At 36.7% G+C, this 255,415-nt stretch overlaps 3 protein-coding genes across 12 annotated transcripts; all 3 read right to left on the reverse strand.

Annotated features, from left to right (window-relative positions):
- Window positions 1-9,280: 9,280 nt before the first annotated feature.
- Window positions 9,281-194,957, reverse strand: LOC113110191 (cAMP-specific 3',5'-cyclic phosphodiesterase 4D-like). Of its 10 annotated transcripts, XM_026274236.1 has the most exons (17): window positions 194,872-194,957; window positions 169,474-169,706; window positions 36,475-36,666; window positions 35,185-35,247; window positions 30,642-30,678; window positions 30,097-30,173; window positions 29,906-29,955; window positions 23,913-24,025; window positions 16,238-16,331; window positions 15,960-16,135; window positions 15,503-15,601; window positions 15,086-15,250; window positions 14,555-14,654; window positions 13,005-13,159; window positions 12,798-12,920; window positions 11,815-11,997; window positions 9,281-10,571 (listed from the first exon to the last, which is right to left on the reverse strand). In XM_026274236.1, exons 1-17 carry the CDS (start codon window positions 194,911-194,913, stop codon window positions 10,110-10,112), a joined length of 2,364 nt encoding a protein of 787 aa, XP_026130021.1. In that variant the 5' UTR covers window positions 194,914-194,957; the 3' UTR covers window positions 9,281-10,109. The 10 variants fall into 10 exon arrangements, with proteins under 10 accessions (XP_026130021.1, XP_026130022.1, XP_026130024.1 ...); XM_026274237.1 differs by lacking the exon at window positions 35,185-35,247; XM_026274239.1 differs by lacking the exons at window positions 169,474-169,706; window positions 194,872-194,957 and adding an exon at window positions 162,308-162,473 and having other exon boundaries at window positions 9,284-10,571.
- Window positions 194,958-217,931: 22,974 nt separating this feature from the next.
- LOC113110193 (DEP domain-containing protein 1B) lies at window positions 217,932-226,180 on the reverse strand. Its single transcript, XM_026274246.1, has 11 exons — window positions 226,009-226,180; window positions 224,336-224,601; window positions 224,011-224,146; window positions 223,233-223,360; window positions 223,031-223,161; window positions 222,897-222,944; window positions 222,510-222,650; window positions 222,138-222,298; window positions 221,814-221,990; window positions 220,451-220,642; window positions 217,932-219,426 (listed from the first exon to the last, which is right to left on the reverse strand). Exons 1-11 carry the CDS (start codon window positions 226,063-226,065, stop codon window positions 219,262-219,264), a joined length of 1,602 nt encoding a protein of 533 aa, XP_026130031.1. The 5' UTR covers window positions 226,066-226,180; the 3' UTR covers window positions 217,932-219,261.
- Window positions 226,181-226,769: 589 nt separating this feature from the next.
- On the reverse strand, window positions 226,770-229,506 carry LOC113110194 (elongation of very long chain fatty acids protein 7-like). The gene is made up of 8 exons (XM_026274247.1): window positions 229,419-229,506; window positions 228,864-228,956; window positions 228,583-228,773; window positions 228,415-228,495; window positions 228,266-228,322; window positions 228,044-228,149; window positions 227,434-227,570; window positions 226,770-227,325 (listed from the first exon to the last, which is right to left on the reverse strand). Exons 2-8 carry the CDS (start codon window positions 228,928-228,930, stop codon window positions 227,113-227,115), a joined length of 852 nt encoding a protein of 283 aa, XP_026130032.1. The 5' UTR covers window positions 228,931-228,956; window positions 229,419-229,506; the 3' UTR covers window positions 226,770-227,112.
- Between the last annotated feature and the right edge of the window lie 25,909 nt (window positions 229,507-255,415).

Here is a 255,415-nt window from a genome sequence, read left to right on the forward strand (position 1 = left end):
GAGAAAGTATGGCACCATCGATCCAAAATCTCTGTTCAGCACGACTGTTACAACGATGAAGCAATAATGCGATTTATGGAAGAGGGAAGGGGCCTTCGAGGTTTGTCTCCCCAGAAAGCCAGTGGTCTGGCCTTATCATCCAAACCGGCCAAGTTTCAGATCCTCTGTGAAAGTAAATCAGTCTGATTATCTGTGTCCCCGCCCTGCCGCAACAGGCGTTGGATCTATAGCAGCAGACAAAAAACGGGTTTGTGAAACCAAAATCATTGAACACAGCAGCGAAGCATCAGAGGGTGCCGCAACACTAGTGTTATGTTATAATAATGTGAATGTGGATCCCCTATGAGAGTCACGGGCTCACACAACTAGCGGTATAGCTACATCCTGGGCGCTATTTAATGGCATTTCTAATCAGGAATTCTGTGCTGTGGCTAGTGGCCAGCTATAGATCCAACGCCCGTAGAGCAACTGGGGGGTCAGTGCCTTGATCAAGGGCTCTTCAGCCATGGGTACTGAGGGAGGAAGAGAGCACTGTTCATTCACACCTCTCCACCCACCGGCGGCGCCAGGGGGGATCTTGGGGGGTCTCAAGACCCTGCAAAAAAACGCTTTGACCCCCCATCCTCTTCCTGATTAAAAAATATATATATCCGGGATAAAAATTAAAAAAAGTTTCTCTTCAAACTACACAAAACAATAATAAATAATTATTATTTCGACATTTATTCGTATACTGAACCGAGAACCGTTTCTGTCAGACGCGTCAAATTCGAGAACCGAGGAGCTGATGATAACTGCGCATGCGTTATTCAGCGTGAAGCAGACCAACACACAGCGCGTCTGAACCGAACTGATTATTTTGGTGATTGATTCTGAACTGATTCTGTGCTAATGTTATAAGCGCGGGTAAACCAAAGGCTTGAATGAAGGGCAATCATCGCCAATGACATTACATCAAGCACAAAAGAACCGGTGAACCATTTTTTTTCCAACTGGTTTATTTGATCGAATTGTCCGAAAGAACCGGTTCACTTGAGCACCTACTCCTTTGCCCCTTAAGTGCCCTTTTGTCAAAGCAAAATTTCCTCGAATTTTTTTTTAAATAACATACACTTTTGTGAATGCCTGCCCACACCCAATCATAATATTAGTACAATTTATTAATTATAATTTAACTGTAAATAAAATGACCAACATGATGACCTTTCACCTGACGACGACCTCATCTGATGAGGACAATTCCTCATGCCCCATGCGCATTTTAATTGTTAAGCCTACTACACGACATTCGGACACAATTGAAATCAGGTGACCCCCAAAATAAAAACAGTAGGTTTTATGGGGCTAATCAACATAATGGTTAAATAATTATTAAATGATTATTTCTGCCATAAGGATTATAAACCACCATTTTACAGAAATAGTGTTTAAAGGATAATGTTAATGTTAACAAAATATTGGTAATTCTGACCTCGCACCCATAGTTTTGATTAGAATACATCACATCCGGTCGGGCATTCACATACGGTCTAGTCGCAGAAATTCAAATATTTGAACGTATCCGAGGCTCCACGCCACTCCCGCATTACCTTCCGTTGGAAATGAATGACTTCCGGTCTGTCGCTTGTCGTTCGCCGGAGAAAGTGGAAAGGCGGCTTTTAGAGGATATTTTCAACACGTGGCAGCTGGTAAGTGGTGTTTTATTCTCAGCGAAGTGATTTTGATGTTTATTTACTTATTATTATTATTTTACAAGAACGATGTGATGTGAGAACATGCAGATATGTTGTTTATACTGCTGTGTGTAGCCTGTAGTGTAGAAGTAACGCTAGCCAGTCCCTCCAGAAAAATGCGGATTTTTTTTGTGATTGTTGCGGGCAAAAATCCTTGATTATGCGGCCGGTTTTCTTAAAAAATGCGATGGAATATGCGGGATATTTTTGCAATCTTATGCGATGAAATTGCGGGAACTTGCAGAAACTGCGGTTTGATGAAAAAGAGAAAAAAAGGTGACCCCCCCCCCCCCCTCCCCAACACCCTGTTCTCACTAGGCTACTACCTTACTGTAATGAGTAATTTCTTAAGACTTCCTATGATAAGCAAGCATACTAAATCACATAATATTTAACTTCTCATTTTGTTTTATTTCAGACCTTAATTAACACATGGCTCAAACTTACAAAACATTGAGTCAAACAAGTTCTCTAGCTTTACAAAAGGAATATTCAACAACTACAAATGAATACAAATAAAATATACACACAAATACACAAATGCTGTTTTACAGGAATTGCAAAGTTGAATCTCTTATTGCAACGTAAATTATTTTACATTCTACTAATATGCTTACAACTGTAAGGTTTTGGTACTATTCTGTAACAAAAAAAGTACAATCTTACAACTGTAGAGGTGCATCCACTTCTGAATGAAACTACAACAGTCCACTGTGAAAATGAAAGCTAACTGTGTAGCCTTTAACACTGGCCTATCATTCGCACATCCTCATCCCTCTCTCAAAATAATTTGCCCCACTGAGAATGATTTGCGTCCTTCACCCTGGTTTCACCGCGGGCTTCACAGATGATGTTCACGTCGCGCAATTACGTCACTTCATAAGGTTCCCATTGGGAAATAATGGCGATTTACTTGTGTGAAGTAAACGCAACTTTTTCAACTTTCTGCTAAGATATATGTGACATTTTTTGCAACGAAAATTTATTATTATTATGAAATCCTGCTACCTCCGCATATTTTTCTTCCTGAAATTGGGATTTTATGCGGCGAAAAAATGCGACCCCCGCATAAATATGCGGCCCTTGGCTGATTATGCATTAAATCACGCGATCGCATAATCGCGTTTTTCTGGAGGGACTGGCTAGGGTGCTGTTTGAGGTCCAAAAAGTTCCACAGGCATCGAGAGATCTGGTATTTTTTATGTTATTTGACTAAACTTTTATTATATTACAGTACTTATTTTTTAACACACAGAGTGCCTTAAAAATAATTATCACAACACTGGTAATAGGTATTCATATTTTCTCATTCTCTGAATTATCGTTATAAAAATAAAAACAAGTCAGAAATGAATTCAAATGTAATTATATTTTAAATGTGACGCAAATATATATATATATATATATATATATATATATATATATATATATATATATATATATATATATATATATATAAATATATAAATAATTTTTTTTTCTTTTTTTTTTTTTTTTACAATAGCGACAGTGTTTACAACAGCAAGACCACTTTAGCCTGTAAACTCAATAATATCTCTCTGGAATTAAATGTAAAAATATCAATGTCAATATAAAATGCATAATATACCTGACATCAAAGTGTAGTGTGAAGGATATGAATAACAAATGTAGCCTGTCATTTGTTTACATTGCAATGGTGTTCAATTTTAGACAAAAACTACAACAGTAATAATAATATTAATCACTATATTCCAGTGTATCGTTTTTTTATTTTTTTATTAATATTTAAGGTGGACTTATTAATTAGGTGCAAGAGTAGTAGTGATGGATGAATGATTTGTACGTGAACCGGATACCACTAAACTGCAGTGTTTTGAAATTTTACAACAGACACGAAAGAGAAAACAATGCTGAATAAAGTCGTAGTTTTTGCTATTTTTGGACCAAAATTTATTTTCGATGCTTCAAAAAATTCTAACTGACCCTCTGATGTCAGTCACATGGGCTACTTTGATGATGTTTTTATGACCTTTCTGGACATGGACAGTAGGGCCATCACTTTTTATTCGATATTGGAATATGCGTTCGAACATGATGTGAAATATCCATAATCGAACTATAAATAAAATTTCCGGTTTTTAAAATGCCAGGTGTAGCGCATTTTTTTACAGTCTATGATTAGACCTTTTTTTTTTTTTATTATTCTTTGCCACTTATCCAGTAGAGGGCACTCTAGACGTATTGTAGCGTAGACTCATGACCAATTCAAGCGAATAATAACTAGTAGCACGGCACGTCTGTGCTCAGAACTAGAGACCTGCGCGGGAGGGATTTTTCCGTCCTGCTCCCGCAAAAATATGTTATTTTCTCCCGCTCCCGCCCGCAAACAATCAAGTTTCGTCCCGCTCCCGCCTGCAAAATCCCGCTGGTAAACGTATAGTAGTTTTTTTTTTTTTTTTTTAATACATTACATATTCTGCCTGCTACTCTGTTATTTTTTTCACCTGCTGAATATAATATAATAAAGAAACGGAAAATAAATGTTTCGTTTTATTTGCGTTTAATTAAATGGATGAACATAAACAAGGAACTTAGAACATAGAAATAAAGTAAAAAAGTAAGAAATGTAAATTAAAAAATATACTGTTGAGAGCTTCAGTTTGATCTGTCTCTACTCCAGTATGCGACCGCAAAATACTGAAAGCCCTCTCCGATGGTGCACTGGCTGGAATGCAAAGTACATGGCGTGTTACTTTGCTTAATCTCGGAAATTCGTCTTTTCCACCACTGGAGGACATCATCCGGTCTGTGTGCTTCTAATCCATCCAATTTGACTTTTAAATATCTCAGATAGATAACAAGGCGTATTGTTGGATGGAAGCAGTGAGACAAAATACTATCCCATTATTTTCAGTGACTGTCTGCTTCGCGGCGCATATTAAAACATATTAAAATGATTTTTAACACTTGCTTTGTTGCTTCCATTGAAGAAGGAATTTAGCTGTTGCTGCGTGGTGCAGTTAACATCTAACACATTACACTATCAGCGCAGCGGGAGACATTCAACAAATATCACATAATTTACGTCTCTATGATTGATTGATGTACCAGAAGAGAGGCTAGTCTCCCCTGCGAAGTTTCATTTCTCAACACTCCTCAGCGCTGAAAGTAAACACTCGATGCTGATTGGCTGATTGTGCTTGAGTAGGTACACGTGCGTCGCTAGGCCATTTTTGACTACTCAGCCCCCCTAAATTTTTTCGATTAGCTCCATAAACTGTACACGAATTCGTGAACGCCTCTTCGTTCGTTTCTTCCCTGTCTTCCAGCATGTTCTTCAATCAGGAGACTGAGAAACAAAGGATGAGTACATTTAACGATAGATTGTTATAATATCTGCATCTGTGCAGTTCTTTATCATGAATACAGTTGAAAATGAACACACATAAACACACTTTATAAATTGATCATGCCATTTTTATTTTAAAAATACTTTAAATATAAAACATATCACAATGCATGTGGCAAAGAGGTTTGTATAGGCTACTTGAGCTAAAGAAAGAGGGTTGTACTAGAAATGTGAACAAAAAGTAAAATTTCGTGTTTGTACAGTAAACAGGTGTTTTAGGTTTGTATTTGGCTTACTCAGTACTCAAATGTTATACCTATCTATGCAATACAGTGGAATAATGCAATAAATTTAGTATAAACCCTACTTTATTAGTCAAACATTTTGTATTTTATTTATATATTTATTGTTATTTTTCTATTATTATTATACCCTCACTGGGCCTGAGTCCCCCTAAAATGAAAATCTTAGAATCGCCCCTGAGTAGGTATCTTGATAATTATATACAATACAACGTTAAAATACGTGTCTTTATATTCCCTTAGAGGTAATCTTAAATTGGTATGTTTGTGTTTTATTGCACACAATACGTCACGACGATCATTCTGGACGAGTCTAACTTAGACCTACGTTTTTAAAAGCATACTGTATTAAAGTTACAGTAAGCAACAAATGGTCTATTCACTTCAAATTAACACTTTTATCGCAGAAGATGAAGGAATATTTGATTCTTCATAATGATTTCTCCACTTTAATGGTGTTGTTTTGGCTTCACTGCCACCTACCGGAAGTAAAGGGTAAAGACAAGCATGACAAAGCACATTCATTTCTAAAGAGATGCTCCCCTTTGATTTCTATCAGTTTGGTAAAGCTCGTTTTGAGTCGATACATTCCGTTGAGAAGCAAACACACAAACAAAACCGAAACACTTTTTTTTTATTTAGCTCAATCCGACTGTTGCATCCTTATTCTACATATAAAAAAAAGATTCTCACGTTTTCAGTGCTTCAGCAGCATTATTTCAGGATGTAGTCAGCAGTGAAATAAATCAATCGTAATGTGGCTTCATTTTCGAAGGCAATCGTTGTTTTGAGCTAATACAGATTTTAAAGAGATTTATGAGTGGATCTTATAATCTATATTACAAAATGTTTGATCGGTGAATAACTCCGCATACATTTTTATATTCGCTTTTATATCAGTGGTTTACACTGAACTTGTTTTTTCAAACGCATTATTTTATCATACCAGCATATTTTCGACAATAGCGGAGTCTGATTTTAAGGTTTATTTCTTTGTAGCAGTGTCTATAGGGAGTTTAGGCAGAACCACGATTACCATGGTAAATGTTTATAAGGTAAGCCCCCCCCCCCCATTTTACCATTCAAAGATGAACGATAGCATACAGTGGTTTTATACCCACGTGATGTCCGTGCATACATTGTAAGAGTACTAAACACGCCAATATTATTGCCACAGTATTACCTTTATCACAGAGAAGACACGATGTAATTTATTTATTGATATGAATATAAAACCACGCATATATATTTATAGATAATCTCTTATTATTATTATAAGCGCATATCAACGAACTGATTAATTTTAGATGGGGACATAAATTGAAACTTAAATTTATGAAACATTATAAATCTCTCTCTATAAATCTTTACTATTACTTTTTATCAGTCGCTTGGAAACGAAGTAGTTACTCTGTGTGGCCACAAGGTGGAGGCAGATCTACAGTTTTACTTTATATTCAACTGAAGGCGCTGATGTTCTTTTTCAGATAATTTTGCATTATAAAGGATATAATATTGACTATTTAGTTAGATTATAGTTCCGTTAAAATTGTCCAGTTTATATTACTAAAAATACATTCGCGTGACTGATTTCACACGTTAATTTCAGCTCGGTTCCTACGGTCCGTGTTTGATGCAGAATATTTAATATATTTATTTATCATTTTTATTCATTTATATTATATTGTAAAAATAAAATGTTCAGTATATAAAATAGTACCAGTGTATTTACCTCTTCTGAACGAAAACTAGAGCAAACCTCGATAGTGTCGCATGTTGTTCGCTGCGCGTCCACTAGATGGCGCAGAAACCTCGAAGACTTCACAAGACTTTCGCTTTGGCTCATCAGGATATTGAGCAACCAAAGCAAATCATGTTCTTCAGCTTACCAAGACATCTCAAGCTTAACATCTGCGACAGATACAAACACACAACACACGTGTGGAATCAACCCATGCTTTTATTTCATTTGTTGCATATAAAATGTTTTTTTCTGTCTTTTTTCTTGTTTATGGACTTGAAACTGATGGGAGACGGATCTACAGTACCAGCAAAAGACTGTAAGAGACTGAAAGAAGTGTTTCAGTTTTTAATCAGCAGAGCTTATCAAATGTTATCCTTTTAATGAAACTGAAAAAAATAGCAGTAATTAATAATAATAGCCACGATTGGCTTTGGTCCAGGGCTGCTAAAATCAGTATGCGTGTCAAAGTATGCTCATCTAACATCTGAAACTCTAGGACTCGTTCAGTTTAGTGCACAAGCACATCTACAAGGCTGGATGAGATGAAGGTAGCAGATGGTACCTGAACGAAGTTAAAGAACAGCATGAAAGTAAAAGATCACAAGCAGCCAAGCACCTCTAGGGCAAACCGATCCGTCCTGGGACTATTGCAGCCGCGGTGCCACTTTTTTTGGACCTACAAATGAAAAGAAGTAACCCAAGGCATCCTAAGCTTTAGCTTTAAATGCGGCGCATAAGATGCCCTGATACCCTGGCAGCAGACATCGTTCTCTGAAACACGTAAAGAGACCAAACAGACACAAACAAAGAGTTTTTAAGTTAAGGCACAGCCCTGGGGCCAAACGCCAGCGTGACTCGTCTCTAATGGTTTGGCTTTCCCCAGATCTCCAGAAACACGTTTGAAGGTGACCTTCTCGTTTTTATACAGAATATTATCATCATCGTCGTCATTTTTTTGTTTTTACATTGGATATTATTTATAATAATAAACATTCTCTCAACAAGAGTTTACCAAATACAGCAACTCCATCCGGGATGAAGTTTAGAATCTGTCATCATTTACAACAAACATTACAATATATACAGCAAATAAATACATTGTTGTAAACAGCGGGGAAAAAAACACAAACAAACAAAAAATATAGATATATATAACAAAAAAAATAATCAGGTAAGGTCATCTGGTGAGGAAAGAATATCATGGCACAAACTTAAATAACAGAATCAGTTCAACTCGAGCCAGGTTTCAAGTTTCTGTGAGCGTATTATATTAACTACAGACTTTAAAAAGTTTGTTCTATGTACACGACCAAAAACAGGAGGCCAGTAACTTACAAGTCCACACGCTCGATGCTACAGGTGATGGTCTACAGTACTGCTTTCAAACAGAAGCCAAACAATAAATTAAAACCATATACAGATATAAATAAGTCCTTATTAAAAGCCACGTGTCACATAGTGCGTGTCCGGAGCGCGAGGGAAGTTTGGGCATGAAATGGAAATGTGGATTTTGACGCTAAACTGCATCTAGCCCTAAGAGGAGATCTCTGATCTAATGAATGATGACGGATGGGGAAACGGGGGATTTTGAAAGGCATTGCATGACAAACACTCTCCGACTGTAGAATACGCATGCACAGGATGGATGTGGTTTCTGGGAGTTTTAGTTTCAGGCGCTCAGCGTGTGAGATCCAGCAGGAAAGAAAATCAGTCTCGCGCTATAAAAAAAATCTTTATAATGGAAGTGCTGCAGATAAATGGCTGAATGTTTTTTTTGTCAGTCTGAGCAGTTAAACAAACATCAATAATAAAGTTCTTAAAAGCCCTATGTTTGGTAACACATTACTTGATGCCTGTAATGTATATGAATATTTTAATAATTCATATTATTTGCATTAATATGTGTCATTATATATATATATATGTATATATATATATATATATGTATATATATATATATATATATATATGTATATATATATATATATATGTATATATATATATGTATATATACATATATATATATATGTACATATATATATATATATATATGTATATATATATATGTATATATATATATATATATATATATATGTATATATATATGTATATATATATGTATATGAGACTTAGTGTATTAATATTAATTAGGTGCTTGTAATGTTAATACTTTAAAGTTATATTTTACATATTTTATACATATATATATATTTTTTTTTTACAGGCTTCAAGTGCAGTGTTGCTGAAATAACTGCTCCAAAACAAGGCAGAAATAAATCAGATATGAATTGAACGCACATAAATCATCTGTAGGTGTATTAAGAGGCTCGTTGGAGGTTAAGTGTTTGACGAAGTAAAAGAGACAATAAAGATGTAAGGACCGCTTCAGAAAGGACGGTGTGGGACAGCAGTGATGTGAATACAGTGGCGAACGCACAACCCATGTCACGTACTCGCAAGTTACTCTTCACGCGGAGTTTCCTCAAAAACGCACAGCTGCTGTTTTGTTATTTAAAAAGTAATTATGTAAAAAATCTGTGTATACCGTACAAAATCATCGAAGAGGCCATGACAGCTCTGGGCTGTTTTTGTCTTTTGTGAAATTTTTCTCGGTCAAAAGTTTAGGAAGACTTCAAACGTAGAAAAGAAGGTCTCTTTGAATCCCCGCTGGCGTCTCCTCTGATTGCTTTGTGCGGAGAATTTCCTCTCTGTCACTGTCCACAGAGAACCACCGAGGACGAGGAGGAGGAGGTAAACAAACCAAGCTTGAAAAAACAGAGGACTAAATATTATTCCTGAGTGCAAATAAAACGACAACCTACTGAAGTCTTAGTGTCCTCTCGTCTCCAGGCAGCTCGTAGAGAGACGGAAAAGAGAAAGAGAGCGAGAGAGGAGCGGCCGAGGTCTCGGAGTGCAACGTGCGCTTTGGAACTCAATTTCATTGTCTATTATTAAATATTTGTGTCGCGGCAGCTAGTTTGGGCTGTCCAGACGTGCTGCTACGTGTCTGCTGACTGCTCCTCCTCGTCTTCCTCATCGTCCTCCTCCTCCTCCACCATGCTGGGTTCTGTGGAAACCTCCTCCGATATTCCCTCCTCCGCTTCTGGAATCTCAGTGGATTCCGAGTCCTGTGTGATGAGAGTTTTGGAATCACTACAGCTGTTGTCGTCCTCTTCTTCTTCATCATCCTCCTCCTCTTCCTCGGCCTGGCTGCCGCTGTCTTTCTCCGTGTCTGATTCTCCGTCCTCCTCCAGCGTCAGTTCAAACTGGAACTTGTCTGCTCCGGCGCAGCGGCTGCCGTCCTCGGATTGGTCGGGAGCGGGAGACGGGCTCTGTGGGATGGTGCTCTGGTACCACTCTCTGTTGTCCTCTAACGTGTCCAGGATGTCCTGGGCGTCCGGGTGGACGAGGTCGGCCCACGTCTCCCACAGCGGGTGCACGATGTAGTCAATGAAGCCCACCTGGAGACAGAGACGGCCGTGAGAATTACACTTACACTGATTCCATTTGATTCATATTTCTATAGCATTAATTGCCATTTAAAGTTTACATTTTTAATTTCATTATATATATATATATATATATATATATATATAGTGTATATATATATAGTGTATATATGTGTGTGTGTGTGATGTGATCTGGGAAAACTTGTCGGATGTCTTTCTGGGACATTTTCAGGAGATTTGAAAAAGGAATGTCAATTTTTGGTCAAACTTAAGTTTTCATTCAATTATTACTCTTTAACATCGTGTCTATTATCTCTGAATATGCAGTTGTTTAGTCTCTCTCTCTCTCGTGTTAAGAATGTGCTTCAGAGGTGTGCACAAAAACAGTTCACCTACAGTATCAAAATAAACCACCTAACATTTATAATAAAAGGTGTTGCAAAGGTGATTAGTTTTTATTGTAAATATGGTGAGATGGAACAACAGTCTGAAGTAGCTGCTCACTTAATCTTGCTCATCTCAGTCTGCTCAATCGTGGTGATGTCAGTGCTCTAAAGGAGGTTATAATGGACTATTTCACACCAAGAGATAAAGGATCTGATGAAGTCACCAAAGAGAAGGAGTCCAATGACTACACTATTCGTGCTGTCTAGACATTCAAGGGTTGATCAGATAAACGAGGGAGAACGGTTCTCTTCAGGGTAACGTTAGTCTGTTTGTGAACTGATGTAGTATAGCGCTCCTGACAGATGGCTCATTAAACCAGTGAAGTGAAAGTCAAACCAGTCTCACTTTAAACCTGTTTTCCTCAAAATTACATTCCTGAAAATCATAGCAATCAGTCAACTTCAAATAGCCTTAACTTGTGTTACGTTCAAGCTATGGACAAATAATGGCAGCTTTGGAAAGGGTTTACACATGGCATCAAACCTAAAAATGTGAAAATTTCATCATGTTTTGGGTTTTCCTAGATTGCATCATTTATACACACACACACACACACATATATATATATATATATATATATATATATTCAACAAAAAATAAAGTCTAAAGTATAGAACAACATTTCTAAAACTTTAACTACAAATTAAAAATAATTTATAATATTTAACAATTTCATAGAAAAAAAATTGTCCCCGTTTTTTCTTTGCAATGCTTTCTTTTCTTTTTCACTTTGTTACAATTAATCATTTTTTTTGGACTCATAGTAGGGTAGAAGGAAGAAACACAGATCCAGAAGTGATGAAGCTACCTGAGACTTCTCTACAGAGGCGTTGTGTTTGTCACACATGGGGCTGATCTCCATCCCTCGCTCTCGCTCTCGGTCGCCCTGACTGAAGAACTCCTCCATGATGCGGTCCGTCCACTGTTTGTACAGCTGCAGGGGTTTGGTGGGGTTACTGAGGTCCGCACAGTGCACCATGTTCTGAAGCACCTGAGGAACATCAAGAAATACTGTATAATGTGTCCGATGAAGCTGAGAAAAATATGTCCTATAACTAAAACAAATTCATAAGCTATTAAAATGTAAATCTACTTTTAAAATGTTAAACTTACCATTAGATAGTTATGGAAATTCTATGAATTAACAAGTTATAATTTCAGCTGAATGTATAATTTAAATATTGTAATATATGTCAGCTATAGCAGAGTAAATTACTATATTTACAAATAAGTCTCATAATAATAAAAAAAAATGATTGTCTCATTAGATAGTTATTGAAGTACTATGAATTTCCAATTTACATATTGTAAAATGAGTCAGATGCAGCTGAAAAAAACATCTTATATTTACAACAAATCAGAATCATAACAAAAAATAAAATAATAAAAAAGACCCATTAGATAGTTATTGAAGTTCCAAGAATTTATAGTTTCTGCTTAAGTTAAATAATAAATATCTCATTAGATTCAAGTTTATGAATTTAATTGATTCTTAATTGACGATTTAATGAATGTTAAGTTTCAAATAGCTTTTTACATTTACAAACAATTACAACAATTGTTTAAAAAAAAATAAGTCGAGTTGAAATTATTTCTGATAAATATGACAAAATCCCACTATGCAGTTTTGGAAGTTTGACTGTGAATGTACCCCACTGGTCAACCAATCACAAAGTCCTGCTCTCAATTCATGCCATTGGCTGAGCCAGAAGTGGCTATGTTGAGCCGCTTGAACAAACTCAGCAGTGTTTTGATAGAGCCAGAGTTTACAGGAAGTCAAAAAAGACTCACTTGTATCCTGTCTGAGTAGTTATCCAAGAGCAAGACTCCAGAACTGGTGACCTTCTTGGTCTCGACCATGGTCTTCAGATCGGCCAGCAGGTTCATGTGTTTGGACATATCAGTCGCCAAGACCTGGGAGAAACGTGCGAGAAAAACCTTGAGCAATAATTCAGATGGAGCATCATCAAAGCTAAACGTCATTTGAGCGGGACGTACGATGTCGATGACCATCTTGCGCAGCGATTGTCTCTGTTTCTTGTTCAGGTTCTGGAAGATGTCACAGTTCTCCTCCTGCAGCAGTTTGAAGCCCACCGCCAGATGATGGTTTTCCAGCACCGACGAGTCATTGTACATGAGGGCCAACTCCGAGTCTGCAGACATGAAGAAAACATGGCAAACTCTGTGACCTTGTGCTAATCTGTAGACGAGCGTGACAAACAGCTGTGTCAACACTGTCTGTGTGAGATTACAGCCTGACGCAGGAGAGACGGACACACACAATCCCATGAGGCCTGAGCAGCGTTTATCTGTCCTAACGGCGCATCAGTGCTGCTTATGTCAAAATAAAGTTATGTAACAGACAGATGTGTGCTGATGGGATTGAGTGATCTGCTCCCAACCGTTCGGTCCATTACCATGCAAACCTCATGAGATGCCATTCAGGGCATTATTACATATACTTATTCATCAAATGGACAGTACTTGTTCTCAATGCTGATTGGTCAAATTGGTAGAGCACTGCGTTAGCAGCGCAGAAGGTCGTGGGTTCAAATCCCAGGGAACACACATACTGTTAAAAAAAATTTGTATCCTGAATGCACTGTAAGTCGCTTTGGATAAAAGTGTCTGCTAAATGACTAAATGTTAATGTAAAATATAATGTCATTATTCTAAGTAACGATTAACCAGCCTTAGCTTTTAGGGGAACTTTTAGAGGAAGAATAACTTGTGCTCTTATGCGTCTATATTTTAAATGATTATTTAGGTAATAAATAAAACATACCTTATGGCTTAATTACAAGTAGTCACTATAAACTTTATACCTAATAAAACTTTTTTGTTTTTTGTTTTGTGGACCAAATTGAAATTTACAAAATTACATTATTATAGTTATACATTTAAGTAATTGGATTATTATATTGAGAAATGGAAGTAATCAGACTTTATTTAGAAATGTACATAATTACATAATTATTTTTAGACTTTTAAGGTAAAGAGTTTATTAGATTTATACATTTAAATAGTTAGGTTATTATATTTACAGATTTAAATAGATTACAGAAATGTAAATAGATTATTATATTTAGACATAAAATGAGATTATTGTATTTATTCTTTTAAATAATTAGATAATCTTTTTATATCTATTTCTAGAATTATTAAAATGTACAAATATAATTATTATTTTTAGAAATTTAAAACTGAGATTATTGTATTTATACATTTAAATAATGATTTATATTTGCAAAATTATTTATTTAGGTTACAGAAATGTAATAAGATGATTATATTTTTACACTTATGTATGAATTTAAATAATGATATTATAATATTTACCAAATTAAAATAGATAATTAAACCTTTAAAATGCACACTAAACGCATGGCTGCAGACATTTTTTTAATCTGCTTAAAAACTTTATTATTGTTGTTGTTGTTATTATTTTTAATAATCCATATAATCCAATAAGAAGCAATCAAACACATCAAATGCTCACTTGTTTGGATCTGGTTCGAATAAACCATATATTCATACAGCACACTTACTGGTGTTAATAAGGAACTGGTTGGAGACACCCGGGTGGTCCACATCATGAATAGCACTGGCGAAAATGGCAGCGAGGATTTCAAGGTCTGTGAAAACCGCCTGAAAGATAACAACATGTGGATGTACGGTGAATGAGAGCAGACATTATCTTCACCACATAACCTTTTTAGAAATCCAGCAAGTAGCACACAAGGTCAAATCAAATCTGAACGTAAGGGCTCACGTACAACACTTTTCACCTTTAATCAGCTTATAATGTTAGTCGAGGCCAGTTGCACCCAAAAAAAGAAAAAAATCATTATTTAGTTGTTGCTTGTCCATTTTCTGCCCTCTATACAGTATATAAACACCCTCTGTTATGGTCGAACCTTAACGCATGTGAAATGACCAACAAACACCCAGTTGTTGAATGATGAATAGGTCGATGTGGGCAGCAGACATTCTCAGCTGAGATGTTTTCCAAAGGACCCCGAGTTTCTATAAATGTTCTCATCTCTTTTGAAAACAGCAAGGAAAGCCTCATCCCTCACCTCCAGAGCAGGCGTGGAGAGCAGCACGTGTGTGGACTGGGTGACGTCAGCAGCGTGAATGTTATTGTGATACGCAACATCGGCATGATAATGGTCTTCTAAGGTCATCAGGTACGTTATGAAAGTGTCCAAGGGAATTTTAAATGTTTTGAGTAAATCCCTTTCCTGTGGGAGAGAAAAACAGAGAGATGAATAAAGTGTCAATTTCTGATAACAAGCAACACATTTAACATCATGACACAGGTTTTGACGGGGTCCTATAAAGTAGGCTGTGGTATTACTGGTTAATGCAATTATTCCCAGTCCATGTGACTGGTTACATCAGAGGTGAAGAAAGTTATGAAAACAAACACTAATGAATTGTGCACCGCACGACATTTATTAGCAAAGTAAATAAAGGTGAATGTTTAGTCTCACCTGAAATATAGTGTACATCATCACCGTTAAAGGCCTGTTGCCTGAAAACTCTGTGACTTTAAAAACATTAAGGCCCCATTTGTTTATGTCCTCCAGTTCCTGAAACAGAGCAGGGAATCATTAGACAGTGTTGTGTGTGATGCCGCTGAATTAAATGACTAGTGATGCAATCAGCCATTTTTGGCCGAAATGGCAATTGAACCAAAGTGTTAAAAACCAATCTGGTGGACTGGCTTCCTGGTGAACAGCATGGAAACACATGCTGCTCCAAGCTGCTCTTTTCAGCAGGGTATGTAATCTTTCCAATCACACGTCATCTACCTACGTCATTGCACAAAAAGCACCTTTCATCAAGGTCTACAAGAGTCTCCCATCAGGTCCAATCAGTATTCAGTAGAGATGATCTGGTTCAGTGTTTGAAGCAGCTCTCCAGCTCAAACAGGGTCACGCCGCTCACCTTGGATAAGGAGTCTTCTGTATCCGTCTTGACCCCGAAGCGAGGGATGTTGGAATTGGTCAGGCTGGTGCTGTGCATGAGTTTTTTCACTCCGCTGATCTGACACATGGGCTTTTTCTTCTTGTCTTTCTCCTTCTGAGTCTGTGGGGAGGGCATTTCCACATCGTGCTGTTTGTCTGGAGAAACAATGGAAAAGTGTGAAGGTGAGAGCCAGAGCTCCAAACCTCACCCTTACACTCACAAGTCAAAAGCATTGTGTTTTGTGACTGATGGTTTACCTAAAAATGTGTTGGAGATGAACTCTGAGACCTGGTTACCAGATCTGCTCATCTCAGACAGGTGCGTTAACTCCCTGTTCAACATCCGCTTGAACTGCACAGAGAGAGAGAGAGAGAGATCTATCAATCAACTGAACTTTAAAAACAATCAGCTGTAACCTTCGATTTCTAATCAGTGTGACAAACAGACGCCCTCGAACCATTCAAATAAAAACAGAGCAGATCTAAAAATAGCAACTTCTAGAAATCAGGCACATTTTCAAGTCCACATTTTCATTAAGTCTCATCATGAATAATTAAGATTTAAAACAGATAATAATTATAATTTAAGGATAAACATGCATAAAGTTGTATGTATGAAAATTATTATTATACATGAAAATGGCCTTAATTTAGAATTATTTTTTTCAGATTTACATAAAGGAGGGCAAACCTTTAAGTCACATTAATTTGCCAGCCCTAAAAATATTTTCTTGTCTTGCATAAGAAAATGCACTGATTTACAACAACACACCATTAACACTGAAAATATCTGTGTATGGCAGAAACACTTCAAAACTGACCAAATAAAACACACTGCACAGAAACTGTCCTGTTTGGTTTGTTGCATAAAATATTAATCTCGGCTAACTTGCATATAATTTACATGTGGTGTACCACACATTATTTGAATACATCAATTCATGACGACACAAAGCCCTCAATAACTGAAGATAAGTAAATATATAGAGGTCAAAACTGATTGTTTGCATGTTGATACCTCACAGCCTCTATTTGTCCTAAATAAGGATCCCTGTTCACCCAAGACTAGAGATAGAGAAATCAGCTTCATGATCCATACCTTTATATATCCCCATGAGACAGAGCGTAAATAATTAGCTTCAGGCATCTTCGTAAATGCTCCAAAACACACAAAGGAAGAAACAAACCACTTCCAAATTACTTCAGACAATGCCACATGAATGCTTCTGTGGTCTTGGTCTAAAAAGCGTGGAGGTGCGGAGGCTGGCAGTCATGGCTTCTGAGCTGCGAGAAAGATGCTGGGCTGCTCAACACCTTCCGAATATGGGACTGCTCGTGCCCCTCCCCACAGCCAATCACGGCTCATTCCGGAGAGGGAGAGCTGGGATGATGGAGGATGCAGGCCTTGGTTTTCACAGCTCACCTTGTACCTGCTATAATCATACGGCAGAGATGACTCATGAGCGGCTCCTGGTGGGGTCTATCTGTTGACATTATCTCATCAAGTATTGATAGAACAATATAATTCAGATGATACTTTGGCAATGACTGATCAGAAGCAGGAGCTTCCTCTCGCGTCATTTCTAACATCAATATCCACAATGTCGAGGGATAAATAAACAATTTCTGTTTTCAAACCTTGCACCCTGAGTCATAATTGTATAGTGGTGTTTCAATAACAATTTATATATATATATATATATATATATATATTATATATTTTTTTTTGATTATATATTTATAATTATTTCATGATACTTCTTTCAAATATTGCAATACAATAAACTAAATAAAATTAAAATTGCGAAAAAAATGATAATGTATACAGTATAATAAATGTACACAATAAAATATATAACATTTAATATAAAATAAAAACATTTCTGGGTTAAATTTCTAGAAAAAAAATGTATATATTTATATATATATGTATATATATATATATATATATATATATATATATATATATATATATATATATATATATATATATATATATATATATATATATAATTAAAAGTAAACAAACTAAACAAAAAATAAAATGGATTAAACTGGATTTTATACATAATATAATATACATAAAATATATTTTAAAAATCTGGATATAATTTCTATAAAATAAAATAAAATGTTATTATCTCAAATAATACTTAATGCTCAATGATTTATTTGATATAAAATAATATTTAATGCTCAATGATTTATTTGATAAGGCTACAGGCCTCTTTTCTCATCGACATTGGCCACTGAAAAAAATGCCACTGTAGACTGTCATAAAGAGGTTTAAAATTCATTTCAAAACCATAGAGAGTCAAAAAGAGGAAGTAGTTAAACGTCTCAGACTGAAAAACAAACTCCTGTTAGAGTGTAAATATTGACCTAGGTGAATCCACTTCCATTCTCGAATCAAAGGCTAATCAGAAATAAAACCAACATGTCTGGAACAATACGCCAGCATTCATATGGAGATATCGACCCCCATGCAAGCATAACACGAGGCTTTCATGTGGCCAGTGATGTTTCTCATTTGAAAAACAAATGATAGATCAGGGGCTCTTTTATGAAAGCAATAGACATTGGCTGGATTTGTTTGTGGTTGATTTGAATATGAACCTGAAGCCTTTACCACACAACAATGATACTACATTATAAGGAGAAGTATGAAGCCTCTGCGGTGGGGTTTCACGTCAAAGCATTTCTTTAATGCAAAGCAACACATTATGTGGTTCATCATAAACAAGGAAATTAAGCTTGAGAGAATCGCCGTGTATGTCAATTTATCAAGAACTTCTACTGACCTACTATTACCTACTGAACCATGCTCAAAATAAGAACAAAACACAGCCTTTATAATCATTATGTCCTCTCTCATCTGATAAAAAAAAAAAAAAAACATTTTAGAGACATTTTGCTGCATAAATGCATGTCTGATGCTGCATATAAAATCTGGAGAATAAAAAAAAAAAAAAATCCATATTTCAGTTTTTTTTTTTCGTTTTGTTTTTTACAATGATGTGTAATTGGTAAACAATGAAGAGACTGTCAAAAATTAAAAAAGTTATTGGTATTTTTTTAAATCTTAGCTCACAAGTTATTTTGGTTTGCTTTATGTTTATTTGTTTGTATTCTGATTAGTTGTGTTGTTATTGTGATCGTTGTGATTTACTATGTGAGTGTGAGAAGCCGTTTCCTAATTTGTTTTTGCACTGATGTTAGACGTTTTATTTTGAAAAAAAAAAAACAAGTAAATACAAAATAATGAAAATAAATAAATAATAATAATAATCTTTATTAATAAATAATCTAATATCTTCACCAAAAAATATTCATTAAATAATAATAAGTCAATAAAAAAATTATCAAAAGAAATAATTATGTAACTTCACATAGAAAACATTTTTGGATTGTTTTCAGAAAAATTACTTTTTTTAATATATATACTGCAATATCATACTGGTCTAATAACCCACCACTAGTCTTGCTGAAGAGTGAGCTGTAATAAACGTACATGAAACAAGATCCTACACTACAGTGGATTATGATTAATTATAGACTAGCGCTAACTACAGGCAGTGTGGTCGCGCCATAGGAAGAATCTGGTACAGGTTGAGGCCGGTTTCATGCTGATGGAAGCAAGGGGGAAAACCTCCGACCACACCCCAAAATCTCATGCTCGTCATCAGAAAGGCAAAGCTATTTCTGGAGATCTAATTATCGCCACGTCAAGTTTTATTGGGAATATGCACACACTCATATTAACACATAATTCCAAACACATCTGACAGATACTAAATGCATCCTGGAACTGGATGAACCAAGAGTTTAAGTGCACAAAAGATGCAGGAATTAAAAATTCGTGGCACATTATGTGTCTGTGTTGCTCATATGAAGGCCGTTTGTTCTCTCTGGCGAGGGGAACAGAGCTCTGTGGTTTTCTGTGAAGTAGTCTGGTGAATTCTGGCTGGATCTGAGGCCTCGTGTGGCTTTGATTAAAGCCGTCGGCGGACTCTTTGAGTATCGTTCAATGTTTCGTGCTTTGCGGCTGCTGCTTCAGAGAGGACCAATGGGACGCCAAAGGCTTCACCACAGCGCGCGTGCAGGATCCAAATCATTCAAGAAAACCACTGGCCACAGATACCCCTCATCCCATTCGCCGGACCCCCTCCATAACCCACAGGTCTCATTTTCCTTCTGTCTTTCTTCCCTTGGGCTCTGGCAGGGCTCTGTGGGGTGCTGTTTCAGGAGTTTCATGGAGGGGAAGTGGGATACTCTGGTAAATCCAGATCTGTTGTAATGGGAAGTCTTTAACTTGGTACCATATAGAAAGAGAAACAGCTAAGATAACAGCTTTCTAGATAAGCTTGAGATAAAGAACTAAAATTACAAAAAAATGTAATCTAAAAAAGATACTTTTATTTCTGAAACAAAAATGTGTATCTCATTAATAGAGCATTACAGTGTAATCTACACAATACTGCTTAAAAGCGTCATAACTTCATTAATACAATTATTTACATACATTATATATTATCAATATATTTAGTATAATATATATATACATAAATGTGAGTGAGTGTTATCAGATCACCCCTTTCTCCTTAGTAGTTTTAACACAAAATATACATGAGCGAACATCTCACCCCTCATGTAATCGTTGAATCACTCTTTTGATCATGGAAAGATGTCATTAAAACATCTTGTAAACAAAATGTCACGTAGCATTTCATTCACCTCAGGTAAGTCATCAGTGTCCACAGCGCGGTATTTGCTTGAGAAATGAAGTCTAGAGAAGAGCATTTCGCTAAATATTAGACTATACTTCATTCTTTTTACTTTACCTGTTAGTGATGTCTTATTTATTTAATGTATGTGTTTAAATAAATATTTAATGAAAGAAGTTATGACTTGAAGAGTTATAATCCAGGTAATTTTTGATTTCCCATCTGTGTGGCTCTTTAAATTAGTCATCAAACAGTCATCAGCAACCATTAGTTCAGTAAAATTGAGCATCAGAATGGACAAATTTGGAAGCTAAGATTATTCAGTTCTAAAGTGCTATCCATATGTGGATCAACATAGGCTACATTTATCAATGCACATGTTTCACAGTGTCGCATGTCAAGTCATTGAAGTTGTGATTGTAAGTTACAGACTGCAACTAACAATCACAACTTACTTGTGCTGTTACTCTTTTCAAGCCGAATTTCACAAAATTGGTCAGCTCCCGACAGCATCAGGTGTTTTATTAATGGTGTGTAGAATCATTTATTTATTACAATTAATGTTATCGATTAGATATTATAATATTTAGGCTATAATACTATAAATCTGGTTGGTTTGTATTGGTGACGCAATATGTAAATGATATGCGTGCGGCCCGCGGGACTTGCACTTGGACCATAGTGCGGCCCAGTGAAAAAAAAGGTTGAGAACCACTGGTTTAAATCCATAAAATACTCAAAATCTGAACCTTTAGTTGACGGCTTATAGGATAATTTAGTTGCTGATGATTGATTTATTGTTTTCATACTCATAGGGGATGAGTCTGAATCTTTATGTCTCTAAATAAATACTGATAGCAGTAAAAGAGTCTGTCAAAAGGTACATTCTACAATTATTCTATGTTAAAGACCCAGTGTATGTTATGCAATAAAGCAGCCAGAGATCAGAGAACACAATCATTTGCATTTGTTACAGAACGCAGAGCAACGTCTTCATTTGCATCTTTTCGCATTGTATTATGATGATCAGGTGTGTGAGGTGTTTCACACTGAATCACCGGACCAATCAGAAGCCAGCCCTCCTTCACGGCCCCTCAGTCTCTCCTGCCTGTTTTATGGTTTGTTTTTGAATGTACTGAGCATGCTCCTGAATCACCGGCATAGGCCTGCCACGCTGCATACTGATGAACAGAATACCTACAGTACACACACACAGCAACAACATGCCCTCCCCGTCACAGCGCAGACAAACAGGCTTGTGCAGGATCATGCTTGCAGTCGCCATGGCGACGCAGACAAATTGAGCCCTGCAGTGGGCTGAGAGACAGCGCAGACGATGCACACGCACTACACTGGGCACAAAGGCATCCAGCCGAAAGGTTAATGAGGTCCGCTAGCAAACATTACAGCATCATAGCAGCTCTCTTCCTAAACACCTGAAATGGTTAGGCACATTGTGATAGATATGAGGACACTGATGCAGTTATGTCATTAGCATGACTCTGTTAAAACCCTCCCATATGCTGTCGGGACGCTGTGATGTCATACCTGGGCTAGTTTAGACACGCAGCATCTCATTCTATATCAGCAGTGAGACACTATATACAAGCATGTTCACTTCTGCACGTATGATTGAGGAGAGTGTGTCGTTACTTTACTAATTGATCAGATGCAGAATTTTCACCTGTTGGAGATTAAAAATGTCCACAGATGAACAATGAATGAGGGAACTTGTATTTACAGAGGAAACTTGAAGGTGGACTGTTCTGTCAGAAACACAACTGAAGTCAACAGCCAGTTTCTGACCTAAAACCAGTTCTACAAAGACTGTTTCCTGCCTATTCAGCAATAAAGTCTGATGATATGGTGAGGTTACGCAATCAGCATCACTGTAAACAGTTTGCATAATCCCCGCAGATTGTAAGAAATTATAATAGTTAGCAGGAAAAATGTGGATATTTCTATTTAAACATGGTCTAATATGGGATGTTGCAACAAACATGTTTACATTTCATAGTTTGATAGTGTTGGTTTTAACAAAATACATATACAAAAAATATATATATTTGTAAAAATATACACTTGTATGAATGTATTTTGACAAGGACCATTAATAATGTCCATACTTGCACATCCTTGACTCTTGATATGTCATACACTTTACATTATATTATACTTGGGGTTAGTTTTGTATTAAACTTTATTTGTGCTATAGCCATGAATGCAACCTCAAATGTGACCCTGGAGCACAAAACCAGTCTTAAGTCGCTGGGGTATATTTTAGCAATAGCCAAAAATCATTAGGATATTAAATAAAGATCATGTTCCATGAATATATTTTGTCCATTTCCTACCGTAAATACATCAAAACGTAATTTTTGATTAGTAATATTAGCACATCCAAACACACCTCATGTTTTCGTTTTAAAACATTTTAAGATCCAGTTTGTGGAACAACTATTCAAACTACCAAAATCCGACAGAAGACATTCAAGGTTACATGACAGCGAATATTATATCACCTAGTTCCAATGTGAAATATGATTCATGACCTTGACCACTCCTCTCGGACCCGCACCAAACGCATAAACCAAAACAAGACCTCTATCCCATATATCCCTAACCCCCCTCCACAAAAAAGAAAAAAGGACAGGGAAGCATTGCTGGAGCCTGCAGTCCTGGGCACAGTGGCATGCTACATTAAAAGATGCCTGTGTAGTCATCAGCAATGCTAAACATGATCCCCAGCAATCTGACCTCCCTCCCACAGACCCACGATTCCAACAACAACGATGCTTCAGTCTGACTAAAGGTCTTCCAGCATGGGCTAGACAAGCACACATGCATGCATAAACATCAGCTGTTCTACTCACACAGTGGGGCAACAAGCATTTGGTGTTTCGTCGGTTATGCTGAAGCAGGATGTGTGATGGACAACCCTGACTCACAATCCCGCACGTACATGACTCGTGTGTGTATCTCCCTGCAAGTGCACCCCCCTGGGGCAGCCATCTTGGCTCTATCGCTACCTGATAACGTCTCCCGTCTGTGAGCCAACAGCCCTGCCAAATCACACCAATTACCTGAGCTCCCCCGGGCAGCGGCGGTAATGACATTAAGTCAAGGGGAAGCCCTTCGTTCTTAGGTGCGATGTGAGCTCCTGAGTGGAAAATAGCATGTGTTAGGTGGGAAGTTAAACGGTGACTCACCTTGTTGGAGGCCATCTCGCTGACGGAGTGTCGGGTCTGCAGGGTCTCCAGCTGGTCCAGGCACCAGTCCAGCTCCTCCAGGGTCTCGGTGGCCAGTTTCTGGTAGGCCTCCTCTGGAGGGAGACAGGGAAGGGGATGGTCAGTTTTGAGGCGTTTGACCGGGCTAGCCGAGGCTTCCCGGACATCGTCCACGTCGAACACAGCCATGCTGGGATGCCCAGGGTGGACACATGGGTGACTCTTCATGCTGTGCTGAAAAGATCAGGGCTAAAGGATCAAGTACGAGCTGTTCGTCGTCCTCTGAAAACTCCAGAGTCAGTTAATGCAATAAAACAGAGTCACACCGCTGTCAGTACAGCCGTGCAGGGCTCCTGGTGAAGAGCGCACCAGAGCCCCATGCTCCTAGAAAAAAAAAAAACAGACACACACATTCGACAGAGATTCTCTTTTAAATCCGCTTCTACTGATTCCCAGCGGGTTGCTTTAACAATCCCATGTCCGTACGCTGGTTTAGAATCAGTCTCCTCCACAGGTCCATGAACTTCTGAGGATGTCTTATAGCTGACGCTCTGTCTCACAACAAAAGAGAGAAAACGCACAGGGTCTCCTCAGCACCTCCTACTGGCTTTAACCCCCCCCACCCCCCCAGACAGAGACTCCTGTATGAAGCGGGCTCTTGCCCAGTGTTCCTGGAGAGCTCGGGCAGCACCGATATCCAGAGTCGTAAAAAAGAGCTTGCACAAGCAACACAGTGAGAGAGCAGTGCGCCTCCTCAGCTACACAGACATGACATAGAAGGCATTGCTTTACACAAACACGAGCGGCTTCCTGTGAAACCACAAACCTACAGAGCTGGAGAGCACGACACAGCGAGAGACGCAAGATCTGGACCGGAGCGCTGGAGCAGGAGCCCGGCTTCCCTGGAGACTCACTGCTGTCAGCAAAATGGGGCAGGATCTCTGTTACAAATGTGTATTAAAAATGCATGCTGCAGTTCTTTCTTATGTGTGACACGGCTCGGGACTAGTTTCACAACATCTGAAAGGAAGATCAAATTTACCACAACATGGGTTAGCTTATTGTACATAAAATTTATAATAATGCCTAATTAATTTAAATGTATGTTGTAAATTGTATTTATTTACATGTATATTAAGAATTATGATAGCTTTAATTATTGATATACATTTTTAAAATGTTTAGATAATATATAATAATTAATAATAAAAAAATATTAAAATATTAATGTTTTTATATATAAAATATAAATTAGCCAACTATTGCCAAATATAAAATAAATAAATATATACTTGATTAATCATGATTAATCACATCCTAAAGTTTAATCACATATATCCATAATATATGTGTGTGTGCTGTGTATATTTATATCTATATTTAAATACACACAAACACACACACATATGTATGTATATAGAAATATATGTTATATATCATTATATATAAATCAGATATAAATGAAAATATATATACACATGTAAATATTTCTTATATATATATATATATTAGTGCGGTCAATTGGTTAAAAAATTAATTTAAAAAAGTATCACTTTTTTTCTGAATTTAATCATGATTAATCCCACTTAACATTAAAGATTATAAAAAATAATTCCACATTGCATTTAAATTCAAACTTCAATTGAATGTTGAAACAACAAAGCCAGTATATATTTAATATTTGTATAATGACATCTATTTTTATGACAGAAGGCCAGTATCACTCTGATGTCTCTATTTATTATTATAATTTTTAATTAGACTTTTTAAACTAACTTCTAATTTAAGTGAACTTCAGATAATCTTCACATAAACCTATTATAATAAATAACATACCTGTGCCCTTCAGCAAGTAGGATATATAAAGAAATTGAATGAATTTATCAAACACTAAATTCTAAATTAAATATAGATGAATCCTTAAAGCCTTTTTTTCTTTGGATCTTTGATTATCAGACATCACAGCAGCTGGTTATTAGGTTTTTTGTCTGGTGTTTGGAAAACCACTGCATTTGACGTTCTTAATGTGTTCAAAACATGTTCACTACATGACTCATATAACACATACATACATAGGCCTACATGCACAGATTTAAAGCAGTTTTAATTGCCTTCATGACTTAACTGATGACATAACTAATTTCACGATTTGATATGAAACGATACAGTCTACAGAGCGCGCTGACATATTTGTGTGTGCAATTGAGGAGCAGGCGCTATGTTTGGTGCTGAGGTAAAGTTGGAGCGCACGTCTGAAACGGCTCCAGTTTGATGTGGTCATGAAGATGTTCAGTGTTAAATAAACAATGGTTCATGTCACGAAAAAAAAAACAGCTGTCGTGGGTGGGGTGGCCAACCGTAGCCCTGGCGCTACATTAACAGCATTAAATATTTTTGAGAGAGGTGGCTTTACTCATGACAGACAGATTGCTTGAGATAGCTACTGCTCTTTCATGTCCCAGAATGCTCCTGGGAGGCTGTTTACTTCAGCTGTATGCCATTTCAATGCAGATTTATTCACTGCGATGCTGGAAGATTACGTGACAGTCAATCTACGCAGATTACCACTGAAAATAATCCTCGTTATGGGACAAATGAGGTCCGTTCAGGGCCAGTTTTTTTTTTTTTCATAATCCTATCTTATGTCAGGGCTGTGCAGTTAACATTTAACATTAGTGCATTTAAAACCCTAACCTACGTCACAGGATGTTCATACGTTCATACCGCACAGACGATGAACAATAAGTCAAACTGTTGCAATTCTACCCGTGTGTATTGAGTTACACAGAGGAGAGCTACAGTTACAAGAAAAGCATTCATCAAAACAAGCGTGACACAATCACAACACGCACTTCAGAGGTCACAGGATCTTAGTGCTTTTGTTACAGGGCAACCTTTAGAGGACTATACTGAGAAAATCTGACATGCAGCTCTGCGCACACTCAGGGCAACAGCAGCTTGGTCTATCATAATTCAAGAGTCAGGGGAGAAAAACAGCTTGGTGACACACTAGCCCCACAAAAAAAGAGAAAATGCACAGATCAAAGGTTTAAAAGGGAAAAGGATAGGAAAATGGGGGAAAGTGTGGCATTCTCTCCGCCCCAACCCCCCATTTCTTTAGCGCTCTCCTCAAACAGCTGTCCAATCACTCTGAGGAGAATTCAAGAGCAGGGGTCCACTGTCCTTGCTGACAACATCTCCTCTGACGTCAATGGCATTCTTCTTGTGTTTGGTGCGACACCAGGGCCGGCCCCTCAGAAGCTGCTGTGACTGAGAGCAGGACAGGACTGCAGTCAAACTCTGGAGTGGAGTCCACAAGAGAGGAACGCCAGACAAAGCGTTTTAAAATAAAGCAATTCAGAGATGCACCAAAAAGACCAAGCATCCCTTGGTCAAGAATTATCCAGTGCATTTTACAATATTATAGTGCATAAAAGCCTATTTGAAAATGATCAAAACGGTTCAAATTTGATCAGAATCCTACCTTAAGGTGTCTATGTATCCATTTATACTTTTATTCAGCAAAGATGCATTAAATTGATCAAAAATGACATTTATAATTTCATATAAAAGTATAATTTCATTTATAATTTTATAATTTCTATTTTAAATACATTTCCATTTAAATCTACTTCTGCTCTTTCCAATTATCCTGAAAATAATGCATAATGATTTTCGCAAAAAATCATTAAGCATCACAACTGTTTTCAATTAAATGATAATAATCAGAAATGTTTCTTGATCAGCAAATCCGCATATTAGAATAATTTCTGAAGAATCATGTAACACTGAATACTGGAGGAATGATTTGCTGAAAATTCAGCTTTGATCACAGGAATAAACTACATTTGAAATTATATTTTAAAATATATAAAATACATTTATCACAATTACATTTTTAACAATAAGATAAAAAGCTGAAGTATTTTAATAGATTTAGAATTATTATGTAGTATTTTAATTTTAATTCAAATATTGTTTAAATTTAAGGCACAAATAAATACAAATTCAAAATGCTTGCCATTATGACCACAAAATTGCCTCCAATAAAACGGTGTGCTTTTGTAGTGAAATATGACTTTTAGAGTGTAATATATTAGACTTATTTTTCCTCTTTCTGAATATATGTTACAAAAAACACCTGGCAACCCCACATTTACTATATCCAGAATATCCAAACCTGACGGTTCACCTATGCTAAATTCAAATGAATAAAAAGGGCTTCTCAGTGGTGGCCTTTCTGAAGTAAACGACTGACCCATATACTGTAGCTCATCAAACATCACACAAGCAGGTCAGAGCTGTGACAGACTTCAGATAAATCACTCCCAGCCACCACCTGGCCCCGCTAGATGCCAAACGGTTTCTGAGAAAACCTTAATGTCACCCCTCAGTGGGTCAGCAGTCTTGAAATACACAAGACCTCTTCAGTAATAGCGAGAAAGCAGCCGTGGGAAACAGAAGCCTCAGGCTGACGCAAACACCTCCAGAAAACCAGCCCGAGATCACCCAGATGCCACTTTCGAAGAGGCACCTGTGTGAAAAACCAGGTCATTCTCGTGAGAATCCTTCTTTTTGAGATGCTTATACCATCTGCCATCAGGTTGCCAGGCAACCGCTGTCGAATCATAACAAAGCAAGGGCGGGACCTCTATGTTTTAAGCAGCTGCTATACAGTATATATGTTTAGATGGAGCCGATAATGGTCCGAATCATTCCATATTGGCAGGTGCCACAGAGGAAAGTGCAACTTTGATTTAGGGCCTCATATTTTTTTAATATGGCCTGGATTCCCAGTTAGCATGTGCACTAAAGTGAGGAAGTGTTGATGTGAGTTGTGTGTGTTTCTATATCAGACATCTGTGTGAAGGACAAGTGATGAGGAGCATCTTGATTGACAGACTCATCTTGCAAGTCTCAGCAAGACGCAAACACGTGCTTTCCCGAACTGGAAGCCGAGCTCTGGCCGAGCGTGAAAGCGAGATGCCATGCGTTTGCGAGTATCATGTCAGATTGGAGGGCTGCCAGCTGCGCCACATCTATTAATAACAGCTTTGCACAATTCAAATGGGGTGAAAGATTCACGAATGTCAAAGCAGGTTATGCTTACTTCTTTTGGAAGACGTGTTCCTCATGCATCTATATACAATATATGGACACAAGCATGCATATGCCCAAAGACCAGTCCTGTTATAAGCATCTAATGTGAAAATCATTGGTATTTAATGTGGTGTTGATCTGCTTCTTCGATGTTTCTCTTGAGAAAAACACCATGCACTATCTCATGCATCTTCTCTAGAGTTTCAGATCTCAAACTGCGCTCTGATTTGTCAAAGCCAGATATCAGTATTATTACACATCAACTGAAAGGGAAATCGCATGCAAAGAAGGTGGAAAATTACTAATACAGACCAATATAAATTCAGTTTAGAGGTTTAAAAATCTAAATGATATCAAAACCAATGGGAAACCATACAAAGCATGTAATTTCAAAATTACTGGTCTTTAATATTTCCACAAACTTTTTGGCCACGCAGTGCATCTCATTTCTACAATAATGCAGAGAAGTGTATTAAGTTAAATGCTATCACTGCAAAATTGAGCAGCCTTGCTGAAAAAAAAGAGGTGTTTTGTCGCTCTCTAGAGGTTTACAGCTGCTATGACAGGTTTGATCAAGAGAACAACAGCAAAAGAACAAACACCAATAATATCTTGATTAAATAGCGAGCAAAATAAAACATCAGCTTCTCAGATTTTCTCATCCTAGTAACTTCAAATGTGTTTCTGAAGAGATCTCAAACTGTATTTAGATAAAGTCTGCCATCAAAAATGCTAAATATTAACATTTTAGATAGAATGCATGGGAAACAACATGTAAAGCAAGAGAGAACAGTACAATGGAACGAAGCACACAGTTTAAAGTTTTGAAATCAAGTTAATAACTTCTGCATTTCTGCAAAGGTATAAAATCTCACCTGTGAAAGAGGCCTTTGAGAGAGGAGGCTGATTACACATGGGGGATCGCCTGTGAAAATTCAGCATAACAAAAGCAGAAAGAATTATAGATAACACATTTGATTTTTGAGTTTCCTCTTCTGCTCTTTTTGCACGTCAACAACGGTCCATGATGACTGCAAAGCTGAATTTTTTACGTAACTGCACTCACTTGTTGGATGTTCGATCTTGCTGGAGGTTGGTTAACGCTGCAAAGTTATTCCGTACCGTCCTTAAACTAGCCAGCACCTTGAAGAGCAAAGTAAAACACAAGAGGTCACTGAAGTTTAGTTTTATCCATCATGTTTAACCTTCAACTAAATATTCTAGTCATTTCAATTCCCAAGCTTAAATCACACATGCAGCTGAAGTGTTATTTTAAAAACTACAAAAAAATTGTTTGTATTATTAATTATGGTGACATACATTTCATGTATTTTTGTGCATTTTTCACATATGCATTTTATTCCAAAACCAAATTTTTCAAAAAGAAATAAATAAAACAACTTTGATTTTTTGACATAACCAGGCACTTTTCACTATGCCATCAGCTCTTGATGAATAAAATTCCTTCCCTACAATGTTTTTTGCCTAATATCATGTGTGATATGTAATATTATGGATGCTAAATGGGTTGCAAAAGAGTTTCATGTTGACTTTAGCAGTGCAGAAGGGCCTGAATGAGATTCACCCTGAACTGCTTCCTGTGTCACTGACCTGTGCAAACGGCGTGACGATGAGGTCATCTCCATGACTGCAAGAGAACGGAGAGAGTCAGAAAATCAGCAGTGTGACATCCACACCTCAGGTACACAACCAAAGAAAATGATGACTCTCTTATACGCATGTTTATAATGTTGCATGCATTTGTCATGACAAACGAACCATATCTTTAATAAAAGGGCAGATTTTCCCAAAAGATCAGATTGCATGATAGTCTTTCATTTGGTCCTTCAGGAGGAGTGAGATATGGTTTGTTTGTGTGACAAGAGACAACAAGGCAGGGACACGCTTGCATTAATGCTTTCAATGCTAGTGGATGTTCACTACAGTGTGTGGACCACCTCCGTTCATTCAGATCTCACACATTCAGTTAGCATCGCACATGCTGTTCATGTCTAATCGGGTCAAAAGTGTCAATTCCAAGTTTTGAAAATACAGGAGACTTTCATTATGCAATAATAGTGCTGATAAAGATGCACAAAGAAGTCAAGAACAAAAAGATTTAAACATCATAAATGACCAAACATCAACATTTCCATCAAGCACTAGATTCACTTTAGCAAGTGAGCTGCTTGTCTAGCTGATTTCTGGGCTTCAAAAGTTGTGTCTACAATGGCCAACAATGATGCTGACTGGGTTCTTAAAAAGCCGGATTTTGAGTGTTCACTAGGTAGGCAGCAGTCTGAACCCGTCAACACTGTTTTGATTTGATGGGGAAATGTGAAATATGGTGTAAACAACCTTCAATTTTATTCAGGATCCTTAAAACGAATAAATAACTATTTAATGTGGAGTATAACTACAAAACTGGAGTCACAAATAAATATATTTTTTTAATTTCCAATTCCCAGATAATTCCAAGTTTTCCCTGACCGTAAGCACAGAAACTTGAGTAGTAAATCTGTGTCAGTGTGAAGACCCCTTTAATGGGATGACCTGACCGGTCACCGTTCTGCCTTCCCATCATTCAGGCTCAGAAATGCAGTTAGTGAGCGTCTAGTGGCGAGAGCGACAGCAGGACAGCAGCGCATGTGAGTGCAGTTATTCACTGCGGTGGGGAGGCAGCAAGTATGCAGTCGTGAGCAGTTAGTGAGAAGCATGCCAGTATGTTGGGAGAAGTTGGAGGTCACGTCTGGATATCTGAGCAAAGAACGAGACCTCCAGAACAGCCCTTAACACCACGTACCATCTCGGTCAATCATCCGGCTGGCTGAAGAAGCGTCTAATTTCACGCGTGGCCCGACTCAGTTTCAGTACGTGTGTGTCGCTGACGCTCCTGCGGTTTAGCATGATGCTGTGTGTCTGTACGTCCATGTGTGTGCATGTATGCATGACGGCGTCCCTCAGCGCTACATGTCCACACGCTGTCCGGGAGGAAAAGGTCACTGGCAAGCGTGTGTAGCATATCACTCGCTCCCCATTCTGCTGCAGTATGTCTGCACGCTTAACATAGCACAAGGCCACGGCTTCGACGTGTGCAACAACCTGCTGCCATTTCACAACCAACAACCTGCTCATTTAAAGACTTTTCAGTGCAGCTTTAACTGGAGTGGGAATGTGAACGCTATCCTGCACGCTACTCTGTCCAGATCATGCGTGTGAACTCCAGATGAACCCCACATCTGTGTGTGTTTCTGATGCTGACAGCGTTGCATGGTTTATCAGCGCTCTGCTCAGTACCTTTCAGAAGAGCTATTATGGAGAGGTAGCAAACCGTAATTTCAGCGGAAAATACAGACGGCACCGGCTCATCTTAATGTGAGCTCTTTGAAAATATAATTAAAAAAAGAGACACTTTGCATTGTACAATACTTACTTTGTTTTCTGTCAAAGACTATCTTCAAAAAAGGTAATTCAGAAATAAAAAATGAAAGTGAAATAAATTAGGTAATAAAATACTTAATTGTTCAAATAAATAACATGCATACACAATTACAAAATGATGAACATTTTTACTTAAAAATACATTTTTTTTAAATAAAAACTAATTAGACATGTTAATTCTAACATTAATTAAAACTAGTATAATAGTATTAATATAGTATTAATAATAGCATAATTATCGTATAAACAATCATAATTAGTAATAGTATTTTAATGGTACTTATAATACGAAATTCAATTAAAAAATGTTTTATAGTAATTGCATGTTTTTAAATGCTGAGCATAACTACACAAATTTTATTGACTAAAGAAATGGCCATGATTTTATACGATTTTATTACTTTCCATGACTTTCCAGGCCTGATTCCCTTATAATTACAAGTTTTAATGACTATAGGAACCATAAACTTAATAAATAAAATAAAAACATTTAAAAATGCATATATGTTTTAGGTGACATAGTATACTAACACACTCTTTTTGAGTTGACAATTAATGTGGCAGTAATGACGCTCAAGGGGGCAATCATTTTCTTCACATTATCAATTTCAAAGTTTTCTTGAAATATGCCACTACATCCTGATATTATTCAGTCAAACAGTTCAACTAGCTTCAGCAGTTTTCTTCTTAAGAACAACTGCAAACCGTTGAGCTAATAGAGAAAACAGACCACAGATAGTTCTTGTTGATGCTCACTTCAGCACCCCTTGTGGCAGCACAGAGAATGCAAAGTGTATTTGAGTTGCGTTATGAGTTGTTTTCTGACATTCTGGAAAGATATGACACGTGAAATCAAGCTTGCATACCTAGAAAACATGTAGACGAGAATATTTCAGGCCTCAAACTGAAAATGAATTATTCTTTTGAAAAACCCAAATGTGAAAAGTGAGATTTGTGTGGTGTCTTGGAACCTGTTCATTGAAATCTAAACAAAGTGATTGGCGAAAAATGAATCAGACTTCCCAGCAGTACATTACGTGCAATAATGCCAATGAACTACTAAAACTCCAAGAGCAGTTGTGACGGTAGAGGGTAATATCAGGAATCGACATGATATTTCCTGTGTGCTCGCCATCCCTGGGGACTCTATATAATCCATGAGCTGGTGCAGGGTTACATAGAGAAACACTCTGAGCTTGCAAAAATCAGGCCAGAGAGAGGAAGTGCACTGATCTGACAATTTCCTGTGATATCATCCATCACCATTCCATTTGCTTTAGCTATGTGATCTGGGTTCTCCGATCGTTCTGCTGTTCATGTGCTTGTTTTATCATGCAACTGAAGTGATATAATTCAATAATTACAGCTCTATTCTGTTGTATTCTCACATTCTGTTCCAAATAAATCTACTTAATCTACTAGGGAGCAATTTAAGTGTGCTTCAAATGCAAAGATTATCCCAAAAGTAGCAAGCAAAAACTTGTAAGGTGTTTAATTTTGGACAAATAAAAATATGCATTGCCAAAGTTTCATTAAAAGTGTTTCTAATAATACATTTATATTATATACTTTTCATCTATAAAAGAACCAAGATGAATGCTGATTATAAAAATACAAATTCATTTATTTTACAAATGTTAGATATATAAATGTACAAATAAAAATTCATTCTGATGACTACTGAAAAATATTCAATAAAATGTTCATAATTTATAATAATTATTATTAAATAAAGATATAAATGTTATGGTCTATACATTTTATACATCATAAAAAAGAAAGGAATTTTTATTATAAATATATTCTTCATATATATATATGTGCTATTTTACATTTATTTCATGTTTCCAATTAAAATAAACAACACTAAACCATATTGCTTATTAGAGCATAGAATTGCTAGCTTAATAAAATGCTTTTGTAATCAATTGTGAAGTCAAATGTGAAAGGTCAGTCCCCATGAGTGTTTTTTTGGATGCTATCTTAGAAGTAAACTCACTAGATTGTGGTGCAACTAAAGACCTGTGCAGTATTTCACAAAAGCGGATCATTTTGGAGTACTGTTGGCTCTCCCTGTTGTTCGAATGTGACGAATGCAGCCCGAAATCTAATTAATCAGTTTAAACATTTGACGTAAGAGTTCACAAAGCATCCACCTCTCTTAAATGTCAAGCATTTTATTACTTATATAAATCCACTAAGGAAAATTGAATAATGCAACACATTAGAGTGAATGTTTTCAAGCTGACTGGAGGAAATAATAATAATAATAATAATAATAATAATAATAATAATAATAAGTCACATGTGCACCTCACATGCAATGCAGGATCATGGCAAAAATGGAGATTGACAAACACACACTCACACACACGTCCAAGTCACAAGCAGCATGTCATTCGAACTCTGTCTTCTCCATGCGATTTCTCTCATGACGTTCCCCTACGCTCTTACAACACACAGAGGTTTTAATGCCCAGAATCTTCACCCAATCAAATCAACCTGAAAATTATGATTTTGTTGTCCCATCGCAGGTTGATTTGATGGTCATTCTGTGCATTAAATGGTGAGGGTTCTCAATGCATGTGAGACCGTGATGCTGGCATCTACAGGTGAAGCAAGGTGATGCAGATTAGACAAGCAAGAGCATTCCTCGAGGAAGAGCAAGGCCAGGAGCTGCCGTAAGGACAGGCGAGCCAGAACCAGAACTTACTTTCCACTAATAACCGGCTCAGATCTCCGAGAGACCAGACCCGGTCTCGGCAGGTGGTTATTCCTATCGATAAGGACACAGGTTTGTCAGACAGACACACACACACACACAGAGCGCATCACACACGTCTGGTTCCTCTGCCTTTGTGGTTTGAGAAGTGGCTGTTATGAACGGCCGTGTTTCTAAAGAGGTCAGCGAACCACTAAAGAGACATTTGAGTCTCTCAGATTCTTCAGTGACTTACTTTTGCTTTTTTCATGTCGTATTAAAGGAATAATTCACTCAGTGATCATCTACCCACCCTTCATGTCAATCCAAACTTGTTTATTAATGTGTATTTTGGCTATCAAGCTCCCCAAAGAAATAAAACACTTTGAAACTGTGGCTATATATGTTTTCTGAAGCCATATACATTAGTTTTGAGCAAGAAACTGACGGGAATCTTAGCATTTGCTGGAAATCTTTACCGTAGCTCCAAAATCATGTGCACGTCTAATTTCCAGCATCTTAAATCCTAGACTGTTTAGTTGTATTGACCACATTTATGGTGCTTTTATGGCATGTTTTGTCTTTTTTTGGAGCTTGGCAGTCCTCAGCAATTATAGTTTTACTAAGAAGAAAGAAAGTCATGCTTTTGGAATAATATGAGGGTGAGTTTTCACCTGAATACTCCTTTAATGCCATACTTACACTACCGTTAAATAGTCTGGGGTCAGTAAGTGTCACAAGATCCTTCAGAAATCATTCTAATATGCTGATTTGTTGATTAAAAAACATTTTGTATTTTTGTAATATTACAAATGTCTTTACGGTCACTTTTGATCAATATAAGTCATCATTAATAAATAAAAGTATACATTTCTTTTAAATAATGTACCTATGTAATAAAGGTATATAAAGACGGAGAAAGAAAACGATGTAGACAGAGAGAGAGAGACTGACGTTAGAGTCATGTGACCCGCGGGCAAACGACATGCCACTGATGACCACACACATTTACATGGACTACATATAAACACACACATACACACACACACACACACACAGTCTCTCAAACAACAGGAAACCAATGGATGAAACAGCTGTACATATATGTACCTATCTAACTATGCATGGACAAATTAAATTATGCTGATTCACAATACAAGCATGACGTCTCAGTTTTAATGTGCATTTTCCCAGTGAAACAAAAGGACCAAAAAAAAAATAGATATTAAATTCGACTGACCCAAAATAAAGTAAAGGGTTATGGGAGAATTGCACATGGCTTTAAAGGGTTCCAGTACTCACATGTCACTGGCGATGGAGGAGTTTCGGGACATGGTCTTTGGCGACAGGTCATAGTCACTGTCGGAGCGGTACAGGAAGGATTCCCTCCGCTGGCTGTGCACAAAGTTGGCCTGAAGGATCAGGCCCGAACTCGGACTCATCATGGGATCCAGAGGACTCCGTCCTGACGACGTGCCATTGTCCACGTCAAAGCTACAGAGGAAGAGAGAAACTGGCATTGTGACATATAAAACATCCAAAACAGTATAATATATATATATATATATAACTTAATGTGGAACTTTTAATTACAAACAAGCCCAAACAGAACTCTTATTTTGAAATGTTTATGCTTTAATATTAAATTCACAAAGAAGACAACCATCTACCTCATATTACAATAAAAACACCAAACAGTAAACAATGTCATAATTTATCAACAGTAAATCATAAGCAATCATTTGGAATAAATGCATAATATCAATATTCATTGATTACGTTCTGAGTCTGTAGAATGTGCAACAGCGGTGCATTTCTATTTTGAAACATGCTGTGCTCATATTTATCATAAGAGAAATCATAGCGATTTGACATTTTAAAAATCACATTAGGCTGTAGAGAGAATCCAGCTTTTTCCATCCGCGAATGTAAGATTTCTTAAAATGATTGTTAATATGTTTTTTAAGCCTTTTAATCGCACATATGCTCCGACATTAATACATTTTACAGTTAGTACATATCGCAAATGCGAGCGGAATATTGTAAACGGCCTGCAGGAGGCGCCACTCATCACCTTTGACAGCCCTGAGCAGAAATGAAGGTGTACCAGAGAGAGCATGTTGGTGAACACATGGGGACAGCCTTACCTAAAGCTGCTTATCCTAATGACCTACGCTAGCAGTGACGGAAACACAGGGATTTCCCTCCCAGTGACGTCTAGCACACAGGTGGACACAGGCATTAGCTGCAGAATCCCTTGCTTTGCGTTAAGAGAGGTTCTTTGCCCGCTAATCGTCGGGGTGAGGTACTCGCCACGTCACTAGCAGTGATTCATCAGATGATCGAGTTTCCCCGCAAGCGTCCCCATTTGAAACCACAACAAATCCCCAGTGACTCACTCCACACGTCTCTCCGGCCGTTTTAAAGATAAGCAGCAGTTTCCTAGAAAGCCTGAATAGGTGAAACAGCAACAACACGTGGATCTGGAACACTGTGTGAGGAAGAGACTCTCTCAAATTACAGGAAGTCGAACAAAAGAGCAGGTCTGTTTGTATCACAGAGACAGACGTGTATTCGTGCACATACACCACCGATTTCAAATCCCAAGAAGCACAAGGCCTTTCCAGCGGAAAATGACGAGCAGAGGAAGAGATACAGTGATAAATGACTATCTGTAATCGTGGGGAACAAGCTTAAATTCCTCTCCTAAAAAGGATGAGAGCCGCCAGCTCAGTGAAGATCTAAACGCACCTACAGTGTTGCTCGCCAACACAATCCAGAACGCTGCACATGTAGCACAACACAAGTGCACACTGTCACATCATCTTGTCTGAGAAGCTCCAGATTCCATTAACAGGTTTACTGAAGCACATATCTATGGTGGCGTCCTCACTAAAGAGCGAGTTACTTGATCTCAGCTCAGTGCGCCGTGACTTGCTTTGAGGTCTGTGAGCAAGAAACATCTTTTCCTTCCTGTTTTACACTTTAGCCACTTTTGCATCGCTGTTCTCAAGACTTGACAGCTTGTGCAAAATTCACAAGCCTGACCCAATAACTAAATACAACAAAATCTATCTATAATCATATTCATCCATCCATCTATAATAATAACTCATCCAACCGTCCAACTATCTATGTATCTATGTACCATTCATTCATTCATTCATTCATTCATTCACCCATCCATGGAATCGTATTCTTCCATTTATTTATCCATCTGTCTATATATTGCATTGTATCCATCCATCCCCATTGTATCCATTCACCCATCCATCTATAGCATCATATCCATCAATCCCTCACTCTGTTTATCTATCCATCCAAACTTTCTTCAAAATGCCTTTTTAGGTTTTAAAAAGTCAAGATTCAAAGTTTGTCTTGACAAACAAATGTTTTTCTTTTACAACAAATGATGTTTAATTTTGCTTCCTGAAAATAATGTTGCAATGCTGCAGCCGGATTCAAATCTGATTCAAATTCAAGAATTCAGTTGTAATTAAAAGGCATTCTCCATTGATTTCTGAACGTTGCACAAGCCCGACTCGAGAGGCATGACTCAGTGAGGTCACTTAACATCCATGAGTGTAAACGCTTGGACTGACTGACCTTGAAGAGCTGGTGATAGAAGATAGATGCAGAAATCAATGACCCCTTGTTCTACAGCCAGATTCAGAAGTCCTGAATGTCCCTGCTATAAAATTACCCATTAGACACTTTCCCCTTACATCACGCTACCGTAGGGTAAGATTCCTAGTGACTTCTGTCGGCTGACCTTCTCTCTGCTGTGCTGCCAAACATTTATTAATACCAAATATTTGCTCATTTAATAAGACAAAAATAAGAGGTCAGGGACTCTCAAATGCACCAGCATGGTGAACATCACCAAGCAAAGCCCTTGATGTCTAGTGACGCACAGCAAATGAGACACTGGGGAGACTGGAAAACCGCTCGCTTTTAGGGTCTCCGTGGGATGTTTCTCCCGCAGAGGGACTTGTCCTGTCCTTTTGTGGGATTTAGTATGTTTTGACCTCAGATTCATGACGAAAGCCACAGTATTACATCAGTTTCATTAGCACGCTATCATCCTGATGCACTTCTGCATTAGTGCAAGACCCCACAATTCGTTAAGATACCTGAGCCTTAGCCGATACTGTTGGAGTAGTGTTTTGTGATACGTCCTCCAGAGGAGAGCTGGAGGGACAGATAGGATATACCGTATTACTTCACTGCCTACTCTGATAATCAAACTGCAACGCTGTGAGAATACAACCAAACCAGTCTGAAGGCTACTAACCTGGATGGTCACCATTGGAATGTGCATTAAACGTCAAAGCTCACTGTGATGGTAAACTATTGTGTGGATTTTCATACTGTTAATGAAGATTTGCTTAGGCACATTAACCACAAACATGCGTGGACTGGTGCATTTACTTGAAGAGTAATCCTCAACACATTTAGTTTCAGTAAATTGATGGTTTTCCCAGTGATACTGAATGTTCAGCAGGAAATAACTTGATTTTATCCTTTAGATCTGATTGGAATGTAAAAAGTAAAAGCTGTGATATTATTGGCTGATGTTATTTTTCCCAACCTCAGGCATTTGGATACATCAGTGGAAAAGTTGTTATATTTTAATCAAAGATTCCAGAGACTTTTTTTTAGGGTGACATGATTAATGGGTTCCCAACCTTTTTCAACTCGCGGCCCACACAACCAAACACATATGTTTGCGTGGCCCACTGCAAAAAAATTAACTGACCCAGCTATTGTTGGGTTAATAACTTAGTACTCAGAAGCTAGATTGTTAACTGTATCTACTGAGTGAACTAGGGCTGTGCGATATAAAAAAAAAAACGTAAAAACAAAACTATCGCGATTTATTTGATCAATTTTCCTATTTCGATTTTAATCGCAATTTTTACCCACACAGATATGCTTTACAGTCATAAATGATCTCAGGATGAACTTGAAACATATTTCCGAAAGAAAACAAATTAGAGCTTTATCAAAAATTTCTAACGTCTCTAGAACAGACATAAGTCAAAATAATCACTATGTAAAGGTGTAAAAAAAAAATTATAAACTTATGGAGAAAATATAAATAAATAAATCCTGTGTGCAGGGAATTTTTTTTCTTTTTTGCCATGCATTGTTCATAGAGCTCATTAATTGTAGCGGTGCCTCAGGTGTTAAAATAGAATTGTTGTACATTATACAGGTTCACATGTACTCCGTTTGCAGTGTGTATACAGTATGTGTACGCGCTGCAGAAGCAGCTGCGAGAGCGCATTATTGTAACATGAAAGCACATTAAAATAATGCACCAGCGCAAATCCCTCTGTTCGCACGCAGATTTCCTTTGCTCTGTCACAAAACCAGACATGCTTGCTCAGATACACGCTGCTCTCATCCGGAGAGTGTGTGCGCACTTAAAACGTGTATCCTCCTTGTTTTTATTTCTAGCTTTTTACCGCGTGCAGTGTGATCGCTCTGATCCTTTATATCCTTGGATTGGATAGCATACTGCGGGATGTCAGGGCCGCGGAAAATCGTGCACTCTCAAATCGTGATTTAATGACGATTTCTATTAATCGCACAGCCCTAGAATGAACTGGCAATGAACAGAAAATAACTCGGGCTGGCACCGCTCATCAAAATGGGAAAACCAGATCCAGGCAGAGCTCTGCAGTGAGTAGACAGTCAGCAGAGCAAGCAGTCAGGAGGGAACATATTGACAGCCATTTATGCATGTTTGAATTTGTTGTTCTGGAGAATATGCAGCAAAATATTAATATTATTATTAATATTAATTGGTGGTTTATTCTTAAACCAATCAGCGAGCTCGAATAGTGGAAGCAAAGTTACAGTTTAACATTTATTTTTTGTTATTTAATTATATAAATGAAATAATGTTATTATGCTATGACTCACCTGCAATACCACCACAACCCACAGGTTGAAAACCACTGATGTAATGAATTTATTTATTAAGTAAACCAAGTGAATTCTGATTTTGTGTCATCTTTAAAGGCACGTAAAAGCAAATATCCTTCTATGAAAATGTTTATGAACGAAATACAGCTGAATCACTTTGCAACTTTTCTTAAAGGCACTGTGCACCTGTGACATTTTTTTTTTTGTAAAACACCAAAGAAGATATTTTGTAGAATACTGACAAAAGCACGTAAAGTGACTAAATGTTCATCTAAAATTAAACATTAATAAAACTGTAATACTGTATAAGCGATAAAATAACTCAAAATGCTATTTTATTCCTTTCTTGCTCAAAAAAGCAGTTGACCCAGTGCAACTTATAGTCAGGTGCTTATTTTCTGGAAAATACTGTAAAATGATGACAATTTAAAATTTTGCGCTGAACTAATAAAGAAAGAATAATCCTTTATGTCTCACACACACAGCAGCAGCAGCACACACTCTTGAGAGCTCCTTCATCCAGCAGGCCGACCTGACACATCCGATCTGCTTCATCAGACGTCATGCCGAAGGCTTAACATCACACGCGGCCCACATCAAAGATTGCGCAGCATTACAGAGCAGCTGCACCTCTTCTCTTTTAAGGCACAGTGGGTTGGCTAAGTTTAGGGTGCGCTGGCAGGTATCTGTCCACTGGGGCCCCATCTCTGAGAGGCTGACGCACGACAGGGGCCTGGGGTTCCTATAGGGCCTTTTCTAATTGGCCTGACCGTCAACTGCAGGCACATAGACGACAATGAGTTTATTTATAAAAAGTGCAGAAGACGCACAGGAAGAGAGAAAGATAGATGCCCTTGGCCTATTTTGGCAGAGGTCGTCCCCTGATAAATCGCAGGCAGGAGACGGGTCCAGAGAGACAAACGCAGGCGCACAAGGAGGACAGAAGGCGTTTTGGTGACGTGCCATGAGGCGACATGATGCACTTGCATCTTTGTGAGCGCGTGCAATGCGGCCCGCCACACGTTTTCAGGTCAGAGGGGAGAAGAGAAAGAGATGTGCACTGGAGCATGCTGGGACATCTGTTCTTTAATATGGTCCTGCAACAACACAGCTCATACTAGAGAAGTCACTAAACACAACGTGAAAAATTGTGCTTTTTATAGAGCAGCTGAAAGTATGTAGCATTCATGCAGGATAAAAAATGTTGAGATGTTTATTTTGGCGTTGGAATGCATGAGCTATTGTGGTCTCTTGTGTTGTGAACAGTCTCTAGTGGCACATTTGGAATTTGACTCAAGCTCTCGACTGACGGGATTATGAAAGGCCAAAAGACCAGGGACCAAGGCTGAGAAAAGAGCCATGTCTTTCTATGGGCAAATATATTTTTACACCGCACTAATGCCACAGTTATGTCAGCCAACAAGAAACACACTAGACTTACTCACATACACAATAATTAGCAGTGGTCATCTAGAATTACAGAAACCCATTTCTGTACTCAACAAAATTGACTATTTACTTTTCTTGTTCCTGGTATTATTGTGAATGATTCATTAGTGCAAGTTATTCCAAATAAAAACTAAACCTGTGACTCGCTTTGGCTAAACAACTTTCCTTTTAGTCTGACGTCACCAAACCTTTGTTTTTCAACATCAACTTCAACCACCTGACTCTATTCTGTTATGTAACACCCACTTTTTACAATCCAGTCAATTCCAGTTAGATAAAATGGGTCCCGTTCTTCATTATTTCTTATTTCAGGTTGACTAAACATTTAAATTAGTGATGTAAATGATTAATCGATGATTAAGTAATTTAGACAGAACTTGTTAATTTGTGGCAACTGTTCATGTTTTACTAATTTTGTTCCTTAACCCATGATTTAACTGAATCGAGGGAACAAATTAACAAATCAAATGAATTCTTAATTAATGAAAAAATACATAATAGGCCTAAAATAAAAGTTTCCATAAAAAAAAAAAGTGAAGTATATCTGACTTAAGATAACGGATTTAAAACAGAACTTTCACGACGCTCCATAAACAAGTTCACGGAAAGATCAGGATGAAAACGCGTATTCTATTTGTTTGCTTTAGATTACAAGAGCACAAAATCTTTGGTTTTAATTGTGTGTGTGCACAAATAAGAGTAAACATTTTTGCGGAATATATCTTACTCCAAAAAGATTTATTTTATTTATTGTTTTATGTTTTTATGTCTCAGCTGTTCGATCACACTGAGAGTGATTCTAGCAATTCAAACTTACATCGAAGTTTGTTCATTATCAGAATAAAATACAGTTAACCAAACATATTAAAGGTTACACTAGTCAGTTTAAATAGACCTCAGTAAACCGACTCACTCTACTGTTATGCCAAGGACGTTTTTGCTCCGTGAAGAGGATGATCTTTTCCGCCTATATGTGAATGCGTGTAAAGTACAAGTCTAGTAGTTTACATTAGAAATAATAGCTTAACATTCAAATACATTGTGAATATGGAAAGGTTTGGATTTGTGGCGAATGAGACATAAGCAACAAAACCAGAAAACAGTCAACAAAGTAAAATTATCTCACACGTACAGCGCGCTCTTCATTTTATCAAATTATCATAATCACATGTATTAATTTTATAATCCTGCTACTAGCATTTTCATTCAAACATACTAGCATTTTATTTTATTCTTATATATACTAAATATATACTAAATTGTGTATATATATATATATATATATATATATATATATATATATATATATATATATATATATATATATATATATAAACTTGAAATCAAATATTATTTAAAATGTATTATATTTATTATATAGTGCAGAAAAATTTGTGAACTGTTCAATAATAATAATACAATAACGTTTTTGTTTGATTTAACTTGATTTAAAAATGGCTTCTAGTCTAAAGCTAAAACAGCTTTCAATATGCATACATATATAAACACGCACACATATATATTTATAATCTTCAGAACTAAGAAAATCTTTGGCAGATATCTAAATTTGAGATTATAGTTTTCACATTAAACTGTAAGCAGGTCTCAAATGTATGATGCATGCCATAGCTGAAAGCGAGAATGAGTAAAACTTTACCAGATTCCCTCTGTGTTCCTGAGAGAGCTGGTGGAACGTGAACGCGGTTTCATAACGATACTCATGGCCAAATGTGTCCTGTCGTCCCTCAGTTTTCTCTAGACCTCATCAAAGTCCGTCCTGCTCCATGATGGACATGCTCTCTGAGGTAATCCAGCTCTGTGCTCAAACTATGCGGCTGCAGTGAGAGTCTGTGTCTCTCTCGGTGTCTGCAGGGTAAGTAAGCCAGAATGAATATCACGTTTCTAGTCCTGCTCTCCTCCTCTACTTTCTTTTCCCTGGGTTGCAGTGGCCTAGCAGTGGAAGTGTGTGTTTATGTGTGTGTGCGTGTTGGGGGGGTGGGGTGTTTAAACCCTCAGGGTCCTGCGTGTGTGTTTGTGCCGTATCTCAGTGAGGGAACCAGAGTGGACGCTTCAGGGAGCGGAGGGGGTGGAAATGCAGCTGGTGACGGTGTCAGAGCCCACTTCAGGACACACACACGCTAACCATGACAAGACAAGAACAACATGACCCATGGGAAAGAAAACCCCCAACGAGATCTCTTTAGCGTCTCAATTCATTCTCCAAGACAGCATTAAGATGTATGGGGAGTAAACTGAGACTTAATTAAGCCTCCTGCTTCTCAGATGTTTCAAACTGTACTCAAATGTACCAAAAACAAAACTAAATAAATAATAATAACAGTATATATATATATATATATATATTATTTATTTAGTTTTGTTTTTTGGTACATTTGAGTACAGTTTGAAAACAGTGTTGTTATTGTTTACTAAAACTTTTACAAATATTTTTTGGTAATTGAAATTAATCAGAAATAAAATAAGTGAAGTGTTATGACAAAAATTCATACTAAAATTAAATTAAGTTAAATATATATATATTAAAAACTAAATAAAATGATAAAAGCACATAAAATAACTAAACATTAAACTAAAATACTCAAACTAAATTCAAAATATGAATAAATACTAGTGGTCGACCAATATTGATTATCAATATTTTTGATAACTTGGAAAGAATGGGGGCTGATGGTCGATATAAAAGTGCTTAATTTAATTATTATTTAAGAAATATGAAATAATTTGAAAATGGATTAAAAAATTTATAAATTATTTAACAAAAATATAATCAAAAAGGAAGTAAACTGTAACCAACTAGTAGTATGGGAAGTTTGTGTGCACTGGGAATAATCTTTTTTCTTATACAGCCAAGGTAACACTCATTTTACATACTGCACACAATGAAAATAACATGAAAATAGCAGTGGGCAAATGGCAGTATTTTGATCGGGTGTCTCCAGTGAAGCTGAACTCATGAACTCAAACATTTCCCATACTAAATGATCTAATCTCCGCTCTGATTTCTAGACTTTTAGGAGAAACATCCGAGTCTCTGAAGAAAATTCCCATGATGCAGGGGTGTTCGGGGTGGTTGCTAAGGGGTTTTATGTGGTTGGCCCACGTGAGGAGGAGAGAAGACACAGTATAAAAAAAGAACGTGTGAGAGAGAACGACTCTATCCATGGGAAAGTGACAGAGTGTGAATGACAGTCCTGACAGGAGTCAGGAGATACAGAGGTGTTTCTGAAAGCTTCGATGGACTCCAAAGAGCTGTTGTGTTTCAACCACACTCTAATTATTGTCTTAATACATGCTCCAATTCTTAATATGCATGCTAATATCAACCAATAGTCAATTTCAGCTTTTAAGGAATATGTCCATATTTGGTATGTAACACCCATATTCCACCAAAAAACAACATCATTTCTCTTTTTCTGCAGCCTTTACTTTTAAGAACGTGCATGTGTGTGATCTGAATGAAGCGCTTTACTGCACACTTCGAGTTCCTCAACGCTGAACTCCAGATGCACTTCCTGGCACTCTTAGATATGGGAATGCAATTGAATTTCCTTACATGCGAGTGTGTGTGAGTGATATTGCTCAGCCAACCGTATCTGATCTAATAAAAAGACTTACTGATCCATGAAGTAGCACACAACATCAGAGGATCGAGGCTGCGACATCCACCTCTCAACTCTTCAACCCTAAACACACATTCGCACGAACCCCTCCTGACTTTAAACATGCAGACCAACATCCAGCCGTCATTACAGGCAACTTGGATTCCCAGCAGACAGGCGCTCTAATTACAGTAATTAGTAGAGCAGATATGTGACGACGATCATAACAGGCCTGGGAACCACAGAATACACAACCTTTTTTTCTTTTTTTTACTGGAGAAAGCAATGTTATGGATTTTGGACTCGTATTTTAATCATTCATTATTTTCTTACAAACTCTTCACTTCATTGAAACCAAATACCCAGAAATGTTCAATGAATGACTCCTGCCATCTTCATTATAGAATCCACATATTCAATGAAAGGGGGAAAAAATAGACAGCCAGTCAAATTAAAAGTACATTTTGGTTAATGATAACCAAATTCTTGATCGAATCTTGCCAATGCTGTTTAGCATCAGTGCAACTAGAACAATATTACGTTTCCTGGAATCCAGCAGTTGTGGTATGGAGCACATGTACAAAAACCCTGTTCAGCTGTTTTTCGAATAAGTAAACTCAATTGAGCTCTGATGGCAGATGGAAAATTGTGCGCACAGTATTAGTAAAGTCTCATGAGATTCTGACGACACGTCAGTTGAGTGGCATGTGGGTTGTTTTGCGGCTTGATTTGATATGCATCATTGACAGAAAGACCATGCAAAACATCACTGCACTACATTTTCGCGTAAAAACGATCAATTGCAATAAGGTTGACAAAGTACATGCACAATGATATTCATACATGCTGCACATACAGCAATGGCACCATGCTTTTCTGATCATGCCGCAATCATTTTAAACATATACATCTAACTCATTCTGAAGCACATGCACGCATTTACTCAGACTAATGAAGTAGGAGAAAGCATATATGCTAGAGAGCACCAGAAGAACTGAACAAACAACGAGCTGCAGAAAAACGGAAGGAGGCCCTCTGGTGGAAAACAGAAATTACAAAACTGCACTGTTTCATTAGTGGTGGGAATCTTTTGAAAAGCATGTATTGTAATAATAGCAAAATTTGAAAAAAGCATAGTCAAAAACATTAAAACACACTTTATCCCATAAACTGACATTCCACTAGAATATTTAGGAGAACTTGCTATGTAGCAAAAGCATGAGAAGTAGCTGTTGTTAAATGTGAGGTGTCTGTAAGTTCAAAGCAACACTGTTGCATCAATAACTTCTTTGGTGTAACACTTGAGGTTTTCTTGAAAAGGAAACTTAAAAAAAAAAAAATGCATCAGGGTAATTTATCAACGTACTGGGCCAAAACCAGTTTCCTCTTTCAAAATGAATATCGCACATTTCCTACATCCTAAACTGATCTGCTGTGGAATTGAAAAATATATGAAATGATAGCACAAAATGTACTGTATGACATTCAAATGACTCAAGTGTCACCCGAAATGCACACTTTTGTTCAAAACTTTGCTGTGACTAAGATTTTTTTTTATAGAAATAATGCTTTTATTCAGCAATGATGCATTAAATTTATCAAAAATCACTTTCAATTTCACTTTCAATCAATTTCTGATTACAACATGGATAATGAGAAGAAATGTTTCTTGAGCAGCAAATCAGCATATTAGAATGATTTCTGAAGATCATGTGACACTGAAGACTGGAATAATGATGCTGAAAATTCAGCTTTGATCACAGGAATAAAATACTTTAAAAAATATATTCAAATAGAAATCAGTTCTTTTAAATTATAATAATATTTCACATTTATGTTTTTACTGTATTTTTGATCAAATAAATGCAGCCTTGGTGAGAGACTTTTAAAAACAACCTTGCTGACCCCAAACGTTTAAACTATATTACACATTTACAATTAAATATATTTTTAATTATAACTGCAAGAGGTCAAACATGCTAATTAAAAAACTCCTTTACACATCATCTACTTTTTAAAATAAAATAGAAACAGGTCGGAATCAGCACATATTCATGCAAACAATCTTTTACTTTATTTACATATGCAATGTAGTATATAACGTTTCATTACCGAGATGAGGAAAATACTGTATGTCTAGTAGTCCAATCCGATACTGTAAGCAATGTCCAGAATTTGAGAAAGATACAGAGCAAGTCTTCTTTAACTTGAGCTGCCACTGCAAACTACAAGCGTCACAGCAAACCACCCTCAACGTCTGTCAGCTTACCACAGAAAAACAGACTTGAGCAAACCAGCATCAGCTTATCACACTCTGTCAGGCAGCAGATCAAGACACCTCCAGTATGCAGTCATGAGCGTTTCTGAGCGCGTACGCTACCTGTAGGACTTGAGCAGGCGCTTTCGTTTCATGCCTCTGGTTGTGGCTTCGCTGGGGGCGATGAAGTCGCCCGTATGGTCCTTCTGCAAGTCCATGGGGTTGTGTCTGAGCTAGAGCCTCGTCTTGTGATGCCAAGTGTTTCCTGGACTGTCTGGGTTGTATAAACTCCTCCCCTTTAACACTAAGTGACACACGTATGCATGTGGCCTCCTTTACCCCTAGCTCCGCCCCTCCGGGTAATCTGATTAGCACTTAGGGACACCGAGTCCAAGCGAGGGCTACTCTTACCTCCAGCTTTCCCTCGAAGTACTGCGCTAGTTTCTCATCCACACACCAGAAACCCTGCATTTGTTGACTCACCACTTTTTTAAAGGCACAGTTTGCCTCAAAATAACAATTCTGTCATCATACACTCATTCCAAACCGTAAGATCTCGGTTAATCTTTGAAACACAAATTAAGGTATCTTTAATACACTGACAGTCCAGGTCCATTTCTCAGAAAGGGATTGCAAAATTAATCCAGACGAATTGAGTGGTTTAATAAAGCCTTATGAAGAAATGCAATCCATTTATAGGATGATTTTATAGATTTAATTTGGGCTTCTAAACAATGATTGACACACATACAGGGGGTGGCAAGCTTGGGTCTTACAGCTGAAGGTAGGCTACATTTTGGTAAATTTTTTACCCCTAAATGACACGTACAGTATTAGTACTTTAATATTGCATATTAGCACCTAAAGTGTAAATATTGGTACCTTTTGAAAGTATACCGACCTAGTGACAGCTTTGTACCTTTATTTATTTTACCGTACATGCACTTATTTACAGTGTACTTACCTAGGACAGTACTGGGTAATATAAGGTGACTGAATGGGTTAAGGAAAGGTTCAGAGGTACTGTAGGTTCAGGGTTAGTAGCTAAATATTACCCAGTTAGTGAATTACTATAATTAGTGCATAAGTATGTACATGGAGGAACAGGACTGTTAAATAAAGTGCTACCTCTTTTATTGGACAGTATATATGCTTTTTCTGAACAGAAAAGCATAGTACACTTTCAGAAAAAAGGTACAAAACTGTCACTGTGCCATTACCCTTACTGTGCGTTCACACCGCCGGCGTCGAGAGCGTCAAAAATCACTCTCAAAAATCACTCACGACGCTGCAGAAAGCTTTGTTAGCGCTCTGGTGTAGATCGAATGCTTATTTTGTATTTAAAAGGCAGCAAAGCAAACAAGCTTGTTGATCTCGTGCAGACTAACCACAAGGAAGGTACCGTTATAAGTTAACCTCATTAAATATTGTTGTGGACAAAGTATTAAGATCCTTTACCTAATATTGAATAAAGCACTGTAAAAATACTCTGATGCAAGTAAAAGTCTTGCATTGAAAATGCTATTTAAGTAAATATATCAAGTATAAACATTACTTAATGTAAGTATAATCAGGGAAATTTGTTTAAAAGTAAACTGGGACTACAGTACTATTATTTATTATATCATTAGATTATTATCCATATAACGTTACTGCACATCAGCAACTCACCAGGAAAATGAACATCTCAGACACCTTGGTCCACGTATCACTTTTAATTAATTTTTTATGTCCCTGTACGCAAACAGGGAAACAGCAATAATCAACATGTCCTATATTGTGCTTGGGAACAAATGTGGTCGGAGCTGCGTTCTCTGGAATCCTCTCAAGCGGTGGACTTCTACGTTCCGATTGGTTGCGGCCCAACCGTGTCATAGCTCATTACCATAAAGTTGCATTGTTTTCAACTCTCCTCGACGCTCTCAATGGCCAAGTCGCACCGCGCCGCTCCTCGACGCCGGCTTACATTGAAAATGAATGACTTCCGGCATTTTGACGCTCTCGACGCCGGCGGTGTGAATGCACAGTTAGGAACAAAGTAAATCTTTGTATCTTATTTATGGTAGATATTAGTACCTTATAAACACTTTAAAAGTACATGTTAGTACTTTTTGACAGGATACAGCCACAGTGACAGTTTTGTACCTTTTTTTGAAGAGTGTACATGTAACAAATTAATGTGCATGTGTGAAGTGCGACAACCAATGAGGTTTGTTCAAGCCAGTAACGCACATATGAGCTTGGTGTGTTTAAAAATGTGATCTGCTCTAGAGGTGTTTGTGTTTATATGTGAATACAAGCATAAATTAATTCTGCTCATCATGTAAAGCAATCATAACTCTTCACAAGACCTTTTAAACTACTAGAATCATAAGCTTTCATCTTCGGCTTCCTATATGGCCTTTTTGGATCTTTGGAGCCAGTTTTGGTAACCTAGACCAAACCTCTGAAGTTTCATGAAAAATATCAAAGCCTTATGGGATTGGAAACAATGTAAGAGTGAGTTTTTATTTTTGACAGAACTATTCCTTTAAAGTGACCGCACCACATTTGGAGGCCTACAACCCAAAAACCTCACAGAGCAAAACACCGTCACAGACGAGGCGGTGAAAGGTTTGTGGGTGATATCCTCTTTCCGCTTCACCTTTACACATAACCACGCTCCCGTTTGGCCACAGGCTGTGTGTAACTGAAGTTTCCTGCTCCCTCTGCAGTTGAGCGGTGGGTTTCTGCACCTCATGTTCATGTAAGATCTTAAGAAGCGCGCTGGGGGAGGAAGTGCATTGGTATAATTCCTCCTGATGGGCTTGTGTGGATCTGAAACTGAACCGTGTTGAGGCCAGAGAAGAATGAGCCTAAGCTCTTTGTGTTTATTCTCTCTAAACCCATCAAGTCATCAGCAGGTTCAGTGCCTGTGTTAACTGGCCATCATCTGCGCAAACGGAGTCACTCAATAAATCAGAAACGGGTGTCTAGATGGCACTCTGTTCCAGTCTCGAGGGAACACTTTCACCATCTCAGCTGGTCTGTGATAAAACGCTGATGGGGCAAATTCTCACACTTTAAGCTGCTTTGCTCCTCACATAACAGAGCAATCAGATTACGGCTGACATTTACAAAGTTTAGTGCAAACAGTTGGCAGGCGTAAATTTCATTTCTCCAGGCTTCAGGTGAGCAAACATCTGTAGTGCGTTTCTTATTTGATTTTAGGGAGGAAACTGAATGGTTAACAAACATAAAAATTACCTTATTATCCGTGATGCCATGAAACAACAAGTTAAGCTACAGTAGGATGTCTCAGTGTGGTTACTACTGTCACTGAGAAAAATAACAAAGCCCCTCTCCTTAATAAACCACACGAATGTTTCATTTACAATATTGGACTGACCCCAGCTTAAAGAACAAGCAACAGTAATTGATAACACTTTCCAGTAAGGTGTCATTTGTTAAACCTAGTTAATGCATTAGGTATCATGAACTAAAAAGAAAATATTCACCATTTACCAGTCTACATTACTGTTATTAAAAAAATTAAAAGTCATGAAAAAAGCTCATAAAAAAATAAATAAAATACAGCTAGACAGACACAAAATATTTAATTTCATTGCACAATTACAATAAGCAGAACTGAACTGAAATAAACCAGAGGTTAAGCCATTTGAACTGATTTAACACTGACGTTATTATCTGGCAAAAAAGTTTTTATTCATTTTCATTCATGATTCATTTTTTAATGTTAATTTAGTAAAAATGTTGATAATCAAAAAGAAGTTTTAACGCTATCATGAACTAACAATAAAAACATTTTGGTAGCACTTTATTTTACAGTCCTGTTCCTCATGTACATACTATGTACTTATTATAGTAATTACAATTACTATGTAATAACTAGGTACTAACCCTGAACCTACCCCTAAACCTAACCCTACCCTATGTAGTTACCTTGTATTACCAGAACCTTCTTAGATAAATACACTGTAAGTACATGTTAGTACACGTACTGTAAAATAAAGTGCAACCAACATTTTTATAGCATCTATTTGTCAGTATTACTCTTAATTAAATGTTAATCAATAAAATATTTACATTTAAACAGAAAATATTACATTAAATTGCACAACAGAAGTTAAATAAACTGAACCGAATTGTAGTCATTATGAACGACAAAAAGGTGCTAGTTAATAAAAATGAAGTAAATTTAATAAATGCTAAGATTGTTGTTCACATTGTTATTTTGTGACACCCAATGCATTAAAAGTAACAAATGAAACCACACTCAGCCGATAAACAGCAGCACCCATCACTTACTCTGAGGTCCATCAGCACCAGGTACATCAGCTGACTACCAAAACTAATAGATACACTCCATGTTGGATATACCACTAACAATAGCATGATTCTCGGTAGGTTTTTCTAGAGCGGGTGAGTGTCTCTTTAAGGCCAATGTGGTTCAGTGATGATATAAACACATTACTAGCCTGAGCTCTGCTTCTCCACAAGACTCACTTAAAGAAGAAACAAATACATACACTAGCATAACACACAGCCATAGAAGCTAAAGCAGCCCAGCATAGACAAACAGCTAAAAATATAAACCAGTTAAAAACAACTGTTACCATCTTCTCCGGGCTTTAATGTCGATTGGTTTGTTGGTGGCAAACGGGGAGCCGCTGGTGGACATGCAGCGAAGTTTGGCAAGCAGCTCGAGGGACAGGAGGTCGGTGCGAGCGGGTAAACTCATCTTTGACATCAGCTCATCTCTTTCCCTGTCCTCGCTTTATGAACACAACACAGGGCAATGTGACACCTCTGCTGCAGAGACACTGAGCATTCATAGTCATATTCAGAACCCCGCTCAACCTCTATCCAAACATCATCTGTGGGGAACAGAGACCTGCCAGTCTACAGATATATGACGAAACTGACTTTGACTTGAAGTTTATTGACTGGATCTTGAAAACCCAAAGTAAACCTGTCTGTTTGACACACTTATATATGGAGCAGGACGATGGACAGGATCATATCTGGTCATTTTGGAAATATTTATATAGACTGGCCATTTTAAGGCTGGTGAATCTGCACACAAGGTTTTTGTGATTATTTTTATGATTATTGTAATTAATTTTATGTAAAATACTTTGAATTAGCATTGTGTACGAAATGTGCTATATAAATAAACTTGCTTGCCTTACAAGAAAAGGCATCTTAATGTGCATAGACAGGCAAACTGTCTACATCAGCTAATTTTAGATGCTAATTAAAGCACAAAAGTATAGTAATTACATTTGAAAAGTTATTTCTAAATATCATATCAATAAAGGCATTCATTCTGATTATATTTTATGCAAATATTTAGCATTATAATACTATATGTATGTGTGTGTGTGTATATATATATATATATATATATATATATATATATATTACACGTACATACATACATACATACATACACACACACACATACAAACACACACATTTAAAATAAAATGTGTTTTAAATTCATTTTATTTAACTGCCCTTACTAATCAACCAGTTGGTTATGTTTCTGTTTTGAAGAAATTGTAATAAAATTTTATGCAAATATTTAGCAAAATACATTTTTGTATATTATCATAATATCTTATTACATATTATCAATTGTACTCGGATGTTCATTGGTCACTTTGCTTTCGAGATACTAGCACACACAGTTTAATGGAAAAACCAATAACACTAGTTACAAACACTACTGTATGCTGGTGCATCGTGCTCCATGCTGAAGGGAAGCGCGAGCGTACACAGACGGGTGAATTGATTGTGTTGATTTATGAGCGTGTGTTCAGCGCTGGTGATGAAAACAGCAGAGCAGCAGATGTTTGTGGGAATCATAAAGCCTCTTCCCCTGACTATTCATTTATCTACAAAACAGAAAACTCTGACTAATTCAGAGAAGAAGATATGGCTTCATTGATCCCATCTGCTCTAAAAGGATTCGGAGGTTGAAACTGATGATTCATTTAGTGACGGGCTGCTATTGGGTCGTTCCTGGTCAGGTAACCGGGCAGAAAATATGACCACCAAATAGACAGCAGAGTTAAATATGAATTCAACATTAAAACTGTATTATATTCACGGGGACGTAAACCATTCCATAAAGGTTCACCTTGTAAAAACTGAAGAAATTTTTTTTATTGATGAATATTGTGATGTGATAGGCCCCCCTAGTGGTTGGCTGAACCAATCACATCACAGGAGTGGAGCTATATACCACACAAAGAGAAATTATCCTGTTATTAAACGCAAAAACATTTTAATGAAGTGTTAATAGGCTAAACCTACCAGAGTGCAGTCTGTGGTGCTGTGTTTCCTTTGAACGCCACTAGAGGGCGACACTCTCATATCTGATCTCTGCAAAGCCAGACTCGGATCTAAACAACACAATACAAGGACTACACAGTTCACAACTGCACTGCTTTAGGACCACTCAGTTTGTAGCCAGATATGGTTCAAGATGGGTGACTAGTTGATTTGTTTGTTGGGGAAAAGCTTCAGCTGGAGGTGGCTTCTGGGACATAGATGCTGACCTGGAGACAACAGAGCATTTCTGGAAAAATAAAAGGAGGGAAAACAAACGAGGGCTGGAGGAGCAACGGGCCCCCGTGTGAGACCTTCTCCCGCCAAGCGAATCTATTGATTGATCTAATTCAATGTGTGCAATGGAGGCCCAGAGACCCCACAATCACATCTCCTGCCAGCCCTCATATAGCCACCGCTTTACACGGATCCACTCTGCCAGCTGTGTCCCAGCGCCCTGCACTCCTCACCACTGAAAATACATTTACATGAAAAATGACTGGAGCTTTAAAAACATGAAAATAAGAAGGTACAACAAAAATGGACTTCATTTTAGGCTCTTGTTGGCACCAGGTATTTAGGTCCGTCTCAGGTAATCACAAGCCTTCAGCTGAGACACGAGACTGTTCACAACTGACAGCAGTTTGCATGATGGGAACGCAAAATATTTTCAACTGAATTTAAGACCCATTTTTCATTAATTTGAACCAAGACCACGAGCAAAAACTACAAAAACTAATTTCCAAATGACAAACCAGAATATCTTCAATGAATAGGCCTTTGAATGTTTAGAAAAAAAATTGATTTAAAACAACAGATAAAATGACAGGATGAACGGTTGAACAATAGAACGATAGTTTAATGGAATTATGGAAAGATGGATCAATAGAAAGATATGATAGATGGTCAATACAACAGCTTCCTGACCGATAACAGACTCCGAGTAACTGAGGAGTGGCGTCTGTGAAACCGAGACTTGTGAACAATATAGCTCACTTAACCGGGTTTGTCCTGTTGATAGTGAAACCGTGATTTATGACTGGCTGACATCACTGAACACTACACCAGTAAGCTGACTGATGAATGACCAGTTCTACTGAACTACACAGGCTGTTACAAACCCCAGGAACAGAAGACACCAAACCTAAGTAAATCCAGATGTCTTTGAGAACTGGACATCAGATCAGTGTGTCCTCTGAAAGCAGCAAAAGCTTAGGACTGTTGGCCCAGGGTTTCTTGGGAAGCACCGCTGGAATGTTTTTCTTAGATCAAGTTAACTAGCCTCTATTTCAGCTCAGATCCACAGACTGGATGGCCTAATAAGAAGGTGGTGCCCTCATTTATATGGGCTTTTCATTTCAACACCACATGCTGGTTTGGTCAAGCAGGTACAGTTACAGCCACCGGCAGATACTGTAGCAAAACGACCATCCACTGACATCACAAGTCACATGACACCTGGGTGAAATGCCCATCCCTGCAGTATACATGGGTCAAACTTATTTAAAAAGGTGCAAGGGTGAAAGACGAGGCATATAGCCAGGGCTGCTATCCTAAAGCTCTTCAGTGGATCAAGGCAGGTTCAGTTTGACGGATGTGACTATGAATGCTGTGAAACAGGTTTAAATATCTAGATGAAACTGAGCTATAAATATCAACAGAGTTCTGACTGCACTTTTGAAAAGTTTTAACACTCTAAAGCCAGACAAATGAAAATGTAATTTTTTTTTTTTTTTTTTTTTTTTTTAAGTTGATTGCTGAGTATCATATTAATTGACATATTGTATCAGGGTTTCTGCAGGATTTTTAAGCTTAAATGTAAGACCTTCTTAAGACCTGCACAAATAAAATTAATACCACATGAGCGGGGTTGGGTAATACCTATAGTAGCATATTAAACTGTAAAATTACTATAAAAAACAATTCACAGTTCTCACAAAAACAAAACATAAAAAAAATACTAAACTTTACATTTCAGCTTTTAAACCATTTTTAAGAGTCAAAAGTATTACAAAATTAATAATTAATAAAATCATTTAAAATTTAATTTTTCTGGGATTTTACCGATAACAGTAATTAAAAATATTTAGCTATAGACTGTGTTCTCGTGCCGATATCTTTTCTCTAATTGTGCTAACTGCTTGCTCCTGAATTTTTTTTTTTTGTGGTTGTGATAATTTGACATGCATTTTTTCTTGCAGTGAAAGAACGCACTATAAATGTGCACGCATGCGCACTAGTCTAACCTGCTACTTCATCATGTAATCCATGCGTGCACTCTGTAGGTGTTTTGTTTGCTTTTCGCGATATACTGGGTAGTATCAAATCACACATAGTTAAAACAACAATTGCAATATTATTGCAGGATCAGCAGACTACATTGCACATCCCTATACTTTTTAGATTTTGATAATATATTGTCTTCTAATCGATCCACCAGTTCACATTTAAAGCTCTGCGTGTTTGCAAGTTAAAAACATTGGTTGATTTTCGCATTGGTCTGAACTCTGAACAAAACAACAGTTTTATTGAAAATGCTCATTCATTCTGCCAGCAGGTGGAGCATTTCCCCGGTAACAGCAGATAACAAAGCAGCACAGCACCAGTTTGTCTTTCCATTTACCCAAGATGCTCTTCTCATTAGAGCAATGTGGTGAAGACAGACGCCACTCATCCTGGAAGCCTGTCGGTGGCCCCCTGTATTAAAAGGGACGGCAGGTTTAATTAGTGACTGCCATGTGGCCGATCACCTGGGATGAGAGAGTTACTGTCGGTGCGTTCTGCCAGCTTCAGCGTCTGGGCTTCTGTCGCACTGCTTTAATAATCCTCTCCACAGGAGACGCTGCTTTTACTCCCTCTGTGCTGTGGCATCTGCAGGACCGCTTGGAAAGCGTGCCACCGGCAGTCTTCTCATTGAAGATGCCGTGTAGCACATTTTTGTCACAGACAACACAGAGTCTGTCAGGTCAGGTAGAGTTTAGCATCACAGCCCCTCTGCGATGGCGATCGTAGCAGGTTATTAATAGCCCTGTATCTTTAATAAGTTTTCCTTGTTTGCATTACCAACAAGTTCACATTCTTTAAAATAAAGTCTCCAAAAGGGGACCATAGAGCCTTCTCAGTGAACAGGTCTTAAAATAGCCAATATTTTTCTTAGTGTGAATACCAAGAACCTTTTCCAGTATAAAGAACCTATTATGGAATGGAAAGTTTCAATGGATGTTAACAGAACAGTTCATCCAAAATGTTTAATTTGATGAAAATTGTTCTCACCCTCAGGCCATCCGAGGTGTACTGTACATGAGGTTGTTTTTTTGTTCTTTTTCCAAGAACAGTTTTGGAAAATGTATAAAAATGTATCACTTACTCACTAATGGATGCTCTGCATTGAATGGGTGCTAGGGCTGGGCGATATATCGAATATTAGTGATAATATCAGAATAATTTTGACAACGATGTAAAATTTGAAAGTATTGTGAATATCGATTATTTAAAATACAAGCATACTTTCCCGAAAGAACACGCCAAATGTCAAAAAAATGGAACATGTTATTGCAGACTGCTCTATACTCCTCTACTACACAAACTCTCATGAGTATGGTTGCCAGATATCAAGAGTTCAAATCCCCTAATCAAAGCTTTGCTATTACATAGATACTTTTTCTTCCGGGTGTTTTGCTTATTTTAAGCAATCTGGCAACCATGCATATGCAAACGCTCACTCCTCATTACGGAAGTGCTGCAGCAGATGATCTGAAAAACAAACAAGCTGGAGTTTGGCATCTTAATGAAAGCATCATTCATCCGGTCTGTGTTCTGTCATGAGATCTTATATATTTATATTTTATATTTATGCCACAGAGCTTCTTTTAAACCAGAGACAGAATATATAAAAAATAAAAAAATCCTTATCCCAGTTACATTATTTCCCCCAGTTTTTTTTTATTATTTACATGCAAACATAAAGATATATATCGAATATCGTAAAAAAAAAAAAAGGACAATATCGAGATTTTTTTTCATATATCGATATATACCAGCCCTAATTGGTGCCGTCAGAATGAGAGTCCAAACAGCTTATAAGAACATCCCAATAATCCATACCACTCCAGTCCATCGGTTACTGTCTTGTGAAGCCAAAAGCTGAGTGTTTGAAAGAAACAAATCCATGATTAAGACGTTCTAACCATTGCCTCTAGCCAAAATACCATCAATTATGAGTCCATAATACATAATAAGGCTTCCTCCAGTGTAAAAGTCAAAATCTACTGAACATATTTGTTTAAAACGGTTCTAGACTGTTTTCACTTGTAAATGGTGCTTGAACAGTTATTTCTGCATATTTCTCGACAACTCCTCTGGAGAAAACAATGTTATGTGTATCTAAATATTTTACTATGATGGATTCGTTTCGCACAAACACACTGCTCTTCCCTTTATAAGACATTCAGTTATGGACTGGAGTCATGTGGATTATTTGTGGATTATTGTGATGTTTTTCTTCTGCTGTTTGGACTCTCATTCTGACGGCACCCATTCACTGCAGAGCATCCACTGGTGAGCAAGTGATGCAATGTTACATTTCTCCAAACTTGTTCCCATGAAGAACCAAACTCTGGCGAGTACATTTTCATTACATTTCCATCTTTTAAATGTTCCTCATAGAACTCTAGATGCCAATAAAGAGCCTTTGTTTTTAAGAGTGTATTTTCAAATCGTTTCCATATACAGACAATGAGAAACCGAGCTTAATGTCAGACACCAGCTATTTTGGGTACAAAATAAATAACATGAAACAGAGACGGAGGGTATTTTAAGGAAAAACATTCTTTGAAATCCAAATGAGATTAGGCCTCGGGAAAAGAGGTCATATTCTGCAGAGAAGACCACCTGTGCCCGCACGGAGGACTAAACGAGAACAAAAGAAGGTTAAGCCACCTCATCCCCTTAAATACCCTCAAGTGCGTCACAGATAACAGTGCAGTAAACACGTTTCTAATACACACAGTCATGCAGAACTCTTGCTGATCAAAATTTACATAAATACATATGCATTCAAGAATTCAAGTCGGTGTTAAGAAATGCTGCATGATAAATCATACCTCCACGTGAAATGTTCTCTACTATCAACATTTCCTGTGATCTGTTTACATCTGGAAACATGTTTCTAAAAACAACATTGCCAGCTGAAAACTACTGCAAAGTTCCCTGAGGGCCTGAAATCTTGTGCATGAATGTCCGCAACCTCAGTACCAATTAAGAATTAAGATCCTCCAAGCTAAAGGGAAATACAAGCAATTATGGGCCAAAAAAACCTCAGTGAAAATGTGAACAGACACAGGGTTTAATTGAGAGCAAAAGAGTCTTTGTAAAGGTACGCCACATTATTCAGGTCATCAAGCACCCTGTCATACCTTTATGTGCACTTCTAAAATTGTTCAAAAGTTGTTCATTAGAAAAAGTGAATCGCCTCCCTATATTTTTTTCAAATGACTTTTCTTCCTTTTTTACAACTTATATAACTTGACTAATTCTTTACCCATATTGCACCAGTGATTCTTTGGGAAAGGATGTACATTTAGTCATTAACAACATGAATAAACAGAGTTGACAGTTTTCTAGATACAGGATATTTTTTCACCACAGCTCATCATTGCAAAATGACAGAATGCCAACACGTCTTTCAGAGTTATAAAAACAAACGTACAGCGCAAATCATGAGCAAATGACTTTAATGAAAAAATCTGTCATTCACTGGAAGGGTTGTGTAAAAAGGGTTGTGTAAAATTAGGGATGCACCGATCAGGATTTTTCATGGCCGATTCCGATAGCAATTTTTTACAAGCAAACTGGCCAGTTCCGATACCGATTTCCGATTTTTAAAAAATCTTTTAAGCAACAAACAAGAAAGAAGGAAAGTGTGCATAAACAAGATATTTGGTATTTAATAGGCCAAACTTTCTTTTGGCTATTGAAAACAATAACTGTAACCATCCGAAATTAACAGTAGTAACTGCACAGTAAGTAGACTACATTTAATACATACATAGATCCTACAGACATCAGCATTTAGCTTTTGTTTTTGAATTGGGTTGAAACTACAGAGAACTGGCCTTAAATAAAAGATTAACTAAGATTAACCATGTGAAATTAAAGGCAACAACTGCATAGTTCTACAGTCCAAACAACACAATCAATACACATTCAATAAGAGGTTTCTTAATCAGCATTCAGTATTTTAGTTTTTAAGGTAACACTTTAGAATAAGGTTCCATTAGTTAATGTTAGTTAATGTATTAATTAACATGAACAAACAGTGAATAATACATTTATTACTGTATTTATTAATCTTCGTTAATGTTAGTTAATGAAAATACAGTTATTGATTGTTAGTTCATGGTAATTCACAGTGCATTAACTAATGTTAACAAGCACAACTTTTGATTTAAATAATGCATTAGTAAATGTTGAAATTAGCATGAACTAAGACTTATAAATGCTGTAGGATGATTGTTCTTGCTTAGTTCATGTTAACAAAGTAGTTAACTAACATTAACTAATGGAACCTTATTCTAAAGTGTTACCGTTTTTAAATTTGGTTTAATAAACAAACAAAAAAAACTGGTCTTTACCAGTGAGACTAAAAGTATGCTATATAAATACATTTTCCAAAATGTTAAAATCAAATAATGTTGGTGCGAATAAAACAAAGATTCAAAGTGTTTTATTCATCCAATAAAAAAAAAAATTAGGGTAATGATTCACATCTGTATTTTTTTACTTGAGCCAATGAAAAATAAATAACTTATTGTCTCAAGTAAAAAAATATAGCTGTGAATCCTAAAATGTTTTAATTGGATGAATTAAACACTTTTTTTCAGTGTGCTACAGCAGGTGATTTTTAAATCAAATTAAGTCTATGTAATTTCAAGGTAAAATAAAAATAATCATCCTAATACAGAACTGACATTTATCTCTGGCTTTTCAAACGTGTATGCAAGTTCTACTTTAAAAAAAAAAAAAGAAAAAAGTCACAGTTTAGTCCGTTTCATTTCTCATCCAACATGTGAGAAGTTGATCTTAACATCTCTTCACGGTCTACTCATGTTCAGGGTGCGGACCGGTACAGTATAGGCTTCTATACTGTACAGCTTCTGTGCGCAGGAAAGGGGCTCTTATTTGTGCGCCAGTACACCAATGGCTTTTCGCTTCCTGCTAACTGTGCCTCAGACATCAAACTCTGCATTTCCAGTACTAATTGGCTGCCTGTGTCCTGCACACAGATTTCTAAATACTCTTCCACACAAATGACATAGCGAACGATTACAATGAAGTCTGTTCACGCGAGCGCACTTCCGGAAAAATCGGCCGAGAAAAAACCAAAATCCGTCCGATTACCGATCGCGTATTTTAAGCAAAAGCCGTCTGGTTCCGATTTATGGCCGGTCAACCATGCGTCCCTATGTAAAATAATGTAAAAAGTCTCATAAATAATACTATATTATACTATATGCATATATAATTACCTTTAATTTAATGTACTTATAAGTAATGGTCGACTGATATATCACCAAAGCCGATATATCGGCTAATATTTGGCACTTTCAAAATAATGGCATCTGCCGATAAGTTTTCCTGTTTTGCAGATGCATTTGAGGCAGTATTTTTATTTTGATGGCTCTGACAGACACCACTTGTGTGCTGTATGTAAAATGAATGTTACCTTGGCTTTATTTGGAAAAAAAATATGATTCCCAATGCAACAGTGCCCTGTTGATTATAGTGTTTACTTCCTTTATTATTATATTTTTTTTGTTAACTATTTATTTATTTGTGAAAAATACTTTGTAATCTAAAGTATGTTTAACACATTTTTTTAATCCATTTTCAAATTAAGATGTCTTAAATATTAATTAAAATAAAAACAATTATATCATATTATATCAGCCATCCTGCTTTCCAAGATATCCGCATCGGCTGGGGGATTCCTGGAGCCTCTAGTCTCCTTTATTTGCAATTTCAGTATCAACAGTTCTGACACTACATGTCTGTAGGGTCTTTCGGTCTAATCCTTTCATTTTCCACAGTGCAGCGGATATGAAAACAGCTAGCATATATGTCTGTAGTATTAGCACATGGCTGAGGTAATGGGTTTTACCATTGGAAGTGCATTACAGTAATGCTAATCCCAACAAACTCTACCTTTGTGATGTCACTGACCTTCCCTTAGCCATTGGTATGCATACACATGGGACGTTCCAGGGATGCCCTGTCTCAGGGGTAAGCCTAGGAAGATCTCCAGACGTCACAAGCAACGCTGCCAAGTCTTTTTATAGCACTGAAGATTGCATCGTGTCTGCTGTACGATTACTACGTCTCATCCTCAGGGTCTAGCGTCACTTGGTTATGTAATATGAGATGTTTTGGATCAATATTATATATAAAAATTTTGATGCACACACACACACAGCCAAACGTCAAATGTTATTTGCTTTGAAAATACAAGTAAATCCCAAAGCCTTGCTAAAATAAGCATTTAGTTGCCAATGTGCTGTCTGCAGAAATGCATTGAGATCTAGTGCATGCAGACGAGGAGAGGAGCTGCTAAGATCTGCTGATTCAGCTTACGTCTGCACTGTGAGCGATATTAAATAATGGCCTCTGCTTCTTCAGTCTGACCTCAGGGTGCTGCTGCTGTATCGCTGGGAAAGAGGAGGCAATGCAGTGATGTGTCACCTTGCTTCAAATTCCACAGTTAATCTACAATGACACATCTTTCCCAGTTAATGTAATGTTCATGAATATCTGTGTCATTCAGGCTCTTTTTAAAAGGTATAAAAAAGGACAAATGTAAAATATATATAACAGGTTTATTTGACTTTCTTAAGGCAAGACTAACACATTTTATTATAATTCCCACGAGCTGATTAATCACAGTACATTAAAAGTTTTCCGAAATGTTATATGTAAATATTCAAAACAAATATGATCTAATTAATAATTAAACTAATTTGCATGCCTTTCCAGCACATAAATCTAAGCACTGGAAAAAGTCAGGATAAAAATTCTTGTTTCATTTTCATGAAGTCAAACAGTTCAAAACTGTTAATAGCCAGAAGAAGAAGAGAAAAAACAACTTTGTAAATTAAGTCTTCAGATGCAAATAGATTAAAAATTTTTATTCTGGATGTTTATGTTCTATAAATCTGAAAGGAGATGTTATGGATGCAATGGTTTTGCTTTAAGCATTTATGGAAACTCTAAATGCATATGAATTCATCATATATATGATGGGAGAACACCATTAGCATGATTTAATCTCTGTTTTCTAGCATGCACTAAAGTTTAAACGCACACAGAGAGAGAGAGACAGAGGCGGTCTCTGGTGTGCAGCATCTGTGTGTGTGTGGGTTATTTATTATCTAGCGTGGCACACACTCCAGGGAAGGTGCTCAGGGAGCTTTGGCAGACAGCATGCAGGAAATATCACAATGTGAAATGAACCGTTATAAAACTACTACAGAAGAGCAGAGGAAACTAATGGGTGGCATGTCGCTCTATGAGCGATTCCTAAACAGATGAATGGAGTAAATTTACAGTTACACAGTACGTACAGAATGAGTCACGAAGCATTCAAGGTTATAGCGGCACTGCATATTAATAAAGCACAGCGTATTAATAAAACAACACATTTCTGAACCAGAAAGCTAATCAGCGTACTGCTGTCTTGAGTACAGCCACCACAACAGTAACAGAAGAATGCATGCTACATACATGCAACCAGACACATGATTTAATGTACTGGCCGATATGTATTTGCGTACTTGCATAAAATATGTTATGTAGGTGTCATAAACTGTGAGATTAAAAAAAAAAACACTGTAAACTCACCACTGGTCAATGCTTCATTATTTTGCTATACTGCTTTTTGCAGTAATTGATTTTCCCAATTAGCGATAGCAACAAAGGTGCAAAGGTCATTCAAACAAGCTTACATGCATGAAGACAAAGAATAGATGAGTACAATCAAGTGAAACCAAACTGAATAAGGTGATGCATGCTAACAAGCTCCGTCCTTTTTAAGCTATTCAGTAAGTTAATTCCACTGATTTAACAATGTAGCATCCATAATTCATCTGAGGGCATGTAACCTCCTCAATATTTCCTGAAAAGTATTCAGAAGCAAACAAAAAATTAGCTTTCTTCATGCACAAACAAACATAGTAGAGGAGCAAGCATTCAGTTCAATAAGAGTCAATGCAAACAAACTCATAACTCATTGGATAAACTCAATTTAATTGAGGGTAGGATTTCCATCCAATAAATATTCGTAGCCCCAACTTATTAAAAAGTAACTCGTGCAGTGAAATATAATTGAGTTAGGCCAACTCAAATGGATCATATATAGTTTAAATGAAACTGATACATCGATAAAGGGATTTTTTTATGCTTGTTGAACTCAAACTAAAACATTTAACTAGATATTTAATATTATTATAATTTTTTTCAATAAATTGAACAGTGTTGGAGAATCATTTATTTGAGTGAATGAAATGTGTGTATTTGGCTGCGAGTGTGTGTGTGTTTCCAAAAAAGACTGGGATTATGTGATTTTGGGCTTAATCACACAGTAATGGTAAAATGCTTAGAATTCCTACATTGTCCACAGACGTTCGCTGTTCTCTCAAGTATTCCATTCCATTTAATTCCATATAAATTCTGCCCTCACAAAACAAAATTCATTTCAGACTTGATGCATATGATATTTCATATTATTATGATAATTTGAAGTCCAGAAAATAAAATAAACTATTAAACAACATATAATATAATTTAATATAATATCAGTTTGTTTGTTTTTCTCATTCATGCAATGGAAGTCATTGGTTACCAAAAAATATTCCCAAAACCTTGCTTAAACAATTTTAATTCTTAAACATTTAGCTGCCAATGTGCTGTCCGCAGAAATGCATTGAGATCTAGTGCAAGCAGGCGAGGAGAGGAGCTGCTAAGATCTGCTGATTCAGCTCACGTCTGCACTGTGAGGGATATTAAATAATGGCCTCTGCTTCTTCAGTTTGACCCCAGGATGCTAACATTCAGGTTTGAGTAAATTATCACATAATTTAAAAATTTTGGGTGAACTATCCCCCAGTTTTTACCTTTTTTTAAATGAAATAATACTTTAATTAAGAAATGAAATCTGCCAGCAGGTGGTGGTAAATGTCTTTGAGTCATTAATTTGATTCGTTCAAACGGCTGATTAATTCACTAAACTGCATTTAGGGAGCTTTTATCCTGCTTCATATTTGTCAACAGACACCAGTATGAAATGTAAGATTATGTACAGGTATGGGGTAGGGCTGCACGATGTGCCGTTAAAGCATCGATATCGCAATGTACGAATCCACGATAGTCACATCGCAGGATGTGCGATGTAGGCTGTCGTAGTTGATCCGTTATTCATTAACTGTACGGGCCAGCTGCTCCCCGGCCCTTAACGAATGTGATTCGCGGATTAATTGCACAGCTTAATCATCATAGAGAGAAAGTTTATCATTGACAGGAGTGAAAACCACATGCAAGTTTAACAGGGCATAGAGAGCACGCGCGCGCGCGCGAGAGAGAGAGAGAGAGAGAGAGAGAGAGAGAGAGAGAGAGAGAGAGAGAGAGAGAGAGAGAGAGAGAGAGAGAGAGAGAGAGAGAGAGAGAGAGAGAGAGAGAGAGAGAGAGAGAGAGAGAGAGAGAGAGAGAGAGAGAGAGAGAGAGAGAGAGAGAGAGAGAGAGAGAGAGAGAGAGAGCACGCGCGCGAGAGAGAGAGAGAGACAGAGAGAGCACGCGCGCGCGAGAGAGAGAGAGACAGAGAGAGCACGCGCGCGAGAGAGAGAGAGACAGAGAGAGCACGCGCGCGAGAGAGAGAGACAGAGAGAGAGAGCGCGCGAGAGAGAGACAGAGAGAGCGAGCGTGCGAGAGAGAGACAGAAAGAGAGCGAGCCGTCTTCAAACAACACGAGCACTGTCTTGCTCTCTTTCCCTAGCGCATTTTAATCAATTGACACGATGGTGTCGATGTTTAAATAATTTTAAATGAAAATGTATGTGTGCTCACCCCATTTTTGTTTGTAAGAAAAAACATTGCGATATTTTATTTTTCTGCTATATATATTGCAATGTAATTTTTTCCCAATATCGTGCAGCCCTAGTATGGGGGCAGGTCCACTGCGTTAATGGAGTTAAAATTAGGGATGCACCGGTTGACCGGCAATAAAATATGAAAAAATATGTGATCGGCAATCGGCCGTTTTTTTGTCTTTTTTCGGCCGATTGTTTTCTGGAAGTGCTCCCGCGTCTACATTTTTTTATTTTTTTTTGAAAAGTATAACTTGCATATGCGTTTGAAAAACCAGAATTAAACGTCAGTTCTGTATAGGATGATTATTTTAATTTTACCTTAACATTACATTTACTAAAAATCACCTGCTGAAGCACACTGAAAAAAAGTGTTTCATTCATCCAATTAAAAAAATTTTAGGGTAATGATCCACATCTATATTTTTTACTTGAGCCAATGAAAAATAAATAACTATTGTCTCAAGTAAAAAAATATATATGTGAATCATTACCCTACAATTTTTTTAATTGGATGAATGAAACACTTTGCATCTGTTTTATTCGCACCAACATAATTTGATTTTAACATTGTGGAATAATGTTTTTTTTATAGCATACTTATTTAGTTTTACTGGTGAAGACCTTTTTTTTTTTTTAAACCAAATTTAAAAACTAAAATACTGAATGCTGATTAAGGAACATCTTATTGAACGTGTGTTGATTGTGTTGTTTGGACTGTAGAACTTTGCAGTTATTTCACATGGTTACAGTTAATATTTTAACACAAGGCCAGTTGTATATAGTTTCAACACAATTCAAAACAAAAGCTAAATGCTGATGTCTGTGGCATCTATGTTTGTATTGAATGTAGTCTACTTACTGTGCAGATACTGCCAATAATTCCAGATGGTTATGGTTATTGTTTTCAATAGCCAAAAGCCAGTTTGGCTTATTAAATAGCAAATAAAAATTTCCTTCTTTCTTGTTTGTTGCTTAACCCCTTACTAGTAACCCCCCTTTTTTGGCATGGAGACAGAAATTACATACCCAAAATAAAAAGGTTTCTGCTCATGATTCTTTAGATTAAAAAAAAAAGAAAAAAATCGGAAATCGGTATCGGAACCGGCCAGTTTGCTTGTAACAATTCGGTATCGGAATCGGCCATGAAAAATAATCCCTAGTTCAAATATTTTAATTTCAATTTTTTTTTTCAGAACTAATTAATAATATAAGAGTTGACATTGCTGAGAAAGTCACGTGTTTACCTTTCTTTCTTTGAAAGCACACCCTCTCTTCTATTGGTGATTCAAAGAAAACGTGTCTAAGCTGACTTGTCTGTTTTGCAAACAGAAGCAAATGAACCTTGTCTTTGTTCGGTTTCTGTAACTGGGACGAATGCTTGCATAAACTTGCCATGTTCTGCTTGTGATATACGTTAATGTTTACTTCTCATTGCAAAAAAACATCATAATTAGTCTATTTGTACAATTTAAAAATCAAGCAAACATGTATGCTTGTAAATGCAAAAGGCTGAAGTTGGTTGAAATAAGAAGACTGTGTTCCTCTTACCAGCGGGGAAATAAGCTTTGACATGTCTTGACCTGAAAAATGCAGCTGATGTATTACTAATCTGCTGAAAATACTGCACTGCACAGAAATGTTTGGTTTTCACATTGAACGTCAATGGAGTTCTGCGCTGCCTTAGGGAAGACAACTGAGACAAGAGCTCTGTCTTAAGGCTATAACACACAACCTTAAAGGCAGCAGGTTCCTGATCTAAACTCAACCCTGTAGTTTCTGAATCCTGAAGAGTGCAGAAACACCAGCTGAACGGTTTACCACCCATCACACAATGATCTCTTCTGAAATAATAGGCATGTGTAGGTGGAAGTGAAAAAATAGGTGAAAGTTTGCAAACGTACACACACACATACACAAGCATCGGTTGCATACTTTCAGTTCTCACAGAACAATACCATCTTACTGTAGGGTGGGAAAGAAATCATATGGTGCTTTCACAACTCGCAAGAAAAATGCTAATTACATATCTGTTTTCCTTCCAAATATTTAGGAAGCACTGTTGGTACATGAACTAAACCAACACCAAAGGTCTGTTTAATGTCATTTGTCATGTGCTAGTCAATGCAGTGCTTCTTTTATGACGCCTTTGTTCAAGTTGACTTAAGGAAAATAAAGTGTGACACTCCTTCATGAAACTAGAAACACGGACCTCCTTGGACCGAATCCCTGTTCATGTGCCACACTAATGTTCCTGTTAGCTCATTTATCACCATAGTAAAGCAGCATGTCAGAACGATGCCATTATAGATGCCGCAGAGCCCTAGAGAGAAACAAAGCATGAAACCCAAAGCACGCCGCTGTCACGTCTGATTCATTGTGGCACTCTTTTGTTTTTTGGGTTTTCCACAACAGGGTGATGACACCATAACCTGCTGTTCGTATTTGGGTGTTGACAGCCTCAAAAGCTGTTTGGAGAACCCATAAGGCCCATAGTCCTTAAAAATGTCTTTGGCCACACGTCACATGACGGCATCGCAGCAAAGGCCTAATAGTATTCTGTACTGTATAACAATAACTATATGAGTATCCACAGCAAAGCACAATAACAATCTGTTTATAACAAGCAAGAGCTGCAGAGAGTTTTATCTGCCACTTTAAATGCTCAAGCTCAAGTCGAAAAAGGATTGTGATTGGCTGTCAATATTTGTATTGTTAATCAACTGGAGGAAAAACATCATCAAAGTGACTCCAACAAACTTGATCCTCTGTTTAATTGTCATTTTTTTCTCTGTATTTTGTCGTTTTCCACTCCATTCTTAAATCAAGATACATTTATTTGAGAAGCAATATGACAAGTTGTCTTGTTTATAAGAAATTGACTTGAAGGGTTTATGATTAAAACAACTTCAAAAACAGATATGTTAATTGGGTATTAAAACACATTTCGCTTTGAATTAAGTATACATTTTTGTTCAATTTATCAGAAAACAAGATTTTATATCTTTAATTTGGATCTTAAGTAAATGTATCTCGATTTAAGGATTGTTAGATATTTGGAAACACAGCAGAATTTTTTTTCCAGCATATTCAACATTTAATGCCATGACATTATGACTTTCTGCTTTGATATAAGGTCTTAATTTATTAAATTTGCAAATTGTTAACTGTTATGGTTCTTGGTGTGAATAAGCCTTCACAGGCAAGAATACTTTTGATTCCCTATGCTTCTCAAGCATGGCTTACCATCAGCTCCTTTCCTCTTACTACGCTGACGCACTGATACTTACCTCAAGATTAAGACAAACCTACAAACAAATATGTGGGAACCTCAATGCTTTGGTGTGTAAACAGTCGTGGCCTACCAACCCTAGTTCCATGGAATGCAACAACACACTAGACCCATTTATTGTGTGAATCCATTCAATTGCAATCCATTTGTCACTACTCACCATATCCAGGAATGCCTTCGGAACGGGAAATTGTTGACGTGCATCATTTTTTTCTCCCTTCCTGTGTAATTTCGGCCGGTCTTCATTTAAGCAAAGGTGTGGTTCGGGTTGGCTCCTCTCTTCTCAAAAATAAATAACTCTTATGCCGGCCTCGTGATAGCCATTATACACCCTACTTACATGCCTCCACTTAAACCTGCTCCAAGCATCTCTGAAACAAGAAGTCCACTTGGAGCAACGAAGAGTACATCATCTTGGTATGCTATTCCACAAAAGAGTCTCGAGAAGACACTTCACCCATTTATAAATGTACACAGTGTGTAAATCAAATTTTAAGGCAAGAAAATGGCATGTTGGAGAAAAACTCAAGGGTTAAGGGGTTGTTCCATAGTAGTAAAGCAAAAATAACAAACACAGAGCAGAACGAGGGTCCTTCCGCTGCCTTTTGTGTGGGATTTGAAACTCACTGTGGTACATCCACATCGTGAAGTCTCGGCATTAATAACCGTTTTGGGAAAGCACTTCATTTGTACGTCTGAGATGCACAGCGGTGCCCCAAGGAAACCCAAAGGTGCATGCCATCCCTTTCTGGTGCATACTGCCCAGATGCCATGTAGAGACTGGTCCGATCAGTAAGTCCTGGAAATTTCCCTCCCAAACAAAAGAGTAAGTACTCCGCTCCTGTCAAGCACCACGTAAGCGATTGATCCTCTTAGTGCGGACGGCTCTGATTAATTCAGCGGTGTTTGCTGAAGGAATGGGTGGAGTAGCCGTAGGGATGATATGCAAGAGCAAGGCAAGCTGGAGAACAGAAAACAAACCAAGTGTCACCACAGGGTTAACGGCGTTCCTGCGTCTTCCCATCTGATCCCGGCCGACATCACATGAAGGCAGAGTTGGCAGGCGGTGACAGCGGTCAAGGTGCTGTAAGAATCCAATTAATGCAGTGAAAGCAGCACATGCTAAACCTCTTGACAATCCCTTATCTTCCTTGCCCAAGGGTTTCTCTTTCTCTCTCACTCTCTTCACTCTCAGGCCGATATAGCAGTTCCCAGTTCTTTTCCCGAGACCGTTTGCTCTCTCTCGCTCTGCTGCAGCGCCTGCTCTGGGCTGTACAGGGTGTGTGTGTATGTGTGTGCGCACTTGGGAGAGACTGTGTGAGTCGCTGTCTGTGTGTGAGCGTCAAGGGGCCCCACAAGGGAAACTCTGACTGGCCGACAAAACACAGAGCTAAATAAAGCACACGCCTGACAGCTGGAAGAGCCTGTTTCTGCAGCGAGGTATTAAAGCTGATGATATCTCAAAAGGTCAGAAGCAATGACAATGATATGACAACAAAGGAAAGAGTTAAGAAGATATACTGTGAGACAATACTGTCCTACAAGCATGCTCAAACATAGCCTGGGCTGCCTAGGGTATAAGGTACCAGAACAAAACACCATGTTAACGTTAGAAACGCCCCATGGGAAAGAAAAATTATAGAGGAAATCTCTTATAAATTTCGGATTTGCCACTTCAAAGTCAGAAATCACAAAGAAAACTATCAGAAAAACCCCATGGAATAGAGAATAATAAAGGTTGTCTCTATTTTATCTCTAGAGTTTTCTCATGGATGGCATTTAGAGAGAAAATAAAACGTCTCCTGCTTGAAAATTGTCTCCTTTTTTCTCCTAAAAAGTTTCAGGAAGAGATCTTGATAACTGTCAAACTGTGCTCAGATTTGTCATATCAAAGTCCGAAATCTCAGTGTGATCACAAATATTTCTCATCAGTTTCTGCTAGGGATGCACCGATAAGTAAATTTTGTCCAATACGATAACCCATAATTCCTTAAATAAGAAAGCAGATAACCGATATGTTGGCAGATAAATCTAAATCCACATTTTTACATAAGCCTGATTACCAAACATAAAGCAGCCTTACAAATAAACAAAATAATGCTTAAATAATGGAAACAAGTTACTGGACAACATTACTTATGTGTAAAAAAAATATATGGCGTTAAGACAATGGAGTTTGTTGAAAGAGGACAATCATGTAAGGACTATAGCCAGATATATAGTCAAAATTATGAAATATTGTCATTATTAAGAGTATTTGGCATTTCCAAATTCATGTAGACCAGTTATTTTCTGGCTATTATTATTAGGTTTCTTTTATTTATTAATATTACAAATAATTTGCTTCGCAACAATTTGATAGCACAATACCGCATAACAGACACGTAGTGACTCACAGCCTTTCAGGCAAATAAAAAATTAGGCTTTTAACAAAAGTGCAGCTTTATTTTATGCACCGAATTTCAAAAACAACCTGTTCAACACAAATAATGTTTCTTCTCATTGTTTTCACTATGTTTCGGGCCACAAGAGAAACATTAAAGAAATAAATTAAAACAGACATACCACATATTAAGAGATTAATCTCTCGTCGTCTCTGAGAGAATACTAGGGATGGGCGTTTTCCGCAAATATCACATTCGAATATTTGAGCTCACAAAAAAACAAATATTCGAATATTTATTTAATTTAAGTTTAATGAAACAGACGTTATTTTTCAGCAACATTTATTGTTTCCGTCATTTTGAACAAGCTTAAACACAATAAGCTTGAACATTACACATTGTGTTTTGTAGCTGAAAACCTTTAACAATGCGTGCAAACAAACAAAAGTACAGATTAAAAGAAAAAAAAAAGTGAACAAAGAAAAAACGTAAAGCAGCTTGCAGCAATTAGGCTATTGTAGAACGTAGCCTACACTTAACTTTTAAACTTTTAAACTGTCAGCAAATCTTTTTTGCTTTTTTCTATTTATTTACATGTTCTTGTTAAGAAATACGGGCATGTAAACAGGATCTGGGGAAAGTCGGCTCCTTAGTCTGTTAACAATAAGGCCGGCCGCAGAGAAAACGTGCTCTGACGGCACAGACGTTGGCGTGACTCACAAATAACGGTGTGCTAAGCGAATAAGTTGTGCGAAGCGCTTCGTGTTTTCGTTTCACCACTGAATGGGATCCTCATCTGGTGGAATACATGGCTCCAGCAAGAACTGTTCCCACTCGTCTCGGCTGGACTCTCTGTAATGATCGCTGACGAACTGGCTCAGCAGCACAAGCCCCACCCCCGATTAATCGATTAATCGTTTTTGAAACCCATCGATGATCGAAATGAGAAATTTGTAAGCTGCTGTTTGAGCTGCGTGAGCTGAGCTAAAGATGATCACCAGCAAACTGAAGCGCTCTATTAACCCTCTATAGGCTATAGCTTAACCAAACACATTTTATATGAGAAAAATCTAATTTGTGTATAAAATAAACACAATATTACAATGTACAATTACACAAAAGAATGTAAATGCACAAGCGAACTTAACTGTGCTAGTTGTGTGGATCCGTTGTGGGTGCGCTTTTTGCCTTAACAACGCGCTAATACACAGACAAACAAAGATTCAGTCACATTATTTTACAGTAGCTAATAATCTCACTATAAGATTACAGACTTGCCCTGCACATGTTGCAGTTCACTGTATTTTTGAAGTGTTTCCAATGATATTTCAAGCAATTAAAAACCATGGTGAACAGTGCAGATCTGAAGTGTCTCTGCAGGAAATAATGCATTATTTATCAGCTATAAGATATCCTCTAAATTCTCATATCAGTTCGATAAAGATAACTGAAAAAATTTTATTTATCGGCCGATACCGATATGGTGGCAGATATATCGTGCATCCCTAGTTTCTGCCAAGATCAAATTAAATGAGCTGATATTGACATTTTCATTGAAACTACATGTGAACAGTTGATTTATTTGCATCTGAGGAGAAACATCTGAGACCAAGTTAATACTTCAATGAATCATTTGAAAACTCTCAGCATTAACACTAAGCACAAACTCGTGACTGTGTCATTACCATTATTACACACTCAAAATATATTTAATTTTTAAAACTGCCTGTATTAAATAATTACAAATGTTGCCCTACTAAATACCTTCAATACTTTTTTTCCTGTTTAACTGGGAAAAAAAGTCCACTGACATATAATTTCCTGTGACATAATTCAATTTCACCTCTAAATCGTTTTTATGCAGGGCCTAACACAGCGTAATGCCTGGTCATAAATAAAAAATATAATTCTGACATAATATACATAATAGCTGCTGAGAGAATGCTTCAGATGCCACGTGTGACTGATGTCTTATTTGGTTCATTCAGCTGTTTGAACACACATGCACATCTGAACCAGCCACAAAACTGGACACTAAGTGCACATTTCATGATTCTCTGTGCTCTCTTTATACTGTACCTATCAATAAAAGATGCAAAAATTATTTTGAGTTAATAGCATAAATGTAGGATGCAAGTGTAAAGAAAAAAGAAAAAAAAGGGAGAAAAGGATAAAAAAAAGCTGAAACTTCAGTAATAATTTGGGATGCAATATAAAACATTACATTTTAACACAAAAAGCTGAGTCTTGGTGTCAAAATAATTATATTGTGGCGGCATACATAACTACATTTTCATTTCCTTTTAAATGCCATTTAGGTTATTCTGGGTATTCTAGAGAACTGAACTAGCAAACATACAGAATTTCCAATTCCAATTTGAATGTATGGAAGTAAAACTTAAATAAAAAAATGTAGAAAGACAACTAGAAAAGCAAAGTTTGGATGGATGAAAATGAGAATTTTTTGGTTATCTGCATCTCTAACAAGATTTTTTCAAGATGTAGTCCTCAACATCTCTTTCATGAACGTTTACTTCAGCTGAGATTTGTTACATAAGCTCTGTGGCCTTATATTACACGCAGCAGACGCTCAGGAATTACTTATTAAAACCTCAGTCTGGCTCAGCGCTGGGCATAAATGTCACTTTGTGTTTTCTGCAGTCAAGCGAGAGCCTGATGCCCACAGTCACTTCAGATCAATGTGAACACACAATCCGCACAGAAGCGCCGGAGATCTCCAGTGACCCCAACCGCTCTGCTGCACCACACAGCCAGCATCTTACCAACACACAGCACAGCTTTCTTTCATCTCTCATGCAAACTCATCTTCAAAACAGATCTGCGGGGCTCGTACCTGCTTATGGTGAGCAACTTTGAAATTGTCAGTCATTAAACTAAAGTCATGATAGCTATAAGGAAAACATTTTAATTACATTATTATATTAGATAATATTACATTACATAAGAGTGCATTACATAATTCTTTTATTATTATTCCCAGTAAAAATATTTGCATCCATATATTATATTTATGTGACTGAGAGGCGTGGGAATGGAGAAAGGCCGGTGGAGTTAATGAGAATGCGCGACACCTGAGCCACTCAACGGTCGAGTCCCACGGAGGAGCTCTGGAAGGATAAAAGGAGCAGTGTTGACAGTGTTGGACGAGAGAGGACCAGGCCTGGACTTTATTTTGTGTTTTGGTTCAGTTTGTGCGCGATAGTCATCCGCTAGGGGCTGTCATGCTAATTTGTGTTTATTTTATTATTAAAGTTTTGTTTAAATGCTGGTTCTCGCCTCCTCCTTCCCGAACTACTACGTTTTTTACAATTATATTATATTATATTATACATCTTGAACTTAAAAAGAAACATAAAATGCAACTTTTGGGAAGACCATTGGTAATTCGAACGAATCTGTTAATTGAAGTAAGTGGTCTGAACACAACAATCAGCTGAAATAAATCCAGTTTCTATTTCAGTGCAAGCCTAATTTGGCTAAATATTTGTCTAAGTGCACAGGAAATACTTCACAAATTACTAAAATGTTAATTTTTTGGGAACCGTTTATGACCTCGGGTGAAGTTCGTAATAGACACTATCCACCTCTCCTGTTCTTCCTCAGGGCCCAGAGAACAGTCCCTGGGTGGAAGATAGAGAGGTACATATTTCCTGCTGAAGGCCCTCATGGCTCTATCTGCTGCTTTAGTGTGTCTACAATCTACAGCCCTCAGTAGAGCCTCTGACTATCTGCCATCCTCTGCCTGCAGGAACATGGCCTGATAACACAACTACACACCAGCACACACACCAATCAGCTAACCTACTCACATTTCTGGGAGGGACTTCAGCTTTCATAAAAATGCTCAAACTTCTAGGGTCAGTAAAACAAATAAAGGGTACAACTAAAATATCCAAAAACCACTAGGCTAGTGTTATATATTTTGTCCAGCTGATTACTAACAATATCTCTAATGTTTTCAACTACTTGTAAATCATGAGAAAATGCCCATTTTAAACAGTGACACGGGGCAGTGCAGTCGCCCATCAATGACGTTAGTTACCCTTTGTTACCGCCTTTACTGACGTAGAAACCACATGACAACAGTGTCGTGGACAAATGCGGAAGTAGTGTCTAGCGTCCAGCAAACCACCAGCTTGCTTCAAGCAGTTACTTATTTACTTCTTCTTGCACGTTTTATGGTGGATTGTGTTGCTTATTTATGGAACATAATTATTGTTTACCATCTGCCGTCTGTCGACAAGGACAGCTCCCGTAAACGTAAGCGTACAGGCCAACCAAACGACCCAAGAAGAGTTTGGGACAAGAGGAGAGAGAGAGCGAGGATCAATATCAGTGTTGCAGTTTCTAGATGGAGAGAGATTCGCAAAAATCTCGCTTGTGTTTTACTCGACAGGCGAGTAGTTTTGATTCGTATCTTTACACAAAACGTATGCTATTATAACGATCAACAAGATTAGTATTGAGGTAGCATACACACCAAATGCGGGGCATCGCGTCTCTAGACCCACGCAAGGATGCGTCTGATCCATAGTCGGATCGCGTCTTTGCATTGACTTTGTATGTAATCTACTCGCGAAAATCGTTGAACTCACGTTTTCTATTTATGCCCAATTATTGTTTTTGTATATATTGTGTATATATTTGTTGAACAGTGATAATCGTTTTCATATCATCTGACTAAACAGTAATCAATTATTTAGATAATTTAATGTCAAACTATATTTGCTGTATTGTATTGCAATGATGCAATATGTAATGGTGGCTGTAACGATATGAACTTCCTAATCATCGGGAAGAAGGAGGCGGGAACCGGCGCACAATCAAAAATCACTTTAATATTCAAAAATAAACAAAACAGCGCGTCAGCCCCTCACGGCGACTGATGCGCACAAATAAAAGCCAAAACATAAAATAATGTCCCAGGCCTGGTCCTCTCTCGTCCTTCACGGTCGTCGCTCCAGTTTTATATCCTTCCATCTCCTACGTGGGACTCGATACTGGCGGTGGGGCGCAGGTGTAGCTCATCTCCAATCACTACACCCGGCCTCACTCCTCGTTCCCACGCCTCTCGGCCCCGCCCCACTCACCACAGTGGCATGTGAAAATTGTCTTTTTCAGACACTTACAAAATCAAGTATTGGATAGGTTTTGTTAGGTACTGTAGCAGCTACAGTGTAGCTATCATAATTTTACATCATAACCTCACAATAAGAATTGTGCTGTCAATACATATGATGTGAAAAATCATTGTAGATCCATGATTTATCTTTCCGTCTGATTGATTGCTGTCAGCGGTTGGGTAGAAGACAACAAATCGCATCATTCCACACTCCTCCTTAGCGTCATCAAACCACGCGATTGTTGTTTTGGTAGTGTGCCCTCTAGTGGCAGGTCCTACAACCTGTACCTTTAATCAAAAATACAGTAATATTGTGAAATATTAATACAATTTAAAATAAATGTTTCCCATTTGAATACATTGTAAAATTTAATTTATTCCAGGTGACCAGATCTGAATTTTTATCATCATCACTCCATTCTTCAGTGTCACGTGATCCATCAGAAATCATTCTGATTTGCTGCTCAAGAAAATATTATTACTACTGAAAACAGATGTTTACCATCTAAGCTCTTAAAAGAGGTGCTTCCAGAAGTCATAGGTCCTCTTCTGACTATTATTAATTCCTCATTGTTATTAGGACATGTCCCCAAAACCTTCAAACTGGCTGTTATTAAGCCTCTCATAAAAAAGCCACAACTTGACCCCAGAGAACTAGTTAATTATAGACCAATCTCGAATCTCCCTTTTCTGTCCAAGATACTAGAAAAGGTGGTATCCTCACAATTATATTCCTTCTTAGAGAAAAATGGTATATGTGAGGATTTCCAGTCAGGATTTAGACCGTATCATAGTACTGAAACTGCTCTCCTTAGAGTTACAAATGATCTGCTCTTATCATCTGATCGTGGGTGTATCTCTCTATTAGTTTTATTGGATCTTAGTGCTGCGTTTGACACAATTGACCACAACATTCTTTTGCATAGACTTGAACACTTTGTTGGCATCAGTGGAAGTGCATTAGCATGGTTTAAATCGTACTTATATGACCGCCATCAGTTCGTAGCAGTGAATGAAGATGTATCATATCGATCACAAGTGCAGTATGGAGTACCTCAAGGCTCAGTTCTAGGGCCGCTACTCTTCACGCTTTATATGTTACCCTTGGGAGATATCATCAGGAAACATGGTGTTAGCTTTCACTGTTATGCTGATGATACGCAGCTCTATATTTCCTCGCAGCCCGGTGAAACACACCAATTTGAAAAACTAATGGAATGCATAGTCGATATAAAAAATTGGATGACGAGTAATTTCTTACTGCTAAATTCAGAAAAAACAGAGGTGTTAATCATAGGGCCTAAAAACTCTACTTGTAATAACCTAGAACACTGTCTAAGACTTGATGGTTGCTCTGTCAATTCTTCGTCATCAGTTAGGAACCTAGGTGTGCTACTTGATCGCAATCTTTCCTTAGAAAGCCACGTTTCTAGCATTTGTAAAACTGCATTTTTCCATCTCAAAAATATATCTAAATTACGGCCTATGCTCTCAATGTCAAATGCAGAAATGTTAATCCATGCATTTATGACTTCAAGGTTAGACTACTGTAATGCTTTATTGGGTGGTTGTTCTGCACGCTTGGTAAACAAACTACAGCTAGTCCAAAATTGAATGAGCTCCTTTTACATTATACTCCTCTACGTCCGCTACGTTCTCAAAACTCAGGCAATTTGATAATACCTAGAATATCAAAATCAACTGCGGGCGGCAGATCCTTTTCCTATTTGGCGCCTAAACTCTGGAATAACCTACCTAACATTGTTCGGGAGGCAGACACACTCTTGCAGTTTAAATCTAGATTAAAGACCCATCTCTTTAACCTGGCATACACATAACATACTAATATGCTTTTAATATCCAAATCCGTTAAAGGATTTTTAGGCTGCATTAATTAGGTAAACTGGAACCGGAACACTTCACATAACACCGTACTTTCTACATCATTAGAAGAATGGCATCTACGCTAATATTTGTCTGTTTCTCTCTTGTTCCGAGGTCACCGTGGCCACCAGATCCAGTCTGTGTCCAGATCAGAGGGTCACTGCAGTCACCCGGATCCAGTACGTATCCAGACCAGATGGTGGATCAGCACCTAGAAAGGACCTCTACTGCCCTGAAAGACAGCGGAGACCAGGACAACTAGAGCCCCAGATACAGATCCCCTGTAAAGACCTTGTCTCAGAGGAGCACCAGGACAAGACCACAGGAAACAGATGATTCTTCTGTACAATCTGACTTTGCTGCAGCCTGGAATTGAACTACTGGTTTCGTCTGGTCAGAGGAGAACTGGCCCCCCAACTGAGCCTGGTTTCTCCCAAGGTTTTTTTCTCCATTCTGTCACCGATGGAGTTTCGGTTCCTTGCCGCTGTCGCCTCTGGCTTGCTTAGTTGGGGTCACTTCATCTACAGCGATATCGTTGACTTGATTGCAAATTAAAACAGACACTATTTCAACTGAACAGAAATGACATCACTGAATTCAATGATGAACTGCCTTTAACTATCATTTTGCATTATTGAGACACTGTTTTCCAAATGAATGTTGTTCAGTGCTTTGTCGCAATGTATTTTGTTTAAAGCACTATATAAATAAAGGTGATTGATTGATCAGTTTTTAATGACTCAAATTCAAATTGATTCAGACCAATTAATAATTTATTAAACTCAGACTGAAGTTAAAGTCAGATAAACTCAAAGAATCAGTATTTCTTTTTAGTCTAAGAAATTACTTGCTGAATACATATTATTTATTTACCTAATATTTATATGACAATGTGCTGTAAAATGTTAAAACAATCTTCTTGTTTATCAGCAACCTTGCAGCAAGAACATAATTCTGAAAATGATATAACTGCATATACTGTAGCTTATTTTCACTTCATATCTCCCAGTTGACAAAATATCAGATGCTTGATTTTGTATGTATTAAAAAATAGCAGTGTTCGGGAGTTATGTAAGTCGGACAGGGTGGAAAGGCCAACAGAGAGAGTGTGTGTGTTTGTTTGCATCTGTGGCTGTCACTGGCTGTTCTGGGATGCCCAACTGGTTAAACCGGGAAATGTCAAGTGTATCCGGGGCAGGTATATGCAAGACTTTGCGTGACATAAAAGGATGACAAAACCATGCATATTATATATACAAAGTGTATAATGAGTTTCCAAATGCATATTAAACTCAAAGCACTTTCATAGATGGAGCATGCGGCACAAGATGGTCTGAAAACATACTTTTAGGAGTTGCACGTGTGTAAATGAACACAGTGCCGCCCTTCACTATGTAAATGGTGTAAAATTTACTTTGAAACATTTCCATTAAGAAAATGAAATTTCTAAATTTCACTAAGAAAAATTGTTAAAATAGAAATATTAAAATGTAATTAAAAAAAGTAATTTAAATCGATAATAGAAATTTGATAAGACATAACAGTACTTAATATATTTCATACCCCCTTTTCTTTTACATAGTATTTTTTTCTTAAGTTTTCATCAACCCCATTCAACTCCGAACCCCATTTGGGAAACCCTGATATATAGTATTTACAGTGCTTTTGGAATAACGGGAATAAGGAATGTGGGAGGAAAGGTTTTCTGCACCAGGAGGAAATGAATGATCCGTAGAGATGAATGGTTTTATTATCCGGCCTCACAACAGATGGAGCAATTACAGATACATTGCGAATTACTTCAAGCAGAGTCCAACACCATCTGTCAAAAGAGAAATCAGAAAGCATGTCCAACTGGACGGGATGTTCTTCAAGAGTTCCTGGTGAATTGAAGTGCTAGGCATGTCTGTGAATAAAGCGTGTTCCTCTGACTGAAATACATGATTCATCTGGATTCAAACAGACAGAATCTAGATTTGAAAGAGAAATCTGGGACTGACAGTGATTTGCTACAACAAAAGGACTGTAAGTCATTTCTTATCAATGAATGTTTTGATGCAAGACTGAAAAAGTTATACTAGTTAAACTTTATAAATGTGAAGTGACATAATGAAGCATTTTCAGAGGACACTAGGAGCAAAACACAATTTAGTACTCATTTAGTACTGAAAGACAATTGCAAATAAATTTCATAATTACAAAGAAACAAACAAAATTTCAAGCAGAAACATTTTTACTTATGGATATAAAATAGATTTTGATGAAAGAAAATATATTTATGGTAGTTAATTTCATATGATTATTATTAAATAGAAGGGGAAAACATTTCCAAACATATATAAACAAATTGTATGTATATAAATATTTAATTATATAATTATGTTGTTAAATTAAATTTGTATTTAATTCGAATTTTATACATATACACATATATATACACATATATATACACATATATATACACATATACACATATACACATATACACACATATACATATATATACATATATACATATACATATACATATACATATACATATACATATACATATACATATACATATACATATACATATACATATATATATATATATATATAGGCCAGGACTCGATTAAAAAAATTAATCTAATTAATTAGAGACTTTGTAATTAATTAATCAAAATTAATCGCATTTTAATCGCATATAAATATTAGACCTGAGAACAGTGAGAAGTATTTCACATTTAAGTGTAGCAATAGCATATTTAGGTTGGGTGTGGGTACTCGGGGTCGGGCTAACGTCCACGCTAGCTGCTATATGTTTTGCGTTGAGGTGATACTTGAGGCTCGATGTGCCGCGGTGATATGAGAATTCCTTGTTGCATAGCTTGCACACAACCATATATTACAGTATATATTTTTCATTTAATTTAAATGAAATTTGTGAAATTTAATACAATATCAACATAATAACAAGTACCTGAGTAAATTATTTTAATGTCAAGGTTTCAGGACAGACTATATGAATCTCAGATTGCACATCCTAAAACGGCCTGGAATTTTAGCAGCTGTAAAATCATTATGTAATTTTAACAATAAGCACTATGCAAAACTGCAGTTAAGACCTTGCACAGCGTTCATGCTGTAGTACAGTGTAAGTTGTTGTACATGGAACATATTTCCTCAAATTTCATGACATCGGATCACATCTTCTTTTGCACTCCGTCACAAAAGCAATCGTGGTCTCCTGCATACAGTTACAGTCCATGACAGGCATGTCTAATGTGTGTGGAGAACTCCAAGCAGCACAGGAACACGTGCTGCACCGTTTGACGTCAACAGTGCAGGTATGCGTGCCAGCGCTGCGGGTGACATTTACGCACTCCGATCACTTCACCGTGACTCATTAGCATGCGAACAGCCCACTTCTGCTGGCACCTAGTGCTGGCAGTTTGGAGCCGTGAACTTTGGAGAGACCTTCCAGCAATTAAGAAGTCAAATAACGCTGCCCTCCACCTCCAGAATCGCTCGGCTGCTGCTCATAAACCCGTCATGCTTGAAGCTGTGAACTATGGTGGCCTTTCAGAAAGAGAGCGTCTATGCAAATCTCACTCGCTCAACCTGCAACATGCAATTGGCAGGCGGCTGATCTCAAGTCGAGGCTGTCAGAGGGTTTTACCTCATGATTAGGGCCTGGATAGGAATGTACATAAAAAGCAGAACAGATTTCTACTGTATTCCAACAGCCATAATTACAAAATTTCCCCACAGCCTGCATGCCTTCCTTCAAGTTACTCTTATTGTTCATAATTTATGTTGCAGTACAGAAATGTTACATTAGGGAATTAAAGTAAGCATAATAAATTACATAGCATATAATAAAGTTGGCAAAATAAAAATAAATTATCTCTAACTAGATCTAATTATTAAGTGAAATAGTATAAATAAAAATATTACATGAAAAATCGAATACAAATTAGCAAATTAAAATAAAAAATGAAAAAATAGGGTTTAGTTAGGAATTTAGTTAAACTATTAAAAATAATTTTATAACTAAAATCAATAAAAATTTTATAAAACAAAACAAATTAGATGAAAAACTAAATAAATTATTTAAAAACCTTTTTGATAACTGATATAAAGCTGAAATAAAAATATTAAGTGGACATTTGTAAAATTAGAAGTGAAAATTACCTGAAATAATATATAGTTGAAATAATAATTCACTTTTACAATACATTTAGTCTCAAAGCAGCTTTACAGAAAAAATATATATAGTTGAAGCACTAAAAATAATGAAATAAAATGTATTAAAGAAAATTATATCAAAAACATAAATAACTAAAACTTGTAACAAACTTGAAAAACCTGAAAAATCTAAAAATAAAAGCCAATTCAAAATATCAATAAAAATACAATATTGCATTAATTATACTCAACACTGTGCTAATATAATTTAATATGGATTATATTGTCAAATTAATTCATTCTTTAAAACTACAAAAAAGTGTTCATAGCTCTGTTTAGCACATTTAAGCCCATTTACAGCCATTCTGCAAAATTCCTCCAAAACCTATGTAGGAAATATAAAATGTAAATGTGCATATTCTGTGTGGGCCTACTCATGATCAGAGTTGTCTTTGCAAAACCAAAAAAAAAAAAGCCTTTGGGCATTTGAACACAGATGATGAAACCAGCATGGGAAAAATCCCACTCTTGCATAAAGATCTTAAACAAGAACACACGTTTGAGCGTTTGAAGACAAAATCACTAAATAATACAAACAGATAAATGTGGGTTATTTTAGCAAAATGGTAGTGTGCTTTCAGTGCCACGTGTCAAGAGCCTCGAGTCTATTATCTTGAGTAACAAAAAGAGACTTCCTCTCAGGCTGAGAGCCGTTTAATGACACATCTGGTTCAGCGGTGCTCAGCTGCATGAGAAAGAGCTCTGACTCACCATTTACACACCGACCTGCAGGCCAACACCTGCGCAAAAACAGATACTGGAGGAAACTTTCCAAGACTATGACACACAAACATTCCAGTGCAATCAGTTTGGACGTACTGTAGCACAGTGCTCATTCAATAAATACACAGCTAAACATACATGATTTGAGTCGAGATTTAGATCGGCTAATGTTTTAGCACATCTGATCGTAATGGCTAAAAGCGGACTCCCCTTGTTTTGTGTGAACCCTTGGTATTTACAACTGACTCGATCCTGACTTTTGTTCAAATGTTTGAGATCAGTAAGATTTATATATTTATTTAATTTACAGAAATCAATACCTTTATACAGCAAGGATGCATTTAATAAATCAAAAGTGACCGTAAAGACCTTTATAATGTCACAGAAGAATATTATCAAAGAATCCTTAAAAAGTTTCCAGAACAAAATAAAGCAGCACAACTGTTTTCAACATTGATAATAATCCGAAATGTTTTTGAGCAGTAAATCAGCATAATAAAATGATTTCTGAAGATCATGTGACACTGAAGACTGGAGGAATGGTGATGAAAATTAAGCTTTACATTACAGGAATAAATAGAAAATGGTCATTTTAAAATATTTCAAAAATCTTAATTGACTCCAAACTTTTCAACAGTAGCATTTACAGTAAAAATTTTAATAACATGTCTTGCTCTGTTCTGGTAAGAAGCAGACACTTTTCTCATTAAAACCTTCTATTTGCAAACGCATTACTTCTGTGAAGTAAAACTGGTTGCAAGTGACAATTCACTGACAAACTTTTGGCAAATATTAAAATGATGGTCACCTACGTGAGATGAAGAAAAAGCGACTCACTTTATCTCTGGAACACATTTATAATCAGATAGCAAACAAATAAATTAGTCTTATATGCCAAAGCCGAGCTGATTGGTATCAGTACTATCGATTTAAGATGATGGTGCATTGCTGGGAGGACAGCATAACTCATGATTTCTGCATCCAGTGAGACTCTGCCCTGACCAGCAACCCACAATGCACTGCCATTGAAGAGGTTGAACAACAGGTGGAGTGGAGAAACCCTGCAGTTTCACAGGCACTAAAGAGCACTTTGTCATCATCAAACATTCATGCTGATCTCAGAACTGCATCATTTACTGGAAAGGAAACAGAAAAGCATCTACCTATGCATTTACAAACTACTACTGTGCACTTAACAAGAAAATACCTGCCAATGCTGTAGATCCCCACCCCTGCAAATGACTAGTGTGATAAACACAAGACCACCACAAGCCCGTTTAACATGCCATATACTGTACACTTTCAAGGAAGTTCTATCAGAAAAAAAATATGGGAAGCAGAATGTTCAACATCTGTATTTATTTTATTGTTTTACAATTGTTTTGCTTTCATTAGGAATCCTTCAAGAACTTTGTTTTTCATTGATATTAAGCATTATTTAATTTTATGTAATGTTTTGTTCAGATTAAAATGTTATGACATTGTCACAATTTTAAACTTAAACTGTGAATCTTTAAAGCCGGGTCTAAAAATATGTATAGTCCTTTTATAAAATACATTTTATACATATACATTTAACTAGGGGAACAAGGGGAAGAGAGTTAGAGATGGTTAGAGAGTCTGACTCCTAACCCTAAGGTTGTGGGTTCGAGTCTTGGGCCGGCAATACCACAACTGAGGTGTCCTTGAGCAAGGCACTGAACCCCCAACTGTTCACTGGCCACCGCAGCATAAATGACTGCCCACTGCTCTGGGTGTGTGTGTTCACTGCTGTCTGTGTGTGCTTTGGATGGGTTAAATGCAGAGCACAAATTCTGAGTATGGGTCACCATACTTGGCTGAATGTGACATCACAGTCACTGTCAACTAAAGAATCCCGCAAGCAATTGCATTTTCCCCCTTTACTCGTACTGCACAAAAAGTGTTTCAATAACGTTGAATGTTACAGGGACTGATTATTGCAAATCCAGATCTCAGTATGTTTTAGTTAAACAATTTGTATGTATTTATTAATTGCTAATAGTGTTGCACGGTGCACCGATACTTCAAAAGTATCGCGATTCTCGGAAATTAAAAACGTCAGGATACCTAAATTTATTAGTATCGATACTTCAAAGAATGACTGCGTTCCAGATTTGTAAGAGACGTATTTCATGTTGGTGTGTGCAACGCACGCTTCCAGTGCCTCCCTATGGACGTGTGTATTTTTTCTCCACTCGCAAGTGTAACGGTGGTTGATTTGTCCCCCACAATATAACCATAAAAAAAAATAAAATAAAAAAAAAAATATTTTTAGTGGGAACCGAACTCGGGTCCCCCAGGTGGCGACGCAATGTCGTAACCGCTAGGCCACACGTAAACTGTGACGTCAGCAGCACTCACATTGAACTGATTCTCAAGCCGAAAGCCTCGAAGAAAGAAAAAAAAAAAAAAAAAAAAAAAACACAAAAAAATAAATAATCAGTTATTGTTCGGGCGCCAGACAGGTATATACTATATGCCTGTCACACTTTAATTTAGTTCATTCCGGATAGCACACCAGACTGACAAAACCATCCGTATACAAAAGAAAGATAACAGAAATTATATGCAATTTAGATTTACTTTAATTTGATGACATCATTAATATGGACACTTTTCAAATAATTAAGCAACGCACTTTTCAATAACAAATAGAAACTAAATCGAACAAACAAGAAAAGAAAGAAAAAACACTTTTTAACGATTTGAAAATGAAATAGGTGTGTGTATGGGTATGTGTGTGTGTGTGTGTGGTTCTGTGGTTAGTGAGAGCAACTGACCAAATAAACAGCACGGGAGTGAGTGACCTCGGAACCTCGGCGGCGGCAGCCCATTTTAGCTCCTTCTCCACTCCAGCTCCAAATCAAAGATTTCGGGAGGTGCAAAATTCCAGATTGTTTTTAAAACTGTGAGAATTCGCCAGCCATGCGAATTGCCTGTTAGCAACAGACCCACCAGGTAGCGTAGCACCAACCCCTCTTCGCGAGCTTCCGGAAACACCCTCCGAGATCCAGCATTCACCCGTCAAAGACTGCCTCCACGGAGCAATTGGTCAGTAAGAAAACTCCCCTTTTTAGTCTTTGAACGTGCCCCCTATATACACACTCCTCGTAATTAGTACTGTCCTCCAATCCTAAGATTTTTTAGTTGGAAGGAGGAGTCAAATGAACAAAGGGGCAGTACAAATATGTGTAATGCCACACAAGCAGCAAAAAAGAACTACAGCGAGATGCCTGCATTAATGGCTTTACAAAACTGATTTGACTTTACTGAAATGTGTGCATAATCGCATTAGTTTAAATAAGTTGTTCAGATGAACAAAGCAATTCTTGACTAGGTATCGGCATCGAAACAATAATATTGGTATCGTGACAACACTAATTGCTAAGGTTTGCAAATGGTTGTGTGTTCTTAATGACAGCTTTCCTTAAAATATATCCTATTTCTAAAATAAGAAATAATCCCAATATATCGACTTGCTTACAGTATATCACAATATATCGTATTGCAACCCATATATCGTGATACGTACCGTTTTGCCAGATTCTTGCCAATACACAACCCTAATTTATTAACCTGAAAGGCACAGAATGGCACCAAAATGAAAACAAATGCCCCATAAATTCGAGGTGATGGGCCAAAAATGCCCATGCACAAACTAAATCCATTACGGCTGTTGTGATTAATGGTAAATATGAAAATGTATAAGAAGTGTCAATTTTCTGCATTATATTTACTGTAGATCTGCTTACATTGTATCAAATATTTTAATCAAAACATGAAAAAAAGCAGATACATTATATTAATGAACATTAATACCATAATGATAATTACAGTATAAATACAACTTTTGTCATAATATTGCAGCACCACCCTGTAATGAGCTCCTTGTTTTAATCATATCGTTCATATAGTTTAATTAAATGCGACTTATGTACATGCCTGCCACCTTAGCGTGTAAATAAACAAATACCATGTCAGATGATGTTTCTGTTCCACTTTTCCATTGTATAAAAATGGATTTTGTTGATGTTGGTAAAATTGTATTGGTAGCATTCTATAGTATTCTAATTGTTTGAATTCAATTGCAGTAAAATCACAGTGACTTCTCTGATTGGTACAGTAGATCTTCCTTCAGGATTATGGGTAGCATTGCGTTATATCAAGCTAATGAGATGTCTGTTTTTTTTTTGGTAAGGACATTTTGCATGCCATTTTACTGACGTTTCTTCAGCTCATTCTAGATCTGAGGTTGAAGATGCTGAACACAGTCATTCTTTCATGGGTGTTCCACTTGTGTTTATTTATGAACATCTTCACCACTTAGTGTGGGTGGAGCTGCTATGTTTGGTCAGAATCATGGGAAAACACAGCCTGCCATTTTCTTCAAAAATGCCTCTTTCCCACACACACAGACCCATGAAATCCTGCAGGCCCAATAATGATGAGAACAATTCTCAAAAAAGACAGAAGTGTTAAGTTATGTTTTATATTCTGCGCATGTGCGAAGAGCACCATTTTGGGGGTTAGCGCGGGTTTTTTGGAGTGCGGTTCAGTCTTGTATACGGAGCTGATGGAGTTGAATGTGTTTGAGCAGTAAAGAGTGTTATTGCTAAATACAGTTGTGGTTATTGAGTCAACATTGGTAGCAGAGGATGGCTGCTGCTGGAAATTACAAAAATCCCCCGCCGTTTGACGAGAAGACGGCGTACGAAAGTTGGAAAAATGAGGTTGAAATTTGGAGACGTGTCACCGACTTGGACAAAAGAAACAAGCTTTGGCAGTTACCCTGTCACTAACGGGCAGAGCAAGGGAGAGTGCACTGGAAATTTCCGCTGAGGATTTAAATGCAGACACTGGAATGCAAACACTTATAACGAAATTGGACTCTGTGTTTTTAAAAGAAGAAAAAGATCGACAATATGAGGCGTACACGGAGTTCGACCGGATCACAAGAGAAAGCGGCGTTTCTATGGTGGAATACATCGTCGAGTTCGAACATCGATACAACAGGCTACGTAAGTTCAAAATGGAGCTCCCAGATGCCGTACTAGCCTTCAAGCTACTAGATACTGCCGGACTTACCGTTAAAGATAAACAGTTAGCGCTTACAGCTTGCCCCAGCGTTTCTTTCGTTGATATGAAATCAGCCTTGAAAAGAATTTTTGGAGATAACGTTGCTTCACCACTAGAGGGCGACAGTGCACTGCAGAGCGCAGATAGTGACACTGCCTATTACACGAGATACTCAGGTAAACGGGGAAATAAGTCAAACACCACACAACAACCCCAAACCGTGGCTCAAGGCACAAACCCCATTGATAAATATGGGAGAAGAACAAAATGTGCAATTTGCCAAAGCACTTATCACTGGGCAAAGGACTGTCCAAACAAAAAAGAACATGTAAGATTGACAAAAGATGAAGGACTTAAAGATAATGTTGAAGAATGCAACATCACTTTGTTTTCAAATGAATCCTTGTCTAACACAGAAATCTTCATGGTGGAGGCTTTAGGATCAGCTGTGATTGACACAGCTTGTACAAGAACAGTGTGTGGAGAAAAATGGCTTGATGATTATACAAGTGGGCTGCCACAGAGTGAGTTACTGAAAATAGATGACAAACAAAGTTCAAGACCTTTCAGATTTGGTGATGGCAAAGTTATTCACTCCACAAGGAAAGTCACCATTCCAGTTAAAATAGGACATACCAAGTGCAAAATAGAGACAGAAGTTGTTCCTGCAGATATACCAAAGCTCTTAAGCAAGGCTTCATTGAAAAGAGCAAGTGCAGTTCTTGACATTGCAAATGACAAAGCAACCATGTTTAAACAACCTGTTAAGCTTGAACTGACATCTTCAGGACATTATTGTGTGAACTTAAGAGATGACAGTCATCTGGGTGAAAAGGAGACAAGTGAGAGCAAAACACAAAATGAAAATGAAATTCTTGCTGTGACAGAAAACATGACAACAAAAGAAAAGGAGAGAGTACTGTTGAAACTACACAGACAATTTGGACATGCTTCAGCTGATAGACTGCAAAAGTTACTGGCCTGCTCAGGTAATCATGATGATGAAAGCAACACAATCCTCAAGAACATTGTTAAAAACTGTGATACATGTATCAGATACAGCAAGCCAAAACATAAGCCTGTAGTGGGTTTGCCTATGGCATCAGCCTATAATGAGACTGTGGCTGTGGACTTACATGAGCTTGAGCCAGGAGTATGGTATTTGCACGCTATTGACCACTTCACACGCTTCAGTACAGGGAGTATTGTCACCACAAAGAATCCAAAAGAGATAGTGAAGCACTTTATTCACTGCTGGATAAGTGTTCATGGTCCTCCATGCAGACTGTTTAGTGATAACGGAGGTGAATTTAACAATGATGAAATGAAGGACATGGCTGAAAAGTTTAACATTGAAGTTAAAACAACTGCAGCATACAGTCCATGGAGCAATGGCCTATTAGAAAGGCACAATCAGACCCTCACTGAAATTTTGCTGAAAGTGAAGAGGGACAACAACTGTGACTGGAAGACAGCTCTAGATTGGGCATTAATGGCAAAAAACTCTCTGCACAATGTCCATGGTTATAGTCCCTACCAGTTGGTGTTTGGGCAGAACCCAAATCTACCCTCAGTCCTCACTGATAAGCCCCCTGCTATGGAAACAAGTAAGAGTACTTGGATAGCTAAACAAATCACAACACTACATGCAATGAGAAAAGCATTCACAGAAGCTGAATGCTCAGAGAGAATCAGAAGAGCGCTTCGTAAGCAACTGCGGCCCATTCATGACAAATATGAAACGGGGGACAAAGTGTATTATAAGCGAGTAGATTGTAATGAGTGGAAAGGTCCAGGTGTGGTAATAGGCCAAGATGGTGTGGTGGTATTTGTCAGGCACGGCGGAACCTATGTTAGGGTGCATCAGTCTAGACTAAGAAAGGTGGATGATCCGCAAACAAAACTGGAGAAGACAGAAAGAGAACAAATGAAAACATATGAAAATCCTACAGTAACGCCAGCAGCAGATCTCAGTGACACTGAAAGTGAAAATGAGGAAGTGACACCAGAAAATGATGGACCTACTAATGCTGAAGATAACAGTGAACCTCATACATCAATGCTGCCAGGAGGAGATAATCTGGATCAATCCCAGATAACACAAACACACTCATCCATGAGCTGTGAAGGCCTAAGACTAAAAATTGGCCAAACGGTGAAATACATCGACAATCAAAGTGGACAAACCCACACTGGGAAAATCCTCAGCCGAGCAGGAAAGGCTACTGGAAAGCACAAGAACTGGTATAATTTGCAGTACAGTGAGCCTGAGGAAATTGCTGGGACAACTGGATCAGTTGATCTTGGACAGATGGACAGTGTTCAGGCGATTCCATTTGAACATTCTAAGCTGAGCACTGACTACAATGAGGATGATATAATGATAGTACATGATGATCTCTTCATTGCTGCAAAAAATACAGAACTCAACACCTGGAAGAGAAATGACGTCTTTGAAGAAGTGAAAGATGAAAGGCAGAAGTGCATCTCCACGAGATGGGTGTGCACACTAAAAGAAACAACTGCTGGAGTTCTGCCTAAAGCTAGACTTGTTGCGAGAGGCTTTGAAGAAACAAACACTCAAGACCTTCCCAAAGACTCACCTACTTGTAGTTCAGAGTCTCTAAAAATGATCATGGCAGTCATATGTCAGAAAAAATGGCATCTAAACTCCATGGACATTAAAGCAGCCTTTTTACAAGGTAAAGAGTTAACCAGGGATATTTACATTCGGCCACCAAAAGAAGCGCAGAGCAAAGAAATTATATGGAAGTTAAAAAAATGTGTTTATGGCTTAACAGATGCTTCTTTATTCTGGTATAATAGGGTGAAAGACACAATGCAACAACTGGGTGCTACAGTGTCAAAGGTAGATCCAGCTGTATTTTACTGGCTGGATGATTCCTGCAAAGTGATGGGAATTCTTGCATCTCACGTGGATGACTTTATTTGGGGTGGTACAGATGCATTCTCCACAGATATCATTCCTCAGTTGAAAGATGCCTTTCAAGTTGGACGGGAAGAGCATGACAGTTTCAACTATATTGGAATAGAAGTACACTCTCTGGAGAATGAAATACATGTACAACAAGGAACGTACATAAAAAATCTGCAACCCATTCCATTGGACTCTACCAGAGCAACACAACGTGAAGCTTCACTGACAGACATTGAGATGGACATGCTGAAATCAAAGATTGGACAAATATTGTGGGTTGCCAGGCAAAGCAGACCGGACATAATGTGACATATCCATTTTGGCATCTAACACAAAACATGCTACTGTTCAGACCCTGCATTGTGCAAATAAACTCATCAGAAAACTAAAATCAGAAGAGGTCACCTTGAGGTTCCAGTACCTAGGGAAAGACAGTTCTATTAAGTTAGTGGTGTACAGTGATTCCTCGATGGGAAACCTTTCAGATGGCGGGACACAGGGTGGACATTTCATCATTCTTATGGGAGAAAATGGAAAATTTTCACCTATATCTTGGCAGTCAAAACGCATCAGGAGGGTTGTACGGAGTACCTTAGCAGGAGAGACTTTGGCACTTGCAGATGGGATTGACAGTGCTGTTTTCCTTGCTACACTCTACTCAGAGATTACCACTGGTGACTGCTCATGCAAAAACTTACCCATTGTGTGTATAACAGACAATCATTCCCTTCTCGATGCTCTCAAATCTACAAAATCTGTCACCGAAAAGAGACTGCGCCTAGAAATCAGCAGTATGAAGGAGCTCATACACTCTGGAACTGTTCAGCAGATCTTGTGGTCAGCCACCAAAGAGCAGCTAGCTAACTGCTTAACAAAAAAAGGAGCATCTGCACTTGGCCTTTTGAAAGCTCTGAGCACAGGCGTTTGCCAACTTAAAGACTAAAATCATCTAACAATGATTTTCTTATGTTTTTTCAATGTTTAGTCATTCAAACTAAATCTCTGTTAACTAGTTTTGCATAAAAGAAAAAAAAGGGGAGATTGTTAAGTTATGTTTTATATTCTGCGCATGTGCGAAGAGCACCATTTTGGGGGTTAGCGCGGGTTTTTTGGAGTGCGGTTCAGTCTTGTATACGGAGCTGATGGAGTTGAATGTGTTTGAGCAGTAAAGAGTGTTATTGCTAAATACAGTTGTGGTTATTGAGTCAACAAGAAGAAACAGGGACTGTTTTAGAAAAAAGAACAGACAGCCAGAGAAAATGGGAACAAGTGGTTACATGACGGATACGTTCATTAATAATAAAAGGTTCTGATAAAATTAGGCCACAGTACTCAAGAAATTACTCATTCTCATGACATCACATTAACAAAATACTACTAAAGCAGAAAAGTGCAAATGAGTTCTAGGGAAACTGAAGAAAAAACTTTTTTAGCAATCTACTTAAGTGCAGTCACTCCAAAACAAACAAAAAGCCTCTGAAAGAATATTATATATAATAATAAAATGTATACAAAAAAAAAACCGAAATGAAAAAAACCCACGGGATTTGACTTCTGACTACAGTAATGGTACGATAATATTGAATGGAATCAAAGCCGTATTTTTTGTTATGGTCAAATTAATTATGGCATCTTCTATGAATAAGGTCTATTCCTCCCTTCTTCTGAAATGGCAGCCTCAGGCTTTATGTTTAAAGATCAATAATCATAAGTCTTGCAGGAATGCTGAAAAAAAAAACGTTTTATGCTGAGAGGTTGAAAATGTCCAATAAATGTCTCATTTTAGCAGCAACCTTAAGGTAACGTTTTCAAAAACGTTGAAAACCATTATCGTTTCTGTGTAAACGCCCAATACAGGAATCTTTGAAAACGGTGACATCTTGCGCAGTACATGTTATGTAGGTATGTAGACATGCAGTATGTGTCAATTTTAAAGGCAAGCGGGGAAAAAAAAACACACACAACAATGGCGGAGTATATGGTACTATTGTTGCTGCTCAAGATTTGGCTAACGCTTCAACAAAGTGTGGATTTACTTCACCAATATTACAACCAACAGTGGAGATGCATCATTTACAACATAACCATCACTTCCCAACAGGTACTGTTTACTAACAAGGTGACAGCGCCAACTACTGGCCAGGCCTACATAATACAGCGTTTTTGAACCATTTTCGCGGATGTGTGTAAACGCAAATTGTTTTAAAAACGTCATGTATACATAAAAATTTCAGTTTTTGACTACATCGTTGATGTAGCCTTAGAAAAAAAGTGGGGGGGATTGCTAACTGTTCAACAGCATAAAAACCTTCCAAATAATTAAAAAAAATGTATATGTAATTTAAATATCTAAACTAATATTATATTTTACTAAACTAATGCTGAAAATAGATTTGCAACAATAACAACAGTAAAAACTGTGTATAAAGCATCAACAAAATAAAAGGAAATGTTCAAAACTACAATAACACTGTTCTGACCAAACACACAATCCTTCCATTTACAAGCAGAAACATTCAGTATCAAATGCTCAGCACTCACGATGTCAGTGGTTTCTAGTGTAAAACAGGCCGAAACAGAAGAAGCAGGAGTGTTTTACCATCAGCAGTGACAGCGTGTGTCTTCACCAGTGTTACTTACCTAAAACAGAAAGAGAGAGAAGAAATGTGTGTTAAAGATGAGGATTAAAACGTCTGAATATTCAACTCTCACACACACACAGCAGTGCTGAATACTGAGAGATGACCCAATAATGTGTGACAAAACATACACTATCGGTCTTCTCTCTCCAATTAGCCGTTTCTGTATGTCTGTCTCTCTGTCCAGAGCCCTTCACACAGCTCTATTAATAGTGTTACTCGCAGTCTTTGCACGTAATTAGTTACACACACACACACACACACACACACACACACACACACACACACAGCATCAGCATTAGTGTCTGGGGTTGGATCACTTCATTTTCACATCTCTCACTATGTAAAGCGAGTACACTCATATGAATCAATTACAGAAACACTGAAAGATCCGTTAAAAACTCATACAAAGTAACTGACAATTGTTACATCCCGCATATGTCTAGGTGTAAATGTGGACGTAACAAAAGTTAAAATATTTAAAAAGAGTGTTAATCTGAGTCCTGCCACAGCACCACAAGTTGTCCAGAATTTTTTTTTTATTTCACAGCTCATGGAACAAATACAAAAAAATATATATATATGAAATATACTGAAGTGATGCTAATATATATATATATATATATATATATATATATATATATATATATATATATATATATAATAATACCCTAACTCCCTTCCTGGACCAAAAACAGGAGAAAACGGTGTAAAACAAAAATGGCATCCACCTCCCTCAGCTTCCAAATAAAAACTAATAATAAAAACGCAAATAGGCAAACATATAAGTAGCTGCTAAGAGGGATATTAATAGTAGCAGCTGTAAACCAAACAACATAAACAAAAAGGTGAAGGATAGTATAAATCTCTTTAAAATGACAAAAGTGTTGGAGAATATCACAATAAACAAATAAATGAAAATAATACAATACCCATGTAGAATGCTAAGCAGCTCAACAACCACCAAATGTACTGTAGCAACAGACTGGGCAGGACAAATACATTACTTTACATTGCATACAATCATATGCTTTTATCCAAAGCGAAGACAATGCTCTGGAGAAAGCTCTTGGGGGAACGTTTTTCTCCCAGTCTGGTAGCTGGAGCTCTTAATTGGTAAGCAGTTACATCTGGGAGCAATCAACTACCTGCCAGGCAGATTGAGAAGGAGGAGCCAAGAACAAGGAAAGAAGAAAAAAACACAACACACATTAAAGAAAATATAAATCAATAAAGATTTAGTCTCTGGACGTAACACAATGCAAGTGTAAATTTTTATATAAATATATAATTTCCAATAGCATTACACAACAAGCAAACACACTTTCAAAGTCCAGCATCTATGTCAAGCATGCATCCCTGAAAAGCAGCTAAACTGTTTTCAACTTTAATAATTATAAGGAATGTTTCTTGAGCTGCAAATCAGCATATTATTGCCATGTGACATTAGAGACTGGAGTAATGGTGCTGAAAATTCAGCTTCGCATCATAGGAATAAATTACATTTTCAAATATAATCAAATAAAAAATAGTTTTTTAACTATAATAATATTAGAATAATATAATATTAGAACTGTTTTTACTGCATCTTTGATCAAATTAATGCAGTCATAGCAAGCATTAGAGGTCCCGGTTCCTGTTATATCAGACGTGGACTTACACTTGATATTCTACATTTGCCTTCACAGTCTGATCTTACCTATTAAAGAGAGACCTGTGCACCCGGCTGTGGATTTTTCAGCGTGTTTGCGCTGTCTACATCATGTGCTAAAATAAAACAGACAGTACACAAATGACGCTATCAGTTCCCCCTCTGTTGTCCTTTTAGGACTGTCTGTCCAATTCCTCTCGAGCAGAACATTGTGAGGAAGCACTACAGACGCATCTCTTAAATAATGTATGGAAGCTCTAAAAGGTCTTTTATTGAGGGATGAAATCTCTTGAACTCAAAAACACCCTCCATTTCAGCTTCTGCTTCAGAACAACAAGCCACAGGTTATAAAGTAGATCCACTGTAAAAAAAAGTTTTTTTTTTTTTTTTTTGATTGGAGTATGTTTAATAAGAAATACAATATTCAGTCTTTCTACTTCAATATTTCACATTTAAGTCAAGGTGCTACTATGTAATTATTTGTGCAATTTACTAGCAATTTCTAAGTGAAAACACCCAACTGTTTTCAGTGTGTATGCACATATAAATCATAAATATTAAATATAAGAGACAGTGTTTGAAGGAATCCAGCTTCCCAGGTGAAACTAGGGGCCGGTCCTGCATAAATCCCCCAAAATTAATGCTTGAAATGAAAAGCCTCTTTGTCTTTCAACTTAACGTTTCTTATGTAAGCTTCATTTGTGATTCGTGTTACATAACGCAAGGTAAACGCCTGCATCTTTTGTTTGAGTTACATCCGTATATAGATAAAAATCTAATTAAACATCCACGGGGATCTCCGATTTCCACAGCTTTCCAAGAATGACTTGTGAGTTTCTGTGAATCTTTGATTTGTTTTAGAAATAATAATAATATTCTAATAAGAGTCTATTTCATTGTTCAGAGTTCACGTTTGGTTCACTTATCATGAGATGAAACCAACTTCTGTCTAATCTGCAATTATTAAAACGCAAAGCATAGAAAAGCATGTCAAAACAAGTTATGCTCTCTCTAAAGAAAAAAACATTGGATGCCATGAGACCCAGACTCGCGCTGTGCTGACGTCAATAGTCTGGATTGTGCTCATATTCCCTAACCCATTCCACATCATTACCGAACCTAATATTCTTAACGCTAAATTAATCTGCTCCGCACACAGTTCACTTCGCGTATCGCTCTCGCTTTCAACCCAATAACTGATTTGAGCGTAATGAGTATGTGAGGCTAAGAATAAAAACGGATCAAAAGTGCTACACAAACAGTTCCAAATCTGCTGCGAAGAGAAAAAAACCTGTGCATTCAGTCTGTGATAAAGACCGAGGGATCAGCACTGAGTTGTAGTTGTGTTATAAACTCTTCTTCTCACACCGTTTGCGTTCCTGTGACAGACAATGATGTAAGTAATGGTTTACAGTGCAGTGGAGGGTTGGCGCCGCTGGCATGATCAGCGAACAAAAGGGACGTGGGTGCGTCATGCATGTCCTCTCAATTAAACACAAATGGCACCATCAGCGTCAAGCCTGTGGATTCACCTCGTCTTTAATTAATGTCTCGCTCATCAGTCCTGCACCAGCATGCATGAAGACACCACTGCTTCCCTGTATTTTGGAAAAAAAACTAAACTCAATGACAAAAGCTAAACAACTTCTGTTTAAAAACACACACAAAAAAACACTACTGTTTAAAAGTTTGAGGTCCATAAGATTTCTTAAAATGTTTTTTTATATGTTTGTAATTTTATTTGGTAAAAAATACAGTAAAAACAGCAAAAACAACTGGCTTCTGTGTTCATATATTGTAAAATGTAATTTATTCCTGTGATTAAAGTAGATTTTTCAGCTTCATTCCTCCAGTCTTCAGTGTCCCATGATCCTTCAGAAATCATTCTAATTTTCAGATTTGCTGCACAAGAACCATTTCTGATTGTTATCAGTGTTGGAAAAAGTTCTGCTGCCTAATATTTTTGTAGAAACTTTTTCAGAATCCTTTGAATAGAAAGAAGAGCATTTATTTAAAATGGAAATATTATGTAACATAAATATCAGTAACGTATTCAATTTAATGTGTCCTTGCTGATTAAAATGATTTTTCTCCTTTTTAAAAAAAACGTTACATGTTTTTTCATTCCCAACATTAGCTCTTTGAACAAACCCCTAAACATAAACATTAAACTTTGGTCCATAACCTTTCAAGCTGCATAATATAATCAGATGAACTGATCAGACACATCAGCACATTAGCAGTTAACCAGAGCATCCCAGCAAGCACATACTAATCCACTAACAACCATATCAACGGTCTGGACAGTAACAGATCTTGTGCTTATTCATAAGCGTTTTAGCAACAGTGTGACTGAGTGCTGCTCCTGAAGGTGAGGACGTGAGTGCATCTCTAACATCTGCTCTCTGTGTGTGTGTGTGTGTGTGTGTGTGTGTGTGTGTGTGTGTGTGTGTGTGTGTGTGCGCGCATGCTTGCATACGTCAGTGTTTGTCACACCCCAACAGTAAATCCAACAGCATTTCCTTGAGCATACATCACTTGTCAATTTATACAAACACACATTCACACTTCAAGGAATTCCTTCCAGTTCAAACACGAAGTCTTGCAACATACAACCAAAACACAAAAATGACAGTCCCTAATCCATCCCAAATGAAGTTATGCACTCAGAGTTAAGGGTTTGATTAAATCACTCACCCTGCGTATTAAAGAGCAGCTGATGTGTCACTGTTCCTTCATGAAAAGCACATCTGGAATTTCACTTATTTTTTAATGTGCATTTTTTTTTAAATCACATTATCCAATACATCTCATTTTCACAGTGCAGTATTGGGTTAAATATGGAAATAAATTTGCTTTATTTAATTATTTTGTTACATGTCAAATAAAAAAATAATGTGCACAGAGTTGTAATTGTAACATGCACACACATATTATATATATATATATATATATATATATATATATATATATATATATATATATAGACAGACACACACACACCAATAATATACAGTATATTTGTACATTTATTATTATTATTATACACTTGTTTACAATTTATTTACAATATGTTTTTAGAATAAATAAATAAACATGGACTTGAAAATGCTATAAATAAAATAAAAATCATTACAAATTAAGCACTTCTAGCAGCACTATACTGACAAATATGGTTGTCATCTGTGTCACTTTAGGCCAAAAGCTCATGGTGTCAACTAAAGCTCTCAATCCACACCCTTAAGATGTGTGTGTGGGTGAATGAAAGACAAACACTGCATCTGACAAAGTGCTGAGTGATGACGTCTGAATTCCAGCAGATAGAAAAACATCTCCTAATGAACACTGTGGCGTTCGCGAGTAGGGGGAATTAAAAATGCTGATGTAAAAGTAGAAGCAGATGCTTCTGCTGGTGGAGCGCAGCGGCAGCTTTGGAGCACAGAAGCCCGAGTCTCTCACTCCCCACGTCATCAGCTGTCCTGCCTGCGTCAGTCTGAGTCCAGGCATTCTGGCTGCTCCCAATAATTCCCTCACACGTTCCCTCTCTCTCTGTCTGCAGCCTGCTCTGCATGGCCTTCTTCTGAGAGGAAGGGTGGACTAATCCATCCCAAAACAAAGAGCTGTGTTGAGCGCTCGGACTGAAATTACTTTCCATATTATTATATTATTTTATATTTCATAACCGTTCATAACATTCAGATATGATGAAAGTGCCAATACTCTCTACAGGGTATTATTAGGGCTGTCACTTTTGTGAAAAAATCATTTTCGATTTTTAAGACATAAGTGTTCATTGAATCGATTGTAAAATCGATTTTCCATGTCTAAAAAAAGACGTTTCCTTTTTCAACGTCAAATAACGGACGAAAGTAAAGAGCGCTGGAAACGCACAAGTCAACAATATTTCTTATTTATTGGCATGAAGTTTCGTGCAGAATAACAAAAAGCAACAGGAGTGCAACATTCTCGAAAAAATATATATGCAGATTGGACGGCTGCCATTACAAATTTATTGGACAGGAAAACAAAGTCGATCAACATTTTCGGGGTCCAGAACAGAGCATTTTTTTCTTCACTATATGTCCAGCTGTTGAGAAGACGCACTCCGACCGCACTGATGTCCCGGGACACTCAGGTACAGCTGCGCAAGGTGGGGGTATTAATGCCAATTTTCCACCACAAAACCCGGTTGCTTTCAGCTGCAATGGTCCTTTTCATAACTCAGAATCTCCTGTAACTAGATGCGCGAATGAAGCGAATTCGCATCTACCGCACCGCGAGACCTCAATACGCGTGTAAACGCGTCTTTACATTGACTTAACATTGAAATCATTTGCGCCAGACGCTCTATTCGCGTTTCGTGTGAACGCAGCATAAGAGGATGCTTTCGACGTCACTGGGTCTTATAGGTGTGTAAAATTGCTGGTATTTTCTCAACGCATACTGCACTCTCGGAATTCTTTATCTTCTTTTTCTGCTTGGTTGTGAGTTTTGTTACATCTATATTTTTTAATTGTTTGATTATTTTAAAATTAATAGTGTACATATTTGGTTCAAATCGATTCCCTATTTTCATTTTTGAAACTTTTTTTGGGGTTGGTCCGATCGATTGTGCAATCAATTTTCGAACTAAAAGTGACAGCCCTGGGTATTATATTACATAGTTCAGAATATGACATCATCCACCAAAAGAACATTTTTGAGAATTAAATATGTAAATAAAGCATTCTGGTGCACTCCGACAACAAATGCTATACTTTTAAATATGAAACCAAACCCTGAGTAGATGACGATAAATGTCTGTTCTAATAAGTGAGTCGTTAATCATTCATTCAAGCAGCTGATTAATTCAAAAATGAGGCTGTCTTTATGAATGGTTTACTGAATCATTGATTTGATTGGTTCAAAAACAGAGATTCATGTAGCATCAAAACGCAGCTGTGTTGCTCAGAGACACAAAACAGCTCTGCTTGTGGCTTTGATTAAAATTTAGTCAGTGAACTTGAGCAAAAACAGTCAATATTCTATGACAAATTGTGAACTTTGTGTCTGTTTAACTCACAATGAAGAACTACCACGCCAACGACATGTTTACATGTGGATGTGAGGGTAAATTTGCCGTAAAAACGGGCCAACTGTGAGACGAGCTGTGTTTGATTTGAAGCAGCAGCACCCAGACTGATCGGACATCAAAGTACCGCGAGAGCATTTCGAGAGCACGCAGAGCCATCTGCTCTCTGTAGCTCTCGCGGTGCTTTGATGTCATACAGCGATCGTCTGAGCATTGCTGCTTCAAGTCAAACCAAGAAAGGGACTTTGGTTGAACACACTCCTGTGACTGTCTACAAGTTTGCAAACACTCTCTCTCTCTCTCGCTCGCTCTCTTCCCCTGCCCAGACTCACATTAAAGAATATGGAAACACATTGTGAAATAAATGATTTTCTCCAATGCATGTTGGTTACCATTATTGGCACCCCTAGAAATTCTAATGAGTAAAATATCTCTGAAGTATATCTAGGGCTGTGATGATAGCAGCATGTGCATAACGGTCCTCAGAACAGGCTAACCGGTGGTAAATATACAGCCCTCAGACATAACAGGCAGGTTGTCCATGAGTGACAGAGCAGAATAAGGATGGCAAAGCAAAGTGTGGATGTGCAGTCCTTGAAGGACGTTCAACTTGGAGTGGAAAGTGGTCAGTTTACTGCTAAGAAACCCTCGTCAGGCAAGTCTGACTCCAGACATTCTTCTCAGGGATGTTAAATTGTTTTCAAGGGTGCCAATATTAGTGGGCAGCATTGTATATATACTGTATATACTCTCAGCAAGCTCTTAAATCACCAAACACAGTTTGGGCATCTCTTCATTTCACGATCCTTTTCTAAGGTGTATCATAAAGCATTATGAGCCCACAGCTAACTGCAAACATATTTTTAATGCTTAACACTGCATCCTTTCATATTCACCAGGCCCAGCCTGACTATTATTTAAAGCTTTGTAATAAGGTTTGGTGTATGTTGGTCTCTGCTTGCATCAGAAAACAGACTGTTAAGTATATAAAACAACTTTACAGAGCAAAGCAGTGTTAGACGGGTCGGGCCAGATGTCACGCTCAGCTCGGATCAAAGCTAAGCTGCAGAATATGAAATCCATTTTAGCATGCTAGCCACACAGTGACCGTAAACCTTGCACCCATTTCTCATAAATGAAGCTATAAATCTTTTAATGCTTGATTTTGGTTAGAGTGCGTTTAAAACAACCAAATCTGGTCCTGTGGCATTCGTTACGAGAGCTGTAACTCGATGGATGCAAATTAGTTTTCAAACATAACCAGAGTTCAAAGATGCTGGTAAAGTTTGACTGAGGCGGCGATGTCAATGTCACATGCTTTAACACTTTTCCGTTTGTAGACAGACTGTGCCATGTGTGCACAAGTATTTTCTTGTCGAGAGGATCTTACGATCTTATGATATTTACATTAAAACAGGCATATCCATGCGCTACGTCAATCAAACTGTAAACAAAACACCGTCTCTTGGCAATGTTCAATATTAAAATGCCTCATCGGTGCCAAATATGTGATTACAAACACTCAGTCACATGGTTCACTCCATAGTAACAGAGTAAATATTGAACACCACTCTACTGTGAAACTTTTGTGTTTTTTTTTTATGAATAAAATAAAAACAACTACTGGCAATGGACATAGCCCAAATGACAGTGATGAACAAATACAAATACAGGCTAAATCAAGTAAATATGGAAAATGTGCACATAATCATCATAATTCTGCTTTCTATATAGCAGGGGGAAAAATGTAGCATGTCAAATAAAACTATGATTTAATGCAAATTAATGCATTTTTTTTATTATTTTGTTAATATAATAATGAAAAAACGACTGGCAGTGGATGTATCCTGATTAATAATAATGGAAAAATATAAATACAGGATGAATACAAAATTAATATTAATATTTTAATATTATAGTTTTAAAATGTGTATAAATAACCATAATTCAGTTTTCTATATGGTTGAAAACTCAGGGTATCATGTCACACACAACTAGCATTTAATGCAATTTAAATGCAATTTAATTATTTGATAAAAATGGCTTTTTAATTGCATTCAATGACAGTTATAGGCACGGACTGCATAAATGCAACGGTAAGTTAATGCAATTTATCATTAAGTCAAAAATATAAATAAAGCCTAAAAATAAGATGAAATGAGGGTTGATGTTTTTTTTTTTACATGGGTTGAAAAACATCCAGTACATCTAGACAAACAACATTTTGTGCACACCACAGGGTCACTGGCTTTATGTATTTGCGCAACGTTACAGTTCATGGTAAATGTTTGCTTTTGCATTCTGAGCTAACATGCAATTAGTCGTAAAAGAGCACAAACAATCCGTGATGGAGAAACACAGAAAGACTGACCTGTACTGTAAAACACTTGAAGATACTGAAGCTTAGTGTCACCTGACTGACAGTCTCACTATGACAAGCATGGTATAAGCTTTATTTACATTAGTGGCTGAAAAAAAATCTTCAGTCGATCCTTGTGTCCCATTTATTTTTGGCTCCTTTTTTAATTAGGGGCTCCAATCTGCTTTTAACTGAGCACTTTAGCCTGACAGACAGCCTACGCACGACTTCACCTCTGCTGATGCATACAAATTCACTTTCATGTCCTAATAATTCTGCTCTCTGGAGGTACAGAACGAGCAGGAGAAATTAGGGAACACATTTAGCACATGTCATGTTGTCATTTCAGGACAGGCTACTCGAAACAGCATTTTGAGGTTAAAGACAGCAGCTTTACATAGAAAACAGGGTTTTATTTGAAATCACAGGCCAAAGTGAGGATTTGAGCTCAATCCTATTCAGTAAACAGTCATAACCCGGTAACATACAACACCGTGTCCACTGCATCCCCCTAGTGGTCACACACACAACTACCACAACAAAGAGACTAAAGACAAAGAGACTATCATATAACTCAATAAAAACCATACAAATAGAGAGAGAGAAAAAAAACATCCGAGGCATTCGATTCCCATTTTCAAAACAGATTCAGGTCTCTCAATATAAAGCAATCAAGTACAGTTTGACTCGAAAAAGATGAATTATACACCAACGCATTATAAAAATCATTTATTAAATTGCTTAACTAAGTATGAGCTCTATATTAATATTGATGCTTGACCTTGCTAGCTTCTCATGGTTTTAAATGACAGCAGGTTTTAACAGCTCTGATTAAGTAACTAGCCCTCGCAGATAAACACATGCTGTGGATATTTTTCCACTATTAAAGCCAATTACTTCTGAGTGAAAGCCGTTTATCATGTGTGCTGGAAAATTGTTTCCCGTCACGGTGTTTGGCTTAGCATAAATAAAGCCGAGCTATTCTGCTGCATGTTTATACGACACAAACATGCAATTACTGCATGTGTGCTCTTCAGGACTAAGACTGACCACTGACCACGGATTTAATGTTTTTATGATTGATTGATTTATTTGCTGCTTATGTTTGAATTATATATTTATTTTTTAATACAAACATAAAGGAACACATTACATAATTAAATTATTACATACAACCACTTTTTTTATATATTTTCTTACTGTCACATCACAACTAATAAGGAATGTTATTTTATTTAATAACTTTTTTTTTTATAGGTACATAGTGTCTGCTTTAGTTTTGAGTTTGGGTTGATTTAATTAATAGTTGACTGATTCTGTGAATTCAGGGTCCATTCATGAAGGATCTATCATACTGATTCAGTAATTTTGGAGTCATACTGAATTCTATCATACTGATTCAGAGTATTTTTGAAGGATTAATAAAAAAAAACAAAAAAAACACCTTCACTCTACAAGAGATTTGTCAAGTTAATTCTGATTCACAAACAAATGACTTCTGAACTGTCAGGGTTGTTTTTCAACTATGATCTGATTAAATATATGCTTATCACAATGTGATGCTAACGTTACATTTACAAAATGAAATTTGTTGTAATGAATAGTATTTAAGTTAAGGGGAAAATGCAGATTTAATCTCTTTACTTCTGTTTTTGAACGATTCATAGTAATTTGTTTCAGCAAGGTCAAGTCTAATTTACAAACAAATGACTCTTATAAGCCGATTCTTTTAATGAATCATAACTCAGAGTGGTCAGATTGGTTAGTTAAGTAATGTAAGAAGCACAAACTGACTCAGTGTTTGTGTTGTTAATGATAAAAATACGCAAATAGAAATGTTATTGTGAAAAATATTTCAACTAAGGAAAACATTCAAATGTACTATAATTTTTTTTAGATATATTTAATACCAATTACGTTCTGTGTTTGCAGCTTTTCTGTTGGTTAAACAGAACTCTAGGAAACACTGGTGGATCTCAAGGCAACAAAAAACAGAAACCTTTCTATTATGACTCGGCACTGCCCCACACATTATTAGCAGACAGTAAATACTGGCAGCGGGGGAGTTTTCCCTCATGGCTCCAGTTCTGTGTTTTTGTGGAGAGTGCGCTGATGACATCACCACGGGCTGATCGATTCCTGAACACATTTACAGCCCCTCTTCCAGTGGGCAGGCCATTAAAGTGCGCGGAGCGTGCCATGCTATTAGGACCTCGGGCTAAAGAGCACAAGCTCGAGGAGTTCACGGAAAATGTCGTTGCTGGGGAAATAAATGCCAAGTATGTGATCCACAGGCCAAAAATAAATATATAAATAAAACCCACAGAATAATAACAGTGGAGACGTATCTCAAGACGCACATTGGAGCTCACGTAATAGCAAATAAAGGCTGCGTGTTGTGCGCTCGGTGCTGATGTGAGGAATGCTAATGAGGCGGACTATCAAGCGAGAAGACATGAATGATGGGATGAGTTCTGAAGGGGCAGGATCCATTCAGTCCACCGCTGCAGTGGGAGCTGGGATACGGCGCTGGATGCAGCGGTCCACTTTCATATTGAAATGAAGCAGGTTCGAGTGTGAGCACTCAAAGGAGACCATCACGCTCTCTCCTGGCCATGTGAAAGAGATAAGATTGCATTCTTTCTTTACATCTCGCTCCCCGAGCACCTTTGCAGCAGCTTAACTCGGGCTAAATGAACTGAACCCTTGCCCATTACAGATCCGCGTCTTTTTAATGTTGCTCTCACTCAAAGGAGACGAGCACAGACTAGTCATCTGTCATCTGAAAGTGAGCTCTGAAATCTTTTTGTTTCAGGAAATTATCTGCTACTGTTTCAGAGAAGGGAGTTGATATATATATATATATATATATATATATATATATATATATATATATATATATATATATATATATATATATATATATATATATATATATATATATATAGTAGTAAACAACTATTTTTAAATTGTAATGATAACAATATTATAATGTGTGTATATAACACATATAAAAATATTCCAATAGAAAAGAGTAATTTTAGTAATAATAATAATGAAAATTCAGCTTTGCCATCATTAGAGCAAATTATATTTCAAAATACATTCAAATAGAAAAATTATTTTAAATTGTATTTATAATAACATAATAAATGAAAATTCATCTTTGCCATTATAGGAATAAATAGGGCTGAGAATTGAAAATCAATTCCAATTCCAGTATCAGATACTTAAAGTCAGGAATCGGATACTTGTTGCTAAATTAAATGTCAAATTCACCTATCAATTCCTGTGTCTACATCTTTTATTTTTAGGTGGTGAAAAAGAGCTGTTAAAAATGCATTTGTCTTTGAATCATTAATTCAAAAAAAATTATTCAAAAACACTGATTCATCCAATAATGAAACAAGTACCGAGTCATTGTATCATTCCATTCATAAATTCTATAAGATTTTTAGGGCTGGTCTGAATACAATTTTTTGAGCTTCGAAGCTTCGGTAGTAATCAACTCTGAATATTCGAAGCTTCGGAAGGAGGGACTGAACATTCTTCTCTCTAATAAAAGACAGGAATCTCTGTGTGTCTGTCTGTCTGCAATTATATTATGTCAAAAACCATTCATCCAATCGACTTTCTGCGGACCTAAGGGAGTGCAGTGTCCTATTTAGGTGCAATATGGACACACGACACATTCAGAATTTATCTACTTCAGTGTTTACCACAGAATTAGATTCTATTTGCGGTGGTGTGGTGTTTGGGGACCGGGGACCAGGGGAGGGGGGGGCTAAGTTAAATATATTATATTTAAGTTATATATATATTTAATTTTATATATATAATTAATAATAATTGATAATTTCACGCGTGGAAATATATATTAAATATGTGATTTAATTATATATATATAATTAATAATAATTGATAATTTGGTTATATTTGGAGATATTTGGAAGAATGACAGAATCAAACAGATCTCGGTCCCCATTGACTTCCATAGTAGGAAAGAATATATAACATGGTAGTCAATGGGGACCGAGATCTGTTTGGTTACAAACATTCTTCCAAATATCTTCCTTTGTGTTCAGCAGAACAAAGAAACTTATACAGGTTTGAAACCACCTGAGGCAGAATTTTCATTTTTGGGGGAACTATCCCTTTAAAAGACATTGCTATTGCTACATTGCTATGCCATTGATACACTTTCTATGCTATGACTGCTCCACAGACTTCTTGCTGCAAATTTTGCTCACACACACACAAACCTGGCCCTGAAGATGGACACACATACACACACTCAAACTCACAAACTTACTGACACACTCAAACACAGGCTCACACACTCAAACATTCAAAAAGACTCACTCACACACAGACTCAGACACACACAGGCTCACACACACACAAAACTGGACCTGGAGGTGGACACACACACACACAAACCTGAACCTGGAGATAATATATTGTCTAGCCTGGTTGCTTTGATACCCGTTGCCATGATTTATGGAATGACTGATCGCGAGAGGAAAAAAAACATTGGTTAATGAAAACGGCGTAATTTCGTTTTGTTTATCGATATTTAGAAAAAAAAACACAAAAGTTTTGCGCGAATCTGTAATGGAAACGCAACAGCGCTTAACATAAACTAACAGCATAAATGGCTGCCCACTGCTCCGGGTGTGTGTTCACAGTGTGTGTGTGTGTGTGTGTGTGTGTGTGTGTGTGTGTGTGTTCACTGCTCTGTGTGTGTGCACTTCGGATGGGTTAAATGCAGAGCACAAATTCTGAGTATGGGCCACCATACTTGGCTGAATGTCACGTAACTTTTTTCACTTTCAATAAGAAATGTTAATGTTAGCTAATGTATTAACTAACATGAGCACACAATTAACAATACATTTATTACAGTATTTATTCATCTTTGTTAATGTTAGTTAATGAAAATACAGTCATTCACTGGTTGTTTGTTAACAGTGTATTAACTAATGTTAACAAACACAACTTTTAATTTTAATAATGCATTGGTAAATTTTGAGATTAACATAATTACTAATATTAATTAATTAATCTTACTGTGAAGTTTTACCATTTATATAAATGTATTTGTACAGCGAACATAAAAGCCACAACACCAACTTCCAATAGTTTACGGCTGACAGCAAAAATTATTTTAGCCTATGTCACAGTATGAGATAAATCCGGCCCAGTACATGATACTGATTGTTGTTGCCAAATTAGTTTGGAACAGTTGTTGAATAAACAATTAAACTAAACTATTATGCCTGTTTATCTGTTGGACTGACAGTTTTATTGATCACTGAGAGAGCACTGACTTGGTATGATGTTGGCTCAACATAAAAATGAAAAATAGCTTAGATGTAGTAAACTACTTTTGCCATGTTGCAACTAGCCAGAACATGTCTCACACTAGAAGAGCATCAACGCCGGGCACATGCTGTGATGTGGGACTTGCATGATGTTGACTAGCACTAATTAAATATCTGTACAATGAGTCACACAGAACAGACAAACAAAAGTCGCACTAATTATTCTAGTCTCTAACAATGCCAATTCATTTATTCAACTAGATTTGTGTCAATATTTGGCTTTCTACAATTAAATGCAGGTGATTCGTGATGCCGAATGTGTCAGGAGCCAGATGTCTCGTGCAATGACTACACGCCATGTGTGGCATCTTCTCAAGTCAGGCTTGAGTCATCCTGGAGATGCCAACCAAATGTCCTTCATGTGGTCCTCACTGGCAAAGTGCTGTAATTCGACTAAAAACACACAGCGTAATACCACGGTGATGCCTATCAGCGAGAAAACGTGAGCTTTGGAGAGAGCTGCTTTGTGTTGCGGTCAGCGCTTCAGGATTTTATGAGCTATCATGGATGAGATAATATAAGTCGGTGGTTGTAAAATAATGGGAGTGCAGCCCAGTCTGTTTGTGTACAGCGTGTGTGGGTAATTGTTCCTGTTCGCAAAGTCACCTGTGAACACAACCAATGGTAACTTCCGCTTTCTGATATCAGCTAATGTTAAAGTCATCAAATGTGGCAGAAAAGACCATGTTAAAAAATATTTCTATTACAAATATGTTCTATTCTCTTGAACTGTCTATTCATCAAAGGATCCCATTTCCACTAAATTAAACTCTTTTCAACATTGATAATGATAATAAATGTTTCTTGAATTCATGATTTATGAAGGATCATGTGGCACTGAAGACTTGATAAATGATGCAGAAAATTCAGCTTTGCATCAAAGGAATAATAGAAAATAATAATATAATTATTTCCAAATAGAAAAGTGTCATTTTAATTTGAATCAATGTTATAATATATTAATATTTTTAAATGCATATTGCTGGCATGGTGACTAATCGTACTGACCCCAAACTTTTGAATGGTAGTGTATGTGAATTTGCTTTGCATTCAATCTCAAAAGCTGAGCTTGCATTTTTCAAACTAAGCCTTCTGACATTAAATGTCAAGTAAATTGAAAGTAAATTGAGATCAGATGTGTAGCAGAGGGAAGCTGCACCAGGAACAAAAATGTTCTGAGAGATAAAGGGGTAATAAACTTCAGCAGTGCAAATAGAACCTCCAAATTACAGCCAAGGGGAAACCAGCGCTTCTCTCAGGAGACGCACTCCTTTAAAGGCCGAGTTAAACATCAAACACTGTCTTACGCAGTTTTAGAAGATGCATGACAGTTTCAAAGGGCTGCAACAGTATGAGTGATTCTGTGATCTGGCGTTCAACCGCATCACATGCAAACAGATGTAGAGTAGGTTTTCATTCTATACAATTAGGAAGTTCAAAGCTCATTTTTAAAAGGAATAGTTCACCCAAAAATGAACTTTTTTTGTTATATTTGCTGACAATGTAATCACTCACACTCAGGCCATCCAAGATGAAGATTAGTATGTTTGTTCAAGGGAACAGATTTGGAGAAATTTAGCATTACATCATTAGCTCACCAATGGATCCTCTGCGGTGAATGGGTGCCGTCTGAATGAGTCCAAGCAGCTGATTAAAAACAATCACAATAATCCACAAGTAATCCACAGTCCATCAACTAATGTATTGTGAAGCGAAAAGCAGCGTATTTATTCTAAACATCAGATGTTTTTAACAACAAACCGCTGCTTTCGGCTGAAATACTAATCCTCTATCCATAATAATAAACAAAAAGACATTAAATAAATAATCTCACCTGAATCAGGAGAGAAATATGCACAGATCAAGCACCATTTTCAAGTGAAAACAAAAACAGTACAAAACAGTTCTAAACAAATATGTGGCTAGATTTTGATGTGAGAGAACAACAGGGTAAAGGACATCACTGAATGAAGTTTTATATTGGATTATGGACTCGCATTATGGCCAAAAGTGACAGTTTCAAATTAAAATGCCTTAATGATGAACTTGCTTTTTTAGAAAGATGCAGCTTTTTAAGTTCACAATAACTGATGGACTGGAGTGGTGTGGATTATTATGATTTTTATCAGCTGTTTGGACTTTCTGAAGGCACCCATTCATCTATTCGTCTTCTCGTGAGCAAGTGATGTTATGCTAGACCTCTTCAATTTTTTTTCAATGAATAAAACTAAATCAAAAGAACTAAGGCTGAATAAATGCTTATCAAATTTTCTTTTAATGAGGGCTTTCCATGATGTACTGCTGAACGTACAGTATATGAAGGAGAGGCAAAGAAAATACCACAACAATCTCCCATTGCACTGCATTGTCGTTGGTTTGCTGATTGCATTATTTGCATTAAACACCACCTCATTGACTCAATGAGCGGGTGAAGTATGGAATGCCTCTCCAGGTAGCACATCTCTAAACAAAACAAAGCAGTCTCTTATGCAAGTAAAGCTGGGGACACAGAAATTATGCCAAACGGCATCGACTGAGAATTAACACGTTTGAAACCAAAGCAAGCTGAATGCATATGAATCAGAACGGCTTGAACTGAAGCTGCCGTTGGTCTCTTACGTAATAAAGGCACGTTTTTTCACCAATGGATGGTGATTAATACAGGAACAGCAGGTCCCATGACACCACAACAACAGAATCAACACTGACAGTACAGTACGATCTCTTCCTGCTCTCTGAGATGCAGGTACATTGATGCTGATTTAACAAGGCGTGCAGTTGAATCAACTTTGTTACTCAGATGACCAGATTAAGGTTAAACGTTTGATCAAACACAGTGAGATAGATATAAAAGTTAATGCCATAAAGAGACTAATAGGATCAAAAAGGTGTGACAAAAAGCCCCAAGGCTAACACCTGTTCACACCAAGGATAATAACTATGAAGATAACAATAAAGATACAGGTAGCAGAGTCCACACCACAGCTATAACGGTAAAGCCACAGAGAAATTATATAGTTGAAATCAGAATGATTTTTTTTTTCCAAGCTCAAACCGAATCAATCCTGCTATAATGAGTCTGAGAATTTAAATCGGCAGATGAACAAGCACTTAGAATAAACAGACGATATTGTCCGCTGGTGTGGACACTAATATAGTGATCTTAATAGATATCTTTATTTGGGCTGCCCTCGACTAAAGATTTTTCTGGTCGACTTCATAGTCATTCATTTTAAGCATTAGTCGACTAATCGCACATTTATTAATCATTAATCACTATTAAACCACTGTAATGAGCCTTTAACTGCCTTTAATAGCATATAAGCGATCACGCATACGAAAAAAAAAAAAGCTTTCCATAAACTTGCACCGGAAGATATAGTAATTCCAAATGTGTCAGGGAAAAACAGCAAGGAGACTGCATTAACATTTTTAACAATTCAATGATAAGCTAGTGCTTTCTTTGAGATTAAGTTGGCAACACCTACTCATCATCTGCGCAGTATTGATGCACCTGTATGCATGTTTTTTACGGATTACATAATCTGAGAATATTTGTTTTTCCATTTGAACTGGTTCATTTGACATTTTGCTCTCTATAGATATATTTTCATATCTGCAAGGCAAATATAAACAGAGTTCCGAAGTTTCGCACTCAAGTTCACAGAGACCAAGATGCAAGAAAGCACATCCTGTTTACTTATTATTTATTATTATACAAAAGTGCAATGTTTAGTTGTTATTGTGAGTGCACACAAATAAATGTAGTCTTTACTGATTCGAGAGATGAATTCATATTTTTTATTTATTATGACTGTAAATGACAGTATTTTAAGAGCATGTGAGCGCACCAGTGCCTCCATCTGTCCCGCAGTAAGAGCTGCTGTTCAGATTCCACACTCTGCACAGACATTTCAATAGCGCACATTTCTCTAATTTAACATTAGATTGAGCTTCAAAAGTTGGCAAATTTAAAGTTGCTAATACTTACATTTTACAGATGATATGACATTTTGGATGATGCCATATTTGAGGTTGATGAATGATAGGCGAGCGTTTGGATATCCTGCCCGATGTACTGTATTACCACAAAATAAGACGTTAACAATCTCTCCTTCACTGTGTGACTTCACTTTTTTTCTGTGATCAAGTGACTAATATAATTTGGTCAACCAAGCCTCTTTTTGTCAACTAATGGTTAGTCAACTATTAGGGGGCAGCCCTAATCTTTATAGTTATCATTTTTGTTGTGAACAGGCCTTAATCTTCTAGAATGAGATTAAGGGGGGCTACAACTACCTCACCATATGATAAACAACAACATTCACTAATACAGTGATTTAATGCATTGCAAATAATGACTACATCATAATTGAATGATGATTGAATCAAGAAACATGTGAGAGAGATTCAGATCATCAGAGAGAGAATGTTCAGTATCCTTCTTTTCACATAAAAAGAACACTGTTTATGCTTACTTAGACAATCTGCTTCTTCGTTAACTGAACTGTCGATAACAAATAACAAGAACCTATTAAATGTTGATTTATAAGATTTATATGAATAAAATTCCACCTGAACACAGAGAAGGAGAAAACCAAATAAACATAAACAAGTAACCAAACACATGGCTCACTGGAAATTTAAATTCCCAGTTTACAAAAAATATTTTTGTAAAAATGCACCTATGGCCAATATTCTACATTTAATACCGTCAATCAATATTCAGTTATTGAAAATTAATCATACATACTAATCTTCTTATAATCTCAAAGAAAGCACAGCATCTGGACCCTTACCAGGTGTGTGCCACAGTGAAGCGCCGCTGCTTGTGGATGTTGTTATTAAGCAGCATGCGACGGAGCAGCCTGGGAGAGTTGCGCGGGGACAGGGTAGTCGGAGACAACCTGGGGGATATTGAAGATGGGGTTCTCCGGCTCCTGGGTTGGCGGGGACGCTCCTGCTGCAGCAAGTTCTCTCTCAGAATGCGCACCAGGTCCTCATTCAAACCCACGTGGTCCCCGTGGTGGAGCTGCTTCGGCGGGACCACCAACGTGTCCTGGCTGCCTCCCGTCTGAGCCATTTCCTGGGAGAGTGAAGTGTCACTTTCTTGCTGTTTGTATCCGTTAAAAAGAAAGTTGAAAAACTTGGAAGTTGACAACAGAACACAAGCGTCTCTTAAGTCATTCCTGCACTGAAGTCAAGGCATTCGTTCTTATGGCAAATCCAGCCAGCACTCCGGCGCGGTTAGAGAGACTGCGTGTTCTCCGTACGTTTGCAGGGGGTGAGAGCACACGAGGGAGGGAGAGAGGGAGGGAGTATGCTGTATTCACATGGAAAGGAGGAGATTCACCCGTCTGTGTACCAACACACACTGAGAACACATTATGCTGGTTACTGAATAAACCAGCCTCTCCCAGCAGCAGGCAAGGGTCAGCTATTGTAAATACATCAGAGAAGGTGTACCACAGACAGAGCAACAGGGGCAATTTCATCTGCACGTCTCATTTATCTATCTCTCCTGCTGTCTGTGGGCTAGCAAATGAATAGAATAATGTGTCTTTATATGATGGATGCTTTGTGTAATCGTGCACCTCAAAGTAAAAGACATCACAGATAATTGCATGAGCATCAGTGTTAGGATGTTTATAAATGAAAGAATGAAGACTAACAGTAAGATCCAATGATTGGCATCATCAGTTCAAATGTAAAATATGTTTGCATTAAAGCTCTGCAATTGTATACAATGGGTGACGTTGAAACATGAAATATTTTATTTGGAGAAAAAACTGTTTATTGTAATAAGCATTGTTATTAATAAGTCTAATTATTTACTTAACACTAAACTGCTTCTAAAATTGAACTCAATTCACTATAAAAAAAAATTTAAAAAATAAAAAACCTGCTTGGAGCAATGTCATATATTGTTTGATATATCCTCTTCACTGAGCAAAAACGTCCTTGGCATAACAGTAGAATGAGTCGTTATACTGAGGTCTATTTAAACTGACTAGTGTAACCTTTAATATGTTTGGTTAACTGTATTTTATTCTGATAATGAACAAACTTCGATGTTAGTTTGAATTGCTAGAATATTTGTGGTGGGGGGGGTGCGCGCGAGGCACCAGCGCGATCAAACAGCTTTAAGCAAACAACAAACAGACATAAAAAATAAAAAAGATATAACCCGCAAAAGTATTACCTTTCATTTGTGCACTCAATAAAAAAAACAGAAGATTTGTTAAATTTTGTAAAATAAAGCAACCCAACAGAATGCGCATTGTCATCCTTTCCTTTCCGTTAACTTTTTTTTGTTTTTTTTATGAAAACAAACCGTTTTTATTTTAGGCCTATTACTTACATAGGCTATGCATTTTCTTTAAAGCATCTATACAGTGTCAAATTTTTTCATGAATTAAGAATTCATTCGATTTATTAATTTGTTCCCTCGATTCAGTTAAATCATGGGTTAAGGAACAAAATTAATGTAACATGAACAGTTGCCACAAATTAATAAGTTGTAGGAACGAATTAACAATTTGTAGGAATGAATACCCTGTCACTGTGTCCCGCAGCCCTGCAAAGTGTACGATATGAAATCATTATCTGTGGAAATGACTTAATTACTACATTTTACTTTCCATGTTGAAGAACTTTGTGTTGTTTTTAATTTAATGTACCTTTGAAGTTTAAATCACATTAAACGCCTAATTTGTACATTATGAATGAATGATGATGCATTTATATTCGGTCACCGTCACTCGCAGCCGCTCGCACGTGTTTTGCGCATGAGCCGCACACAGTCCAACATTAAATAGGTTAACTGACCATCGATAGCTTTAATCCATTGCATCTCTTATCGAAAATGAATCGATCATCGATGAATCGTTGACATCCCTAACATACGTATATATAGGCTTACTAAGACTTCAATCAAATCATTGCTTTGGTGAAATTATGTATTGTGTACTATTTTTTTTTATGTATATTGGCATTGTGTATGTGTTTGTGTTTATATGTGTATACATGTGTGTGTGTGTGTGTGTGTGTGTGTGTGTATATATATATATATATATATATATATATATATATATATATATATATATATGTGTGTGTGTGTGTGTGTGTGTGTGTGTGTGTGTGTGTATATATACACACACACACACACACACACACACGTATACACATAAACACAAACACATACACAATGCCAATATACGTAAAAAAAATAATAAAAATAAAAAATATATAGTACACAATACATAATTTCACCAAAGCAATGATTTGATTGAAGTCTTCAGACAGGTGTTTGTTAATGAATCAGGCCAGCAGAGTTCCTGTTAAGCTAGTGAGATCACACTAGAGGTCAAATATGATTAATCAAGTGAAAGAGGCACAGCACAAGTTCTATGTCTGCATGAATGAGATTATCTCATTACACACGGCATGTCAGATATCAAGGTCTCTCTGTAGCAGAGCATGACAGAGGTCAACATCAAGTGGATCAAATGGCCTCCATTCATGCCAGTGGACACAGCTGTGTGTAGAGAACACTAGATAGGCTTAACTAGTCTGGAAAGTCATTAACTCAGTTTTTTAAGGGCCCAAACTAAAATAAATAAAAAAAACTCCAGAAATGGGCAAAAAAGCACCATAAAAGAAGACTATGACTATTCATTCACTATGTTTTCAAAACCTTCTAACTTCAATAGTTTTATGTGATGAACAGACTGAAAATCCTGTGTTGAATTGTGCCTTGTTTGTAAACAAACCCGTGATTAAAAAAAAGACGTGAACAAAGGACCAAGTTCTTACTGATGCGGTCAGGATCTTCATTAAAAATAAAGTTCATCCACTCTTTGCTAACATTGGGATGAGAAGGAAGGTCATGCAAATACAGTTTTTTAACATCTTGCTACTGAACAGCATTTTATTGTCTTCGGTGCATCTTTATCGTTTGTTTCATACATGGACCTATGCATTTGCCTCTCATAAACACTACTAAGACTAAGACTAAATTAAAAATGCCTGCCAAAATGAACACTGGTAAAGACCCATGTCGACGGGAACACAGTTCATGCACGAAGCTCACTTCTAACGAGCTGATTATCTGAATTAGGGGTTTTAACAAAGAGAGACATGCAAAATATGCAGAGCTGAGGCAGAGACAGTTTATAAGAGACGTGCCGCTTACTCAATCCTCAATACAACTATATAAGGAACACCCGTAACGGCAAAGATGGTGGTTGTGTGCACATGTCCCGCCCCTCCCGCTGGAAAGCCAATCATCTGCTTTTAACAGTCAAGCCAGGAAACATTTAAGCCTATCGTCTGGTTCCATTGACGTATGCGCACAGTTCAGGAAACCTTGCGCATGCGTAGTGAAGATATAACCTGTGGGGAAAAAGGCATTTTAAACATTAGGGCATTACCAAGATGGTGGCCGAGTGGTACGACTTGCCTGAAAGGACTTTGGCTGAGGGCGCGAAGACTGGAACTGAGAACCACCAGTGTAGAACGCTTGTTGTTTGTAATTTCTCCGATCACAAATGCAGACATGGTTTTATGTTTACGCGGCATGATGCAATGCAACAAGTAAAAACAAAAGAAAATCAATAATTATGTCCCCACTGGATGCAACAAATGTCTTGTTTGTAATGGGTTTTTATAGTTTTTGTCTTGCAGAGCCAGTGTTATGACCGGGACACACATCACAGTATGGCAAGGGGTAGGGATGCACGATCATGATTTTTCTTGGCCGATTTTTTTTACTAGCAAACTGGCCGATTCCGATACTGATTTGCGATTTTTGTTTATCTTTAAGCAACAAACAAGAAAGAAGGAAAGTGTGCATAAACAAGATGTTTATTAGTTATTCAATAGGCCAAACTGGCTTTTGGCTATTGAAAACAATAACTGTAACCATCTGAAATTAACAGCAGTAACTGCACAGTAAGTAGACTACATTCAATACAAACATAGATCCTACAGACATCAGCATTTAGCTTTTGTTTTTGAATTGGGTTGAAACTACATAGAACTGGCCTTAAATTAAAAGATTAACTGTAATCATGTGAAATTAAAGGCAGCAACTGCATAGTTCTACAGTCCAAACAACACAATCAATACACATTCAATAAGAGGTTTCTTAATCAGCATTCAGTATTTGTTTTAGTTTTTAAATTTGGTTTGAAATAAAAAAAGCTTTACCAGTGAGAATGAAAAAGTATGCTATATAAGTAAATTATTCCAAAATGTTAAAATCAAATCAAATCAAATATGTTGGTGCGAATAAAACAGATGCAAAGTGTTTCATTCGTCCAAAAAAAAAAAAAATTAGGGTAATGATTCACATATATATTTTTTTACTTGAGCCAATGAAAAATAAATAACTATTGTCTCCAGTTAAAAAATTATATAGATGTGTATCATTACCCATAAATGTTTTAATTGGATGAAATAATTGAAATAATTTTTTTACTAAGTCGATTTATTTTTAAGGTAAAATAAAAATAATCCTCCTATACAGAACTGACATTCACTTCTGTCTTTTAAAAAGTGTATGCAGGTTCTACTTTATAAAAATAAATAAATAAATAAAAAATAAAAAAAGCATTTCAGTTTTGTCAGTTTGGGCCGTTTCGTTTCTCATCCAATACGTGAGAAGTTGAGCTGAACATCACTTCACTGTCTACTACTCATGTGCAGGGTGCAGACTGGTACAGTATAAGCTTGCGCAGCTTTAGTGAATGCAGAAAAGGCGCTCTTATTTGAGCGCCAGTACAACAACGCTTCCTGCTATCTGTGCCTCAGACATGTAGCTCTGCACTTCCAGCGCTGATCAGCTGCCCGTGTCCTGTGCATAGATTTCAAAATACTTCCACACAAATTACATGATAGCGAATGATTTCAATGTAGTCTGTGCATGCGGCCACACTTCCGGAAAAATCTGCCAGAAAAATACCAAAAACCGTCCGGTTCCGATTTATGGCCGGTCAACCGGTGCATCCATAGACAGTAAAAGAAATGGACACAGCGACCCCATTGGAACTCAATTGAGACAAATGAAGCCCAGTTTTAGCGTTTTTTAGCACTTCCGTTTCTGACGCGCAGACTCAAACGAACCTTGACGACGTCAGCAACCTGTCTGACAGATGTAAATCTTCTAGTAGCTGTGCGTGCAAACTGCCATCGTTAATCTTGCAGAGACGGCGAGCTTGAGCGGGGAGTTCTTTGGTGTGAGTGAGCAGGAGTAAGTATTCTGATTAATTATTTTGTATAGTATTTTAAAATGTAACGCCAGTACGCCATATTAAGTTAATTGCCTGCGAGCATCTCCTCCTGTCTGTACGGTAATGCGACAGAGAGCCGAGTGGTTATGACGCAATCGTTAGCCTATTTTTTACAAAAACTGTTTATACGGGGCCATAATGTAACATAGAAGGTAATGGAGCCCTTTATACATTGTTGTGTATCTTTAGAAATAAATAATGGACAAACAGAGTCTTTAAACGCCTCAGATGTAAAGTTATTCGCTGTCAAAGTGACGCCAAAATGAATGGGAGTCAATGGGAATGCTAACGCAAGTGATGTTCTGCTAAAAGATGGCAGCCCCCACCCGACTTCAACTTCCGGTCGAGTTCCTTGCCCCTTGGGTGCATCCCTAGCAAGGGGCGTAACTTTTTCAGTCACACGCTTTTGACATTAGGCCAAACACAACACACTGGATAGCTGGCCAATCAGAGCACACCTTGCTTTTCAGCACAATGAACTTAGTAAAAAAAAAATGGCACGTTTCAGAATAGAGGAGAAACAATAATGCACAGTATGTGGAAAATGTGTTTTTTTAACCTTAAAAAGCATAAACCCACTTCATTACACCAAATACACAAAATCATGTTCATTTCAGCAACATCATATGACCCCTTTAACACAATGATAAATAAGAAGTAGACCACCGAATAGTAATAAAAATAAATAAAAAGCTGAGTGAAGGGGAATGAGCTGCAAACTCCCACCAATGTGACAGATTGTAAGAGACAAAACATTTACAAATTGCAACTGTGCACATTCTGGAGAGTTTTACTGAAACTTGAGGAAAGTCTTTCATAAACACTGACCTGCTACTTCTGCATAATCAGCACAAAGATCAAAGTAACCCGAACACACTGCATTTGCTTAGGGAAAACAAACAAGGGAGTTTATTATAAACTGATTTGCATTGCCAGAGGACTGTGCTGAATCTAGAGCGACTCTCGAATTGCCTAGAAATCCCTTGCTAATGATTGAGTTAATGAGCTGATTTCAGATGGAGCATAGAGATGAATCACGACATGACAAGTCTGTGAAAGATCCCAGGCAGGCTGTAATTAAGAAAGAGAAATTAATCTAATTAATTCCAAAAACGTTACTTCACACGGACACATGTCCAATTTTTTGTCTAAACAGCAAACTATTTACATTTTATTAAAAACAATATTATATTTTTTTCTGTGTGTTTCACATATGTGTCAGTATTTTTTTTTATTTTTTTTGCTCATTAAGGACAGACACTCATTTGTGTGTGTCAATCACACAGTTAATTATGCTGGTGATGAAAGAAGCACAATATCAAGTGGAGTGACGCCCTTCTCAGGTCATTAAGTTCAGCATTGCTGCATGCCATGATGTACGTAAGCAGAGGATACATTTCCAAAATGCCAGCTTGCATCACCTAGTTGTGGCAGTTTGCTGACACCTACATCATTACTATAGCAAACAATGCATCCCAGAAGACAACTGTATCACCTGATCGCACAGCGACTTGATCAGATCACATGTGAGTGACAGTTGCTGTGCATTCAGAATATGAAACCAATGGACGGAATGGAATAATCCACCACCTCAAGACAAGAATAAAGACAATAGTCTTCAGGATGAGGTCTTTGCTGCCATCTTGTGTTAACAACTGACACTGACCCCACAGACAAATCCTAAACTGATATGTAATTATTATTTTTTTTTATATCTAACTTTTGCTTTTGTGTATTGCATACAAATACTCATAAAAACAGCATAAAGATATAAATTAAACATGTGTTTGGTGTATGCTGTAACAAAACAGGAATGCAAAAATATCTGGCTGCAATTCCTTTGGTGACCAACAGAGAACAGACTGGCATCACAAAGAAAGATTTGTCCTTCAATTCGATTGCTTTATGAAAAGGTTACACATACCTGATGCAATTCTGGCCCAGACAGCACAACTCGTGCATGTGACAGCATGAAAAATATCTAGCCTGTGGTTCGTTTTTACATAGGGTGACCATATGTGCCATTTATACGGGACACATCCTGGCCATGATTTTTATATTGCCTAAACTATCCAGAGTATTTTGACCAATAACATAACCATAGCAGATATTGTACATAAACGACCAAACGTGGCGTATCACACGTGAGAAGGTGAAAAGAATCAGTCGATCCAAATATGTGCATGTGTTTGTTCATTCATTTAACTTGAAGGTGCGCACCAATCATAGTACCGCAAGAGCAATTTGAAAGCATAAGGAGCCGTCTGCTCTGCTTTCTGTAGTTTCTGTAGTGAAATAATGTCATACAATGATCACTCTGCACAGTGCTAACAGCCAAAATCTGGGTATTTTAGGCAATGCAGAAATCCTGGCAAGGGTGTGTCCCATAAAAATGGCCCGTATGGTCACCTTATTTTCAAGCTGCACTGCATGACTTTTTACTACAGTATTTTATTACATATTCAGATAAAATAGATTTATTTTAGTTTTTACAAGATGGATGTGCATGTAAAACAGACAGTATTGCTATGCAGTTGCTAGTGTGTTTTATCAAAAAGTCAACAAGGCTCTTGCTGAAATCCTGATTTGTAAGTCACTTTGGTTAAAAGTATCTGCTAAATGAATAAATGTGAATGCAGATGTTAGTCTCTATAATAATATGGTCTGAGTCTGTTGATTGTTTTATCCACTGCCGGTTCCCATCATGCATAAAAGTACCAGGACAGCTTTTGTAAGGGTTTGTTCAAATCACTAACCTGAAGTATGAGCAATAGTGTTAGCAAAAATTCAGATTTTGTTCACAGATAAGGGGTGACAACTGCTCTGTGCGCTTACATGTCTATGGTATTTCTTGAATACAGAAAATGTAAATTTTTATGAACATTTGCAAAAGTAAATTAATCAAACTGTCCTTAGTGAACGTGGCTGCAGTCTGTTTCTGTAAAGTGCTATTGATGTGCATGACTCACATCCCAGATTCTTGAAATTGCTGGGCCCATGGAAGCACTGGCTCTTTTATTTGAGAGCGGACTGATTGAATCTCACAAGGCATAAAAGCATTGCCAGATTATTAATAATTACTAGGGATAAATCTGGAAGGATCTTTTGTAGTCGCCATGAACACAATGGCACATGCACTGCGAGTATGTCTTGGTAAGGATGCGTCAACGCATTTGCATGAATTATTTTTTAAATAAAAATAAATAAATAATTCACACTGACTGAAAGGGAGGGCCCGTGGCGTTACTTTAAATGCTTTTTTAAACGACACTATAAATTAAAGCCAAAAATCAGCACTCAGTGTAGTTTAACAACTACATAAATAAATAAACAGGCATGAATTATCAATTTTCATTAAAATTATATATTTATTCCTTAACTGATCTACAATTCTCTCACATCCAGTTTTTTGTACTGCATATTCACCATAAAAGTAACACTAATGTCCTCCATGGCCATTTTTTCTTTATTTGATAACCATTTTGACATAGAAGCTGGCACCAAAAATCTATTCTAACTAGGGGTATGTGGGTCTAGTTGACTAAACGGTACAGCTCTTACTAGTCGACGCTACAAACAATAGTCGATTACTCGACAGAAAAACAAAAACAAAAAAACAATTATCATTCAAATTACCATCATTTAATTTTACCATTAAATTACCATTGTTATTTTTAAAACATTTTAAATAAGTTAAATAATATAGCTTAGAGACTAGCCAAAGCCAGTTAATGTCAATCACGTCATTCACTGCAACCCACTGTGTTGGTGGTGCAGGATGTCCAGGCGCTTTCCGAAATTCTTTTGGCTTTCTTTCCGTTAAGTCTTCAGTTCCCGCAGAGTGCATTTTTTCAAGTGCAGGAATTGTTAATCACCTCAGGTCCTGTCTTCCTTTCCTTTGTTTTTAAATTATATAGCCTACATAATGAAGTATGTTTTTAAAAGTTCTTTTAATGCTATTCCTTGATAAAATTTCCTATTTGAAGGAATATGAAGATGAAGAATTCTGTCAGGCTATCGATCGATTTTCCATTGTTCTTCATTTCCCCAGCTGATTTTAATAAATAAGCATTGGCTGACATTTAGTGTGGTCTTTTTTTTTTTTTAAACGACCACCTAAAATTAAATGATGATAACATGAGGAAAACTAAGGCTACGGCATAAAAGTGACCTATTTTTATCAGAATTAATTGAGGGATTTGACAGTGTGATCCATACAGGCCTCGACATTAAGCTTTGACATTAAGCTCTGACATCCTTCGGACAAGTAAACCAGTCATTGATTTGTCAGAGTAAAAAAGTTACTTGTCCAAAAAAAAAAAAAGAAGTGTTCTTTTTGGCGCAAATGCAACTTATTCTGAGGCACTAGTCTCATCAGTACTCTTTCAGGTATTAATTTAATCACCATATTTGTGATATTTTCCTTAAAGGGATAGTTCACTCTCAAATTAAATTTTGGTATGTTTTAGCTTACCTCAAGGACTTCCAAGATGTAGGTTTCTCTGTATCCTCAGTATTTCCCATTTTGATATTTTTAGGTTCAACCGTTCTTGTCTGTGACTCACATAATGGATGTCTATGGTCACCACCTCAAAGAGCATGCACAGAGGAGTCAAAATTAAACAATTCCCCATCGTAAGTACACATTGATGACCTAAGACACGAAACGAGTGGTTTGTGTAAGAAAACGGACAGTATTTATATTGTTTTTACCTCTTGTACACAACCACCAACTGATCTGAGTGCACGAGTTCTTCCTGATGTGACGTGCGCGCGCGCTCTGGCTTAGTCTGCGCAAGCGCGGAAAGCGCCGGAAGCCATCTCTCGCGCGTGTACATCAGAAATGTATGAATCCTGTGTGTGCATATGTGAATGTAGTGTGTGCATTTATCTTTATTGAGACTCTTTTGGTTCCATACAGGTCTGACTGATGGGAACAGTCACCACAGATACAGCGACAGGTTTTACCTTCAGCCTCATCAAGAGTCTGCATGTGCTCAGAGAAGGAAATGCGCATTGTCCACTTCCATTTTGATTTTAGCAATGTCAGCTATGATGGGAACAAGGGGCTCATTAAACACTGCAGAAGTTACAGTCTACACTTTAGCTACTTTCATCATGACACCATTCCTGACCTTTGACAAAGTGTAGGTAATAGCCATGCTGTTAATTCTGTGACAAATTCTGATGTTTTTTTTTTTTTTCTTGTGCATGAATAAATGAGATTTATTGAGCTTCAAAAACACTGGCAAGAACATGAGGCAGTTCAGTTTACTCATGCAACCACAGCAAAAATGCACATCAAGCTTAATTAGAAGAATAGTTCAACCCAGAGATTCTTGCAACCCTTTTTCTGATACTATGTCTAGTCTATATATATACTGTATATGGACATATACCATATTTATTCCGACTATAAGTCACACTTTTTTTCATAGTTTAGCTGGTCCTGTGACTTATAGTTAGGTGTGACTTATTTATTTAATTTGACATGAACCAAGAGAAATGAACTAACAGAAAACATTACCGTCTACAGCCACGAGAGGGCGCTCTATGCTGCTCAGTTCTCCTGTAGTCTACACTAAGCAGAATATAGCGCCCTCTCGCAGCTGTAGACGGTAATGTTTTCTCTTGGTTCTTGGGTCTAAATAAATGCGACTTATAGTCTGATGCGACTTACATATGTTTTTTTCCTCGTCATCACAGATTTTTGGACTGATGCTACTTATATTCAGATGCGACTTATAGTCCGAAAAATATGGTACCAAATGTATTGAAGGGTTCTACAAACTATTTTAGTCATTAAACATACCAATGCATAGTTTTTCTTTATGTAAAACAATAGACAGAATCTTAGACATCATACACGTGATTTATTTGAGGACTAGAAAAATACACTAAGAACAATTTGAGCAATGATAATAGAAATTCTTTAAGAAAAAATAATTAACTATGTATGCCAATTACAGTACATCATGAGATTGCTTGAAATACAGCATTTACACTAGATGGTAATATAGTCAATTATCACGTGCTGATGTGCTGATGGCCAGTTATAGAGATGGTAATCATACAGATGCGCCATAAAGTCAATAATCACACTATTCTAAAGGAAGGCTTTCACATTGATAGCTTTGATTAGACAGTAATATCATGCTGATTTGCACTCAAACAGATGATAATCATGCAGATACATCCACATTCCCCTATAAAATACACACACACATAAGAAAAATGTTGAAAAATAAAATCAAGGACATTTAGCCACACTGCATGAAACAATATACCACAACAAAATGCATTTGACTGAATTCAACTTGACATCCATTTCCAATATGATGAAGAAACTTGAAGAATAATAATCAGTCAATAATGACCCATTATTTGTACATTCTGTCTATACTTATATATTACTTTCTACATAACCTGTAGTAAAAGCCTCTGAATGAGCTCTACACATTTCTCTCCCTTTGATTTCCCTTTTATTCTGTCTCTTTCTCTCTCTCTTGGTGTGCAGTTAGGCGCATGGGTCACTAGAATATGGTGTACGACCTTCAACTCTGAAGGAAGAGTCCCTCATACCTTTTTAGCCATGAAGAGCATTACAGTTGGAAGCATTTACTTCCTCTTAGCATGCCCTACACTCACACACTTCTCCCCAGGGAAGAAAACAAGCATAAGTTACCACATCGTACACAACCTCCTCCATACACATCTTGTCCACCTTTTCCTACAGCTCCAACTCAATTAGCTGCTTTTTCTCCCAGCGGCACACACAAGAGAAAAGGCTATGCAGTTCAGACCGCAAAGACGTAAGCTAGAGACATTGAGCTTGTTTTTATTGTTTTCAACACTGACAAAGACGCCTAACCACAGATGTGGCTGTAAAAGATCTGTAGCACAGTGTTCACCCAGCTATTTGCTTAAAAAGTGACACATTCTACACTTTTTCTCCCATAATTTCATTTATAATGATAGTATAACATTTTATATAGTCATATAGCAGTAATTTCCATTACTCTTTTTCAGCCTGTATCAGACTCCTAGTATTACATAAGTTTGCTACTGTACCTGTAAGGTGATAAAGTGTGTGTACGCTTATTTTCATATTGATGTATAAACCTACTCTGTATATACTGTACCATTAACCATGTGTGTTAACAGTACCTTAAGGCTTTTATACAGATCAACTATACAATACATACTGTATTTTTAATCCGTCTATATATGTGTATATCTATAATATATGTGCTGTACCTTATGTGAAACTTCAGAATCCAGAATTGGATAGATTTTGTCAGTTACTGTAGCAGCTAGTGTAGTTATCATAATTTTACATCATAACCTCACAATAGGAATTGTGCTGTCAATACATATGATGTGAAAAATCATTTTAGATCCATGATTTATCTTTCCGTCTGATTGATAACAAATCGCATCATTCCACGCTCCTCCTTAGCATCATCAAACCACGCGATTGTTATTGTTTTGGTAGTGCGCCCTCTAGTGGCTGGTCCTACAACCTGTACCTTTAAAGGTGCCATATGCAAAAATTGAGGTAAAAATATCCATAACATGACCTACACGCATCAAAAGAATGAGAAGAAATAAGGGCGATGATGTCATTAAAAAAATGTCAAGTTATAGTGCTGCAGAGATATCAACCTTAATTAGCATTAGCATTACTAGCCCCGGCCCGACAGGTGTCGTAATACCAGTTTTGGCCATGGGAGGCGGTATGCGGGCAACATAACCACCAGCCAACCTGCAATACACGAATAACTCGCACGGCTTGTGGGCGTGTACTTGATGTGGAAAGTACAGCCCACTAGTTCATTTCAGTTCAGGGAAGAGAGCGTCACCCGCTACAGGGAAACAACCGCGCTCGGAAACACAAATCAAGAGAAAACATCGGCACTGCTTTTAATCACTGGAGACAACTGATGGACCTGAAAGAAATGAGGTTCGACTCCGATCTTGCTACATTTCTTTTGGATTGGTAAGTTAGATGCTGTTAGTATTTTGCTAGAAGTTTGTTTTATATGTTTGTGTATTTGTTTTCGGGAAGTTATAAAATAGAAATGTATCGAAGGCTGTTCGATAAACATGCTAATGTTAGCGTTGGCTAACCGTAGCTGCGTTTGATAATTAGCTAGCTATAACTTAACCTTACCCATTTTATTATATAGGGCTGTGCATGTCTTTACTCATGTACATCTCATCAGTAAAGACGCTCCTGTAATTAGAAGTATATCTCCAGCACGTGTGTTCAGATCAGGGTTGACAGGTTTTCACAACAAATCCTGCCCAGTTGCTTCTCAAAACTAGCCCAATCCCACTTCCAGAAGGTTCCCCGATAAAACATTGCTTCCCGGGGTTAAAATATACGTTTTTTTAGCAGGGTTGCCTTGGTATAATTCGCATTTTAGGGGCTAAAGATCACGTTATTTGTATTGGGGTCACTGCGACCCGCAGACATGAAAAACAACCACCACAGACTTGGCAACACTGGTTGGCATTTACTACACAGAGCCGTAATTCACTGACAATCTACACAAAATCGATGTTAAAATCGCAGGCGATTCTTTGTCGATTTTGAAAGCGATTTTGTGTTAGTTGTCGGTAGACTACGGCTCTGTGTAGTAACTGCCGCTCCACCTGAACCAGTGTTGCCAAGTCTGCGGTTGTTTTTCATGTCCGCGGTTTGAAGCAATCCCAATACAAATAACATGATATTTAGCCCCTAAAATGCTAATTTTACCAGGGAAACCCTTCCCAAAAATTTATATTTTAACCACGGGAAGCAATTTTTATCGGGGAACCTCCCGGAAACGTGATTGGGCTAGTTTTGGACTAGTTTTAAGAAGCAACTGGGCAGGATTTGTTGTGAAAACCTGGCAACCCTGATCTGAACGCACATGCTGGAGATATACTTCTAATTACAGGAGCGTCTTTACTGATGAGAGGTGCATGAAAATCGCATTCGATTTTTTGCACAGCCCTATTATTATATCATAACTAGCCTGCTCTGTCTAGTCTGTTGGTCTCCGTGTCCTCTTTGCTTCGTGGTTTTTTTGCTTCAAAAAATTGATGTGTGGCGTGAAAGCGTGTGAAAAGAGTCAATTGCGTGTGTCTCACGGTGAATGCTTGAGAGTTAGCACATTAGTTTCCAAGCAGAATAAAGGACAGGTTGATTATTGCTGTTTAGCATTTGTATTAATCTATGATGTGTCCCTGTTTGCGTACAGGGACATAAAAAATTAAAAGTGATACGTGGACCAAGGTGTCTGAGATTGTTCATTTTAAGTAAAGGATCCTAATATTTCGTCCACAACAATATTTAATGAGGTTAACTTATAACTCCTTGTGGTTAGTCTGCATGAGATCAACAAGCTTGTTTGCTTTGTGGCCGCTTTAAATACAAAATAAGCATTCGATCTACGTTAGAGCGTCTGAGCGCTCACAAATCTTTCTGCAGCGTCGAGAGCAGAGCGGCAAGAGTGATTTTTGACGCTCTAGACGCCAGCGGTGTGAACGCACAGTTAGGCTTCAGCTATGGCTGTAGTGTTGTTGTGAAAGTAGGGGCGGAGCATAGAGACTATGCCGTTTCTCGTTTGTTACTCTAGAGTAGACCAATTCACTTTATTGAGGCATACTGCCCCCCATCTGTTATGGAATGTGGAGTATGACTTGATTTTTTTTTGCCAAACATTACAGATGGCACCTTTAAAGTATGATGACTGTTTTTTAAATATAAATTACAATTTTAAATGTGCAACAGATCTACTTAAAAGTGAGGAATACAGCAAAAAAAATAACATATAAAAGAGATCATGATAGACTGCAAAACCCAAAGAAGAAACAGAACTGAGGGTGATTGGTATGCCAACCGCTCCACGTTTACCTTCATTTGAAAAGCCAACATGAGCCAGGTGATTGGCCGAGCTGAAATGAGGCTGGATTCAAACTAATCTATTTCCTGCCAACGTCAGTCCAGCTGAAGAGGACAAGGGGAGGGAATCAAGGCCTGTGGCAGAAATGTCTCATCCTCTCTTTTTCACAGCTGCAGTAGTGTAGCGTTATCGCTGGTGTGAGATCTCGTTTGTGTCCTGCAATCGCTTTAACATGCTTCATGACACCATCTGTGAATGAAATGTGCCTTACCCCTGCAAAAGCAGTTGCGAAAGGTCCTGCCGTTTGGAGCTGGATGCAGTCCCTGGTGCTAACCTGTCTAAACAGAGGCTGCAGAAGTCCGAGTCCCTGTCCTAAATGGCACACTTCATGTGCACTTTTCGGTCTTGAGGACTTACAATGGCTGCTGTGTGCGTGAGTCCGTTAAGTCCCCTGTGTACCCTTGATTAGTACTGCTGAGCCCGCAAGCCTATGAGCTACACAGCCGAATTCCACATTGCAGTCAAAGCAGCATTACGTCACGAGAGTAAGGATTGTGGAGCTTCTTGGAATTAAAATAGCCACAATTATGAGAAATGACCCACTACTAAGCTGCCTACGAAGCATCTACATGTCTGCAGAAAAGCAGTCTAGAAATGCTGTTTTCTACAACTAACCAAAAACATGTACAAATAAAAATAATAATAATAATATATATATATACATACACACACACACACACTTGAACAAGATTTTTCAACTAATATTTACATTTTATTTCAGATTAATTTCAAATTACAATCACGATTTTGAATAGTTTTAGTTTTAGTTATCAATAACAGCACTGATAAGATGACAAGTGTCATTGACATTTGTGACACACAACCAAAGATTTTTTGTACAACAAACTTGTTAGCTGGAATGCATGAATCTATTAGCCAGGACAAGGGTCGCCACTGAACCTGGAAACTGACATTAAACAAAATCATTGTAATTAAACATGCTTCAGAAGCCAAGCAGAATGAATGGAGCCAGGTTCCTGTATGCACAGACACAAAAGTTGAGGAATCCATGCCAATAAGCCTGCTCAGGATTGTGGATGTGATTTTGTTATGAGGTAACACTGAGTGTTGGCAACTGCACTTACTCAGATGAAGAAATAATATAGCTTGTCCTACCCACACAATCTGTGCAGGGGATGAAATGCTGCGGGCATATTTCTGCAGTGCCCAACAGTACAACCAAAAGCATACTGCTTCAGAAAAGCCTTACTTTACAAGAACACCAAACTGAAGATAATTGTCTTCATTGCTTTCTGTAGTACAAACACACCTTCCAACCAAATGGGAAGACAAAAATGGCCTCAAGCACATAAGACCCTGTCTATTTCTCATCAGCAACAGTCAGCAGAGCTGTAGTTACTCGAGGCTTCACAGTTTCTCAATGCAAAGCCTGTGTTTTCATGCAATCACAGTTAGTTATAAGGAAAATTGGACCCTTGTGGTCAAGCCTGCTGAAAAACCAGCCTGTCTCCCCACTGTAATTCAAGACAACGACAACAACAACAACAAACAGTCAAGTGCATATGACGGCTGCAGTGTTGTATTTGCATAAACAACCTAGGCAGCTCGGCTCTTGCATTTTGCTCAAAGCACCCTGATCTCAAAGCTGCTCTCGCCTTGATTCAATTCACCACTAATTGGCCCACAGGACTGTCTTAAATGATTCAGCGATGCACAAGCTCATGATCAAAATGAAGATCTGTGAAGCTGGAGGCACTTAGAGGTTTACTCTTCAAATGGCAGCATGCATACTGACCATCTGTTATTAAATAAGGCAACATTTTATGGTCAAATGTAAGTGTTTGGATTTGAAATGCCTCCAAAGCCACTAAACAGTTTGCACACGGATATAAAAAATCCACAAAATGTACTAGATTTTCAGATTTGTTGTGGTGATTGTCCGTGCAAAGCTCAATGCCACAATGTTCAAGCACCATTGCCAAAGCACTGCTATACAGTTGCTAATGGGTTTGAAGTGTTTTATAGAGTTGCTAAGATGTTCTGAGTGATTGTTTTGTGGATTCTTATCAGTGTATTCAGTATATATGGCTTTAGTCTCTCCTTTGATCCATAATTCCATACTTCCCAGCTATACAGTGGGCAAATAAGTATGTTAACAGTAGTATGTCTTGATACACAGTATTACTAAAATGGCATGCAAAGTACCCAGATGATCAACAATTTGGGGTGAGATTCTGAAGTGTGCATCCATTGAACATACAACTGACGCTGGTAGGTCATGCAAAAAGTAAATTTTGTATGCATCTTAACTCAAGCTTAGTATGTTACTGTCAAATCTGTATAAACTTTAAACAAAAGAAAAATAAACAAGAAATTAACATTATATTTTATTAATAACTGCACTTAACAATGCAAAACAATAGTAATTTTATGATTAAATTATCTTCATTTTTAATACCCCCACTGCTCTCAAATGTTAGTCTGGAGACCTGCATGCATTTATGTTTTAGTGACCAATAATAACCCTACTACATACACTATATATACACACTATACTATAATCATATAAAACATTATTTGTTTTAACACAACCCTACATGGTGGTCCTCAACACAATCTCATGACAGTTTGTAACTATTTAAAGTTTTGGCAAATTAGTGGCTAATTTGAATAAATATATATTAATCATATCAAACTAATTCATATGAACCCACCACTTTGTAAAACAGTCAAGGTTTTCCACAAGATAGGGTTGGAGGTCGTTCAGATGGGATGATCAAGTCAAATGTGCAATATACTTTGGCCGACCTTCATATTAAAATCTCTGTGAATGCAACGTGTGAACGCAGCTTTGATATTCTGGGATACTGTCCCCTACAGGGGCAGCGTGTTGTGCAAGCCCTGGATCGTTTGACCTCAAAAGGAGTCCAAGAGACATACAGATGGCTGGAGAGGAGAGGGCACTTAGAGCCATTGTCATTTAGTCTGCGTTTTTGTCCTTCCTCAGCTCCCCTGCCTGTGTGATAAAGGTTTTGCATCACATAAACGGATCACCTTTGCTGCACCAAATTTAATTTCACACAAAACCTCTGCATTTCTTTCTCTTTCATAGCCCACAAATACAGTTCATGTGATTTGAGTCTGTAATACGGTACAAAGCGCTCGCCTGTTACGCAAATAAAACTTCTCTGTAATTTTATTCGGTCGTGATGCATTCCTTGGCTTCAGTTAGTTAGTGCAAACTTTAGAATCTCATTAACCAGCGGGCAGCAGAATGTGACCATCCATCTTAATCTTCAAGGTCTATGCAGAGTTTATTTTCTAGTCTGGTGCGTTTCCATCACCATGACACAGCACTGATTTATCTGTGCTGTGAATGCTGGGAATTCTCCCACTAGGAGGATATACTACTGTTGTTGCATACAGGATATTCAGCAACAGTATGTTAGCATGTTGTAGGCTAGTATATTCAGTATAGTGTAAATCTTCATTATGCACAGAATACTCAAAATAAACACTACCTTTTCAATCTGAAAAATTTACCAGAATAAATGACTGCTGGAATATTTGACATTTCATTACTGACATTTTATTCAGTACCAAATGTTAAGCGATTTTTACACAAAATTAGATTCAAATACAAAAAAAATATAATATAATTTACAAATGTTGATTATATTGATTTCAGTCTATTCAATTTGAAATTCCTGCTGCAGTATTTAACATTTTATTATTGACTTGTCTGATCAGGCTATTAGAAGAAAAAATAATAATAAAACAAAAAAAACGAACAACTGAATACAAATTTTAAATAAAATATTACAAAATGTTATTTCAAATTTTCAATTAAAAAGAAAGAAATACTGCTGATATTTAATAACTTCTTATTAGATGAGATTACTGAATGTTAAGACATTTCTAGACAAGATTAGATTAAAAATGTAAATAAAACAGTTCAAATTATAGTTTAGAAACATAATTTAATCCTTGCTTTCAAACAATTCAGTTTTACAAAATAAGCAGAACAAATGACTGCTGCAATAAATGCAGTTAGAATACAGATAGATAGATAGATAGATAGATAGATAGATAGATAGATAGATAGATAGATAGATAGATAGATAGATAGATAGATAGAATTTTTGATGTTGATAATTTGATTGATAATATAATTTAATAGAAATTGTGGTGGCACTGATAACTCATAGCGCATGGAATTCATTCTCAAGGAAAAATACAAAATAAATAAATAAGACATCTGCCAAAAGCTTTAAATAAAATAACCTGTAAAACGGTAAATTCAATCACAGTATTCCGATCACAGGCATAGAATTACTGCGCACCAGCCATGACTCACATTGAGAACGTTGTAAGGATGTTATTTAAGCTCATTTAAAAGTCAGTCTGCTGAAACATGAATATGTATGAAAGTCATAACCATGTGTTACAGAGGGCGTTGCATTTTACCTGCACAAATATGTACAGTTTCACAGCTCTCAATGGCATAAGTGCTTTTCCAAAAAAATGATGAATATGAAATTGCTGCAAAGAGCATGATGATGAGGATAAAAAAAAAAACAGCTTTGTAAAATTAGATACATGATTCATCAAATGTTGTGACCTTAAAAGACATTTAATAGATGCCCATGAGAATTCCAAAGGTCACAGAGTCACCACAGAGAAATGCTATGACTACACAGTGCTTAATTCTATTCTGTAACTGACGTCAATGCTGTTGCACCTTAAAACAAAACAGACGGCAAATTACATCTCTGAACTGAGACTAACGGCGTACGAAATGAAGGAAATGTGCTAACATATGCATGATCCATGGGAGCTGGAAATGGTGCATCTGATGGGTTTGCATATTTAAAATGCCTCTCTCATACTTTAACAGTGTTGAGCTGGTGTGTTTAATTAACAGTCAGTGTCCCGTGACATTTGCAGTCCAGGCCAGTGATAGTCCATGAGGTCCAGGGTGAAAATGTCCAGAAAACATTTTGAGCCATGAAAGCTGCCAGAGAACGAGGGGACATAGCCTACATCCGACATGACAAGCTTATTGTCCATCACCCTGCCCGAAAGCATAAGGATAGGAAAGGAACGAACAGCCAGGAGTTGGAGCTAAGAGCTGAAGTGAGAGACTAGTTCTCTGGTTTCCTTAACTTGAGCTCATAAAGACAGAACTGGTTTTAAAGAAAAAATATAAATTATGGATAGTAGGCCTATTGGTGATAAGCATCTCCTTTCTGTTTCAAAGGGTCTTGTTATGGCTCATTTGAATGTCTGGCTGTAATATTTTTGGGGGTGGCATAGCATTATATATCAGATAACTTTCCGGCAACACTGTGCTCTGAGTTTATTTCAGATGGTTTAGAATCATTATGGGTTAAAGTGCATCTTTCTCACCTAAAGCCGTGGCTAATAGGTTGCTGTTATAGACCTCCTGGGACTGATGTGCAATACCTGAATGATTTATGTGTGTTAATTGACAGAGTTACAGATGTGAATAGTGATTTTTTTTTTACTTGGGGATATGAACATTGACTGGTTTACGAATCAATGTCCACTGAAACAAAAGTTAGTTTCATTGATCGCTGCTTGTAATCTGTCTCAGATGAGCTCTCAACCAACCAGAGTCTTTACTAACAGTGCTGGACATACTTCGGCCACTTGCATAGACCATATTTATACAAATATTCCTGAATGTTGCACTAAACCAGTTTCTCGATCTGTGGGTTTTAGTGACCATAATATAATAGCAATTACCAGAAAAACTAAAATTCCAAAATGTAAGGTTAATCTAGTACATAAAAGATTGTTTAAGAAATTTATTCCGGAGAGTTTTTTGGCAGATGTTGGTGGTATTGATTGGACTGATGTGTATGCTGCTGAGGAGCCTGAGGCTGCCTTAAATATTTTTATGGAAAGATTTATGAAGATTGTTGATAGGCATGCCCCTATGTGAAAGTGTATTGTAAAAGGGAGACCAGCCCCATGGCTGAATGAGAGTATAAAGAGCCTCATGAAGGAAAGAGACAAAGCCAAATCTATATTAGTGAAGACTGGATTGGTGGAGGAAAGATTCAAGTACTGTCAACTGAGAAATCACGTCACTAAACTGAATAGATTGATGAAAAAAGATTATTACATGCAGAGAATAAATGCTGTAAAACAAGATGGTAAAGAGCTCTGGAAAACCCTTAATGAAATTATGGGGAGGAGGACATCTGGAGGGGCTTCCTTTGTGGAGTCAGAAGGCAAGTTTTTGACCAAACCGTCTGATATAGTGAATTATTTTAATGATTTCTACATAAATAGGGTCCATGCACTAAAGCAGAATATGGACAATAATGATTCGAATTACCTAAAATTTATTTAAAAAAAGGTGTGATGTTAGATAAGAGTTGTACTTTCCAGTTTAATAATGTTGATGAGCCGGAAGTAAAAATAATTGTTGAAGTCTCTGCCCGAACACAGCTCAGTAGGTACTGATATGCTGGACAGTAAAGTACTTAGCCTGGCGGTTGACTATGTTTGCGGTCCATTATGTCAAATATTAAATGCATGCTTAATGAAGGGTGTTTTTCCCACTATTTGGAAAGAAGGTAAAATTATTCCCTTACCTAAAGATGGCAGACTAGCACTTACTGGGAAGAACAGCAGACCTATTACTATTCTCCCAGTTCTTAGTAAGCGGATGGAGAGAATAGTACAGTCGCAAGTAAAGGAATATTTTGAATCTAATGGTTTGAGCACAGATTTCCAACATGCTTATAGACAAAACCACTCAACTTGTTCTGCCCTTACAGTAGTGACAGATGACTGGCTCAAGGAAAGGGTTAATTTAAAGATGACTGGTGCTGTATTGCTTGATTTTAGTGCGGCATTTGATGTCATAGATCACAATCTACTCATTGGTAAACGAGAATGCTATGGATTTATTCCAATTGCTATAGCAGCCATTTCACCCTGGAGCCCAAGACCGGTTGCCCACTAAAGCTAAGCATGGCTGAGCCTGGTCAGTACCTGGATGGGAGACCTCCTGAGAAAACTAGGTTGCTGCTGGAAGAGGTGCTAGTGAGGCCAGCAGGGGGTGCTCACCCTGTGGTCTGTGTGGGTCCTAGCGCCCCAGTGTAGTGATGGGGACACTATACTGTCAACAAGCACCGTCCTTCGGATGAGACGTTAAACCGAGGTCCTGACTCTCTGTGGTCATTAAAAATCCCAGGATGTCTTTTGAAAAGAGTAGAGGTGTGACCTCGGCATCCTGGCTCAATTCGCCCATTGGCCTCTGACCATCATGGCCTCCTAACAATCCCCATATCCGCTGATTGGCTTCATCACTCTGTCTCCTCTCCATCAGTAAGCTGGTTGTGTGGTGGGCGTTCTGGCGCACTATGGCTGCCGTCGCATCATCTAGGTGGATGCTGCACACTGGTGGTGGATGAGGAGATACCCCTTGACTATGTAAGCGCTTTGAGTGTCTAGAAAAGCGCTATATAAATGTAAAGAATTATTATAGATTTTATGAAGAGTTATCTCACATGTAGGATGCAGCAGGTTTATTACACTGGCAGCTGGTCTCACTCTAAGGTCTTGGACTATGGGGTTCTGCAAGGGCGCTGCCTGGGACCACTTTTATACGCCATCTTCACAAATGATTTACCATCTGTTTTGTGTAAAGCAACTGTACAAATGTATGCTGATGATTCCACATTGTATTATGCTGCAAAAACTGTCAGTGAACTGGATTATGTTTTATCAGCTGAGTTAAAAGTGGTTTCTGATTGGATAATACATAATAAGTTGGTGCTGAATATCTCAAAAAACCAAATCAATTATTTTTGGATCGAGTCATAAATCGTCATTAATTCCAAAGATGAGTTTGAACTTGTCTGGGGAACCTATAGAACAGGTAGATAAAGTAAAATTACTGGGCACAATAGTGGATAGTAAGCTGTCATAGGTAGAACATATTGATACCACAGTGAAGAAGATGGGTAGTGGTATCTCTATGGTGAGGAAATGTCTTTCTTATGTCCCCACACACATTGTGGAGCAGGTGGCTAAATCTTTAATTTTATGTCATTTGGATTATTGTCCTCCTGTATGGTCATCTATATCTAAAGGTAAACTAAAGAAATTACAAACGACCCAAAACAGAGCTGCTAGGTTATTAGAACAAATACTATTAGTATGCACTGTCAGCTCTCATGGTTAATGGTGGAGAAGAGGCTGGTTTTTAATACAATTAAGTTTTTTAGAAACATTGTCTATTCTTCTCAACCAGTTTTTTTATATAACCAAATTGTTAGGTGTGATCAGGTACATTCTCATGTGACTAGGTCTGTGGATGATGGCCTGATGATGTTACCACGCCCAAAACCAAATGCTTTAAAGAGAACTGTTATTTATCGTGCCATCAATCATTGGAATAATTTCCCATTGAATATAGGTAAAATGAATGGCAAAGACTCTTTTAGGTACCATCTGAGAATGCACTATTTAAAATTGTGAGTAAGGAAAGGACATATTTTTTTTATGAATGTAATACTGTAATCATTTATTCAGACTAATTTATGATGATGTGTATTGATGTATATAATGTTGTAGTGCTATATTGTTATAATATATTAACAATATGTGATTTATTTTTGTTGTGGACCCCAGGAAGACTAGCTCATTCACTTTGGTGACAGCTAATGGGGATCCATTTTACAATAAACAATAAACTTTAAACACACATCTCAAACCCTCTAACATTGGCCCAACTTAAGGATAATTCAAAGGGAAGTAAATGCATGCTAAATCATCATGAAAACACTGTGAGAGGATGCATATTTTTACCAAATATCACCCTCGAAACGAGTGCCTTTCTAATATGTTTCACCATCAAGTGCTTGAGTTTCTAGGAGTAGGTGTTTCATATTTATTCCAGAGGAACTCTGAAGCTCCCATCCATGGCCTGGATCCATACAACATTCAAACCACAGTGTGGGAAGAAAAAAAAAATTCTAAACTAGCAAACTTGCCTTCTAGCAAAAGTCACCACATGGAGACTTTTATTGTAATAACTTTATTATAAATGACTTTAATAAAAACAAATTATTAAAAACAACAACAACAACAAGTATTATTATTATTAATCTTGTTTCATTTTAATTTATTAAATTGAACTGAATGAGTGTTAGTATTAACTATTGTTACAATTAAACTGAATAAACAGAACATAAGAAACTGAACATTAAAAAAAATATTTTACATAATACATTTTATACATTATTTTTAGTTTAATTTAATAATCACCATCATTTAATTACATTTTTTTTTCATTTTGTTCAATTTAAACTGAATTATTATAAAAATTCTAATTAACATGAAATATTATTCTAATTATTATAATAATAATATATTCTTATACAATAATGCACAAAAAAAGACCAACAACGATTAAAGTTCTCACTCAATGTAGTCCAAAGACATCCTAGATTTACAATTATAAATAACACGCTGCTCTCCATTGAACCAAAAAGACGACTGATTACCCATAAATCTCCATGAGACCTGACAACACCTACAGCTGACAAGAGCAACGATCTGAAGCGCTGGCAGCCTAATGGCTAATCCAGTTTCCCACGCAGAGCGCTTCAGCCGTACAGCAGTCTTTCCGAAGGGCAAACTTAACGGACTCCTATTAGCCAATAGCATAATTGATGGCGCCTCCAACACGGAGCAGAAGTCACATGCAGAGAGCGGGGGTTAATTCCTCATTGAGATGCGAGGGCTTAACGGTGAACGATCGCTCTAATCCATGCGTTTGTTCTGGTTCTACATGCGCTCCTCTTCCCGAAAAATCAAACACTTCAGCTGGAATGAAAGATTAAAGTGGCCTGGTGTACGAGCTGACACAATGAAAATAAATATTCATGAGTTCCAGGTAAGAGAAAACTGAGAACTGTTGAACAAAACTAACAAGGCTTGATTTCTAGGGTGGGAATCGTTAGGACTTTAAGGTTTCTGGTTCCAGTACTAAAATTGTTTTTGTGCGATACTTCTGCAGTGATCCTTGTTTGGAACTATTTTCATTGGTGAAATAGAAAAAAAACTGTAAATATTGTGTTTAAAATGTAAATAACTTAATAACTACCTGACTACTTTACTTGTTTATTGAACTAAAATCAATGTGACATTTGCAATCATGAAAATATTCAACAAAATAGCCCCCTTGTCAAGGTGTTACTTAGCTATCATGTTATGAATAAATTAAACGTTTTGAATTTTTACCTCAGCATGTTTCTTCAGAGTTTCTTATATGTGTGCTGATATGCTCATTTGTTTAAGTCTCTCACAAAGAGACAGGCAGTGTGCAGTTGTGGACAGTAACGGAGTAGTTTTACTACATTTACTTGCTGGTTCTAAATTGAGGTAATTAAAAAAATTTTTTAATCCAAATATTTTTATTCAACCATCTAAAGAGATTACATCTGATGGAAAAATAAATTATGTGTTGTTCAGAACATGGTTACTACAGTAATTATCAAAGTGGGAAGTGGCCAGGGGTGATTTACACCACAGACCAGGTTTGAGAAGAAAAAAAAAAATCAATTAAATTCTAATTATATTTTCCTTATTATATTCATTATTTCCTAATTGGCTATTTTGGGAAAATTCCAGGTATTCTGAGCATTAGTACTATCTATCTATCTATCTATATATATGTGTGTGTGTGTGTGTGTGTGTGTGTGTGTGTGTGTGTGTGGATCTGTTCTTTTACACAAGTACTAGATTTGTGTACTTCATCCACCACAGTGTGAGCCTTAAAACTGTGACCTTGTATCCAGAAATACATTATCAGTCATTGTTTATACTAAATGTAATAAAATCTGAACACTCATTATCACGTTTCGATGCTTCACTAGTTCTTTTTTTGTCACTAAAATTTTAGTCAGACTATTTGTCCGGTAAAAAAAAAAAAAACTTTTTTAAAATAGCTGTAGCTTGACCTATATTATTATTATTATTATTATTATTAACAAAGAAAGTAGTCCAACCTGTATTCCACTACTACAACTTTGTCAGATGACTACCATGGGCGTAGGGATCTTCGGTCTGTTTGATGTTTGTAAACTGTCATTAGGTCCGTCAGACTGAAAAAGATATTTCAGTAGTAATGTGACCAAAAATTATGGCTGGATGATTAATCGAAAAGTAATCAAAACCGAAATTCAGAACCTCTAACCGACGTAATTTCCCATGTCAGTAATTTCGTTTTTTTAATCCTGTTCTTCCCCCTTAAAAGCATACTACTGTGTGTGTAGCAACATGACTCTGCCCCGTCCAGTCAGTGGCATAAAAGCAAAACAAGGAGGTGAACGCTGGTTGATGGCCTTGCGTCTTCACTAAACTTTGTCAGTTGTATTTGTTTTATGGTTTGCACATCCAAGCGATTAGATGATGGGATGTGTATTATTATATCGAGCTACCATGTTAGCGCTAGGGCTGTCAAAAAAAGAAAAAATAATTCCACATTCCAATGCATAAATGTTGCATTCGAATTGTAGGTGTCCGTTAAGGAGCCAACTTTAAGGCCCACCTCGGGTATACTTCACATTCCGCGTTCTGTTCTGTCTCACACAGCCTCATCCGCACAGCATTCAGAAGGCGGACGAGCTCGACAAACAGTACCACTTCTGTCATCATTCAGCTGTTGACAGCCGCGCATCGTCCGCGTACAGGCACTTTTTGAGACTGTGTGGACGGATAGTAGTAGCCCTTTATTGTCACTAGTCACAAGTACCAGCGAAATTAGCCATCAACCTGTCCATACATACATACATACATACAATATGACAGTGGGGTAGACAGGACAGGAAGACAGGGTATTTGAGGAAGAAATACAGCATAACATTAGGGAAGTGAGGAGAAAAAAACCAACACCCAGACTATGCTCCTTATGGTAGCACAGTATGAGAACAGGAAAAACACCTCAGCACAAAAAGCACATAATCAATACACCATAGACACACGACTTTGCAACTGGGTATGGAACTTGGGGTGGTTGAGGTAATCCAGCGCAGGCAAACAGCCATCCGGTCCAGCAGCTTGAAAGTGCCGGTCACAGACCCGCCTGCCAGACTGGCGGAACAAAGCGGCGAAGGCGGGGATGCATGGCTGTCTGCGAGACATCTTGACGAAAATTACATAATGCGGACGGTGAGCGGATGCGGATGGTCAGATTATACTTTGGCCTTTATCAGTGGCGCACGAGATGTGATGACAATATAAAAGTGTCATTGCATTAGAATGTTTTTGTTAACCTATACGGTTGAAGCAACTAGATGCAGCGCTGCTGCGATGTTCAATCAAAATATTGCGGAAAAAAGAGAATGTGAAGAAGATCATGTTTACGTCAAAACTGAAACCAAGCCATTCACACAGAATGCGTATTTCACGCATTTCCTAGAGAGGGACGTCTTCTATTACCCTTGCACTCGCGTCTCACACAATAGAGCCGCATGTTTAGAAAGCCATGTAAAATTAAGCTGTGTTCGTTTTTTTTCAAAAACATTTCTTGAGACTTTATGGTGGGTTTTCCCCATCCTACTGCATCCCATGTTTAAATGAAAAATGTACTCTGTGTTATTGGCTTTCACCCCTTTGAATTAAACTATGCATGCACACATTGTGCTGTTTTTTTTTTATAGTTCTTTAAACTACTTAATTATAATTGATTTATAAACATTTTACACAGTCATATTTTCTTATGCTTTGAATAAACGTGCATTAGTAATATTTTGCCCAATGCACTCTCTTGTGGCCTCAAAAGAGAAGCCTAACTAAAATTATGTATTTTAAATTTGAATATAATTCGAATTTGGATAATATTTAATTGCATTTATTAATTGAATTTAGTTTTTCAGCCATTTAGACAGCCCTAGTTCGCACAGCTGCATTGAGGCACGAAATCTCATATAAACAGTAGCTATGAAGACCGCGGGCACAGAGGAACGCAGAAATAGTTGTCAGCGCTGTCCTGTGATTTATCACTAAAGTAGCTTACAATCTCAACACTTATTATAGCATATTTTTCTACTTTTGGAGGAACTAGGCTATTTACAACACACAGCTTCACAATAATATAGAGATGGTATGTCTAATTCACACACGCAATCACTCGTACTGGTACTGTGCTAATTTATCTTTATCTCTTACACCGAGCAATAATCTGTAAGAAATGTTACGAACATAGATAAAATAACTGCTGATATGATGCTATGATGTCAGATCACTCTTTGAATATGAAAAATATCCCACCTTTAATATTCAATCATATTTACAGTACAAACCTTGTCAGTGAACTATGAGGTAGAGGTCTTCACAGTGCACCCGAGACCCGTCGACCCCGGACCCGACCCGGGACCCGTACGGGTTCGGGTCTATATTTTAAATCATCAGCCGGGTCCGGGTCGGGTCCGAATCTATTTCCTCGGGTCCCGCGTTTTACATTTTCTCCCATTTTTATAATATTATAAATGAACCGTTTAATCTTAAAGTTTTAGTGGTTCAGATTCAGACTCGATGCAGAGCAGAGAGCACAGAGATCAGATGATAGCAAATAAATAACGTCAGTGGCCATGATCGTTATTATAGTTCAAAAGGCAAACAGTGTAAGTTATTATGCGAATTAACTCGAGTCAGAATGTACATGTGCACAGTAGCATTTGTCATCCGTCACCGTGACATCAAGTGGACTTTTGAAGCTGAAATAATGAGTGGATTCAGCTTGGACTTGGAATAACGAGAGGAATAACATTAATAACTTTCTTGTCGGAGGATTGTAATGCATCACAGGCAGTCAGATACAAGGAAGAGAAACCACAGCTCTTTAAATTAGGTAAGACAAAAAGCTGTATTCTTCGCAACAGGTTTATTGACTTGTAATAGCAATTTAAGGTGGAATATGTGAACGTCGGGTCCAGTCGGGTCTGTGTCTTCCCGGCGGGTTCGGGTCCAGATTTCAAATAATATACGGGTCCGGGTCGGGTCCGGGTAGGCATTTCTCGGATCTACACGGGTCCAGGTCCAGCTTTTGAAATAATAGACGGGTCCGGGTCGGTTCGGTGTAGTACATTACGGGTCTCTGTCGGGTTCGGGCACGAATTTTTGGACCCGTGAAGACCTCTACTATGAGGGCAAAAAAACAAAACAGAAACAAAATAATCATTCATTAATCGTAATCGAGGTAAAATGTTCAATTAATCAAGGTTTTGCTTTTAGGCCATAATCGTCCAGCCCTACCAAAAATATTTAAGACCTAATGAATCTGAATTTAAGACATTTTAAGATTTTTAAGGCCTTTTATTAGGAAAACGTTAAGATATTAAGACTTTTTAAGGATCAGTGGATACCCTGATTACAACCAATGTAGTCTGAATGGTTCTTTTGAACCAGTTCTTCTTAGTGATTCAGATTTATGTATTATGAACAGCATAACAAAAACAATCTGTCAACCAGTGTAGTGAGAATTACAAACAAATGTTACTTACAAATGACTCTTTTGAACCGGTTCTTTTTATTAAAGCTAAAACATGCAACAAAAGTGTTGTCTGAATGACAAATAACAGGCTCTTAGGAACCACTTCTTCTTAGTGAATCAAAATATACTGTGCAATCACTGTAGTCCAATTTAACAATAACTGGTTGTGAGGACATAATTGTCTAACCAGCGTGATCCAAATCACACACAGCCGACTCTTATGAACCGTAAAAACCGTCAGTATAGTAAAAAAAATTAATAGCAAATAAATTATTCTTTTGAACCAGTTCTTTAAAGTAAATAATAAAAATAAAAAACACAGAGCAACCAGAGTAGTCTCATTCAGAACAAATGAACAAATTTGATCCATTACATGATTTCATGGTTCCCAGTCTCTCACTACATTCAATTCAGACAGCAAACTCACAACATGATTCAGTCGCAACTGAAGATAAAATGTTTTTAACAGAGTGATGCACACATCTGCAGAAAAATGAAAAAATGTTAATGGAAAAGAACTTCATGACAGTAATTCGGCCTCGGTTTGTCATTTTTGACTCATCTGAAAAAGCGAAGCCAAGAACGACACGTCCATAAACACAGGGAACCCAATTCCTTTGATGAGGTCTGCGGAAACCATGGCAACTATCTACTAATAAAAAGGCTATGACCTTTTGAATTGTGTATATTAAAGTAAGGCTGCAGCTGGTGACGGTCTATTCTGTAAACAAGCTTATATGGTACAGATGAGAAAGAAGACTGCATCTTCTGCATGCGGTCTGCAATTTTACTACACGCTTCTCCGAGCAGCCAATTAAGTGGTTCTCTATTAGCTAGGTTTATGAAAATTTCTTTTTCTGCAGTGTTTAAAGCTCAGCTAGGACAGCAAATTGCCATGGAGTATCCCCAGAGGGAGCAGGACTCGCTCCATAAGCAGTTCATATTTCTCTGCTCTAATCAATTCAACACTACAGAATCATCAATTAGCAGCTCCAGGTAGCCAACCATCTGCTATCACCTTTAGAAAGCAGAGAGGAGATTCCACTCAGGAGAAATGTGTTGCTGGGCAGGTGTACGTCTGTGTGGGATGAGTCCAGCACTCTTTGACTTTTACACCATTACATAAAGATGCGCTTTAATAACATTGCTTTTCATAACTACTACTTTGCAAGTAATTGGGCTGTTCGCTCTGGAAAGCACTCTTACATAGCTCAGGAGAATTATGAGGGTCTCGGGCATGCTTTGTTCGAGTATCAGCTTTTTTTTTTTTTTTTTGGAAATAGACACAAATGAGAAAATTATTGACCAAGAATTGGATGAGAAAGCTATAACATTAAAGTCAACATAAAAAGATGTCCACTACCCATTTTACTTTTTTTTTTTTTTTTTTTTCATAAGTTCACAGAAAAATTGGGCACAATAAAGGGTTCCCACATCCCAAATAAAACTTTATCGTGATTTTTAACAAATAAAAAATTGTTTTATTCCAATGACTTAACTATAAATAAACAAATAAATACACCAATAAATAAATTAATAAACCAACAAATAAATTAATATTGATGACATAAAAAATTCCCACAAATTTTCTATAACCATTTACAATTAAATTTTTATGACTTAAATATTAAATAAAATAAAATAATGAAAAAAAAAATCATGCCAATTACACTTTTCCACACTTGATTTCATGTTGACCTAAATGTAGGGATGTTAATTTTAACCGGTTAACCATTACAACACTGTTAAGAAATTTGACCGATTAATACAATCAGTTAAACAGTACAATCAGTTAAATAAAAAACTATATTATTTATTAATTTTCAGTAATTTATCAAAATATTTAAAAAGGTTTGTTGCATGGTTAAAATACGCTACGCTTCTAAACAAATAGTTTCTTTAAGAGATAATTAAGTTTTATAATTTAATTCAGAAATAGGCCTAATGCCAACTCTAAATGTTCACAAACATTATAATAAACACTGTAAACACAGCTGGGCTATTTTAGTTCCCCTCACTCCACAACAAATCCTTTCAAATAACAGTATTTAGAAGAGAACAAAAATTTAAAATATAAGAAGCTATAGCAATATAAAAGACAAGCCAAGATGAATTAAAGTTCAAACAAAACTGAAACCAAAGTTGGGTCTCTGATTTGACATAAAATCAAATGTTCATATTCGTATTCATATATATTCCCATATTCACTATATCTAAAAAAATCTAAATGAACATCCCTACTTAAATGTAGATAACACAAAGCACATTTGTTTTTGGAAAATATGAGAAATATTTGAGGTTATATTGTGATCTCTGACCCAAACGGACAAGAAACCAGTCTACAAACATTACAAATGTGTTGCAATGTTTTGTGAAACTCTAAAGACAACAACTATGAAGTCAGGTTTTTTATTTCATAATTCTCATTGTTTCAAAGCAGTTTTCGAGAAAATTGCCAGAACATAAATCAGATTACTAACCTCTTAATCTGCTCTTCATTTAAATCAAATCACTGTCTAGGAGAAAGAATTGAGATTTAGGAGATCTGATATTATGGGCTAAACATTCTACCAGCAGTTTCCATAATTCAGCAAACCTGCACCAACTCGGCTACAATCCTTCCTGTTTCTGAACTAATTGGAGTGAGTCTAATGTCATCTCCAGTGTCATTCTAATTTGATTAAACCCAGGGAAGTCAACATGTTTCTCTACTCCGAAGAAGAGCAAAAGCACTTACAGAGAGCAGCCAAGCCATTAAAAAGATAATGATGAGAGATTAAATTATAACTGCAGTTCCTGGAAGGACAACGAAATCCTGGATGTGACCCCAAAATGTGGCCTCTTTGCTTTTAAAAAAATTTAACAAAACAAGTCAACACACAAAACGGGTGTCTGCCATGAGTCTGTGTAACGGAAACAGAGCACAAACGGCAAGGAACTGTCTTGCATTAAGTGATTTCAGGTGACATACAGTGGGAGCTAAACACAGAAAATAATTAATTGGCACATTTTGATATCACGGTCAGCTGAAAAAACATTGTAATCCTAGAGGAAAGCCATATGTGTAAGCTTACCAAACATAAAACATGAAAAGACTGACAAATATGCACAAACATTTACAGCTGCAAGGCAACCGTCTGAACAAAGCCAGCTGTGGTTCATTCGCACTGAGTCACACACATTTCTCAGGTTTAATAACCATAAAAACTAAAGTAGTAATTTAAGATATTACAATTTGTCAGCAGAACAATAAAAGTAAAAATAAATGATTGTGAATATGAGTATTTGTAGTTCACTTAAAGGAATATTCTGATTTCACTGCAATTTAAACTTTAATCGAGAGCATTTGTTTCTTGCATCAAGCCAATTGACAAAAGAAAGACTATTTTAAAAGAAAATACACACTATTTCAAAGTACAACCAAACAAAAAAAATAATAATAATCTTAGTGACCTTTCTTGCACAACTTATATCTATTATCCCAACTCTGGTAATGATTATTTAAACCAGGCAAGAAAATGTAATTCCACATTATATGAACAAGGGCAGTGAGGATATGCACAGTTCAATTTTGAAAAGAAGCATTTGCATAATCCAATTATGATACTTTCATGTATTGCAATTTATTGGGGCTTGGTTTTGACACACATTTCATGATTCATTTCGATTCTCATTCACAAGCTTTTGATTCAATTACCAATTCGATTAGATTTGATTAAATTCAATATAGATTATTTTGGATATATATCAGGTACAGTTCATGCAAAATTTTCTCAAGAAAATAAACAACTAATGCTGTAAAATATACATGATATACAGGTGCATCTCAATAAATTAGAATGTTGTGGAAAAGTTAATTTCAGTAATTCAACTCAAATTGTGAGACTCGTGTATTAAATAAATTCAATGCACACAGACTGAAGTAGTCTTTTAATTGTGAAGTTTGTGAAGAAAATTACTGAAATAAATTAACTTTTCCACGACATTCTAATTTATTGAGATGCACCTGTATACATACAAAAAATGAGTTATTTGGTGCTAGATTACTATAATATTGAAGGTTAAAATTAATTAATGAAAATTGATATCAAAAATGAAAACTTTTACTAGTAGCAGTTCAATTGTTGACAAAGAATAGACATCTATACTTTTAACAATGTTATTACTGATATCAAAAATATAGGTTTTTACTACCCAGGTGTAGTGACCCAGGACCGCAAAACTTAAGACAAAAGTCTTAAGTGTACATTTTTCGAAATTGAGATTTATATATCATCTAAAAGCTGAATAAATAAGCTTTCCATTGATGTATAGTTTGTTAGGATAAGACAATATTTGGCCAATGACAACTATTTGAAAATCTGGAATCTGAGGGTTCAAAAAATTTAAATACTGAGAAAATCGCCTTTAAATGTTGTCCAAATGAATTCTTAATGCATATTACTAATCAAAAATAAAGTATGTATATATTTAAGTTAGTAAATTTACAAAATATCTTCATGTAACATGATCTTTACTTAATATCCTAATGACTTTTGACATAAAAGAAAAATATATCATTTTGACCCATACAATGTTTTTTTGGCTATTGCTAAAAATATACCCCAACTAGTAAGAAATTCATTCTTGATATCAATAATTACATTTGAATGGCAGCACATGGTGACATTTAACTAGAGAAAATACAAGTACATATATTAAGAATTAGGCATATATTTTACTAGTTGAAATTTAATTCCTGATATCAAGAATTAGCATTTTAACTAGTGAAAATTAAATTGTTGATATCAAGTATTAACATTGTTACTAGTTGAAATGCAATTGCTGATAACAAAAATGGCCATTATAACTAGATTAAATCTAATTTCTGATATCAACAATTATCATTTTAACTAGTAAAAATGTAATTGTTGATATCAAGAATTCATCTCCTGTGATGAAATAAAAGTCAATACAGCTTGCCATAGATCCACTGGATTGACTCATCAATGCTTGTCAGCTAAACAAACACACATGCATGTTCTGCTTCAATATGTCCTTGCTGAACACATCCCGCTCTATGTAACTAAACAGCCTGACGCTTCAATCTTTGATGAGCTGAGAGCCACCACCAATGGCAAAGCACTCAATCCAAGTTGACAACTTGGTAAAATACATTTCCCAAGAGCTCAGGGTTGAATCACAAGCTTTAACACTGGACCGGGCACATAGCAGCTCCAACATAACATTAGCAGTCCCTGCACTTATAGCTATACATTTTAGTTTTCCACAGTCTTTCTGAGAGTCAGCCAAGAGCATGACCTAAAGTACAAAAACAAAATGAGAATTAAGCTAACGTATAAACATAATGGAGTCACAGTCAGGGTTAGTGGAGTTAACTAAAACTAACACCTTTAAAAAAACATTTTGTTATTACTTCAGTGCCTAAAAACTCAAACATTTGACAATGCAAATGCATAGTGTTTCGTTACAAATTGACATCACCAACTACTGGCCAAGACATAATCATTTTCTTCACAGAACTGTGTGAACTGGAATCGTACTGTACATTGTCTTCTGTAAACAAAACGTCTAAAACAACAAAGGAAAACTTTTGCTTTTAGTATAATTGTTGTCATTTAAACATACCACTCATGTGCTTAAATAACAAAAACTTTAACTTTATGTACTAAACTGAAATAAAAATATATACCGAAAAAAGACATTGTTTAAAAAAAAATCAAAACTGGACAATAAATTGATATATAATTATTAATATTTAATAAATTTAAAGTTAAAATTAAAGTACATCCAAAATACACTAACTACATATTTTCTAATTTACAGAAAATACTAGAAAGACGTAAATACTAGAAAGCATAATTTTCTTTGCAAGTTTGTAAATTTCATTTGAATAAATGAAAGTTATTTGTTGTCGAGAGCTTTTACATTTGTTGATTGTCATCATTCTTAAAGGGGTCATATGATGCTAAATTTTCCTTTCTCTCTATTACAAGGTCTAGGTGAAAAAAGAAGATTTGTGAAGTTGCAAAGACTAAAGTCTTAAATTCAAAGAGATATTCTTTATAAAAGTTAAGACTCATCCACGCCCCCTTAAAAGGCTTGTTCTAACACACCCCCACATATCGACGTCAGTATGTGGGAATATTTGCATAACGCCGAATTTTCCTTCACATGCAGGTCCTTCTCAAAAAATGTGCATATTGTGATAAAGTTCATTATTTTCCATAATGCAATGATAAAAATTAAACTTTCATATATTTTAGATTCATTGCACACCAACTGAAATATTTCAGGTCTTTTATTGTTTTAATACTGATGATTTTGGCATACAGCTCATGAAAACCCAAAATTCCTATCTCAAAAAATTTGCATATCATGAAAAGGTTCTCTAAACAAGCAATTAACCTAATCATCTGAATCAACTAATTAACTCTAAACACCTGCAAAAGATTCCTGAGGCTTTTAAAAACTCCCAGCCTGTTTCATTACTCAAAACCGCAATCATGGGTAAGACTGCTGGCCAGAAGGCCATCACTGACACCCTCAAGCAAGAGGGTAGGACACAGAAAGAAATTTCTGAACGAATAGGCTGTTCCCAGAGTGCTGTATCAAGGCACCTCAGTGGGAAGTCTGTGGGAAGGAAAAAGTGTGGCAAAAAACGCTGCACAACGAGAATCTTCCTCACAACCCTGAGGAAGATTGTGGAGAAGGACCAATTCCAGACCTTGGGTGGCCTGCGGAAGCAGTGGACTGAGTCTGGAGTAGAAACATCCAGAGCCACCGTGCACAGGCGTGTGCAGGAAATGGGCTACAGGTGCCGCATTCCCCAGGTCAAGCCACTTTTGAACCAGAAACAGCGGCAGAAGCGCCTGACCTGGGCTACAGAGAAGCAGCATGCAAATTTTGCATGTCATTTGGAAATCAAGGTGCCAGAGTCTGGAGGAAGACTGGGGAGAAGGAAATGCCAAAATACCTGAAGTCCAGTGTCAAGTACCCACAGTCAGTGATGGTCTGGGGTGCCATGTCAGCTGCTGGTGTTGGTCCACTGTGTTTTATCAAGGGCAGGGTCAATGCAGCTAGTTATCAGGAGATTTTGGAGCACTTCCTGCTTCCATCTGCTGAAAAGCTTTATGGAGATTTCATTTTTCAGCACGACCTGGCACCTGCTCACAGTGCCAAAACCATTGGTAAATGGTTTACTGACCATGGTATTACTGTGCTCAATTGGCCTGCCAACTCTCCTGACCTGAACCCCATAGAGAATCTGTGGGATATTGTAAAGAGAAAGTTGAGAGACACAAGAACCAACACTCTGGATGAGCTTAAGACCACTATCGAAGCATCCTGGGCCTCCATAACACCTCAGCAGTGCAACAGGATGATTGAAGCAGTCATTTCTGCAAAAGGATTCCCGGCCAAGTATTTAGTGCATAACTGAACATAATTATTTGAAGGTTGACTTTTTTTGTATTAAAAACACTTTTCTTTTATTTATCGGATGAAATATGCTAATTTTTTGAGACAGGCATGGGTTTTCATGAGCTGTATGCCAAAATCATCTGTACTAAAACAATAAAAGACCTGAAATATTTCAGTTGTTGTGCAATGAATCTAAAATATATGAAAGTTAAATTTTTATCATTACATTATGGAAAATAATTAACTTTATCACAATATGCTAATTTTTTGAGAAGAACCTTTAGATAGCATAGCTCACTTAACAAATTACGTGTCCTATAAGACTACATATAGGGCCCTATGATTTCAGCGATGCAGAAAACGTGGACTGTCTGGCAGTCTGGCAGTGCATTCCAGGAGCAGTGCGTCTGCAGTAGTTCAGCAATCATTTCTGCATCGAGTCCATTTTTGCTGCTCTGATTTAATGTAACCGCGCATTGTTTGGAATAATTTTAAACATGTATTGACACAAAAATGTAGTGATTTTACCATAAATGCATATAATTAAAGTCTACTGTGTTTCACAGTCAACACATACAGTAGGCTATGGTTTTCTGGCTTAGGGCCATGTCCACACATACATGGGTATTTTTATAAACAAAGTTTTTCCTTCTTCCGTTTTAAAAAAACAGAGCTTATGCGCATCCCGTGCGCAGAATGATGAGTTTGAAACAACACAGAGTCACAGTGTGCAGACTGCGCAGCCCACGAGTTGGAACAGAACAGTTATTGCACACAAGCTTCTTCGGCTCGAGTTCATCTTTAATATTTCCTTTACAGTTCAGTCAGTGTATGTTTCAGTAAATGAATTACTCTGGGATATTGGTTTATTTAGACTCAGAGAGAGTGTTAGCCAAGTTAAAAAAGTAAATAACTTGAGTAACGTTAATTAGTGGATTAATGCTTAATGGAGACGTGAACTGGTTCAAACGATTCAGTCCAATTTGGTGAAGTGGTCAACCAGTTCACTAAGAAGAACAGGTTAAATCAAATGATTCGTTTGTGAACTGGACCGCACTAGTACAAAGGGAAGAAATATTGATACGTAATGTAAATGTGTGCGTTAGTTTATTGAGCCTTTTCTTTGAACAGTTTTAAACCTCAGTTACTGTGCGCTCTCTAAGAAAGTGTCATTGTTTTGACTGTAGTAACCGAACGAGACACACAGTTTGATTGCTGAATGAAGGATGACAGACAGCCGCAGCAGAAAGAAGAGTTTATGTGAACTTGAATTTAATGACATTTTAATCTGTACCTCACACTGAACTATGGAACAGCTTCAAAACACTTGAAATATGGCAACGAAAATGTTTTGGTGCTTTATAATGTTTTTGTGCCTTTCGTGAGGATCAACAATAACATAGAATAGTATATGCACAATATCGGATTTGGATCTGTCTCTTCTGACCTATAGCTGATCCGCAGAAAATGCCAGTATCGGAGCTGATACCGATCCCAAGTATTGGATCGATGCATCCCTATCTTAAATGCATTAACTAAATGAGGGATTTTGCATTTAGTGAACAAGCAAATTCAAATTTTAAAAAGTAGTGTTACTTAGCACAGTTATTAGGAAAATAACTGAGAAAACGTTGATTTTTAAATAATTGCAACTTATTTTTTATAAAAGTGTATTAATAAAAACTATAACAGTATCTCAATGTTACCAAAATAACACTGGTCACGGTCACCCATGGAAGAACGTCCCAGGGTTTTTAATTTGAATGAAATCAGCTCCTCTCTAAAGAGCACACATATTAGTCACTAATTAGACCCAGGTAGGGCTCAATGGGACTTTCCTAAACATCTGCAACTATCTAATTAATCCTGTTAATGTGAAACTGAGCAAACCCGGTTAGCGTATGAGTGAATATCTGGGAGGAACAGGAGTTATTTCTTTTGGGGGGAAATCTAAATGTTGAGCAAACGTCAAGTAAAGTTCTGCCATCATGTTTCAGGCTCTTTGTGAAGTTTGGTGAAAGACAGTGATGAGTAACATTTAGGGACATGAATTTCCTTAAAAGCTGGAGAGGGACCTGAGGAGGCTGATAAATTCGTCTTTCACTGATGTACTCCAATCCAGTGTTTTTCCAAAATAAATTATGGAGCTAAATTGTACCAATGGTGTCCGCTGAGAAATCAAATCCCACATGGATTGAAATATCTGTAATTTTTTTTTTTATAGATTTCACCTCATTTATTCTGACCTTCACTGATTACCATAACTAAAACTTTATTTCTCATGGCATTGCCTGGTGCAGCTTCATTATAAAGGCAAGTTAATTTACTGGTAGTGGTAATCGGTAATTCCTTCCCTTAATTATATACTTGTGTATATGTAAATGTAAAATTGGCATAATTATGTACCAAGAAATATACAAGTGTTATTTATTTCATGATATAACGAGCACACCCACACATCATTTGTTAATAACTGCAACTTAAACATCGTTTATAAAATGAATCCCCTCAGAATAGTGCTAAAGAAAGGCTTTTCTAATGCTCCCAGGCAAAAATAGGTATTTAGGTTTGTGTACCATCATTTATACGACAACAACATCTAATGGTGAGGATCAGAGGATACTAGAAGTCGTTAAATTAAAGTGCAGTAATTGCCTTCTTGTTTATCTAACAAAATATGCTCTTATATGTTCTGAGTGCAACGACTTTGGGGCATTTTCACAGATAGAATGACAGCACAATTTTGGGGATTACAATTGATTACAATTGTTTCTGTTATCTTTATTGCTAAAGAATATGAAATTAATAATGTGCAAGTTCTAGCATCAAACTAGAACTTATAAAAATGCATACAAATAAAAAAAAAAGTTTTATGGTAAACTTTGAGAGTAAAGTTTAAAATAAATTAAATGAAAATTATATATGGAAATTAAACATGACAACAACTCAGTTATATCAGTTATATTTATATTTTAAATCAAACCTGACGAAAATTAGCCTTTTATACTTTTGAAACACACAGATCTGATTTAGCACATATGTCAATAAACAATATCTAGGATATTCTGTGTTTTTCCACAAGCAGACTTAACACTTGTTTTAAACATTAACCTCCATAAATTTATCATGTTATTTCTTTTTTTTTATGACTTTTAAAGGTCTTTAAAAAAAAACTATTGGACGTAAGACATAATATAAACAAATTATCCATGACCTTTCACGACTAATGAATTTCATAACTTTTCCATGCCTTAAAATCACTTTTTAGAAATTCCATTAAAAATCCTGGTTTTTCAAAACTATGGGGACTATGGGAATTAAAAAAAAAGAACATTTCATTTTTGGCAATCACTGGCAGATTAATCTTTTTTTAAGGCATCATTTTACTTCTTTTTTTCCCTTCTGGAATTTTTTTTTTTTTTTAGGATTTAGTGGTGTACAAATGTAAAGTATCCTGTTTAGCCATCCTGCATGTAGAAATATGATTTCTGTATGGCTGACATTGAGGCGTAAGTCTTTAAATGCACAGTGATGGACAGCAGAAACCTGATGTTGTGAAATCCATTACAGCAGCCAGGGCTGTTTCAGCCATATGACATGAGCGAGCACTCATTCACTCTCTTCTAGGTCGGCTCTCAGCACTCATTATCTCTGTACTGACCCACCTCAAAAATACACCAAAGGCACATACACACACACTCATTCACCAAACTATTGTTCCTCAGGCCATGTAGCAATCAGTGTTAATGAGAATTAATGTTAATGAGAGAAGGGAGCTGGAACTAATGAAAGACACCATTCGAGAAATCAAGATGACCTGATATAGCTGAGCAAGAGGATGAGAAATTAACACCGCCAGGCGCCAAATAAGGGGATTAAAAATTGTCTTTAACGAGTAGTTAACATTTTTTCAACATTACTGGACATTAAGCATTAAGACTTAATGCAACTTAACTAAGAAATTCATAATGGTGTTGGCTCTACAAAGTCTTATTAGAAAGTTCTGGAAAAACACTTATTTAAAAAGCTTTGAAGTTTGAAGTTTTATAGGTCTTATGAATACACGAGGCTGGAAGAACACTTAATTTCCCAGAATGCAATACCTGACATGTCCAAACATATGAATGCAATGACCAGTCATAGACAATCACATTAGTCTATAGGCTTACAGGAAACAACAGCCAGTTTTAACAAGCAAGTTTTACACACCTGATCCACAAATGCACGTTTCTCTCTCTTTGGTACATCACCAAACACATGCAAAAACTCTTAATAATGTTATTTAGGAACATACTTAAGATTATTTTAAATATCTTGCCTGCAAGAATGCAGTTCCCCTACACAAAACAAATTTAGTAAAATACTGTAAATTGCAACCACAATAACAAGGCAAATAACGGACAATTATGATTCTTGTCAAACGGAACTAATGGCTTGCAATGATTTATGACACTACGGTTCAAAAGTATTGGGTCTTTTAATTTTTTTAAAATAAGTCTTTTATGCTCACCAAAACTGAATTTATTACATCAAAAATACAGTAACAGTAACACTGTGACATATTATTATAATTTCCATTTAAATATAATATCAAATGTAATTTATTCCTGTGATCAAAGCTGAATTTTCAGCATCATCACTCCAGTCTTCAGTGTCACGCGATCCTTCAGAAATCATTCTAATATGCTGATTTACTGCTTATGAAACATTTTGCTGTAAGTGCTGGAAACGGTTTCAGATTCAGACAGGGATCTGTGATGAAGAGAAAGATCAACATTTATTTGAAATGGAAGTATTTTGTAAAATTACGAATTTACTGTGATTTTTTTATCATTTTAACGTAACTTTATGAATAAAAGTAGTATAAAATCTTACGGACCCGAAACTTTGGCCAGTACTTGATATTTTGTCAAATCACCATTTGCAGGTGAGATAAGTTCATTTTGAACACTCATTTGCTCCTTTTCATTAAGAATCTATCATTTAATCATGTCTGAACTGAGGTGAGGCATAACCCTCTAGTATGTTTGACTCCCTGATGGATAGTGGCAGATACACCTTTGTCCCCACTTCTCGCGCTCCGTCGCTGCAAATTACTGATGTCTAAAAATGTGTTTTCTGTGCACACAGATGGTGTTACCCATCGTCAACCTTCTTATAGGCACCGCCTTCAGCCATGACCTCTTTGTGCAAAAGATGACAACAAACAATAACATGACAAAATAATAACCAATACGACTATGACAGGCCCATCACGCCAAACAAAAGTAACCCAGGAAAAATAAAAAAAACAAGAGTGCCAAAAAAGAGTGCTCAATTATTTAAAATACTTCCAGCATCCATCTTCTTTTTGTGGTTTGAGACAAGCATTCAGCGGTGTATTGATTTCCCAAAAGGTCTGGAAGTCTGGGTACATTCAGAGGAATACAAAACAGGTCTCAGAAGACTGCTCGGAAACATTTGCTCGCTTAAGAATACTGCCTTACTAACCACATACACCCCGAACGAGTTTCACTCAAGCACACTGCTGTTGATACAGTCAGTGGTGCTTTCAATTAGCACTTAAAGTAGTAGCACTACTCGAGCAGTGTGAGGAGTCTAGAAACTCCCACTTTTACAAAAGCATCTTGACTCTAAGATGACAAACATAAAAATAGAAAGAATGGTTTATTCTTCCTCTCGGCTCCAGCTGGACTCTTCATTACAAAGCAACATCCGCCATGACAACTAAGGACAAAGCTACAGAGTCGGCGTGTATGTTTTGCAGTTATCATTTCTAATTAGTCGTCTGTGAAGAGAGTCGAGAGGACAGCGCTCCCTAAAGCAACTTCACATGACTTGAAGGATCTCTGTAAAGGAGCACCATTCAAGTGCCCAAAATGTCTCCAGATGATTAGCCGAAATTGATGAAGCCTGTATAATGACAATAATATCTGATCCTTTCCATCATGCACAGTGAGCATGCTCTAAAATTATGAGTTTGGCCCTGGGATGCAGATCTTCAATGATATATTATGCTGTCAAAATCCATCAGTTGTCTCCAGCTCAACATATTACTGAAACAGGAGGAAATGATTCTGCTGAGGTGCAAGCCAACATCCTACTGCATCCTACTTCTCAGTACAGGTATAGTTTTATTGGCAGCAAAGCCATCTTCACTTGTCATGTCAAGATGCATTTTCCCTGTTTACTGCATTGTGTACATTATTTTCCTTTCCTACGGAAAACTGTACAGTACCTTCAGAATCTGACCCAGTTTGGCTGAACGCTTGTAAACATTTCCTGTTCCTTCATACAGTCCAAAGAGTGCATATAAATCCAAAGAGAAGCTTGGTTTGTAGGGACATCAAGCTAGTCACAGTGACCAAACTATTGAAGCACACAAATTTCCCTTGAGAATCATCCTGTACTCTGGTCAATTAGCTGATAGACAGGCGTAGGGGCTTAATAGCTTATGTGCTACCTTCCATCGGGTGGGTCATGCATTTAAAATTAGCTCAAGTAAAGTGAGAAGTGTAAAACAATTAAATACTGCAAAAATGAGAACTTCAGCCAGGACTTAATAAAGATGGTCTGCTAGCCCGAGGCCAATGTAAGAGTGTTTTGTATTGCATGCTGTTATAGCAAATTCTGCTGATTAGCCACCAATACCATGTCTTCGTGTTGCCTTAAAATAGATTGTGAATCCTTATGGCATCACTAGATGTAATGAAAACAACTAATATAAATAGGACAAAATATATATACATTTTAGTGAACAAAAAGTTGAAATTCTTTTTACATTTAATAAAAAAAAACTATATAATAAGATACATAAATATACCAAATGTTTCTAATACATATTAAAATGGTTTGCAAAAAAATTGAAATGTTTTAAACTTAATTAAATTAAAATTACATTAAATTTAAATTAAATTTATGCATTTAGCAGACGCTTTTATCCAAAGCGACTTAAAGTGCATTCAGGCTATCAATTTTTACCTATCATATGTGTTTTTAAATCCTGGTAATAAAATAATAAATAATAAATAATAATAAAATCTTAATATGATCTTTAATCAAATTGATCCTTCTTTGGTAAAGTGAGGCAAGTGAAAATGTTGGCAGGGCAATTAAAAATATGAACTACAGAAGAAAAAAAACTGTCAAATATGACTTTTGGGAAGTACATCAACCGAAGATAAAAAACCATTAATGTACGATTCCAGCTTCTTACAAAATGTCAACAATTTCAAAGACTTCTTGATGGAATATCTTAACAGCAATCATCCAGTAGACAGAAGTGAACTATCCAGAGTTTTGGTAGAAACACAGCCATATATCTTTGCTGCAGATGAGACAAGCATATACAGGGACAGCTATATAATACAGACGGTGTAATTGGACATGCCCTTGACCCCAATGAGTCACGTGATGTTGTTACAGAACGCTCATATATAGACATGTGCCGGTATTCAGAAATGCGATGCATCACGGTAATAAATATGCACAATATTGTTATCGCAGGCACTTCTAAGTACTGTGAATAATCATACATTACAAATTATTCCGAATTTGGGATGCATTTTAAGAATACTTTTCCCACCAACTGGTCAAAATGCAAAACACCGCTCTACAAAACCACTGCTTGAAAGACATGTGTGCACTCCGATTTAAACAAGCATGTATTCGAAGCACATGGGAGAACATGCTGAATGAAAGCACATTCACTTTCTGACAGCAGATGGCGCTAAACAGCAGAAAAGGCAGTCGTTACCCTGGAAACCCCATAAATAAAGCAGTTGCTGCTACTTACTAAAACATATTTAAATATATTTAAATAGCCATTCAGATCTGTGGATTTGCTATGGTGTTAATCACAGTACCAAATACTTAAATATTTTGACTTAATAGGCTATTCTATTTCGAACTTAAAAATATATATGTATATTTGAAAGTGTTCTGACTCTTTATTGTTCATTCACAATTTACATTAGGGCTTTCTTTATTAGTTAAAATTAGTTAATTCATTAGTTAAAATAAACTGCCAATGAAAAATTCATCTGAACATTCATCAATCTTAGGCATTGATTCCAAAATTTAATACCACGTTGTTAAAATCTAAAGTTGCAACTGTGTTATTTAATGAGCTAACATGAACTAAGACTTGTACTTTTGTAGAAAATGTAGCTATTGCTTATTATGAATGTTAATGCATTACCTAAGGTTAACTTACGTCTTATTGTAAAGTGATACCTATGGGTCTTGATTGGTTCTTTTGCACTTTAATTGGTATAAAACGTTTTACTTCATATATTTTTCTGTGCTGCTTTATTGTATTTAAATATTCAGTTATTTTTGTTATAAGAACAAAGTTATTAAACCTGTTATACTGTATTATAGCCCCTTTTTTTAAATCTAATTTTCAATATCGTGATTATAATATATACAGTGATAAAAGCATTAGCAATTAATCGCAACATGAAAATTTGATACTGGCATATCCCTACTCGTATATCTTGATATGGTTTAATTTGTTAGAAGATATTGTTTGGGGCTGGGTATACTAGTCACAGGGACATACACCCTAATGAGGATGATAACTCAAGCTTATGAATCTGACCAACCCCCTAAATACAACAAACAGCCCCATCACAAGCCAATGAAAAACGAGCATTACGCTGGTTGAAGCTTAATTAGGCTGGGTTACCAAGTGCACTTTCTAATGCAAAAGTAATGGCCTTTTAACTCCTGAGCATAACTGGCTTTTTGACAGCAATTACCCTCCAGACAGAAAGTGTCTTTCACTAGTGGTTTAACATTACACATATTTGACCAAATAGTACAAAATTGGTGACAAACAGTGTCAGCTGTCAAATCCCTGCTGCAGTGTCTTGTTCTGCTGTTCAAATAATTGCCTATATATCCATCCATCCCTGGATAAGACCAACAATGAGCTTTCTGGACTGCACTCAGGGAATGAAACGAACACTGTCATTACTCCTTATAAGCAATATACTGGAAGATGAGGGCAGCCCGCCCAGTAATGCCATAGGACAAAGCTTTCTCTGTATACAAGAGTAAAAACTGACCTCTGCATGACCCCCTACAGTGTTCATCAAGATATATTGAAACTAACTCCAGAGGGGAAAAAAAAAAACATCTTGAGTTGGCAATACCGTCTAATCAGTGACAAAAGAAAAAATAAAGAAGATTGTACCAATGGCAACTGAGTAGACAATTAACACTTGCTATGCTGTTTTTCCTCACCCATGCATGAGAATGAGAGGATGTGGTTAGAGGTTTAGGAGAGAAAGACACTTTGGCACATTAATTATGCCTGTAAATGTAGAGATTTGTCCTCTTGAGGACAATTCAAGGTAGAACAACAACTATGATTTATGATCAGCAAGATAGAATGGTGCCTCACAAGGCAACTCTGAGACTGACATGAGGACTGGCATCAGTGCAATCTAAACTTGACTGTTAATTGGTTGATTGCCAATAACTTTAAATACAATGTCAAAATTATAATAATGCAATTATTTATTTATAATTTTAATAATGCATATTGTTCTGTATTTTTTGTATAATAGTCTAATATTAATATTATTGTGACAAACAAATGAAACTATGACATAACAAATGGAACAAAACAAAAAACATTAATATGGGTATCAGTACTCAAAGATCTGCATATTTGATACATAAAAGAAAAAAACCGATTAAAACCCGAACAGCCATATGCTAGGAGTTGATAATGCATAAGCTAAACAAAATGGTTGCAACACAATTGCCACCAGCATTAGATAATTCTATATAAGCACAAGTGAATTTGCAAGCAATATCTAGATTGCATATAATTAACCAGATTATCAATATACATAAGATAAAACTGCCATAATCCACATATAACCCCTATATACTCACAAATATATATATATATATATATATATATATATATATATATATATATATATATATATATATATATAGTAAATATATATTCCAGATCTCGTAACGTTAAGTTACCCAGGACCATTAAATAAAGACAGGACCTTTATAAACGATTACAGAAAAATAAAAATAAAAAAAATATTTTAAAAAAGACGATCCTATATGGATGTCGTTTTTTATTAGAGATTAAATTTGTACCCTAATTATATAACGTTACGAATAATGAAACAACTAATATATATATATATATATATATATATATATATATATATATATATATATATATAAACAATCCCAGGCGCGAGGAGTCTCGTGCGTAACAAAGACACTCCATGCGCTTCAAGACACAGTTAGTTTCAACAAAGTCCATTGACTTTAAAGTTCATTCCAAGCTAAACAAGCCCAATTTCTTCCGGAGATGAACTGATCTAACGTTACACAAAGAAAGTGCACTTCGCAAAAGCCTCTTCACACACCCATCTACCCCTCAATGATGAAGAGGACAGATCTTACCGTCTAAATCCCTGAAAAGACGACGGCCACGACATCCGTGATTTCTTCAGACCCGGTCGGTGACCCGTATCCATCGCGTAGGTTCGGTCCATTTTTCCCGGTGTTTTCAGGTAAGCTATCGGTCGGAGTGTGTGTGAGAATATCCCGCTGTCTGCCCCTCTCGCTCTCTCTATCTCTCTCTCTGTGAGAGTTTCTGCGCTAGAGACGGCGAGGCTGGGGTCTGCTGCCTCCGCAAACGATCAGGAGGAGCGCGCGCATCATCTCCACACACAGATGCTGCCGGCCACTTTCCCGCTCACCATGAGCGACCGTTATTTTAAACTGTCAAACTCACCGAGGAAAAGCGACCCAGCATAAGAAGCTTCTAATATTCAGCACGTCACAATTTCATCATAATTTCAAAAATGAAAATAAATAAATATATACTTGTGCTACTTACATTATAATTAACATAAAGAGAACAAACTGGCAGACAGAAAATGTCAGAGGATTATGTAGATGTATGGCAATACATGTTTTTTTAACTATAATTATTTTGTGTATTTGATATATCAGAATATGTTTTAAATGTAAAAAAATATATATATTTTTTTTTAAATACTGTACATTATTGTAGGCAGGGGCGCTGCACAAGATCCCGGGCCCTATGCATAGGCAGTCCTAATGGGTCCCCCACCCTTGTATGTTGTAAATATATATTCCAGACTTTTCAAGGGCCCTCTCTCCTTTGGGGCCCTGGTAATCAGTACAGGTTTTACCCCCTGTCCAACGCCCCTGATTGTAGGTCCTCTTTGCCCCGCCTCTCTCAATAAAGCATCACAGTCCCGCCCACAGCCCGAGTGAGCTCTGGTGCCGGAAGTAAATTTCCCATTCATTTCTCCCATTGACTTTCGGAAAAATCCGTATCTAAAGAGTTTTAGAGCATGTGTGATGATAACCAGCTACGGCTGAACTCATAAGCATATAACATATCATTTCGAGTGAAAAAATTAAGAGAAAATCCCAAAAAAGTCAAAGGTACAAGACTGTGTACATATTTTCATTTAGAGCGCAGGAACTACTCATCCCATAAACCACCGCGCCTCATTGTATTCGACTGGAGCCACAACCGCGAACGAGCCTTTTGAGCTACTTCCAAATCTGATCACGGCATGGATGATGGCCGCCTCCGCAAACTTTTTCCTCCAGTGAATTTTCTCATGGCAGCCATGGAGATCATGATTGCACTGATAAGTCTACCGTACAAAAACGCAACACAGGTTTTTATTTTATTTTATTTTTTATTAATGATCTTCAGTTTTCGCGGGGTTTAACCAGATGGTTACACAAGCTCCACCAATCAGATGCATCACTGTGGGATTGTGGGATTGTTCAGGATTGTGGGTAATGAAGTACTTAGTCAAAAATATATCAAATTATATCAAAACAAGGTTAGTGCCCCATGATCCTTTTGCGTTTATATGAGCATATACTATCGCTTAGTACAGCCGTAGCTGGTTTTAAGTCTACCATGTTATGGTTACGTTTTTATGGCTTATTTCCCAAATTTCAATGCAGAAATTGCATTGAATTTTTACTTCCGGCACCAGCTGTGGGCGGGACTGTGATGCTCTATTGCATCCTACAAAGTCCCTCCTGACAAGAGCAGTCTGCTCTGATTGGCCAACTGACCCAGTACATTGTGATTGGCCGAACACAGCAAGCACTCATCAGAAATGTAACGCCCCTTTCCATAATCGCGAGCTTTTCCTTTCAAAATAAATGTAAAGACAGTTAATAATGTCCTTAATTTTACCATCAGTTCAAGCCAAAAGCCTCATGTGTTTGCAGTACACAAACCACGGACAGTTAAGACAGCTGAGTTGACTCCACTGTGATGTGAGTGACCTTTTGTCTCTCTCTCCCTCTCACATACGCGCGCACACACAAACACACAGCATGCAAAACACCACATTTTAACAGTCAATAGCAAATACTTTAACAACAAAACATACTTACAGTAGCTGATTCAGAAACGCCAGATTGTCATAGCAAAGTCAGAATTACCTTCTCTCCTAGTTTCAGGAAACGGTCGTCCATAAAATGCGTTGCTGCTCCGTTGTAACTTGTAAGTAATCTTAAAATTCCTAAATGCATCTACTTTCAGAAGGCCAAATAAAGTGCTTTTGCCTACAAACACACACACCATATGTCTGACATAGCTGCTTCAACATTAACTGCGGAAAGGTTACTGAAACCACACCTTCTTCCTTTGCATTAACATTTTGGGCGGCAATACACAAATCTTCCCACATAGTGACGTAGACACATGGGGGTGTGTTTGAAAGAACCGTTTTAGTGGGGCGTGGCAGAGTTTTAACTTTGATAAAGAATATCTTGTTGGTTTTGAGACTTTAGTCTTTGCAACTTCAAGGATCTTATCTATGCACAATCAGCTGGGAAAACTCAAAAAAGAAAGGAAAACTTGAAATCGCATCATATGACCCCTTTAACAAACATTTTAGCATAAAATTGCAAGGAACACTTGTAATCAACTATTTAAGCCTTTTGATGGAGATTTGGGGAGCAGAATAAATTGGGTTTCCATTGATGTATGGTTTGTTATGATAAGACAATATTTGGCCTAGATACAACTATTTGAAAATCTGGAATCCGAGAGTGCAAAAAAAACTAAGTATTAAAGAAAATAGCCTTTAAAGTTGTCCAAATTAAGTCCTTAGAAACGCATATTACTAATCAAAAATTACGGTTTGATATATATATGGTAGGAGATTTACAAAATATCTTCATGGAAAATGATCTTTACTTAACACATGATCTTTTACTCTCTCTCACTCTCTAATAACTGGATTAGACTGCATTAATAACTGCATGAGCCTGCATATCAATGGCTCAAGCCTAGTTATTAGCTCTAAAATGACGTTTTGGTATTTGCAATGGAAGGTTTAGGATGATGTGTGTAAAAAAATATAGTTCAACACATTTCATGAAGGAAACATGTAAAATCTCTTGAAAAAAATCATCTGAACAATGTCTTGATGTGTGGTTGTGACTCCTGGACGTTATAATAATTAGAGAAATAATAATTTTGTTTTTGTGACTAGCAATTGCACAAACAAAAAATCATGGCTCATGGTTTTTAGACTAAACAAATATAATCTGTGGGTCTCATCCCAACCTACTATTTCAAAAGAAAATATCTCAAAACAGGAACTGAAAGCAGCTATTTTCACGCTACGATTAACTAACATTTTTCATCAACTTATTGGTGGGTGCTTCAAACCAAATTTTCCCATGCAAATTAAGTTTACTGTAGGCTGACTGAGTTGATAAGTTCCAAGATTGAACTGAATAATGGAAATAGGTCTTGTAGGGCAAATCAAAGCAGCAATTGGTTTAACGTTTGCTTGCGGTTTGTGCTCTGTGAGCTTGGAAAGACAAAACATTTTTGCAGGTATGAATCTGCATGCAGGAGTCAGACAAGTAAACCTTTCAGAAGAATAAAACAGGCTACATTAAATTTGATGCCACTGGGTACGGGAATGGTTGTCAATGATACTGATAATACAAATAAATGTTTTGTGGTAAATGTTATTCATCAAATCAGAAATTCATAAACTGACCCTTCTTCCTTGAACTCACCACAGATGTGTCTCTGGATGTCACTTTTAAGGGTGGTGTAGACAGGTACAAATGTGTCAGAGTGATTGACTAGTCATCTAACCACCAACTAGTGAGTTAGTGAGGTCATTTGGTATGTGATCATGACCCCAAAACAACTATACATAGCTTACTCATTCAATTCCTGCACATCTCTAATACTGAACAGAACCATGTGAATAATCTGTAATTGAAGAACATGCTAATGCAGAGCCAGGGTTTACATCAAACGATGCAAAAAATTAAAACTGAGAAAATAATTTTTTATGCTTTACATGGAGCCTGACGCATGAGCTATTTATTACATGCCAAAGCATGCACAAACTTCTAAACGAATCCCAGATGTATTCACATATCAAGGGGCAGAACATGACTCACTAGACACAGAAAAATTGTATTCCGGTCCACGGCTGATTCAGGCTGCTGATATTGCCACTCCAGCACAGCAAGGCTTCAGAAAGAGACAAATTCCCATTTTCATATGACTGTGAAACTATGAACATCTTCTGACTTTGAATATACCAAGCTGTATCTAGAAAAAAAAATCTGCTGAGGTCAGCCTCAATGGCAGGTGTTAATATAATGTACTTCAGACTTAAAAGAACACAGTTCAGCAGTATCAGTGCTAAAGCTGATTTAAAGAGTCATAGTGTCACTAACAGGGTGGCCAACGAGCCAGTCAAATCGACCCAATCAGCAGCAGAGCCGGCAAAATGTGTTAGCATGTTGACGAAATTCAGTGAGAGTTAGTAGCACACACTGAATGAATTATAAATGAACCATGCCTGGGGCCAAACTGGACAATACATCTAGGAAATTTCTTTAGAAAGCAGTAAAGATCTCAGTTTGTATAGATCAGAAAATCTGTAATGCAATCGCAGGAAAGTGCGTCAGGTACTCTATTAATTCCACTTTACAGGGCAAATGACTAATGATTTATATGACTTGCGATCATTGTGACATTTAAACTGGATGTCTGTGATTCAGAACCTGACAGGAAATTACTTTCTCGTTCCCAACAACGTGAAGGGGTCTAACAGTGTTTTCTCTGCGGGGCAACATAAGAGAAGACCTTTTTTGAGAAAAATAATTCTGTCCTTGGTTCTTAGCAGCACTTCCATCTTTTCATCTAACCTTGTAAACTATTAGACGTTAATGAAAGGAGATTGTACCCAGTCAATAAGGTTTGATTGAATCCTGGCACTCTAAAACACTACAGCAGTACACGTCTAGTTTGGCCTAAATATAAAATGTAGCTCCAAGATGACGCAGCTTTTCAATGAATAGCCACAGAGGAAATTGATTGTGAATGGCGGGGTGCCACTGATTTCTGTGTTATAGAATAAGGCTGTATTTGACACATGCATGTATTCATGTTGCCGGCTCATGTGGAACGTCAGCTGTTTGTTAAACCTTATTAAAAAACATGCCAAATCTTTAAAATGCAAGAACTTGCACTTCAATCATGAAGTCAACACAGCTGATGAAATATTCATGATGCTATATTGGCCCTGATAAAACTCTGTACAGTAGTAGTTCATGTGAGACTTCACAGTCTTAACATCTAAACCATAAACAACCTCGTCTAAAAATGCAGGAGTCACAGCTGAAATGCAACCCTACATAATATTTTCAGGAATAATGGTTGAAATAAAAACAACTGCATCAATAAAAATACAGTTCCTAAATAATATTTAACGGATTACTGATTGTCATATTTCAAAAGAAAATCTAATTAATAAAAGAGACTAATTTCCACTGAACAAAACTGAAATGCATGGCTTTTCAATACCTCATCTGTTTATAAATTTGAAGTCGACTTTTTTACAAACAAACAAGTAGCTACTAAGCCCATAGTGTAAACTTTACATCCCGGTTTAAGACTATAAAAACACCAATGCGACCTCATCCTGAATATTGGGAGAGGGCTTTTTTTTGCCTGTAAGCAACCACCCACAACACCCACAAAGTTCTGCACAGGCAAGCTGCACTCATGTTGTCTTCAGTAAAAGTGAAAATCAAGTGTGAAATAGTATCACCTAAAAGTGAAGACTACAAAATTTTAGATGCAAGAAGTTCACAGATAAATGACATTGAATATTGCTGTGGATACCTAATAAGAAACCGATCTTAAGTCACAAATTCTCTTTCATCCATCGGCTTGAGGCCCTGGAGAGACACCCTTCAGCTCTGCCTCTTTAAAGAGTCCATCAAAGAAGGAACAGGCTGCATGGATGATAAGTGACAAAAACAGCAACAGGGTTACACTGGACAAAATGTCAAAGTGTGTTCTAATCTAGCCCTCCCACCAAAGAACTTCTCACTCTAAACAGATTTTGAGGAGTTGGTAGTGAAGCCAATATTTGTCAAAGCCAAGCAGTCGATTTTATCGCCATGCCCACTTCATTCTTACATTTCTATCACTGGCGATGATGAAACACCACTGCTGAGAAATATCCAAGTGTTTGTATGAAGACTCCCACAATGTGTTCTTCACAAATGACCATGTGGGTTGAAAAAAAAACTTGGTGCACTAGAGATGAAACGATTTACAACCAAATATTTTTATGTTATGACAGATTTTTGACCTGGCACAGAAAAATTATAGTGGATACAAGTGCTTATATTTTTCCATTTAATGATCACATTAACAACATGAAATGCCACAACAAGGGCATATTTATCTGTTTAGGGAAGTCAATTATAAGGAATTATAAGGAAGCATATTAGAATTCATCATAATTTAGTGGCAATTTAGATTGCTGACAGTTTATTTTGCATGCGTTTTGTGCACTGTTGAAGAAAGTTAATAGGTTATACTTTATTTTCATGGTCGCCTTCAGAAATTCAGTTGACTATGAGTACGTTTGCAACTACAACTACCTCTCATTGGAGTATTAGTAGACTGTTAGATTAGGTTCAATAAGTTACAAAGAAAAAAATGTCCACACACTGAAATTACAGCTCCAAAGCAAACATTTCAGTGTGCAGACATTATTTTTTCTGTTAATTATTTGTTATTTTTTTACCTTGCACCTGAACCTAATTAGACTCATTTGGATGTGCACAACTTTAGGAGAATATGTAATCGTAGAGCGTCTTTAGGGGATCATCAAAATAAAGTATTAGCAGATATTAAGCATGCAGTCTACAAACACCCTAATGACTAGCTGACATGTACTTGCAAAGTCACTTATAGTCAACACCAACATCTGAAGTGTTACTGAATAATACTATACTTATTTAGTCATGTTTATGAGGCAACAAGCATGTGCAACAAGAATATTGTTCATCATCAAATGTGGCAGCATGTGCATCCTTTATTCTTTAAACTTATCTTTGACAGTAAGCGACAAAGAAAGGAAATCTAAAAATATATTTTAAGGCATGTCAGGAAATAAATGCATCATCCAAACTCATCCGCATCTCACTTACATCTTGAAAACAGCACAATAAGATGGACTGTCCTAATTTTACGCATCCACACAAAAGGCTGTTTTGCTCACCTGCCGGCGTCAGCAGATGTGATGGCGATGAGCGGGGGGGTGCGCAGCGCCAGAGTGGTTGGACGGGCGATTGGCTCAGTCTCTTTGCTGTTCCAGTCATGTTGCTCAGCTTGCCGGAAGATCAACGGGGGCAGCTGCAGGTTCCGACTGGAACGTCTTCGTACTTGTAAGAGCTCCACACCTGAAGCGGCTCCTTCCTCTGCCTCTAGGTACTCTGGGGACCCATCGCACACCTGGCACAACACAAACACAAACTTACCATTTACTAGCGCTCTCCCTTTCACAGAGCCATGTGAAATAGACAATGCACAGGCTGGGCAGATGGTGTGGAGTACACTCCCTTACAGAAACATTTCTAGTTTATGATATTTTGAGTTGCATTCATATAAAAGCAAAGGAAACACACACACTTCCTAGATCAGCCGGTTGTCAGCCAAAATCAAATGAAGCAAGATACATTCCAACAATCAGTTTGCCTCATGTGTTGTTTTTTATATTATTTCAGTTCCTACTCATGAAAATGTCTTAGAATTAGTGCAGCACAATTCATCTACTTTCTAATAATTATAATTACAATTATTGATGTCACAAATGTGCTCTGTGGAAAGATTTGATCAAATCTTAATATTGCATTTTTTTTTTTTTGTGATCAACATCAAAAGGAAAGAATTCAAACATATAATAAACAAAACCAAATGCACATTTCCCCTCAAATTTAAAAGAATGTGTCTGAATTTATTACTCTCAGCTGTGATACTTATTACTGTAATATAGCAGGTTTTACTATTTAACTAACCATTTAACTAACAAAAAGCAGAACAATGATGTAGAAATGCTTCACCAATTATTATAAATATTATGGTCCTAAAATAGGCTTCATTTTCACCAAGCAAAGTCTGATTTCGTGGTGAAATATGGCCTGGATTTGTTCTAGACAGGCTTCATGAGATTCATCCTAGTATTAATAGATTTGTAGAAAATTAGTTAGTGGTTATAACAGAGGCATGACCCCAAGATGAATTCCCAAATTAAGTAAATTAATTTCTTTAAAGAGTATGTCAAACCTCTTGGTACTCTTGGGGCTATGAATCAGTCTAAATTTAATCAGCGCAGAAAGAGACCTTTTTCCATTCTGAAAAGATTTGGCAAAATGTTTTTTTTCTCAGTGAAAAAAAGCACGGTAAAATGTGCAAGAAATACAATTATAAAGTTATATATCTTGTCATATTTTTATAATGCACTTACTGCCTTCATTAGAATGCCGCATTTAATAATAAACTGAATAGAGACTTAGTTTCTAAACAGCCTCTCATGGTGTCCAAAAATGAGCAAAGCAAGCAGAAAATTGTCCAAAAAGCTTGTTTTCTGTGCATACAGTTATTAATTATTAAGCTGTCAAATGTTGTGTCATGCATCATTATTTATGGGACATTTAACCAACACAAATTCTCAGAAATAAATCAAAGATTTGGCTCTCTTTAACAGCGATCTGTTAATAAAGATGGCCATGAAGACAGCGAGAAAAGTACAAAAAAAATACAATATATCCAATACAATACAGTTAATTCCCCTGGTACACTCTACGATGCCCACAAACAGCCCTAGAGAACCACCTAATAGGCTGTGTTTACATTACTTGTGCTTTTTCCAGTGAAGGGAAACATTATGTGTGCAGTATCCATTAATGGTGCAGATCCCATAGGGACTGTTGAAATGTGATGCAATGAGATGGAAAGACTGCTGTCAGAAGAAGGTAATGAAACCTCTGTGTTTTGCATTTCCCAAGCTACTACTTTATTAGCATAAGTAGTCCGTAAGTATAAACACAAAACTTAAAAAAAGAGAGGTTTCCGTGAAAAAGAGACTGCGTCATTCATTTGCATTTTGCATGGTTTCATTTGCCCACAAAAGTGTGTTGCTATAACTTCATATTTCAAGTCCTCGCTCTCTCTATTAACTGGACCAATAACTTGATGCATTCATCCTGACTGCACGTAAACCAAAGTATCAAACGGCTATCAAATTAAAGCTCACCTCTATTTTCCCTTTTTGCAATAAGTCCCTAATGCACAATTCATTATTATATGAGTAGTTTGACTCATCCACTGAAGCCTGTTGGCACGTTGAAAGCCGCGGCCCCAGCACAAAGCATCAAGGGCTTCATTTATAGTCTAAGAAACATCTCACACGGAAGGCACATAAAATGTATCCATGTGACTAACAAGGGGACGGAATTAGTAAAAGAAACCCAGTTGGTTGGCTGTCTGGAGACAGACGGCACAATATCATGGAAATTGCAGAAACACAATAAGATGATGTGCAGCGTTATTATAGAGTCAAAGTCATGTCTGGAGGGGCGGGTGGGAGACAGGGGGTTTAAAATAGTCTTTCAAAGCGGCTGTGGTGATGCAGATCACAGCGATGGTTTGAATGGCACAGCACGCAGCGGAACAAAAGGAGTGAACTCTCCACCTGTGGCTCACGGTAGAATGAGGCACTTTGTTCAGCGAGAAAACAGAGAAAGGGGAATGTGAGGCTAATTTCAACTATTTGCCCAATGTATTCTGGGAAGAAGCAGCAGGCAGAGGTTATCGGTTGGGCGTGGGCTTGAACGGTTTGAACATCTTGCTCTGGACAATGGAGCATGAGTCATTCTTGAGAGCTACTAAAAGCTAGATTGACTGAAAGGCCTAAAAACAACCAGAACTGATCAATAGATGTTTATAACAACAGATTGACTGAGCTGGCCATGTTCAGAACTGGAAAACACTTCATATTAATTCTGCATTAATATAAACCATGCCATTGAACTATTTTGCATGGTGGAAAAAATTTTAAAATTAAAATGTAATTTTGAAATTACTAACATTAATAAGACAAATTCATCAGTCACATGCGATTTATTGTGTAGCCCTACAAAAAAAGAATAATTTTGTTCACACTGATGAACCTGTGGTGGTTTCTGCAGCGGGGAAGAAACTTAAGCTATTAATAATATTTGATACATGTAAATCTTTTCAAAATATATGCTGTATTTGTGTGCTGTTTTTTTACTTTATATCCATCAAAGAATCTTGAAAAATTAAACTATGCAAATGTTTTCAACATTAATCGTCTGAAATGTTTCTTTAGCAGCATATAATGATTTCTGAAGGATCATGTGACACTGAAGATTGGAGTAATGATGTTGAAAATTCAGCTTTAGATCAAAGGAATAAATTACATTTCACAACATATTCACATAGAAAATTGATACTTTAAATTGTAATAATATTTCACGACATAACTGTTTTTACTGTATTTTTGTAGCAAATAGATACAGCCTTGTTGAGACTTCTTTCTTACTCCCTAAACTTTTGAATAGGAGTGAACCGTATACATAGTTTGAGTTCAACTCCTAACCCTAAGGTTGTGGGTTTGAGTCTCGGGCCGGCAATACCACGACTGAGGTGCCCTTGAACAAGGCACTGATCCCAACTGTTCCCTGGGCGCCGCAGCATAAATGGCTGCCCACTGCTCCAGGTGTGTGTTCATGGTGTGTGTTGTGTGCACTTTGGATGGATTAAATGCAGAGCACAAATTCTGAGTATGGGTCACCATACTTGGCTGTATGTCACATTACTTTTACTTTCAATAAATATTAGGTCATATCCAGAGTATGATGGGATGCAACCAAATGTTTTTTCCTGCATGAAATGATGCATATACTAACTGGCCCTGATGGTAAATTAATCACAGGTGTACCATTGCTCTCTGCAAATGATAAGGCTCCTGAGTTGACTTGCAGTAGGAGAACACGGCCACCTCCATCTCTGGAGGATGAGCTAAAATATTCATGTCGTTGCACAGTAGCTACTTTCGTTTAGTCATTGACCGAATATTAAAAGAGCCAGTAGTCAATTCACTCAGAGAGACTGAGATGGTTCTCTTTACTCCAAACGGCCTTGACTCACTCAATAGGACTGCAAGGCAGATGTTGTTTCGTGCAAATATTACAACTAATTGTGTGTGTGTGTGTGTGTGTGTGTGTGTGTTTACACAATGTATGCCATCAGCCTGCTCGTCCTTCACAGAGCAGACAAACACAGCCCTATCCCTCAGTGTTATTTATGCCTAGCTGGATGGCCTGACAGTGTTTCAGAAAGTGAAAAAAATCAGCATACATCCATCCAGTGTGTGAAGTTTTACAGGGTTCAGGGAATAAATCGGCTGTTTCATCACTCATCCATCAGTCAAGGTATCCCTGGAGTTACAGGAGCCTGTGTACAACGGGAGAGATCAAATCAGCGTAGTACCGTTCTTCGCCATTCAAAGGCTGTTTTTGTTAATAACTGAGAAAACCATTTATCAGATTAATCTTGTAGATCAGACGGTATGAGTTATCTTTTGGCTTTTTTAAACTCCTAACCTTCTCTTAGATGCCTTGATTGACTCTCGTGAGATGAATTGCTTAATTTTCTTGAAAAAATTTTCATTACTTTTAAAATCCACATGAAATAATGTTTACAACGTTTTTCCTTTTGTAATATTCCATAAAAACGGGACATAAAGTGGAAAAAAAGCATGATTTTATCCACTGGAAGATAGAAACATTTTTGAAAAAAAAAATAGGTACAGTAAAAAGTTTCACTGAAATAACTGTTAGTAATACTTGGAAGTAAACATACAATTACGAAGTAGAAAGAATTAAAGAGTTTTTTTTTTTTACAACTTAGAATTTTTTTTTAAGTATATAAGCAGCAATTAAAAAAGTGATGCTCTGGTGAAATTAAATTTACAAGAACAGACAAATATTCGTAGGAATTACCAATAAATTATGCACAGTGAAACCAGGAATATGTATTGAAAAAGCAGAAATTCATGTTGACTTTCAATGCTTCACCAGATAATACAATTATTATTTGACTGATGCTGGGTACATTTTATTCGAGGATCATTGATCAAAGTATCTATTTTCCCTTGGGAATTGCATTCTTGAATGCACATCCATGATGTAGGCCTTAAAAGCCACGAGAGGTGGCACAGGGGTCCTTAACTGAAGAGGAAAGCGACTTGTAGCCGCAACCATGTGATGCTGTTCGATATCTAAATGAGAGGCTGAGTCGGAGAACATTGTCTGACAAAAGACAAACAACCTTGAGTCCTCCCTCTCTTCAGCTGCAGTGATCATTCTCCATGCCACTTCTGCAACCTATGAATTCCCGCTTGAATCACAAATAAGGAGGAAGCTCTGATGTCGTATGTGTAGTTTATCTTGAACCAATTAGAATCGCAGGGAGAATGAACTTCCACACAAATGAAGAATGCTAATCGGTGCATCGCGATGAGTTTGATAATCGTGTTCTGACGTTGCTTACTCATGCTTCAAAATGCACACGTTATGATGTTAACGTGGAATCCAATTATGCAAATGCATTGCACTGCCGGCTTCGTGTGACCATTAGGATATTTTATCATTCAGCACATCTTCTTGACAGAGACTAAAACTTTCTGGCCAAAAAGTTTTTTTTTATCTCCGAGCAGTGAAAATGATAAATGGATTTGCCAGTACTGGTTTAAACATGAAATGTGAAACGATACAATAATGGCTTAGCAATTATAGTCTGCGTCAGTGGAGATGATGTGAAATACTGAGATTTTATTCTTTTATCAAGGAAATGTGACCTTCTAAATACACACACTTATATAAACAAAGGCAGCTTATGAAGCAAAAAGAGAGATATTCAATGAAAGATACGTGGGACTCGATACTAGCGGTGGGGCTCAGGTGTAGCTCATCTCCAATCACTACACCTGGCCTCACTCCTCGTTCCCACGCCTCTCGGCCCCGCCCCACTCGCCACATACCCCCATCGCCCCTCGCAGGCCGGGGGGTACCCTCGAGACTGCGCTCTACTCCCCCCCCCCCCCCCTTCCCTCCGGGGGGGACCGCTCACGGGGACCTGCAGGAACCTGGGGGTAGGACAGACGAGGCGAGAGAAAAGGAGATGGAAGGAGGAGCGACAGGGACGAGAGAGGGGAGAGAGAAAAAAAAAAAAAAAAAAATCCGGTTCCCAGACGCACTGCTGCTCGGCCCTCCACCAGCTGGGTGATCTCCTCCGCGGTGCCTGGCGGTGGCACTGGACGGCCCTCGGCGGACGGCGCGACACTCCTCCGCCGCCCGATGGACGGCGACGGCTCCTCCGATTTTGGGCAGCGGCAGGAGTCCCCCGTTCCCTGCCCCTCCGGATTCCGTCACGGAGGCGGCAGGCTCCGGCCCCCTGGCGAACGGCGCCGACTCCTCCGCTCCCTCACGGACGGCAGCCGCCCCTCCTTGTCGTGGGCGGTCGGCAGCGAGCTCGCCCGTCCCCGGCAACTCGCTCCAGCCCACCGCCTCGAGCGTCAATGGCGGCACGTACCTCGCCAGCTCGAGGGCACCGCGGATTCACCACAGCGGCGAGGGATCTTCAGCAGCGCGTCCCTCCTTCTCCCGGGTTTCGGCACCACTGTAATGATATACAACTCCATACTCATCGGGAAGAAGGAGGCGGGAACCGGCGCACAATCAAAACATAATTTTAATATTCAAAATAAATACAAAACAGCGCGTCAGCCCCTCACGGCGACTGACGCGCACAAATAAAAGCCAAAACATAAAATAATGTCCCAGGCCTGGTCCTCTCTCGTCCTTCACGGTCGTCACTCCAGTTTTATATCCTTCCATCTCCTACGTGGGACTCGATACTAGCGGTGGGGCTGTCATAAACTAGCTTGTATCTGTATTAACTTAGATTATAAATATTACCGTAATTATTACAGGGAATATTTGCATGGTAAGAAAAAAGATTTGATACTAGAGTGCTGTGAATGGTTAATATATGGTTGCTAAGATGATCAACAAAACACATGATGATTTGTAGGGGTGCAATGATACATAATGAACAACATGATAATACAGTGTGTGTGTGTGAGAGTGTGTGTGTTAGTGTGCTCTTGTTTTTGTGTCATATCAGGACACAACTCTGTATAATGACATGGGTATGACACAGGTATTACAAGGAGAGGGTGACTTATGAGGACATAACCCAAATCCCCATTTTCAAAACGCTTATAAATCATACAGAATGGGTTTTTTTGAGAAAGTAAAAATGCACATAGTTTCCTGTGAGGGTTAGGGTTAGGTGTAGGGTTGGTGTAGGACCATAGAATATACAGTTTCTACAGTATAAAAACCATTACACCTATAGGATGAACACACTTTTCACAAAAACAAACGTGTGTGTGTGTGAGCATGTTTTTCCACGTTTAGTTTTTAACGTTTTTCCTATATATATATATATATATATATATATATATATATAATATATATATATATATATATATTATATATATATATATATAACAAATAAAATTAAAATTATTTTTAAATCAATTTTAAATTAATTATTATTCATAATAATAATATATATAATAATATTGTTATTATTATTATTATTATTATTAAATTGCAATTAGATGTGCCTCTCCAAATTGTTCTGCCTGTTTTCGGTTTATGAAATAATGCTCAAAGTTTTATGATTTGTGAGAAATTGCTGATTTTTTATGCACCTTTATTTTGCACACAATGTCCTAAAGAGAAACCTCACAAATGAAACGATTATTATGATTATTATTTGACTAAGCTGTCATCAAATATTTGTTTGTTTTAACACTTTGACATTTCTTTTTATGTATAAACATTTTTCAACATCTGTAGTACCTCATTTTGTTGTACAACCTAATGAGGATACTAGATCTGAAATTTTATAGATATTTTGATTGCTGTCATTGCTTGTCATGCTTAACAAGCCATTAAAACGAAGCCATCAGATGACTGATGATCCCTTGTGACTTGATTTATTTTCTATATTCTATAAAGTCAGCGTGAAAATGACATTGTGAGCGCATTTTCTTCCCTATGTGACATAGTGTTTCCGAGTAAAATGGCTTCTCGGAAAAAAAATGTAAGGCAGGATTTAATTATGCACAGATAATTTATAATAAGCACAGCCATATTCCATAAGAAAAAGTACTGTTCATTTTTATTTCATGAAGGCTATAAGAAACTTTTTTTTTTGTTTTTTTGTTGTGCACGTCAAAACGGAGAAATAAGACTTGTAATTTTCAAAGAATTCAATTAAATGTTCATCTTATATTTTGGTTGCTTTTGTGAGTTAATAAAAAAAGTGACTGGTTGTATAAAAAAGCACATATCATCACAATCAGTATATCGATCACAACCCCCTAAATCTACTTAAATTGCAATCACATAACAGCATGTTTTGAGGTATGGGTAAATGCTATATCACTGGAAATAAATGTCAGATCGTATTGTGCCGAAACGTTCGATTTACACATCTAATGATCCTAGGAATCATTCATGTCTTGAGCACAAACGCTGCAAGATGAGCTACACACTGAAGTTAAATAGTGCCACGGGTTTGTTCTGCACCCATTTCCTCCATCATTCTCTACAAATATCTTCTAATGGCCTTTTCTGGCTATTTAAGACCCATTAAGTCTCCAGCACCCGTTTCTAAAATGGTATAATTGCTGCTCCCAAATGAGCTTGCGATACTTTTTCTTACACATTTCCAACGAACAACCTGAAGACCTTCTTGTCAGACAGAAAGCACACTCGATTTTTTTTTTTCCATTAGCTCAGGATTGGCTCCAAAACTTAGTGAATTACAGTCACAAGCGTCACTCTCGATACATAACGCCATATGTCCCAGGATGCACGGCTGTAATCCCAGTCAAACCCTCGGAGAATTGACTAGGAAAAGTGCCGTCAGCAGGCTGTTGGTTCTGTGTCTGAAGCAATAACTTTGTCTAAGCCCTCACAGTTGAGTTATATTTTTAGACATGTAAGGTGACAAAAGAAAGCAGCCCGACAGACTCAGAGTAACTGTAAGCTGGAATAAGAGATACTGCTCCAACCTACAGCGATTCTGTGAAGTCACATTAACATTTTAATTGCATAAAGTCTCTGTAACAGAGCTGAGTGATCGCAAGCTATTCTGATAAAACAACAAACATTCCCTCTTGTCAATATTACTCTGCAACTCTGCCATGCTTGCAATGAAAGCTTAAGCAATCCCCAATCATTTAAAAATACTCTAATACTGCTGTAAGACTCTTTGGGGCCTAATGGCTTACAAACTCCATACTAATGTAAAATTCATGAGTACTTTTCAAACCACAGCATCTGCTACAACCCTTGAGAGTAGAAGTGTTTTAAAGGGTCATATCTTTAATTTAAAAAAAAAGATTTTTTTTCACTCTTTTAAAATATACGAGTTTAATATGTTGTGTAGACACCGCACACTTTTGTCAGACGGTTTATGAAAAACCAAAAAAAGACCGTAATCTACAGACCATTTAAAGCACTGAAACGAATAGAACCGCAGTGGGCAATGGGACACGTGTGTGAACCATGAGAGAGATTAGCTGAAGCTCTCAGGCTTGAGTGAATCTTTTACACGTCTCAGTTGAGCATGACGCCAGAATCCACAACATCAGAACACATGGTCACCTCTGCTGCCCTTGCAAGGTCATGACTCATGATTCTGCAGAGAAAGTCTGTTGCTCTTGAATCGCTCAGGGGATTTTGAGGCTTTCACTGATTTTTTAGTGGTGCTGACTAATGCAAGTGTCATTACTATTGCTCATACATGCAGGTATTAGTGATTTCCATTGAATTTATGCATTTTAACAGACGAAAACCAACAACAGTATGCTCTGCGTTCTCAGAGGAACATACTGATGGTGGTTCCCAGAGTGAGAACAGAGTTGGGTAAGGCAGCATTTCAGTACACTGCCCCCCGTGCATGGAATGAACTGCAAAAGGACCTAAATCTTTCTGAACTTGTGACATTGGGAGAATTTAAATCTATTCTAAAGAAGCGTGAACTCAATGAACTTGGAAAATGTAAAACTATGTTTCTAAACTTGTACACATTGACTAAATATCATTTGTTTTTTTGATGTCATGTATGTTTTTAAATTGTATGTAAATGCTGTTGTCTTGGCCAGGTCACTCTTGAAAAAGAGATTTTTAATCTCAATGAGTTTTTTATCTGGTTAAATAAAGGTTAAATTAAAAAAAATTTAAACAATAATTATTACATTTGTGAAAGTTGTCCCACAACATTGTACTACAAACGAGTGTTCTGACTTTAAAATATTCGGAAACTTAAAGCTTAAAATACTATATAAAATTAAAAAATATATATAAATATTAAACCATAAAAACAAAATTTTATTTTGTATTATTTTAATAATTTTATACAGCCCTAGTCCTAAAATTACTAAATCTAGCTATAATTTCACTGGTGTGGATCCTAATATTGTTATCTATATAGTTATCATTTATATGTTTGCAAACAGGGCTTTATACTGTTTGCGGGGCCAGAACACCCTAGCAACCCAACCATTCCCTAACAACCATCCACAAGACCCAAGCATCATGGTGGCAAATTAAAAATCACATTTTCTTATTTTATCTGTCTCAGATGCTTTTTCATAAAAGTATGGAATGCCACAGAAAAATAAAATAGTGACACAAATAAAGACTTTAGACATAAGAGCACAGAGCTCGAAAACTGATGTTCATTCCAAACATTGAGGGCAATGAGTAGAACAGGGTAACAACAATCACCGTACTCACATAAATGATTAATTCAGGGTCACCTCAGGCTAAGGAGCAAAATGCTTTCAGAAAGAATAAGCAATCAAACAAGGCTGAATAATCAAGGCAAAATTGCTGCAGTGTTTCAGGAGGGAACTTCAGATAAACAGCCGGCTTACAGTGAACGAGCATACGAGAGCGGCAGAAAGATGGAATGAGGGAAGGAAGAGCGATGTACACGCTTATCGCTGAGGGCGCAAGGGTTGTGTGTGTGTTGCTGAGGGCTTTATGAGGTGTGTGGCTGATGTACGTGGGATAAATGTAGCGCCTATTCAATTCAGATGTTCTAGCCAGCGTGATGTACAAAAGATTTAAGGATTCGCTTGTCACCGAGAGCAACAATTGAAGATGAGGAATGACTTGCAAGATGAAAATGTCATTTCAGGTCACACGGCTGCGGAATAAAAAAAAAAAAAAAAAAGCTAACAAAAAAAACTTGCTCTAGACTGACTGAAATGGGCAAAAATGACAAAGCAAAAAGAGATTTGCACAAGATTTACACAAGATTCTATTTATGATGATAAATATAAAAGAATGAGCTAAAATCAGACTGGATGATACATAGTAAAAACAATCATGTGCATTTGTTATTTTATATGAAAGGAATGATTCCCCCAAAAATGAAAATTAGCTGAAAATGTACTCACCCTCAGGCCATCCAAGATGTAGATGAGTTTGTTTCTTAATGGGAACAGATTAGGAGAAATTTAGCATTACATCACTTGCTCAATAATGGATCATCTATCATCTGGATCATAGATCATCTGGATATTTTAGCCAGAAGCAACGTTAAAAATGTCTTAATAATTGATTTATTTACATTCAGGTTTTCATCTCACAAAATGTTAATTGAAAGACTGGAGTTGTGTGTATTACTTCTGAATTATGTTAATGTTTTTATAGGGTTGGCTACCTATGTCACCGGTACGTACTAGAACCGAATCAGAATGAAACTGACATTACATGCCTTTATAATGCTGATGGCCAATTCATGTTATTATATATATATATATATATATATATATATATATATATATATATATATATATATATATTTTTTTTTTTTTTTTTTTTTTTTTTTTAATGCATCCGTTCAGGAACCATTTAGGCACTGATATCGCAAAAAAAAAAAAAAAAAAATGACACCCAACCCTATGTTTTTAGCAGCTATTTGGACTCTCATTCTGATGGCGATAGGATCCATCAGTGAGTAGGTGATGTCATGCTACATTTCTCCATACCTGTTCTGATCAACAAATCTACAGTTAAGTTAATAAGCTATATTACATGCCAGAAGGAGCACATAGCTGCGGTCATCTGATAGAAGCAATAAGGACTAGAGGATGCATGTTTAAGACCTGTTGTTATGCATAACGTGAAGTGGAGGCTTATTGGTTTATTAAATCGAGCAGCATAGATGCATATTATTTTCTAATTTATTTCTAAGTAGCAACATGACATGTAGAGTCCTTTATTAAAAGCAGAAGGCATTTGCTCGTTGGTCATTCATATTTCACCTTGATCCTCATTGGATTGGAACGGAGATCATAAATAGTAAATGACAGACAGCGGTTATTAATTAAATTAAGTGGTTAATCATTTGAATAACGTTAATAACCTAAATTTGTCCGATGATAGCGTGACAAACTGCATGTAGCTGCAGTCAGAATATACAAGACTAAAGAAACACAGTGATTCTTGTTCGCAAGGGTCCCGTTTATTTCTGTACAGCATCTTGGATTTATGATGTCAGTGCTGAAGGTTACACCATGTTCAATTGTTAGTAGGAAGACAATGCTCATTTGTTTTTCCCACCTCTCTGTGGATCTGAAAATGGCAAAACGTACATTTTCAAGCCTTTGCAATAGACAGAGCCTTAATGTGTCAGCCTCAGTCTTTAAAATCTACTTTCCAAAAATGTTTTATAGCATTTTATTTCCTGATTTCAAAGGAAACTTAAGTTTAGAAAACTCTCAAAACCTTTGTAAAGCTCAGGATGGCTTCGCAAGTCAACATGAAGAGACATTCTCAACCCTTTTACTTTCATTATATGACACAAGCTCTAGTTAATCAGTATATTCAGTTGGGGGAAAAGTAGGCTGAAGCTGGACTATGGCCAGCAGGGAATGACTGGATCATGAAAAATGTCCATCTTACTAATTTAATTTGACAAAACTACCGTCATATCACATACACAGCAGCTGCAAGTTCCTCAAGGCAACCCGTCAAAATAAAAGTTTATTTTAACGTGAAGAAACTGTCCAAAATATATTAATATTTAGCAGTCCTAAAACTCAATGTAACAACAATGCTAATAAATATTAATATCTTTATTATTATGGGAATAATCACGTTTTCTTTTTGATTGTAACAGTAAAAAGTTGACAGTGGCTCTTAATTTCTTTTTATAAATTCACCATTTGTAAACTGATGTTTACTGTTAATTTTTCAGAAATTTAAATAGTATTTGTATCAAAACTATATTCACTTTATCTAATTAAAAAAAAAAAAAAAAAAAATCAAGAATCGAATCGAGAGCTTGTGAATCAAAATCAAATCGAATCAGGGCATCTGAATCAATGCCCAGCCCTAAATTTAAATGACAATAAAGTGGGGGTATCTATCCTTTTAGCAGTGTTTTTTGATAAACGTGACTTAATACAAGTGTGACTACCTACAAAAGCTTTACTGTTACCGTATTTTCCGGACTATAAGTCGCACTTTTTTTCATAGTTTGGCTGGTGAAAACATTACCGTCTCCAGTCATGAGAGGGCGCTCTATGCTGCTCAGTTCTCCTGTAGTCTACACAGAAGACATATAGCGCCCTCTCGCGGCTGGAGACAGTAATGTTTTCTCTTGGTTCTTGGTTCTAAATAAATGCCACTTGTATAGTCCAGTGCGACTTATATGTTTTTTTCCTCATCATGACCTATTTTTGGACTGATGCGGCTTATTCTCACGTGCGACTTATAGTCCGAAAAATACGGTATAAAAACACAGATGTGTGAACATAATGGGAATTGAATTGTTAAAATAAACATGCAACACACGTCATGCTTGTCATCACAGAATCTAACCAATGAGAATAAAGTGTGTGTCATCATCATCATCAAGGCTTTCACAGACGATTTTGAGAAACTGCAGTGCCTGACCTAGACGGCTGGTCTCCTTTTGCTCTCGCGGTACTCTGATGGCACATGTGATCGCAAGGCGGCTGCAACGTTGATCAAAGTCAGACAAATTTTCTAACTAAAATGCATTGCTTTTGTCAGGCGGCAGCCAATCTATTTTTTTTTTTTTTGTTGCTATTCTTCACTTGAGATTCAATGCGAGCTCATCAATGAAGTGTCTGCCAAAGCTGGGGTTCCTGTGTGGTAGTGAGATAACATCGTATTTAGTATCAGCATTCTCATTATGTAATAAATCATCATTAGCGACGGCTAATAAGCAAACTAATTAAGAGGGAAGCCTGAACACAACCATACAGACTAATCTGATAACACACCCCGGTTATTACACTGTAAAGTACGCTTACATCATGGTTTCTTATTGATTTAACATCCAATTACCAGATACTCATCTGCGGTTTATAGATCCAGCTGTGGTGAAGAATAAATCAGCACAATTGGATATTTTGGACTTCCCAAACATGCTCTGTTCACAAGTGCACGTGGCTGTGCGTGTCCTACAGACATTAGCTGCCTATTCAAATGCACCTCTCAAGGGTTCGTTAGTAACGGCACAATGAAGAGGGATTATCCATGCTAAATGTGTGGCCACGGCTCAATAGTCCTCGTCCTTCAGCATTGGACCATTTGCGTAACTGGTTTAAAATTGCAAGCCACATACAAATGTATGAATAAAGTGTAGGACATAATTGAAGAAAAACAAATGAACGCAGTCATGCACCTGCTGCACGCCGGTGTTTATTGTCGCTCTGAGCCTGGTCATTCTCGTGCCGGTCTTGGCTAAGTTGAATTTATGAGTGTTCTTAAGTAGGTCAAGTGCATCTTCTTTTGAAAGTCTGTGTAGAGAGGCGAGTTTCTCCTTGGGGACAGTTATTGTTTGCACTATTGTTTGTTTTTCTGTTGCTCTGAGGTGCTCTGGTCATCCTGTATAATAAGTAACTCTATTCAGAGAAACAGCCGAAAAATTGCAAGCTGCCAGGATTTAATGGAGCAATCAAATAAAAAGCCCTCATGATAATTGGACAGTTTTTCATAAGGCCACCTCAAGTCTCTTTAATAATGAGAGGTGTTCGCTAAGGGAAGCTTCAGCACTGCTGTCGTTCATACTGAAATCAGAGATGTACTGTTCATTTTGTTTGGCCTTGTGATTGTGCCTGGAAAATAAAACGTATAAGGGGGAAAAAAAAGTCAAATTTACATTGGAGGAGAGACCTGTGTAATATCTAGAGACTTAGACTTGGGTTACTTTAATGAAAACCAATAAGAAACCACCCTAATACTGGAACAACCACTTAAAACACTACAACACTCTAGAAACTACATAACCACAAAAAACACAGGAAACTAACTGAACACCCTAGTAGCCATTTAGTAACTAAGAACAAAATGCCCTAGCAACTGCTTAAAACAACCTAGCAACTACTCAGAATGCCATATAAACAATAAATACGTATAGATGCCCCATTCGATGGCTCCAGGCACGTAGATGAAGCCGCCATCTTGAAACTTGACATTCACCATACTGTAGGTTCCCACAGAGCCACTGAGCCGTTCTGTGTAGGATTGTGGCATCTTTCGAATATTCAGTGAATACTATGGTGAATGACGTCAAGTTGACCATTACAATATTGCGGACAATTTACGTATAGCGGCCCATAGAAACAGTCACTAATGAGGCATCTTTAATTGGCCAACATATCAGTTGTCAAGATTAAAGAATTACATTTTTTTCAGAAGGGATGAACATTATTATCGGAATGATATCGGAATCGGACGATAATGGCTTAAAATGTTGACATCGGCATCGGGCCGATATTAATAATTATGTCGATATGCCATGGCCGATAAGATAAACAGCATACATGTGCTCAGCGATAAGATCATGTCAGTAGTGTGCTCATTCTTTAAAGAAAATTGGTCTGAATGATGACTAGATCCACTATTTTGGATCGCCACATTTAATCAGGGAATGAATGAATGATACGAGTCCTGCAGCAGCAGCAACAGTAATGGCCATCTATCACAAACAAGTCGCTTGTAACTTGAATAATTGCAAATATACAGATCTATTCACTAATGTGTAATATGTTTTTTCTAACTTATTATTAACCGATTATGAAAAAATACAGTAACCAATTTATAGTTATTTTGATCTTTAAGTGGACTCAAATTATAAGAGACTTCAAAAAAGACTAAAAGTTAAAAAAACTTCATTTTTATTTAATTCTAACAAGTAAGTTTTTGTTAAAAACAAACTAAAATTTTAAATAATTTGTTAATAATCTCTGCACAGGAAAGACTTGGTGTTTTTTCCAAACAATATAAAAATATTGGTATCAGCATCAGTTATTGGACAAAATGGTTTGAAAAATATTGGCATATCTGATCTGCAAAGTTTCAGTATCGTGCATGCCTAGTTATCAGTATCTGCCAAAATAGTAGTTCCTGTGGCTGAGTGGTAGAGCATTGCATTAGCAGTGCAAAAGGTTGTGGGTTTGATTCCCAGGGAACACGTTAGGTAAAAAAACGTATTGCCTGAATGCACTGTAAGTCACTTGGATAAAAGCATCTGCTAAATGTAAAATATTTATATCCGATTCTCCCTACTAGCAACCAACAGAACACTCTTGTTATTGCTAAATCAGCACTGGCTGTGAGTTTAGCAGGGACACGCAGCAATCATACTTTCTTTAAAAAACACAAGTTGAAAATAGTTGTCTTCTAAAATAAAATACAGATTTTTTTCCAGATGTAACTGGACAGCAGGCATCACTGCGTGTGAGGAAGCAGTGCTAGAGTTTGTTAAAATGGGTCGGCAGTGGGAGAGTCTCATTGATATTGTAAGTGGCAGGGATGGGTGTAGGGTACACAGTCAGTTCCACTATGTCTCTGAAAGGCCATTGTATTCTGTGGTTTCTGCAGTGTTTTGTCCCATTACTGCAGCTCGTACACTGGCAGCACATCATCCAGACAGCCGTCAGGGCCTGAGCCTAATACACTGCAGCAGCAACAGCCAGACAATCTTTGCCACCACCAGAGGGGATGTACTGTACGCACATGTCCACACTGCCATGATTACACAGCACCCGAATACAGCACGGTAAGAATGACACCTCCTGCTATGGATACAGATCTCTCTGAATCTCACAAAAACACTATGTGAAAGGTCATAATTGTTATTCCTGCTGCCCTCGGTGGAGTTTCAATCAAAAAGGGGTCGACAAATGAGGTCACGTGATTGGGTGAACTTCTCAAAACCTGTCAGAAACATGTAGTTATTCTTCACCACATAATCAAGTAAAATAAGTATCTCTGCATAAAGAAATTGTGACGTTCGTGCACCAGGAAAACACAAGGAAAGGGAGAGATCCAATTGCAGGTACGTTTATTAAACAAAAAGGGTCATCCAAAACAAACAGTCCAAAGTGACAAACAAAACAAAAGAGGGAACCGGATGAAACGGAACGGGAACTCAGAGGACGAGATAGCAAGGGAAGTCTCGGGAGACGAGAACATTGATAACACGAAGGGTAAGGACTCCATACAAACAACAGGGAAAGACTAGGGATGTAACGATACACTCCGAGCCGGTTGAAAATCGATAATAATATGTGACGATTCGTGTCGGTTGAGATGTTAAGCGAATCGCGATACACATTTTAAACAGCAGGGGGCGCTGAGGCAGTCACCTATATTTTGACCTCGCTTTGCAGGCAGCGAACAAGCTGTAACTTTAAACAGTAGCAAAAATGGTGGTGGCAAGTGTAGATGATGAACTCTATCTCGAACAGCAAGCGGCTGTGACAGCAACTCTACTGAGCAACGGCGTTCAACGAAATGTCCGTGACATCGATACTTTGGATGGCTCAGACATCCGTGATGCGGAGGACATAGTGAAGCTTCTAAAGCCACTCAAAACGTCCACCACTGTGCTGTGTGACGAAAAAACCCCAATGTGTCTCTCATTGTGCCCTTAAAGAATATGATCGAGCATAACATGGCATCCAACGAAGAAGATTCTCCCGCTGTGAGCAACATAAAGAGAGCTATACTGAACAACCTTTACAACAGATACACTTCAGAGTACAACCACCTGCTGGAGTGCACCGCATTAGACCACAGATTCCGGGCTCTGCCTCATCTAGAGACAGACCAACGCGATGATGTATTCCACAGACTGAAGGAGAAAGCTGTACTGATGTTGCAGAACCAGGTAGCCTATTGTATTTATTTTACTCTTTCTCTAAATTGTATTTATTTTACTCTCTCTAAATTGTATTTGTTTTACTCTCTCTCTAAATTGTATTTGTTTTACTCTCTCTCTAAATTGTATTTATTTTACTCTCTCTAAATTGATTTTTTTAAATAATTTGTTTATTATTATGGCATATTTTTCGAAATGTGTTTTCCAAATTTGTTTGTGTAAACTGAGTATTAATGATACAAATTATAACAAATGATATTAAAATCTTGCATTTATAACAATGTGAAAACCCTATCAATGTTGTACTTGGATTTTACTTAGGCTTTTTATTTCTGCTATTCCTCTGTGCAGGATGAGGGCAAAGAAGGTGCCAGTGGTCACCCCCCTGCAGCAGAGCAGCCTCTTGACCAGACAGACAGAGCAGGAGCAGAGCTGAAACAACCTCCTTCCAAGAAAACAGCATTGGAAGATCTCCTTGGAGGGACTTTCAATGAACCAGTTGCACAGCACATCAGTCAGATTGATGCAGAAATGAATAAGTACAGAGCTGAAACATCCATTTCCCTCAATAGCTGTCCACTCAAGTGGTGGAAAGAGAATGCTAGGCTATACCCACGGCTATCCAGTATAGCAAAAGCATATCTCTCCACACCAGCCACCTCTGTCCCTAGTGAAAGGGTTTTTTCATCAGCAGGGGACATTGTGAATGTGCAGAGATCTCAGCTTCGCCCAGAAAATGTGGATATGCTGATATTTCTTAAAAAAAAAAAAACATGTAAAAAAAAAAAAAAAAAAAAGATTCTGTGCTAGGAAAGAACACTGGCAAAGCCTTAGTTTGTTTATATGAAAAGATTTATTTTATTTGTATTATTTATTTTATTTGAGATTTGTTATAATATTTCAATTTAGTTTTGTTATTTAATAATAATAATTCTTTACATTTATATAGCGCTTTTCTAGACACTCAAAGCGCTTACATAGTCAGGGGGTATCTCCTCATCCACCACCAGTGTGCAGCATCCACCTGGATGATGCGACGGCAGCCATAGTGCGCCAGAACGCCCACCACACACCAGCTTACTGATGGAGAGGAGACAGAGTGATGAAGCCAATCAGCGGATATGGGGATTGTTAGGAGGCCATGATGGTCAGAGGCCAATGGGCGAATTGAGCCAGGAGGCCGAGGTCACACCTCTACACTTTTCGAAAGACATCCTGGGATTTTAATGACCACAGAGAGTCAGGACCTCGGTTTAACGTCTCATCCGAAGGACGGTGCTTGTTGACAGTATAGTGTCCCCATCACTACACTGGGGCGCTAGGACCCACACAGACCACAGGGTGAGCACCCCCTGCTGGCCTCACTAGCACCTCTTCCAGCAGCAACCTAGTTTTCTCAGGAGGTCTCCCATCCAGGTACTGACCAGGCTCAGCCCTGCTTAGCTTCAGTGGGAAACCGGTCTTGGGCTCCAGGGTGATATGGCTGCCTTTGACAAAGATATTTCAGTTTCAGAAAGAAATGTACAGCATTTTGTCTGAGTGAGAATGAAATAATAAAAGGAAACTTTTTTATTTATCTTTCTTAAATCTCATTTTGCACAAACAATCGTGAGAAAATCGTATCGTGAAACCAGTATCGTGAATCGTATCGCATCGCGAGTTCAGTGAATCGTTACCTGCTTAGGAAAGACAGGAATTTATAAGGAAACTAATGACAATAGATTGCCTGCACCTGTGCAATTAACTGGAGTGCAATAACTGTGAAGACAGGACCAGACTAGAGGAATTATAGTGCCTATGGTGTAGTGCCTAAGGAGAAGCGAGCACACTAGTGGACACCCAAGAAAACAGAGAATGAAAGCGTGACAGAAATGAGCCATATTTTTTTAGCAGTATTTACACATCATAGGATGTACTAAGTCTAAATAAAGAAGTCTAAATAATAAATAGCTTGATCTATGCAGTCTTAAAGGTACAATTTGTAAGATATTTCCAGTAAAATATCCAAAAACCACTAGGCTAGTGTTATATAGGTTTTCCAGCTGATTACTAAAAATATCTCTAATGTTTTCAACTTCTTGTAAATCATGAGAAAATGCCCATTCTAAACAGTGACACAGGCAGTGCAGTCGCCTGTCAATGACGTTAGTTACCCTTTATTACCGCCTTACTGACGTAGAAACCACATGACAACAGTGTCGTGGACAAATGCGGAAGTAGTGTCTAGTGTCCAGCAAACCACTAGCTTGCTTCAAGCCATTCCTTATTTACTTCTTGCACGTTTTATGGTGGATTGTGTTACTTCTTTATGGTACATAATTACTGTTTACCGTCTGCCACTGGGTCTGTCGACAAGGACAGCTCCCGTAAATGTAAGCGTACGGGTCAACCAAACGACCCAAGAAGAGTTTGGGACAAGAGGAGAGAGAGAGCGAGGATCAATATCAGTGTTGCATTTTCTAGATGGAGAGAGATTCGCAACAAACTTCAACTAGAAAGAGATGCCGATCTCGCTTGTGTTTTACTCGACAGGTGAGTTGTTTTGATTCGTATCTTTACAGAAAACGTTATGTTATTATAATGATCAACAAGATTAGTATTTAGGTGGCATACACGCCATACGCGGTGCATCGCATCTCTAGACCCACGCGAGGATGCGTCTGATCCATAGTCGGATCGTGTCTTTGCATTGACTTTGTATATAATCTACTCGTGCAAATCGTTGAACTCGTATGAACATGTATGCCCAATTATTATGTTTGAATTTACATGAGTGTATATATTTGTTGAACAAGTGGTAATCATTTTCACATTGTCTGATTGATGGCCGTCAGCGGTTGGGTAGAAACCAACAAATCCCATCATTCCACTCTCCTTCTTAGCGTCATTAAACCACGCGATTGTTATTGTTTTGGTAGTGCGCCCTCTAGTCGCAGGTCATACAACCTGTACCTTTAAATATAAGCTTCGATTTATTTATTTATTTTTTCTGGACATTTTTTCAAGAGATTTACTTTAATACTGCAGTGAAAATAAAACAAAAATATTAAAAAGAAAAATACCCAGAGACATTATAGTAATTAGAACTGTTCTAATCAAAAATAGAGAGTAAATAGGTATAAACAAATATTAAATAAACAGACAATAATTGTATAGATATTCTAAATAAATGAAAAATTATCTAAAATAATAACTGAATAAAATCAAATCAATCAATCTATAGCATGGAAGTTTAATTAAGTTTAAAAAATATTGCAGTAAAAATAACTAGGTTTAAACAAATATATAAGTCTAAATAAATAGGCAACAATTGTGTAAACAGTTGTCTAAATTGTCTAAAACAATCAATAAATAAATAAATAACTCAAGGGATGTGCTTAATTGTTCTAATAAAAAAGTAAACAAAGTTTAAACAAATACATAAACGCTAAATACATAGGCAAAAAAAACAGATATAAATACTCTTAATATATAAATATTAAAATAGCTTAATTTTCTCTATACAAAATATAATTATTTTTTTCTTCCTTTTTTGATTCAGTGGTAAAATGTGACCTGTACATGTTTTTATAAGATTTACTGGACCAAGAAAATCATCAAGTGTCACTTTGTGTACGTTTATGCGAAAGAACACCATAATAATTTTCTATTAAAAAGATCCAGGAAGAGTGTTTGTTTGATAAGTGGGCTGCTGAGTGCGCATGAAAGGCAGATGCTGCATCGTCTTCTTTTGATCTGGAAAATTCAGGCTTCTACTGGTAAGATCTTCTTCTATTACTGTTAATTATATCAGATTGATTGAATCAGGAGCTATCAGGATGCGATCAAACATGTGGGACTCCTCACTACAGCTAATGTACCGCTCTGAGGTCAGCAGAAATGTGTGTGCGTGCGTATGAAAGGACACTGACGTCTATCTGACAGACAGATGCTACATGACATGCCTGTGTACGGATAAACACAAACCTATGAATAAAAGGCATGAAAAAAATGGATTGTGCCCTTTACAAGAATCAGCCAATCACAGCACTCCGATGACAAAGCCACAGGAGGAGGAAAATAGTGTTGCTGTGCTCCAGGTGATTCAATACTAGACTTTAAAGATACAGAATGGACAATAAGGCTTACAGATGGAAAATCATTAATGCTTTTAATGACTTGTGAACATTATTTGCCAACCTCTTCTATTGGCTTCTATTGTTTAGAGGTTGCTTTTTCAAAGCTCAGGAGACTCAGAGTTCTCAGTTTAGTTTTATCAATGTCAACTCTGGCTCAGGTCATTTTTAAGGACCGGAAATGCATATACACATACAATGTTACCTTAGTGCCATTATTATAGTTTTTGTTAATATTTTGATTTTTGTCCTGCTAATTGGTAAACTGTTACCGTATTTTTCGGACTTTAAGTCGTACCTGAGTATAAGTCGCATCAGTCCAAAAATACATCATGATGAGGAAAAAAACATATATAAGTCGCACTGGACTATAAGTTGCATTTATTTAGAACCAAGAACCAAGAGAAAACATTACCGTCTCCAGCCGCTAGAGGGCGCTCTATGAAGCGCCCTCTCGCAGCTGTAGACGGTAATGTTTTAACTTGGTTCATTTGTCTTGGTTCATTTCTCTTGGTTCATGTCAATTTAATTTTGATACATAAGTCGCACCTGACTATAAGTCGCAGGACCAGCCAAATATGAAAAAAAGAGCGACTTATAGTCCGGAAAAAATGGTAATTTGTTTTTGATTTATGTTAATTTTTTTTTATTCTTTATCAAAAATGACTTTGGCTTTTGATTAAGTTTTAGATTTCATTTAGTTTTCCTTTTTAAAATGTTTCTTTATTGTTTTTATTAAGTTTATTTTTTAGTCTTAGCTCTTTTTTAATGTGTCAAAGTTTTTATAGTTTTTAGAAATGTTTTTCTCTCAGTAATTCCAAGTAAGTTTTACAAATATAGTATTCAACATTTGAAGTGGGTCAAAAAAAGTTCAAAGTCGTTCTAAGATATGATTTTGGTTTTAGGTTTTTGATCCACTTAAAATGTTGACTAGTGTAATTAGAAATAATCAGAAATCAAAATAAAACCCAATAATAAAATAAATAAATAAAGTATTATAACTAAAACAAAATAAATTTTGGCAATCTTTGCAACTAGCTGAAATAAAATAAGCTTGAGGTTTTTAAGATTTTATATTACTTCAGTTATTGCTGAAGTAATGAAAATACTTTGTAGTTTTATTCTTAGATAACAATAAACCTAATATACACAAATAAGGCTATAATTGCACAGTAAGAGTATAGAACTATAAAAACAATATTATTTGGTGGAAGAATTTAATGAGAAATGTTTGAGTTCAAATTATCTTGAGCAACTGAAAACAATGTTTAATCTCCTCTGAGATTAAAAGGGGTTATTTCTCAGAAGAAAATCGGAGAAGGACAAGGGACTTTCATCTTTAACATTATTGCTTTCTAGAAGAAACAACTGAGACTAATAGTTGTTCATTTCTCCTCGCCTTCTCCAGCCCATGCAGTATCACTCTGAGATGCCATTTGGACACGTAATTATAAATGCACTTAAAGGCGGCCGACGCGACCATGCTCGTCATTGCTGCTGGTGCTGTGTGCCCTCATTTAAAGGCATTAGAAACGATTTGCAGCTGCACTGCTGATCACGCTTGACATTGATGTTACCCGGCGATGCAGAAACTGACATGAGGAGTGAGAATGTGACAAGTCTGTTGATCTCACACCCTCTGTCACATTAGAGCTTTCCGACGGTGACACACACTTCCGTCACAAATCACATGACTGACCCAAACACTGTGCTCCATTTACCAAAGGGCATGCATGGACAGTTTGAGCCGACACTGTGAATTAAATGGGACAAATGTATTTAAACCTATGTTGTAGGGATGGACATTTTTGTTAATTTCTCATCAATAGGTTTAAAAAACGAGTACTCGAGTAAGCGGGGCGTGTGCACGGGAACATGGCCATGATGAAAATATCTGAAGACTGATATGAAAATTTATGTTTTTAAAATAAAAATGACATGAAAACATGTCTATGAAAATATGAACACATGATTAGAACACTGTTAGATTATGATTATGATAATAATAGCAGCCTGAGGTGAATTGGTGGGTTTTTGTTAAATGTGAGCCAAATTAATCACAGTTAAAAGAAAACCAAAGACGTAAACTACTTTAGTCTGTGTGCACTGAATTGATGTAATACACGAGTTTCACAATTTGAGTTGAATTACTGAAATAAATGAACTTTTCCACAACATTCTAATTTATTGAGATGCACCTGTATGTGCACCCCTGTCTATATTAGATTTCGTTCAATTAGTTTTAGGGTAGTTTTTTGGTTTACATAGTTTTTATTATTTTAGTGGTCTTTTTTAATAAGTGTATAAGTTTTCATTTTTATTCTTTTTTTTATTATTCACTGACAAAAATTGATGTGAAAGCATTTTTCACTCAGTTTCAAATAAATTGTACAAATCAGAAACAATAAGCTAGTGACATGTTAAATTAAAAGTGACATTTTAATTTAGAAATAATATTTTAATATTTAATAATATTTTGTCGAAAAATCTTTTTTTTTTTTTTTTTTACAGAGCACTAAAACTAAATGAAAATGTTGTGGCAAAAAGTCAAGAAGTGATGGCAACCCATTTACTTTGATAATGTATTTCTGAGTATGAGAACAGGACCTTATTTTATTCTTCTGCAACTGTATGGAATTTATATTAATGAAAGATTATACAGACAAACAACTTTTTGGAGGAATAGCATGCATGCACTGGTGAATCATTAACAATAATACTGTTTATTGATAAAGTAAATAGAGTCCCTTTGATTTCATTTTGACTTTAAATGAGGCAGTGTAATTGCTTCTGGTGCCACTGTTCTGTAATGAGTCAAATCAAAGGTGCATTTCATCAGCATTTATTCAGCTTTTTTATCAGCATTTGCCTTTAGACTTTGCTGCAAATCATTTTTCCTTGCAAAAAGTCTTGAATATTACATGCATCACCCAGAGCTCCTAGAATGATTCATCAAACCTCAGAGGCAAAGAATGATTGCAATTTAAAAAAGTGAGAGTAGTGAACATACTGTAAGAACGCAGGCTCTGATGGCTCTTCCACAGCCGACAGGCTTTCTCTATGACAAATTAGTGGAACGTAATAAAATTGCTTCACCCCAATTCCCAAGATTCACATTATGGGATTTATTCCTCATTTACACTTTGTACAGTGAAGGTACAGAAGTACTGAAATGCACTCACAGTCTGTGGAGAATCTGCCGCTGTGCAATCAATCTTTTTCATCCTGTGAGATACTCCAGCATGTAATTCTTCACACAGTCAAAGTGCTAGAAGAGAAAAACAAGAATAAAGCTGGTCAAATAGTCAAAATACATGTGGTAAAAGCACTTTAGACATGGGTATGGTTATAGAAGACATGTATGAATGACTGAATGAATATAAATAAACATAATAGCTAACATTCATTAATTTACTCAACTGCTCTGTGCACTACTTATATGTTTGCACACCCTATATATTAAGCTGTTAGCTAATCAACATGCTAACAATCAAACCATTAAAATCAAGTCACTACTTATGTGGCTACTTGAGAGACTGTTAATGATTCTGCCCATGAATAGAGCTTCAAATTAGACTCTTTATAGAGAGTTAGCGAGAAAACTCACAAGGTTTTAAAACTGAGCGATGGGGTCAGAGTTAATATTAAAATAAGGACAGACGAACAGAACACCCACTGTAAGACTGCAGTTGGGATGAATCCAGCTTTGTAGAGTAATGCAACAAACCTGAGCCAGCAAATCATGCAAATCAGCAACAGATTGAACAAAGAGGAGAAGAAAGATGAATGACGTGTCCAAAGCAGCCCACAAGCTAGGGCTGCACGATATTGGAAAAAAACTCACATTGCAATATATTGTTTTCCTGCAATATAAATTGTGATATGTAATATATATATATATATATATATATATATATATATATATATATATATATATATATATATATATATATATATATATATATATATATATATATATATATATATATATATATATATATATATAAAATAATATTTCACCATATGACTTGAATAGCTCTATATGGGGAAAAAAGAATGACTGGGATGATTTTGTAGGCGAGTAAATCAGCATAGAAAATAAACAAATTACAAGCATATATAAACATAATAGAACAAAGATACATATGAAATAAACAGTGCTTTACATTTTTCAAAATGTATTTTCGACGCTTCAAAATATTCTAACGGACCCTCTGATGTCACATGGACTACTTTGATGATGTTTTTCTTACCTTTCTGGACATGGACAGTATACCGTACACACAGTTTCAATGGAGGGACAGAGAGCTCTCGGACTAAATCTAAAATATCTTAAACTGTATTCCAAAGATAAACAGAGGTCTTACTGGTTTGGAACAACATGAGGTCATTAATTACATAATTATGATTTTTGGGTGAACTAACACTTTAAAGTACTAAAATTAACAGAAATAAAAATGATTGAAAGCTAAAAAAAAAAAATGTCCATGATATAAAAAAATAACTTTTAAAACTTAAATATATAAAAATAAATTAAAAATAGATCAAAATAAGCAAAAAGAAAAAAATGTAAAGTACTTACACAAACCCAAACTAAATAAACCAACACTTTACAATAAGGTTTCATTTGTTAAAATTTGTTAACTATTAGCTTACATGATACTTGAACAATATTGCAGCATTTATTAACCTTAATGTTCAACATTTTCAATATGTTCATGTTAGCTAATGCACTGACTAATGTGAAAGATAGTTAACCCTAAAACAAACAAAAAACTAAAAAGAAATTACATTGAAGAAGAAGCAAAAAAAAATATTAAAATGAAAACTGAAAATACAAAAATGTAATTTAAAATATTAATAAATCACACTAAAACACTGATTGACAATCAACTAGATGATGAAAATTGTTTCTATATATCAGGTGGTTGAAAAATACATAAGCACAAGTCGAGTAAGCCAAAAGAAAATGTTAAGATGAAAAAAAAAAAAAAAGGTAAGATAAATCGGGTCCATTTAAATGTTGACTTTAAAGTCTCCTGCTTATGAAATGTTTCTCCTGATGTGAAAAATAAACCGCAGTCTCGCATGATATTTCTCCTTTAGTTTTCCAAAAGAGATCTCAACATGTGCAATCAAAAGCCGGAAATCTCACTATGAACTCAAACATTTCTCAACAAATAATCTGGGCTGCTGTTATGTCAGCTCTCACGTGTGCCAGTTTATTCCTCCTGATAAAAGATTTTAGACATTTGAGACAAAGTTGATAATTAAATGAACAACAACTGAGATCTAAAAGCCATGAATTAAGAGCCATGAAACAGCGATGTCCCGGAGCTTTGGTGACATTTGGCTATTTCAGTAAACAGACTCACTGTGTTAAAATTTGTAGATTATAGTCCAACGACTGAAACGAGAAGTCTGGTGACGAACACAGACTCCAGTCACTTTCAACACAAAGGGGAAATTATTCGTTTTGCTCTGCTGACAGTCACACAATGGGTGCGGTGGAAGAAAACAAAACATGAAAAGTCCTTGCTGATTGTCATGACATGTCTTTTAAGTCACAATGAGGTTTCTCGCTGCAATAGCCTGTGATGTAAAGTGAGATCTGCGTGGGTGGGGCTGGAAATAGTTGAGCTGACTACAGTAACAAATCAAGTTCTTTTCAACAACGAGAAGTTCTTCCACGGTCACATACAGATAAGATTGACACTTCAGCGCTGTGAGTCACTGTGGGTTATTTTTATCGAAAACCGATAAAAATCCATCGCCGGCGGAGTCCCTGCGATCACCTATCACTCTTTAAACCAACCCTGCACCCCTGAAGACTCTCTAAATCACTTCAAAAAGTCCTTGGATAATTGTGGGATTTTATACCATTAGAGTGCACCAATTCAGCTTCACTGCTACAGGCGCTGATATTAAATGGAAAATGAACCAGGGGCAGAAATAATAATGAAGGATATTAAGCCGTCTGAATGGAATTTTAGGGCACACGGGCGAGACACATCATCCAGATCACGTTTCTGTGCATCAGTGAGACTCATACAGGTGTCCTTGTGAGGCCTTTAGTTACAGACGCACCAAAGTCATTTCTTTTTCTTTTTTTTTCTAAGTAGGATTTAAGGAATGGCCTCATTAGCACCTGCTGTAACTACATTACCATTCAAATGTAGGGGATAAGATTTTCTTTTATGAAAATAATACTTTTATGCATTCCATTAAACAAAAACCTATTAGTATTTACTAGGGCTGGGTATTGATTCAGACATCCAGATTCAATTCGATTTGCAAGCTCTTGATTCTATTCTAGGTTTATCTTTATTACATTCAGTGAACATAGTTTTAATACAAATGCTATTGATATTTCTAAAAATTAACAATAAATATCAGTTTATAAATGGTGAATAAATAAAACTAATTACATAATAAAACAAAGTTCTGCACAACAGAGGTTTACTGTTAAATTTAAAAAAGAAAACAAATGTGATTATTCCTTTAAAAAAAAAGATAGTAGCATTGTATCACAGTAGTAGCATTGAGTATTACGACTGCTAAATAGTAATATATTCTGATGTTTCTTAACTTTAAACTAAACTTATTTTGACAGGTTGCCATGAGGAACTTGCAGCTAATGAAGTGACTCTCAGAGCAGCTGGAGATGATATTCGTGTATTCATAATATCATCATAGTGAGACGACAGAAGCTGAAAACACTGCAAGTGCCGTACGTGCTTTATTATGTGTTTACATTAGTAAACAAAACAATGCGACGCACCATCCGCCATTCATTCATTAATTGCGGAAATTATATAAAACGCTTCCGCAGATGGCTTTGTTTTTGGTTCTCATCAACACTATCTCCGCCATTATAAGTGCTGAATGAATGACAGGCTTTCCGTTGTAACATCGTGCAAAGTAAATAAGAGGGTGATATCTAGTGGAGAAGAGTAATGATAAGTTTCACGTTAATCAAATCTTGTTTTAAATGTGTGCTGAAATAAATATACTGGAAAAGATCAATTCGTGGCTTTTGAGAATCGATATTGAATCTACGTCATTTAAAAAAAAAAAAAAACATTAATCGAAAAATACATTTATTTACCCAGCCCTAGTATTTATAATGTTATGAAAGATTTAGATTCAAATAAATACTGTTCTTAAAAAAGAATCCATAAAAAATGTCATCAATATTCCACAAAAATATGAAGCAGCACCATGGTTTTCAACAGTGATAATAATTAGAAATGTTTCTTGAGCAGCAAATCAGCATTGATTTCTAAAGGATCATGTGACATTGACGAATGGTGTACTGATGCTGAAAATTCAATTATGATGGCAGGAATAAATTACATTTTCAAATATATTTACATAAAAAAATAATTTTAAATTGTAATAATATTTCACATCTTTACAAAATTTGTACTGTATTTTTTATCAAATAAATACAGCCATGGTGAGCAGAAGAAGCTCATTTGTTTTAAAATAAAAACAAATAAGTATGACAAACCCCAAACATTTGAAATTGTAGTTTACATCAATATGGGGGCAAAAGCATTTTCCATTGGCAGACATTCAGCTGTACATTTTTCAATATTATTGTCATATTTTCCTGCCTGCTGACCTGGCATCATGTACCAGTACGGAAAGAAGTGGCATCATGTACCAGTATGGAAAGAAGTGGCATCATCATGGACCATTATGGAAATAAGGCAATTGACAGCACTGTTTGTAGGCTTCAAATCAGAATTTCTGTCTCTACAAACAATCTTAAATGAGACTAAGGGATGACAAGGAATATTTGTACATCTAAAAATACCTTTGTCAAACCATTTAAAATTAACTACAGTGACAAAACAGTGACAAGTCACAGCACTTAAAGCATGCACTGTCTCTTTTACCTACAATCCTCTTATTGACTAATGTTATGCATCAGCTACCTAAATATGGATTATTTCCTAGGTTATTTCACAGTTCTGCCCATCTAGTTAACTTGCTCCTAATGCCTCAAACCAAACCCTTAAATATCTTTCAAAGATTTGAAGGCACTAACCTGGCAAACTTTGGCAAATCTGAGATTAGTTCTTCTTCAAAAGTGTTCAGTGCTGCAGTCCGGTAACTTTGACACAACTTTGTTGCTATGCAGACTGATAAAGACCTGTGCACTCAGACTGCAGGAAGTTGCATAACAATTAATGCAATCTGATTGGAAACTGGCATGTTTGCAAGTGCTTCCCAGTTATGCGTGCAGTCAGATGGTCAGTGAATGGACTGTAGGCAGTACATTTGTGAGCTGTCTGACACTACTATGAACCTAACAAATCCAATATTGTGATGCATGGAGAAACAAAATAATACTATGTAATTTCAGGTTTGTTATTTTGATGCACAGTCTCTCACAACTGTAATATAAAAGATTTACCAATTTTCAGGACAACTAAGTTGGGGTTTGAAATACAACCTGGTCCAATCAGTATCTAAAATTACTAGAGTTGCTGAGGGAATAACCTCATCATATAGAGCAACAGAGAAAGCTTACTGGAGAACACTGCTTCATAAGTATATACATCTGGGACCCACTGCAACAGATCTAGGTGGGATTAGGAACATCAAATCAATTTCATTTGATTTTACATATTACCTAATGCAGAATATTTATTATTTTAAGCAACATTCAACAACAGCTCAAGCCAAGACAAGTCCAGAATATAAAGTAATTGTACTTTATTATCAAAATGTTATTTTGGGGGGAAATAATATACTGTAAAACTAGATACTTGCACTCTTTCCAAAGGGGAAAAGTCAGACCTTTTACAAATTTATTTAGACCTTGCAATGCAAAGTGCACACTTCACCGATCATAAAAACAAAAAGAGACATTTCATCAGTAGAGTCTTTGACCTAAACCATTAGCCTTATGTCATTTAACTTTATAAATGACAGATGAACTTGACTTTTAGTTTGTTTTGTTTGGATTGACCTTATTTTTGTCTTGCACCTGAGCCTTCGGGTTTATGGGATGTGTCCATGCTTTTGTCCACTACCTTTAAGGTACTTCTATCCAAAACATAGGGGTAAAGAAACTCAAATAGTTTAATGAAAAAAAAGATCTGTGCATTTTGACAGGGTTTTTTTTTTTTTACAAACGTACTTTACTTTTACTTAACTAGACCAAACACCCTAATTCCAAAATCTTGTCCTTCAAAAACACATCATCCTACCAAACTGATTGACAGGCAAAGAGGAAGCTCTGATTGGTCACATTTTCTGATTTGCTACACAAGAGATGCTTTTCTGCTGTTTATAGACTCACACAACAGGTGTGATGTCTTAATTTGAGCACATTTTATGGGTGATTTCAATAGGTGTCCCTGCTGAGCTACAAGAGATCAGTTCTTTCCCAGCCTCAAGCTAGTTCATTAAGCACAGTGAGTCATGTTTCAGCGCCTTTAAAGATTTATGACTGGAGAGAGGCCAATTCAACAGGTGTAATGATGACATAAATTGTCGAAGCAAGATTAAAAACAATAAATGATGGCTTGGGCAGATCATCATAATCATTTGAAAACAGTTTCCAGCATTATCAAAAAAAAATAAAATAAAAATAAGCGAGCAGACAGCAAATCTATCCTTTGCAACCATACAACAGCTCTTCACCATTACTAAGATACTGTTATGAGTAATAATTAACTATATTAAAATTCAAGAAAATCATAAACACCGAGAGCTCGGTTATTGCCAAATGCTCACGTCTAATAAGAAAATCCTCATTTTTTATGGTGCCAATGAATTTTAGTACTTTACGGCTCCATGGCTCTTGAATGTGCAGCTTCTCAGTTAGTCCTCAAAATCAGCTCCACTGGGAATTTAATCACTGATATTGATTCATAAGGAGCCAGATTGGATCATGTCATCAAGCTGCCGCCAGCAGTACAGTTTCATCGCAGTATAAAGAATGATCTAATGGAAAAATGTGTGCCGCGTGAAATCACGCTCAATAGCTGGTGTCTGCCTGATCGGGAAGCTGATTGAAATGAACGATGCTCATCACATGCCGTCTCAATACAAATCACCATCAGTGTGCCAGCACCGAGTAACCTACAGAATCAAGAGCTGTCAAGATACCAGCACAGTCAATCACTCAAGTCTTGGAGAAAAAGACCACAGTTTTAGCTTGATTTGAGTTCTTTTAAAAAAAATCAAGATGAAAAATGTTATTTCTTTTTCTCAGCTGATTAGTTTTAATGGAATTCTCATATTCAGCTGAAGTATTAAAGGGTTAGTTCATCCAAAAATGAAAATGATGTCATTAATAACTCACCCTTATGCTGTTCCAAACATGTAAGACCTCCTTTTATCTTCGGAACACAGTTTAAGATATTTTAGATTTAGTCCGTGAGCTCTCAGTCGCTCCATTGAAGATGTGTGTACGGTATACTGTCCATGTCCAAAAAGGTAAGAAAACATCATCAAAGTAGTCCATGTGACATCAGAAGGTCGGTTAGAATTTTTTGAAGCATCGAAAATACATTTTGGTCCAAAAATAACAAAAACAACGACTTTATTCAGCATTGTCTTCTCTTCCGTGTCTGTGTGAGAGAGAGTTCAAATCAAAGCAGTCTGGATATCCGGTTCGCGAACGAATCATTCAGTTCACCAAATCGAGCTCAATCGTTTTAAATGGTTCGCATCTCTAATACGCATTAATCCACAAATGACTTAAGCTGTTAACTTTTTTAATGTGGCTGACACTCCCTCTGAGTTCAAACAAACCAATATCCCGGAGTAATTCATTTACTCAAACAGTACTTTTTCATTTTTGGGTGAACTAACCCTTTAACTTTGTCTTGGATGTTTTTCTCCATTCGTATGAGTTTAGAGCTATAAAAGCAACTCTGATTTTTTGCTCTTGGAGGAATAAGATGAGAAATTGTTGTGTTTATTATATTGAGATCTCTGACTCTTATTGCAAACCTTGGTTTCTTTGAAAATCTGAGCAATTTGAGAAATTAAAGGAATAGTTCATCCAAAAAAAAAATAGCTGTTAATTTATTCACCCTTGTGACATTTAAATTGTAGGTGATTTTTCTTTCTTGAGTAGAACAGTAAAAAAATAACAAAATAAAAACTTTGAAGCACAACAAATGCACAGCATGAACAGTTTGTCCATAACAACAAAAAAAAAACTTGCCACCATTTTACTCAATGTCATGTCTTTTGAAGCCTCCATGATGTCCATGAGTCATATGTGCCACATTTCTGAGGTGCAGTTTGTACTTTTTGGTGTTTGACAGCTCGACAATCTTCTAAACTTCTTTTATGTTCAAGAGAAGAAAGAAAGTCATACTGGAACAGCATGAGGGTGAGTAAATGACGACAAAATTATCACTAAAATTATCGCTACTAAACCCAGACATTAGCTTATTTTCCAAACACTCAACTAATCAGGGAAGGAACAATCTTGAATTCATTTCAAACCTGTTTGGCTGGCGTTATTACATAATGAGGCTCTCCATTCCCTATTCACTCAGACCGTTAAACCACACAAAAACCTTTTCTACAGCGGTACGTGCGTCACTTCAGGTGATATAACGTCCATCACCTCCACACTCGTTTAGACGCCTGCATGTGCTTTGAGTTTCAGATCCGATGGTTTCTCTCAGTAGGGTGCACCCTCTAGGCAAAATAAGCCTTTTAAAAAGTTCTAAAACCTGTCAGTTTTGAAACCAGACTTTGGTTTAAAAATGCAAAATCATTTATTTAATCAGAGTCTATGTGCCAAACCACCTCCACAATTTCATGTACAATCAGACCTAATCAAGCCCACTTTGACACTGTTAAACGGACGCGTACTACTGGTGTTTAAACTACTGAAAGCATACACTGACGGTCTCCTCCAAAAAAAATGTGAACAAACAATTGCCCAGTCTTTATATTGTTTTAATCAACGGATTGTACAGGTTCAAGTAGCAACAGGCTTCTTCACACAGCCTGTGCATATGCAGTAGGGCTGCAACTAACGATTATTTTGATAATCGATTAATCTGTCGATTATTTTTACGATTAATCGATTAATCGGTTTATGTACTTATATTTTAGTTTTTTCCATTTTTTCCCCAAGTAAATTATTAATAAAGGGTCTTTATCATTCAGCATAGATTTTTAAGAGATTTTAACCATTTTGCATTGTCATATCCTCATCAAAAATATACCTGGAGTTGTTTTATTAATCCTTTGTCGAACTCTTCTGCAATCAAAACACTGACCCATACTCTAGCAAAATTCACAAGGAGATTTCAAATATTGTTTTTACCATGGCAGTCCTTAGAGCTCCTAAAGTAGTTTAACATCCCAAACAAAGCTTAAGGAATCTTTGAGAACATATTTTCACGAAGTATAAGGATAAAACAGAATAAAATTGCAGTGCATTGTATTTTATTATTTACTGGGAAAAAGCTTTATAGCTTATGCTGTGAAATTGTAAACAATCCTTCGAAAAAAAAGTGCCAATGGCATGAAACTTGAATGGAACTCACAATTTAAAGTAAAATCCATCAGAAGGTTGTCCAGAAAAAAAAATTGGGACACACACAAAAAACCTTCTGTGTGAAAAAGAGCAGTGAATACTTAGAAAAGAAGTGCATTTTAAATATACTCAAACATTTACCTCTCTCATTCAGTCATAATTAGGCTGCAAGTCTGAATTATGAACTGGTAAACGTCAAACTGATCACATAACATGTTTGTAAAGCTTTAAATGTTAACTGTTAAAAAGCAATGTTATCAGCTTTTATGACTAAACATTTGCAACCAACCTTGTACTGGAGAATCTGCACAAATAAAATTCTTAGGGGCCGTTCACATATCGCACCTAAAAACGCGTGGAAAACGCTAGTCGCGCCGCTTTCTCCTTCTTTCCAAAGCGCTCGGGCAGAAGCGCCCCTGATGCGTCTGCCTTTGCTAAGCAACCATGACGTGCCCTCTCCATGACGTGCCCTCTCCATGACTTGCCCTCTCCATGAAGACCCGGAAATTTCAGCAAAGGATAAATGGATGCGGTGTGGACGCGCCTGGAAAAACGGGCGCATCGCACCGCGTGCGTGTCGCGACCGCGTCGCTTCCATTATGAGAGTGCATACTGCGCGCCTACATAGGAAATAACTAACTTGAGCACGCAAAAGACACGATATGTGAACGGCCCCTTAAACAGTTCAGTAGTGCAGAGTTTACAGGTTACTCTTCATTTTGAAGGCTCAAAGTAAAGTACTCCCACTTCCCGCTGAATGCTGCAGAGACGCTGTTCGGGAAGCACGTGACATAAAACGAGGCCAGCTATTGGCTATTCGCTACTTCACCTGCTGTACTGGCTGAGTAAAACCTCCGGTGGCTCATTACTGCCACACTTTGGTCACCGCAGATATGAAATAAGCACGAAATGAGCCGCTTATGGCAAATAAAATTTATTTAGCGACGAATCGATTACTAAATTAGTTGACAACTATTTTAATAATCGATTTTAATCGATTAAATCGATTCGTTGTTTCAGCTCTAATATGCAGTTGGTGCTTTTGAAGCCTACTGACTGGTCACAAAAAATGGGAGGCACATGGATGTCAGTGCAGAGCCTCTTCGATGACGAATTTTACGTCGCGCATACCATAGCGGACACTAGCGGACTCGTGGATGTGGAAAATATAACACAGGATTTAGTTTAATGGGGTTGTCACAAATTCCTTTTAAAGGCCGTGTTTCAAGGTTAATTTTATTACGAATTTGTGCAATTTGCTTGTTGGTAATACACATTTAAACTGTTATCCATTGTATTTTATGTTGTTGGGTATCACAAAACGGAATATAATACGAAAAAGTAGGTACTATCTTGCAGCGGTCTCCTTTCCCCCACAATGCATTGCATCACGTCACGCTGGGGAGAGAATTTACCAAAGCCCGCCTTGAGAGCATTGAGAGTTACTAAGAGAGAGAGTAGTAGACGTGAGTATTCAGATTATAGATAAATACATAGATATATATATAGATAGATAGACTACATAGATAAATAGATAGACAGAGAGATAGACAGAGAGATAGATAGATAGATAGATAGATAGATAGATAGATAGATAGATAGATAGATAGATAGATAGATAGATAGATAGATAGATAGATAGATATCGACCAACAGCGACCCAAACGCACTCGCTTCCCTACAGCACAAGCTTTTCAGCGCAGTTTCCATGGGACAGCACCCACACACAAGCTCCTGTCAAACACAGTGACACACGCGGCTACGTTTGCAACAACATTTCACTGGAGGAAGAGATAAACGCTAGAAATGTCCATATAGCTAGCATGATGCCTTCTATTTCTAGATGACAAAGACAAAATTTACCAGTTCTACGACACTACTATGACAAAGGTTACCGATACTTATCTGAACTAACGTCATGATCACTGCCACTAGATATAAAGAAAACAATGATTTTTTTTTTCAATCGGTGCTACTCAATGACAGTAAAAAAAATAAATAAATATATATATATATATATATATATATATATATATATATATATATATATATATATATATATATATATATTATATTATATTATATTATATATATATAGGCAGTATTATCCGTAGGGGCTGTCATCGTTGTTTCGCGTGCTGTGTGACCTCGCAACTCGGAGAACATCGATCTAGTACAAGACACGAGTTAACAGGTGGGAAGTCACGGCTTTGATTGCCGTTCCAGTGCACTTCCACGGCCTTAAGGTTGGAAAAACACGGGTTACGGGTTGCCTGGAACGCGGCATCATACTAGACTGAGGCTACCTTTCCTCGACCTCTCCCCAACATGACGTCATCGCCGAGTTGCGTAAAAAATAAGTTTATACCAAAAACTTAAAAAAATAGGTCTTTAAGCCCATTTTTGAGACATATTAAAAATGATACACATATCTTGAGTGATTTATGTACCCATTAATCAAAGTGGTGGTTAACCTGCAACATGGCTTTTAATATATAATTTGATCTAGGGATTCCAAAAAAAATACATGAAAACTTCAGATAATTTTTTAAAAATATAAAGACGGTTTCATCGGGTGCACGCGCCTGGCCCTAAGTTAACTTCCGGTCTGTGTTGTCTGGCTGCAGTGCCGTCTACAAATGCAGTTAAAGTTAAGGTGGGATGTGTTTCCCATACATTTATTTATTTGTGGAGACTCGCCACGATTTTAAAACTGATAGATTTACCAAAAGGCTTCGTTGAATAAACATAAGTGCGTACTGCACGTTTAATAATAAATATTCCTTACATTTATATGTTTAAATATCGAAATGAGACACAGTGTTTTTATATCACTGTATTTATGGAAAACTTGCATGTTATATGCCTGATAAGGCAGCGTTTGGGAGCGTATCTTTGCTTTGTTTATAGCTGTTACTGGGGAAACATCTATTTCTCAAGCTTTAAAGCATCTCCTGCTGGCAAAGAATGTATTTGCATTTTCATTAAGTCCACCTGATTTGCGCAGCAAACATTTAGTTTGTTATCAAAAAAATTATCTACTCTAGAGGGACTTGGCTGTTGTTATTGATTCTATTTGGAAGTCTACCGGAAGTTAAGTTAGGGCCACAAAAGCACGCATGCGCAGTAACGTTTGTTTATGTTGTTGCCGTTGAAACAGTCTATATAAAATAAGGCCTACAATGAAAAATCTAAATAAAGTAAACTTTTTTTGAAAATAATTAACAGAAATATAGATTTCACAAATACAGCAAAAATAAACAATTTTAAATGTTTAAAATAATAAACATTTTAAATTTAATAATTAAATATTCTATTTGTATTTAACAATAGGTAACAATAGGTAAGACTCCAAGGAAAAGTGTGGTTTATTTATCAGCATTAATAAAATAAAATGTAAAAAGAACGATAATATAAAAAAGTCAGCGGTATGATGCCAATAAATTCTATTATTCCAATGCCCAAATGTCAAAACCTGTAGGATTAAGCCGATAGACGAAGCCATCGGCGATGATAGACACCATGATATTGCGCCGGCAAATCACTGATTATAATGAGTTCTATTGAATTATCTATATATAATGAATCTCTATTTATAGATCAGTGGTTCTATAGTATTTTGTCTGTAAAGTTAGCAGCAGCCAGCTAACTTTCTTGTGTATGAAATAAGAAAAGTCACAAACTTTTCTTCAAATTGCTACTAAATCACACAATCACTGAAGTTGTCAGTTCCATATGCTAGAAAAAAATTATGCTGGATGCACGATATTGGATTTTGGCCGATATTCGATATGCCGATATTTTCAAAATAATTTTGGCCAATGCCGATACCGATATCGATATATATACAAATATATACTGATATATTTAAACTTTAGTTTTACTGAAGAGAAATCCATGTATCTCTTCTGTACTGATTCTACCATAAATGTATTATTTTACAAATGTAGACAGACATTCACATCTGAAAAACAGGTCAATTATTTCACTTGGAGAATATCGGTTTGGCTCATCGGCAGAAATATTCATATCGGCCGATACCGATGATGGTCATTTTAAGCTTTTATCGGCCGATACCGATGTTGTGCCGATATTATCGTGCATCCCTATATGTTACATTTAATAAGAGTGGAATTAGGGGGTGTGCCCAAAGCTTGAATACTTAGAAGTGAAAAAAACGAATGATTCCTAAGACTGTGTCTACACCGGATGCAAGCAACGAAATACTCTCAATGGATCTAGCAGCACTGTTGCATCTGTGCAGTAACAGTGTTGCGAAATCAACTTTGGCTCCAGAGTAAAGCTGTTCTAAGCTCGGACAAGTTTGTTTGCGTCGTGATCCGAGCTGATAAACGGTTGGTGTTGTACAGCTGAAACTTAGCGTGGCTTAGTTTCGCTTTCATTTCGTTTGCCATTTGAAGTTTCTCAAATGCAACAAAAATGGAAGAGCTTATGAGTTGGTGGTCGCGCAAGTGTGACCACTCACAAAAAATAGTTGCACCGGCAGAAAAAGTGGTCACAAAATGTCTGTCTGGAGCCCTGCAGAGTGACTCGATATCAAAGATTAGGCTAATTGAAGTTGCAAATGATTAAATGGCCAGACGAACAATCTTTGTAGTCCCAATCCTGATGGATGATGGGTAAATCTAAAATAAACAGGGAGTCTGATAACTGCAGCCTGCTAACCTCCAAAAAGAGTTTTTCTGTACAAAGACAGATCACTGTTCTGTGATGTGCTACAAAGCCCAATAATCTTGGCCTTAGTAACTGATCAGAGACAAATGAGACAAAGCTTTGATCTTTCCTCCAATCAGACATTTGACCTCACAATCCCACGACTCCTCCAACAGATGTCTTATGGACTATGCTTATTCTGTCTCCAGGAAACAACCCAGAATTCAACAGTGGAGCTCGACTGTCAAAACCGGATGCTTTATTTTGAAGAAAAAAATGCTGGAGAAACTGATGCAGGCTTTTCCATTCTGTGAAGCTAAAAAATGCAACTCCCTCTTGTACATGGCACCGGGTAATGATAGCTTTGTGGAACAAACTTCTCTGGATAGTAATCAATGCTTCAGGTTTTGTGTTTGAAACACGCCGGCTGCAACCAGACACAGAATAAACAATGTGAAATCACAGACACTAGCACCTCAAGACATTTGAAGAGAAAGTTTTTCACTGATAATTACTCCTGACAACACATGAAACGTCTGGGATATTTATCTGTGAGCAACTTGTTTACATATGTGGCATGCATGTGCATGTACTGGAATTAGGCCGCTTGCAGATGCTACATGCAGTGTAGTAGTTATCATTATATACAAAACATTCTATTTGTCTGCAGCCAATAAAAAATAAAAATCTCCATCACTGTACTTGTGTAACAGCTAAGTGAGTTTTGTAAGCAATACTCTTAAACTGCATGGTAATTCATGCATTTCATGCATTCTTGGTTACACAGGAATGTCAAAGTGAAGCCAACACCTTTTACAAGCAATGCAGCAGAGTGTGTGAACCTTTTCTTTGGGTTAACAGTCCAAAGGGACCCTCCTTTACTGGCATTAAATATACATTTCTTGTCCAACACTTTTGTAACTTCCAAATAACTTCCTTTTATTATACTAAATCACATATAATCTAAGTTCATCTACATTAAATAATACAAAACAAGAAAGATTTCGGTCAAAATGTCCAGGGAGACAGTACAAAGGGTATAAGATGCATGCAAACAGATCATAATGAAAGGTTTTGGAGACATCTTTGTGAAGAAAAAACACTCTTGCAATGGATCAATCAGGTATTTTTAAGAAGGTATTATATATTTACATAACATACACATGATACAGCATGACACAAGTTGGAAAACTGCTCAGAATGCTGTAATTGCTTTAGTTTCATTCAAAGACTAACTGTTGCCATTTCACAATTTTCATGCTGATCTATAAGATCAGGGGAAAAGATAGCCTGTAACAGCTTTACAAACAAACCTACTGTATGCTGCAAAATTCAGACAAACATATTTGTTTTTCCCAAAAATATGCTAAATGCACAGTGTTGGAAGGCCAGGAATAGGGTTGGGAACCACAGGTAAAATAAAATAAAATTAATTACGTCTAAATGCTAATGATCACCAGCTCAGAACAGTAACAAAGTACTTTACCTGTAATGATGCATCAAGATGTTTCTATATGTCCAAAGAACCGACTCAAGACCCAATACAGCCAAAAATAGTTCTTAAAGCAGAACTCAGAACCACTGCAGACTCTTCTTTCATGAAGTACTGTAGAAAATAAAGGCTCAGGTTTTAAGAAGCTTCTTAAGAAGCTTGCAGCAAATAGATCTTAAAAAGTCCATTGTTTAGTGTGAAGAACATTTTAATACTCTAAAGAACCTTCTTCCACTAAAAGGAACCCTTGGATGCATGGATATTAAAAGTTCTTCATGAAACCATCATGCCAATTAAAGAAAAAAAAATAAGTGTTTTATCTCAAGACCCCAAAAGACCTAAACAGCAAAGTGTAATTTGCCAAACTTAACAACCACTAAGGAACCTTAGAGGACAACATCATTGCAAGCTAAGGCCTCTTTAAATTATGTACAAGTCTATCACTTTTTAGCTGATGTTACGTTTCAAGATACCAAGCCAACGCTGCACACTTCAATCGCTACCACAACAAGGAAACAAGATCCTTCAACAGCGACAGTCTCAACTTGCCTGTTGGAAGAGATTCAAATGTCAACATTCGAGAGACGAAAAAGACTGACAGTGAAGAAACTTACCTGTGTGCCTTCACCAATGTCCAATGAACTAGAAGAAACTTGTTTTCGTCTACAAAAGACCGCTGGACATCTAAAAGCATTGGCTTGTTACTCCAAGAAAAGAACATGAACGAATCCTTGTGTGTTGGACGTAGTTATCAGCCCAATGCTTGGTTACATGCAGGTTTACAAAAATGAGACTGATTGCATGTGCAGCCCAAGCCAATGATGTGTCAAATACACACCCACCACCCCCTTCCAAACCAGGCTCCAACTAGCTGAAGGAGAAGACAAGGCTGCGTGTGCAGCTCAGCTCAGGAAAACTCTGAACAACCTACTAAACCATTGACAATACACTCTATTCCCTCACAGCGTTCATTCACTCGATTGTTTATTCAAACGCAAGCAGCACCACACCTCTCTGAGGTTTAACCAGCCTGCAACACTTTTCAAGCGGTATTTGGATCACATGCCTCATCGATGAGGATTCAGAAGCCGAAGCAGTCAGGGAATCGGTTTGACAATGCTATCATTGAGCTTGGGAAGACTGAGGCCTCAAAATTGTTTTTGTGGTCAGTGTAGTTTGAATGGCCGCTCCCTCATTCAAAGTTAGGAAAATCTCGAAGACCAGGGGCAGAGTTCAACAGAGCTGTCAATAAAACTTACATTGAAGTCCGTGTTCAATGGCTACCTGACTGACTCTTCCGAAAAAAACGAAGGAAGTTCATCAGACACAAGAACTAATGGAACAGAAAAAAAAAACGGACAATCCAATGCTTATGAAATGATAGGGTTTAACCTGGCTTATAGAAACTTTTCAGTCAACCACTTCACAACACATGCAGTTGAACTTGAATTGAAATGACACAATTTTTTTTTAAAGACTACTTAAACACATTAAAATCAAAATATAACAAATATCATATAAAATAGAAAAATTTCTAAATATTTTTTTTACATATATCATATAGAAACTTTTTTACAATGCTGATTATATGCAGCACATTCTGGGAAATTACACTTCCACCATGAAAGTTAATAAAACTGGTAAATATAAATAAAATAGCATGTACAAGTTATAGCAAACACTCATTTGCCAGTGACCTTTATGCATGTACCCAGGAGTCATAAAAGAAGGACAAACAACAAAGAACAACGTGTTTTCTAAACTCCCAAAATTGGCCAAATGTAGTGTTTTGTGTTTCACACCTCACTGCGTTCGCTCATTTCCACTGAATCACATGTAATGGGACCACTAACAGCAAAAAACAACATTGTGATACACAATTTGACTGGTCACAAAACCCATTATATTGATGCAGATCGGCCTAATTTGGTAAGAACATGAGTGCGGCCTGTCAGGTGATATCAGTATCTTGTCTTGGCTTAAAAGAATTGCAGTACTCACATGTATAATCTGGCCAAATAAGGTTCTTGCAAACAAACAAAGGAATGCAGCAAAGGAACTGGTCCTTGTTTAAATATTCTGCACACTATGATTGTGATCAATGCAAACCATGATGCAAAACAGGCTGCATGTCAGTGTTTAAGCAGCTGGTGTAAGCGTTACAGTTGTAACCACTGCATGTTTAGAGTCCAAGAGCTGCAAGGAATGAAGTTATTTTTTGCAACAAAAAATAAAACTCTGTGCTCTTGCTTTTGAGCATCCCAGGGGATGAGTTACTGTAACCTCATTCATCTCATGAAACCAGCAAAGAAGATGTGACTGTTTGCAACAAGGAAATGGGTTAAAAACAGCTTGTCAGGAAAAAAAAACAAATCTATGAGGGTCATCATGAACTTGTGCTGACGCGTTTCTGCTTATCCCAAAGAAAACAGTGACGAGCTTTGAGCGCCAGTGGGTGTTGTTTTTACGTGTCTGTAGCTCACAAAGGGTTCTGAAAGGCGTGAGAAAATGTGATATGTGCCGTGTACCATTGACATAGTTATTTCCCCTCTGACTCTTCAGAAAACTACAAATTCAATATAATAGCTCCCTAAATTATGAGCAGAGGTCTGTTTTCTCTGAGCCCAAAGGCTTAAAGATATGAAAGTAGTATAATGTCAAAAGCAGTTATTGTTTACACAGTTTCTGTTTGTACAAAACAAAACAATTGGAGGGGAAATCTATTGTGTAAAGGCAATGTAAAAGTTTAGGAACCAGTTACATATTAAGTGCTAATTTGAATATTGTTTCTAAGGCCTTGACCTTAATGGATTCTCTTAAGAGTATGATGTGCTGGCCTTGCATTCAAGAATCTATCTGTTACAAATGGTGGATAACGTGATCAAAAAACTGTTTCCAAACAATCTCAATCATGGCCACACATAAGAAGTCACCAAGAATATCATTGAAAAAGGTCATGTTAACCAATTTGTAGTCCACTTATAGCATTAGTCAAGGTTTCTAACATCAAAAACAGCCATAATTAGGTATTTCATGATCATTTTCCACCTTGAATTTCAGACATCATGAAATGTTTTGACATGCATTGATTCATGTTCAAGTAATTAAACCAGCAATTAATACGCTGAGTCAACTAAGCCATTGTTGGATAATTTCTTCTGAAAGGTGCAAACTGCATCCTAAAACAGCTGCTGTGTCTCAGTCCATTCTATAGTTCGCTAGTCTTGATTTACTAAACATCGATTCGGGCCCATGATTACCTCACTTCCAGCTGTGAAAGTACAGTGCCAAACTCAACAAATAAGGATTTTTTTAATGCTGAACCAAATTGGCTGCCACAAAAAAAAAAATCAATTTTTGATTATAGCATTGAATTCTTTATGTGCTAGAGGAAAATGGCAGTTTTTCAGTGTTCTACACAACAACAAAAAAAAAGAATAGGTCTACATTAAAGAAAATCAACCATGCAATGCATTAAAAAGCAAATTAAAGGCATACAAATGAATGTACAAGGTCAATGGTCCGAAATGTCCTGTGACAGGTTTTTCAACAAAACGCTCAATAAATGGCTTGAGTTTGGGTCAGGACAATCATATAAGTAACATGAGAAATTTTTGAGATGGTGTTTGAAAACACTAATTATTTTTTCAGTTGTTTGGCTAGTTAGTACCACAGACTCCACACACTACTTCGGATTAAATGCTGTTTTACCGCTGCATACATAACACCTGAAATGACTGACCAACTGCTTCGTAAGTTCATTGATTAACATGGCTTACTCACGAGCTGTGGGGTCCAATATATCAATAATTGGCCATCGTTTATAAACGAGCTCCTCATGGCGGTTAGCAAAACAATCTAAATGTACCGGTCAAACTGAAAATGGGCGGAGCTTACCTGCCTTTACCTTGTCCGTAATGGTTTTAGTTTTAGCACTTCACTATATATTTTCATCTAAACATATAATAAGATCTATAAATATCATTATTCTCGAGATTATTGTATATTTTTTATTTTTTACGTACAAGGCGTGGTCACATGGTATCTATTACTTTTCTCAGCACTGGTTAGGATCGATCACAGCAGATTATGAAGAGAAAATATTTGTATTTAATTTATCCATCCTTTACATTAATAGATGTATACTTTCTAGTGCAAAAAAAAAAGTCAAATGACAGAAAATAAAAAATAGTCCAAAGGTGTATTTAGGCTTTCTAAACAACTCTTCCGTGCGCCAACCTTGAGAAAAGAAAAAAATAACTTCATTTTTCCAATAAAACAGTTATCATCTGTATCTTGTGTGCTCATCGTTCTGACAACGAAACAGAAGATTTCTGAAGGACCGGTTGTTTTAGTGATTAATAATAAAAAAATGTTGAAAACTATCCCTCTTTGTCAGCTCTGCTGGCGCCTCCCATAGACGGCGCCTCCAGATGCGTCACGTAAGGCTTGACGTCAATGGCACCAAACGTAAGTGACGTTTTAATGACATTTTCAAAAACACACTTCAAGACTGTTCCACCTTATTATCTTCATGTCCTCAATTTTTTTAATTATGTATTTGCCAATTTACGTGTGCTAAACATACACACAGCCACAGCTATGCATTCAGTATGAATGGTAATTCTGTACGTCTCTTTCATTAGCACTAATGTAATGGTAAATTAGCTGAATGAGAAATGTCACTACTCACCACAATATTGCATAACTGCGCCTGCTTTTCCATTATAAATCTGTACATGTGAAGCATATAATCACAGCCTACCTGAATGTTACAATGCCAGTCGTCTTCGTTAAGTAGACTGAAAATTAATATTTATTCATAGTGATTTAATGCTCGTTTCGCCTGCAGACCGCATTGATTGTTGTACAGCACAGAAGAGCTTTTGTTTGTCAGACTGAATCATTGAACTTAGTGTGATGAATGGCTGGCAAAACTCCAGTTTGGTGCAAATATTGATCCATATGCTCACTGATACTATTACTGAACATGCTATGATACATGTAGTCATGCTGTGCAGGTCACAGTCTGAGTTCCCAGATACAGGAGCAGTTCATGATGATGATAATATGCACAAATATACATATATATATATGATATTATTAATATTATACATAAATTAATTTCTGAACTTATTCGTTTTTTTATTTTCTTTGTATGTATGGATTACTTGGATTGTTACCGACATCTGGTGAAAATTTTATGAAAACATTACCTTTAATCTTTATAAATATATTTACTGAGAAATATGGTGACGTGTTCTATACTTATTTTACCCCATATATTTATATATATATATATATATATATATATATATATATATATATATATATATATATATATATATATATATAAAATCTTATTATTTAATAGTTTTATTTATATTTTAAATTGCCTTTTTATTTTTATACTTTCAGTTTTTTTGTAATTTTGTGTTTTGTCATATTTATACGTTTTTTTATATGCTGTACAGGATTTATTTATTTTTATTTGTTTATTTATTTATTGATAGTCAGTAAATAACAACTTAAACTACATGAAAATAGAAAAGAAATATAAGTGATGCCTTAGAAACTACTTAGAAACTTTTATTTATTTATATTAAATTTATTTCAGCATTATTTTATGTTTTTAGTCAATAATAACTTAACTGAAATAAAATATAGGTCTATTGTCATTTATAAAATATAATTTTTTAAAAAGTTACAGGGACAGCATTTAATTTTCAACTTTTTTAAAAAAAAGACAAAACACGTTATAATTTGTAGAAAATGTAGAAAGTAAAGTAAAGTAAAGTAAAAACTGCATCAAAATATTAATAAATTCTATAATAGTATTTTGCTGATACTAAAATAACACTGATTTGTATCACTAATAAGTGACATAGAGAAATATATTTTAGATATCATGATGTTTTATGTTATTGCTTATTTTAATTGTGATAAGCCATTTAGATAAACCTTTTAAATAAAACATTCATGCTCCTGTATTTACTCACTGTTAAAAGCAAAACTACATCCATAAAATGTCATAATGCCTTTAAAGGAGTCTTTTGACCTTTGACTGCACAGAACTTTAGTTCTGTATAGAACGACTTTTTGTAGTGAATGTTGAAACTGTTTCTCCTGAGCTTCTGCACTGTATTCCCATGCTCTGCTATATTTAAACTCCAGCATCTCTCTCTTGTCTCCAGCTGAGCTTCAGATATTGATCACTTGCTAGAAAGGGAAGTGACCTTCAAAAACTCCATCTACAACTCAGCGGATGATTCAGTGCCTTTGAACAGGTTGCTTAAAGAGATGTAATTAATGCAAAAACCTGCGTGCAGACAGCATTTGATTACCTGGAATAGACCAGGGGAGCCCGAGGCCTGCTGGGACATTTCTGCCCGATCAAGGTCTGTTTCAACTCTGACACACATCACAGAGAGTTCACAGCATCCATGTGTTTTGTTTATGTCAGTTGACTGGCTCGTGAAGGAAGCAATATTGTATCCATGCAATATTTTGTGAAATTGCATGGATAATTATGTTCATTTGTGAGCATAATTACCACCGGTTTCATTCGATTTATTTGTAGCTGGAGTACAATTGCATCTTCCTTTAGACGTAATTAGCAGCGTGTGGATTTAGCAGGTATTATGCTTCTGACGACGGCATTTCAGGCCATATTTACACCAGGATGTGTGCACTACATGAAGAAATAAGCTATTAGGGTTTAATTTCCATGTCTTTGGCAGCAAGCCTCTTTGTTGCTGAATAAATGGCACACTGCAGAAGATATGTTTGAGGTGTATTATAGGAGACTTGAAAGAAGGGTCTAGTAATAGTGTCTAGCTGTTTGAAGCACTAGGTTCATACAATATCATATACCACTGTGCACACAAGAGTGAACAATGTTCGACACGTCATTGCAATGACCTTCTAAATCATCTGTTTCAGTTCAGTTCAGTTTAAGGGTTGATGGCGTGATAATTGGCATATAGCATTAACATTATTTTTCTATATGCAAAATGCTTATAAAGATAATAATAAAAAGAACAATGAAAGAGGAAAAGGAAAAAAGTTTAATCTTTTAAAATTATCATCTTAATTTATTTTATTTCCAGTATTTAATTCCATCATGCAAGGTTTGTGCTGAAAATACAGCATGTTCCCAATAGTTTTTTTTTTTTTTTAAGAGATTGATTGTAAGTTCTCTACTGACCTCTTGAGTAAGAAAGCTGAAGTACACCTCTTAATATATACATTTTTCAAAAACTAGCTTTAGGCTAATTTCATAACTTTGCTCCTGACCACTAAAACAAGGAAATATTTGACTTTACCTGTACAGAAAAATACTGTAAGATTTTTGCAGTGTACATTACTTTACAGTCATGACTATTTGAATTTAAGACATTTAACACCATAATTTGACTGTAAATACCATTTTAGATCAGCAGAAACCCTGTTTGTGCCTTTCAGTTATTGGTTTATGTTTAGCATGTCTGTCAGCTTGAAATACTAGGCTATGTAATCAGGTTGAAGAAATAAAAGAAACTGCAACATCATGTAATAATATACATTTATTTTTTTCCAATTCCATATTTGTGATCACAGTGTAGACGTCCAAATCAGTAACAATAACTCCAGAATTTGTACAAAATCAAAACACTGGGGACACAACTTTGAAAAAGTGATACTTTTGAATGACACGGACACTGAATTTGATCCAGCATTGGATTAAAATTAAAATCAGTTACTTTTAAAACACATACAACCATGTAAAAGCTGCCAGCTGAATCCAGTTTACAGCAAACATCAGTGAAGATTTAAACAGTATCTTTTGAATGATATACTTACAGTACCATGACAGAATCGATCACAATCAGTTATAAATATTCAAGTGATAAAATGTGAAGGTTTTCTTTAGTGCTACGTGACATGATCAGACAGGACTACTTTTATACCAAATAAAATAGAAAGAAAGAACAAACCAAAAGAACCAAAGAGACATGGACTAGAGTATCACATACAAAGCTACAAACCAGTGAAAACAGAGAACACTGAAGTATAAAAACACAAAAGACAGACAGAAATATAGCGTAGCCTGTAGTGCGCCAGTGCTTGCTGTCACTGACATCTACCTACAGTTCATCGTTTTTTCTGGTGACCGGCACGTATTTCCTCTGACTGATTATCAATGACAGCATCATTTTACATCTGTTAGACAACACCTGCAGCTGGAGGTAAAATTAAACCAATAACACCTCGTTAAAAATAGAACGCAACTGATTGTGAATGTTGCAGATTATTTACATCAAACAAATAAAATCAACAAGCACTACGGAGGCCCTCTGAGTGCGTTTCTGGTTATAACATTATAACACTATAACACTAAACGTAATACATGAAAACCAAGCTTCTTAACTACATTTCTGAAATATTATGTCTAAATGAAGTATTATTTAATAAAAATATGCACTCATTTGAATAACTTCCAAAATAGAAACTCTTGTTAATTTTTTCTATTTTTTGACATGTTAAAGGTTTTTATAGAAGGGATTTTAGATTTCTAATTTTATCACTCCATAAATCAGAAAATACTATCAACAACACCCAGACTAAACCCATGCCATCACAGATACGTCCTGTAATTGAAATCTACAGATGGAAATAGATACATTAATAAAATAGCCCAAAATCTCAAAACTGGTCCGTGCATCTGTTTGCCTGTAGTGTCTAGCTTTTTAAAGGGATTTCAATGCACAGCATCATACTTTATTTAATCCATCTGATCACTGAAGAGGTGAATTTAGTGTTATTTCAATTCAGGATTCAGTAACATCTCTCCTTGATAATAATACCTAACACAGTCGCCCCGCTCTGAGCGCTGACTCAAGCCCGAAAGCTCCAGCTCCTCTGGAAGGGCTGGAAGGGTTTCTTCAGCGTGAGGAACATCAGCTGAGGTTTGAGTCTCTGGGGTCTCTCTGGGAAAATCGCTGCCTCGCTTTCAGTGGTAGGAAAGCGTCTGCGGTAGATGTCAGGATGAGATCTCTGGAACTGGGGATAATAAACAGTGTGTCTCAGCTTTCAATGTTTCTGTATCACATCAGCTTTTGTAGAACAAAATCTAGTTGACATTTAAAGGAAAAATCTGTCTAACACAATTCAATCTCTATAAAGGCTGTAGACAGAACTCTGAGCAATTCAATCACACCATTATATTTGTGATAAATCTACTGTAAATACACATTTCACAATTTTCATGACAGCTACCGTATTTTCCGCACTATAAAGCACACCGGATTATAAGGCGCACCTTTAATGACCTATTTTAGAACTGTTTTCATATATAGGGCGCACCGGATTATAAGGCACATAGAATAGAAGATACTGCGGTCAAACGTTTGCGTTATGCATCCACTAGATGGAGCTGTGCTAAAGGGAATGGCGCCGAATTATAAGGCACACTGTCGTTTTTTGAGAAAATTAAAGGCTTTTAAGTGCGCCTTATAGTGCAGAAAATACGGTACTCCTTTAGCCCAAGGGCCCTATTTTAATGATCTAAATGCAATGTGTAAAGCGCACTGCGCAGGTGCACTCAGGGCATGTCCAAATCTATTTTTTTCGCATGGTTTAAACCGGTTGTCCCTAATCTCCCATGAGTAATGGGTGTTTTTTGGGCATAATGTGCAATAAACCAATCAGAGTCTCATCTTCCATTCCCTTTAAGAGCCTTTAATATATATATTTATTTATTTAACCTACAAAAAATTCTTATGCATTGCAATCCTTTAATTTTTAATATTTGGCATATTTGTGTGCTGCTGTGTAATAAGCAGCATGTACGCTCTTTAAATAATAAAGAAAAAACATTGCGCCAGACTTTAGACCAGGTTTGAGTCGGTCTATGGTCTATTTTCAGCTCATTAAAATAGCAATGAGCCTGAACACACCTCTTTTTTAGACCAGCACGCACGTGGGCACAAAAATGAGCGCAAATGCATTTGCTAATTATGCGACATGGCGCTGGATGGGAAAATGCATTGCGCCAGGTGTATGATATGGGCCCTAAGTCTCTAACCTGCTTCAGCTTCTTCTTCTTGTCTTTAATGGACATGTTCTTGTCTTGTAAGATGTTCTCCAGTAGTGCCACAATGGCTCCTTGAGATCCAGAGACCCTCTGATGCTCAAACTCCTCGCTGCTGATCTGTCTGCAGAATGAGTGAGGTGGAGATGCCATGGTGGTGTCCGTGTCTGCACCCGCATATTTTATCTTAAAAAAAAAAAATCATGCGAGGGGATCAGAATTTGGGGTGAGAAAGAGATGTCCAAAACTCATTAACTTCACAACAGAAAATGGCTTTTTAACAAATTTTGCATTTGGTTGTCTTAAATACTTGACTTTGATTTAAAAGAAAAAAAAAAAAAAGAGGAGAAATAAGTCTTACACAAAAAAAAAAACAATAGGAAATGAAAACTTGCTGAAAACTTCCTCACCTTCAGGCCATTCAAGATGTAGATGACTTTGTTTTTTGTTTCTTCAGAACAGATTTTAAGTAGTTTAGTATTCCATCACTGTCTCAACAATGGGTGATCTGCACTGAATGGGTGCCGTCAGAATGAGTCAAGTGAATACAGTCCAAAACAGTTCTAAACAAATATGTCAGTGCATTTTGATATGAGAGGAAAGTACAGGATGGACTTTTTCATTGGATGAAGCGTTATTATGGATTATGGACTTGTGGCCTGCCAGCAGTAATGGTTTGAACTTAAAACATCTTGATAATGAATTTGTTTCTTACAAATATGCAGCTTTTCACTTCATAACACATCAACTGATGGACTGCAATGGTATGGATTACTTGTGGACTATTGTGATGTTTTTCTCAGCTGTTTGGACTTTCATTCTGACGGCACCCAATCACTGCAGAGGATCCATTGCCGAGCAAGTAATGTAATGCAACATTTCTCCAACCCCCCAAGAACTCTGAGGGTGAGTAAATATACAGCAAATTTTTACTGATTGTTCATGTGTTCACAACTAATATTAACAGAACTTTTGATCTTAATGTATAAATGAATGTAGAAAACAATATTAAAGTTCATAAACACTATGTAAATATTATTCATTGTTACTTGATGTTAACTAACGTAGTTAACTCGTGTTATCAAATGAAAACCTATTGTAAAGTGTTAAGAAAATTTCCTGGTCCTACTGTGCACGGTGATAATAAGTTATCATAATTTGTATTTTAACTCTGCTCTGATATAACCAAGACCATATTAGTGGAAAAGAAAAATATCAAACCAATAATATCACAACCTATTTTCCACAATACAATCAAATCTATATTAATACACATACGTACAATTTGTTGTGGTTGCAGTTTCTCGATATAGTCAATCACTTATCAAGCATTTAATGAATGCCATGGGATGCAGACCTGAGCTCTTCTGAGGTGAGACAGATGCTCCTCGACAGATTTGCGCAGGTTGGACGGCACCTTCAGCACACTGTCGTGGTTGTCAATCATAAACATGACCAGCTTGGTGGCCAACAGCTCATCCAAGTCCACCTCATCCGCAGATCCCAGAATGCACCGGGAGAAGGTCTGGACCATCTGCACAGGGAGCGAAGGCAGCCACAAGAGACAGACAGTGTGAAAGCTTCTCATAGAATCTACTGAACACAGAGCTGAATTATAAATAAACTATGACGGTCAAAGACTATCAGAGATTTCATCTATCTGAGGAGGTGAGTGAATTACCAGGGTACGAGCTCCTATGGTGTCATTCAGAGCGGGGAGTGAGGGGTTGGCACAGACTTTAGCCATCAGACGCATTAACAGCTGCAGTTTACGACGGTTGGCTGGAGGCAGCAGGAGACAGCAGACCTGCAGCGCTTCAACCGCAACCGACTGCAGAAGCCCTGCGGGAGGAGAACAGTTACAAGGACACTCATGCTCCCAAAAGCTACATTTATTTGAGCTGACATTTAGATCACAAACACAGCAATATTGTGAAATCATTTTATTTAAAATAACCGTTTTCTATTTGATTATATATTTAAAAATGCTGAATTTTCATCATTAAATATTTTTTTGATCACTCATCATGTGAATAGCTTGTGCATCACTCACCCAAAATACTGACAAATATTTCATACAGATGGAAAGTCAAAAGCGGCTCTCTCAATCTCTGAAAATGTTCTGCTACTGTCCTGAAGACGTCTCTCTCGAACCCTGGATACATGGGCTGCCTGATGTCATTCCCATTGGGCCCTAAAAATGAGTTCAAAGATGTAGAAAATTTAATACACAATTAAAGACTATAATGTAATGTATGCATACAGACATCATATTTAATTATATATTAATTTACAAAAAAGCATTTTGGCAACCTACAGAAAGGCTAAAAAAAAAAAAACTTATTGCATGGCAAGATAGTTATTTATGGTGATTATTAACAACATATTTAATTATCCATTAACACTGAATCAGTGTGACAGCAGATGATCGGTCACTCACAGTTTGCCAGGCATTTCATTGCAGATAACACCCAGTGAGGCAAGTCCTCTACAGAAAATACAACAAACAGAAAGAGATCCATCAGAAATGATCTGGAAGAAGATTTCATGTGTTAAAAAATAACCTGTACTCACCTGCTTTGTTCTTCAGCACCACGATCCCCTGCTTATTAACACCAAAGACATTGTGAACGATGTGCTTGGGGCTCAGAAGTTTGGCATCTAATACCCCATTCAGAGTCTGGAGACCCAAAACAGTCTGTAAACTAACACGAGAGTTCATTTTAAAAACAGATCTCTTTTTCTGAGCAGGATTAGAGCTTCTGTTGATGCTTACTGTGTTAGTGTCATTGACTTCCATATCTGGTCCACGTGTTTCGGGGATAATTCTCTCCTCCGGATTAAACGGCATTCAGGAACCTCACCAATGGCGATGCTGTGCCTCTTGTTCCACGACTCGGAATTCTAGATCCAAATATATAAGAATTCGAAAACACTTAAGTCTTTGTCAAAAGTTTGGAAACATTATGAATTGTAAATGTTTATTTTTAATAAATCTCTTATGCTCATGGTGGCTGCATATATGACCAAAATTCAGTAATACTGTAAAATATTATTACAATTTGAAATAAATGTTTTCTATTGTAATATATGTTCAAATTTAATTTATTCCTGTGACTTTCCAGCTTCATTTCTCCAATCTTCAGTGTCACATGATCCCTAAGAAATCACTGTAATATACAGATTTGCTGCTCGAAAACATTTCTTGTTATTATCAATGTTGAAAACATTTGCGCTACTTGTTTTATTGTATTTTTGAGCACAAACTGTAAATGCAGCCTTGGTGAGCAGAAGAGAATTCATGCTCAGTATAAGGTCTCACATTGTAAACAGCACCAGAAAGGATATATTTTTAGGCAGGCAAGTTTATTTATATAGCACATTTCATACACAATGGTAATTCAAAGTGCTTTACATAAAAGAAAGTAAAATAATCATGAAGGAAAATAATAGCAAAAATAAAACAAGCAATTTTAAAACTTTGAAAATGATTTAAAAATTGACTTATTTTAAATTAATTTAATTTTCATTTCCACAGCCAAGTGTTCTCTTACCATAAGAGGCTTCACTGGGATCTTCTCCGGCACGGATATCTCCTCAAAGTCATCCCAGCGTGGGATTCTGGGAACTGAGCTCTGATCTCTGGGAGGACGCACAGGAACGGGCTTCAGAGGGGATTGTGGGGGAAATCTAAAATATTGAAAGCATTTATCATTATTTTGAAAACCTTTTTTTTATTATTATAACAACATATATACTTTGTTTGCATATAGTGATTTATACAATAGAGATTGTTCCAAAGCAGCCTCACATTATAAAGAGAAAAATAAAAGTGACAATGTTGCAAATGTAATTTTTGAAAGATAGTTAAGAAAGCACCTGTATAAATGTCCACTGTCCTCAAAATCCTCTTTACCAAATCGTCCTTTGACGTCCTCGATGACATGGTTTTTGAGGAACTTTCGGAGTAACTGTAGTGTTTGGTAGCGCGTCACCTCCGGTCCGAAGTTCTGGTTTTGTCTGAGCAGCTCGTGGAGGAAGTCGACAGCCTCGGTTCCTGTAAAACTGCGGTCATAACTCCTGAAATGAGCCCAGTGACGTCTGACTGGCATTCCACCACGGAAGAGCCTGATGGTCTCATTCCACTGGAAAAAAAACAAACATCTGAATTTACCACTAATGTGGTTTTAATGGCAAACTGTTGAGAGGTGGTGAATTTACATTGTAACAATGTTGTTTATCTTAATTATGTATCTTCTGTTCTGCATTTAGAAATGCAATGCAAATTAAATGCTAGTAAGGTGTCTACTTTAATGTTTCAAATAACTTTGAAAATAAAATGTCAAAATATGGATGAACATTTTTTGTAGTGGTCATCAGATATATTTAAGTCAAAATGAAACAAACTTATTCTTAACTGTACTTATTAAAACAGGAAAAATAATAATAAGTGATCACACTAAATTGCATTGTAGTTTAAATTATTAAAAACTTCTTGCTGACAAATGGATAAAACCCAAGCTAGTGGTTTGAAGGATAGTGGCAAAGATTTAAAATGACAATGCATTCGTTTTGGGAGGCTATATATAAAAATGCATGCATGATCATTTCTTGCTCATAAAATATCAAATTAAACAACATATTCTATATGTATGGGAAAACACACACACATAAAAAAAAGTGTATGTATATATACACTTTTTTTATGCGTGTGTGTTTTCCCATATATATATATATATATTAAATTAAATGTATGTATATATATGTATGTGTGTGTATGTGTGTAAAATTAAATTTAAGTGTGTGTATTTATATATAAAATTACATTTATGCATTTAGCAGACGTTTTTATCCAAAGCGACTTACAGTGCATTCAGGCTATGAAATTTTGTACATGTTCCCGGGCAATCGAACCCCCAACCTGGCGCTTGATAGCATACACACACACACACACACACACATAGCTGTATTTAACTTTTATATTTTTGATGTTTAAACTTCTTTGATCCCTACACCAAATCTATTATCAATTATTTTATTAGTAACAACGATGAAGTAACTGGTATGTTGATGGGAACTGCAGATTATATAATTTTCCCTCAATGATCAATAAAGTGCATCTAAAAGATAAAAGTTGTTTCTAGATGTTTTCTGAATGTTACAGGTTTTCCGCTGTCGGGTGAATTCAGGTAAACTATTTTCTCTTCAATTTGTCTCAGTTCGGCCAAATTAAAGCCATGGGCAAAATGATGATATTGTTAGTGGTTACCTTGACTACTTTAACAATCAGTCACAGACCAAAGAAACAACATTTCTAATGGTGGCTCGTTTGTTTGGGAGTACCGTTAAAATAAGCATAAAACACGTAATGTATTCAACGCTTTAAATGTAACGTACTATGTAGACATACTGATGTGCGACAACATAATTAAAATACACATATTTTGTACGGTTTGGAGAAATATTGATGTAAACACTAAATCAGCTCACGTGAGCTGCTCAACCAACGCGTGAAAACATCCAGCTATCTTTTTCTTATGTAACTTACTTACCAATTTCGTCGCCCTATAAGGTCCAGGTCCAATCATTTTACCATCCATTTCAGCCATATCAATTTGTATTAGCCTATATTCCTATTAATTATCCATTTAAGTTACGGTGTTTATCTACGTAAACATCTCCACGCCAGTTACTTCCCTTAGTTTTAAAAAGAGACACGTTCCTGCTAATAATGCGATTGGCGCACGAAATCAGTCACGTGACGCTGCGGATTTACCAAATATGGGCATCGACCTTTACCGGGAGTTCCCCAAGTGCAATATGGGATATGTAGTGCAAGTACGCGGTTGAAAACTTAATGAAAGCACCGGAAAAGCAAGAGATCTTGACAAATAATTTATTTTGTTTCAATATAAAAACTCAATTTCTTTTTTAAACAAAATTGAAAATTCATTTAAAAAGACAAAAAAAAAAGGGGGGAAAATCCTGCAACATTGTTCTGTTCTTCAATTTCCTCATCTCTGATCAATAGAGCATAAAAGCATAACAGGTAATTGCTACAGATCAATAATTTTAAAAAGATCACATTAAGAAAACAGCAACGTTAAATAAAGAATAAATAGTCACACAGCATAAATCACTGACAAAACCTCAGATGATGTCACTTCTGCGGCATGCGGTAAACTCTCAGGTTCGAGCACAACCAGGTAGATCAGTCAAGCGTTCCTCGAGGGTCAAAGGGCCTCTGGCTCATTCAGTTACAACTAAAACATAACCTTCAAAAACCCTTTTACAAAAACCTCAAAAAACCCTGTGCTCTCATAACCTCTTTTCAGATTTGGCCAGCAGTTCAATCATATTCCAAAGCTGAAAAATTCAATATTTACAAGTAAATTAATGCACATTAGAACAAAAACACTGTACTTCCAACCCCATACTCTTTTCAAAGCCTTAAGTGAAGACGACAAATGGAGGACAGCATCTCTAGTGAAACACCAGTGTGCAATTTTCGGACGTCTTAAATCCAGTGATAAGGTGGGTGCATTCCACATCAGTTTTAACATAAAACAGGGAAGTGGAAATTGAACGGATGAGATAAAAAGGAATATTCCCACTTAATATGTTAGCGCTTCATGTTTTGGTGGCCAATGGAAAGATCACTCTGATTTCTTGTGAAGGTAGTTTCCATTCTGAAAAACCTTGGGTAGCCTCTTGCCCTTGGTGTAGGCGTGATAGTAGAAGTTGAGGAACAGGACCAGGAAGATCAGCCCATATGAACCGATGATGTAGACAAACACAGGAAACTGGTAAGGGCAGTCCTTCAGGAAGAAGTACTGGCCAATGTGAACAGTGACCAGCACAAACTGAACCTAAAACGAACAGAAAGGGTCAAGTTAGAACCAGTTTAGAGCTCAAACATCAAAAAGCCTGGATTTCGACAAACGACACTGGGGATGGTAGAGAAGCTGGTAACTTACCAGCTGGATGGTGGTCATATACTTTTTCCACCACAGGTACTTCTGATAGGCGGGTCCCAGCGCGGAGAGAGCATAGTAGGTGTACATTATGACATGAACGATGCAGTTCAGCAGAGCATGGAAGGTTCCCAGACCACCTAAGAAAGCAAAACATACCATTAGCACTTAACAGTATTCATTAAAGGAATTATTTAACCCAAATATGAGAAATTAAATGCATAGACATTTTATGCTTTGCATACAAGTAAAGTGTGTGACTACAGCTGTAAAGCAACTATTTTAGCATCTACATGCACTTATTTATTTTTTTTAATGGTGAATTTAAAGGTATTGTTCAACCTCCATTGAAAGGCAACCAAAACTCGGATCCAAAAAGGTCATAAATACATCTGAAATTAATCAAGTGGTTTAAAACCTTACATTAAATTGAACCTCTTCACAGAATTTTGAACAGACCATTTCATTGGGAGTCATTTTACAATGCCTTCATTGGACTTTTTGGTCATCTGGACTTTCAATGGCGGGACCGAAACCTCTCGGTTTACCCAAAGTCTTTGGTTTTGGAATGAGACCACTGTCATTTTTGGTTGAATGATCCATTATACTTTACCTGCGGCGAATCTGACTCCAAACCACCAGGTGAAGGGCATGATGGAGTGATGGAATACATGAAGGAAAGTAACCTGACTGTTCTTTTTCCTCAGGACAAAGAAAATCTGTGATGGGATAGCATAAGAGGATCAGCATTGATCATCCATCATAAAGACCTAATGTTTATGCTCTGAATACAAAAAAAAAAAAAAAAAAAAAAAAAAAAACACACAACACTTACAGTGTCAAGCATCTCAATGAACTTGGAGAAATAGTACAGCCAGCAGGTCCATGCCATCTACAAGGAAACAAGAATAAGGAAGTGTCAAGTTGTAGCACGCGTCATTGGCAACAACTGAACAATCACAAGAATGTGCTCCATTCACATACCCTGAGAGCCTGAGGAGAACTGCTATAATCCACGAGGTCACACCTAAAGGTGTAGCCGGTCGCCCAGCCTGACATGAGAAACTGTAAAAGGAAGACAAGACATTTTGATAAACATAACAATAGAGAGAGAGAAACACTAGAAACTCATGATGAAACATGTTCAAGAACCTCGTAAATCAAGTAGATGGAGAACGCAACAATGCTGAAGTTATAGATAACCATTGGACGCTTGAGGTCGAAGGGCTTGCGGTTTTCCATCAGCCGAGGCCCCAGAAACGTCACAAAGTAGATGTAAGCACTGACGATGAACGTTTGAGGAAATGGAGTGGCCATAAGCAGCCAGTTCTCCGTCCGTGGATCTATAAGAGAGACAAAAAAAAGATGATGTTTTATTTCACAGCTAATTACAGAAACCCTCCAGACACAGATGTGCTTATGATGCAACTCACCTCCTTCCTTAATCCACTCATCATAGAGCAGAACAGCTCTTGAGGTCAATGTGCTGTTGAAAGCCATATCTAAGGAGTCTTGAGGTTTCCCTTCTGGTGGACAAAAAGGGGACCAAATTACTAACGAGATATTTAAATAAGCTTATTTGTAAACCAAAATAACCCTGCTAATGCGTTCAAGCTTTAATGTAGCATAGCTTTCTTCTTCTCAGTGCAAACACGGTTACAATTCAACCTTGTGCCATAAAACGTCCAATCGCTAAAGAAGGTTTACAGATGCCTTCCCAAAACTCTCATATGAAGTACTAGTGATGCCACTCCCAAAAAGACTAACCCATCCAAACCACTCCCAAACACAACTGGAAAGACGTGAAACCCCTGTCGATTTCAGATGATTGCACTCATGATCAGCATTTGAACTTAAAATTGTAGATTAAACGTTATAAAAGCGCTAAACGTGTTCACAAACAGCCAGGTCTACTTAAACGGGAATTCTTGAAATGGAATAAATACGAATCCTAAAATTCGTTTAATTTAAAAAGTAAAACCCCAAACCTTAAAACCCGAAGCTGCGCTCCCTCCACGCTCTCCCTTGTTCTCTCAGCTGCTAGTATATCAATAGCATGACAAAACTGGAGCACTTATACACCTGTAAGCGTGGCTCCTCCCACAATTATTCATATATGGAGATTCCGTCGCATGAAACTTCCGGAATTTAGGTCGAAACTTTCAGGCGCGCGCTCATTGGCGTTTCCACGGCGACCTGTATGAAAATATGAGCGGAACGCTGTACAAATGTCAACAGCAGGTGTGTGACATTATATTTGAACCCCGCTTAATGCTTCAAAACTGAAAAATCAAAACATGCTGAGTGAAGATGTTTTCAAGGTGAACTTAAAGAAAATAAATATTTTTTTCACCTCAGAATCAACAGAAAAATGGCACTAGTTTTGTCACAGTTGTAATATTTCCATGATTTATATTATATAATGTCAAGACTTTAGGCTATGTGACCCTGGACCACAAAACCAGTCATAAGGGTCAATCTTTTGAAACTGAGATGTATACATCAATCTCTACCGTCCTATCATTGTATCGGACAATATTTAGATGAGATACAATTTGAAAATTTAGAAACTGAGGGTGCAAAAATGTATTAAATACAAATATTGAGAAAATAGTTTTTAAAGTTGTACAAGTGAAGTAAGCACTGGACATTACTAATAAAAAAAAAAAAAAACGGATTTACCCAACAGATAATACAAAAAGACAGATTATTGAAAAATGATTCAATACTTATCATTTATAAAATATAAAAAATATTTTAAATATTATAATATATGAAATTATAATATATAATATAATTTTATATAATATATAAAAATATTTTAAAATCAGCATTGAGATTAATCAAGCAGATTAATGAGAAATGCAGAATAAATCTTTGCAATAGATTAAACATTATAATTGATTTATTGTTTATTTTTACTTTGATGTGAAATGTTTGTGTGTGATTCAGTCTTCACCCTGGTTTCAGTTTCAGGGCTGGGTCACCCCATCAGTGCAGACCATTAGATGTCTGAATGAACTGAGGGGTTCTGCTGCTTTCAGAGTCATTATGGGACAAAAGAAGAGTCGTACATCATTGGGGTGGAATAATAAAACTGTGCTACGAGTGGAAAAAGAGGGGTGTACAGTATGTTAACCAGAGAAAATGAGTGAAAATACAGGCCTAGTGATCGCAGTGTTTCTATATGACTTCATAATATTGGTCATCATAATTAGTATGTGCATTATGAAAACCAATGTTTTTAAATTGCATTTTGTGAAGGAATGTTTCTATTAAACTCCTGCCTTTAAATTTTGTTGAATAATTATTGCATACAAAAACAAAAATTCAACATGATCAAATGCATGAAATAATTTAAAAACAAAATGCAAATGCAGAACAAACACAATGTCCTTTTAAATTTGGGGTCTTAGCATGTTTTAAGGAAGGTGTTGAGCAACACAACAGCCTCTGAAACCCTAAGCATACCTGAGCTGTGACAAAAATTTCAGCCCAGACAGATTTTTTTTTTTCAGATAAAAATGCCATTGTGACAAATCACAGGAAACGTATTTCAGATGCCTCTTCCTACATATTTTATCCTCAGTTTCTATAAAGTAAGTTAAATAGGCTAATTTGCATAATTATTCAAGCCAGACAAGCGGAAGATAAGCAAATGAGGTTCTAAAATTGGCATTACTTCCTGAAAAAAAAAACTTGTATTAGTGCATGTTGTGTGGAGATTCTTTTTCTCAAATTTGCTAGTTTGTGTTGTCGCATTATACAAAAACTTACGGACTTTGCTCATACATTGGTATTCAGCTTCCTTTTTCTACTTTACACTTGGTATCCTGTCAAAAATGGCTGCTCTACAAAAAAGTGCTTATAATTTTTTTGTTTTGCTATATTATTACCAAATAATGGTATTCAATCTTTATATCGACTTGTTTTCTCTTAGTCAGCACAGGTTTTCTATTTCTTTTTGTAACTGATTGATCATAGGCCTAATTTATCTGAGCTAATGCTCAGCTTTTGAGAGAACATTGCACAAATTACACACAATTAATACATTTTTTTGTATTTTTTGCACAATCTCAGCTCAATGAGGCCTATCAGTTCCAAAAACACATACAAAACCTGTGCTAACTAAAAGTAAACAATTGAATGAAAAGTTTGAATTCAAGATTTGGTAATAATACAATAATTGGTCATTTACAATGAATTTGAGGTCATTTTTGGCTAGGAATACTAAATCTTCAATGTGACATCAAGAACATTTTAACTCCAAACAATCACATAGCTAACGTTAGAACCCATACAGCCAAAAACAGTTGTTGATGGAACATTTCTTTCCACAGATCAAGTCTGTTCACTTCAGAAATGACAGCAACACAAAAAATGTTGTGATAGAGTAGATAAATTCCATTTTGAAGGGCTCATCTGAATGAAGTAGTTACAGAAACTTGGGTGTTGCTGTTCTTACTCAGTGAAACCGGCTAGTCGAGCTCTGGCAGAACGGCGCCAGAATCATCACGAAGTGCCTGGGTCCTGCACATATCCTCAAACTATTGTCTTATTGTCTAGTATCGGGCTTTTCGATCAGAGGTCCATGGAGATTATATATACACAACAAAGATTAGGCATAAATATCTACCATTTTATTTTATTTTCATGACATTTCTAAATCTGTATTAGTGGTGGTTTCCAGACTCTCCAAAGGTTGAAAACCAAGAAATAAAAAGGTAAATATCAAAGTAAATCAAATCAAGTTAACACAAAAAAATCAGTCGTTCGCAAAATTCGATGTTACTTTCTATTTCATTATAATTATTTGTGAAATATATACATTTCTTAGTGAAAATTATTTTTCAGTGTATAATAAAGTTTCTGGACTAAATTCACTGGGTTAATGAGTGTTATTAATTGTCAGTCTTATTACCCTATGTCTATGCTCCAGTTGTATCATCCTACTCCATATTGTAAATTATAATAATACAAATAAAACAAGCAAATTATTATGTATTTCCGTGTACTTCACATCTCTCAGGGTTGACATTCAGTTTAAAATAACATACAAAAAAGCATTAGTTAGTACAAACACTGGCAGTTGCGACATCGCAAAAAAATTAGAAATATGTACCCAAGAAATCAGGTTCAGCGGGTAAAGTTGAATAACTTTGGCTTGTTTTGTGACACCATGTTAAACACAATAATGTACAGGAATATGTTAAGTAATTCGAGGATACATCACTGAAAGCGCTATGTAGCCATTTAGAGTTTTTAGATGGACTTTCACTTAGTTATTATGAATATGACCTAGTCAGAGGTAAACATTAAAGAAATGAATGTTTACATTAAGACAGAGATTTTGTGATTTCTCTAGTGTAAAGTTTTCTGTACTAGAAACAGAACCAAAGATTATGTTGTTGACTAAACTCAGATGGCCTGGATAAGTGAGCATCTTCACTTTAACACTTCTCACATGCCTCAAATACCATAGGTTCAGTCTTAACCAATCAGCAAAGAGCAGATTTCTTTGCCACATTTAGAAGTGTATAAAAAGAGCTAAAGAGCATATACAAGCAATCAGAACACTGAGTAATATAGGAAATGAATCATCAAAGGAGCATCAGATAAATGCAGTGCTGTTACATACCATAGATTTCCTGCGATGCTGAAATGATTCGGTCTTATCAATGTCTAATGCCTCAGAATGATAACACTGGCGATCAGTTTATATTGGTTTAGGTAGTGATAAACTTCTTAAACTTACAGAAATGATCAGTTTCTTAGACTCAAGACGAGCATCTTGAAATTTACCTAATATATTAATTGTCTGCGTAAACACATTGTACATCACTCCATATATTGTGTTATGTAACATTATATAACGTTTTTTTTTTTGCATATTAAAGAGATAGTTCACCCTTAAAAGGAAAATGTGTCATCATTTACTCACCATGAAGTTCTTTTCAACCTATTATGGATTTCTAAACGTAAAAGATTATATTTTTGTAAGAATGTTGGTAACCAAACTGTTTTTTTTTCTCCATACTATAGAAGGCAGTGGTTTAGTTACCAACATTCTTCAAAATATCTTTTTTTGTGTGCTCAACAGAAACTTAACAGGTTTAAAACAACTTGAGGATGAACTATTTCTTTAAAGTCTAACTTGATTTTTCTGAATTTAGTTTGAGCAGAATTTGCTGCCATTATCAGGGTGTTCTGAGCGGTTGCCGAGACATTATTGTTATGCGGTTGTTAAGGTGTGTTCATTTCCTTAGAACTGAAGTTTATTCCTGCCCTGTCTCATTATGTCCACTAGAGCTCTCCAAACACAAGGTTTTCCTGAGCTCCACATCATGCAGGGAACTGGCTTTATTTGCTGTTCCATAATCAGCCCATAATGCTGTCCTAGACACTCACTCACTGTCTGGGAATGTGAAGCTGCACTTTATACCTGACAGTTATTCCTACCAGCTCTCTTTTGAGTCAGGATTACATTCATTGTGTGCTCTTCATCTAATAAAATTGATATATATGATAATTTACACTCAGTATGTTATTGCATACTTTTATAATGTACTACATTACTGAAGTATAAATATATGCCACCTAACTTTATTTACACACCTGTTGCTACAGAAAATGCTGATATTTTTGTCTTTTTTTAAATTCTTTTTAAATATTATTATTTGGGTTTATTTTTATTTCAGTTTTAGAATAGTTTAGTTATTAGTTATTATAGATTAGTTTAGTTATAGTTTAGTAATGTTTTAGTTATTTACAGTTATTACCTCTAGAGATTAATTTTTGACAGTTAGTTTTCAATATATGTATTCGATCATGTATTCATTTTATTTTATTCTAGTATTATCATTTATATACCACTATAGTTTTGGTTAAAATTAGTAATTATTGATGATCCTGGGAACAGGTCAGAACATGTTAAATTCTCCTACATCCCATAGTGTCACCACTGGGCAGCACCAAAACTCTGTGTTGCCTGGCAACCTGATAATGACATGCGAATATCCAACATCTCATTCACCTAAGCTCAGAATCAGACATTTATGGACAAAAAGCACCAGAAAGAGATTGTGTGAATGACTAAGGGGACGTTTTTGGTCATCCAAAATCTTTCCCACATCCTCCCAAACTCCTGTAGTTCTATTCCATGCCATTTTTCCATCCCATTTCATCATAATCACTCATCCTCTATAGAAAAGACTGGCATGGCATTGACAGAACCATCCCAAAACAATCATCTTCTCTGAGTGTCCCTGGTCGGCTGTTTTCCGGTTCACAACCGCAGCAGCATGCCGTCCCATTAACCCTGCAGAGATCCCGCTGTGTTCAGAATGACTGTATTACCCACAATGCACCTGTAACGCAGCACCCACAGGACATAGAGACACAAACAGAACTCTGCAGCCCATATACAATGAATCACAGTCAGAGAAGCCACATATCCCAGAATACATCACTGTCCAATAGCAGTTTCTCATATCAGAGATGCACTAGAGGACACTCATGTCCTCTAATGAGCCTTTATTCAGATTACACATGCCTGGATCTATGGATACGGACTTCAGCCGTGCTCACTGTCCCGGGACATCAGGACTGAGACATTATTGAACAGTATAAACACTCTGATCTGAGTCCAAATTAAAGGTAGCATCTAAATGTTCATTTTAGGAACCAGAAATTTACTGACTAAATAAACTGACATATTTGAGGAGCAATATTAAACAAGGTGCATCGTGGGATGCTTTTTAAACACTACTGAAGAAGTTCACATGCCTGCTGGACATTTGATGATGCTTGCTCACTGTCTGCTTCAAAATGACGGAGAAATGTGTGTATATGTTAATCATCAGATAAGCATGTTTTGTGCTGTAAAGAAAGACACATGCAAACCAGTGTTGTTATTGTTAATTACAATTAAATCACCATTTTCTTTGTTACAATAAGGCTGAAATGAAATAAAACTGAAATATTAGATGAGAAATTTAAAAACATTAGAAATAGCATTTAATAAAATTATTAAAACAAACTAAAAATAAATCGAAAATCAGAAAATAAAGGATTAATACATTAAAGAAAATTTATAAATGTGAATAATATTAATAAATATTATAAATAGAATTTAAATAATACAAAACATTTCAATCAGTTCAGCAGATCAAAAAATATTCATGAGAAGTGTTGGCAAATTCAGCCTGTCCTGTGTATTTCTTAATGAAATAATGCAAAAAAAAAAAAAAGAAATGCTGCGCCCTTGCTGCAGATTTATCTTTCCGTGCAGGTTTTACTCAATGATACGATGTGATTTTCCATGTTCTGATGCATTAGTCTCTCTGGAGTCCAGCGTCAGTCCCCGAGGATCGCAGCAGATGCTTCTAGACATCTCTGTTTTGGTACCTACATCTGTTTCATTAATCTTGCATTATTTTATTGTTCGTCACTTTAGTGACAATTTGTGTTTGTTTACAGGTATAGAAAAAAATTAATTCAGTACATCAAGTTTTCTTCCTTCCAACTCCGACTAGTTTCTTTTGCAAGTTTGCTTTGAGATAGATGCTGCACTAAAATGATTGTTAATGATAGTGTGTGCAATAATTTGGTTAATTATGTCTGTCATTTGACATATTTGAAAATATTGATGCAGTGGTCTCTTAAAGGAATAGTTGAAAATGTACACCTTGGTCGATCCAAGACATAGATGAGTTTGTTTTTTCATCAGAACAGATTTGGAGAAATTCAACATTACATCACTTGCTCAGTAATGCTCTACAGTGAATGGGTGCCGTCAGAATGAGAGTCCAAACAGCTGATAATAACATCACAATAATTCACAAGCAAAACATACGACTCCAGTCCAACAATTAACATCTTCCACATGATCCATTAACATCATCCATATTCACAAAACTTCCTAAGGCTAAAAGTAGCTCAAAACTTTAGGAGAAAATCTTAAAAGGCACATCATTAAAACAAAAAATACGATTTCACATATCACACATAAACACGCGTGGAAAACGTAATTAGAACTAGCTACTAAATTAGTTAAAAATGCCTATCCATATACAGCTATGAATCGCGATCCCCAAACTGACTCAAATGATTCGCGAACCCGCTTTGAACTCCCGAATTGATTCAAATGATTCGCGATCCCGCTCCGAACTCCCGAACTGACTCAAATGATTCGCGAAACCGCTACGAACTCTCGAACTGATTCGAATGATCCGAGTAGACGCTCCGAACTCCCGAACTGACCCAAATGATTCGCGAACCCCCTACGAACTCCCGAACTCACTCAAATGATTCGCGATCCCCAATCTGACTCAAATGATTCGCAAACCCCAAACTGACTCAAATGATTCGCGAACCTGCCCCAAACTTCCAAACTGACTCAAATGATTCGCGAACCCACTCCGAACTCCCGAACTGACTCAAATGATTCGCGAACACACTCCGAACTCCCGAACTGACTTTAATGATTCGCGAACCACAAACTGATTAAAATGGTTCGACAACCTACTCCAAACTTCCAAACTGACTCATGATTCGTGAACCAGCTCCGAACTCCCGAACTGACTCAAATGATTCACACTCCGAATTCCCAAACTGACTCCAATGGGTCGCGAAACCGCTACGAACTCCCGAAATGATTCAAATGAGTCGCGAACCCGCTCAGAACTCCCGAACTGATTCAAATGATTCGCAAACCCCAAACTGACTCTAATGATTCGTGAACCCTCTCCGAACTCCCGAACGGACTCAAATGATTCGTGCTCCGAACTCCCGAATTGACTCAAATGATTCGCGTTTTGAAACTCCAAACTGACTCAAATGATTCGCGAACCCGCTCCGAAACTCCCGAACTGACTCAAATGATTTGCGAACCTGCTCCGAACTCCCAAACTGACTGAAATGATTTGCAAACCCGCTTTGAACTCCCAAACTACCTCAAATGATGTTCCCATCCAAATCAAATGACCCCGCCAGCACTACTATTGGCTTAGTTCTCTAATTTTATAACATTTACTGAAATTAAGGTATGAAAAGTATGTTGTTAACAAATAAAATATCAATATTTCCATTTTGAATTGCTTTCCACATCGAAACATCCACGAACATAACCAGGTGACCAGATCACTCTCTCACTATCTGATTGCTCTAGTTTTTGTCCACTCATCATCATCATCCATTCTTTAATGTTCCCATTAATGCGCTTTTATGCGGTCTATACAAACACAAAGTAAAACAAAGTAATTTTAAAACATTATTTCGATTGAGGCAGACCAGCACAAACTGAACATTGTATATCACAAGGATTTCTGAAATAAATAACAAAACACCTGAATAGTATATTCGGAATCAAAAACTAAAGTGGCTTCTGCATCATAAAAGCTGTTGTGTTGAGCCCTTAAAAGTGTTCCTTTCACAGCTTAAGTATGAAAACTATCAACAATGGACAAAATAAGACAGAACTGTCAGGCGTGAAGAGAGAGGACTCAAACGAAGACGATAGGTGAAACAATTTATTTGGTACAACCGTGAAACCAAAAATAATCCAATGTGTGAAGAACAAAAACCCAAGTGTAACAACGGAGACCACCGAGAGCAATGACAGCTGACACAGACAACAGGGAAGCCGATGAAGCACCCTATATATATATGCTGTTTATAAATTAAATCTATGTTATCATGCTAAGGAGCTGACTGAAAGCCGGCGACTCCACAGTAGAGACAGGCTGCATGTTTTCAACAGTTTCACCTGTATGAGAAAAACATACAGAGAATCACTTTGCTGTAGACCCATTCCACATAACAATATTCATTAAAGCTGTAAGTTAACACGTAGAAGCTTGCTGCATGAATCAGTGAGTAGGCTACAGTTTACAAATCCATGGGAACGGATTGTGAAAGTGTGCGCGCAGATTATGAATTCACGGGTACACATTCAAAAACCGGTCGAGGGTACGGTTTACAAAATCTGAGCGCACAGATTGGAAATTCGTGGGCTGTGATAGGACATTCAAACCAGAAAGACACAGCTTACATTTTACTAAAAGGGTTTTGTCTTTATGCTCAACTAAAGTGAAATAATGAGCATATTTTCACTTTGAGAAACTCGTGTTGCTCTCGCCTTGACTCGCCATGACCATGACTGCCGCACATACTTGAATAAACGGAATCACGCCCACACATAGACAGTAAAAGAAATGGACACAGCCGACCCCATTGGAACTCAACTGAGACAATTGAAGCCCATTTTTAGCGTTTTTTAGCACTTCCGTTTCTGACGCGCAGACTCAAACGAAGCTTGAAGACGTCAGCAACCTGTCTGACATGTAAATGTTCTAGTAGCTGTGCGTGCAAACTGCCATCGTTAATCTTGCAGAGACGGCAAGCTTGAGCGGGGAGTTCTTTGGCGTGAGTGAGCAGGAGTAAGTATTCTGGTTAATTATTTTGTATAGTATTTTAAAATGTAACACCAGTGCGCCAAATTAAGTTAATTGCCTGCGAGCTTCTCCTCCTGTCTGTACGGTAATGCGACAGAGAGTCGAGTGGTTATGACGCAATCGTTAGCCTATTTTTTACAAAAACTGTTTATACAGGGCCATAATGTAACATAGAAGGTAATGGAGCCCTTTATACATTGTTGTGTATCTTTAGAAAGAAATAATGGACAAACGGAGTCTTTAAACGCCTCAGATGTAAAGTTATTCGCTGTCAAAGTGACGCCAAAATGAATGGGAGTCAATGGGAATGCTAACGCAAGTGAAGTTCTGCTACAAGATGGCAGCACGCAGCCGACTTGAACTTCCGGTCGACTTCCTTGCCACCTGCGCCCACAGTGCGTCTAAGTGGTTACAGTGGTTGGCATCCACCAATCCTACAATGAGTCTCTGCTGCAAACAGGTTAGGCTGCACTTCAGTCAAAATTAATTAATTTTTTAAAAAGTAACGGACAATGCACCATATGGTAACGGTAACAGAGTTAATTTATTTATAAAGTAATGCGTTAACAGTATAAGTTACTGTCAAAAGTAAATGCGTACAGTAACACTTAGAAAAAAGGGTTCATTGGTTCTATGTAGAACCATAGGGTTCGTGACGACGCCCTATTGGCCGCTGGGCGACGAGATTTGCGGCCGCCATCTTGAACCGGTTGTACTTCTAGTTTCGTTGTGTAGCAGCAGTTAAGATACCAGAGCACTGTGCAGCATTTTCCTGTTCTAATCGGCGGACCATCGCAAGTACGGCTCGGGATTACTTTTCACAAGTAAGATTTAACATTACTATTGTACTATTGGTTGTAGTTTGTCCTTAAATCCAGAGAATTGAGAAGGAGCAAGGATCTTTTATAGTACTGTACTGAAATCGTAGCTAGCTTACATTAGTTAGACTATGTATCTCAACTCAAGTGTTTCTCACATAACTTACTATTTAGATCAGAACGAAGTTCGAAAAAGCACTTGTTAAATGCACGAAAACTTACTTTTAGCGTTAGGTAACGTTTAGTGCCTATTATAAACACAATCCAATCTGAAATTAATACATACATTGTTCGACAGAACATAACAACTGTTATTTGTGTTTGCACACATGATTTTAGGAAGTAATGTATATTACTGTAAGGTTGCTTTGTTCATATTTTCTCTGTTCTGTAAAGTGTATTTGAGTACTGTGTAAAGCACTAAATGTATTATTTTTATTATTATTATAAGGTGCTGAGAGCTGCAGAGAGGATGATCCGCAAGCTTCAGCAATACAAGCTCCTCAGGTGTCAACAGTCACACACATTGTGCGGGAGGAGATTGGGACAGAGGATGTTTTCCTTCCTGGGGAGCACATTGAGGAGACCCAGTTTGGCATTGACAACCATCAGCCTGATATGTTGTCATTGGTTGTGTCTGTGTTTCTAAAGATTAGGCTCCACCATGTTGACAAACTCTACTCTCTTGAACTACAGAAAGGGAGCACGAGAAAGAAGCTCTGCAAAACAGTCCTCTTTCAGGGGGTTTTAGTGTGTGTGTGTGTGTGTGAGTGTATGAGAGAGAAAGAAAAGTGTGTGTGTGTGTGTGTGTGTGTGTGTGTGTGTGTTTGTGTGAGAGAGAGAGAGAGATGGAGAGAGAGGGAGAGAGGGAGAAGTGTGTGTGTGTTTGTTTGTGAGTGTGTGTGTGTGTGAGAGAGAGGGAGAGAGAGAACCAGAGAGAGTGTATATGTCACAAATTATAATAAATTGTTTCTTCAACTTATTAAAATATCTTATTTTACTGCAACTAACTGTTTCTGCTTCTTTATCATATTTATAGTGTGTGATTTATAAATATCCTACCTCACATATTTAGATTTTGGGCGTCTGGTCACTTATATATTATATCAGAATAAAATATGTAACTGTATGCCTATTATGAATATTAAAATACGCTGAACCATGTGTCCTGTATCATAGCTGCATGAATGACCTTTGCAGCAAAAAAAACTCGCGTCAAAATCAGTGAGGTATTCAGTGAGATATGATTAATTAAATGCGCTAACAGCTTATTGCACCTGGCAAACAAATTATACTGAGAGGAGCTGGCGACCGGTCCAAGATGGCGGCCCCACGGCTTGTTCGTGCCAATAGGCAGTAGCCGTTCCATGGGGCGTCTACCTATATATGTCTATGGTTCGCCAACTCCCGAACTGACTCAAATGATTCGCGAACCCGCTACGAACTCCCGAACTGATTAAAATGATTCGCGATCCTGCTCTGAACTCCCGAACTGACTCAAATGATTCGCGAACCCGCTACGAACTCCCGAACTGATTCAAATGATTCGCGACCCTGCTCTGAACTCCCGAACTGACTCAAATGATTCGGGAACCAGCTTACGAACTCCCGAACTGATTCAAATGATTTGCGATCCCGCTCCAAACTCTCGAACTGACTCAAATGATTAGCTTACCCGCTCCGAAGTCCCGAACTGATTCACATGATTCGCTAACCCGCTCCGAACTCTCGAACTGATGCAAATGATCCGCGGAGCAACTCCGAACTCCCAAATTGACTCAAATGATTCGCGATCCACAAACTGACTCAAATGATTCGCGATCCAGCTCCGAGCTCCCGAACTGATTAAAATGATTCACGCTCCGAACTCCTGAACTGACTCAAATGATTCGCGATCCCCAAACTGACTCTAATGATTATTTTACTCTTTAATTTACTATTAATTTATTATTCATTTTTGTCTATTCTGTATTATTCCACCATTTATATTACATATTCTTCTTGCTATTATTAACCTATTGTTGTTCAGTTATTTATTATGGTATTATTCATATTATACATATAATTTTATTCTATTATAAATCTATTATATCACATACCGGTATGTTATTGTACCGTTGTACTCGCTTTTTATATTATTCACTTTACTATAAGTTGTACTACATACACTTTTTAATATAACATATCACTTTTACTATATTTCTACTGTGCACTGTATCAGTGCATATTTTCATTTTCACTGGATCCATAGCCTCATCAGTTACATGTTATTATTTGTTGTGGAGTTCATCTGTAGGCTATAGTGCTATCAAAATGAAAAGCAGACTACAAGTGTGTGACTTTTTGATTTGTATTTACTTGTTTATTAAATTTTCTCAACGATAGTAAATTATTAGTGTTTAAAGATGTATTATTTAGAATTTATCCCAGTATTTCAAAGTGTTCTGAACTGAGACACAAAAAAGAGAGAGAAAAAAAAGAAAGAAAAATGTTGGGATTGAACACAGAGAAAGCAATAAAACAACTACATATCAAGTAATGTACATTCAAATTGCATTACATGAATATGTCACACTTATACTAAATTAACAGATCTGTAAACCGAAAAAAATCAACTAAATCAACTTGTAAGTGAGACAAATGTGAGCTTTCAATTAATAATTATCCAAACCTAACTAAATAACTGGAGGCAAAGTTTTTTTTTAACTGCACGTAGATCACAAACCTCTGAAATCGGTTGATAAATGTGAACGTTATCGTGTTTTAAAAAACAGTAAAACCGCAGCTCCCCCGTTTACTTTCATTTGTTTTAAGGCAGTCTTGCCCTCACTAACATGGCGGACGCGTTGACGTATCGCGGCAACGGATCAAAGCGTCTAGGTATTTATAGGCCTATAATAATATATATGAGTAGGCTACAGACGCCACTCAGTATTGCTGACGATATCCGGGTAGGTTGTTTGATTAATTATGTGCTTTAAATAGTGTGTGTTTGTCCTTAAGTATTAGATTTGTTTTTATGGTAGGGACGAACTTGGCAGCACAGTTGCTTTATCGGTGTTAGGAGGCATTCCATATAAGAAACATTGTGAAGGTAATGTTTTTTTTTTAACAAAAAAATAAAGTTACAAGCAATATGACTAAATGTAATGTGTAGACTTTTATAGTGAATGAAATGTATCTAAATCTGTAATTGTGTTTTTAGCAGATCTACCTGGGAGCTAATATAGTAGGCAACTGTTTTTCCCAGTATTGGATATTATAATTGAATTGTTGCATTTTTGTTTTTGTTATATTTTTCGTTTCGTATGATTATCATTAGAACATTGTTTAGTTTGGGGTTATTTGATTTATTTGATTCTGTTATGTGAATTACTGTTTGTTTTTGTTTATGATTGACTTTATGTGATATTGTATATTTAACTTGTTTTGTTAATCTGGGGGCCTTGTATCTGGCGGCGCAGTATTCTAGCTACCAGTGGTTGATTTGTTTGATGGTATATTACGTTGTGGCACAGGTTTTATTGTTGTATTAGAACTAGCTGAAACTGCCACGTCCAGCCCCAAGGCTTTTATTCCAGCTTAGCCATTTCGCCCTCCTGTTTGGGGTTTTGTCTGTTTGTTATTTGGTTTTTGTTTGTTGTATAGATGTAGGGTTTATTTTTTTCCCCTTTTTACTTTTATGAATAAAAGGACCATATACTACACAAAGGCCTAGACATTTATTCATTTAATTGAATAGCCTGAGCGGGTTTACTGCCCTCTATTGGGTATTTAGGAGTGGGTGTATCAGCCCCTATTACATTAAATAAAATTAAATAGGATTTTTGGGAAGGTAAATCTGGCCAGTTATACAGCAAAATAAACTAATATTATTAATTTAAGAAATGTAACTATTAATTTTCACAATTATTTATTAATGTCACACACATACCTAGTGCCTTATGACTGATGAGAGTGGTACATATTACAGGCATGGAACTGTTCAGTCCATTATTGATTTTTATTTCCACTTCACTTTTATCCAAAGAGAGAGAACTATTTGCACTGTATTTATCAGTGGGACAATATTCATACAATACTACGAATTATGTGTCCAGCCACATCTGATTCAAATATTATGCTAATTAACAGTGAGCAGTGGTTTCAGACATTACAGTGTCGCACTCGTACTGACTCTTATTCTGACTGAAAGAATGAAAAGACCGAGCTGAAGGTGGAGCGATTCGACCAATCAGATAAAAGCAGTGTTTCAGCTCTGCCCACAAAAGCGAATGAAATATTGAAACCATAAACCGAAATGATCAAAACGTAGACAGACCAACTGTCTCGTCAATGTTCTCTCACTTGAATCTTATTGAGTCTCTTTACCTTCTGCAAGCTCTGCCTTGTTCACGCAGTGATTAACGTGGCGCGAGGGGGCGGAGACGTGATCGGCTCGGAATGCACATTGAATTTTGCTACATTCGTTGCGGGACATTGAATGAAAATGCAATCCTAAGTGTCTTGACTGTCAGTGATAATGCAAATAAGAAAAATAGCATTTGAATGATAATTTTGCCACAGTTTTTGCTTGAACATGTTACACATATATAATTTCTGTAATACATTTCCATTTGAATTTTGCAACTTATAAAGCGTTAAAATTAGTATTCATTTTACATTATTACAACTAGTGTGTGAAATGGCAAATAAAAATTATGTAATTTTCATTTTGCACCAAACATTGCACAAATGTATTGGTAAATGTAAGTACAGAAATGCATTGCCATTTTACATATTGCATTGTCATTTTGCATATATATATATATATATATATATATATATATATATATTTTTTTTTTTTTTTTTTTTTGCGTAATACTGTTTTTATTGCTTTTTCTTAAACACTTACACAACAATGTACATCACATGTCTGTAACATCACATATAATGTACAAAAAAAAAAAAAAAAGACAAACAAACAAACACCGGGGCTCATAATACTTGAAAAATTCAATAGCACAACCCAACATTGGATAAGGTATGTACTTTGGAAGACTTTTGGAAGAGTTAACAGTACACTGCAATCAATAATAGCCACAGATAAGATAAATAAAATAAAATAGGATTAGTGCAAATTAAAATGTATTTTCAAATGAATATAATACCTATAATAATCAAGCATGTTCCTATCAATACTTATCATTTCTTCCTCCTCTATTATATTATTTATATACCCTTGCTCAATAAATAATAAAAAAGGACTCCAAATCCTCTTAAATTGGTCTTCTCTACCCTTAAGAATATATGTTATCTTTTCCACTGCAATGCATGAAGATATTTCTCTTAACCATTGATTTATAGTAGGCCTTTCTATCTTTTTCCAATAAATGGCGATGAGCCGCATGTAGAATACACATATCTATCAATATTTGAGTGTCCTTTTTAATTTTCCAGTTCTGGATGAATACCAATAATGAAAAGCTCAGGAGTCATTTTGCATATTACATTCCAAATTGAATATCGCTTCCCATATCCTTCCATAAATGAAATGCTGCTAAACTGCTTCTTATTATTTAATACAGGGGTCAATTGCACCGCTTAGTGGTGAAAATGCGCGTTGCAGATTATCACGCACAATGCAAATTAATCAAAATAAGTATGGAATTGAATACTATGTTGCATGTTGTTTAAAATTATCTATATAAAAACTTAATTAAAATATAATTCCAATGTGTTGCTGTTACTTGACCACACTACTGTATGTTGCATGTTTAATTTAGTGAGTGACTTACAGCTATAATCTTTATTTGATGCAAAATATAGGTTTTGGCAGTCCAATAAAAATAGATAAATAAAAAGGTCTTGCATGTGCAATGATTTGTGGCATTTGCATACTCTGCACAGTATATGAATATTGCATGTGGTGTGATCCTGTAGTGATCCACAGGTTGGTTGTCACAGTGGCTTTTAATCAAGGCATGTTGTGCTCCTCTCTGTAGGACGGTCAAGGACATTGTCGGGCTGAATGGATTTCCTCTGTGATAAAGGGCTGAATCTGCTTTGTCTGTGATGGAGATCAGGAGGTCAAAGCTGTACAGGAATGACCTCATCCAACAGGTTCAGATCACAAAACCCACCCACTTCCATTCGGATCAATCACAGCACACTGCAGGGAAAGAGAGAGAGATGGGACTGCATAGATAGATTATATAAGATTTATAGATTTATAAGTTGAAGTATTAAAATTACTTAAAATACAACTGAAGTGACAATATATAGCAATATTAAAATTATAATAATAATAATAGAAAACGTGTTGTGTGTTAGTTTTCTAAGTAAAGGCAAAACAGAAATTACTAAAACAGAATTACAAATAAATTAAACAGTATAGAAAGATTTAATAATAATAATAATAGTAATAATAGTGCTGTCAAATCAATCAATCAATTAATTAATTAAAAAAAAATACAAAATACGTTTTTGTTTACATAATATATACTGTGTATATTTATTATGCATGTATACATACACACACATGCATATATATATATATATTTAAGACAAATATGTCACGTTTATATAATAAATAGATTTAGATATGATCTAATTTAAAATTTAACATAGTAACACTTTTTTTTTAAACTAAATTACTAACATTGAAATAAGGATAAACTAAAGATATAGAAATATTTAGAATAAAATAAAAGGAAAAAGTGGTAAAATTAACAAAATTACTAAATTTAAAATGAAAACATAAAAAGAAGTTAATTTAAAATATTAATAAATACTGTAATACAAAAAAATCCTTAAATAACACTGTATGGTATAACATTATTTAAAACATTATAATAATAAATGTTAAATATAATTTAAAAATAATACATAAAATACACAATATACTGCCATTAGTGTCTTTAGATTATTTGGTATTGTTTTGTGTCGTATTGTATATCATGTAAGGAGCTCAACACTGAGATGTAGTGTGTGTGTGTGGTGTGTGTGTGTGTGTGTGTGTGTGTGTGTGTGAACCTCTGTCTGTTAGTGAGCTCACATCCACTCATGTAGAATTTAGAGCAGCTCTCACATTCTGCATGACATTCTGTCCACCTGCATGTCCATACTGAAAAGGTTATTGGACATAAGGGCTTGACAGAATTCACAGTGCGCAACCAAACAGAGTTCTCACATTCTTTCTCGATGTTCAGCCGTCACTGAGGATGTTTGTGTTTTAAGAAGCTGATACAGAAATGAAGAACTCACAACAGTGATGCAGGATCCACAAGTCAAATGCTTTATGTTTCCCAGATCCTAAAAACGGCTTCAACGCTTAAAGCCATTCGTTTTGAAGATACAGATTAAATTGTACATGCTATGAATTTTATTTACAAAATCTGATATTTTTCCCCTTAAGGCAAGACGAAACAGGAAAACCGAGTTCTTTATCCACTGGTCAGTTTTCAGATGTTGGATTGTTTTGCTTCCATGTTCCTTGATGATTTAGGAAATGTGGAGTGTCCCTGCAATTTAGTGAGCTGTACTGCCTCTTGACCACTAGGGGCGCCATTTATCCATATAAAACACAATGAACGCAAGCGAGTTGATCATGATTCTCTGGCTCTTTATATATTGTTACAGATCACATTTTTAAAAACTTTTACTATTAGTAGCACTATGTTTATAAGCAAACACTGCCATTTAAAAAAAAAATCTGAATTTAAATCTAGTTGCTCATGCTAATATTTTTTATATGTTGTTGTCATGTTCAATTGCATGCTTTAGACACTTTGGACACTTTAACCATGCCAGGCATCAGGGAAAAGGACCACCGGTTTGTTTTTAACACAACAACAGATGGCTCAGTGTCAGCGCGTTCTCCACCAGCCCAAACCTGAAAGGAAATATCGCAGAGAAATGCGCTCCAGATTGCCGGTTTGCCGGTCGCCAGTCGTCCCCTGGGTAAAATTGGGGAAATTCTGCATTAGTTTCAGAGCCAAGAGAGTGCCAGTTGTACGAAACCCAGACAGACAATGAACATTAAGTCAATAGTTTGTTTATTTGCGGTCGTCTTCATTTGGCTTTGTGCAAGCGGCGGATTTTGTTGCTACACAAATGAATTTTCCTCAAACAATTATATCTCGGTCACAGATGTTACAAATGAAACATCACAATTTGGGCTTTTGGATATCAATTGCTGTTCTTCACGTTTTCAGAAGTCATTTATTTTTGTGAACAGAATTGAAATCCTCAGCCATGTTAAAACTCATCTCCACCATCTCACATTTTTTTGTCCTCTGTGATGTCTGACTGAAATGATCGTCCTTCATTAGAGAGTTAAGATCATTTATGGCACCATGTATTACTTTTGAGCAGTTTCTTGTCCCACATGAGATGTTGTTCTATCAGCGCAGGTTTATTGAAAAGATCCTCTGAGGTTTCGTTATTTCCCGCTTGTATTGTACAGAGACGATTCATCTGTGTTAAACATTAATTGAATTTTGATTTTAGGCAATTATTCTTCATTTTTGTGGGTATTTGCATTAATCTAAAATATTAATGGGTTCATTTGGCTGAGCTGCAGAGAGTGTTTGGCCGCAGAGGACCCTTTCTTACTCTGACGCCCCTCGAGGCCTTTCTCCACTAATATTATGGGTCTTTTAAGACGACAGAAAGAGAGCACAAATTATATGAAGTATGGTTAAGGAAGTATTGGAACAGACAAGGATCATGCTTGCAGATCTTACAGAAAACCCCATAGTACTAAGATGTTTACCAGGGTTATAACGTGCAAGGATCATATTAACACCAGATTGATCAAAGTTTGAGAGTTTGTTTTGAGAGGCACTTTTGTTAGATAACAATCTTCGATAAAGTAATATAGCATATAAAATATATTTGTACTTTGACCTCTTTAAATGGCACTTTACATTTATAATGTTACAAAAGATTTATATTTTAAATAAATGCCGTTCCTTTTAACTTTCTATTTACCAATGTATATAAAAAACATGGTTCCACAAAATGTGTTTAACATTGATAATATTCAGAAATGTTTCTTCAGAAGCGAATCAGCATAGTAGAATGATTTCTGAAGATTCATGTGACACTGAAGACTGGAGGAATGATGCAGAAAATTCAGCTTTGCATCACAGGAATAAATTACATTTTAAAATATATTACAATAGTAAACACTTATTTTAAATTATAATAATATTTCACAATATTACTGTTCTTACTGTATTTTTGATCAAATAAATGCAGCCTTGGTGAACAGAAGAGACTTCTTCTTCTTCTTCTTCTTCTTCTTCTTCTTCTAAAAAAAAAAAAATATATATATATATATATATATATATATATATATATACATTATATATATATATATATATATATATAAAACCCCAAACTCATTATTCAAGCACTGTATGCAATGCAATTAAAAATTACTGTAGTATAGATAAAAATTACTATGGGTATCTCTATCTGCTACTTCTTTGCCTTTAAGACCGGTTTCTGACATTAATGACACATGAATGTAATATGCATTAAATAAGTATTTAACATGAGATTTTATTAAAAATATATATATGCAAATATAATAATGCGGCACATTTGCTATTGAAAGGCATGAGCAGCATAGTAACCAGTTCCACAGACAGACAGCCTCACTGTATTGTCTGCATGAATCTCAATATTTCCATGATATGAAATTCAGATTTTGGGGTGGGTGGGTGGGAGGAAGGGGGAGATGGAGAGAGAGAGAGAGAGAGGTTTCCAGACATTTCTCTCCTGGCCGTGTGGACTGTCAGACGTCACGCAGCAGATTGTTTTGACACCCCGTTAAGAAATTCAGGAGGAAGATGGACGGCTCATGAAATTTGCAGGCCCTGATTGAATTTATGATATTTTCATAAAGGCCATCAAGTGTGGACGCCTGCGGGGAGGAGAACCTGACAGACAGACGCAGAGAGAGAAAAAGCAACGTGGGCTCAGGATGCTTTCCTACACGATCACACAGCACATGTGACTGACCACAGGAGCGGATCTGGGTGCTCTTCAAGCTCAGCACCTCGCTGTCATACCAAAAAACATAGAAATAGGAGATTTTAAAGTTGAACAACGACCTTTAAAGATCATTTTAAAGGCTGGATCACAACAGGCTTTTTTAAAATGATTAAAAAAAAAGATTTTATACCGATGTAATCAAGTCTGTGTGGGCGGGAAATTTATCAAAATTATCGTTTTACATTTTATGATTAAAATTTGAGGAGTGTTTCCATGGCAGCGTGCTAGAAGGTGTTGCTATGTGGTTATTATGGTATGCTGAGGGATCTAGCCTGTTGTTGTGCAGTTGCTAGACTCTTCTGGGTGGTTGAAATGCAGTTGTTCTGGTGTTTTGAGTGGTTTAGCCTGGTGGTGCGGTTGTTAGGCTGTTGTAGGTCAAAAGCCAGTCTTGATCAATCTCTGTCTAAGCAAGAAACATCTATTGATGAGATTTTAAAGATGGTGGATATTTAAAAACTACAAAGAGATTGCTAATTTTGGGCTGTTTTTAAAGCAAATGCATGTATTTTGGAATCATGGCTTGTTTTTGCCAGCATAAGAACACTTAATGTTTGAGAGTCATGGCGCCACCAATCCCAGATAGCACACGTACGTCTGCAAGATGTCTGTAAAAGTTGCTGGATCTGGAAAGCATCTGCTGTGTACAAACATCTGACAAATGTCTGTAAGATGTAAATTTGACATACATTCTAAATCATAAAAACCTTAAAGACATTTAATAAATGTTTATTTGACATCTGATAGGAAACATCCTATAGACATATCGCAGTTGAGCAAACTCTCTTAAAATATGTCTTCCAGATGTAAATGCAAATGTCATAGATGCCTCTCTATAACGTACGTGGGCTATCAGGGTTGTTACGATGTGTTAACATGCTTCAGATGAGTAGAAAGTGCATGAAGTACAAGTACAGATAAATCATGCCTTCAAATTAGCCCTTTAGATACAAGTTTTTGTAAATCAAAAGAACGTCCATGTGCTGCTGTCTTCAAAGACCTGAGCTTTTAGTTCATTGGCTTGTCAGAGTTGCACCGCCCCAAACAGCCCTGCCTTAATAATTCAAGTAACTGAAAAATTAATATAGCACTTTTTGGGTGCAAATGCCTCCGTTTGCACTGCAAGATTGGGAAGAAGCCCATTAAATATTTATGCATTCACAATCCTTTCAATTACTATCCGACACTTTGATAATACAGTAAAATCCTAAATGAGAATATCCTTAATGCAGAATGCATGCCTAAATTACCTCCTAACACAATATACACAATTCAATTATTAAAACTAGATGGAGGTCTCGGTGCACTTATACACTTATATTTCCAAACACGCTTGAGCAGAATGCTGTTGTGTGGTAAACTGTGATTTCTGAGACTTGATAAGTGTTTGTCAATAAAAAAGCATGAAAAAAAAAATAATAATAAAAAAAATAAAAATAAACATATATATGTATATATATATATATACAGTACAGTACAGACCAAAAGTTTGGAAACATTACTATTTTTAATGTTTTTGAAAGAAATTTCTTCTTCTCATCAAGCCTGCATTTATTTGATCAAAAATACAGAAAAAAACAGTAATATTGTGAAATATTATTACAGCGGGAAGGGATTGGGTTAAGTCTATATTTTGGACAATACGTGTTGATCCAGGATTATGAAAAGATGTCGATCCAGGAACATGTCTTACTTGGCAAAATCACAGCGACCGGTTTTCCTATAAATCAAGAGTCCACTTCCTACTCTATAATATTCTGGTACATGCACTTCTTCAACATATACAGTGTTTGATTAAAAAATATATAAATTCAGTTAGTTTTACCTATCGACCTTGAATCTTTAGAAGCATCGCTATCTGCAGAGATGCAGCAGACTTCTGTAGAAGTTGCTCTCCAGTCATCCAGCATATGGAGGAAGTCATCATTCTCAAATGTTATCTGGCTAAAGATAGGCTGGTCGTAACCATGACGACCATTGCTGCGTCACTTATCACAAAGAAAATTGGTGGGAGAGTGCAGGTGCCCGAGCAACACTTGTACATTTTCGCTCATGTCTTCAGAAAGTGGTCCATTGTTAGCATGCAAATAGCCGATATCTCAAATAAAACTGAAAAAAATGATCCATTTAAATTAGATCTTTATTTTTGTGTGATTCTGTATGTTAATATGTGGTTGTTTGTGTGTTCTGGGTGGTTGCTGTGTGGTTTCTTACTAGTCTCTATGATATGATATTTTAGTTTCCGATATACAATAAAATGCCATCAGATTAGATAAAAATGCCCCTGCACAGTTACACTAAATCTATTACATCTGTCCAGAATAAAGTAAAAATCAAACTGAATGAAATGTGCCAATTGCGGTATTGAATTTAGATCTGCTTATGTTGCACCATATTCCTTTTTATGCGTTTTTACATCTTTGCACATTATAACCAATCACACGCAATTCCGTTGAGCTTATTGGCCAATCAGAGGCATTCAGATGAGGCGCTGCTGAAATGCTGTATAGTTTTGTATAGAGTGTATTCGCTTGCTGACTGAATAAGCAAATTCTGTTATCATAAACTACAAAAATGCAGAAGTTTATTCCTCAGTGTAGACAGCTTCACTGGTTATAAAGGGTGAATTTTTTTTTTTTTTTTTTAGTGCTTAAGTTCCCGCTAGACTGAAATCAGTGATAGTTTTCTGTGATAATGTTCTATGTATGGAAGCCTGTTTCTGCTGCTGAGTAATGCACAATTGGCAGATGCAAATTGCATGATATAAACTCACAATTGCATGTTGTAAAGTCAGAATTGTGTGACATAAATAGCCATTTCTGACAATTTTTCTGAGAATTGCGAATTTATACCTCACAATACTGGCTTTATATCAAGAAAATGTCAGTTTTAAAATCAAATTGTGAGATGTACTGTAGATATATATATATATATATATATATATATATATATATATATATATATATATATATATGTGATATTATTATTAAATAATTGTGAAGAAAAAATATTCTCTTTTATAAAGAGTCCGAATTATATGAGAAAAACAAAATTGTGAGCAGTTTAAAGTTTATAGTTTATTTCTCAAAATTCTAATTTTATTTCTTGCAATTGTGAGTATACATCGTACAATTCTGACATTATCTCACAATTCCGAGAAAAACGTGAGAAAATTGTGAGAAAAAAAAGACTACATTGTGAGATAAATAGCCGCAAGTACCTTTTTTCAATGGCTTGTTTTTCTAATTTACTTTTTTATTTTATTTTATTTTATTTTATATATGGCTTCAATATCTTTGAAATTAAAACATTATGGCCCAGTTAGCTTAAGCCAGGACTACGCCTTAAGTTAAGTTAAAGGTATAGTTCACCCAAAAATTTAAATTAGCCTGTGATTTACTTACTCTCAAGCCATCCTAGGTGTATATGACTGTCTTCTTTCAGACAAATCCAATCAAAGTTATATTAAAATGTATCATTGCAGTGGCTGGGTGTTTCTGTTGAACAGTCCAAAGCATGTTAAATAAAGTGTGCGCATCCATAACAAACCATGCATTTTTCTCAGAAAATTATCCATATTTTCAAACGTAATAAACACTTTTTCAGCAGATGACGTAGGACATTGTGTGATTAGCAACGAAAACGGAGAGAGAACAAAACAAAACGCCGGTCAAGAATTAGAAGCACAAAACGAGGATTTGTAAAGAAAAATTATGGAGGATTTCAATATAAGCAAAGAGACGACTGGTTTTCCTTTGCTAAAGTAAGGAAACTTTGCTTCCTTAAATAAACTCATGAGACTAGCATATCTCAGAGGGGTGCAAGTGATCCTACGTCTTCCACGCAGGGGCAGTTCTAGACCCTTTTTTTGTTGTGTCAGTCCCTCTAAAACTATAATCAGCTATCTGAACAATCTGGCCAGTGCTGCTTGCTCAAAAAAAGGGTATAATTCACTGTATAATTCATTGTTTATTGACCTCAATGTGGCACTCACACACTGTGTTAGATTGTTACGGTACAATTTCAATGACACGATTTTCTGTTTCTATTTGGTGTGCTTGTGATACGCACCTTCCCCACACCCCTAAACCTAGCCATTTCGTCTCATATGCACGGCACGCCAAAGTCAGTTTCTGCATATAAATTGTACACCAAATAGAAACAGAAAATCATGCCATTGAAATGCACTTTCATGATATCTAGTTATTCCCTTTCACATCTCCTGCAGCAATTAAGCAAATACACAAAATATTATGTCACAATTGCTGTCTTGACCAGTACTCAAGTAAATGCAGTCGTTATGTCATGAATAAACATAAACAGTTAAGGGAATATTAGATTTGTGTCAGTATAACGGATCCTTGTATTTCTTATATTAGGCTAATAATTTTAATCAAACAACAAAAGAAAAACATGAGAATCACTCACTAAGTAACTTCTGTAACTTTAAGAGATAATTGTGTTTAATTACTTTATACAGTAATACAGTTTTCATACACACAGTAAAATACTGTTTATTTAGGTAATTTGTATCATTGTATGTAATGGTTTCTCCATTAGATACCATTTTTGGTATCGTATCAAACGATATCAAAGTCCCCCTAAAGATGAAATCCTAGAACTGCGCCTGTTTCCGGGTACGACAGTTTGCAGAAGTTAGAGAAAAGTGTTTATTAATGTTTGAAATATGGATATTTTTCTTACAAAGACACATGGATTTGGAAGCCTTCATGTGAGGCATGTTTTATTATGGATGCACGCAATTTATTTAACGTGTTTTGGACAGTTGAACAGAAACACCCACCTACTCCAACGATAGAGCTTAGGACAATTTTCAATATAACTCCAATTGGATTCGTCGGAAATAAACAAGTCATATACACCTAGAATGACTTGAGGGTGAGTAAATAAAAGTCTAATTTTCATTTTGGGTGAAGTAAACCTTTAAGATATTTAAGCAGCTTTTATAAAAATGTCTTAGAAGAAATCTTTCCAGATGTGAATGACATATTTTAAGATATGTCAGAGCAAGATATTTTCATTTGAAAGAGCTCATACATGCATTTCAGTCTGGGTCTAGCCTTGTCTGTGAAACCAGGGGTATAATTAGTAGCTTACTGTGCTTTCTATTGAATTCTGAACATCCATATTTGATACCATAACACCCGTATCTGGTACCTGCCTAAAAAGATATGTTTATAATGTGCATACTTAATAGATTACACTAGGCTACGTTTAGCCTTTCCCTGGAGTTGGTTGACCCTCCGCCAGTATCTTAAAATACACACTAATGAGGTGTGAAATCATTCATGTCTGTAAAGCCCAAACTCCAGGAATTCTGTATGTGAGTTTAATAATCAAAGATTAATATTCAAACATACGAGGAATAGCAATATCAACGCTTGCTTCAGCACACACTACTAAATAAAAATAACCCCTTACAACGCTAAAATTCCAGCTGTATCTGTAGCTGAATTCGTAGGGGTTTCCTGAGCTCTTTGGAGGATATGAAAGAATAGCTAATCATGAACACGGGTGGGGGAGGCTCCTTTTATGGAAAATATAATGAATATGGTTATTCTGACAGCTTGTTCACACCCAGCCTCCCACAAACCTGGCAGATTCACACTCTCCACACCCTGTCACCCCCATCTCCTGAACCAATCCTCAGAC

Source organism: Carassius auratus, chromosome 10 (genome assembly GCF_003368295.1).
Source record: "Carassius auratus strain Wakin chromosome 10, ASM336829v1, whole genome shotgun sequence".
Classification (NCBI taxonomy): Eukaryota; Metazoa; Chordata; class Actinopteri; order Cypriniformes; family Cyprinidae; genus Carassius; species Carassius auratus.

Coding starts and splice junctions, on each gene's coding strand:
- LOC113110191 (XM_026274236.1), bottom strand. CDS start 194,913: ATGAAAAAGATTGATTGCACAGCGGCAGATTCTCCACAGACT. Junction 35,248..36,474: donor TCCTCCATCGCCAGTGACAT/GTGAGTACTGGA, acceptor CCTTATCGATAG/GAATAACCACCTGCCGAGAC. Junction 11,998..12,797: donor ACTACTCAGACAGGATACAA/GTGAGTCTTTTT, acceptor GATGTTCCTCAG/GTGCTTCAGAACATGGTGCA.
- LOC113110193 (XM_026274246.1), bottom strand. CDS start 226,065: ATGGCTGAAATGGATGGTAAAATGATTGGACCTGGACCTTATAGGGCG. Junction 222,945..223,030: donor GGTGCTGAAGAACAAAGCAG/GTGAGTACAGGT, acceptor TATTTTCTGTAG/AGGACTTGCCTCACTGGGTG. Junction 219,427..220,450: donor AGAAGAAGAAGCTGAAGCAG/GTTAGAGACTTA, acceptor TATTATCCCCAG/TTCCAGAGATCTCATCCTGA.
- LOC113110194 (XM_026274247.1), bottom strand. CDS start 228,930: ATGGCTTTCAACAGCACATTGACCTCAAGAGCTGTTCTGCTCTATGAT. Junction 228,496..228,582: donor CCATCTACTTGATTTACGAG/GTTCTTGAACAT, acceptor TTCCTTTTACAG/TTTCTCATGTCAGGCTGGGC. Junction 227,326..227,433: donor ATATGACCACCATCCAGCTG/GTAAGTTACCAG, acceptor TGTTCGTTTTAG/GTTCAGTTTGTGCTGGTCAC.